A 288,358-nucleotide genomic window follows, 5' to 3' on the forward strand; every position below is an offset into this window, starting at 1 on the left:
TAATAGTTCGTAAAATAATAACCATCTATACATGTACGTGTATATAAGCTTAGCAGGGCCACTGTTGTTTTATCCCGTCTACACACCGTGTCAACTATGTTATTCAGACATCGGTATAAACACAAGAGGCTCTGTTTGGCTATGTATTTTTTCGTAAAAACATACAAATACAATGTTATACAGAGTGGAAGTAATATTCAGTTAGTAATTTGTAAAGTAAAGGTAATTATATATTAGGTTATATCAATTATGTTACAGAAATAGTAAATTCATACATATATCATAACGATACTGAAAGTCAATATGGAGACAATTACGTGTCAAGGGTAAGTATCAATCAATATTTAGTGTAATAGATGTAAGTTTGTATGGGCAAAACAAATTACAATAAACTATTTAAGTATAAGTCACGTTTAAATGCATGTATTATACATAAAACAAACGTATTCCTTTAGTAACTGGCGCTCCCTTGGTAAACAATCGTTTAGTTTGTCGCACATCAACTAGCACCTATAATAACATTGCAACATTTCCAACAATATCATCTTCAGTCAGTTTCCAAAAAATGGAGAAAAAATGTTTGATATTCGCAAAACCAATATTTCGTGGTAGCGTTTAACCTCTCACTTAGAATGCCAACATACAAAGACATTAACTCATACAAAAGATTGTTAACGGATCAAAAAACCGATCGATACAACCATTGGCTAAATAAATCGTATGAATCACAAGAACTTACGCAATAAACTAAAAGTATATGCCGGTCCCAATAATTGTAGGAATATGCAGAAAGATGTCGGGTTTTTGGTTTTGTACCCGACAACTTGTCTTTAAGTACCGAACACATGTGCCAATTTATTTTAAAATCCCCGTTTATGATACAGTTACAGCCTTGACACTGTGTTTCCCATGAGCAACCGAACCGTTACAACAAGGAGGAAGGATGCAATCACTCTGGTTAAATTCGCCTTAACAAAAAAGCTCCTTTTTAAAAAAAAAAATATGTCTTTGTACAGTCAATTAATAAGATATGCATCATTGTTCAAACGAGAAGGATACTATAACAAAAATAAATAAAGCAACAAAAATATATGTGTTGTCAAATACCCTTCCAGATTTCAAAATGAAACTAATGGAAAACTTTACTTTTCAGTCTCTAACATAAGAGGCGACTGAAAACGGGTTCAATGATAAGGATAACACGTCTATGAAGTGTTGTATGAACATAATTTCACTGTTTTAAACAGTCATACACCCATCATTTTTTTCAATTAACCAACGAAAAGCATGAAATAAGACCAGCTATTAACCAGTTTACCTTTCATATGCCATGATAAGTCAGATAGGACACATATTCTGAAACAAACACAACATGACGGTATTCTAACGATTTTCATAATTGGAATGCTTCTTTCAATGCTTGCTGGCAGGCATCCGTTATCAGTCCATGATTGAGTATTTAATTTTCAAGAGCCCTATCGACAGTTTCAATTGTTTTCTTAAATGTTCCTTTAGGTATAGGACTGTTCAAGTCTAAATTCTAATAATTAAACACGCTGAAAGAGAAAACACACACTTTTACCTCAGTTATCTAATTTATTGAATTTTAAACAAGGCAAACCGGCATAAACAACTCGAGATGGGGCATGCAATTATCACAAAATATTTTTAAATCATTTAGTGGAAAAATATTTGTTTAATTTTGAACATAAGTTGTATATTTGTAAATTTTCTATGTGGAAATGCATGGTACTTGACGCCAAACTAGGAGTTCCTGCCAATCGATAAGATATAGCTTCGTGATATAATTTGCTAACGTAGGCGGAAAGCCCGGTAAATTTGTAAAATTACACAGCGCTCACTTATAGAAAAACCTTTTCAGATTTTAGTTTGGTAAAAGTTATCCAAAATGGTTATTAATTGATCAATATGGATCAATATTTATTGTTCAAGATTAAAAGAATTGGCTGCTGGTTACCAATACCATATCAACCATAATTTGGTATATGTCTAACAAAAAGGCAGTAGTTATATAATCTTTCTAAGAACCTTTCATAAGATATAAATAGGGCGTTTATTCGCTCTTAAAATTTACTGAAAGTCACATTGACGAAAATGGACTAGAAAATTTGCAGTAGATTTACTTAAAGTGGATCGACTATTTCAGAACATCTGAAACGAGCACAGAATTGATGCTCTTCCGGTTTGTTTCGACGGAAAATGTCACTTCATTTTTTTAGAAAGGAAGGTTCCCTTTATAGCTTAATAACTGCGAAAATGATACTAAAACACAAAAAGTATGGGGAATTTATTAAGAATATTATGCTACATTTGCGAATTGTGAAAAGCATGTTATAATTAAGTATTTTATAAGAATTGGTCAGGCAACATACAGTGGTTTCCATTACATACTGTACGTAGTGACCCTAACAACGCAAATAAAATGTTTACCATAGAACGATATCTAAATCGACACGATGTTTTAAGTTTGTAAGCAAAGATTATTCTATAAACTTATGTAAGAGCATATATGAAATAGTTATTTTTTTGAATGACGTTAAGAAAATTGGTGAAGTATCAAAGGCGCACAATATAGGTTCATACTAGAAATGCTTTTGTAATTTGAATACTTTTGTTAAACTCATTGACTTTAATGATCAAAAACTTATGATCTGAGTACCGATAGAAATATCATTCTTTATCAATCTTTATTAATAGCTACGTGGCCGCCAATTCCCCAGTTAAACAAGCGCCCAATTATCGCTATTTTTTATATATGACTAGGACTAGTGAAGAAATGAATGTACTAGATTGTACTAGATTTTAAATAATTTTAAATAAATCAAGAACAATCAATCCTCACCTATTAGTCAGATTTGGCCGAAATTACCGAACTTGGCCGAGATCTTGTAGCTATTCACATTGTGTCAAAGATTGAATCACATTGGCTCTCGTGGGCCAAATCTGATGTATATATCAATATTGACTCCCCTGGATTTATCCGAAAACGCCATGTATGACGTGTTTATACTGTAGCACCTTCATTTCTTCACCAACCTTAATCATATATAACGGGATATGTGTGTTCATAAAATCTCGGCGAGCTGTGGGACCACTCTAGATGTCATTCATTGCAGATTTCGCGGCATTTAGGAAACAAAAGTACTCCTTTGGCGAATACACCATCAACCGGTTGGGGTTAATCTCCCCATTTGGCTAATTAGCCATATTCCAGCCATTATAGGGCAGAGTTTTATAAACACAACAACAACAACAACAACAACAACATAAACTCTTGGTTAAGTTTCATTATCGGCAAACTTTGGGGTTTTGAGTGAGGTGTCTTTCCCTTAATAAGGTATTTAATTTTGTTTACACTCCAGCACCTTCATTCCTTCACGAATCCTTATCATATTTAAAAATATATTATGACCATTATATCCAAGCAAAGTTTGGATAATGGGTTACATTGGACCAGTATATCTTGAATTATCTGCCCTTAATTTATCACAAAATATAGTTATTGCCCTTGATATTTCAAAAGATGCCATTTTTACGATGTTTACACTAAAGCACCCTTATTTCTATGCCAATCCTCACATGCTATTTATACAAAATGACTATCATTCAGCATTTAATCCATGTTTCCAATTTTACCAAGTTATTGGTACAAAAGCATTTTCCATTCATTATTGGGAATTACGCTTTAGCGTAAAGCTTTTGAATTAAAAATGAACGGTGTTTGGTGTGCGCACGTCTGCAGTTCCGACGGTGTTGCCGTTAGATTTGTGAGTGCACAACGAGCAGTTGTGTTTCTGTTAAAAGTTCTAGATTGTTAACGTATGCTGCGTATCTACACACATGTATGATAGAGAGGTTACTGTGTTTTTGCCTAATGGCAAAACATTATTGAATACAAAGTGGCAAACTGTGACTCTGAGTATTTAGCGCAACAGATGGTACCAATATTGTACCACCACGATGGCGCGTGCTCAACTTACGTGACTTTAAAGTTTAGCCAAAACGTGGACTAAATGCTCTTGCATTAGTCTGTTGCTAAGCAACACAATTTACAATGTGGATATTTTGTCAGTGTTTTTATCATTAAGTATAAGGAGAAGTTACTGAAATTCTGCACTATGTAAAACTAAGGTTCAAATATTGTCTTTAAAGCTTTCAATTTTGAAAAACGATAATTTGCAATTGGTTTTTAAACAACTACAAGAAGGCCAATATATTTGCACATGCGCAGCTGATATTACTTTTTCGACTACCAATGCAAGCACCTGACAATATGCATGTGCTGACACTTAATTTGAACCGTCCCTGTCAGTGCTGATTAGGTTTGCTTAAAAGGTAGTACATTTTGGTCACGATCAACAGTATTTAGAATGGAAATGGCTATTCAGTCCGTCTCAATGATAATTATGTGGGTTTTTTTTGGTCAGTATAGAGAAAATACCAAATTTAATTATAAAATATATTTATGTATTATTTGTTAATATTTTCAACACACACACGCATATCCATCATTTTAAAACTTAACATGTGATGTCGACGAAAATTATATTTTAAACATAAGTATGTCCACTTCAATAAAATACAACATCAATAGAATTTGAAAAGTTACGAAATCGACAAATTCCGTAAACATAATTTTGTTTAAATGTTACATAACAATCTCGTTAAGTGTCTGATGTACCATTGGGCAAACTATATGGTGTCCGACCGCAGATCCAGAGTGCCCGTGTTCGATTGAACTTTTACATTTTTTCCAATTTTCTTTCTTTTTCATCATTAAAATAATAAAATAAAATTAACTTAACTTAAAATATTAAGTATCCAGTGCAGTCAATTATGGCAGCTTTCAATCGCATCTTCAGCACTTTCAGTGCTTTGATTTTCTGTACATTCTTTATGCCCCCACAAAAGAGGGAAAATCCATATATATTTGCCCATGTCTGTCCGTAAATGCGTCAGTGAATCCGTTCGTGATTCCATCTGTAGTCAGTATGCGAACTTGTGTTGATCAAATCTCTAAATATATATTACATAGAATCTTGAAACCTTAAAGGAATGTTAGTGGGTGATGAAGTTTTGCACCTGGTGTTTCTTTTCCCGTTGCTGTCAATAAAACTAGAGTTATGGCCCTTGAATTAGCAAAATTTGGCATTTCTGGACTTATGCGGCTCGAAACTTCAAGACTGTATGACCAAAAGTCACGAAAGCTTAGGGGAATGTTGTTTGGGTGATACAAGAGTGCACATTGGTTTTCTTTCGCGCTGCACTGAATAAAACATAAGTAATGTCCATTGAAGCAAAATTTGGTATGTCTAATCTTGTGTAGATCAAAACTCCAAAACTTTTTCACCTTATTCCATGAAACTTGGAGGAATATTTTTCAGGTGATCAGCTTGTGCACTTGCTGATTGTTTGCCGCTGCATATAGTATATCCAGAGTTATTGCCCGTGAATAAGCACAATGGACATTTTTTTAACATGTTGAATTTGTTTTGTTCATTAATGTTCATACACTGATGGGAAATTTCAGGAAGGTTTTTGATGCTGAATTGTGAATTATTATGATGGACATTTATGGAGAATGGACAAAATAATGCGCCTTGCTTTTGTGATAAACGCGCCATATGGGGGGTACTTGTTCTATTGATAAATATGTTTTTCAAGTAGACTTAAACTGGGGGCCACTGGGCGTAGTATTAATAATGACTATCGCAGGCTGGACATGGTTTATATCAGGTAGGGTAAAACTGTTGAACACTGGGTGTAGTGTTAGTAATGATGATCACAGGCTGGACAGGGAGTTAAAAATACATAAAGTAGGGTTAAATTGTTATTCACTGTGTGTGTTCTTTTAGTTTTTATAATCTAAGTATGAATACGTCCAAATCATCCTAAACTGAGAAACTGTTAGGTTTTTTATCTGAGTGGAGAGGATTGTGGTTAGAATGCTACCAAAAGGTTGACATATATAGTAATGGGACTGTCCCTCTCAACAGTTTCCGATCAATAAATGAAGAGTGCTTCTCACTTTTACTGCATGTCTTGTCCCCCTAACAAAAATGGGGGGAATATACATTTGCCTTTTTTCCGTCCGTGCATCTGTGTGTCCGTGCGTCATTCCGTCCATAAGTATGATGCGGACTTGTGTCGCTAAATCTCCGAAACTATTTCACTTACAGTCAAAACCTTGTTGGAATGCTTTTGAAGTGACGTAGTTTTGAAATTCGGGCTTCGTTCCTCGCTGCACATAATAAAACCAAAGTAATGACCATTGAATTAGCAAAAAATGACATGTCTAGACTTGAGTCGATCAAGACTCCGTATTGACGCTCGGACTCACGGACGGACAAGGGCAAAACTATATACCCCATCCCCATTTTGTTCATGGGGGAGCATGCAGCATGGGAGTATGTCAAGAAACCTTGGTAGGTTGTTATTAAGGTAATCTAGTTGTGCACCTTAGATTTTATTTCCCACTGCATTTTGTGGAACTCATAATGATGCACATGTACTTGCTTTTGTGACAAATGCGGCATACGGGGGCATCCATGTCCTTGCTTTTGTGACAAACGCGGCATAACGGTGCATCCATGTCCTGGCCTTTGTGACAAACGCGGCATATGGATGCATCCATGTCCTTGCTTTTGTGACAAACGCGGCATATGGATGCATCCATGTCCTTGCTTTTGTGACAAATGCGGCATAGCGGTGCATCCATGTCCTTGCTTTTGTGACAAACGCGGCATATGGACGCATCCATGTCCTTGCTTTTGTGACAAACGCGGCATAGCGGTGCATCCATGTCCTTGCTTTTGTGACAAACGCGGCATAGCGGTGCATCCCTGTCCTGGCCTTTGTGACAAACGCGGCATATGGATGCATCCATGTCCTTGCTTTTGTGACAAACGCGGCATATGGATGCATCCATGTCCTTGCTTTTGTGACAAACGCGGAATATGGGAGCATCCATGTCCTTGCTTTTGTGACAAACGCGGCATATGGGAGCATCCATGTCCTTGCTTTTGTGACAAACGCGGCATATAGAGACATCCATGTCCTTGCTTTTGTGACAAACGCGGCATATGGATGCATCCATGTCCTTGCTTTTGTGACAAACGCGGCATATGGATGCATCCATGTCCTTGCTTTTGTGACAAACGCGGCATATGGGAGCATCCATGTCCTTGCTTTTGTGACAAACGCGGCATATGGATGCATCCATGTCCTTGCTTTTGTGACAAACGCGGCATATGGGAGCATCCATGTCCTTGCTTTTGTGACAAACGCGGCATATGGATGCATCCATGTCCTTGCTTTTGTGACAAACGCGGCATATGGATGCATCCATGTCCTTGCTTTTGTGACAAACGCGGCATATGGGAGCATCCATGTCCTTGCTTTTGTGACAAACGCGGCATATGGGTGCATCCATGTCCTTGCTTTTGTGACAAACGCGGCATATGGATGCATCCATGTCCTTGCTTTTGTGACAAACGCGGCATATGGGTGCATCCATGTCCTTGCTTTTGTGACAAACGCGGCATATAGAGACATCCATGTCCTTGCTTTTGTGACAAACGCGGCATATGGGAGCATCCATGTCCTTGCTTTTGTGACAAACGCGGCATAGCGGTGCATCCATGTCCTTGCTTTTGTGACAAACGCGGCATAGCGGTGCATCCATGTCCTTGCTTTTGTGACAAACGCGGCATAGCGGTGCATCCATGTCCTTGCTTTTGTGACAAACGCGGCATATGGATGCATCCATGTCCTTGCTTTTGTGACAAACGCGGCATATAGAGACATCCATGTCCTTGCTTTTGTGACAAACGCGGCATATGGGAGCATCCATGTCCTTGCTTTTGTGACAAACGCGGCATAGCGGTGCATCCATGTCCTTGCTTTTGTGACAAACGCGGCATATAGAGACATCCATGTCCTTGCTTTTGTGACAAACGCGGCATATGGGAGCATCCATGTCCTTGCTTTTGTTACAAACGCGGCATATGGGAGCATCCATGTCCTTGCTTTTGTGACAAACGCGGCATATGGGAGCATCCATGTCCTATGGACACATTTCTAGTTACTGCAAATGTCACTTGAACGTATCGTTGATTGGAAACATCGAAATAAATTAATATCATATTCAAGAGGAAATGTTGCATTTGTGTTAAGCATTGTTTGTTCAGACCAGTGCACTTCTTTGTGCTATAATGCGTTTACATTAAAATGTTACGTATTGTAAATATGTTGCATCAGGGCATGCCCGCTTTATTTCATTATTAAAGGTAGATAAATCCAAGACATTTGACGGATAAAACATTGAACTCCTAGTTATTTACCTACGCCTCATTCTCTTTAATATCTCATTTATATATTGGTCAACCGCTGCCCAATGTTAGACTGAGTAAAGGTAAGACTATTCCAAAAGTAAGATTTTACAAAATAAGACAGAAAGGTAATATGGAAACAAATACATTCACAAATATGTTTGAAATGCCATGAGAACACATTTTCCCTATATTCCATCTGATGTTAAAGCTGTTGCCATCAGCCATAGACAGAAATTGAAAGGTAGCTTAAGTTATATTTAGATCAGTAATCCTATCGGAGAGACAAGTAAAAGCATCATTGTTTTCCCTGGATTAACCCGCACCTAAAGGTAATCTTATCTTCCCACAAAGTTTTATAGTGCCTGGTGTTATCTCGCATCAGATTCCGAAAGGTTTTAAGTTGCGTATAAGAGAGGATTTATGCAGATTAGCTTCTCCCATATATAGAAATATCAGGTTTTTACAAGACCAGTGTCAGGATAAATCTGACATTCTGCACCACGTCGAAGCCAAATTGTGTTATTTAGGCGTAGAAAATAATACGTTTGTTTCCGGTTTCAACGTAGTTGTGTCGGAAATTGTTTTTGTTAAGCAAATTGTTTCTTGTTTTTTGTTACCAAAAACTATAGATTATATGCTTAAGAACATTTATACAATCAATATTAGTATCACTGGTTTTGTTAAACGCCAAAACACTTCATTTTTAGCTTTTATTAGAAAAACATCAAACAAATGATAAAAAATAGTTCCCTAGGGCAATAAAAGGATTCGGTGAAAAAGGTAGGATGGGAAACCAGAAACAAACAATATTTTTACGCCTTACGGGGGACGTTTGTAATGCAATGTAAGATTGACAAAATACTTATTTGTCTTTTATGGTACTTTACCTTGCAATAAAATATACATATCTAAGTTTCAGTATTTTAAAGATCTTTTGCATAAAGTTTGTTTGATGCGTATTCATTACTGTAAGTAAGTCCTCTGGTGAGGATTATACACGAATATTAGGGGGTTTATTATAGTTTTTTTATACTTTTCATCAACAGGCACAATGCGCGTGGTTTCCTGGAAAAGAAGAAACAGTTGCGATGAAAGTCGGTTTCTGCGTTGTTTATTTTTTTGTTTCCTTCTCACGCTGTCCGGAAAAGGAGACGGTTTTGACAATTTAAGGCTTTAACGGTATTAGTTCCGTGAAAGAGCTGCATCTCCAGAAAAGAAAAGGCTTCAGTTTTCGCTAAACTCATTAATAAAATGTATCCACAAAAACTGCACGTACGGTGGCGATATAATTCTTGTATATTTGTCTAAATAATATATCACTTAAAAAACCTTCCATTTTATAAATGAAATGAGTATACCTACAAGCTTGACACTTTTGCAGAAAGTTTCATAGAATGGAGCAAGCACAAGCAGTTCAACCTTAAAAAGGACTTTACTCTTAGAAATAGTAGTTATTTATGCAATAATTCATTTCACTGGTAATATATTTGACCTAAGAAATACAGATAACACGTTAATACACTATAATTAAATATTATTATTATCATTATTATTATTATTATTATTATTATTATTATTATTATTATTATTATTATTATTATTATTATTACGCACTACTTCTGATGTACCGGCTTACATCCGCGCCGGGGTGTTCGGACTGGTTCCATTTAGCAAATTATTTATTGAAAATATTTCATATTATATTGTATTAATTTAACCCAATGTAACATTTGAAATCGAAATGTAGCACGCTTTATTTTACGGTCGCAGCACGCCAGACTGTATTTAGCTATTAATAAAAATCGAGCGATGGTCCTTTCATTTGGTAAATAAATGAGTCCTTTTACGTTTGAAACAAAAATACTAAAGACATTTTTTAAATGTTCGTGCGTTGATTCTTCCATTTCTTGGTAAATATTAAAGTAATCTTCATAAACAAGAAGATGGAATTAACAAATTTGCTGAAATTAACAATAAACGTAAGCGTGGTCCAAAGTCAAATTAGAACATATTCGAATGAATTACGATGCTAAAACATATACTGAAGTATTTAAAGAATTTATCGGAAAAGGTATTTTTCCAATAAATATTCTTGGAAAAACGCAGTGAAAAATCTATATTTCGAGTTGTGTAGAAAATTAAGTAATGGTTAGAATGCATACAAAATGATTGTTCCCTGGTTGGGTTTACACTTATCCAGACCAAATATAAGCCTTGTTTTATGTTGCACTTGAGCAAATTATACAGCAATTACCAAATTCCATGCTCACATGCTTTACATGTATTACGCAAACTTTACTCACGGCCCTTTATACGGGTTTGTAAATATAAAAAAATATATGCAATAAAAAATTAATCATAACATACAATCAATGTTTTGTCCAAATTATGGAAGTATTAGAAATAAACTCTTGAGTAATTTATCAAAATTATTAATAATATTATATTCCAACTGGTTCGGTGAACAGGGGCCCATTTCTTAGTAATTACAATTATTGTCAGGATTCATAAGCCTCAACTAGCATTGACTATAATCCGTGCGTGTACAAGTTGTGCAGTCACTTACAGTGATCAACGGTGGCACTGAACAGTGGTTTTACTTTTACAAGAAGTACATAATGTCGCTTTCAACCCATTGCAGCATTATTGTAATTATATATAAACTTTTGCAAAAGTGTAGCCCTTAAGTCATTTATGTGTCTGTTATGCATACAGTACATGTCTGAAATGGCATGATCTATTATTAATTACATATAATAGGAATGTAATTGTATAAGTACAATATAAATTCTGTTTTCTAGTGTATATGGATTTTTTGCTCTTTTACTATGCATATACTTTCTCATAATGTCTGACTTCGTGTGTGGAGAATACAAATAGTAAAGTATCAGGTTTCAAATATAAATTCCACACGAACGGCACCATGTTCCCGAATTTCCGTGTAATTTGTTGTCTGCTACAAATGTGGTTTGACATTAACCGATTTGTCTCATCTGAGGCGCATGCGCAAGATTAATGTTGACATGTCAAAAACGTAAATATCAACGTGGAAATTTGTCAAGAATTATTTGCCAGTAAGTTTTCAATCTGTGAGTTTCAGTGCCTTTGAGTGTGTTATCTTGAAATATTGCATCAAATAAAATCCTGAACTAAACCTGTCCTTTCCCCATTAGTCTGATTTACACTTGCATAAATTATTGCGTCAATGACTTATTTGGAATTTTTAATCTTAAATGCATATGGTATTTATAATAATTTCAAGTCTATATCATTGTAAGTAGTGGTATAAAAATCCAGAATTCTTTTCACAGACACCATAACATGTTCAGGCGATTTTTTTAATTACATAACAAGAGGGCTCAAATTTGCCACTTGCACACTCGTAAAATGCTTTGTGAGTTTAAAATTTGCAGAAAATAAGCAATATTCGAAAGATATACAAACATAATTGTTGATCAATTCCTGCACAATAGATGTTCTGGATGGAATACGGCTGATTTGAAGCCGTCAACTGTCTTTGCTTGCGCAACACTATCACTCAATTTATTCCAGTCAATAATTGTTCGTGGGAAAAATGATTGGTTATAACTTAGGGTTTTACACTGAATAGTTTTGAAGCATGTAGAATGATTAATTGACTGATTTGTAATAATGTTATCAGTGGCACAATTCTCAAAAGTCTTAGCTTTCACTCTGCGTTTATTTGCTCGGACAGGCGTTAAATAGTCTTGGCATGACAGGGCTGGCACCAGCCCCCCGACCACCTTATAAAACATCGTCAGTCTGTTGGCTTTCCTTCGGTCCTGGAGTGAAGGTAGTTTCAGGCCTCGAAGCATTTGTGTGACGCACCCAGGGGACCTGGTGGTGTAGTCGCCCGTGATAAACCTAGCGGACTGTTTTTGGACCTTCTCAAGCTTGTCAATGTCTCTCTGGAGGTATGGATCCCAGACGATCGAACTGTATTCCAGGGTAGACCGTACCAAAGACAGGAATGCTGTTTTGCGACAGGATTCAGGGCAGTGATTCAGGTTCCTTCTTAGAAATCCTAGGGTTGAGTTTGCCTTCTTGGTAATCTTGCTGATATGGGCACTCCATTTCAGGTTGTCTGATATGGTGACTCCTAGGTATGGATTCTCTGGTACTTGTTGAAGGATGTGGTTGTCCAACTGGTAAAATCTGGACGATTTCTGGTTGATGCTCATTATGTAGCATTTCTTCACGTTAAAGCGCATTCCCCAGGTATTGGCCCATGTTTCAAGCTGACGGAGGTCCTTAAGGAGAATTTCATGATCTTTGCTATTTTTGATTGTTCGGTACAGCAGGCAGTCATCCGCAAATAAACGTACTGTTGACTTAAGCACCATCTTTCAGTTTTCAGTTGATACAGGTACACTTCCCTCAGACTGGAGGAACGCTAACATTTCGGCTGTATTTAAGAAAGGTGATGTACACCTAGCCGAAAACTATAGACCAGTATCCCTAACGTGTATATCCTGTAAACTCCTTGAACATATCATCTGTACACATATTCTGGACCATCTAGAGGCAAACAACATCCTGACCTCATTAAACCACGGTTTTCAATCTGGCTTTTCTTGTGAAACCCAAATACTCACAACAGCCCACGACCTCCTCTCCAATCATGATGTTGGATCACAGATTGACATGGCCATACTCGATTTCAGCAAGGCCTTAATGACACCGTGCCTCATAAGAAGCTTCTACACAAACTTCAGCTGTATGGAGTCACCGGCAACATAAACAACTGGCTAAACGACTTCCTGAGAAACAGGACCATGAAGGTAGTGGTTGAGGGTGAAGAATCCGAACCAGCCGCAGTTGACTCCGGCGTACCACAGGGCACAGTCCTCGGCCCACTCCTCTTCCTTTGTCATATTAATGATCTACCAGACTCAGTTAAGGCAGGTGCTATCTGGTTGGCGCAGGTCTTCAATACTAGGTTTGATATCTTGTCTGGTCCAAGGGCTTTGGAAGTGTTGATTCCTGTTAAGAGCTTCTCGACCCCTTTCGTAGAAATTGTAAGAGGGAGTATATGGCACTTACTTCTCTTGGATTTATCTGGGAGTTGTGGGTTGCTATCGTCCCTGGTGAAGACGGACTTGAATTGGTCAACAAGGATTTGGGCCTTCTCTTTGCCATTGTTGACTAGCCTTCCTGCCTTCTTGAGGGGTGCCACTCCAACGCTATCTTGTCTTCTGGATTTGACGTACCGCCAGAATGGTTTCGAGTTATTCTCTTCGAGTCCTTTCTGAATAGTGTTGTTGATGTGGTTGACCTCAGCTTTCTTGAAGACTTTCTTGCATTCACGTTGGTACTGCTTAAACAGGCCCCACTGTTGGGTTTGCTTAGCGTGTTTGTATAACCGGACTTCCGCCTTATCATTTTCTTCAAGTCTTTGTTGAGCCAGGGCAGTGATTGGCGTTTTTTACTGAGTTTGGATGTAATGTTAGTAGTGATAGACTTCTCAATGCCAGATTTGAAGATGTTCCATAGACTTTGAACAGAGGTTTGATTTCTACCTGCTTCATAAGTAGCTGCCTTAGAGAGGTCTTCCATGTCTTTTTGTATGTTATCCCAGTTCGCTTTAGAGTAGAGGAAGGTCTTACATGGTTTTTGCTTTATGTACTGGGGGATGATGTTAATGTCTGTCACAACCATAGCGTGATCACTTATACCTGGGACAGAAGAAGAAGTTTTTATCAATGAGGGGTTGTTGGTTAAGACCAGGTCAAGCATGTTGTTATCTCGAGTTGGCTGGTTGTGTACCTGAGTAAGGCGGTGTTCAATGGAGAGATCAATCAAAGCTTGTTGTACTTCCCTGTCGGCTGCACTCTTGTTGACAACCATATTGGACCAGTCTATGTCTGGGCAATTGAAGTCGCCGGCCAGAATGATGTGTTTTTCTCGTGCTGAAGTAGTAAGTTGACGTAAAGATTCATCAAGTTTTCGGATGTCGTTTATGTTTCTGTGAGTCATATAGAAGGAGCAAAGGTAAAGGTCCTTGCTTTTCCACGTCTTGATCTTCGACCATACTATCTCGCAATCGGTTGAGAGTTGTGGTTGAGCATCCATGGTGAGGTTACCTCTAGTGGTGGTAAAAACACCTCCTCCGACACCAGATGACCTGTCATTACGGTGGACTGTCAGTTCAGGTGGGAATATCTCACTTGACTTGATGCTGATCTTATCGGGGTCTTCCCCAGGCTTCACACCTTTCAACCATGATTCGGTTCCACATATCAGGTCAGGTTTGATGTACTCAAGCGCGGCGTTGAACTCGGATCTGTTGGTGCGAATGCTGCCAAATGGGTCCGACTATCGGACACATTCCCAAAGCAAAATATAAGATATTTTTCCCAATTTTCATAAAAAAATCCCAATCAAAATGTCTTTTTACATGTACTGGATCATTTTCAACATCATATCAATTATGTGATGTTAAGTTTTTTTGATAATTGAATTCGGAAATCATTGATTTTCATCACATTTAGATATCTGTATGAAATATTATCTGTCATGATTGATTTATTGCAATAGATATTTACACCCAAGGATTGATATTTCAGCAAATTTGGGAAATAAACCAATATAAAACCATTTCCTAATTCGCTGGAGACTAGACAGCTTTTTCTTTTAACTGTAAAATTTCCCAATTTCGGCATTTTCACGACGCAAAATTTCCCAAAATGTCTAGGGTCTTTTTCCCAAATTGGGCAGAAAAAGCCCTGGCTGCAGCAGTTGACTGTGAGTAGTCTGAGGTTTGACTGGTTGAACAATAGACTAGTTCATTATATCTTTTAATAATTGTTAAAACAATATTTCATTTCATTTAAGAAAACCTTTCAGTAATCCTTTTTTACACATTCTGTAAATGGAACGACCCGACTGTAACTGGAAACATTTAACGCGGGAAAAGATCAACCACTTGAAATCACTTTTAAATGTAAAATTGAAACACTTAAAACAACAATACATTAAGACATTTAACATATCATAAATTAACAATTTCTAAATTGTTGATTAACATTTTAAGGGACTTGCTGAGACATTACAAACAAAAACAAGATGAACAATTTTCATGTATATTGTTATGCAATGAATGCGATCCGAACATATCAGAATATGTTGCGTTCATCGGATGATAACCGCAATTGCTGAAAGGCAGTTCATTTAAGGAACAGAAGTTGAGGTGTTAACATAGGATTATAAATTATGCTCTACAAATTTTCACCGGACCAAGATTATAAGTAGAGTGCATGTTTAACCTACATTGTATCAATCAATGTACGTTTAGGGTCATAATCTCTCTGGTTAGATACCCATTTTTTTGTTTGTATTGATAATAGTAGCCAAGGTCAGCTGTCAGATAGCCATATTTGTTAAATTACTATTTTCCACAATAACTGTATACTTTTTATGCCCCCGAAGGTGGGCATATTAAAATCGCACCGTCCGTCCGTCCTTCCGTCCGTCCGTCCATGTGTCCGGCTCAATAACTCGTGTCCAGGCTGTAACTTTCCCTTGTATGGACAGGTTTTAAAATAACTTGCCACATGTGTTCAGCATAACAAGACGATGTGTCGCGTGCAAGACCCATGTCCCTATTTCTTAGGTCAAGGTCACACTTAGGTGTTTATTCACAATGGAATGCTGCATATAAGGACATAGAGTATAGGTTGTCGTGTCCGAGCTGTAACTTTCCCTTGTATGAACAGATTTTAAAATAACTTGCCACATGTGTTCGGCATACCAAGACGACGTGTCACGTGCAAGACCTGTGTCCCTACCTCTTATGTCAAGGTCACACTTAGTGTTTATTCACAATGGAATGCTGCATATAAGGACATAGAGTATAGGTTGTCATGTCCTGGCTGTAACTTTCCCTTGTATGGACAGATTTTAAAATAACTTGCCACATGTGTTCAGCATACCAAGACAACGTGTCACGTGCAAAACCTGTGTCCCTACCTCTTATGTCAAGGTCACACTTAGTGTTTATTCATAATGGAATGCTGCATATAAGGACATAGAGTATAGGTTGTCGTGTCTGGGCTGTTACTTTCCCTTGTATGGATAGATTTTAAAATAACTTGCCACATGTGTTCGACATACCAAGACGAGGTGTCGCGTTCAAGACCCGTGTCCCTACCTTTTAGATCAAGGTCACACTTAGGTGTTTATTCACAATGGAATGCTGCATATAATGTCAAAGAGTATAGATTATCGTGTCGGGGCTGTAACTTTCCCTTGTATGGACAGATTTTAAAATAACTTGCCTCATGTGTTTGGCATACCAAGACGATGTGTCGCGTGCAAGACCCGTGTCCCTATTTCTAAGGTCAAGGTCACACTTAGTGTTTATTCACAATGGATTGCTGCATATAACGACATAGAGTATAGGTTGTTGTGTCTGGGCTGTAACTTTCCCTTGTATAGACAGATAATAAAATAACTTGCCACATGTGTTTGACATACGAAGACGAGGTGTCACGTGCAAGACCCGTGTCCCTACCTCTTAGGTCAAGGTCACACTTAGTGTTTATTCACAATGGAATGCTGCATATAAGGACATAGAGTATAGGTTGTCTTGTCCGGGCTGTAACTTTCCCTTGTATGGACAGAATTTAAAATAACTTGCCACATGTGTCCCACATACCAAAACGATGTGTCGCGTGCAATAACCGTGTCCCTACCTCTAAGGTCAAGGTCACACTTAGGTGTTTATTCACAATGGAGTGCTGTATATAAGGATACAGAGTATTGGTTGTTATGTCTGGGCTGTAACTTGTTTTTGTATGGACAGATTTGAAAATAACTTGCCACATGTGTTCGACATACCAAGACGACGTGTCACGTGAAAGACCCATGTCCCTACCTCTAAGGTGAAAGATACACTTAGTGTTTATTCACATGGAATGCTGAATATAAGGACATAAGAATGTAGGTTGTCAAGTATGGGTGGTATTTTCTTATGTTCAGAGGCAATTTAAAATAACTTGCCATATGTATTTATTTGATCTTTAACTTTTCATGTACTGACCTTGTTCATAGGTCAATGTCACATTCGGGGGCAATCGTCACATTCTGTGACAGCTCTTGTTAATCGTGTGTTTTAAGTGTATAGGAACTAATGTCTTGCAATTTGTTATTCTCTTCCTTTGTAATTAATTAGTGGAGCATACATTGTTTCCAACAATAGCCTTGTTTATCTTTCCAGAACTTGTAGATTAGAAAAGGAACAATGTCAGATTCAGAAGAGGAGTTTGCCAGTGCAGATGAGGGAGATATGGAAGCCAAATCTGGCGCTGGTATGTCATATGACCCCTCTTGTGTAAAATATTTTTGTCCTCTTAAAATACTATACATACATGTAATAAAAGACCAGGACGAGTAAAAGTGGAGGCAAAGAATATTCTTATTGATTGTTTTCCTAATATCGGAGTATTTCTCAATTAATTTCAGCATTTATTTGATAGGAATGGATTTTCGTAAATAGAAATTTATAAAAATATATAATCACTCACAAGTATAAAACATGTTCAACAAAAGTTGAGTGCTCTATTGGTATAACATAACGTCCTTACAATTAATTCAATTGCAGCATCCAAACAAAGTCATGTCAAAGAAACTGTTAACCAGACTGAAAAAGCAGGAGTTGAGAAGGACACTGTAAAGACTAAATCTTCCAAGAAAGGGTCAGAAAAGACTCATACAAAGCACAACCAGGACACTGCCAGTAAAAGCCCTGAGGGTGAAGGGCCTTTACAGAAAACAAAATCTCAGAGCAAACCAACCAGTGGAGGAAAAGGAAAAAAGGGGAAACAGAAGAGTAAGGGAAAGGTACAGAAGCAAGAAAAGGAGACCAGTGATGAAACTGATCCAACTCAAGCAAGTGCTAATGTTGAAAAGGAAGATGAAGGTGCCAGTTCAATTTCAAAGGCCACAAATCTTTCTGATGTGAACTCAGAGAAAAAAGACTCGTCTGATGGTAAAATAGAGCTAAATAACTCTCAGGTGATAGACTCAGAGGGGGCAACTTCATGTGTGTTCGAATCTGACTCCAATACAGACTCAACAAGTGCAATAACTCATGAAAAACCAGCAGGAACTCAGCTGTCAGAAAAACTTGTAAGTGAAGAAACACTTGTAGGTGAAGGTGCTTCAAAGAAAGAATTAACAGCAGAAGAATTGGAAGAGAAGGCAAACATGATAAAGTCACCGTCCTCCCAGAGTATATCTCGGCCACCACCAGATCATACTGACAAAGAAGAGGCAGTGTTACAGAAATTGGCTGGGGCAGCTGCAGAGAAAAAGGTTTGTCTGACATTCTTAATATTAATATTGGGCACTATTGTAATGGAAAAATTGTTTCATGTCATAATTGTTATATTGAAATGTACTGTATGATAAATATCTGTTTCAAAACATTCTGAGAATACAAAGTAAGTCTGTATAGGTTATGTGTTGATAACATACTGGTATTGCTGCCATTAGTTTGGCATGTTTTGAATGGAATGGCTGATCTGGACCCCAAATTAGAGAGTTTTTGGTTGCAATTTGTGCTGGTTTCTCCAATGAATGATAAAAGGTAGCATCAGGTACTAAAATTCTAAATTTAATTCAACATTATAAAGTCTTGTACGGTTTTCAAAACACTTTTTAGAAAATCTAAGATTTCTTTTCATTCAGTCTTACTATTCCATTACTTGTCTTTTCAGGGAGGCTGGGGCTGGGGCTGGGGCTCTTCCCTCTTGGAGGTGGCATCTTCATCTGTTTCTACATTCACCAAGGAAGTTGGTAAGCATTTGTATGAATAAGGCTTTTTGATTTTGCTTCATGTTTTTGCCATGCTTTTGACTACCTACAAGATATATACATGAAACTTATTCATTACTGCTAAACATATGCATGTATTGGCCATGACTAGCTTTACAAATTTATACACGACTCTTGGTCATTATTAAATTATAAATTGTTCCTGTCTTTCAAAACATGTATGTAATATTGTTTTTAGCACGTTTTGTGTGTATAACAAGTTACTTATATTTTCAGGAGAGGGTCTTCACACAATGATGGAAACAGTGGAATCCACCCTGAATGTTCCTGACCCAGAGGAACTGGTTAGAGGGAAGAAAGAGGGCGGGGACGCTGACACAAGTGAAAAAGGAAAACAGGATACAGGTACATGTTCAGTTTCAGACTCCATTATATTCATATGGGCCTTTAGACTAAATATATTGTAAGTGAAAGTAATTTTATATGTAAGAAGAACAACTAACAGTCTGTCAGGACACAGCACTGATACATCTTGAAGTAGTTTCATTTATCAGATTCCTTTTCTAAAATAGATCTATCTGTTCTGATACAGGCAGCATACAATGGATTCAGTGGAACTCTTCTTTTGTGGATGCATTTTTGTAGTGGTAGATAGCAGTTGAAAAATAGTTGCTTTAAAACATAATTCTTATGGTCGGCACAAAAGATAGTTTGTGAGTATAACTTATTTCTTTTTTTTAGAAACATCAGAAAAAACAATATCCAAAGAAAATGAGAAGCCAAAAGAAGTGACACAGTCTGATAACCAGTCAGAGAAAGCTGAGAACCAGTCTCCTGAAGCAGAAGCAGATAACCAGTCTGCTGAATCCAGCAACCAGTCAACAAAAACTAGGAACCAGAATAAATCAGAAGAAGCTGAAGGCTGGTTCTCGTCTTGGGGCGTGTCTAATATCTCCAAAATGGTGGAGAATACGGTAAGGTCATCATTGAGAGAAAAAACCCGATCAGAAACATGGTGATTCTGACGTGCTATTTCCTCCACTGTTAATCAGCATACTAACAGATAGGAATGCAGACACAGTTCTATTACATAGAATTGAGAAGAAAAAAGCAGATAGAAATGTAGTTAAAGCTCCATGACATAAAATTTGTTAGTTAGAATTGATTGATTTATACTCCCATATACATTTTGTTCAAAATTTCAGAGCAAGAACCTGGTAACAGGCAGTCTGGACGTGTTGGAAAATATCGGAAAGAAAACATTTGATGCCATCAATGAGCGAGACCCAGGCCTTAAGAAGACACGTCACTTCCTGTTGGACAGGGGAGATAAACCAAACCTGTCAGCGTCATTGCGTGAAGCAAAAGAACAGGAGGAAGTGCGAGCACAGCACGAGAAGGAGTCTGAGGAGGCAAGGAAGGCACACTTTGGGTCGTTGTTTGATGAGTTCCAGGGTATGGAGAGTTTTATTGTCAACTGAAAATGATTTGTCATTATAATCAAATTTTAGGGGGTTAGCCACAAAACAGTCATATTATGTTCCACTTTATTTTGATAGTAAGTGTGAGTTTGAACTGTATGGACCTTTCACCCTATAGTCTGTTACCTGGATAGAAAGAAGTGATAAAAAAGGCCATTTGAGGTTGTTGTTATCATCTTATTTCATTATTTGCTGTCTGAGGTCAAAGGTCCTTTGAAGAAGCACTTGACTGATTGTTTTCATGATTGTATCATTATAATATGTAATACCCGTCTGATATAACTTTATTAAATAAATGTCCTAATTTTTGAAATTGCACACACATTACATGTATGCTACTTTGTTGTTCTCTCACAAAAGTTAGATTTATTAATGATTTTTCAGGGTTAGCCCACCTTGAAGCTCTAGAAATGTTGTCCAATCAGTGTGAGAAGTCTGTGAATGCCCTACTTGGGTCTCTATCGCCTGACACCCTCGGGTCCATAAAGCCCACACTGGTCCAGGTGCGGGCAAATTGTGAGGTTGGGGAGGACGAGGAGGAAGACGTGGAAGAGCAAGACTTTGAGGTCCTTGTGAAGGGTTATGTTAGGGACCTTAAAATAGGGGCCACACCAGATAAACTCATAAAGGTAAGAGATTGCTCGGCTGCATAACTCTGTTAACAAATGATGTTGGAAAAGAAGATAAAGTATATAATGAGCTCATTTCTGTGTTGTTAGATTTGATTTTAAACAGTAAAGTCATTATTGGGCACACCAGGTAAAAGTTTATGTTAGTGATGCGTTTTATTTGATAATTACAACTATGTACAACAGTGACTGTAGTAAACTTTTTAAAAATATATTTTTTTGACAAAATGATATATTTTTTGCCGAAATCTTATGACAAGTTTATTCTCTGGAGGTGGATGTTGTCACCTATAAACGTGATGTTGTGAAGAACTTAAAAACTTCGAAAACAAAATAATATTTTTGACAAGTCATTCTTATGTCCAATGAGTGCAATAACTTTTGACAGTTTATTAGATCAGGTTTCTAAATAACATTTCTGTGATGCAAGTTCAAGCCCCTGTTTTAGTAGTTTCTTCTCTGGAGGTGGATGTTGTGAAAAACTTTTGATTTGATACAATCATTATTAAAACAAAGAGCCTTATATGCGTTATGTTCTGAGAAATATGTTTGCTTGTTTGTACTCAAGGTGGTGATGGTTGAATCAATTGAAAACCACTAGTATGAATCTTTATGAAACGGCTGCAAGGTTTTTATGTTATTCGAGAAGTCCATATAACACAGTTTGAGTAATAATTAAGTATCATTGCCTTGTGAGTGGATACTTGTTTAACATGGTAAACAGGCCATTTTAATATATTATATAAAAATCAAAAGCGCCACAAGCTGGAGCAAACTTGTTTGAGATATTAGTTCATTGTTGCATGCATGCTGCTTTATTGAGTAAATTGTGTGATATTGCGGGAAAACAACATTGCTAATGGTATTTCGCCCATTAATGTAATGTAATATACTCTGACAAAATTTAAGCTGGCCAGTTAATTTTCTTCAACTCTCAAAATATTTTGCTAATTCTTAAAATATTTTTATGCAATATTGATATGAAATATGAAAACATCTTGATATGAAAAGCAAAAACTGATATAATTTTTTTTCTAACTTTCATTTCTTTATCTCCATAAACAAAATGAAAACATTTCATTGGTTTTTTTCATTCAGGCACACATAAGAATTCTTGAAGAATGGGAAAACCTCAACTCACTGGCTAAACCTGATGCTAAGGTGAGAAGACTTGATTTTATGTATATTGCAATTATAATAATGAGATCTTTTTATACCCCCGAAGGTGGGCATATTAAAATCGCACCGTCCGTACGTCCGTTCGTCCGTCCGTCCGTCCATGTGTCCGGCTCAATAACTCCTGTCGGGGCTGTAACTTTCCCTTGTATGGACAGATTTTAAAATAACTTGCCACATGTGTTCCACATACCAAAAAGATGTGTCGCGGGCAAGACCCATGTCCCTACCTCTACGGTCAAGGTTACACTTAGTGTTTATTCACAATGGACTGCTGCATATAAGGATAATGGTATTGGAGTATAGGTTGTCGTGTCCGGGCTGTAACTTTCCCTTGTATGGACAGATTTTAAAATAACTTGCCACATGTTTTTGACATACCAAGACGACGTGTCACGTGCAAGACCCGTGTTCCTACCTCTAAGGTCAAGGTCACACTTAGTGTTTATTCACAAAGGAGTGCTGCATATAAGGATCATAGGTTGTCGTGTCCGGGCTGTAACTTTCCCTTGTGTGGACAGATTTTAAAATAACTTGCCACATGTTTTCCACATACCAAGATGACGTGTTGCGTGCAAGACCCGTGTTCCTACCTCTAAGGTCAAGGTCACACTTAGTGTTTATTATGCCCCCCTTCGAAGAAGAGGGGTATATTGCTTTGCACAGGCATGTCGGTATGTCGGTCGGTCGGTCGGTCCGTCGGTAGACAAAAGCTTGTCCGAGTGATAACTCAACAATTCCTAGACGTATGGTCACCAATCTTCACATGAAGGTTGGGCCTGACCAGTAGATGACCCCTATTGATTTTGGGGGTCATCGGGTCAAAGGTCAAGGTCACAGTGACCTTTAATGGTAAAATAATTTTAAAGCTTGTCCGAGTGATAACTCAACAATGCCTGCACCCATGGCCCTCAAACTTGAGATGGAGGTTGGGCCTGACCAGTAGATGACCCCTATTGTTTTTGGGGGTCATCAGACCAAAGGTCAAGGTCACAGTGACCTTGAATGGTAAAAGGTTGTCCGAGTGATAACGTGACAATGCCTGCACCCATGGCCCTCAAACTTGACTTGGAGTTTGGGCCTGACCAGTAGATGACCCCTATTGTTTTTGGGGGTCATTGGGCCAAAGGTCAAGGTCACAGTGACCTTAAATGGTAAAAGGTTGTCCGATTGATAACTCAACAATGCCTGCACCCATGGCCCTCAAACTTGACTTGGAGAATTGGCCTGACCAGGAGATGACCCCTATGGTTTTTGGGGGTCATCTGGCCAAAGGTTAAGGTCACAGTGACCTGGAATGGTAAAAGGTTGTCCGAGTGATAACTTGATAATGCCTGCACCCATGGCCCTCAAATTTGACTTGGAGGTTGGGCCTGGCCAGAAGATGGTCCCTATTGATTTAAGGGGTCATTGGGCCAAAGGTCAAGGTCACAGTGACCTGGAATGGTAAAAGGTTATCCGAGTGATAACTTGACAATGGCTGCACCCATGGCCCTCAAACTTGATTTGTAGGTTGAACCCGGCCAGAAGATTGTCCCTATTAATTTTAGGGGTCAATGGGCCAAAGGTCAAGGTCACAGTGACCTTGAATGATAAAAGGTTGTCCAAGTGATAACTCAACAATGCCTGCACCCATGGCCCTCAAACTTGACATAGAGGTTGGGCCTGACCAGTAGATGACCCCTATTGATTTTAGGGGTCAAAGGTCAAGGCCACAGTGACCTTGAAAGCAAACTCGACAATTCTTGGACCTATGGTCATCAAACTTGACATGAAGGTTGGGCCTGCCCAGTAGATGACCCCTATCGACTTTGGGGGTCATCAGGCCAAGGTCAATGTCACAGTAACCTTTAACGCAAAAAAGTTAACAAATCTTCCCCCACTGATATCTCAACAATGCCTGAACCTATGATCATTAAACTTGACATGGATGTTAAGCCTGACCAGTTGATTCATAGAGCCAAAGGTCAAGGTCACAGTGATCTTGAATGGTAAAAGGTTGTCCGAGTGATAACTCAACAATGCCTGAACCCATGGCCTTCAAACTTGACTTGGAGTTGCATCTGACTTGTAGGTGACCCCTTATGATTTAAGGGGTCATCAGGTCAAATTTCAAGGTCACCGTGACCTTGAACGAAAAAAACTTGTCTTGTGATAACTTGACAATGCCTGCACCCATGGCCCTCAAACTTGACATTTAGGTTTCTGGTGACCAGCTGCTGACTCTGGATTTTGAGTTCATAGAGTCAAAGGTCATGACGGTCATAACACACTTTATCCTCACACATTTTAATGGTCATAATCTTAAAACAGCAACAAATCAGCTGTCATTTCAGTCCATGCATATTTCATTCAATTGTCCATATAATCCTGACAACATGGCGCTCAGGGGGGCATAATGTTTGACAAACATCTCTTGTTCACAATGGACTGCTGCATATAAGGACACAGAGCATAGGTTGTCGTGTCCGGGCTGTAACTTTCCCTTGTATGGACAGATTTTAAAATAACTTGCCACATGTGTTCCACATACCAAGAAGATGTGTCGCGGGCAAGACCCATGTCCCTATCTCTACAGTCAAGGTCACACTTAGTGTTTATTCACAATGGACTGCTGCATATATAAGGATAATGGAGTATAGGTTGTTGTGTCCGGGCTGTAACTTTCTCTTGTATGGACAGATTTTAAAATAACTTGCCACATGTTTTTGACATACCAAGACGACGTGTCGCGTGCTAGACCTGTATCCCTCCCTCTAAGATCAAGCTCACACTTCAGTGTTTATTCACAATGAAATGCTGAGTATATGGACATAGAGTAGAGGTTGTTGTGTCCGGTCTGTAACTTTCTCTTGTATGGACAGATTTTAAAATAACTTTTTAACATACCAAGATGACGTGTCGCATGCAAGACCTGTGTAGGTTGTCAAATATGGGTGGTATTTTTTTATGTTCAGAGGCAATTTAAAATAACTTGCCATATGTATTTGACATGTAAAGGCAAGATCAATTTTTCATGTACTGACCTTGTACTGACCTGACATAGGTCAATGTCACATTCGGGGGCATTTATCACATACTGTGACAGCTCTTGTTATGTGCATATATTGGATAAATAAAAAAGGGATAATGCCTTCTGACTTTGCCTTCTGATTTTGTTTTAAGGTTCAGTACTTGTACGTGCGGATTCCTGTATGATTCTCAATTAGGCCATACCAAATTGTTTATATGTTTAGCGTCAACCCTGCGTACAAAAAACTAGCTATCCAGAAAACAAAAACAAATGAAAGCCAAAATTTTACCAAATGAGTGACATCCGATATAAAATAGACGCCAGAGCCTTCTTAGTCAGTTCTGACCCATGCTCAATTTGTTAACATTTCCACTGCAAAATGAGATCAAATAAAACTTGCATTTAAGTGTGTTGATCATAGGAATCACAGAAAGTGTATCATTTTCGGATATCAAATGCCAAGAATACTAGTACAAAATATAAAGCATGTTGTTTGCACTTGCGTTCTGCAGTCAGAATTTTTGTGAAAGGATATTAAAAATATTCATATCCATCTGCATGCAGGGTGAGGCACTAAACATAGAAAAAATTTGGTATGGCTTTATTGTTGATTTAAACTTTGCCTAAAAAACAGGTTTGTAATTGTGTTTGATTTCAGATAAATGGATCTTAAATATGAATTACCTTCTATTTATGATTGAATAAAATTGACATAACTTACTGACATTATTTTAAATTGAGTAAAGTAAAAAGAAAAACTGCATACCACAGGAGCTCCACAGAGCTGCTATCAGTGGACTGGCAGAGTTTACCTCGAAGAGCATAGAGCAGTTTCACAAGGCAGGGGAGCTTATACTGCTGGACCGCAGAGAGTTGTCTGACTTTGTTGTGGCCAGTGAGACATTGCAGCGGCTTACCAAGGTCCTGTGTGCTGAAGTGGGCATTCTCTCTTCTAGATTTACAGAGACATTGAATAAACAGGTATGAGAGTTGGGGTGGTGATGGGGTGCCTGCCTCTAACCTAGAAGGTTGTTGGTTCCACCATGTGTTGGGGTGGTGTATTGATGACCGCTTCACACCCGGGAGGTTATTAGTTCCACAATGAGGAGTGGTGAAGTGGTGTCCACCTCTCGCCCAGAAGATTGTGGGTTCCATTATGGATAGGGGTGGTGAAGTGGTGCCTGTCTCTCACCCAAGAGATTGTGGGTCCCACCATGGGTAGGGGTGGTGTAGTGGTGCCCACCTCTCACCCAGGAGATTGTGGGTTCCACCATGAGTAGGGGTGGTGTAGTGGTGCCCGCCTCTCACTCAGGAGGTTGTGGGTTCCATCATGGGTAGGGGTGGTGTAGTGGTGCCCGCCTCTCACCCAGGAGATTGTGGGTTCCACCATGAGTAGGGGTGGTGTAGTGGTGCCCGCCTCTCACTCAGGAGGTTGTGGGTTCCATCATGGGTAGGGGTGGTGTAGTGGATCCACCTCTCGCCCAGGAGGTTGTGGGTTCCATCATGGGTAGGGGTGGTGTAGTGATGACCGTCTCTCACCCAGGAAATTGTGGGTTCTATCATTGGTAGGGGTGGTGTAGTGGATCCACCTCTCGCCAGGGAAGTTGTGGGTTCCATCATGGGTAGGGGTGGTGTAGTGGTGCCCGTCTCACATCCAGGAGGTTGTGGGTTCCACCATGGGTAGGGGTTTTGTAATGGATCCGCCTCTCGCCCAGGAGGTTGTGGGTTCCATCATGGGTAGGGGGGTGTAGTGATGACCGTCTCACGCAGAGGAGATTGTGGGTTCTATCATGGGTAGGAGTGGTGTAGTGGATCCGCCTCTCACCCAGGAGGTTGTGGGTTCCATCATGGGTAGGGGTGGTGTAGTGATGACCATCTCTCACCCAGGAGATTGTGGGTTCTATCATGGCTAGGGGTGGTGTAGTGGATCCGCCTCGCACCCAGGAGATTGTGGGTTCCACATGGGGAGGGGGTTGTGTAGTGGTGCCTGCCTCACACCCAGGAGGTTGTGGGTTCCATCATGGGGAGGGAGTTGTGTAGTGGTGCCTGTCTGACACCCAGGAGGTTGTGGGTTCCACCATGAGTAGTATCTTAATGTTATCATTTCGTTATGTGACTAGGTATTTGAATTAACTTGAAATGACTTTAGCAAGTATTTAGTTTGATAACACTGCCATCAGGGAAATTCTTACCTTAGATTTAATTTTTGAAACTAAGATCCTTAAATTGAAAAGGGCTCATGGGTATTAAACCATACCATAATTGCTTTCTTTGCAGGAGAAGACAGATGAAATAAAGATCAGTCACCTTGTTACAAATATCTACTTAGAGGTCAGTACTTATGTTTATCATGTAAATGTCATGTCAGTGCTCACACAAAGTGAAGTGCTAATTGTTGATGCGCCTTTAAATGTCACTTATGCTATCAACACTCATGCCTGATGGATTGTTCCATCACAGCATGTGCTTTACAATTATTTACTCATGTAGCTATCCAATTTTAACCAGCCATTTTTGACTGGGCCTTATGTTTTCCTACATGCCCTACATCTGTTCAATACAGGCCTATGACTCCTCCAACATGTAGCGCATAGGAGAACAAGTTTCAGAAAACGTAGTAACATTATTCTCCTAAAAATGTACTTTATAATTATTATGTGTGTTGACACTTATCGAAAAAAAAATTGTTTGCCCATACAAAGTCTAATAATTTAGTACACTTGATCTTTTGTACAACATATGAGCATTAACCCCTTTAAACATATAGCCAGAAGTGTAAACTTTCATAGTGCAAAGTACATCTACTAGGGCACCCGACTCTTGCAAAACTTCGCAAAATATGTACACATTATGGTAATCATGTGTGTCTAGTTTCAAAACAATCTGTCAAAAATTGCAGAAGGATTTGCTCAACAATAGTTTTTTGCAACAGACTGCCCACCCATCTGACCTTTCAACTAACAAACGAACCATATGGGAACTCCATTATACCATCTTTAAACTTTGTTTGCAGGGTACAAATATTGTATAATTAATGGCATTAGATCTGGATGATTACAGAAATGTATCCATTTTACAAAATTACTATTAATGATTTCTAATTTTGGTCTTTACTATTTCAGGCTAGTAACAGCAGCTCGTACATCCAGGATGGTTTCCAGCTGTTGTTACCAGTGTTACAACAGGCCACCATAGAGTCAAGCCAGGAACAAGACAGTTGATACTCGCATAGTTACTTCCCTTTGTTTGGGTTGTGCCATTTGTGAATGTTATAGTAATTGAAGTAATTAAATATGAAGTGTTTTGTCAAGGGACATTTTCAATACCTTATCCCTGCCATACATTTATGTGACCACAAAATTCTTGTTCAATTAAAATTACAAGTGGAATATGGTATGGTAGGCATCTAAAAAGAATGGAATGAAAATTGGAAATTTGGCTAAAATTCACCCAAAATCATATGGTATATCACTACTTACCGGTAGTGTAATTACAGGGGAGATCGCTGTGTTTAAGCTTGATGTTGTAACAATTATTTGATTTATGTAATGAGTATTACACTTAGAGTGCTTATGTAAAGCTTGTCATTTATCAATTTACTTCAGTTTTTGTTTACTTTTAAACATTTATTTTGATTAACTTATTGCTTTTAATCTTACCTTAAGTTGTGAAACAGGGATAATGTGAACAATTCACTTTCTTTTAGTTTACTAGTTCATTTCAAACTATTATAAAACTAAAAGAACAAGTGCGTAATCAATTATTTAAAAATATGAATGTAATTTTGGTTCATTTTCAGTTTTGTGTCTGAAATGAATTTCTATTTTTTGTTGACATGACACTGCATGGTCGAAGGTTCGAGTCTGTAATTTTAATATATATGGCTGGTATGGATTTTTAAGTCTTTCGTTACTATTATAGTGTATAAAAATAATATTAATGCAAAAATAAAAATGAATTTGATATTTTCTTTGTTTTTTATTTAGTCACCATGTACTTGACTAAAACACGTAATGTAACAAGAAAAGGTGAGTAAGAAAAAAATTATAAAAAAATGGTCAGTGCTAGGTTAAAAGTACAGAAAGAAAACAGGTCAGGATTCTGTGAACTCTTGTAACAACCAGTAAATAACGTAATCGTACGTATTTAAGCACACTCAAAAAGTATTGCACTATCTTTGACCTGCCCAATGTGTTGCTTTTTCATGGGAAGACCTATTATCCCCCGCCTATGAAATAGGGAGGGGGATATTGAAATGGCGTTGTCTGTCCGTCCGTCTTTCCTTCCGTCCCGCCTTCCTTCCGTCCATCTGTCCGTCACCTGCGTTTTCTCAGTAACTAGCCGGTATAATTTCATGAAACTTAAAATAAATATGAACCACTATACTGGAATGATGCCCGTCCAAAAAAAAATTTGATTGGTCAATTGTCCTTGGAATTATTGCCCTTGATTTTTTGAAAAATGCACATTCACAGCCATTTCTCAGTCACTAGCTTACAGAATTTCATGAAACTTAAAATAAATATGAATTACTATACTGGGATGATGCCTGTTCATTTTTTTTTTTGGATTGGTCAATTGTACTTGGAGTGATTGCCCTTGATTTTTTGAAAAAACTCATTTACAGCCATTTCTCAGTAACTAGTTGGTAGAAATTCTTGAAACTTGAAATAAATATGAACCAACATACTGCAATGATGCCTGTTTATTTATATTTTGGATTGTGTAATTTCTATATGAGTTATTTGCCCTTGATTTATTAAACGATCCATGTTTGCAGCCTTTTCTATGCAACTAGCCGGTAGAATTTCATGAAACTTGGAATAAATAAGAACCAACATACTGTGATGATGCCTGTATATTTTTCTTTTGGATTGGTCAATTTTCCTTAGAGTTATTGCCCTTGATTTATTAAAAAATCATTGTTTGCAGCCATTTCTCAGTAAAACCAATCTGCTTATCTTATTCTTTCTGAGATTTTTTTTAACCTTCAAGCACAAACAAGCCATCAAGCACAAACAAGCCATCGTTGGCGGGGGATATCTTTTCACTGAAAATGCTTGTTTCTGTCTTACTTTGGCCAGGTTGTCTTTCATCTGAAAAGCCAGCTTGGTTCTGTCACATGGAGCTTTACCCCCTTTTACCCCCATCCATAGGGGTCCCCAAAACCCATTTCCAAAATGGTTTCTGGCCTTCAACTGCCTGATCAATCACGTCACTGTTTGGCCAGGAAAATCACATGAAAGTTGAGCCTCGTCAGTCAGATTAATGAAATGAGATGTTTCAATTGTCAGAGGCACCTCTTTATCTTATATAGAAACAGACTTATGAAATAAATGTTCAAATTTCCTATTTTGAAATGATTACAAAAACCATCTGCTTTATATGTTCTAACCATGGCATGTCAAGGTCAAACTTAGGGGTTAAAGGTCAGATTCTTTTTTTATGTCTTATCAATATTGTACATCTCCAACAGTTTAAAGGGTTATTGAAATAGCTCAAATATTCACTGCACATCAACTTGCAGTGTATGATGTTCCAGCTGCGTCACTTCATGGTCAAGGTCAAGAGGTCAACTTTTTCATAGTTGGTTCATTTTTAAAAAGTAATCAGACAACCATCCATTATTGATCAATCCTGTAAATGATAAACTTTTGTTCCGCTTACTATTCCCATCATCAAACCAGAGCTCCTAATGTGTCTTATTTATACTTGTTAAAAGAAAACCTTCTTCCTTTGTTTCAATGATTAAATTCTTTGATGGTCCTATTTTAGAAAAACAGTGAACATTTAAGTCAACAAAGATAATTTCCTCACTGCATTGTTTATTTTCAATTATCAATTTGACAGTGATCGATTCAAATTTTATTTGAACCCTTTTCAATTGTATTGGATGATATGAGCAACACTGAGCACATGAAATGAGTCATCACGAGGATTCTTTTTCTTTTTGTATTCTTCCCTTACTTTTTATATCAATTATCAACTCTTTGTACTTGTTCTACAGCTGTGAAAGTTTAGAAGTTTTTTCTCAAATACTACTGTCTTGAAGTTGAAATGGTGACTGATGAGACATTGTAGTTTTTTAATGCCTTATTCAAGGCATTTGAATACCAGGAAATCCCTTTTAAGCTTGACTATTCCAAGAATATGGAGGCCTGGGCTATTTGAAATGACATCTATATACTTTGCTGTTGCAGCTAGCTTTTGCAAATACCTTGTTTAATACTTGTGTGTCAAGTAAAAACTTGATCAGTGACCTCGTTGTTTAAGATACAATAATACAATTTAAACTTCAGGGACAAGCCCAGTAGTATAAAATTCCACGATGATCAAATCCAATACTCGTTCTCAGTACAGCTGTGAAGTTTTTTCCGACATCAAACGTAGGTATGGGGCCTTAATGAATAGTTTCCTTCCAACTGGCAGAAATACCTTTGACCCAAAAGTTGTTGTCTCTCTGCCATTTTTTGAAGGGTTAGGATGTAAAAAACGATAAAGCAACTCTGCCAATCCACCCACACCTAAAAATGGGTGTAGGGAAACAACTTAACGAAATATAGAGTTTAGCCTGGGGCTGTATTTATAAAACTTCTGAGTAATTTTTTTTCAACTTTGTTTTTGTTGTTGTTTCTTTAGCAAGGAATATTTCAAATACCCTTTACTTTTCATTAAATTTATTCGTATGCTTTTTTCTATTGAGACATTTTTTGCGCCTATATATACAAATTCTTGATGGCTAAAAATGATACAAGTTGAACAGTTTTCTTAAAACTTCACTCTCACAGATTGAATGTTTTAAAAACTTTTTTTTTTGTCTTGGAACAAGCCAATTTTTGCGAAAAACCAGTGATATAAGACTGCTGGCAAAAATTAGATCGCAGATTTTTGTGTCGCCTGAAAAGACGACATATAGGGGTTAGCGGCGGCGGCGGCGTCCGCGTCCCATTTTCGCTTGTCTGGGGTATATCTCCTAAGCTATTAGTGGTATCAACTTGAAATTTCATATGTAGATAGATCTACTTGAGGGCAAGTGCAGTGCACAAGAACTGTTACTCTTGCTTCCATATTTTTAGAGTTATTGCCCTTTGTTATTTTTCATGCTTAAAGTTTTGTCCGGGGCATATCTTGTAGAATATAAGAGTTATCAACTTGAAACTTCATATGTAGATAGATCTCATGGAGGGCAAGTGCAGTGCACAATAACAGTAACTCTTGCTTTCTTAGTTTTAAAGTTATTGCCCTTTGTTAATTTTCATACTTAAAGTTTTGTCCGGGGCATATCTTGAAGAATATAAGAGGTATCAACTTGAAACTTCATAGCTAGATAGATCTCATTGAGGGCAAGTGCAGTGCACAAGAACCGTTACTCTTGCTGCCATATTTTTAGAGTTATTGTCCTTTGTTAATTTTCTTGCTTAGGTTTTGTCCGTGGCATATCTGGTAAACTGTAGGAGGTATCAACCTGAAACTTATTCCGTAGGTATATCTGATTGAGGGAAAGTGCAGTGCACAAAAAACGTAAATCTTGCATCTATATGTTTAGAGTTATTGCCCTTTGTTAATTTTCATGCTTAAAGTTTTGTCCAGGGCATATCTTGAAGAATATAAGAGGTATCAACTTGAAACTTCATAGCTAGATAGATCTCATTGAGGGCAAGTGCAGTGCACAAGGACCGTAACTCTTGCTGCCATATTTTTAGAGTTATTGCCCTTTGTAAATTTTCATGCTTAGGTTTTGTCTGTGGCATATCTCGTAAACTATAGGAGGTATTAACCTGAAACTTATTCCGTAGGTATATCTGATTGAGTGAAAGTGCAGTGCACAAAAACCGTAACTCTTGCATCTATATGTTTAGAGTTATTGCCCTTTGTTAATTTTCATGCTTAAATATTGTCCGGGGCATTTCTCGAAAACTATAAGAGTTATCAACTTGAAACTTTATAGATAGATCTTATTGAAGGGGATCGCAGTGCACACAAACTGTATCTCTTGCTTCCATATTAGAGTTATTGCCCTTTGTTAATTTTCATGTTTAACTTTACCTTGCACACTTTTTTAGCTCACCAGAGCACAAAGTGCTCAAGGTGAGCTATTGTGATTCGTCTTTGTCCGTCAACAATTGCTTAAAGAACATCTCCTCTGAAACTACCTGGCCGAATTCAATGAAACTTGACAGGAAGGTTTCTTGGGTGTCCCTCTACAAAAATACAACAAGGGGTTACGATTGATTAACAACAACAACAACAAAATGGCCGACTTCCTGTTTTGCTTTAAAAACTTGAAAGTTAAATGGCAACATCATTGTCTATAAATGAATAAAATGCCAATCTAACAGCTATAATGTCGAGAGTAAATAATTCATCAGGCGACACATCCGACTCGCGGAGTTCTAGTTATATTTAAGTTTAAAAAATAATGTTTTATGCATTTTTCTTAAACCGTTAGTAACGGTTTAAGCCATAAAACATTAATTTTCGAACGGAAATATGCAAATCTGCAATCTGATCTTCAGACAGCAATCTTTTATCAATGGTTTACAGATATTTACACAAAAAAAATCTCTTTCCATGACAAAAAATAAAAAAATTATAAAAATGGTAAATCTGTGAGAGTGCAGCTTTAAGATGCTATATATGACTATGGCCCCCGGCATTTTTGTTTATAAATAACGTTATGCAGACATTTTAGAGCTCATGGAATGTGATATCATTTATGTGGCTTAATTTCTAAGTGAATAGTTTTGAGGGCCATAAAGCATCTTTGTGAAACTCCCCCTTTAGTGGAAATAATTTTGTTTAAGATTCATTGGACTTGACCAGCCTTCTTTACATCGTGTTAGGGTTGGAAAATCGTACTTTCTTTTACATGTTGAATGTGCATCTATTCTGTTCTATTATTTAACCATGTCTAAATAAGGAACCATGGACATCTGAAATAGCTATCTGTTTGCAAAAATTAGCAACTTCTTTGCTAAAATATGAACTTGTATTATTTGAATATGAAGGGTAGATGGCATTTTCTGTAGTATTTAATATTGGTTCAAATTTACGCTCATCGCTTTCCAAGGTTCCACATGTATTTCATAATTCATTCTTAGTCAGTCGTGAAGACGGGGAAAAAATTAGCAAGCTGAGAGTTTGCTGGGCTGTCTTCCATTACAGTTTAAAAATGTATATTTACATATATATAATTTAGTTGTATTTGGGCTTGTCGAGACCTTTACCTTGGTCGAGCACCTCGGTGCTAGTTACCACTTGGTAGGGAAATCCACAAGTGGGCTATAAATATCAAATTGGGATTTATACACAAAAATCAATTAATTTTATATACCGTAATATAGATATAAATAACACTGATAATCCCATTGCTGGAATTACAAAGTCTGAACGAGTCTGCTGCATGTATATTTCTTAAGGCCAGGAACGTCCTAGTACTTGGCGTCCCGGTGGTTGCACAGTTGCGTTGCATTGCCAGGAGATTGCTGATGTTGCATTGGCTATTGGCAATTGGTGGTTGCATGATTGCGTTGCATTGCATTGCCAGGAGATTTATGATGTTGCATTAGCTATTGGTGGTAATCACTTGATACAATCGGTCAGCCCAGCCTCTCTCGGCTTGCGTGGTTTGTTCCCACTCGGACTTCCAGCCGTGTGTAACTATGACCAATTATGGAGTTCGTTCGTTTTCACGGCGTTATCTTGCCAATCCTTTTACTATTTGTTTTAAGCTGTTGTTCCAATAGCAGTTATTGTATAGCAAAGTTATTATGCTCTATCAGGTTGGTTATGTAGAATTAAACTCGGGAACTTTCAATGTCGTTTTGTTCTGGTTTCTGTTCAAACAGTCGTAAAATAATTTGTTAATCTAAGCACATGAATAAATAGGAAAAATTCCACTGAGTTAGACATTTTCTCAAAAATCGTTATGAGTACAGCCACAGACCTTTCATATGGACCAAGAACAATGAAAACACCAAATAACACTTGCTTATGAAATTTATTTATTTAAGTAGAAAGAGAAAAAAAGCCAAAGACTCGTATCATTTACCATGCATTTATTCTCAATCATTTTATATGACAATATCTCACATCACAGATTACAACTTGTGTTTCTAAACATCATCCTTGTCACACAAAATCAACACGTAATGCAGCCTGTTAATCTTAGAATTCCTGACCTTCATATTCCATTTTCATTTACTCATGCAAATATTTACACATCATAGTATACAGACAGCATCACAAAAGCATGAAAGAAAATAATGGTTACTTGACTGAATTCTTCTTTTAAACCAAAATGTAATAATTGGTTGGACTGGAAAAAAAATAATAATATTTAGAACTCTTGAACAAAATGAATTCATTTTTTCCCAAAAATGCTTGATAAAAGTGGACGCCAAAAACGGAATGAAACATGAATAACATGTTTATTCCTTTAATCTATTATATAACATTAAGATAAATAAAACAATTTAAGTAAAAAAAATTTTTTGCGATGCACACAACTGTCGACAACATTATCAATCAATCAATTTTGACATCTAGTCCTTACCTCTACAAATAACAGTTCCTAAATTAATTTGATGGAAAGAATTAATCAAGTTGTAAATGTCCCTTCCCATTGATGACAAAATATAATATCAATTTCCACATCTAGTTCTCAAACATAGAAAGGAGTCCATAAGCCTAGAAAGAAGTCCTCAGTCCAAGATGTAGTCCTAAAGCCTAGAAAGAAGTCCTCGGTCCAAGAAGTAGACTAGTCCTAAAGCCCAGAAAGAAGTCCTCGGTCCAAGAAGTAGTCCTAAAGCCCAGAAAGAAGTCCTCAGTCCAAGAAGTAGTCCTAAAGCCTAGAAAGCAGTCCTCAATCCTGGAAAGTTGTCCTTAAGCCTAGAACGAGCAGCTCCTATCTCTTGCCCCTTTTGGCCCCAGCTGGAGGCCGGTTAAGCTGAAAGGAAGTATCCCCACCGAGGCTAGGGGCTGGCAGGGTGGAGGGGAGTGGGCTTGTAAACAGGGAACCAGCTTGAGTGGAGCCAAGGGTGGATGTTGTCCCGCTCCCGAATAGCCCACCTCCAGTACCAAACCCTGGAAAGTAGGTATAAATGGTTAACTTCTGTTACTTTTTTTATTAAAAGCTGAAGAACTCCAACCAAAAATAATTTCCCTGTACCTTATGATTATGAGGTTGGGGGTAAGGTCATGTTTTGAAATATCCCGTACTTTGCAACAATATTGATTACAATCTAAAAAGAAAACAACAACTCCAAAACAATTCTTAAAACTTCATTTCACAATGGATCAATTTGGGAAAATATACATTTCAGGTAATATGACCGTATTTTACAAGTTGATTCACTAGTTATTATTACTATTATTTCGATAAAAAATTATTACACTTACCTTTAAATCCGGATTGCTGTGTTGTACTTGTGCCAAGGCCAAAACCTGAAAGGAGAATGACAATATACTAGAAACAATTTTATTACTTCACATAAAACTCTGAAAAACTTGCAGCATCTATTCAAAATGCTTCTGACAGATATTTTTTAGAGAATACATGAGCTGCATCCCACAAAAATCAGTTTTGTTGACAAGCAAAATTGTCAATAGTACATCATTATTTCAATATATAAAATAATTCATAAAATTTTGCTCATTTGTGTAAAAATGTTTAACAGTCAAATTTTGTCAGAAAGATTCTAAATCTCTTCTAAATACTTAAAACTATTTCAAATAAATAAAGGAATCACAATTGTAAAATTGCAACTAAAATTGCAATCATCATACTTGGTGGATTACCTGTCCCAAACCCTGAGGTGGTCCCAAAGTTACTGAAGCCTGTGACAGGTGGAGCCCCAGCCTGGGGCTGTGGTTGCTGGGTCCGGGTCAAGGCTGTGGCCATGGCAACAGCTGCAGCATTGTTGACACCGGGAAATGGGGACTGGCCATAAATATCCATGTGGGCTGGGGCTGACACTCGGACGGGGGCTTTTTTCTGACGCTCGAAAATATTCTTCGCATCACCATGGAATACCTTTCGATAGTTCAGGTAGTGCTCTTTTTGGGTCTGTAGAAGAAACATATTATCAAAGGTCACAAGTTTGAAATACTTAAACATAATGATAAACAACAAGTACAATTAATTGAAAAAGTCCTATTTTAGGGTTTCAGCTAGAGTTATTGAAGGATGCTGTTCTCTGTCCTTTTTAAGTAGCACCCTTCTGCCCTCATGAAGACCAGCATTGGCACCCTCCTGGCTTCAGAAAATGAGATGCTGAAGATAATACACGTTATTTTGTATACTATAATTATTAACACATACATACTTAATATATTTGGCAGATGAAACCTAATCCTACTTCAATAAAACACAAAATGCAAAATTCAAAATATCTATATTCGATACAATGTGCCCCTTTCTCCTTGGCTTAGCACCCTGCCCTTTTAAAATCCTGACTAAAACCCTACACGTTAACATCCATCCGGGTAAAGACCTTCATAGATGTACCGATGTACTCATTTTTGAACCATATTTCATTTTTAATAACTGTTTTCAAACTTTGGAAACGGACAAGATATTCAGTTAGTTAGGTTGTAGCATAGAATGTTACAAATAAACATGCATTGCTAAAAGTGGGTTACCTTGACAGCTTCATGGATCTGTTGTAGCTGTGCTGCCATGGCAACAAATGCTTCATGGAGTCTCCTTAGTAACAGAATCAGCTCTACAAAGAATATTTGCACTATTGGGTATACATTTTGGTAAAGTTTTCACGTTGTTTTCCACCAATGTATTACATGCAGCTGAATCATACAAAGTTACCTAAGAAATATAAAACAGTGAATATAATTATATAATACTAAAAGATTAGTCCATTTTTTCATGTTTTATAAATTCGGTCCAAACAGGGTAAGATGGTAAAAATATAAAGAAATTGTAATTCACCCTGTTTGTCATTCAGACATCCCCAAATAGACAGGAGATTTCCTATAGGGTAATAACTGTGCTTTGTGTTAACTGACTTCACTGTTTTATAACAACAATAAGTCACTTCGGTGTCTTTTTCTCATAAATGTAAACAATTGTCACACTTCTGCTACAAAGAGTCATAGTCATTAAAGAATGTTATTGTTACTCAGCAATGCTGTGTAATTACAAATGAATTAATCCAGTCCTAACCTATTTATAGGATATCAGCAGGGACACGCTCGATTTAATGTAGAGACTAAATTTTCGACATCATGGAGACTGCAGATTGCGCCACTAACGTCATTTTAAATATAATGAAAGTTTCTTGTCGCCTTTTGTTACAAATGGCGACAATGGTGATTGCCAGCAGGAAGAGTCATGTACAGTACACTTATAGAGTAAAACCCACTTTTCTTCCACAAGAAAATGATTTTATTGTCTGTCTGCTTCACGCTATCAAGCCATTCCTCCTAAAAAATGCTGCAGAAACTTGATAAGAATCTCTTATAAAATTCATATAATATAAATAACAATGTAAATCGGCTATGATATAACTAAAGTAATAAGATTACATAACATGACTCAAGGGTCAGTGGGCCAACACAACTTGTTGACATGAAAAGTCACAACTATGACTAGTTGACAAAAAAAAGATGTACTACATGACTCATGGATAAATGGTCCAAAGTACTTTAAATTATATAAAGATTCCATATTGTTACACATTTTTGTATTAAAAGTTCAGTACTTCACTGTTTAATAACCCCCCTCCCCCCACCCCTGCCCATATGGAAATTTGCTGAAGTTTTTATATATTTCATGTATAGAAGTTCTACAATACATTAGATTCTTATAGTGTTTTTGAGAACCTTTTGATGATTTGGTAGTATGTTCTGGAACATTCTTATTTGTTATATAAGGCCAAACTTCTCTGATCATTGGATTAAAGGTAAAATTAAAGTCTCTTTTCAACGATCAGTCATTACCAGTTTCACCAGTGCCAGAACATTTAAATAGTGCTCATATGGTGTGTTCAATATTTCATCTGGATTAAATTCTATGGACACTTAAAAATACATGGATCAGTGAGGCTATTTTGTGAACTTTTGGGCATTTTTTCTTATTTAGGTTTTTTAAAATTCACGTTACTTATTTAAACTTTCTTATGGAAAAACGGTTAGTAAATAAAATTTGTTTGTGAACGGTTTCTCTTTCTCTGAAAAATGCCTTTGGTTGTCATAACAATATGGTTTTGTAATAATATCACTTGACAAGAGCATGACTTATGCAAAAGCACATAAAAATACGGCTGGCATCACCAATCTGATCTACTTTTTGCAAGGTTAAACATGAGAAGCTTTTAAGGAAATTATAAGCATGTTCATTAGATTTATTTCAACATTTTCTCCAAAAACAAGCTAAATATGAAGACCCATCTGTGGAATTAATATCACAGAAGCCCTTGAAAATCTAACATTTCTGTCACTGAAATATTGAATGCATAACAAAACACCAATTGACAATATCAAAGTCTAAAATTAAACTATTGCCTCAGTAAACAGATACCATACAAGCATTATAAGTTCCTTCATTTTGTTCCCAAAGGCAGATTACGTTACCAAGAAGTTGTTAAAGTACCGGTTCCTAAATAAACATGCAGAACTTCCTTTGTGAGTGGAACCGGCAAGATCACTAAATAACAAATGATTTCTACTTATAACAGTAGGGTGTTCTTTTCACTGAAAGGAACTGATTATCACAGCTTGATACAAAGAAAGTACTTTTTGCAGTCAAGTCTGAATGCCCATGCCAACCTGCTATACCTTCAGCAATGCCACAGTTTTAGTATTCATTTAGGCAAATGGATGTCTTATTCACAATACTCTCACATAATAGGGATTTAAAATCAACCAAATACCATAATTGCTTATCACCAATAATCAGAGAGGTCATTTTGACCAATCCTTGATTTCATAATGAAAACTGGACCATGAATTACGTATGAAATGGTGCAACTAATGTTAAGATAATCTGTTCTCTAATGACAAACATAATCTTGGAATTTAATATGGGCAAGTTTAACTCTTCACTGGTCAAGGTCATGAGAAAGACATTTATCGTCATTTTATGGGTTTAAAACAAAGGTCATGAAAATAAATATTAATCGCTATGTTATGGGTTTAAATGTTGGTATGTTATGTCCCAATGAAAAATTTTGAACCATTCTCGATCGTTTTATCCCTACTACACAAAGAAATGGACATGGATTTAAAACTTTGTTTCAAATCCAACTGAGCCGTACCATCATGTGTAAGTCTGCTGGGTTGGTGTAAGGAGGCCAAGTGGTTCTCCAGCATCTCAATCTGCTGTCTGTACTGTAACATCTGACTCTCAAAGCTCTCTATCACACACTGAAAGTATCTGCAACACAAATAATCAGTTTTGGGTACATACATTTATTTAAAACACCGTGGGCAACAGCCAAATTCAAAGTATCGGTCTAATGATGTCTGTTGGGCATAATGCAGACAGGATATATCCCTATAAACAGCAGCCCCTGGTTCTTTAACGTGCTCAACACTCTTTATCAGGAACCTGTTACAAAAACAGCAAGTACCTGCCAAGTATGTGGAAAGGTAAAATAAATTGTATGCATACCTTGGGTTAAGCAAACACACACATTCCTAATACTCAAAGCATGCTTCTACATTAACAAACAAACAATTATTTACAAATTCAAAATAAAAGGTTTCTTTCAATGTTGATGCACATCATTTCCTTAACCAAAGTCCTTTCTAAAAATGCTGACTGTAAGACCACTTGTAGTGAAACCAGACGTTAACCTTTCAAATGATGTGTTAAATTTTTAAATCGCAGAATATGTATTATCTGGCCCATAATTTGAAATTGAAACACACAATTTAATACACTTCAGGCATGATACTATTTCATTTTAAATGTAACTTTTAGCAGCTTTACAAATAACTGGGTAATGACATGCAATTGTCTTCATCGAAAGTCATTATATTTGGTCCACGTGGGGTTAAGTTAACTATTCATTAATTGACATTAAACTTTTGTTTCAAAAACTAAGGCATCATCAGATAGCATGATGTTACCTGGAATATAATTACTAGTTTTAATGTTATGTTTCTAGTTCAAGTTTTATGTCTAGAACTCAATTGTAAAGGTAGAATTCCCATCTATAATAGACTTTAAACACTAGAGCAGTAGGTATAAACTAGAGATTGCTTTCTTTTAAAAGCGATTGTCTCCCCTATTGTGTTGTCGTAGCTGAGAAAAAATTGAAGACAGACATTAACTTTTGGACAGGAGACAAACCAACAGTGACCTTCAGACTGATGACCAACATCAGTTTTTCACCTGAAGGTCACTGTGACCTTGACCTGTTTCAAGGGCAATGATGACTACAGATTCAATGATAATGATGACTACTGTTTCAAGGACAATGATGACTACTGTTTCAAGGACAATGATGACTTCAGATTCAAGAGCAATGATGTCTTCTGTTTCCAGGGCAATGATGACTACAGTCTTCAGGACAATATGACTACAGATTCAAGGGAAATGATGACTACAGTTTCAAGGGCAATGATGACTACAGTTTCATGGGCAAAGGCTAAAGTTTCCAGAACAATGCTGACTACAGTTTCAATGACAATGATGACTACAATTTCAAGGACAATGATGACTACAGTCTTCAGGACAATATGACTACAGATTCAAGGGAAATGATGACAACAGATTCAAGGGCAATGATGACTACAGTTTCATGGGCAAGGGCTAAAGTTTCCAGAACAATGCTGACTACAGTTTCAATGACAATGATGACTACAATTTCAAGGACAATGATGACTACAGTCTTCAGGACAATATGACTACAGATGCAAGGGAAATGATGACTACAGTTTCATGGGCAAGGGCTAAAGTTTCCAGAACAATGCTGCCTACAGTTTCAATGACAATGATGACTACAATTTCAAGGACAATGATGACTACAGATTCATGGACAATGATGACTACAGTTTCAAGGACAATGATGACTTCAGATTCAAGAGCAATGCCTACAGATTCATGAACAATGATGACTACAGTTTCCAGAGCAATGCTGACTACAGTTTCAAGGGCAATGATAACTACAGTTTCCAGGGCAATGTTGTCTTCTGTTTCAACGGCAATGATGGCTACAGATTCAAGAGTAATGATGTCTTCTGTTTCAAGGGCAATGATGACTACTGTTTCAAGGACAATGATGACTACATATTCAAGAGCAATGATGAATGCGGATTCAAGAGCAATGATAACTACAGATTCAAGGACAATGATGACTACAAATTCAAGAGCAATGATGACTACAGATTCAAGAGCAATGATGACGGGTTTCCAGGGCAATGCTGACTACAGTTTCCAGGGCAATGGTGACTACAGATTCCAAGGCAATGATGACTTCAGTTTCCAGGGCAATGATGACTTCAGTTTCCAGGGCAATGATGACTTCAGTTTCGAGGGGAATGTGACTTCAGTTTCCAGAGGAATGATGACTACTGTTTCCAGGGCAATGATGACTTCTGTTTCCAGGGTAATGATGACTTCTGTTTCAAGGGCAATGATGACTTCAGCTTCAAGGGCAATGATGGCTTCAGTTTCGAGGGCAATGATGACTTCAGCTTCAAGGGCAATGATGGCTTCAGTTTCCAGGGCAATGATGACTTCAGTTTCGAGGGGAATGTGACTACAGTTTCCAGGTTAATGGCGAGTACAGTTTCCAGAGCAATGATGACTACAGATTCAATGGCAATGGTGACTACAGTTTCAACGGCAATGGTGTCTACAGTTTCCAGAGCAATGAGACCTTCAGTTTCAACATAGATACCTTTATCTAGTAGGATAAAATAACTTAATAATACTTAAATAAATATTTTTTTTATTTTTATTGAATAAAGAAAAAATCCAAGAATGCTAATCTTGACCAATACCTACAACTGTGTTTAACCTCAACCTCTAGAGAATGCACTGGTGATAACAGTCATGAAAACTGATTTGAAAACTTACTTTATAACATAATTGGAGTCTAACTTTCAGTACCAGTTGCAATATTAATAATTTAAATGTATGTTAGTATCATGAATCCTAATCAACACAATGAAACAATTTAAACCAATGAAACAATCAATGTCCCTTATAAAAATACAGTGTTTTAAGAACAACAATATAAAATCTTTATTGCACTTCAATGTCTTAATACTTTGCACTAAGCCCTCAATTTGTACTTAATATGAAACTCCAAAAAATCCAAATGTGTTAACTTCTTTAAATAAACTTATTATTAAAACAATAAGGAACTCACAACATAGGAGCTGTATTCTCGTACTGCAGGCCCGGAGGCGTCTCCTTTGTCCTCACTGCCATCTCTGCATGCTTCAACTCCTTCATGAAAGATGAAAAAATGATACAGAACCACAAAATCTTAAAATAGGAAGATTTATGAAGAAGGTGACCACAATCTCCAAGCTCAGATTCTTTTTGTCATCACAATGCTGCATCATTAGTTAAAGTTCCCAGAAACAACATGATTAGACTTGAGATATCTTTAATATGGCGGTTTAAGGGCCCTGATCAATAGAAAGTATTGTAACTTGTCATCTAGTGCAATGTACAAAGAAAATTTGCTTAAACGTGTTACGTTGTGTTAAGGAGTAAACCAGTTTGCAATCAAATGGAAGAGGCTTTTGACAATAAAATCATTTATGTCTTGTGGCATCCTGATATCAATTCAAACTCGATGACAAATTGCGCCATGCAGACCCCTTTGAAAGAGCCTATGACCTTGTCCTTTGAGGTACAGACCTGGGTCTTGGTCCCCACATGCCACTTTTTCATGGTGAACCTTTTGGCATTTTCTTTTGAAAATCCTAAAATGCATGAATGAGATGCAGCCTTGACAAGGTTCATTCCAGACGCACGCATGCCACACATACACAGTTCCACATTGTGACAACTATGTCTCACTCACCGCAATCACCACAAAGCCACAAAACATTTTTTCAATGTATCGCTTGTTTGGAGGGCCATTCATCGTCAAACCAATGGTCATACCAAATTTAGTGTAAAAGGAGCAAAATGTTGTAAAATCTTTATCAGGAATTTGGGCATTCATGGAAGCTACATGTACCTTAATGGACTTAGGGATATGGTTAGAAAATACATCAGCCAAAAATTACACTAGCTTAAAAAAATTGTAAAGTCAATGTAAAATGCCTAAGATTATGGTTTGTGCATGACTAAAACTCCCTCATTTCTTACTTTTTAAACATCAAGCCTATGACATAACTCCCTCATTTTTAATATTTAAACATCAATCTGAATCCTATGACATAACTCCCTCAATTCTTATTTCTAACCATCAATCCTATGACATAACTCCCTCAATTCCAATTTTTTAACATCAAGCATATGACATAACTCCCTCAATTCTAATTTTTAAACATCAAGCCTATGACATACCTTCTAAATAAGCCTATGACATAACTCCCTCAATTTTATTTTTTCAACATCAAGCATATGACATAACTCCCTCAATTCTAATTTTTGAATATCAAGCCTATGACATAACTCCCTCAATTCTAATATTCTATCAAGTATATGACATAACTCCCTCAATTCTTATTTTTAAACATCAAGCATATGACATATCTTCCTCAATTCTTATTTTTAAACATCAAGCCTATGAGATGCTCAAGATTGCTTCAATCAAACACTTTAAGCCCTCTGTTGTGTTTCTCAATCTTTGAAGGTTCATAATTCAACAAATGTTGCTGGTGGAGTACTAGGACTTGCTACATGTGATGCCCAGGGCCATTGTGAACTTGTGTACCAAATTTAGTGATATTAAGTCAAGAACTGATTTTAAGCACAGTGACGAAGACAACATGCTACAAAAGAAAACAAGCAAGTTCGTTAAGTTGATATCCCTCATTAGGCAAAGTTCATGGATTGGAAATGAAAAGTAGGTGGAATATTCCTATATTAACATGTAATTTGGCTGCAGAGAAATGGACCATTATGAATGTTGGATATAAGTTTGAGTTTGTTTGGAATTTTTTTAATTAAAAGTTTTGTATACAGAGTAACATTTGTAATAGTTTCTATGAATTTGAATGATTTTTCTAAGATTTGACTTAGTGACCTAATTTTTGATCATATGTGACCCAGTTTTATTTACGTCCAAGAGTTCATCAAGGAAAACATTTTGATTAAGTTTCATGAATATTTGACCACGTATAATGCCTGTAGTTTGTTCCAAATTTTTTTCTAAGATTTGACCTAGTGACCTAGTTCTTGACCCCATGTGATCCACTTTTACAAGTGGTTCAGATATGATCAAGGGGAACATTCTGACCAAGTTTGAACATTTTTTGATCAATGCCTACCGAGATATGGTTCCAGATGGACGGACGGAAAGACGGAACGACGGACAACGCCAAAAAAATATCCTTCTCCCGAAACCTTCAATTCGGCGGGGGATAATAATGACAGTAGCAAATGCTACATTATTTTCACTTTACTTGAAAAAACAGGCTATAGTTAAAACTGATTCTAAATGAAGCATTTTGTTATCACCAATTAACATACCCCGGTCATTTCTCTCTTGAGTTTTTCCACATTGCAGACATTCCTCTGAAGACCACTGGAGACAAGAGACAGCAGTTGTCTAAGTGCTGCACAGTCTTCCTGGACTTTCCCCATCGGTGTAGAGGACAGCCGCTTCATCTGCTCCATCTCTCCCTTCTCCTCCTTCACAAACTTCCTATAACAACAAGTGGAAGTAGCTGTCAAGTCAGGGGGAGGCAACTATCACACAAAGAGTAAAAAGTATGCCAGTCTTTCTACACTTTACCAGTGGCAAAGTCTTTTTTTTTAACGTTTCCCCCATATGAAAAGAGTACAGGCGTATCATCCCCTCTATTTTACTATTCTCCTGTACCTGTCAAGTATGGGGGGGGGTTACTATAGTCAAGGGGAAGACTCTTGAAGTCAAGTGGGAGCTACTGGAAGTCAAGGAGGTGCAACAAATTGAGGTTCAACCTCAAACTTAACTTTATGTTTAAGATACAAAATGATATGAGCTGCTTTGTCTTAAACACCTCGTACTTGTAAGCCTGGAAAATTATAGATATAATCTTAGAGACTCTACAGCCATTCCACTATAATTATACAAATCCTCCCTATACTACAATTTTCTAATTCCTTCCACCATCCAGACTTGGAACACTCTTTAAGCAATTCAACAGTCTGCCAATTCAGTACAGCAGTTCAAAAGGCTTCTCTATAACATTCCAAAAATCCAATTATATTTTTAAGCGGACCTACGTTTCTTAAGTATGATCACACAAATGTTTTTGTGGAGAAGCAGTGAGCTTTCATTTCCTTTTCTCTTCTTCTCATTTTGACATTTGAAGAACTCAAGATTCTTACAGGATAACAGTCTATTTCCTGGAGCAGCTATTACTTTAGGCTTATTATTGAATGATGATATACTATGAGTGTGTATACTCGTATATGGATTCCACCAGAAGGTTTTGCTGAATTTTGTTTGCACTGTCTAATTGTACACATGTTACGCTTCTATTCGGAGTACATTTCAGTAACTAATATTTTGCTTATTTTCTTTTACTAATGTCAAGTATATGAAGGGAGGCAACTATAAGAGGGGAGGGAGGCAACTATAAGAGAGGGGAGGCAACTGTATGTCAAGGGAGAGCAACAGAAAGTCAAGAGGAGGCAACTATTAGTCAACGGGGTACAACTTAAAGTCAAGGGCTGAGGCAACTAAGGCAAAGGAGAACAACTGAAAGTCAAGGGGGGTGCAACTATCAGTCAACAGGGGGCAACAAAAAGTCAAGGATTGAGGCAAATATAAGTCAAGTGAGAGCAACAGAAAGTTAAGGGGAGACAACTATCAGTTAATGGGGTGCAACAAAGTGTCAAGGGCTTAGGCAACTAAAAGTCAAGGGAGAACAACTGAATTACAAGTGGAGGCTTCTATAAGTCAAGAGAGAGTAACATAAAGTCAAGGGGAGGCAACTATAGGTCAAGGAGGGGCATCTACTAGGCAAGTCGGTGCAAATTACAGCTTAAGGCAGGCAACTTTAAGACAAGTGGGGGCAACAACAAATCGGAGAAGTCAACTAGAAGTCATGGGGAGGCAACTTTAAGAGGAAGGGGAGCTACAGTCAGTGGCACAGTTTTCCTGAACTTTGCCTAAGGCAAGGGTGTTTCATCTGCTCCCTACTCCTACACAGTTCCTTTTACAGGAAGGGTCACGGTTATATGAACATAAAGTTGTAATGAAAAGGTATTTGTAAAACGTAATGCTCCAAAACAATGTCTTGTAAAACCTACTTATGTTCAGCATGTAACCCAATCAACAAGCTATTCGAAATGATGTATGCTCCCCCACAGAGTGAAAAATTAGAAAGGAAAGCGCAAATTAGTAAATATTACTTTTCAATTTTATTTCTTTAAACTACCATTAATACATATTGCAATGCTGAAGACCCAACAAAAAATATTAATATTATCAAAGGGAAATCACTGTTAAAATAATTTAACAAGAGTTGTGGTTATTGTGCACTGCACTCCTCAGTAAGCGCTATCTGTGTATGAGGATTGAACTCCTCACCTAAAAGACTTCTGGAATTAATGCTTTCGACAAACATTAAGAGAACAAATCAAAATAAGTCTAAAAAAAAAAGATGGTCTGCCACCTGGACTTACAGCTTCCTTCTAAAATACTGTTAAAGGGGGAATATTTCAGCAATGACTGAATGTGGGATTATGTTTCTTGCATACTGGACTTGTACATTTTAAGTTTTATTGATATTCCAACAATGATTTTAAGTTATTCTCCAGACAAGTGTGTGATGTGCAGACGACAGACAAAGCAGTGACTGTATGCTCTCCCTTTGGAGCATACTTTCGGGAAGCATACAAAGGAAACATACAAAGGTTTTAAAGTTACTTTGACCTTACACTTTTTACCCTTATGTCAACCTGCGTGCAATTATCAATATTACAGTTTCGATGAACAAGCCCAAATACTGACACTTAAGCATTAATTTGTTATGACAAAATGAAGCCCTGCTATATAAAATCTGGAATTTGAGAAAGCACAGACAGCATTTAACCACTTGCAAGGCTTGTGCTGTGACCACTGTGCATGTTTAACAGTTGTTGCTGTCTCCTAACAGTTGTTGTAGTCTCCTCAACAGTCTGACAATGTTTTAGTATTTGTCAGAGATGTGACCTATCATCCCTTCTAGGAAAAAAATGCGCTTCTTACTAAGACCTAGCCAGTCCTATCTTTTCCATACTTGAGTCCATATAATAACATCCAAACAAATTAACAGCATCTTCATCTAGGAATGGCATTGCCCCAGTACAAGGATTTTTTGTACAAACACAATGGTTCCAACCTCGATAATGCCATTCCTCGAAGAAAATGTTGTTTATATGATATGAGGTTGAAAGTTCAAATGAGAAAACACAGGTGGTGTTTATAAACACCACCTGTGTCTTCTCATTTGAACTTTCAACCTCAAATCAATCCTAAATCACTTAAAATACTTGTTCTTAAGAAATATATCTTGGAATTTGTTTTGGGTAAAGATTAGTTTCATAAAGATACACATATTATAATATTTCACAAAATCACTACACAAACTTGACAGAGTGAAAGAAGGCTTTGCTAAAAGATCATACAAGTACCCCGGTACAACTTACAGAAGTGCATCATTTATGACACAGTCATTTTAATCAGATAAATTCATAATTACTCAGACATTCAAAGTAAAGATGCTCATAATGTAGTCTTAAAACAGGCTTTTTTACAATCATCAATGTTAAACTTTAAAATGCAGTGATCCATGATGAACAGAAAGGTTCTATGGAGTTTACTCTAACACTGGTATTACAAATTTTGTTTTGCAGTGTGTATGACAGATGAAATATGTTTATATTAGTTATGCAACCAACTGACCACCTTCCACATTCTGACCTATTAGTTTTCTATCCATTTTGTGTTAATAGACATGCAAATTTAGCACAAGCTGTTAAAATGTTCATCATGAAATATTTTTATTGTATGACTCACATTTGAAAGAATATTTATTATACAAGTACTGCGATCATAGATAGAGTCTAACCAATATAATACATTTCCTTTGCCTCCCACTAAACTCGACGATACAGTGATGCAAATAATTTTACAATTCTTGAAAAGATCATGATCTTACTAATTTGCTTCTATGATTTTCTGTAAAATGTCATTTCATTGTCACTCCTGTTATTTTTACTTCAGTGAAAATATCAAGTTTTATATTTTCACTGATCTTTAAGATTCTGATTTCCCTGTTGGTCAATAAGGTACTGTATAAATAAATGATAAACTCAGCCTATTGTTCTACCTTAGTTCATCAACATCAAGCATGATGTTGTTTTCAACCATCGTCTCCTTGGCCGACTTGCCATCCCTGAAACAAAGATGTTAATTAAATAGCTTGACTTCATAAATAATATCATGTATTCATGTATGGAGAAGTTTGATGCACAAAATAATGTCAAACACTCCTACTCAACATGGCTGGTAATGTATCCAACAGACCAACTAAGCGACTGACTGTATGGCTTCAATATACCCCACTTCAAGCTTTGTTTACAGGGATAAAATTAGTTATAATCCCAAGTACAATTATCACAACATTTGGTTAGGATTGGATAAGAATGCTTAAGTATAAGGGGGCAGTCAAAATGAATTAGGTTGAATTTTGACAATTTATGGGCAATAACTCAAGAGAAAAATATTTTTTTTATATAATATCCCCTTTAACACTGTGACCCATTGTAGTAAAGATTGAATTACAAATGCTTGCTAAAGTAAGAGAGTATTAAAAGTGAATTTGGCAAAAAAAATCTTAGTACTAAGTCAAGATATTATACAATAATATTGTGATTCAGTTTGGTTAAGATTGGATAACAAATGCAAAAATTAAAGAGTGGAAATGAAAGTGTGATGCTGCAGTTTGCATACCATAATTATAATAACTATTATGAAAGAGATAGACTATTTGATATATCATTCTCATTTAAAACTTAAATTATTGTTAACTTCGAGGTCATCAGACAACAGAACCTTTCACAAAACAATAATAAGGTGCAAACTCATATCTTACCCTGGTTTGCTTGGATCATTTGCAGTAGCTGATGTTGTGGTTTTGGGATCAACCCCTCCTAGTCCTGTAGAGGTCGTCTTGGCAACGGATGTCCCAAAAATACTGCCCCCTGCCGTACTTGATGCAGCCCCCAATCCTGAAATTCCTCCAAAAAGTGAGGATGAGGTTGTGGCTGCTGTTGAAGCACCTGAATGTGAAAGGGAAATAACTGTGACTATTTTCCAACATAAACAATAGTATGGGTTGTCCCTTTATCAAGGACTAAACTGTTTAGATATAATTTATACTAATATCTTATATTTTTATTTAGTTTAAGGACTTTTTGAGTTCAATGCTGCAGAATAAATAATAACAAGGCTTTTGTCCAAAACCAAGTATGCAGTAGTGTTGGGAATCGGTTGCAATTTTACTATCGATGATCGGTTCCACTCAAGTAACCGATTATCGATAGTACAATCGGTTTTTAAAATACTAGATAGTACCTGAGTTGTAGTTTTATTCATGTACAGTATTAAACTCTTAATCATTATATGCATATACTATCGATTTTTGCCGATTTCAGGCCCAACCAATCGATTTTCAGAGGATTTTAGAATCATTCATATTGTCTGTGGAATAAAAGAGTGTCGTGGAATGAGTGCCAATTGGAGAATATCACTTTATAGACACAAGAACAAGGAATTGGTCAAGGGCATAAAGTCAGCATTACTTTTTGATGAGATGAGCAGTATAGCTGGTTAAAGAACCAAAATATTATTCCCATAAACAATCTGACCAAATTTGGTGATTACAAAGGTTTACAAAGGTTTCTAAGGCTGGTGATCGGACAGGACCAAATTTAGGTAATTTCTATAATTTAAGGGCCATAACTCTCAAGAGAATGGAGGGATAGGGTTGCTGATCAGGCTGGCCCGAGATATTATGCAAATACACATTCTGACCAAATTTGGTTATCATTGGACGAAGGCTTTTTAAGTTATAAAACAGACAACATACTTGACACCGCCCCTTACGTCACAGGTAAAACTATATGTCCTATTTTTTTTAAAAAGGGAAAACATAAAAATGAACAGAGTTCAATTTTTAGTATAAATACCAAAAACAGAGTTATGGTTCATGTGCAATGCACTCCTGCTCAATAAAATCTATCTGTGTATGAGGTTAGAGGTCCGTACCTCAAATACTTTCGAAGTTAAGCTCCAGACAAAAATTAAGCATTAAAATTTACAAAGCCTTAATGCAGCAACTTATTAAGTGCTTCAATCTATATATGTAGATACTCATTTGAACACAATTTTGTAAACCCAAGCCTTGATTGATTTCATTTTTAATAATAAAACATTCAGTGAAATAGAGCTAAAATTATTTGTCCAATTTTTTCAATAATTATTCAAATTACAGCTCTTTTTGAACTTTTGATGATATTCTATCATTGAAACAAGCATCTGTTCACATTCCATGTAAAAAGTGAACAAGATCTTTCAAAATAGTTGTTTTCCTATTTCTTAATTTTTCTACCTAAAATTTTACAAACACGTGTTTCCTGATGTTTCAAATCAGCACATTAAATAACATGTTCAGAATGCAGGTCACAATTAACAACATCCCTTCTCAAAAAAAAAATACACTTTTTACCAAACACGCTTAAAACACACTAAAAAGCGTATTTTTCCTGCGTTTTTCTGAAAAAGTGTATTTTTTTTTTGCGTATTTTTATGAATAACTGCGTAATATGTGTATCTTTTTTAAATAAGTGTATTTTTTCTGCATCTTTTGTTAACTGAAGTGCATTTTTTGTGTGAATAAGTGCGTCTTTTCTAACAGAAGTGCGTTTAAGTGTATTTTTTCTGTCAATAAGTGCGCTTTTTATACAGAAGTGCGTTAAAAGTGAATCTTTTAGGTTTTCTTTTTCAGCAGAGTGCGTTTTAAGTGGATCTTTTAATGGAAAAGTGCATCTTTTATTTTGTTCCTTTTTTTACCATCAATAAGTGCGTTTTAAGTGCGTCTTTTATTTTGATATTTTTCTGACCACCAGTAAGTGCGTTTTAAGTGCGTCTTTTTGTTAGGAAGTGAATCTTTTACTTTTTTTAATATAAATGTGAATCATGCCCTTCTCAAAAAAACATTAATGAAATACACACATAAATACAAGATTATATGAATGAATGAATCAATGAATCAACCAGTAAATACCGTATTATATCATGTATAGGACGCTAGCATAGATAGGACGCAGGCAAAAAAATAGTTGAGAAAACGGGGTAAAAACCCTTGATATATAAGATAGGACGCAGCGGAAAATGTCAAAATCGGAGCCGAAAAATTGAGGTTGGTCAAGTATTTATAACATATATATTGAAGTAAAAAACAAACAAAAAATTGTATATAAGGCATATTTTGGTAACTGTCTTGTGTATTTCGATAATTATTGTCTTATTTTGGTAATTTAGTGTACACAACAATGATATATGTCTTGACATTTTGAGAACATTTACGCATATTATAAGACTTATACAAATGCCGTAATAGTCCAGACTGACAGTCAACCGTTGCAACCGTTGCAATAGTTTCGACATGCTTTCTGAATGACAGTCAACCGTTGCAATCGCAACAAAACTGTGTATTGTCAAAACTGATGATTGTTTTGATAAGGCTTGTCGCTGTGCGGATTAAAGCATGTCGGCATAATTAAGTGTCAGTAATTAGCCTTGCCAGCGGAAGGCACATCGGGTAAAGTGCGAACAAACAACCATAAGGTTTTACCATCACAATAGTTTGTTCTATTGATGTTTTTCTAATGACAGACAGCGGGTGTTTTTCACACCTCCGCACATTTGAAAAGATTTGATAGTGATAATAATGCTACTTTGCGTTATGCACATTCATTTATCAATTTTGAAAAACAGTAACATACAACAAAATGTTTTGTAAAATATCGAAACATTAAAATCATAAACAACGATTAATTGATATTTACCTCCTTTCCCGATTTCCGTTGCCGTTATAACTCAATCCAGTTAAAGTGCTGACTCACATAGAGTTTTTGTGAGTAGCGTCCCTTTTATAAAAAAGTAAACACTCGTGTTTTTTTCAATTTATTTCTCAATAAATCATTTTAAAGTAAACATTCAATATATTTCTGCGTGTGTTAACTTGCGTGATTTTACCTATGTCAGTTGTTCTCTTCGGTGACGCAGTACAGATACTTACTATTAACGCGTTCTTCCCCGGTCCGATATTTTCAACCTGAAATGGACTTGGAAAAAACCAGATGAAATTCTAATAGCATAGAAAGGACGCAGGCAATTTTTAAGACGAGAATTGGGGGTAAAAAAGTGCGTCCTATGCATGATATAATACGGTAAGCATTTTATTATTGATCAATTTACCTTCAAAATAAAAAAAATAAATAATGAAATAAAAGGAAAGATTATTTTAAAAATCAAAAATATATTGTAATTTCTTATTTATTGTGTGAATCAAAAGAACACATTTTACTTGTGGGCAAGAATCAATTGCATGTAATTACAACATTTATAGAATTATTATTCCTTAAGTTTCTTGTAATGACTACCAAATTCTTTGTCATTTCCATTCCAATTTTACAACATGCATGATAAGCCTGATCTTATCTGATTGTACCAAGGACCAATTAAATCTCAGCATTTAGGGAGCCAATTTAAAATCAAAGCTTCTGGTAGCCATTTTGTTGGGATTTCATTAAAAGAATATTGATGATGTTTTAATTAATAAATGGATTTACACCAATTAAAACAAATTAATATTAAAGGGATTAGTGAAGTAAAATAATGATCATTAGATCAGGTGAATATGAACTATGATTAGAAACATGATTTGACAAAAATATAACAAAAGATCCTTGAGACTGTCATTTTCCAATTTGTAGCTAACAGTTTCATGATTTTCTATCAATTGTTTTTGCCACTGAGTAAAAGGTTATTTTATTATTGCTAAATTTGACAAATATATACTTGTTTGTCTGACTGTAAATACATTATGTCTGGGTTATAAGGTGTCATGTTAAATTAATTATGAGATAAAAAAAAATTATATATGGAACACAAACTCATCTTTAGGAAATTTAAATGAAACTAAATGTGTATTTATTTATTCAAATGCATTCTTTTTTTGATGGTTCAATATATTTATATTATATATATATATATATAAAAAATATTTTTGCAAAAATGGACACTTTATATAATGCAGGTAAAATGCACCCGAGTGAATTTGTGCTTTTTTTTAACACAGAAAAATGCTCTTTTAATGCAGAAAAAAATGCACTTTTATCACATTTTTTTCATAAAATTTGGGTGCAAAAGATTTCCTTTTAATCAGTAAAAACGGAAGTGCGTTTTAAGCTTGTTTTTTAGGGATCAAAACGCACTTCTTTACTGAAGTGCATTTAACTGCGTTTTTTACCCCAAAATGCGCACTTAAAACGCAGTTGAGTGCGTCTTTTCTAGAAGTACGTTTTTACCTCCGAAAAGCGCAATAAAAACGCACTTTCAAGAAGTGCGTATTCTTTCCCAAACGTTTTAAGTGCGCATTTAGGGGTTGAAAACGCAGTTAAACGCACTTTCTTGTGAAGTGCGGTTTTTATCTTACACAGAAGTGCGTTTTGAGTGTGTTTTTTACCCCCAAAAACGCGGTTTAAACACACTTAGTGCGGTTTTTTTTGTGTGTAAGTTTGTTTTAAGTGTATTTTTTTGTTAAAAAAATGCACTTAAAATACACTCGAGTGCGTTTTTTGTAAAAAGCGCAGAAAAAATACCCTTAAGTGCGCTTTTCTGTTCAATTTTATTCACTTTTTACGCACTCGGTAAGAAAAATACGCTTAAAATGCAGTGCCAATAACGCTGCGTTTAACGCACGTTTTCTGTGCGTTTTCTGCACTTTTTTGTGTCAAACAGGGTGGATGTGATATTCTCACATATCAATCTCGCTAATCTGGAATAATTTTTAAAGTCTATACCTACTCAGTGTTTTTACAGGCAATTCAGGGGTGTCTTTTTTATCAGATAAGTTGTATCATAGATCAGGGAGTTTTCAGTAAGAATGAGGAAGACGCCCAGTTTAGCAGGGGCCTGGGGGCTATATGTCCCTAATTGCGTTAAGGGCCTAGGCAACTATGGGGGTCCCAAGGGGGCAAGGGCCTCCCCCAGATTGATTTTTGAAATTTAGGATGCCATTGTACCCATTGCAAACTGCTTCAGACATAGGAGGAGCATAAAGCCCAACTCCCCCAGCCCAGTTGTCTAGTTTAAGATGCGCACATTTGTATAAAATGATGTCGGGTTTCAATATTAAGTTGACATTCAGCACAGATAAATGCGGTGTTGCACTTATTATGCTAGTGCACTGTTTGTTTAATTATGCACATATGACAGTTAAAATAAATCGAATAATAGAAAGTAAGTTTAATTCTTGTGATATTCTTTATGAAAGAGTTTGAAGGGAACCGAAAGCATGAACTTATTTCAGAGACTGATAACAGAATGCTGTTAAAATCACAACCATTTCCAGTGATCAAATCAAGTTGGACAAGCTAAAACTACAGGAGGAATTCTCAATACGGTAACTACACTACTTTGAGCTGAGGGTGAATTTTTCTTCATGCAGTGTAAACAATCCTAGGATAAAAATTAACTTGATAGAAACTTCTCCCTTATATATGACTCTTGTGGTTACATCAGTGTTTTCTTTCCCCAATTATAGCCTGATGCCTCAGCTTTCCACTTGAAACCATCCAAACTTTTAACAAGTCAACAATCTTTACAATGACGTTCAAGGCAAAAATCCATCCCAATTAAAATCATCAGAAAATCTTCGCCGCAAATATTGACTATTATACTCACCAAGTTTGAGGCCCCCAGTAAGAGAGAACCCTCCACTAGATGTGGCAGCTGGTTGAGCTGAAGGTAAATGATTCATATAAGTCTTTAAGTTATTACAATCAACATTGATAATAATTTATTTAAGAACTCATCTTCTCAGGACTTTAATTTAAATATAACAGTTCTTGTTTCCATGCATTTTATCCCCTCTTCTTTCCATTTCTACTGCAATCAAAATCTTAACTTCCGGAAGGCAAAAACTAGTTAAACATTTTTCATGATAGAAAACAAATAATCATCATTTGACTTCTTAATTACAATGTTGTGTACTGTATTTCCTTGACTAAAAGGCAATCCGCTTATAAGACGACCCCCTTACTTTGCCCATGAATTCTGGTACTTTTTGTTTCGACTCATTTATAAGACAGGGTCAATTTTTAAGCAATCCAAACTCCTTTAATTCCTCCAAATGTGTGAAAATGTTCCAGGTCAACAGACAAGTATTGACTTTCGCAGTAATTTTTTGTTTTGCTTGAAAATGGCTAACAACTGTGAGCTCTCTATTTGGAGGTAGGTTAAAAATTAGTACAAGTTCACGCATTTAAGGTTGCAAGATTATAAGTATCTTCAATGGCCGAGAGTGTAAGATAGGTTCATTCCGACCCGAGCGTAGGGTGTTTTGCCGAAACGAGGTTTCCGCAAAACACCCTGCGCGAGGGTTGGGATGAACCTATATTACACGAGCGGCTATGTTAGATGCTTTTTCTCCCACCTCAGTTAAACAAAATTAAGTAAAAATGTATTTTTTGCTGGAACTCTTGTGCTTAGTGAAAATAATTGCATATGGATATGCGATAGCACGTGGTTGTCATGGATATGCGCGCAGTGATCCAGTTAATGTTAATAGTCAAATCGGTCTTTTTAAATAGTTCTAAGGAGAATGAAGCATTATTTCTTGAATGGTGTGTGAAAACTGTTTTATGGTGACAGTCGAAGCGAGAAATAATTAACTAGCGTTCTAAATATAACCATAAGACAAGATTTCCTTAATGCTACTGACGACAGTCTTCAAAAAGGGAGGTAATTACAATGCGGTGACCATTAAAAAGGAGTTCCATACGGGCATTTTATCTTCGCCCGTGGGCAAGATAAGAATATCTAGCATGGTTAAATTTTTGGATCTACTTATCTGAGGTGGGAGAAAGGACGTTACTTATCAGAATTGAAATCATTTTAGTTAACCCAATTAAAATCAAAAGATTGACTGTTATGTTGTGATCAATAAACCGTAATTTACACCATAAAAGTAAATGGTTTCAATAACAAAACTGCGAAAAGCGGAGGCAATGCATGAATAGGTGTTTGTTTAGCAATTATGCTTAATAGCCAATATTGTCCCTTGAATGGCGACAAGTCGATCATAAAGGATTTATATTTGCATTGTCATTTGTCTGCATAATCAAATTGGCAGTTAGGTACCTACATCATATTAAGTTTACAATTTACTGTTTTGATATATCTGTCAAACTAATTAAACAGACACGCGTCATGAGAAAAAATGAAGATCAAATGTTACACTATATGTGACGTCAGAGAACGCGTGTTGAAGGGATTTCGTGTTGTTGTTTACTTATTCGCCCCATACTTGCATCAGCAGACGATATACTGGTTAGCCGAATACCCTTTGTAAAATATTATTGACTTTGACTTAAATCTTTTTTTAATATTTTATCGACTATTTTAAAGACAGGTCCCCTACTTTCAGGTTAAAAATCGGGACCCAATTTCCCCGTCTTATAGTCGAGGAGATATGGTACTTAAATGAATGTTATAAATAAATGTTAAGAACAGGATGTGGTCTAGGATGCCATCTCTATATTTAAGATTTGAATGCTACTTCATTTTGATATTTTGTTTAAGTCTGAGTGATTAGGGCTGTGTATTGCCAGACAAAAGGCAATCCGATTCGAATCGCGATCTTTGACTTGCGATCCACGAATCGATTCAAGATTCACTTGGTTAAAAGCAATATATATTTTGAAAGTAAATTAATAATAAAACAATAACAAAAGCTTCAGTGTTTTTAGGGTTAACAACATTTAAACTTTCTTCGTTTACACAATACACACTCAATCTCAGCTACTCAATCTGCTAAATTACAAATAATGCAATATGACCTGCATAAGTCTTTTTTCACCTAAGTTTATGATTTTATAGCGCTGGATTTGATGTTTTTGTTGACGGGGATGCCATGTTGACATTGAATTGCAGACGAAAATAAATGTTACAGTACATAAGTTTTGCATTTTATTCTATAATTGTAGATCTTCTCTTTATAATTTCTGTAATGCTCTTTGACTTTTTATTTCTTATTTCTTTATTTGTATTCTTTTTAAATCTATATATTCCCTGAAAACCTTGAAAAGAAGCATTCTCCATTGGTACACCGCACACTGAATTGAATGCTAGCTCTGTATGAATTAACTTCCGGTTGCCCCAGTGTAACGTATTTCCATATTTTGGATGTGTTTTATTTATTAACAACCGCAATATTTGCTGAAATTGAATAAAATCATTTTGTTTTATACTTTTATTAAATTTTGCACTTGAATCGCGATTCAGCGATCTCAGCATTGGTGAGTATTTGTGACAAATATTTTGCTTGACTGGCACTTACTCGGGTACTCGTTACAGCCCTATGAGTGATGCACATAATTTATAGTTGTCATACATTAAGTTCAGTGTAATACCTACACTCAAGAGAGAAAAAATCATAAATATCTGAGATATTAAATATGTTTTGCTGGACCAGAACTTGGCTGTCTTTCAGACTGATGCAACATGGATTCCTTGATAAATTAATAGCGCTGAGCTTCAAAGTGAGTGAAATTTTTGTAAGAGAAAGACAACCTACCTTTTTAATGTTAAAATTGATTGGGTTTTAATTGAATTTTAAGGAAATGTATGGTTGTCATATTCCTGAAAAACTAGAAAAAAAATATAATCTGAAGTGTTGCTTGTTTGAAATGAAATGTACAGTACAGTCAACAAGACAGGGCTCATCCTACCAGGCGACTTAGGCGATTAAGTCGCCCTGCCCGCAGCAACTTCGCTATTTTCTAAGATCAAAGCGAAGTCAACTTCGCCGACTTTTTCAAAGATCAAAAAGTCGATATCGCTAAGAACTAACGCTTGTCAAAACAGAGCGACTCCGCCTCCCGCCTGGTCAGCTCGATTGACAAACAGCCAATCGTGTTAAACCTAGTAAATATGCTCCATTGACTTCAGCCAATGAGAACGCTTGTTTTATTCAATCGAGGCACGTGTTTGCACCATTGACTTTGTGTACATGTGCTACGTCATCGATGTAATAAAATTGTAAGGGATTAATATTTACACTTGCCGATGTTTGTAAATGTCAGTTAGTGCCAATTAGGATTTATACTTTATGACAATAGCGGTTTAAATGATGTGCACTGATGACAAATGAACTTAATTGGGTGTGATTATCGCGAAGTTAGCGAGAAGGGCAAGTGCGAATCACAGTTCCAGGTTTGTTGTTTTTTTAATTTCAGAAATGCTTCCATTATTATTTTTTCTTCGAACGGTTCACATCAATATTCTATATATACGAGATATTTTGGATTCTGTTCAATAGTAATCATGCTTTCTACGTGGCTTCTGCGGGATTCCCCTGGCCTGAAACGTAAAGCTGACGATGTTGAAAGTGATGACATGATCGACAGTTCAAATAAGAAATCATTCAAAAAGTCAAATTATCAAAATAATTTCAGTTGGTACAACGAAGATGAAGATAAAAATTGGCACTGCGAAGTTTGTAGAGGTGCTAAGTTGGACAACGCCTACGCCCGTGGACATGACCAACCAGCAAAAACAACCAATCATCAGAGACATGGCTTGTGTAAGTATTTATTAAAACAATAGAAGCATTGCTTAGTCCGCAGATAAATCAATTCAAAGTGGTATTAATTTTAAGGTGTCTGGCTTAATATATTTTAAAACATGTTGTAATATATGCCCAAATTATTTTAAATGACAGCTGAAAATGATGAGATACTGTGAAATATTTTGTGTATTTTCAGCATATCAGCACAAGGCCGCCTTGGAAAAGACAGTTCTGAGTTCCCAGGAACCCATGAAGAAAATTGTACTGGCTAAACTGTCAAAGGATGACGAGCTTGGGGTCAAGCTCCTTAAGACTGCCTACCACCTGGCCAAGCGGGAGCTCCCCAAGGTGGAATTTCAGTACCACCTCCAGCTTGCCGGGGCCATAGGTGCTGATCTCGGCTGACCTTGAGACCTACATTGTGTAGACTGATCAAGTGTATAGTGCTTCTTGTTTTGAGAACTAGGATGTGATGATATATTGACTACTTTTTTGTTTTTTTACAATTGATGTCATGTTGTTTGATTTCAGCTAGTTTTGTTTGTATTTATTAGCTTATTTTATTTATTTATCATGTATTTAAATTCAGATATATATTTATGTGTGCATGATAGGTTTGCATGTAATAAAATGTTTGAAACTTGACTTTTTTTTTTAAAGATATATACAACAAATTAATTCCAACTAAAAACCAGTATGACTATTTTAAAACAATTTAAACACCTATTTAATTGCATAGAAAAGTTGTCCAGGGCACACCAGAACCCACCATTTGACATTTAAAATCTCAAAATTTTCCGACCTCCAAGAGGGGGGAACCCCCTCCCGCACCCTCCCCCGTTCTCACTTCTCCCTAAAATTTCTGTCTAGGATGAGCCCTGCAAGATGGACCCACTTTCCATTTCCCTTTGTGAATTTTGAGATTTTTGCAAATTCCCGATTGTAAGTGACTGGCGTCAAACATGCGTCAAAGTTCACAGCACATGATTGAAGACCGTCTTGCCTCATTTTCAGTGGAAAATCCCCGAAAACATCGCTTGCTATTTTTAACAACCAATAATATATATCATATAATTATAAGATACATTATAAAAAAACAAATAACACCTGAACAACATTCCTTGCTTATCTCATCAGATGCAGATATCCGGCGCTGAATTATAAAATCGAACAATTTCCGTTGCCATCGTATAAGGATAACTCTGAGGAACTGGGAGTGGCTTTCAGAGAGTGAAACAGTTTTACCCTCGGAGGAAACCCGCAAACATTGGCGTTATCCCATGGAGTGAGCGAGGAAAGTGGGTCTAACTCATTGAGTGTATTGTATAGGGAAATTAATTAGTAGTGTTTAACCTTGAACAGTTTAAACATTGCTCAAACAAACTTTACCAGGCGCCAATGAAAATGAAGATATGCCACTAGTAGCTGCAGGTTTCGCAAAAATGCTAGTTCCGGTGGAAGCGGGAGCAGCTGGTCCTAAAGTGAATCCACTAGGAGCACTGGTCTTCATGGTGGATGTTGTCGGCAGGGCAAAACTGACGCCGGTTGCTGTGGAGCCAGGATTGACTGGAAGAGCAAAACCTGTGCTAGCCGATGTAGTTGTTGAGGTCATGGTGCCACCCAAACCGAACCCTGCTGTAAATAAACATCATTATGATCATTGCTGTTGCCTTCACAATGTCTGCAGTTATAAGCGCAGTTTAGTACTCTTTTGAAATCAATTGAAATAATGTTTTAATAAGTTAATTGGCAACGATAGACATAAGATGAATAAATGGATACCATATTTTATTATATTCATAGACTAACTATACAAGCAGTTCAAAATCAACCTGGACTTTAGATATCAAAAGGCAACATGTTACCTGGTAAATGTTTTAAAATTTAAGTTAATTTAGTATACATGTAGAAAATGTAGAATATAAATTAATTTATACAAGTTTTATCTCAAATAATTCAGTTTGCATATTAATTCAATGCAAATTTTAGACCTTTTCCACAATATATGAATAAAATATACGATGAAAGCTTGAGATGCATGTTTTGTTTTCTTACATATGTATAATTTGGCTTCTGTTTTTTCATGTTTACAAATAAACTAGTACTTTTCTGAATTAGTGAGTCGCCTGTTTGGAGCACCAATCATAGTCACACCAATTGTTATACCAATTGTAATATTAAAGGAGCAAGATTTTGTAGCAAAATCAGAACTTTGTCTAATTAACATGCAGTTCTCTTAAACAATAAGTATAAAGCCAACTTATTATAATTATAGATTATTAAGGTGATTTACCTACCAAAAACCTGACCGAGACAGTATGCCCATAAGCACTATCACCAAGTTTCATGATTGGATAATCATTGGATAATAAATACCTAAGTAATTGTCTGCACAAGATTCTGCTGATGCTGCCCCAGCCACAACAATTAATACCTATATGTACCTTTACAGGCGACACAACAAAACATGATTGATGAAAACCTAGAAACCCACCAGGTGCTGGTGTGGAGGCAGCTAGAGGTTTGGCAAAACCAAGTCCAGTGGCTGCAGTGGTGGCCGCAGCTGGAGTGGAAAATGAGAACCCTCCTGCTGGAGCTGTGGATGATGTAGCTGGTGTTGAAAACGTAAACCCACCAGGGGCTGCAATAATAACAACAAAAGATTAAACATGATACTCATGATTTCTGCATAAAATAAAGTTGTTCTTGTGTAATTAACTTCTGTAGGCTTCTTTTTATGTACTTCATTTTTGTTACAAACTCAAACCCTGGACCCACTGCTTGCAAGTCAGACGTTTTAACAATGGAGTTAACCCGGTAAACTCACATGCTCTCTGACTTGTCTAAATCAGTTCAAGCAGAATGCCCTAGCATTTACGGTAATATGATTCCATACGCCAGTGCTAGATTTGTTAATCACTGCAGTTAACAAATAATGCGATGGTTAAGAAACTATTGTGAAAGCGGAAAAATTATTTCTGTTGGAAGATTAACAATTTTAACAAAGAAAAAATGCTGACTACATGTACATGCAATTAAAGTTTATATTCTATATATATAAAACAACTGAAAAGTATACAAAATACACTTGAAAGATGTGTGATCACCTGCGGTCGTGCCAGATGTGGCAGTTGTCTTGGCACCAAAACTGAATCTGAAACAAGAGATGTTTGTAAAACATTATGCCTCAAAAACAATGCATTTTTAAAATGACTCTGACTTTTGACCAAGGATATGCATTTTTTCAATGGCCATGACTTTTGACCTTCAAATTATAAATTAGCTTCTCTTCGCCTTTCTTTGGTTTTCAAAAAATGTGCATAAAATTGATGTCATTGACTTCTTCACAAGCATAGTACATAAAAGTAGACAATTACAAAATACCTGGATCCCTTTACACTATACACATACCATACACGAAATGCTTAATGGGATTAAACTGCCATAAAATGCACAGATTTGTTGTTTTTTTGTACAATTATTGTTTTCTGTACAATTATTGTTCATGAATTTATATATATATATATATATATATATATATATATATATATATATTATGTAACGAAAACATACATTTCATTGCAGTACAATTATATTGAAAGTCTTTTTTCATAGTCAAGTTATGGTTGCCCAGGTTTTAGTAATAGCCATTATTGCGCATCTGGTAAACCGGCATTTTGTGTCTAATTGTAGGTGGCAATATTTGACTATCAAATGAGGCAGTCTTATCCTCATACAAAGCAAAAACAAAGGGGTGAATAAAAATTGCAAGTGAACTTCAGATTTTGTGAGTTAAAAATTTCGCGCTCTCTGAAGCCATTTTCTCAGGTCAACTGCTTCTCAAAATGGAGTTTCATGATCCTCAGTCAAGCTGTTCATATCCTAGTTTTGTTACAGTGTTTAACCTGATCGTAACCATCAAAACATTTCGCAGTCTTAACTGGTCTGAAAAGGGTACCCACTGAAGTTTTGTGGTTCTAGATATAAACTTTCACAAGGTATTGTGCAGAAAGTTTTCATGAGATTGAAAATTGTGACATTGACCAACAGATTCGCCCAAAATCAGTGTCATCTATTTGTCAAGGGAGTGTAACCTAGTACAGTAAAACTGCGGTCGTTCGAACAAGCGGTCATTCGAGAACCGGCGTTCCCTCGAGGTAGGAGCTTGGTCCCGAACATTTTTCCTTCTATTTTCATATAAAATATACCTAAACCTAATTATGTCGAGGAGTTGAGCAATATACTCGGTCTCAGGTACACAAATCATGTACAAAACCTCTTATGGCTCCCTCAAGGTCATAATTTCCCGAACGCGTGTTCCAAAATAAACAAACAATTGCTAGGTGTTAAAATTTTCGCAAGTTGTAAAAATTGCAATGACAATTAAAAGGCAATTTGATAAGGTGTGAAAAACCGTTTATCACTGTTAACACATGACAGTCAGACTCATAATTATAAGTTGGATATTTATTTTTTGAGTACGGAACTAATATAAAATAACATTATCTGGTAATATTTCTTGTTTTTATGATATTTTATAGACGCTATATGCTTTAACCCGGAATCCTGATCGGAACAACTACCCACTTTTGATACTAAACAATTTGTACGTGAAGGATTTGCCATATCAAAAATATAAAAAAAATCCGTCAACGTACAATTATTTGGACTAGGTGTTCCTAAGTTAAACCGTTAAGGTGTCATCAAATAACTGCGGAGACAAAGTGATCATGACACTGCCCAATGACACTGACCCAACACACAATATGGGTCATCTTCAGGTCAAGGGCAACCTACTACTGGATTTTCAATAAGAAATACGGAACCATGGCGAGTGTTGGTGTGCATTATCCGAAGACAAAAATCCGGATATGCATCTATTTTTACTTTCAAGTGTAATAAAGAAACGCAGAAGCACGTGTTTTACACTGTAATAAATTAAAGATCAGAACAATTTTATTTCATTGCGAGTGATTGTGTTCGTGACAGTAAACAGGTTAGACGCAAAAACGACAAAGCGAAATTACCCTCCGAAAGACATTTTTCAAGTCTTTTAAACCAAAAGAAATTATGGGTGGTACTAAAACCCGGTATCGATATTATGCAAAGCCGGTATCCGGATTATGTCTATATACTGAGATTATACATGTACTGTAATATATAATGCCGGTGTATATAAAGGCCCGATATCAGTGATACTTTACTTTGTTCTGGTATTATAAGCTAGTTACGAAAAAATATGTATTCTACTTTGAAATAGTGATTTAGATTCAGATATTAAATTGATTTTTTCCCGTTTTAATATGCATGTGCGGGATAGTTATCATCCATACTGGACTATCTAGACATAAACATGTAGCCCCTGGTCCAGTGTATGCTCTTTTTTCACGTATATATAATTTATTTTCTCAATTTGAATATCTTTCATTGAATGAATTAAGCGTGGGTCAAAACCCGTTTTTCCTTCAATGTTCCTGGACCAGAAGCGTTATTAAAACAACACCATCACCTTGCATAGAATATAACATGTATCATCCTGGACTTCTACAGGTACTATGGTTGTGTACAAGCTTTAATTTAGAAGAATTGGTCATTCGTTGAGCCTTTATAATTTTTATATTTTTTCCCGATACTGGTTTCTTTCTTGACTATTCTGGGCGCAAAATAATATATATTTGGTTTCGTTTGGCGTTATTTTTTGTGGTGACCTGCATTTAATAGTTTCTGGTTAGACTGAAGTGTAACATCATACTCTGTAATACCTCATCCTTTCATGTCGATGGTTGAAAGCGAAAAGGTTCTATCTCCTTCTTTATTTAATGTCACTTAAAACCTTTTCGCGTTCACCCCTCGATGTGAAAACGAAAGAAGAACAGAAAGGAAATGTTTTGTCACCGCAACGTAGATTATACATCATTAAATCAATTTATAACTTCTAAAAGTAATGGAAACCAACGCTTCAATGTGCCTATACGCGTTCATCTCATAACAGCGGAGATGAAGTGTTTGTTTACCAGGCTAAGTTATGTTGGAAAGTCGATTATTATATCGTACTTGATACCATGCATAAGTCCATGAAGTCCTTTTCGTATAATTCCGAATAATTTAAAACAGTAAAATATGTTAAACAATAAATATTCTGTATACATATCATATATCATATATATACATACATACATACATATATATATCATATAGCAGTCCCGGATGAAGGGTCCAGATTATAGTGGTTCTCGGCGTATACAATGATCGTGCTCGTTATTTTAAGTTTACGTTAAATTCATTTCATGAGTATTTTTTTTTATTGACCGAACTTGCGCCCGGCCTGGGTACGAATCGCTTACGCAGGCTACATCAGGTAATGGTATTGTAATGTTTCTTTTCGTTTATTTTGTTTAGTATACACAATTGCGTTTATAGTAATGGGCTGAGCATTTTTAGGTGATCATGTTTTCTATCTCATCAGGATGATAAAGCAACCTAGTGGAAAGAAAAAGTTAAAAGCTTTAAGAAATAGCATTTTGATACGAAGTACACTTTGAGCCAATGGCAGATAGGCAATCACGAAGTACTATGCTTAATTATTAAGAATTTTATTTTTCTCGGGTGATTAAAGGCCCGCCTGCTGCCCCTCTTGCAATACACACTCCTTGTCAGACGTTGTATTCTAAGTCAGTTAAATGACATGAGGTAAAATCTTAATGATATCATTTAAAGGTTTTACTTCATGTCATATAACCGGTATAACAAGTAAGAGGAAAGTGCAATTTTTGCGGAAAGTATAAAACCTACGGGAACAACATGCATAATACGTTTTTTTTTTTTATTGAATTGCATATAAAAAAAAAAAAATTATGTTCGAATACATAAAATTCTAACTTCTTACTTCGGAGTGACATAACATATAAAAGTAGCAAGTTAACTAAAAAGTGAAAAAGAGATAGTTCCCATTCTGCGTCTGTTTTTAGCGTCAGACCAATCCAGCAAGCGGCAATCTAATAATATCGGAAAGTGATTTTGGGTACCAGGTGACACCGGCTACCGAATACCGCGTTTTAGCACCACCCAAATTATCTTTTGGTTATTCGTATGCGTTGAGTTCCATTACTAATCACTTCCGGGGAGGAGTGTCATGGCGAAGACTAACGAATAAATTATGTTATTGACAGAAAACAACAAAAAATAACGTAATGGATCTCATAAAGACCCCAAAGGTGAGGAAAAGTCAAAATCAATGGAACATGCAACCAACATTTACATGACATTAATTCGTGCCATTGCATGTCCAACTCAATATTTGATTTTAAAATAGTTTTGTTTTCATTTTGAACCTGGCTGTCAACTTTGTGACTCACAATGACTGGGCTAATTCGTTTTGACTGGCAGTTTTCCGACTTAACGCCAGCCTCATTTAGATGTGTTTCCTTTTTCAATTTAAAAATAAAAACTAATTTGATCATTAACCAAGGGATTTGCTGTCTATTGTTAATGAAATAAAATATCTTTGTTGGCTTTTTTATGATGCAATGATAAAAAAAATTATGATGTAAATTATTATCTGATAGTAAAATGTGCAGTTACTTCTGTTGATCAAAGTGAGTATATTGTTATGAATACCTGAATCATAATACATGCAGTTTTGTATCAAACAGCTGTTAAAACATGAGTTTGAACTTCACTAGAGTGCAGTCCTACATGTTTAGACCTTGATTTCTGCAGTTGTTGACAACATTGGAACACCAGATTATAGATTTATGGCATAATATATTCATTGACATACACTTTTGACATGTCACTTTATCAATTAAAGAGTTAGCTTAAAACAAAATTTGGTTTGGTTAGGGTTACACAATTATTAAAAACAGGTAGGGAAGGTTGGCATTTTAATTTTTTTTCTTGTTATAAGGCATAATGTAAGAACGTTTTTGTCATCATTGGTGAATGGTGTTAGAGCAAAAAATATGTGTATAAAGCATTGAAGGTTTAACTAACAATAAAACAATATGGTCAGCTCCTATTTCGTAGGTACATGTAGGGTCTGGCAACCAGAACCAAATGTGTTTTTTAGGCCTAAGATAGCGGCCAATGTTTGACAAATTGTGCCGTATTCGATGAAACGTTCATATCGCAAATCAGAATCAATATCTAATTCACATTCAGAGTCTTCATCATTTGCAACTGAAGTGTCCCTTTTGCTTGCTGGTTTACAAATCACTAACATATTTTAACACATGGTCATTAGAGGTGCAACGAATTGTTCCAATGCATCAAAAAACTAATTTTAAACTCGCCGATTTGATACAGAAACCCCTAAATTAGATTTGATCAGCATATTAAACCTGCATGCCACAAAATGACCCATTGTATCTGCATTCTAGACATGTTGACTTATGTTACACAGTGTGCGATTGGTTATTTGGTTAATCTGGCATCCAATCTATGACAGAGTTTCGTTCTTACTACCCTAGTCACATGGCGTCTCCCTCACTGAAAGATGCTCCTAAAAAACTAAAATCAAGAGTGTGAGCACATTTTGGGCTCTACAACGAATTGATACATAAAGCAACATGTAAAACTTGGATCAATGACATTAGTTATTCCAAGTAGGGCAGTTCGACTAATCTCTTGCAGCATTTGAAAAGGAAACATTCCATCAATGTGTTAAAAATTTAACTCTATCAAATCATTGAATTCGACATGTACAGAAAAACACCACATATTTATAACAGAAACTATCTGTTGATAAAATTTAAATGAATAACAAAACCATTTCATGTTTTGTTATTCATTTTAATATTATCAACAGATAGTTTCTGTGTATTTTTTTTATTTAACTTTGTAAACAGAAAGTTTTGGTTAATTAAAACTTGTTCTTGATGAAACACTGTCCTAGCTTTTCATAATTACAATAATTAAACAACCTTTAAATATACAACTTCATATTAAATAGCAACAATAAGTCAATCATGAATCAAATTGAAATTAATCAAATTGACATGAGCTTTAAGTGAATCATTGCAGCTCTAATGTTCATTATCTTGTTCTGATATATATATATATATATATATATATATATATATATATATATATATATATATATATATATATATATATATATATATAAGTTTCATAGGTTTAAATGAATTTGGCTATTCTTGTTTACAATGCAAATAATTGTACATTTTTGAAGAACATGCATCAAAGAGCTTTCATGTCAGTTTGGATGTTGCATTTAAGTTTGATCTGTGTGCGCATGCGCAATTGGAATATAAAAAATCCCGTTAAAATGACAGTTGTCAAAAGACTTCATACGTGGTTGGATAGTTCAAATTTGAATATATATTAGTTGTACCCTTAAAAAACCACATGGCTCTTGTGCACACAGAGACATTAACCTCTTAAATCCTCAACCATATTTTAGAACACTCTGGAGGAAAGTTATTCAATCTTCCAAAAAGCATTTTTTTAAGGTCTATTAAACCCCTTGTTTCCAATATAGGTAATTTTACACTTATGAAGAACATGCATGAAAGTGCTTTCATCTGATTAGGCTTGTATATCAAGAAGGCAAATCACTTGCAACACAAGCATGCACAACATGTTCTTGTAAAGTGCTTTCCAGGCCTGCTCTAATTCTGAATTATATGGACAAGATTGCTCAATTCTGGGCTTTCGGGAATAATTATTACAAATGATGTAATCATTAATTAAAAATGCCCCAAAAAAGAAACTTTTCAATGTGTTTTCCTTTCAAACTTGTTATTTTAAAATGATTGTCATTTTCTTGACCATTTATGAGAATTACGTTACTCATGTTTCCATAGCAACCACAGCTTCCATCCCAACTTGTTTTGACTGCATTCATGGTTTCAAATGGCTTGATCATTTAGAATAATGAAATGAATCATCATACTCCTCTTTATTTATTTTTCATAGCAGTGATACCATGTAAGAAAAAAAAAGAAACTTGTATTATTAGCTTGTTGGAATATTGCTGTGATACTAAGTATATGCGTGTCATTTCAATAATTTCCTTTGTTCATAATGATTTCATGTGTTTGACATCAAATTTGGAATTCAAAGCCTTTATTTGTAACACTTCTATCAATTTTAGAGATATCCTCTTGATATTTTCTGTAATTCTTTCTGATAGGTCATTTTATTGAAGTACAGATGTACCTAATAAAAATGAAAGCAAATGTACTCTGATTGCCCAAAATTGTGTGATTCAGCTCATATATTATAAGCTAGGCATGTTAAAAATGAAATGCCAAGCTCTGGTTTAAGGATTCGGGCTTGTTCAACCAAACGTCTAATTATGATGACTGTGATTGACCACTAAGTTTACTGTCAATAGCTGGTTATCCACGATCCATTTAATGGCCATTATAGGAATAGACATTAAAAGCCACTTTCTAGAGACTTGACCACAGAAATTTCCTTTAAGTGAAAGAATCAGAAGCCTCAAGAATGACCACACAATTTTGTCATTGCACAAAGTTGTTGGGTATATAACATTTTTAGCTCAACTATTCGAAAAATTAGGAGAGCTATACCATTCACTCAAGCGTCCGTGGCAGCATCGGCGTCACACCTTGGTTAAGGTTTTGCATGTAAGCACCTTTAAGTCATTATGTCAGTAAATACATCATGTATTGCATTGAAAGTTTAGATATGTATTCCCAACTATCTAACCTACTCAATTAATGAAGTTAGATAACACTTATTTGAATTTAATGCAAGTAATGGGCTTTTATTATTTGACTTAGAAATTCTGGTAATGGTTTTGCATGTAAGCACACATAGGTTAATATCTCAGCAACTACTTGATTTATTGCATTAAGACTTTATACAATGGTACTCAACCATCCAACCTTCCTAATTAACCAAGTTAGATAACTCTAGTTTGCATTTAATGCAAATAATGACCCCATTTATTCTACTTAGAAAATCTGGTTAAGGTTTTGCATGTAAGCACACATAGGTTAATATCTCAGCAACTACTTGATGTATTGCATTGAGACTTTACACACTGGTACTTAACCATCCAACTTACTTAATTAACCAAGTTAGATAACTCTAGTTTGCATTTAATGCAAAATAATTTCCCTTTATTATTCCACTTTAAAATTCTGGTTAAGGTTTTGCATGTAACCACAATTTTAACTCAATATCTCAGCAAATACATCATGTATTGCATTGAAACTTTAGATATATATTCCCAACTATCTAACCTACGAAATTAATGAAGTTAGATAACACTTATTTGAATTTAATGCAAATAATGGGCCTTTATAATTTAACTTAGAAATTCTGGTTAAGGTTTTGCATTTATGCACACATAGGTCAATATCTCAGCAACGACTTGATGTATTGCATTGAGACTTTATACAATGGTACCCAACCATCCAATCTACTTGGATAACCAAGTAAGATAATTCTGGTTAAAATTTTGCAAGTAACATCATTTATGTCAATATCTCAGCAAATACATCATGTATTGCATCGAAATCTAATCTAATTTTACAGTGATCCATGTTTTGCCAAAACTTTTCATTCCTTACACTGAAAAGCGGCTAATAGTCAAGCGCTCTGTCTCTGCGACAGCTCTTGTTTCCTGTACAGTTGTTTCCTGTACAGTTGGAATGTTTATTTTTACACATTGCTCAGCATTACCCGACCCTACCTACGGAATAGGCGCCGACCCTACCGTTTTTATAGTCAGTTTGAAAAAATAATGAAAAACTAAAAAAAAAAAAAAAAAAATACGTTTTTTTTTAATTGCTTTTTAATATTAAGTTTAAACCTTAAATGCTTGTACAGAAGATAGCTTTAACACCATTCTCCAATGATGAAAATTATATTCTGATATAAAACCTAATAAAAAAAAAAAAAAAAAAAAAAAAAAAGCCTACCTACCCTACCTATTTTTTTTAAGGATGTAACCCTAACCAAACAATTTTTTTTTTTAGGCCTAAGCAGAAACAGTGTACTTGAAATATTGCAACCAACTGATATTGTATTTATTTGTCTTTGGGCGTCCAGTGTAACCTTAAGTACTTATTCGTCTGATGATGATGAATCTTGATGACAGTGCTTGTTGGCATAATGTCCCAAGTTCAATTGTCAGATCATTGCCCAAGTAGCACCTGAGTTATTATTGTTTAAACATCTAAATACACATGGCTTATTTCTAAAATTGCAACACAGTTGTTTCTTTTTCATTAAAATTATTGTGTGTCAATGATAGTTGCTTCTGACAGGAACCCCTCCAATTCTACAGAATTTTAGTTTTCTTATGTTTTTAATCATAATGGATCATTTTCCGAGTGGTTTTGTACTCTCATTTATTCGTTTGAACAATGATCATGAACTGTACCGATGGCTTGTGCAGTATTCCTGAAAGAGTCATGGAAACTTTATCATTCCGTATTACAACTATTGAAAGCACATTCAAATTTGCTTCATCTTCATCATTATTATAATGTTGTGCAATAACAGATGTGCTGACACACCTCATACTTTATTGCACTATGGGCATGTATTGTCCAAGCATGTAAACTGTATTATTTTGTAAGGTTAATCTGAAAATAATTCTGGACATGGTTTGCCTTTTAAGCAACTTTTGTTGTCATTCAAACAGTCTATGTTGTATGACAGTTAATTGATTATCTAACATGTGAAGATGTGGTTGTCGCTGGAGGACATCAAATAACTATACAAAAGCAACTACAACCTTCTAGCTTTGTTATTTTGTAATATATGTCAAGGGGCAAACCATTTTGCATAATGGGCAGATTTAAATTATGATAATTTCCTTTTAAAATGAAACAAAAACCACATAGTTTAGGATTTTAGTCATAAAAGACAACACACAATTTGTTTCTGTCACTTACCATTGTCTAAAGTGTCTTAACTGTTAGTAAGGAATCTTGATAGATTACAGAGTATTCCCCCTTTCGTTGCCATTTGATAGAAAAAAAGACATCAGATTTTGTAAACCGATTGTCTTGCTATCTCTATACAACCTCAAAGTTTGAATAAAAAATCAAAATAAATGAAGTATAGCTTCTGCTGTTGTAATTATATTCCATTATTTTTGCTGTAAATCTAATTTTTGTATCAATTATGGCCAAATAAAACTCCTAGGCTTACAATACTGAGATTTCGTTTCAATTTTCTCTTGCAAACCTAGTTTAACCCTGCTGTGGTAAATAACCCATCTTTATATATGTTAACTAAAATGACAAAACTCAATTTCCTTCCCTGGATCCTTAATCAATACCGGAATAGCTCAATATATGGCTAAAAATGGCTTGGGCCTAAAAAAAATAATTGTTTGGTTAGGGTTACATCCTTAAAAAAAATAGGTAGGGTAGGTAGGCTTTTTATTTTTTTTTATTTATTTTTTTTATTAGGTTTAATATAAGAATATAATTTTCATCATTGGAGAATGGTGTTAAAGCTATCTTCTGTACAAGCATTTAAGGTTTAAACTTAATATTAAAAAGCAATTAAAAAAAAACGAATTATTTTTTTTTTTTTTTTTTTTTTAGTTTTTCATTTTTTTTTTTCAAACTGACTATAAAAACGGTAGGGTCGGCGCCTATTCCGTAGGTAGGGTCGGGTAACCCGAACCAAATGTATTTTTTTTTTAGGCCTTGTTACAGCATTTGGCATAGATTTGCAGTCTGTCTTGGAACACCCCTCTGGCTCTAAAAGCTAATATGTATATAAACATGCATGGATTTAAATTTGATCTCTTATAAACTGCAGTTTCTTACCTAAAGCTGCACAAGTTGAAGAAAACAATCAGTCCATTTGTACTACTGTTGGAATTCTTTATTAATCTGACAGAAAATGATATTTCTGTGACTAATGATGGCCACTCATGCCGAGTGATTATGGTTTCTCTTGTGGTTTCTCGGTTTTGATGATCAATATGAGAGATTTAGAGTCTCAATAAAAACACACAATTAAGGGGTGCTGAAACCTGCAATTATAATTATAACTAGTATATACAGCTTTATATGTTTCTCAAGTAATCATGATTGTAGATATGTTATACATGTACAGTCCAAACTCGCTATGTCAACGTCAGTTATCTCGACTTTCCTGTTGTGTCGACTTTTTTCCCCAGTCCTGAATTTATTCCTTCTTATTCTATATAAAACAGATCTGCTTGTGTCGATTTTTCTATCTCTATTTTTTCGCTATGTCGACCTCCCATTTCAGTCCCTGTGGTCGAGTTTCACACATTTTCTTTATTCCTTATGTCGAACTGTAGATTGAGTTGTAGGTGCGAAAATATTCATGACGGTTTGAGGCATGTCGCTAAATTGCCGTGCGTGTCAAAATAAAAACTGTCATAATTTGAGGATTATTGGTAAGTGTGAATAATAAAAAAAAAATAAAAAAATGTCAGATCTTAATTCCACTGCTCTCAGGTCGACCAATTCAGAGAAGAACCCGGTATAAAATCCAGGGGGATATCTGGATCGGCCATAGGGAGTAAGCGTTCTAAACAAAATTTGTCATCAAAATCTTACAACGAGAAGTAATAAGCATTCATCGAAGTCGTGCAGGGAATCAAGACAAAGAAGCAGATAGCAGCAGAATATGGTGTCCCCTCTATAAAGAGCAGAATACTGTGGTATATTGTTTTCTTACAGTGTACAAGTGTATATGTGATTGTGGTTTTATATCTGTTCTGTGTAATACATAAACGTAAATTAAATGAATTTGACACAAGTAATTCATCTTATTTTTCAATAATACGTTTGCTGTTTTCACAACAGTAATATGTAACAAGACCGTTCAATTGCGGATGTAAACGTCGGACATAAATCAAACTCAGATGTGTTGGGATTGGTGATATTTTTTGAAATTTGGATGTGACGAATATTTGTTATCTCAACTTTTTTCCTAGGTCCCGACAAAGTCGTCATAACGAGTTTCAACTGTATTTATTATTTATCATATCATTCCCTCTGGGCTTTCTATTCTGAGGATAACTATGATTGCATTTGTTTAGTTCTGAATATACTTTTATTTATTTTATTTGAATGTATTTATAACTCCCTTAGGCTTAAATTTGTGTACTTTATTACCCCAACAAGAAGCAAATCATTATACCAAAAAATGATTAACTTCCATCACCATAGTAACGGTTTTCATTGAAATTTTATATTCACAGGAATGTGGGATAGTTGCATGCTGTAATTTATTGATGAGGCTTCTCAATAATGCGATATTGATTTGTCCCTGGATTGGTGGTATATAAATCCTGCAATCCCTGTCTTTAATAGCCACACTGGGTGAATCCCAGATATATTAAATTATTGCACTGTCAGTATGATGCCTAACTGATGTGATAAAATGACAGCTTGCAGCAGGAATTTATGTAATTGTTCTAGGATATAGTCTTCATTTTCGTGCAGTTTTTAAGGAGTTCTGGTATCGCAGGCGGAATGCATCTATTGGTGAAAACATAGACCTCTTTAAAGCACATTGAGAATGGTTAGCGTGATGGGGTACATTGTATCTCAGGGATAACTGAGTTTAGTGCTAGCTTCATCAAATATGTAATATCTCTCCTAGATTGCTATACAAATGAATCTGTTTGCAAACTTTGCTTGAAATCTTTTAATCGAGTTGACATTGTTACAAGCATCAGTTACATTCTTTTTTTATCAAAATAGCATTTGTTTCAGAGACTGACAAATACTAACGAATTCCAATAATGAAACTTCCTATGATGGATCTTGATTAAGGAAGCAAAGCATTAAGTTGGGGGAGGAAAACAGGTTGGACAAGTATTGGATATGTATTGGTAGAATGTCTTCTAGCCCAGGGTTACAGAAATTATTTCTCAAATTATTCCGTTATGTATGATTGGTCAATATGTATAAACTGACGAGGGAATATTAAATCTGCTGTGTTTTATGTTTGAGTAACCAGAAATTGGACTGGGATTTCAGAGAGAAAATTGATTTTTGGACGCCCAAAGAGAAAGTTTCTCTTTTTCGATACTTGCAAAGTTTCTACTTGCATTCTTCTGTACGAAGCAATTGATTTTGGCACACTTTCACTTGTTTGTAGTCCAAGTCTTGGCAATGAATGGAAATGAAATAATATTAAACACAATGTTAATGTCATTTATATTGCAGTGAATTTGTATTTGTATAAATCTAATTTCAAAGGGTCAGCGGAAAAGTTTACTGTAACATTACTGGAAAAACTGTTTACTTTAATCTAGTAATTTAGAAACAATATATAGCAAGTGAATGCATTGCATATGAACAGACCAGCAGACAGACAAATCTGAAGTGGAAACCAGAAGGATTATTCAGTTGTCTTTTTTGTTGAGCAAAATGAAGAAGGAGAGGAAGCAAAAATGAAAACAGTCACAAACGAACAAGAGCAACTTGAAAGAAAGGACTCAAAAACAAAACAGATCAAAGTGATAGAAGATATTGCATTATTGAAAGATTGAAGAAGCCAGCAGTTTCTTGAATGAGTGAAGACGGGTTACAGGACCAGGTTTCGCACAGTGCCTCTGTCGACAGCCTCATGAATATCCTAGAATGGACCCAGCAGAAGATCGATTCAGGCTTCCAGATGGTCCGGGAGGTGGGGAACCGGTTGGATATCAATTTCCTTAAGGAGCAAAATCGACTAAATAAACAGGTACCACAGCGGAAGAAATTTTTGTTGGTAAATTTATAACAGTTGACGGGATGGGAAATGGATTTTTAGCTGGTTTGTTTTTCGAAAAAAAAAGTTGAGGTATAGTGTTGTTTTCTGTGTTGTGCAAAATAATTAGCCTTGCTCCTATGATTTCTCAAATCCTTCAAGATATTCAAATTGGCACATAATAAAAAAATAATTGTTGACAGAGACAAAATGCACATGCATAGCAAAACCCATAATTCTTGCTTTAAATAATTGTCAAGTTTTGCTCTTGTTTGACTGGAAAAAAACAGACTTAAGTTTGAAGAGCATCATGTCATTTCCAGGTATACATTTTATGACCTACCAGATCATTGAATACAAAATTATATTGATGTTTTTTTGTTTTTTTTTTAAATAGAACTATACTACTGAAGCTGGCACATTGATAGTATTCGCATTAACCATTTTGTTTCAGTTATATACATTTATTTTGTGCTACGTGATCATTGAATACAACATTTTGTTGTAATAACTTTTTTCTGAAATAGAATACCAACAAAGCTGGCACATTAATTGTATATAATTTGCATTTTAAAATACCATTTTGTACTAGTCATATTTTTTTCGTCCTACCAGATTATTGAATACAACATTATTATTACATGCTTGGAACATGGATGTTATCCTGAACCCTTGTAAAAGTGTCCTGTTGAAAATCTCTCCTTATTTATAAGGTGCCTAACTGCTCCAAGGATTATACATGAATTGGCCACGTACCATATCTGATACTCATGTTGCTCCTCTGGGAACCCAATTCAAATTGCATTCTAATATTTCTGACCATTTTTGTGATATTTTCTACAGTTGCTTTGAAGGTTCAAACTATTCTTAACCGAAAGCACTTTATAATATTATAATACCATGGTTTGATTGTTGTAGAAGGAAATTTGATGTGTATGGCTCTCGTGTAATGCATTTTTGACATGACAGAGGGTACTAGAAATATATGTTTTGACGGTAAATATTATCTTAATAATCATAATGGCGCTTCACTAGAAATAGACCAAAAAGAAGAATATAATCATGTTAGTTATATAATGACTCTTCTGATATAAAGGGCAGACAGTCATTGGATAAATGTTTGATGACTACTGTTCATTTAATTGACCTGAGTTCCGTCGGTGGTTAAAATTAGCACAAGCCTGCAAGCTCTGCTCTTGTTACTGTATAAAATAAAGAAAAAAGCTTTCCCGACATGCTCCAAATTTCCGGAATTTTTATGCAGGTCTTTAATAATGAAAATTTTGACCTTATTATTTGTATTTTCTAATCTATGATGTTGAATTTTCTAATCTGTGATGGTCCTTTTTGGGGCTGAAAAGTATATATTTTTTCTTTACCCAGGTAAAAAAATCTGTATTTTTTTTAGGAGCATTGACCTTTTATCATTTAGCTAATGTAGCAATTTAAGTGCCATTTATGAATATGTTGACAGGTTGTTAAATGCAAAGTTTGACAACAAGTTGAACATTATATGAATCATGTTACAGTTAGTATAATTTACCCTTTTTGCAAGAACAAGCTATTTTCCCCCTATCAAGGGTCACCACTCCCTTAAAAATGGAGAAAAAAACACTGTGTTGTTGTCATATGATATTTATATTTACTATCTGTAATGATAATGTAATCGTGACTTCGATGACAGAAATGAGAGTCCCACTGAGGTCATCAGTTTTGTTTTTTCATTGGAAATTTCTTTGATTTTTATGGTGCTTTGTTCACAGTTATTTTAGTCACATGAAAGTTTAAGTAAACAATGACATGTTACCTGTGATAATAAGCAAATTTTTGTAAGGCCCATAAGTCGGTCTTTAAAGTAATTATCAAGTTATCCCCCTCGACCAATTGGGAATTTATTGATGAGTGCAGTGCTTTTATTTATAGTTTTAATTATACTTTTTCATGTCTACCAAGTTTAATGAATATCAAATCGGATATTTGCTGGAAATGAAGCCCCCTTGGGAAATGGTCGTTAATCTGAAATCATGAATAATGTATTACTTGAACTGGAAGTATGGAAATAAACGCAGCATGTAAATCTTGAAATAAAATATATTTTTTATTGTCACCTTTACTAATAATAAAACAACAGAAACTCAGCAAATGACATTTTTAATGCTTGTGGAATTTAAATGAATGATCATGCAGTACCATACCCTATAAGATAAGGGTCTTTTCATTGGTCTTTTTTTCTGATTATGCAACTTAAAAATGGTTACTTATTTCTTAAAGCTGCACTCTAACAGATTGAACGTTTTGACAACTTTTTAGCTCACCTGAGCACGAAGTGCTCAAGGAGAGCTATTGTGATCGCCCTGTGTCCGTCGTCGTCGTCCGTCGTCAACAATTTGACTGTTAACACTCTAGAGGTCACAATTTGGGCACTATCTTAATGAAACTTGGTCAGAATGTTACCCTCAATAAAATCTTGGATGAGTTCGATATTGGGTCATCTGGGGTTAAAAACTAGGTCACCAGGTCAAATTGAAGGAAAATCTTGTTAACACTCTAGAGGTCTCATTTATGACTGTATCTTCATGAAAGTTGGTCAGAATGTTTATATTCATAATCTTTAAGTCAAGTTTAAATCTGGGTCATGTGCGGTCAAAAACTAGGTCACCAGGTCAAATCATAGGAAAAAGCTTGTTAGCACGCTAGAGGTGACATTTATGACAGTATGTTCATGAAACTTAGTCAGAATGTTTAAATTAATTAGCTCTAGGCCAAGTTCGAATCCGGGTCATGTGCGGTCAAAAATTAGGTCACCAGGTCAAATTAAAGGAAAAGCTTGTTAACACTCTAGAGGTCACATTTATATAGGTTTCTTCATGAAAGTTGGTCAGAATGTTTACATTAATTATCTCTAAGTCAAGTTTAAAACTGGGTCATGTGTGGTCAAAAACTAGGTCATTAAGGTCAAATCATAGGAAAAGCTTGTTAGCACTCTAGAGGTCACATTTATGACTGTATCATGGGGAATCTTGGTCAGAATGTTTATATTGATTAGCTCTAGGCCAAGTTCGAATCTGGGTCATGTGCAGTCAAAAACTAGGTCACCAGGTCAAATTTAAGAAAAAGCTTGTTAACACTAGAGGTCGCATTTATAACTGTATCTTAATGACAGTTGGTCAGAATGTTTATATTAGTAAATTCTAAGTCAAGTTTAAATCTAGGTCAATTGTGGTCAAAAACTAGGTCATTAGGTCAATTCAAAGGAAAAGCTTGTTAGCACTCTAGAGGTGACATTTTTGACTGTACGTTCATGAAGCTTAGTCAGAATGTTTATATTGATTAGCTCTAGGCCAAGTTTGAATCTGGATCATATGCGGTCAAAAACTAGGTCACCAGGTCAAATTTAAGGAAAAGCTTGTTAACACTCTAGAGGTCACATTTATAAATGTTTCTTTTAGGAAAGTTGGTCAGAATGTTTGTATTATTGTTGGAGATTCCACTACTTTCTATTTTTAGTTACAAGGGAATAGATTTTAAATTTTATTAAGTCTTAAACATAGTCACTTCTAAGGTAATTATTGTTCTTTTTTTAGGTTCAGAGATTCAAATAATTATCATACACTTTATTCTTCAGAAGAAATTTCATTTTTACTTAATGATAAATTTAATAATCAGACTTTTCCAATGAACTTCATGTAGATTATTGTAAACTTCATGTACATTATTCTAAGCTACAATCTTATCTTCTGTGTGGATAGTGAATAAGCCTTAATTTATATAAAGACAAATTTGCATTTGAACATGTGAAGGAAGGTGATGTTGACCTAGATGAAAGAATATTAGTGGAATGTGCTGAATGTGTTCTGATATTTGGTTTTTAGGGCTTAAGGCAGTTTATTGATTGTATTGGATGGTGCACTGTTTGTTGTTTGTGTATCTATACTAAAAGTTCTTTCAGTGTGCAAGCAATTTAACATAGTTTTGTCAGTGTGCATGCAGGCAATTGAACAAAGTCCTGTCAGTGTGCAGGCAACTGAAAAAAGTCCTGTCAGTGTGCAAGTATCTGTACCAAGTGCTGTCTGTGCGAAGTCAATTATCAAGTCCTGTCAGTGTGCAGGCAAATGAACAAAGTCCTGTCAGTGTGCAGGTATGAGAATCAAATTCTGTCAGTGTGCAGGCAACTGAACAAAATCCTGTCAGTGTGCAGTCAATCACCAAGTCCTGTCAGTGTGCAGGCAACTGTGACAAGTCCTGTCAGTGTGCAGGCAACTGTAACAAATTCTGTCAGTGATTATCCAGGCAACATGTTTGACCAGTATGTTTTTCAATATTCTTTGAGAACAAATATCAAGCTAAATTGATTACAAAGGTTAAACTCTTTTACTCAGGTGAGCGATTTGGGGCCATTATGGCCCTCATGTTTTTCTTGGAACGAGCCGATTTTTGGGAAAATCCATAGAAACCAGTTATAAAAGACTGCTGACAAAAAATCAGACCAGCAATTTTGTCAGTTTTTAGAAGCCCTGAACATAAATTTACTTAATTTGAAAGGGAAAGTTGAAATCTGTTCTTATGTTTCTTTAACTGTCAGGTTGCATTGTGTAAATTTGGAATAGTGTTACATTTAAGACATTTTTTCACGTACATATTTCATGTTTTCTTAATTAGATAAGATGAATTGTATTAACAGTCTATTTCCTGAAAAGATCTTTGATTTGTTTAAATTGTTAAATGCTTGAAAGACTCTGCGTCAATGTTTTGCAGTTTTATAATTAATCAAGACCCATGTTTTACAATTTTCTGGAGGTTTTTGGAAGTCTTAAAGACTGCTGTGAATGACAACAGGCTAATCGGGGTCCCATATTAAATATATATACCTATTACTACTTCATATTTTAAGTCTATAAAGATTTAAAGCAGGAGTGATGGATGGGTTGAAAATAAAGGCTTAATTATCAACATATATAATAATGAATAATTCATGAATCATAGAAAAGTCTAACTTCAAATGATTTTTTTTTTACAATCTTGGAAAGCAGTATAAAATGGCAGTCATTTTTAGTACCTATTTCTTAATTGTTTAGACTTATATAAACTTAGGACTGTTAGCCAATTTCTTATAAGTATACACTCGAGTACTATATACTCATTATGTATAATTCTCTTATTATCCATATTTCTAGTATGGAAATGGTTAAAATAAATACGACAAAGTAGAAAGGGGAACAGATAAACTAGCAATGAATATTCATAAGTATAACAATTTTTCAGACATCAGCCTTTTGTTGCCATATTTCCAAAGATGAATCTTGATTCAATATTACTGAAAGAATTGACATCACCTCTAACGTCCATGGAGAATTTTTCAGAACTCTTTTCTCTGTTGGAGGGCTTTAATAGTGGGAACAATTTTCTTGTACATTGATTACATCCCATAAGCTCATGCTTTGATGACAAGTTTTGTTATTACTCAATTTGAATGTCATTTGGTCTCAGAGGAACTACATTTTTGGAATAAATAAGGCTTATTACTACATTAATGATGCGTCCTGTGAAATGGTCCCGACAAAAAAAGGACTGTAAAAAAATATCAGCTGTTTTGCAGTTACCCGGACCTTATTTTGTTAGAACACGAGTAAAGTTTCCTCGCGAAGAATGTATAGAATGGAAATGTAATAGCTTCAATAAAAATGAGAAGACGACTTTACAGGTTTTTATTTTAGGTTAAAGAAATTCAGAAAGCAAAAAAATCTGCATAGCCAAATAATATGTGCTTTTCATTTTTTGGTTTTTAGATGCGGCAAATCTGATGAACAAATAATCAATTTGTAGTGGCCTTACCTAAATCATATCAATTATGTGCAAAACATCTGGACACCGATTCAAGTTTTATACTATGGCTATACATAGACTAGTTACACATTACAGTTTAAGTTCAAAGAATATAAATTCTTTATAATGTATTTTATAAAAAGCTCTTGAATCATGTTTTCCAATTTACATAATTTTGTCCAAAACTGATGGTTCAGTTGTTTGGCAAACTGGAAAATCGCATCACATCTGTCAGATGTCTCGCTTCCAGAAACTCTCATCTGACATCAGTCGTGTCCAACAGGGCATTTGGAAATGTTTGTACATCACTGTCAAAGAAAGCAGAAGGGGTCTTTCCTCATTTATAATCACAAGGGAATATAGAACTTTGGAACATATCAATCCTTATTGGTCATCTTGGTTAAGGAATGAGCCAATGCAATAGAAAAAATCGAAATTGCTTGAGGCAGTAAATGACCAACCTTGATGTTCCTACTTGATTAAGTTAGGAGGCCAACACAGCCATGAGACATCAGTCACTGACCAGCAGATAAGGATCTTATTTGATTAATTTAGGAGGCCAGCACAACTCTATTTAAGACATCTGAGTCACTGACCAACCAATTATGTTCGTTCTTGATCAAGTTAGAAAGCCGACACAGCAATCAGACATCAGTCACATCATTTGTTGTCTGTCAGGCTTAATGACCTTGACACACTATACATGGTCTTCATTAAATGTTGGGCTACTGGGCTTGCCTCTCTATACTTTTTAGTTCCATTATATTACTAGATTAATTTACTTAATTTCTGATAGCCAGGCTAAGGCAAAAATACCTGAGTTATGACCCTTGAATTGCCAATTTGTTAGCATTGCCCACTTTATAGACAATTGTAGTAAAGAAGAATTGTTGTTTTGTGTATTTGCAGGTGGAGAATGTCAAGTTGTTGGAACGGTTTAGCGCCCGAAACACGGCTGTTGGCACACTGTACCTGACCACCACTCACCTGATCTTCGTCGATGGCTCTGGCAAGAAAGAAATATGGGTATTTGGTCTTGGCATATTGTCAGTTTTTCTTCAGAAATTACCAATTTCCACCCTTGAACAGTCAGCAAAACTAGGGAGTAAACCAGTTTTAAATTATCCTCTAACTTGTCTCAACATTTATAAAAAAAAAGAAAAGACCAAATTGTAACTAAGTATCACTTGGATAAGGCATGATTATCCAACCGTAATTGCAGCAATTCCTTTATCAAATGCTACAAATGGTGCGGTAACGTCTTTGGTATCTAAGGTCTAAGAAATTCACTGGGAAATAGTGCTCAACCTCACTTTTATCCCTAAATCTATTACAAAAGCAAAGTTAAAGTAAAAATAAATACAATGTTAAAGAAACTAGATCCTCCAGAAGCTCAGAATACATCCAATGTTTGAAAAGTGCAGTCTGGCATGGTTTGATTGAAACTACATTATACCAGTTTAATGATAGCTGAAACACTGTCAACAGCACCAACTAATATGGTATTCATTAAGCCTTATTGGAGAAATGTCCTGATTTTATTGTCACTGTTTTCGAAATATTCTGTCCATGGAACCCTTACACTGTAAATTTGCCCATAACCTGATGAATATCTCCAAGATAAGTCTACAAATTCCCTGCTTGCAATCTAATTTACCGCCTAGAAAAGACGTAATTTGTTGTTGTTCTTGAAGAAGATAGCCTTGTGCCTCCAAATCATTGTTTAACTCGCCAGCATTAAATAAGCTTGACGTAAAATATGGTAGACAAGGAGTGCTATTATTGCCATCAATTCAATTATTTGAAAGTTTTTTGGTCACAACATGGCACCAGAGAGACAAATTTGGTCTACAAAGAAGTTAGTTGTTATCTTCAAGAAACTGTGTGTGAAATTGTATCAGATGTTCAAGAAAAAAATGTGGTTAATAATTAGAAACATTTTCAGACAGAAATAACAAAAATTAAGGGTAGGCCAGTTATCTGTGAAGAAGAACACAATGATTATTATGCCTCCCTTTGAAGAAGAGGGATATATCACTTTGCACATGTCGGGCGGTTGGTATGTCAGTAGACCAAAGTTTGTCCGAGTAATAACTCGACAATACTTGGACCTATGGTCATCAAACTTGACATAAAGGTTGGGCCTGACCAGTAGATGGCCCCTATTGATTTAAGGGCTTATGGGGTCAAAGGTCAAGGTCACTGTGACCTTTAATGGGAAAAGGTTGTCAAAGCTTGTCCTAGTGATAACTCACCAATGCTTTAACCTATGGTCATCAAACTTGACATGGAGGCTTGTTTTGATCAGTAGATGACCCCTAATCATTTTAGAGGTCATCGGATCAAAGGTAAAGGTCACAGTGACCTTGAATGCTAAAAGGCTGTCCGAGTGATAAATATGCAATGCCTGCACCCATGGCCCTTTAACTTGACTTGGAGGTTGGGCCTGACCAATAGATGACCTCTATTGATTTTGGGGGTCATCAGGTCAAAGGTGAAGGTCACAGTGATCTTGAATGAAAAATTGACAATTCCTGGACCTATGGTCATCAAACTTGACATGAAGTTTGGGCCTGACCAGTAGATGACCCCTGTTGATTTTAGGAGTCTTTTTTTATAGGTGAAGGTCACAGTGATCTTGAATGAAAAATTGATAATTCCTGGACCTATGGTCATCAAACTTGACATGAAGTTTGGGCCTGACCAGTAGATGACCCTTATTGATTTTAGGAGTCTTTTTTATAGGTCTAGGTCACAGTGATCTTGAATGCAAAGGGGTTTTCCTAGTGATAACTTGTCAATGCTTGCATCTTTGACCCTCAAACTTGATTTGGAGGTTTGGCCTGACCATTAGATGACCCCTATTGAATTTAGGGTTCATGGCGTCAAAGGTCAAGGTCACAGTGACCTTTAATGGAAAAAGGTTGTCTGTGTGATAACTTGAAAATGCCTTCACCCATGGTCCTAAAACTTGACATTTAGGTTGGGGGTGACCTTTAGATGACCCCGTTGGATTTTGAGATCATAGAGTCAAAGGTCAAGGTCACAACTCTGCTAAGAGGTTACATGTTTATCTGCAAATATCAGTCATCAAAACTTTAGCAGCAATGTATGACTCCAGGAGAAATGTATGACTCCAGGAGAAATGTACAACTCCAGTAGAAATGTACAACTTTAGTAGCAATATTTGACTCCAGGAGAAATGAACGACTCCAGGAGAAATGTACAACTCCATTAGAAATGTACAACTTGAGTAGCAATGTTTGACTCCAGGAGAAATGTACAACTCCAGTAGAAATGTACAACTTAAGTAGCAATATATGACTCCATGAGAAATGTATGGCTCCAGGAGAAATGTATTACTCCAAAAGTATTGTAAGACTCCAAGAGTAATGTACGACCTGTAAAACTACAGGAGAAATGTGCAACTTCTGTAGCAATGTATGACTCCAGGAGAAATTAATGACTCCAGGGGAACTGTATAACTACAGGAGAAATGTATATTTCAGAAGTAATGTATGACTCCAGGAGAAATGTATGACTCTAGTGGAAATGTGCGACTCCAGTGGAAATGTACAACACTAAGAAGTGGCCAGTCTGTCAGTTTTGTCACAGCTAAAGGCAGGGAATCTAGGTGCCATAGACTGACCTGATAAGTAAGAGTTTTGGAAAGAAATCATATTGATTTGTCTGGTAAGGCACCAACAAATTCTGAATAACATTGATCAAGAAAAGTGGTTTTATGTTAGTTTGGTATTAGTGTGATGTTTTAAGCATTCACTGGTTTATTTTGCATCAATCTGAAACGCATGATGTTCAATCACCACGAAATTAGAGATCTTCCTTTCGACAGCATCAGTCTATACTGTCAGATTGAGAAATAAGTCTGCTGGTAAATGAGTACAGCATAGAACATTCTTGGAATTCTGATGAATTCTTAGATGTACGCCAACTAATCTGACAATCTCATCAAGTACAAAATTAAAGTTGAGAGATGTTGAGTATCGCTAAAGTGAATAGCTCTTGGTCAAGATTAAAGAATTGAAAACAGAAACTAAAGATTGGACCAGATAAATGGTTAAAACACTGGGGCATATGTGAAGCAAGTTGAAACTTGATAAAAAAGGTAAATTTAACATAATTTGCATTAAAATCCGCTGCAATGAAGAAGGTACCAGAGGCCTGCACTGGAGTATATGCCAGAGCAAGTCTATGGTACCTGGACGGATTAGAGGTCTCTTGACAAAGTAGGATTCTCAGGACAGATTAGAGGCCACTGGGCAGGGTTTTTAGAGACTACTAGACAGAGTAGAGGCCAGTGGAAAGATTAGAGGCCACTGGACAGTGTTAAGAGACTACTAGACAGAGTTGAGGCCACTGGGTAGATTAGAGGCCACTGGACAGGGTTTAGAGACTACTAGACAGAGTTGAGGCCACTGGATAGATTAGAGGCCACTGGACAGGGTTTAGAGACTACTAGACAGAGTTGAGGCCACTGGATAGATTAGAGGCCACTGGACAGGGTTTAGAGACTACCAGACAGAGTTAAGGCCACTGGGTAGATAAGAGGCCACTGGACAGGGTTTAGAGACTACTAGACAGAGTTGAGGCAACTGGATAGATTAGAGGCCACTGGACAGGGTTTAGATACTACTAGACAGAGTTGAGACCACTGGACAGGGTTTAGAGACTACTAGACAGAGTGGAGGCCACTAGGTAGATTAGAGGCCACTGGACAGGGTTAAGAGACTACTAGACAGAGTTGAGGCCACTGGATAGATTAGAGGCCACTGGACAGGGTTTAGATACTACTAGACAAGAGTTGAGGCCACTGGGTAGATTAGAGGCCACTGGGTAGATAAGAGGCCTTTAGACAAAGCAGAATTCTCAGGACAGATTAAGGGCCACTGGAAAGGGTTTAGTGACTATTGGATAGAGTAGATGCCACTGGACAGGGTTTAGAGACTACTGGACAGAGTTGAGGCCAGAGTGTCGAGACTACTGGACAGTGTAGAGACAACACAACATTTAAGATGCCACTAGACATTGGACAAATTACAGCCCACTGGACAGATAAGAGACTACTGGGCAGTGTAGAGGCAACACAACATATAAAGGGCCACTGGGTAGATTAGAGGCCACTGAGACCACTGGGTAGATAAGAGGCCTTTAGACAAAGCAGAATTCTCAGGACAGATTAAGGTTTAGTGACTATGCGATAGAGTAGATGCCACTGGACAGGGTTTAGAGACTACTGGACAGAGTTGAGGCCAGAGTGACGAGACTACTGGACAGTGTAGAGACAACACAACATTTAAGATGCCACTGGACATTGGACAAATTACAGCCCACTGGACAGATAAGAGACTACTGGGCAGTGTAGAGGCAACACAACATATAAAGGGCCACTGGACATTGGACACATTAGAGGCCATTGGACATATTAGAGACTACTGGACAGTGTAGAGGCAACACAATATATAAAGGGCCACTGGACATTGGACACATTAGAGGCCATTGGACATATTAGAGACTACTGGACAGTGTAGAGGCAACACAACATATAAAGGGCCACTGGACATTGGACACATTAGAGGCCATTGGACATATTAGAGACTACTGGACAGTGTAGAGGCAACACAACATATAGAGGGCCACTGGACATTGGACACATTAGAGGCCAGTGAACATATTAGAGACTACTGGACAGTGTAGAGGCAACACAACATATAGAAGGCCACTGGACATTGGACACATTAGAGGCCATTGGACAGATTAGATACTACTGGATAGTGTAGAGGCAACACAACATATAGAGGGCCACTGGACATGGGACACATTAGAGGCCATTGGACATATTAGAGACTACTGTACAGTGTAGAGGCAACACAACATATAGAAGGCCACTGGACATTGGACACATTAGAGGCCATTGGACATATTAGAGACTACTGGACAGTGTAGAGGCAACACAACATATAGAGGGCCACTGGACATTGGACACATTAGAGGCCAGTGAACATATTAGAGACTACTGGACAGTGTAGAGGCAACACAACATATAGAAGGCCACTGGACATTGGACACATTAGAGGCCATTGGACAGATTAGATACTACTGGATAGTGTAGAGGCAACACAACATATAGAGGGCCACTGGACATGGGACACATTAGAGGCCATTGGACATATTAGAGACTACTGGACAGTGTAGAGGCAACACAACATATAGAGGGCCACTGGACATTGGACAAATTACAGGCAACTGGACATTAGACAAATTAGAGGCCATTGGACAGATTAGGGCCTACTAGATAGTGTAGAGGCAACACACGATTTAAGATGCCACTGGACATTGGACAAATTACAGGCAACTGGACATTAGACAAATTAGAGGCCATTGGACATATTAGAGACTACTGGACAGTGTAGAGGCAACAAAACATATAGAGGGCCACTGGACATTGGACACATTAGAGGCCATTGGACAGATTAGATACTACTGGATTAAGTAGAGACCACTGAACAGATTAAAGATCACTGGACAGAATAGAACCACTTACAGACTACTATACAACATAGAGGCCAGTGAACATATTAAAGACCACTGGACAGAGTAAGTGGCCAGAGTGTTGAGACTACTAGACAGAGTCGAGGCCACTTGACAGATTAGAGGCCACTGGACATTGGACAGATAAGAGAATACAGGACAGATTAGAGACAACTGAATAGAGTAGAGGCCACTCAACAGATTAAAGATCACGGGACAGAGTAGAGGTTAATGAACAGATTAGAGACAGATTGACAGTGAAGAAGCAACTGAACAAGTTAGAGACCACTGGAAAAAGTAGAGGCCACTACACAAGAGACTGAGTAGAGACAAGTGGACATAGTAGAGGTCACAGGACAGAAAGGAGGCCACAAAACAAGAGTTGAAACTACTGGACAGAGGCCACTGAACATATTAGAGACCACTGGACAGAGTAGAGGCCACTAAATGAAGTAGAGGCAACTTGACGGAGTAGAGGTCACTGGGCAAAGTGGAGACCACTTGACAGATTAGAGGCTACTGAATAAAGTGCCATTGGACAGAGTAGAGTCCACTATACAAAGTAGAGGCCACTGGATAGATTAGAGGCCACTGGACAAATTAGAGGCTATCGGACAGATTAAAGGCTATTGGACTGGACAGAGTTTAGAGACTACTTGACAGAGTATAGGCCTCTTGACAGAGTAGAGGTCAGAGGACAAGGTTGAGGTCTCAGGACAAAAGAGGGGCTGGTTGACAGAGTTAAGACCACTGGACATGTTGTTCGCAAGAAGGTGATGGTAATGTGGAGACTAAGGCTGAAAAAAGAGTGTGTTTTTTTTCCGCTTACTGCCCTAAAGAAATAGGGTAGCTGGGTCAGAAAATATTTTGGATTTTTTCTGTTTTAGCCATTTTTTGTTATAATTTTTCTGTAACTGAAAACTACAGGTTTGAAGAACTGGGATACACTCAGTATAAGCATCACTGTTATTGTTAAAAGCTGAAAACACTTCAATTTGTTACTTTTTATTGATTCAAATCAAACAAATGAAAAAATGTATTTCTAAAAAAAAAAATACGAAAAAGATCTATGTATCAACGTATCTGCTATATTGGCATGACAGTTGTTTCATTGCTGTAGAGACAGTGGTGTTATTGAAGAGTTGATGCTCAAACCAGGATAAACAATAAGATTGCCAATTAAACTCTAAGTATGCAAATAAATGGCCCTAAATCACAAAAGGGTATTTTTTTCGAATGCATATGGAATCAATTGATGCGCATATCATTAAAGGGTCAATCTGGTAATGATTTGGTAATAAATAATGGCCCATAGTGACTGTATCGCACCATATAGGGTTAATGTGTGGTTGTTTGTTTTGCAAGTTTAATGATTGTGTTTATTCCTTTTGAAGTATTTAAATGGTAAATAATTCGTATGTGGTTTAAGGTGATCTCCTGAGTTTAGAAAGTTAATGGTTTGGAGCAGGATATGGATGAGAAATATTATGATATTGCATGTTAAATGGCAGTTAATATCAGACATGTCTGAGATACAAAACAGTAGCAACTTCCTGTAATCTGTTTCTGCAGTAACACAACAGGGCACTTGGAATCAGTGCACATCATATAGCTTTACCAATTAAAAATGCAATAAAACATGATTACTGAATGATAGAAAGTTATGCACCAGTCAACTGTAATCACGGCTCCCCCAGGTCCGGAGAATAGCGGGGAATTTGGTCCAGCCAAGCCCGGGTAAAATCCCCGCCCTGCGAGAACAAACTGCTGGTTAAATCCCCACCAAATGCCCCCGCACCCCAGGGAACATAGGTAAGGACCATTCCCCACTATTTTTGGCGCAAAGACAAAAACCATCGCATTCATCTGGCACTGTGGAATCACTTGGAAATTAAAAACACGGCCCATTTCCCAGGCTATCCCAGGTAAACCCCCGGACCTGGGGGTTGCCGTGATCACAATTGACTGGTGCATTAATTGGTCATTACTTATGCGATGGTAATGTGTACGTAGTATGTGCATCCGTGCGTTCGTGCGTCTGTAAACAATTGCTTGTGAACACAATACAGTCTTCAGTTTGGATTGGATCTCGATGAAACTTGTACAGTATCTGGATATCCATTAGATCTCGGTTCCTTTAGAAAACCAGCCAGATCTGCCCATACATGCCTAGATTATGGCCCTTGATAGTATAAAAAAATGCTATTGTGTAAACACTAGCTTGTGAACACAATACAGTCTTCAGTTTTGATTGTATCTTGATGAAACTTGTACAGTATTTAGATATCCATTAGAGCTCGGTTCCTTTCGAAAACCAGCCAGATCTGCCCATCCATGCCTGGATTATGGGTCTTGAAAGTATAAAAAATGCTATTTTAAGCTAAGTCTATTTTTAGCCAAGTCTACATGAGCGAAGTCTATTTTTAGCCAAGTTTACATGTAAAGTCACAAGCAAAGGTTTGTTCAAATTATGCCCCTGGGGTCATTACTGCCCCCCCACGGAGATTGTCCCGCAAGGGACCAGTGCGGCAAATGCAAACGACCTCGGCGACGTTGGAGGAAGCCCAGGGAAGAGTTCTCTTTTCTTTGTAAGAGACTGACCCCCCCCCCCCCCCCCCTAAATTGGGAAATATTAAAAACCTTTTTGTCTGAAACCGCTATGCAATTCCATGATATTTTGAACAAGGCTTTATTTAGTGGTCCACTACCATGGTTGTTCAAATTATGCCCCTTGGGTCAAAACTGGCACTGCCCTGGGTGTCACAATTTTCCTAGAGACTTATTTAAGAAATAATTTCAAAATCTTCTTGTTTTAAACCACAAGGCCCATACCTTTGATATTTGTTGTGGAGCATCATATGATGCAATTGAAGACATTTGAAATAATGCCACTTGGGCAAAAGCTGGCCCCACCCCTTTTGACTTACTTATTAATTTTTAAAGCTACAGTAATGAAATTTTGACCATGCGAACAGTTTTGCAAACAAGCATTAATGTTGTCCTCGGATGACTTTGACCTTTGACCGACTTTTTTATTTTTAAAGCTACAGAAATGAAATTTTGACGATGAGTACAGTTTTGAAAGCAAATATTTTTTACCCTCAGATTACCTTAACTTGGCACATGTTAAAATAGTTCATGCAACTAATCTGCTTACAACACTTCCTATCCTCAGATGTTGAATGTGCATCGTTTTCAGCTAACCCAAACACTAAAAGTGAGCTATATATTTGTTGCCTATTACTCAAACGTACATGCTCTGGATTGAAAATGACCACAAGAGCCATGCCAGTAGAGCATAGGCCTTTTTGGGCCTCTTGTTATGTCTTTTCATTCTCCTGTCATAGAACTGTATGACAACTGCAGGTATGCCCTTTGTTGTCTGTTCTTCTTGTGTTAGCTCTCACACTTATGGATGGATTATTTTGAAGCTTTGGTTGTGCAGAATACTTTACCACACCTGTTCATGGTCAAGGTCAAAACATTTGGTTCAGAGTTTGTGCTTTTCATTTTTTGTCACTTCCATATCTGATACCCAATGAGAATATCTTGTAGCTTCTTAGGCTGTTCTGTCTGAGTGAGGACTGTGACCTTTCATTGTATAAATTTAATAAAAATAATGTATCCTTAGTTGTTGATTCTGTAGTCAAAACTTTTGTAAATATATCATCCCATATAAGCGATACAGATCTCACTCTTTAACATCTTGCATTTTTGCTGCAAACACTGTTTTCTTCACCGGGAATTAGGATTTGTGGTTTTACACGCTCCCGTAGGATCTAGATTTTGTTACAAGTCTTGAAAAAATTGTCTTTTATACTCCCACCTATCTGGAATAATTTTTTGTCTAAATTTAGTCTTCTTTGTGCTCGCCTCCCCCACCCACAGGCAAAACAGAAGTGCAGCTCGCTATTTTACAGTTCCACAGACATGCTTATTGGTAATTTATGTACTGATGCAGTCTGACAGATTTAACAGAATTTCTCTATAACTTAAAGCTCGAGGCATGTCGAAAAGAGATTGTCTCCGTCTATTCTTGCACTATGTTCGAAATGTTGTTTTTGAAATGTTGTCTGAAATGTTTTAATGAATTTTCTGGTTCTATTTTGGTTAAATTATTCTATCTTCATGCATATATACTTAAGTCTGCTATGCTGTTATGGTCCCTCTTAATGTTTGCTGAGACTTTAAAACCAGTAATTAAGGCCATTCTAGTGATGCTGTAGGCTTATTATAGCTAGTCAATACATTGGTTTTATTGCCAATTTTTATCACGCCATGTGATAACTTCTTCTAGGAAGTCCGGCTAAAATTACCATTTATAGAATGAACTAGGATGAAATATAAGATCTACAAACTGACATGTTTCTCTTGATTGCCTCCTATTGAACTGAGTTGGAGATAAATAAGCCAAGAATTAAGGTCATCATGCGGCTTCTAAATGAATACTTATTTCAAGTGAACTTGAAACTGTTTTTGCACTTTTTATAATATATGTATATATTAGGGATGCAAATGAAGGGCCAAATTGATATTCAAATATTCGGTAATTCTTTTGATCAAATATTCGTTTACTGAAATGATAGTTCAGGAATTGTAGTAAACTGTTATTATTATTCGCTTCAGTTATAGCCAGGACCTTATAACTCTTTTTGTCGTAGCCTGTACATGCGCCGGACCCTGATTTTTTCGTAAATTAGCCTCTGCAATTCCCATATTCAGAAAAAATTCTAATAAAAACCAATATATTTTGAACAAATATAACAAAAAATCAAATAATTTCAATTCCACTGCATTCATATTTTTAATCAGTGTGAAATAAGATCTGCGAGAATCATAAATTTCCGGTTTAATGACGTTATGGGCCAACGGAGGGTCATTCTGTAGGACAAGCAGCCTCGTTCTGGGATTGCTCTTTAAAATATATAAATTTGGAAAAACAAAACCAACTTGGGAACTTGTACAACAATAAAACAAAAACAAACGTGGATTATGACTCATTTATTGTACATCAACAGGACATATATCCTAAGACACTTTTCTGCCCAGTTACATTTCAAAGCACAAACGTTATAATACCAAGCACATGTCATTCATATCATCACGACAGTTTGAGCAATAAAACTTAATTGGCAGCCAAGACAATTAACACTTTGGTGTTAAGGTCGATTCGTTAAATCCTTACTTGGCATGGTCATATTACATGAAAATAATTGAAACGTGTTGGATGTCACTTGTCTAATAGACTGTTGTTTACAGGGGCTGTTTATAATTTACCCGACGAAATGTCTCAATCGACATATGACACGTGTGTAGCGTATTTCAACCACATTCACGTCTCTGGCATTAGGGGCCAATTGTCATCAAGACAAGACAAACAAACTTTAAACACAACAACACATTTGTAGGCAAAAGGTTAATTATTTTCATTATTCAACAAAAAATATCAAATATTCAAATATCGATTTTGACAATTGAATACCAAACGTTTGCTCAAATATTTAAAAAATCGCATTTGCATCCCTAATATATATAAATATAACACTCCTCTGAACTTAAAGTTTTTAATTTTTAAGATATACATGTCTGGAAAATCAAAAACTTTAAAGTTCAGATGAGTGTTTTCTTGAACATTTTTTAACTTGACTCTTGTTTACTTCCTAATTATAGGTTCATTGAAAATGCATGCCTTTTGTGCATTTCATGCCATTTTGGGAAACATGCCATGCTGCGTGTTCATTTAAGCAACTGATAATGAAGCTCTATTTCCCTATAGTGGGTCTATGTTACTGATAGTATTTGAGCTGTGCAGACAAATCATTTATTTTTGACAGTTTGTTTTGGAAGAATTGATTTCCTAGTTATGGCCTAACTATGTTTTCTGTCATTTGGTATTCTGTGAAGTAGATCGGCTGTGCAAATATTACCAATTTGGCTCGTTTGGTCGTTACTCATGTTTCTATCGCCCGGAAGGCCTTGTGAATGCTTACTGTTTTGGCAGTAATCGGACGCCACATTGACGATACATTGCGATGATGCTTACTGTCAGAAATGATAGGAACAATCTATTGATTCGGGTCTGGTAAAGAAATTTGTCTAAGAAAGAAAGCTAAAATCAATGACCTTTTCCCATTAAGGTCATGTTTGATTTCCTCTTAAAAGATCAATATAAATGGTCCCAGATGCAATTGTTTCATTTCAAAAGCAAACTTCCTTGGGAAATGGCACATTTCCTTAGGAGATGCACTGTCGAGATTAAATGTTGAATCCTGCCATTTGAGTTAAAATAAGTAGGCTCAAAACTTCATTGAAGACATAACTCATGTTTGTGATCTGATGAAACAGTTTTGGTCTTTTTCCAGATTTCTGTATTAGCTGGATTAATGAAACTTTGCAGAATGATAAGTTGTTTAAGTGACACATGATCATGGATGGCCTGGCCACGGAATGGATTTACCAATTCTGCAAGAAATGTAATGTCCAATCTCGGTAGCAGTAGGTTAAAAACTAAAAAAACTCTATGGTTTTGAATGTTCCAGATACCAAATATTTAGGGTATATTGAAAGTTATTTCTGGCCAATTCCATGTGTTTGGGGTGGCAGTCTCAGACATTTGATGATTGCCAAAAATCCAGGTAACAGGAATAAACTGCTGTCTAAAGTATCCTGTGTGCCCGCAGCCCCAATTGATAAGTGTTAAATTGATATAAACAGATAAATAATTAACATTGTAGTAAATTAATTTTCTTTTCCAGATCCTGCACACCCACTTGATGTCCGTAGACAAGTTGCCGTTGACAACGGGCGGGTCTCCTTTACAATTGCACTGTCGTAACTTCATGTGTATCACGTTCGTGTTGCCCAAGGAGCGTGACTGCCATGACATCTACACTTCCCTAGTGGAGCTATCCAGACCGGGTATGGAAAGGCTCGGCAGGGGGGTGGGGACTAGTGGGTAATAAATTTAGGAAAATGATGGTCACCCTCATTTAAAAATGCAGGTTTGTGCTTGAATGAAAAGATACAGAATGATACTGCCTTCATATATACACATTATATCTGCATACATACTTCAATATAAGCATAATAGCGTGTGTTACTGTCAAGTATTTGCTCCCGCCCTCACATCAACCATGCCATTCCAGAACATACTTTTACATCTGTGAGAATTTAATGCATGTTCTGGGATTGTTATTTCAAATCGATGTTGTAAGTTGTGGGTGGGAAAATTATTGCAAAAATAACGTTTCTGTTTTTAAAATACATTTGTCAATTATTTTGCCATTTGTGGGGGAATGAAAATTTATAATGGGATGAGTGCAATGGTGCTTAAAAACAGAAGTGTTCTATTAAACACTGTAGAACAAAGCTTTTTTATATTGGAGTAGAATCATTGGGTGAGTTGTATTTTCAAATCAATCTGATCTTTAGCCACAAGAGTGATAACAGTTTATGCAATGATGCAATCTAAAAAAGCACTATGTTAAAGATATATTCAGTCAACCAATGAAAAAAAAACAGGTGGGTAGGTTGAACTATGCCTCCATCTGGTAAGCAACACTGTGTTACAAAAATGAGCTTTCTAGAAGGCAGCTTAAATCTGGCCATGCATAGATGCAGAGCGCTTAGCTATGAAAAACTTTTGCAGAGTTGTTTGATTCATAGCACCACAGGGCAAACCACTGAGGCAACTAGCCCCTGATGTAGTTATTCAGAAAATATCAGACAGAAAATAACCCATGGGAATAATTGATGAATAGACTCAATTACTGCATGGGATTGTCACGACATTGGGACACATCTGCTAACTTGTGTTTTGTGTTATGTTAAGGAGCATTTTGATATACTGCAGCAGCTTTGCAATGGTGTCAGAGTTATCAAGGACCATTGCAATGGTGTCACAGTTATCCAGCAGTTGTGCAGTTTACCAGCAGCCTTGCGATGGTGTCATAGTTTACCAGCAGCTTTGCAATGATGTCACAGTTTACCAGCAGCTTTGCAATGGTGTCACAGTTTACCAGCAGCCTTGCGAGGGTGTCACAGTTTACCAGCAGCTTTGCAATGGTGTCACAGTTTACCAGCAGCCTTGCAATGGTGTCACAGTTTACCAGCAGCCTTGTTATTGTGTCACAGTTTACCAGCAGCTTTGCAATGGTGTCATAGTTTACCAGCAGCTTTGCAATGGCATCACAGTTTACCGGCAGCTTTGCAATGGTGTCACAGTTTACCAGCAGCTTTGCAATGGTGTCACAGTTTACTAGCAGCTTTGCAATGGTGTCACAGTTTACCAGCAGCTTTGCAATGGTGTCATAGTTTACCAGCAGCTTTGCAATGGCGTCACAGTTTACCGGCAGCTTTGCAATGGTGTCACAGTTTACCAGCACCTTTGCAATGGTGTCACAGTTTACTAGCAGCTTTGCAATGGTGTCACAGTTTACCAGCAGCTTTGTAATGGTGTCACAGTTTACCAGCAGCTTTACAATGGTGTCACAGTTTACCAGCAGCTTTGCAATGGCGTCACAGTTTACCAGCAGCTTTGCAATGGTGTCATAGTTTACCAGCAGCTTTGCAATGGTGTCACAATTTACCAGTAGCCTTGTTATTGTGTCACAGTAACTAGCAGTTGTGCAATGTTGTCACAGTTTACCAGCAGCTTTGCAATGGCGTCACAGTTTACCAGCAGCTTTGCAATGGTGTCACAGTTTACCAGCAGCCTTGGGATTGTGTCACAGTTATCCAGCAGTTATGCAATGGTGTCTCAGTTTACCAGCAGCCTTGGGATTGTGTCACAGTTATCCAGCAGTTGTGCAATGGTGTCACAGTTTACCAGCAGCCTTGCCATGATTATCCAGCAGCGTTTAAATGGTGTCACAGTTTACCAGCAGCCCTGCAATGTTGTCACAGTTAACCAGCAGCCTTGCAATGGTGTCACAGTTTACCAGTAGCCTTGCAATGGTGTCACAGTTTACCAGCAGCCTTGCAATGGTGTCACAGTTTATCAGCAGCCTTGCAATGGTGTCACAGTTTACCAGTAGCCTTGCAATGGTGTCACAGTTTACCAGCAGCCTTGCAATGATGTCACAGTTTACCAGTAGCCTTGCAATGGTGTCACAGTTTACCAGCAGCCTCGCAATGGTGTTGCATTTTACCAGCAGTTGTGCAATGGTGTCACAGTTAACCAGTAGCCTTGCGAGGGTGTCACAGTTTACCAGCAGCCTTGCAATGGTGTCGCAGTTTACCAGTAGCCTTGCAATGGTGTCACAGTTTACCAGCAGCCTTGCAATGGTGTCACAGTTTACCAGTAGCCTTGCAATGATGTAACTGTTATCCTATCCAGCAGTTGTGCAATGGTGTCACAGTTTACCAGCAGCCTTGCCATGATTATCCAGAAGCCTTGCAATGGTGTCACAGTTTTCCAGCAGCCTTGCAATGGTGTCACAGTTTACCAGTAGCCGTGCAATGATGTCACTGTTATCCAGCAGTTGTGCAATGGTGTCACAGTTTACCAGCAGCCTTGCCATGATTATCCAGTAGCCTTACAATGGTGTCACAGTTTTCCAGCAGCCTTGCAATGGTGTCACAGTTTACCAGCAGCCTTGCGATTGTGTCACAGTTTACCAGCAGCCTTGCGATTGTGTCACAGTTTACCAGCAGCCTTGCTATGGTGTCTTTTTTTTCTGATCCTTTCGATGGTGTCACAGTTAACCAGTAGCCTTGTAATGGTGTCACAGTTTACCAGCAGCCTTGGGATTGTGTCACAGTTTACCAGCAGCCTTGTAATGGCGTCACAGTTTACCAGCAGCCTTGTAATGGCGTCACAGTTTACCAGCAGCCTTGTAATGGCGTCACAGTTTACCAGCAGCCTTGTAATGGCGTCACAGTTTACCAGCAGCCTTGTAATGGCGTCACAGTTTACCAGCAGCCTTGTAATGGCGTCACAGTTTACCAGCAGCCTTGTAATGGCGTCACAGTTTACCAGCAGCCTTGTAATGGTGTCACAGTTTACCAGCAGCCTTGTAATGGTGTCACAGTTTACCAGCAGCCTTGTAATGGCGTCACAGTTTACCAGTAGCCTTGTAATGGCGTCACAGTTTACCAGCAGCCTTGTAATGGCGTCACAGTTTACCAGCAGCCTTGTAATGGCGTCACAGTTTACCAGCAGCCTTGTAATGGTGTCACAGTTTACCAGCAGCCTTGTAATGGCGTCACAGTTTACCAGTAGCCTTGCAATGGTGTCACAGTTTACCAGCAGCCTTGTAATGGCGTCACAGTTTACCAGCAGCCTTGTAATGGTGTCACAGTTTACCAGCAGCCTTGTAATGGCGTCACAGTTTACCAGCAGCTTTGTAATGGCGTCACAGTTTACCAGCAGCCTTGTAATGGCGTCACAGTTTACCAGCAGCCTTGTAATGGCGTCACAGTTTACCAGCAGCCTTGTAATGGCGTCACAGTTTACCAGTAGCCTTGCAATGGTGTCACAGTTTACCAGCAGCCTTGCGATGGTGTCACAGTTTACCAGCAGCCTTGGGATTGTGTCACAGTTTACCAGCAGCCTTGCGATGGTGTCATAGTTTACCAGCAGCCTTGCGATTGTGTCACAGTTTACCAGCAGCCTTGCTATTGTGTCTTTTTTTTCTGATCCTTTCGATGGTGTCACAGTTTACCAGTAGCCTTGTAATGGTGTCACAGTTTACCAGCAGCCTTGCGATTGTGTCACAGTTTACCAGCAGCCTTGCTATTGTGTCTTTTTTTTCTGATCCTTTCGATGGTGTCACAGTTTACCAGTAGCCTTGTAATGGTGTCACAGTTTACCAGCAGCCTTGCTATTGTGTCTTTTTTTTCTGATCCTTTCGATGGTGTCACAGTTTACCAGTAGCCTTGTAATGGTGTCATAGTTTACCAGCAGCCTTGCGATTGTGTCACAGTTTACCAGCAGCCTTGCTATTGTGTCTTTTTTTTCTGATCCTTTCGATGGTGTCACAGTTTACCAGTAGCCTTGCAATGGTGTCGCAGTTTACCAGCAGCCTTGCGATTGTGTCACAGTTTACCAGCAGCCTTGTAATGGCGTCACAGTTTACCAGCAGCCTTGTAATGGCGTCACAGTTTACCAGCAGCCTTGTAATGGCGTCACAGTTTACCAGTAGCCTTGCAATGGTGTCACAGTTTACCAGCAGCCTTGTAATGGCGTCACAGTTTACCAGCAGCCTTGTAATGGCGTCACAGTTTACCAGCAGCCTTGTAATGGTGTCACAGTTTACCAGCAGCCTTGTAATGGCGTCACAGTTTACCAGTAGCCTTGCAATGGTGTCACAGTTTACCAGTAGCCTTGCAATGGTGTCATAGTTTACCAGCAGCCTTGCGATTGTGTCACAGTTTACCAGCAGCCTTGCTATTGTGTCTTTTTTTTCTGATCCTTTCGATGGTGTCACAGTTTACCAGTAGCCTTGCAATGGTGTCACAGTTTACCAGCAGCCTTGCAATGGCATCACAGTTTACCAGCAGCCTTGTAATGGCGTCACAGTTTACCAGCAGCTTTGTAATGGCGTCACAGTTTACCAGCAGCCTTGCGATTGTGTCACAGTTTACCAGTAGCCTTGTAATGGCGTCACAGTTTACCAGCAGCCTTGTAATGGCGTCACAGTTTACCAGCAGCCTTGTAATGGCGTCACAGTTTACCAGCAGCCTTGTAATGGCGTCACAGTTTACCAGCAGCCTTGCAATGGCATCACAGTTTACCAGCAGCCTTGTAATGGCGTCACAGTTTACCAGCAGCCTTGTAATGGCGTCACAGTTTACCAGCAGCCTTGTAATGGCGTCACAGTTTACCAGCAGCCTTGTAATGGTGTCACAGTTTACCATCAGCCTTGTAATGGCGTCACAGTTTACCAGTAGCCTTGCAATGGTGTCACAGTTTACCAGCAGCCTTGTAATGGTGTCACAGTTTACCAGTAGCCTTGCAATGGTGTCACAGTTTACCAGTAGCCTTGTAATGGTGTCACAGTTTACCAGCAGCCTTGTAATGGTGTCACAGTTTACCAGCAGCCTTGTAATGGCGTCACAGTTTACCAGCAGCCTTGTAATGGTGTCACAGTTTACCAGCAGCCTTGTAATGGCGTCACAGTTTACCAGCAGCCTTGTAATGGCGTCACAGTTTACCAGTAGCCTTGCAATGGTGTCACAGTTTACCAGCAGCCTTGGGATTGTGTCACAGTTTACCAGTAGCCTTGTAATGGCGTCACAGTTTACCAGTAGCCTTGTAATGGCGTCACAGTTTACCAGTAGCCTTGCAATGGTGTCACAGTTTACCAGCAGCCTTGTAATGGCGTCACAGTTTACCAGCAGCCTTGTAATGGTGTCACAGTTTACCAGCAGCCTTGGGATTGTGTCACAGTTTACCAGCAGCCTTGCGATGGTGTCATAGTTTACCAGCAGCCTTGCGATTGTGTCACAGTTTATCAGCAGCCTTGCTATGGTGTCTTTTTTTCTGATCCTTTCGATGGCGTCACAGTTTACCAGTAGCCTTGTAATGGTGTCACAGTTTACCAGCAGCCTTGTAATGGCGTCACAGTTTACCAGCAGCCTTGTAATGGCGTCACAGTTTACCAGCAGCTTTGTAATGGCGTCACAGTTTACCAGCAGCCTTGCGATTGTGTCACAGTTTACCAGTAGCCTTGCAATGGTGTCACAGTTTACCAGCAGCCTTGTAATGGCGTCACAGTTTACCAGTAGCCTTGCAATGGTGTCACAGTTTACCAGCAGCCTTGGGATTGTGTCACAGTTTACCAGCAGCTTTGTAATGGCGTCACAGTTTACCAGCAGCCTTGTAATGGCGTCACAGTTTACCAGCAGCCTTGGGATTGTGTCACAGTTTACCAGCAGCTTTGTAATGGTGTCACAGTTTACCAGCAGCCTTGCAATGGTGTCACAGTTTACCAGCAGCCTTGGGATTGTGTCACAGTTTACCAGCAGCTTTGTAATGGCGTCACAGTTTACCAGCAGCCTTGCAATGGTGTCACAGTTTACCAGCAGCCTTGGGATTGTGTCACAGTTTACCAGCAGCTTTGTAATGGTGTCACAGTTTACCAGCAGCCTTGTAATGGTGTCACAGTTTACCAGCAGCCTTGGGATTGTGTCACAGTTTACCAGCAGCCTTGCGATTGTGTCACAGTTTACCAGCAGCCTTGTAATGGCGTCACAGTTTACCAGCAGCCTTGTAATGGCGTCACAGTTTACCAGCAGCCTTGTAATGGCGTCACAGTTTACCAGCAGCCTTGTAATGGCGTCACAGTTTACCAGCAGCCTTGTAATGGCGTCACAGTTTACCAGCAGCCTTGTAATGGCGTCACAGTTTACCAGCAGCCTTGTAATGGCGTCACAGTTTACCAGCAGCCTTTGGTTAGTGTCCCTTTTTCAGATCCATGCGATGGTGTCACAGTTTTCCAACATCTTAAAACAGACAAGAAATGCTTATTAGATAGGAGGACCTTGTGTTTCACATAAAAACAGAACAAAAGTCAAGGCCAAAATTCATCATGCAACTTTTACTTGTTGCGGACAAGTCAATGCTACAAGATATCTGAAATTGCAAATTCTTGATGTTATTGTCTGGTTCAAGTTATCTGAAATTGCAAATTAATTCAGACATGAGCTGTAACATTGTGTAGAATGATATGAGGCTATTGTCCTGTAGAGACAGTTCAGAGAATTAAGGACAATGTTTGGTTAATCTAATTTCTGCATCTATTAGACTAGGTACATGTGCATTAAGAGCAAGAGATGGATATATCATTATCATCAATAATAAGACAGTGCTGTATAGAAATTTGAACAAGTTCTGTTGTACTTGAGAGAGCTGTTAATACAAGTGTAGCTTCTATTTTCTTCTACATAAAAACAAATTATTCAGATTGTTGTTAATTTTGTAATATTTTTCCAGAACAAGAATTCTTATACATGGTCTAACCAAGAATTATTTGGGAAAATTTGTGAAATTGTTAGCAAGATAATAAATTTGATTATACGAGGTTCAATATTTTTATCAAAGGCATAAACATCACATTCAAAGTTGGAATACATGAGATCAAACCCAAGTTTTTCCGAAGAATTATGTTGGGCAAAGGGTTCATTTTGATGAGATAATTATTTCAACTTTACCATGTAACTTCTGCCATTTTTCAGAGGACATTGAGAGCCTGTATGCATTCTCGTACACGGATCAAACCAATGACTTCCCAAAGAGTTATGGCTGGGACATGTTCGAAACACAGTCAGAGTTTCTAAGGCAGGGAGTACCCAACGACCAGTGGGTACTCTGTGAATTGAACAATGAGTACCAGGTACGCGTTAAATTCCCATGAATGTCATGCCTTTCAATATTATTGAAGGCATTGTCTATAATGAATTTAGAAAAATGTATGATAAACATTGTGTCAGTTAATGAAAAAAATTTGCAACCAGTCAGCCAGTCAAGAGCTGGACCCTGAGACATTCCCCTTGTAAGATTTCTACTCCATGCTGACAAAGCTTACACTGCCCCACTGAATACACACTGTTCTACTTTATTGTGTGCCATTCAACGATAGATGTTATTACATTGAGTATTAAATTAAAAGTATTATGCCTCTATAATGTTGAAAAATGTACGATATTCAACCCATAATGACTGTGATTGTTACGGGTGAAGTTTAGTAAACTCTTTAAAGTTAAGATATTGACAAAGCTTTTGTGTCATCAGTGGCAGTGTCAGCATCACTGAAACCTTGCCCATTACTCAAAAACGATATTTACCCAAAAATGTGTACTAATGTAACCAGTGACAACGTGTAAATGCCATCGTACAGCACATGTAGGAGGAAATTCATTATACAATTGTCATAAACATCAATGGATCTAACAATATTCTGAGAAAGCCAATTAGTCTGTTAAAATATTGTGTTTTTATTGTTTGGATATAATTATGTTGGACTCACAAACTTCTGCTCACTTGTTATTAGTTCCGGAAAAAAATGTTATTTTGCTATTAAAAGCTGTCATTTTCCGAACAAATCTTCTGACAGAATTAATTTAGCAAAACAGCTCTTTTGTTGTTTTCATTACAAGAATTGCACCGGTTGAGATGGTGTTAATTATTTTTAAGAGGAGACGAACACATGTTTGCTTTAAAAATGCAAGAATTGCGTGTTAGTTTTACATATGAGAGGATGCTGCTTTGTATGTTGACTGGCTCAATATCATTAATGTAATGAGAGTAAGAGGGGCTTTGTAGTATAGGAGTCCACATTTCACCCAACAGGTTTTTGGTTCAAGCAGAACCAGGGGTTCAGTCTGGGTTGTGGCCACCCAAAATGGACCCCAGGACTGGTTTTTACCCAGGAAACAAACTCGAGCATGATTCATATTCAAACAAGCTTCAATCAATTAGTATTACATATAAACTAAATAAAAAGACTATATACCATTATGTATATTCTATTTTTAGATCTGTGATACCTACCCACGGTACTTGTACGTTCCTGCATGCGCCACCACACCCGTCATCATTGGAAGCACAAAGTTTCGGTCTCGTGGCAGACTGCCTGCACTCTCCTACTACCACATCAGAAATGGGGTAAGTATCCTAGAAATAATTGTGCTATTGTCTTAAACAATCTTGAATTATGCCCCCCTTCGAAGAAGAGGGGGTGAATTGCTTTGCACATGTCCGTCAGTCCATCGGTAGACCAAAGCTTGTCCCAGTTATAACTCAACAATACCTGGACCTATGATTATCAAACTTGACATGAAGGTTGGGCCTGCCCAGTAGATGACCCCTATTGAATTTAGGGGTCATCGGGTCAGTGGTCAAGGTCACAGTGACCTTTAACGGGAAAAGGTTGTCAAATCTTGTTCGAGTGATAACTCGACAATACCTGCACCAATGGCCCTCAAACCTGACATTTAGGTTGGGGGTGACCAGTAAATGACCCCTATGGATATTGTCATCGAGTCAAATGTCAAGTATCAATACTTATTCCCAGCTGTTGTAAGAGGATACATATTTATCTGCAAATATCTGTCATCATCTGAACATGATTAAAAGCTGTACCTACTATCCTCACACTTTGAATGGTCATAATCTTAAAACTGCCTCAAAGGCATCCAATGTCAATGACAAATCAGCTGTCATTTCGATCCATGCATACTTCATTCAATTGTCCAAATATTCTTGACAGCATTACGCTAAGGTGGGGCATAATGTTTGACAAACATCTCTTGTTATAATCAAATATAGCGTCAAATTTCTCAGAAATAATTGTGCTATTATCTTATACAATCAATTATTATTTCTGAGAAATTTGAGTCTTTTTTGGATGTAATGGTATGATATATATAAATATGCAAGAAATTACTGTCAGATTGTCTGAAAGGTTTAGACTTTTTATGATACATATATTCTAGTTACCCATAATGAATGTCATAAAACAGTAAATTATTGTTTAAAGAAAAAATGATAAATGATCATATTTCAAAGCTCTTATGAATTGTATGTAAATTTTAGTTCAGATGCCAATTTTGTTTTGTAATGGAGGTGGGAGGGGGCTGTTATTTATTTCAATGAAGAATGACATACAACCAGTAATGGTAAGCATTCAGCATAAATATAACTTATATTTCATTGTATTCCCCTTCCAGGCGACAATCTGCCGCTGTAGTCAGCCCCTGGCGGGATTCAGTGCCCGCTGTGTAGAAGATGAGCAGATGTTACACGCCATTCTGAAGGCTAACCCCAAAAGCACGTACCTGTTTGTAGTGGACACGAGACCCAAGGTATGTACTCTCAGGTTGTGTGATCTGGTATTGTCATAGCCTTTGTGTCATTGTTGTTATCATTATCAAAACTATGCCTTTCAAACAGAGAAGAAATGATGTTGTTGGAAACCCCTTTTGGTTCTCTTATTCGGCTACTGATTCAATCCTATTAATATATGCCAAATTGATAAAATAAACATAATGCTAGCTTAAGTGCATCAAACATGCCATATCCCCTGTGGGGTGGGGTGGGTGGGGGTTGAAATCCCCCCAAATTTCAACCAATCAAAATCTCAAGGATGACAGTGGAAAGCATCCACAATATCAAGAGTATATGATTCAATGAACACACTATATGTAGCTTTCTGTAGCCCCTGGTCATATATCAATATCCCCTGGAATTTAGACTAAAATCTCCTGGGAAGTCTCTCAGATACCGTATTATATCATGTATAGGACGCTAGCATAGATAGGACGCAGGCAAAAAAATAGTTGGAAAAACGGGTAAAAACCCTTGATATATAAGATGGACGCAGCGGAAAAATGTCAAAATCGGAGCCGAAAAATTTAGGTTGGTAAAGTATTTATAACATAAATTGAAGTAAAAAAACAAACAAAAAATTGTATATAAGGCATATTTCGATAACTGTCTTGTGTATTTCGATAATTATCGTTGTATTTCGGTAATTTAGCGTACACTACAATGATATAAGTCTTGACATTTTGAGAACATTCACTCATATAATAAGACTTATACAAATGCCGTAATAGTCCCGACACGCCTTCTGACTGACAGTCAACCGTTGCAATCCCAGCGAAAGAGTGTTTTGTCAAAACTGATGATTGTTTTGATAAGGCTTGTCGCTGCGCGGATTAAAGCATGTCGGCATAATTAATGCGTGTTGGTAATTAGCCTTGCCAGCAGAAGGCACGTCGGGTAAAGTGTGAACAAACAACCATGCGGTATTACCATCGCAATAGTTTGTTCTATTGATGTTTTTTCTGTTGACAGACAGTGGCTGTTTTTTCACACCTTCGCACATTTGAAAGATTTGATAGTGACAATATGGCTACTTTGCGTTAAGCACATTCCTTTATTAGTTTTTAAAACAGTAACATACAACAAAATGTTTTGTAAAATATTGAAACATTAAAATCATGAACAACGATTAATTGATATTTACCTCCTTTACGGATTTTCCGTTACCACTATAACTCAATCCAGTTAAAGTGCTGACTCACATCGAGTTTTTGTGAGTAGCGTCCCTTTTGTAAAAAAGTAAACACTCATGTTTGTTTTCAATTTATTTCTCAATAAATCATTTTAAAGTAAACATTCAATATATTTCTGCGTGTGTTAACTTGCGTGATTTTACCTATGTCAGTTGTTCTCTTCGGTGACGCAGTACAGATACTTACTATTTCCGCGTTCTTCCCCGGTCTGATATTTTCGACCTGAAATGGACTTGGAAAAAAACAACATATAAAATTCTAATAGCATAGAAGGACGCAGACAATTTTTAAAACGAGAATTGGGGGTAAAAAAGTGCGTCCTATGCATGATATAATATGGTATATGGCTTGTATGGTGCATGGGAAGGAGTAATAGAATTTTACAAACTTTCTGATTCTTCAGGACTTCAAAGGTAATAAGATGTTTGCAATCAAGTTTGCTTGTTATATATTTCTTTCCTGATTCCCATTTAGATCAATGCAATGGCGAACCGAGCGCAGGGAAAGGGGTACGAGAACGAGGCGAACTACAGTGACATTAAGTTCCACTTCATAGGCATCGAAAACATACATGTGATGAGAAGCAGTCTACAGAAACTTGTGGATGGTGAGAATGTAATATGGAATTTGTGTGTGCTATGGAAGCATTCATTATTGTAATTACGGTTTAAATGTTTTATCAGATTAAGATTATTAAACTTCTTCAGTATTTTGGTGCTTGTTTATCTGAGGGAATCCATGTTTTCTTGAAGTGAGCTATGATGAATCCATAATCGCTCTGCAAATATATAACAGCTAGGCCTGTAGTGAACTGCATTTTTCATTATAATAAGTGTAGAGCTTCCAATTTATTGTATTGTTATAGCATTCTGATGCATATAGTATATACATTGCCTGATGTTTTTCAGTGTGTGAATTGAAAAATCCGTCTATGAGTGCATTCCTATCTGGTCTGGATGCCAGCGGCTGGATGCGTCATATACAGGCTGTCCTAGAAACATCCGTCTTCATTGCTAAGGTAGAAAATGGTTACAAAAATAATATTATTTGGAGGATAAAATATTACAAATGATTGGCGTTTGTCCAGTCTGAGCACCAGTGGCTGCATACAGGCGGTCCTAGACTATCTGTACTTTATAAAGATGGAACACTTGGCTGTGTTCAGGATGATCTAGATGATAATGATAGTGCATTACTGTCTTGCCTGCAAATCTCACTGGATGAAGTATTTTAGGTCATCTGTTGTATAATTGCAAAGGTAACATCGTTCTCATGGCCTGCCAAAAAGGGCGTCAGCCATGAATGTTCCCGATATGTCTATAAATGAGCTAAAGTTCATGTTCACTAGCTTTCCTTGTGCTGGACCATTCCTTAGTAATACGTTATTAATACAATAATTCTCTCCCTTAGGCTGTGTTGGATGGAGTCAGTGTGCTGGTCCATTGTTCTGATGGCTGGGACAGGACGGCTCAGACCTGTTCCCTAGCCTCGCTCATGCTCGACCCTTACTACAGGACCATACAGGGATTCATGGTGAGTTGACGGTTTACAGGTGTCAAACTTCAGTATGTTGTCAGTTTTATAGTCCAAAAAATGCATTTAGTCTGATATTAAGTATTTCAAGAAAAACCTTTTGGCATCTTGAAGGTTAAATGCAAACAATCTTTAGCTTCCAAGAGCTTTGGTTATTAAGCTCAAGGGATTATAACTGTAATAGATACAATTACCATACCAAAACGGTGTTATTACTTGTTCTCAATATGACCTTCCGACAAGATAACTTTTGTAAGTTAAATTTCAGTTCCTTGAAGTTTATCTGGGCAAAAAACATTTTATCTTCTATTTCTTTTCTAGATGGCCGGTTTTTTCTTTATTTTGGCCTGTTTTAGCAATTCCTATTGAGAATACTGGCAGTTACTTGTAGTACAGGTGTACTTGCAACTCTTTCAGGCGCTTATTGAGAAAGAGTGGCTGTCATTTGGTCACAAGTTCACGGATCGCTGTGGTTTCCTGAGCTCCATTGACACCAAGGAGACGTCGCCTGTCTTCACCCAGTTCCTCGAGGCCGTATGGCAAATGACACATCAGTTCCCATGCGCGTTCCAGTTCAATGAGCGATTCCTTCTCACTCTCCATGACCACCTTTTCTCTTGCCAGTTTGGCACGTTCATTGGCAACTGTGAGAAAGACAGGATTGATCTCAAGTATGTCAGGATAGCGGAGTTATTAGTATTCTTCAAGCATTGAATTTAGTTGACAGAATATAGCTTAACACCCCTGTCTTTGGAAGGACTTACATGTTATTTACAGTAAGAATTTCAAGCTATGTTCAAGCTAGAATGTTTTGTACTGGTACAGTCAGCAGTTTAGCATTTACCAAAGAAAAAGAAGCTATTATGTCAACTTTCAAGCTATTTAAGTGGTCAAAAATTAAGCTCAGATAGATAGATTTGCTAAGAACCAATCGTTAATTCCCTTTAAACTATATTTCCCTAATTTTATCTATATTTTTTTATGACATAAATTATATAAGAAATACTTCTCTCTGCAGACTTTCCTCGAGGACGTACTCACTGTGGGGTTTCCTTTGCAAGCGTCAGAGTGAGTTCCTGAACCCGCTCTTCAAGAAGGAGTATGAGGTCATGCAGCCTGTCCTCATTCCGAAGACATACCCACAGTGCATCAAGTAAGCCTAGCTTTAATGTCCGAGTTATTGTCTAGTTATTGACATTATTAGCTTGTCCGTTATAAAATGAAAACTATTTGAGACATAATCCTAGCCTTTCTGTGCTCAGCTTGTGAAAATATTTCTGTTTGTCACTCTTGTAGAAAACATTCCTTGAGTTATTCCCCTTTATCTATTGGGAAAAGCAGGAGAACATTTATTTAAAATGGTTGTGCTTTAATTGTAGAACAGAATGCTGGAGTATATTGCATAGAACGTTAATGAATAAAAAAGCAATAAATTTCTTGAAATATAAACAAAATCTTGAAAAGACTTACTCATTCATAGCATAATGTATGCATACAAAAGTTAAAACAGGTATATTTGCCATTATATTAGCTGTTTAGTATTTTTTCCCAAAGTCAACGTTTTTTCCCCAATTTGCAAGGCACAGGCGGTAAAAAAAAAATCCAAAAAAAATCACTGTTGTAATTTTCATATTAAATGAGTAAAACTTAGTAATTTCACTTATAATTGAAAAATATATCACTGTTATCCTTGATTGAAATGAAATATCCTGCCAAAATTGGGTATTCTGTATGATTTTAAAGAGTATTGCTATAGCAAATGGGTCAGAATATGTGACCTTTGATAGGTCTTGAAAATGGCCCGAGGATAATTTTAATTAAGCGCATATTCTAGAAAAGATAAGCTGCATCAGCGTTTTGATCACTTATACTTGATTAATGCTTTTATTCAGACAAAAATTAATTAATTCTTGCTGTAAAACCACACTGAGGCACAGCCTTATGAAGTTTTATTGGATTAATGTCATTTATACTATAAAAGCAGGCAATCTAGTCTAATTCCTCTGAGTGAAAGCTTTGATAGCTAATTAATTTGTCTAATGAAATGTTCTGATTCCGTTTATAGGCATTTTATGATGTGATGAGCGGATTTGATGGGATTGCATCGGAATATAATACTTTATTCATGACTTGCATTGTTGAGTGTCTTAAAGTAACTAAGTTGAGGCCTTTAATAACTAAGTTGATGCTTTGATAGGGCATAGTTGAGGCCTTTAATAACTCAGTTGATGCTTTGATAGGGCATAGTTGAGGCCTTTAATAACTCAGTTGATGCTTTGATAGGGCATAGTTGAGGCCTTTAATAACTAAGTTGATGCTTTGATAGGGCATAGTTGAGGCCATTAATAACTCAGTTGATGCTTTGATAGGGCATAGTTGAGGCCTTTAATAACTAAGTTGATGCTTTGATAGGGCAATTTAGGGCAGAAAAAAGAGTGAACTGGGCACAGTTTTACAACCAGAAGTGTTATAGATCAAAATACCCCAAGAATGGTCTGAAGTTGATCACATTGCCGGCATGAATTTCCCTAAAATTCCGAATAACCAATCATGGCCACTTTTATTTAAGTATTGTCACTTCCTTTATAAAAAAGGGAACTATTAACTAGGTTAAGGGACTCTTACAATTAAAAGTAAGCAGACCTTAAAAGTAAGCAGAACTGTCATTCTTATTCCTTTGGTCACACATTCTGTAATGCATATAAGAATACAATTTTATACAATTATGAAACTTGAGGCTTGGTCATTTCACCTGAGTTACTGGTTTATCTGTTGGTAATACAAAAGACCACAACTGGCCCAAATATTATAGTAATGCTTAACTTTCTTGCCACAAGCATTGGCAAAGCTTGTCATTATTAAGTGGACGTAAAAATGATTAAAAATGTAACTTTTCTGTGTTTTGCAGGCTTGACCATTTTCAATGAAATGTAATTACTATAGACATTGATTGCTTGTTTTTATGTAATTTTTGGCTGGGCCTTAACAAACCAAAATGATCACGTGCTTCATATATTACTCTATGATTGTATTGATATAGGTTTTGGCGGGGCATGTACAACCGGTTTGAAACAGGAATCCACCCACGGGACGAAGTCAAGGACATCGTTGGGGCTGCACGGGATCACAGCACTTCACTTGAGGACCACGTGCGACTGTTGGAAAAGGTTGGTTGGGCAGGGTGTGATTGAAGAATGAGCTTTTCAGAGATTTAATGGTACTGATAGATAATAAGTTTTTAAAACTCTCCGTGAACTTAATGATTATTTTATCCAGCGGATTTTGTATCGTTATATTATAATGTTTATATCAGGTCTTCTAAAAGTTTGGAACATAAATCAGTCCAGACCCAGGGACAACACCCCCCCCCCCCAAAAAAAAAACGGTTACCAAATCCATTTATTATTATTTTTGGGGATGTGGTAACTCTTAAGAGGGCTTAAAAACCATCATAGCCGATTTAGTAGTTGATACAAACTAAATTTTAATTGAGATTTTCATCGAATTCTGCAATTCTTCTGTGATTGTAATTAATTGTGGCCTGCGGGAAGCGGTCAGACGACAGAAAGTGAAGCAGTATTGTGATTTATTTACTTAAATTTAAAATGCTACTTCAGTGGATCAACATTCAGCTGATAATCTGAAATATATACACAAATATATCTATATTCATAATCAAGGCTTCTAGGTTTAAGTCTGATATAGACAACGATTTTCATTATATTTTATTTAAATGACGTAAGTGGCAGACTCAGCTTTGTGACTCTAGTTAATCAAGCGCATCGCTGTTGATGTCCGATTGCAAGCGTCTGCTAATTAACAGATATATCGAATGTACAGCATAGCGGAAAAAGCAGCTGGTCACTTTGGTCTGATGGTAACCAGGACTCTTTTAGTGGGGGTAATTTTGAATGTGTGAATGACCCAAGAAGGATTGTGTATTATAATTTCTACAAATTTAACTGACTTAGTCGTTTTGGGCCGAAATTATAAAAAAAAAAGAAACATTTTCGGACCAATTTTTTTGACACTTTTTGAAACTGAAATCAGTCTGGCTTGGTCAAATCGGTCCAGACCGGCAATTTGTAGGTTTTTAGAAGCCCTGGTTTATATTGCTCTGCATTAAAGTGCTGCCTAGAATAGGAATGAAGCATTAAAACATCATGTGTATATTATGAGTATTTTTCATGACATTTCAGAGAATAACCCAGATATGCCAAGTTCTAGGAAAATCAGACGACACCATCCAAAAGACATTACAAGGGAGTGTTTCTATGGAATCATTGGATGGAATAAACTCTGAGGATGGACCTCATTTCAAACACAATAACCACATAGTAGAAAACCAGTCGAAAAGTGAAAACCACAACCTAATTCAAAACCAGTCTTTGTCATGTGATAAAAAGGACCAATCAGATAAGGGCATTCTGATAGATGTAGGAATAAGCCAAACCAAAAGTGACTCAGAATCCGGATTTGACGAATCATGTTCGAATATGTCAAGATCAGGTATTGATGAATGTTACTCCACGCTTGAAAATGGTAGTATATCCCAGTCGATGAGTTTAGATCGTCTGAATCTGGACCAGTTACACCTAGAGCTAGACTCCGTTGCTGTTGACTGGAGATCTTTCCGCAATATCTTCACCTGTAGTTGTGCTTTTCCATTTGACCACTTTACCAAAAAGGCAAGAGCGGGTTTTGTATGTTTCTGCTTTATTGTGCATCAAGCTTAATGAGAGTACACTTTATGCTTTAAATACCTCAACTTTGCATTTTGAAGCATGAGAGAAAAACGCATTAGGTTATACACCTGTTCATAGGACGTATAATACTTTCACCTTTGGCATACGGGCAGACTTGCATCAGCTATTATGTTGTCCAATTAATAACTTGAGGAATCCTTTGTCCTATCTTCATCAAATTAGGTCAGAATGTGTAGGGCATAATTTCTCGGACAAGTTCAGTTACCAGCCATATAGCTCAAGACACTTGCCCTTTAAGTTTAGAAATAACCTAAACTCAGTCTTGTCTGATTTATCACTTTTAAAGCCTTTGTCCAATCATCACCAAATTTGGTCAGAATGTGTATGGGCGTGATATCATGAACTGGTATGTAAACCCAATTATCACCAAACTTGGTGTCCTAAATTGAGGATGTGCATATTTTGCAACAGTTGGCGCTCTTATTTATGGAAAGATAGGCAAAACAACCTTCAGTATTTTGGTAAAATTGCATCGGATTAGCATGGATGGGCATGTGGTCTTTTAAGTCTTCAAGTCTGCTTTTGCACATATTTTTGTCTAACTCTGTAAAAAAAAGCTTACTTTTAATAGGCTGCCTATTCGGACCCTCATCTCATCATGTAACTGCATGGATATTGTGCATATATGTAGTGACACAAAATCATGAAAAAATATTGTATATATCTTCAATATCATTTATCATATAAATGCTGATGTATTTAATACAGCTTTAGTATGTCTTAAGCATGAAATAGAAGAAAATGTGATTGTTTTTGTAAGATATTGATTTTACTTCATCTTGTTAACATCAAAAACGGATAATTTCACACAGGGCTGTGCAACTCGTGAAAATATGACTTTCAGTGATCACTCAATTAAATCAATATTTCACTGAAACACTATTTATCCTTTCTATGTCCTGTTTGAAAGACATATCAGATATTAAAAAGTTCTTGTGTTAATTTTCAAACAAAACATTTATGTGTATTTCACCAGAAATGTATTTTTTTACCCAGTTTGATTAAAAGTCGTCTTCTAAAAGTCATGAATGAAGTAGATTTAATTGACTGATTAAAAAAATAAATTAGTGTTATATTAAAAGCAAGTATCTTTTTATGGAACATTAAAACCAGGGAGGTATGACTATATTAATTCTAAGTTTTATGTTTTCAAACAAGTTCTAATTCATATAACAGTAATAAGGTAAAAAGTCATTAGATAACTTCAGAGAATGTAAAACTGCTGTTGATAAATATGGTTTTGGGAGGTAGTGTTTTTGGCATCTAGTCAGTTTCATGAGGCAGTCTTCAAGAAAGAATATTGTTGAATATATTGTGTACGAAAAGCTGTGAATTCCTTCAGTTTAGGTTCTTTAAGTGATTTTCGATGGCCATAATGTAACGTTTAATTATACTATTTTAGTTCCACTGCTGGCGTTGCGGTGAGGTGTTCTGTACGCGATGTATCGTCCGACATGTGCCGCTACCGGGGCATGATTCCCACCGACCAGTTCCCGTTTGCAAGCCGTGTTATCGACTGGTGCGCCACTCCCCCTCCATGGAGTTTCAACCAATCACAGCCCTTCCTTCAGACACGCCCACCTAATAATGGCTATTAATATATGTACAGAAATTGTTTATAATATGAAACTAAAAATGATACATATATATAATATGCTGATTTTTTTTTACAGAAATAATTTTGATAGGTGAGATTTCATTGAGGTTTTATTTGTAAACATGAAGAAATAATAAAGTATACATATGTACATATGTCAAAACCTTTCATGCTTTGATTAATTTAAATTGTTAGTTCTCCACTTATCAAATGAAAGACAAGTAAAATACATTACTGTTACTATAGCAATGTAACATTAGATGTTTACTTGAACTGAGCATGTAGATTATTGTTTGTACTAGGAAAGACTGTTTTGATTTGATGAGAGAATCAATTAATAAACTAGAAGTAGAAGCTATATACAAGAACATGCAAGTTCAAACTGACATGAACATCATTGACTATAATATGTAAATTGTGTGATATAATATGTATTATATGTAGTACAATTGACAATTTCCAGACAAAAAATGCTACATTCATTGGTTAATTTTGCTTGTAGTGTTTTCCTAATTTTGAATTTTTATATATCATAGTTGAAATGTTTGGCACATATGGTGGTAATGTTTGAGGCTGATTGTTCACAACTGTGTCAATGTTAACGATGTTGTTAACCTCATCATTGTTAACTTTGAAAGGTATTGTTGATTTATTTACGGAATTAAGATAATCATAGCTGAAACAGTTTCTCAGTATTTGTAAGAAGTATGGCATATCACAAGTGTGTCCATTCTCTAGAGTAGGAACAGTTTGAAAGTTAACAATGGAGCATTAAACAAGGTCGTTAACTTTAACAAAGTTCTGAACAATCAGCCCTTACATTGATAAATGTAATGCATCAGGCATAACTGGCATATTGGATCATTTAACTATGAGAATTGCCATTATTACAAAACTAGGCCATAAGCTTTTGTGGTTGCTTTATTTTCAAGGAAAAAAGTCAACATATTCTCATAGCCTTGGTGTTGTCAGTGTTGTCATCATCACCATCAACATCATAATCATCATCCTAATTGTCGTCATCATCATTGTCGTCGTCATCATCAAGCAAAACGTGAAATGTTGGACATAGTTTCAAAACTATTTGAAGATATTAACATGGAACTTGATACACATATTCCACATGACATTACACACATTATCCAGACTATAGTGGTTGGGTAATGCCACAGGAGAATAATGGACAATCGTTGGCATCTGCTTACAGTGCTCGTATTTCTATTGTGGTTGTGATATTTTACTGGTACAAATATTTACAAAGCTCTGTTTTTTTGTGTTATTTCATATTTATTGCTTTTTTAAAGACATTACAAGTATAGACCAGTCGAAACTGGCACATATTTAGTCATAAAAAGAAATATTATATATAATACTAAAAATGAGACATGACATTAAACGCATAAACTGTTATATCAGTTAATTGAGTGTGAGAAATATGCTTTTGAATTATTATACTTTATTTAGTACTAAGATGCAAGAGTAATGTTATAATTGTTTTTAAAATGCACATGCATGCCAGATTAAATTATTTACTTTTGCTATGTTGAAAAACGTTGAATAAGGATTTCAGTCAAGATTGTACATTGACTTGCTTAATTGCAAAGATATGGGCTCGTGCAATATGGATCACTATATCTCTGTTGTTGTCCTGTGTGCTGTTTTAAGGGATTTTGTAGTAGCAGTAAAGGAGATTTAAGATGCAGTCTAACTCTTTTATACCTGCTGTATAAATTTAATGTTGACATTTAAGATTGCGTAATTAACAAAATTCTGTTTCAAACTACGTTTTGTGGCCATGTTAACATCAAATATGTCTGATTTCTTAATTCTAGTTAACATTTTAAAATGGGCATGTTCGTGAGCAAATGTGGTAACTATTTGTGGTATTTTGTCTTCCTATTGTACATTAATTACTGGATTCATTGTCATAATTGTATTTCATCTGTGTGATTTGAATTCCTATTCACTTGAATATTACCTTAGTAACTGCTTGATCACTGACTAATACCACTGTTTCTAAAGAATCCTATACCAGCTCTGTGCTCAGTCAAGGTATCTGTGGCTAAAGTTTGTGATTTGTTTCCTGACTTGCAGTGTATGCACTGCGTTGCAACAATAGTTAATGAGAGCAACTGCAGCATAAGCAGTTGTGTGCGACTGCAACATGAGTCATTGCGAGCGACTGCTTGATTATAGTATGTGAGTGACTGCGTGATTAGCTTATGTGAGTGACTGTACCGCTTGCTTATGTGAGCAACTGCAATATAAGCTTATGTGAGCAACTGCACTGTTCGTTAATGTGAGCAACTGCAACATAAGCTTATGTAAGCAACTGCACTGTTCGTTTATGTGAGCAACTGCAACATAAACTTATGTGAGCAACTGCACTGTTCGTTTATGTGAGCAACTGGAATATAAGCTTATGTGAGCAACTACACTGTTCGTTAATGTGAGCAACTGCAACATAAACTTATGTGAGCAACTGCACTGTTCGTTTATGTGAGCAACTGCAATATAAGCTTATGTGAGCAACTGCACTGTTCGTTTATGTGAGCAACTGCAACATAAACTTATGTGAGCAACTGCACTGTTCGTTTATGTGAGCAACTGCAACACAAGCTTATGTGAGCAACTGCACTGTTCGTTAATGTGAGCAACTGCAATATAAGCTTATGTAAGCAACTGCACTGTTTGTTAATGTGAGCAACTGCAACATAAGCTTATGTAAGCAACTGCACTGTTCGTTTATGTGAGCAACTGCAACATAAACTTATGTGAGCAACTGCACTGTTCGTTTATGTGAGCAATTGCAACATAAGCTGATGTGAGCGAGCAACTTCAACATTCGCTTATGTGAGTGATTGAAACTTTAACTTATGTGAGCGACTCTAAGCCTTGACTGAATTCAGAGCTGTTTTATGTTTCAATGAGCTTTTGAAAATTGATGTGATAAATTTGCTGTTGTTTATCCACAATAAATGAAATCATGACCATAATATTGTTATCAAAATTTGTATGTTGATGTAGAATGTGTAATGCGTTATTGTTATATACATGTGCATCAATATTGTTTATTTATTTTTGGCTCATTTGCCGTTATATATTAATGCAAACCACATTACTGACTTGTTACAATAAAATGTGACAATTTCATCTGAGTTTCTTTATACAATATAAGCCAGAGGGTAAAAAGGCATTGAAAATTATAAAAACACATTTAAATTTAAACTGTATTGAAATGCATTAAACTGAGTATTAATCCATTCAAATTGGTAGTGAAGCATAGTCATATACTAAGCAGCCTTAAAATTCACTGTAGATATTTTCAAAACCGGTTTAGCTTCTTTACACCAATGAAAGAGAACCTAAACAGACAGACAATCCTGGACTGAAATGGTCATTTTAAACCTAAAACAGCAACCCTAGGATAAATGCTTATACTTGGTTGATGTATAAATACTCTTTAAAATTCCATGATTATTCAGGTAGCAACAACAAACTCTTGTGTTTTACACATGTGTATCTCCATTTGACTAGCATTTCCTGCAACATTACATTCTACCACTATTTTCACAATTATATCGGACTTAATTCAAAGTGGACATGACAGTAGACTGTTTTAACATGACACAAACAAGTTACCATAATCATGAATAAAATTATTTATAACATGCACTGTGAATTCCCTCTAAATGCCATGTGAACTGAAAATTTATGCCAAGTTATTTTAAAATCCATGAAGCTATTTGAGGTATGCAACAGACATGAACAATTTGATCTTTTGTCTTATTAAGATCCCTAAAATGACCTTAAACCGAGATAACTGAATCAAATGTGTTATTTTTAAAATGGAGAGATATGGAGGAGTCACTACAGCCTGGTTGGTACTTGATGACATCATTTGAGCATTTTCATTTCAATATCCTTCAACCTGGTATGGTAATGAGTATCTGACCTTTGACCCCAAAAATGTGACCTTGAACCTTATCCAATGCATTTATGTGGGGAAACAATTATCTGCACTTTGTCCTAGATTTCAGTCATGCAAAGTTAATATGTAATTATACCAGAGGCATCTTGCCCAACAATCGCGGCTGGAAGTGGAACTGTTAACATTGTCATAAGTCACATCTTGTATACCCAGGGATGGAGGTGGCATGACATTTTGACATGAAAACAGCATTCATGATTATGTTCTTGTCATAATTGGCACTTGTCATTTGGTCTAGAGCTTAAATAATATAGGGGACCAGGATGCCTAAAATATCTGTATATTCATGAATGCTTACTTGTTTAAACAAGAACAAATTAAACAATGTGTATTTTGTCACAACTGGGATAAGATTGAGTTTTATTTGTCGATTTAACAGAAATAATAAGATAAATGTTCATTGTCAGCAAATTTTATTTCACAATTAGTGAATATGCAAAAATAGAAAAGTATAAAATATATAAATAATTTAATGGCACATATTTATAATGCATGATAATGACACATTACCATTAATGGAATTCTTACAAGGAAAAACATAAAATGAATAAAAACTTTAAAAAGGCTTCTTTCAAAAGCTGATAAGAACTAAAAGACAAAAGCTGAAAAAAGACAAAAGATAATAACATGAACACACATACTGGTCAATTGTATTTTAAAAACCCAACAAATGTATGAAGACAAACAAATACCTTCGACTTAATAATTATAACTACAGCCAAACTGACTATTGAAAACTGGCTATGACCTCTTTGATGTAAGAGTTAGTTGTTTTTGCAATATTATTCTATTCTCTTGCTTAAATTTTTAGTGATGAATAAGTCATCATTAAGACTAAAAAAGATTATTGTGCATTTCATATATTGAAGAACCAAGGGTTTTTGGTGATAAAAGAGTTTTCCTTTTGAATGTTATCAAAATTGACTGGAATATTGTTTCCTTAATGGAATGACCAATTTCCTTGAAACTTTCTGGATATTGTACCGGTAGTAAGAACATAAACTTTTATTGAACAAGAGATGTTAGTGAAACATTTATGCCCCCTTGGGAGCCAAATTGTTAGTAGGATTTGGACACTTAAATAAAATATGGACAATCAGAAAACCTTTTTTCAGCTTACAGTCACACTGACCTTGACCTTTGACCCACTGACCTCAAAATCAATAGGGTTCATCTGCTGGTCATGACCAATAAGCCTACCTAGTATGAGGTCCCTGGGTCAAAGCGTTCTCAAGTTATTGATCGGAAACCGTTTTTCATGTTAAGGTCACACTGACCTTGACCTTTGACCCACTGACCTCAAAATCAATAGGGTTCATCTGCTGGTCATGACCAATACACCTACCAAGTATGAGGTTCCTGGGTCAAAGCGTTCTCAAGTTATTGATCGGAAACCGTTTTTCATGTAAAGGTCACACTGACCTTGACCTTTGACCCACTGACCTCAAAATCAATAGGGTTCATCTGCTGGTGATGACCAATACACATACCAAGTATGAGGTCCCTCGGTCAAAGCGTTCTCAAGTTATTGATCGGAAACCATTTGGTATTCCGACCGACCGACAGACAGACCGACCGACCGACCGACCGACATGTGCAAAACAATATACCCCACTTTTTTCAAAAGGGGGCATAAAAAAGAGTTTGCTTTTTCAAATATCATTAAAAAATTTAAAATAAAATATTTAAAAGAGAAATCATAAAAAAAACCTTGATTGAACAGTATGTGAAATACACAACAATCCCCAAACCTACCTAGTTACTATAACTAGTCTGGGTGCTGGCCACTGCAAATCCAAATTATTTAAGGAAGTTCTTACTTATAAATATACCACATTAATTATAGTGCAGTGAAACAATGATGATTTACAACTTGTAGATAGTTAAAATAAAAACACCCAACTAATACCTTTAAAATATAAGGGTTCGTATTATGATTTTCTTATTATTCGAAAACTAAAATGCAATTACCGTTTACTCAAAATTATTCTTTTTACCATAAAATAAATAATACAGTTTTGAAAAATTGTGACATTGAAAACATAAACAGTAAGAGAACATTGAGTCCTTTATCAAACAAAGTAACACTAACAGAGCTTAACTATTCAACAAACAACAATTGAAACTTCAAAAATGGAAAATAGTAAGAGATAAACAAAAGTTTGATATGAAAAACATAATTACCACATAGTTACAATTATGATATGAAGTATAGAATACCTGTATTTGAAACAAATACTCACAATTGATTGTATATATTTACATGCTTTCAAATCAAACGCAACCGTAACATGATATGTTAGGTATATAATAATGAAATAAATAATATTTATGACTATATTGCACATTACAGCAAACAATGCTATGCACATTATGTAATGATTGATTTCGAAATACTTAAAAACGTATTTGGTAGATTTTTAGCAATTATCATAAAAATGGGAAAATATACCAACATAAGATTTCTCATGAAATGTTGATTGACAACAGTTACTGCTAATAACATTCAATACAATGTAGCTGTTCATTCCTGTATTTTGCCACAATTTTTATTGATAAGCATCTATATAAATTTCCATATTAAAGTGATGACCTGAACTGTTTTAAAAACAATTCAGATAAATGGATGGCATTTTGATTACTTAACTTAGATTTTCCACAATCTAGTATATATTTAATGTCTTTCTTGTTATTAAAACAATTGTCATCCCATTTCTAAACTCTTTTCTAAAAAGGTGCTTCTACTGTTTATACCAATAAAAAAGGTATTCCTCAAATCGAAACAGTGAGGACTAAAGTACCATATGAAGGTATAAGACCCACAATATAAGCTGATTTTCTGATGGTTCCATTAACCATTATGTTCAGTTTTGATGCCTCGGCCCGCTTTAATAAGATATCGTAGCCGTTAACCTTACACTGCATAAGAGTGCTCTGGTACACCTGTTTATATACGGACAGAATCTATCTGATAAATGTCCGTACGATCTTGTTATTGAAATGCGGTTAACACCAAAAACAGGTTCACGCCTGGAAATTTTACGATAAAGCCTTATTGAAGCTGGGCCCAACTGACCCCATATAATTTTGATATCAATTGAAAAAGTATCGCTTGCTGATCACTGATATCTAACAGAAATGACCTAATCTTAACATAAAATACATTTTTTTTGTTCTTCTTTCAACTTAAATTGGATGCAAAATGCTTATTTTTTAAGTCGAAAACAGCTTGTTTGTTATATTATTTTCTGTCCAATTGTTACTTATTTATTCAGGAATCCCCTTCAAAGGTACAAAAAATAATAATCTTAAAGTACCTAAACCTATCATAGAAACTTCAGAGAAAGGGCTAAAAGACAATCAAGGACAGTGAACAATTATCATTACCAGCATAGCAGAAGTTTTCAGCAGTAATTAAGCCGGTCCCAAAGCCAGAAATAAAGCCTACAAGAGCATTAATATGTACATGAAATGTTTAAAGACTGGAATGCATCAAATTCATTTCCTGATTTGTTAACATATACCTGTTAGCATTCTAAAGTATTCACTTCCTGAAACTATTATTAAAATTTGTTTTGATTTAGGGAGAAATTTTGACATTATTCGACCTGCATATTAAATAATCTTTTTTTGGAAACCATACACATGTACTGTAAGTAAATTCACTTTTGGAACATTGATATGTAGATTACATAAGTCCTGATAATCTACAACTGTTGCTAATCTTATACTTATCTAATATAAGATTATTTGTAACTAAAAGTTGTTCATTTTTTGTTTTAAATCTTAAAATGAACAACATCTCTCTAATAAACCATCCGTCTGCAATAACACTGAAAATTGGCCCAACACAACCTTCATTCAATCCCAACCAGCCCCATGTCCTATGTCCCATTGTATAACAATGATCACCACCAGTAGATTATTCACCACTTTCATTGCTTGATCTGTTGGATTACACATAAGATTGCCAGCAATTTATCAGACTCTGTTTCCAACTACCAAGATGAGTGACTGTAAAGTTTACGTCATCAACCACTTCAGTCTGTCTATATGTCTGACTAATATACAAATGCTAGCGCTTCTAAATCAAACTGAAAAATACTAGCTCTCACTATTGCTTAATTTTTAATCAATAACTATAAACCAGTCCAGAATAAAAAGGCTTGAACTCTCAGGTATTCATGACACTATGTAACCAGTCTACTGATGTTGAGACTTTGGCGAATCTGTTGAAGAGGAATTTTGAACGCCCGTCACACCCGTCCGTGCCGTAGGACATGAGACCCTGAACTGACCAATGGCCTGAGTTGTCCTGGCACATGAGTGGACTTCCACTGTCTCCCTACAAGTAAACAAGGACTTGATAAAATATATGCATTATTAGTTTCTTTTTGGGCCCAACATTATTAATATGAGTTTGTTATATAGGTATCTTATTTAACAAAGAGCTTGCAATAAAAAAGTCTCTAAATCCAGGAAATGTGTGCAACTGCCTTAGGCCTATGCTCTGCTCTAAGGTCTCAGAAAATAATACTTTTCCTTGGGCATAACCCTGTTGACATAGCCCGTAAATGATCCTTAAAACTTGGTTTAGCAAGTACAGTTCTGGTAATAAAACTATCTTGACATTCAGATATCAGTTCACATCCTGATCAATGCCCATATCAAGCACACAAAGACTAACCTGACATCCCGATATCTGCCAATGCTCTACCAAGCACACAAAGACTAAGCTGACATCCTGATATCTGCCGATACCTATATCAGGCACGCAGAGACTAACCGGACATCCTGATATCTGCCAATGCTCATACCAAGCACACAAAGATTAAGCTGACATCCTGATATCTGCCGATACCTATGTCAGGCACACAGAGACTAACCTGACATCCTAATATCTACCCATGCACGTACCCGCACACAAAGACTAACCTGACATGCTGATATCTGGCCATGCCTGGCACACAAAGACTAACCTGACATCCTGATATCTACCAATGCCCATACCAAGCACACAAAGACTAACCTGACATGCTGATATCTGGCCATGCACGTACCCAGCACACAAAGACTAACCTGACATCCTGATATCTGGCCATACCCATACCAAGCACACAAAGACTAACCTGACATGCTGTTATCTGCCAATGCCCATACCAAGGACACAAAGACTAACCTGACATGCTGTTATCTGCCATGCATATACCAAGCACACAAAGACTAACCTGACATCCTGATATCTGCCCATGCCCATACCAAGCACACAAAGACTAACCTGACATCCTGATATCAGCCCATGCATGTACCCAGCTTCCAAACACTAACCCTAAGATCCTGATATCTGGCCATGCCTGTACCCTGCACACAAAGACTAACCTGACATGCTGATATCTGCCAATGCCCATACCCAGCACAAAAAGACTAACCTGACATCCTGATATCTGGCCATGCCTGGCACACAAAGACTAACATGACATCCTGATATCTAGACATGTCCATACCCTGCACACAAAGACTAACCTGACATCCTGATATCTGGCCATGCCTGGCACACAAAGACTAACCTGACATCTTGATATCTAGACATACCCATACCCTGCACACAAAGACTAACCTGACATCCTGATATCTGACCATGCCCATATCAAGCACACAAAGACTAACCCTAAGATCCTGATATCTAGCCATGCCCATACCCTGCACACAAAGACTAACCTGACATCCTGATATCTGCCCATGCTCATACCCTGCACACAAAGACTAACCTGACATGCTGTTATCTGCCCATGCCCATACCCTGCACACAAAGACTAACCTGACATCCTGATATCTGCCCATGCTCATACCCTGCACACAAAGACTAACCTGACATCCTGATATCTGCCCATGCCCATACCCTGCACACAAAGACTAACCTGACATCCTGATATCTGCCCATGCCCGTATCCAGCACACATGGTGGAGTTAGTGTTCACTCGAGACTCGATACTGACAGTGTTTTTGGAACACTCTTCATCTGTGTACAGCTGCATCTTGGCATCACGTAAGTCCACTACACTTACTACAAACAATATATAGATTTAATCAATTACATGATGTTTAAATTATTGACATGTAATATCATAAAGGTGCAAAATTGAACAACTTTACTTCTCTGAATGTAAAAGTGTACTTTTAAAAAGTATTCTTTATTCTGCTAACATACAACACTTTAGAATCACAACCTACATTGACAGTTTTTGTGCAAGCGAGTCAAACAATTGTATTCTTACAATAAGAACATCATATATCAAACATAATGCATTAATGGGTTGACTGAACAATTTTTTTGCTCAAACTTGTTTTAGCACATGGACTGTCCAACAATAAGCTAGAGTACTCTTTTAGCTGAATTTTGATCTACCTGAACTTACCACCCTGAACATTAATGTAGCCCCATCCCGCGAGGTAGCATTGTTGATGTGTTGGATTAGGTGCCATCTGTGCTGGCAGACAGATCGGCTGCACATAATCCCCAAACACAAGCGGCGTCCGCAGTTCCAGCAATGCCATGTCCCAGTCCATCTGACCGTTCTCCAGTTTCAGTGTTCGAGGGTTGATGAAGATCTTGTTCACTCGTACTCTCTGGAATGCTTGTTTTGAGTTTCGATCTCTTGATGTGGTCCCTGCTACAACCTCGAATATGTGGGGCATTAACGTGTAGTTACCTTGCTGTTGGCTGGAAAAGCAACACATTTCAAAGGGTTATTATATCATTCATATTTTTATATTTAATATAGTAGGTTATTAAAAGATATTTTTTATTACATGCTTTCCAATGGTTAAAAGAGATTCATCAGTGAAATAAACTTGATATTTCACTGTTTCAAATTGCTTACTCTGTGAAATATTTTGCAATCATACACTGAACAAACAATTAACCTCTATATGACTTACAAACAATAGAGAATATTAAAATAAGTTTTACATAACTTTATAGCTATGAATATTGTACATACATAAATTTTATAACAAGAGGACCACAATGGCCCTTTATCACTCTGACACTGCCTTTTTGGCTGAATAAGATAAGTTCTTTTAAATCTGAGATAATACTTTTTGGAAATTAACAAAGATTTCATCAACAGAATTATTCTCATCATTCTCAAAAAGCTTCGCCAAGATCAATTTAAACAAGATATTTTTAAGATTGAACCTAGTGGCCTTAAGTGTTTGGCACATGACTTGGACAAGATTTCATCAAGACAATCAATCTGAGCAAGTTTAGCAAAGATCACATCATAAAAGCAAAAATCTTATTTTACTTATTGAACTAGTATTTGACCCAAGAAGACCAATATTCAAACTTGTCGGAGATTTCACCATGACAACAATTCTGACCAGTTTTCAGAATTGGTCTTAAATTATGGACTCTAGGGTGTTAACAAACCAATTATTGAATATGGACGCTATACAACCCACCTACCACAATAGCTTATGAAGTGCTCAACTGAGCTAAAAATAAGTGAAAGGATATTCATCACAAACATTGCCCTTACATGATACAGTGAGCAGCAGTGATCACCCATCTGGTTCCCAGTATAGCTCCTCCACAGATGTTGGTTCCCTGTTTGACAAGGGAGACAACCCATGGCCATTCACCCCGAGATGCAAGGTTACCTCCAACTATAAATGGTGTCAGAGTCTCGATCTGTTTCTCCCCGCAACCTGGATAATAAATAATATCATTATTTTCATTGTTTTTAAAAAAAGTCTGCACATTGCAACAAAATATTAAACTTAGTCCTCAATGTTTTTCAGGGCATTGGGAATATCTAAGTGAAAACCGTATAAATGTTTCTTGTCTAGATCAGCAAAATATAATGTGAATGTTCTAGTATTGTGATAGTCTTAAAGACAAAGCACACATTTGCAAGTACAGACAAAGCGCACATGCGCAAGTACAAACAAAGCGCACATTTGCAAGTACAGACAAAGAGCACATTATCAAGTACAGACAAAGCGCACATTTGCAAGTACAGACAAAGCGCATATGTGCAAGTACAGACAAAGCGCACATGTGCAAGTACATGTAAACAAGAGGGCAAAGCTTGATGGCCTTAAACGCTCACCGGAGTAAACTTTGTAAACTTAAACTAGGCATTTCTATAGCTAAAAGGCAAAAACTCTCTGGTGACTGACAGCAATTGTTTAGTTATCAAACGTGTCCGAAATATTATGCCAATACATATTCTTAAGTTGGAGTTATATAATAATTATAAGATATATATATATACATATATATATATATATATATATCTCTAACATTTCTATGAAAATATTTTGACATATAGTGAAAACTAGCCCCGCCCCTGATGGCCATGTTCTTTTATGAATCACAATGGAGTGAAGGAATTTGGTAGAGGGTCACCTAAGGAATATACCTGTGAAATTATTTTGAAATCAAGCCAGCAGTTTCTGAGAAGAAATTTTTCCTTTTGGTTGCAATGGCAACCAGTGTTCTGCATAGAACTACTTTTATTGAAAGAATTTCAAGATAACCACCCAAGGAACATTCCTGAGCAGTTTGGTTGAAATTGTCCCAGTGGTGTAGGAGGAGAAGTAGTTTGAAGGAAAATGTTGACAGCAGACAATCACACTATCACAATAGCTCACGCTGAGCACTTTGTGCTCAGGCGAGCTAATAATACAGTAGCACAACACACTGGCAATTATTTATAAGACTACATTCCCATGTGCAATTGCAAAAATACACACTGTCCAGGTGATTTATTTATACTTAGAGACTTGTAACTAAACAGGTCACAGACTTAAATAAACTATTACAAACATCAATTTTGAGCCTTAAAGTTTGTGGTGATACCAGTTTGTCAAATCAGATATTCAGACTTAATTATTACCTTTCGGTTGGCAGTTTATCTTCAAGACAGTTCCTGTTTCACAAGAGCTCCTGCAAAAAAACAGAATATATTAAACCTATTGGCACATATTCAACAATGGTCAACTGTGTAACAGTCTTTTTTGTTTTTATATAATGGCAGTATAGTGTATCAAATGCTATTATGGATTACATTGAACTGTTGACATCACTTTTAATAATAACAAGATTTTATATGGGAGTTGTAAATGACGTGAATAAACAAAAACATGAAATAAATGAATAAATGAAATCTAGTAAAATCCTGTGATCTTAATGTACTTAATTACATCATTTTAACATTTTTTTAACTTGATATATGCAGACATAAAGTACAAAATCAAAGCGGAAAGTGCATTTCTGTCAGAATAGGATTGAGAAGTTTTCACTCAGTGTCAGAATTTCTCATGCAGGATGATTTTAATGCATTCTTGCCCTTAAATTAACTTATCATAATAAACAGATGGCTTATTGAAATGAACTTTGCATAATGGGACTTTACCAAGTACAAAGTAAAAAAATGTCTTGACAACTGCCAGCCATAAATATACAACAACAAGACATAAAGCGAGGACATACAACAAAAACGTTCTTTCTCAAATAAATGAGATAATAAAGATTGTATTACTGACAATTCAAATTATTGATGAATAGTCTGAACCTGAAGGCTTCTAAAATCTGACAAATTGCCAGTTTTGACCGATTTTGACTACGTCCGACTGATTTCATCGAAAAAATGGCTTAAAATTATTTCTTTTCAAAAAAAATAATATTGGTCGAAATTGGGTAAGTCAGAGGAAAATGTACTACACAAACCTTGTTTGTCATTCACACATTCCCCAAAATGTCTCAAAATAACCAACAGACAGACTAACCAGTGCTAATCCGTAATGGAATCACAGGGAACACAATGAAACAATTAATATAACAAACTGCTAATGCCATCTATTTTAACCTGAAATTATGCTGGATGTATACCAGTATATGGAACTGTTACAATAGTTTAAATATTGGTTTCAAAGATAACTTAAGAAGCACATTAAGAATGAAGACAATTGCAAAACTTTATTGCTCTTTGATGCAAATCTTTTGGATATAGTAATCCTTTCAATTAAATATCGAAATCGCTCAAAGTAATATTCTTGCAGTGTTTCAAACTTTGCATTAATCAACTTTTTGGGGGCAAAATGTATTTTTTTTGGGCTAATGGACCGATTAAGTTGAAATAATTAAACATCCATGTCCTGGACCATTATAACTTAAGACTGAATTTTTGTTGCACTTTTTTTTAGAAATATCAAGAATATGCAATTTATTGTAGAAAAGAATAAGGCAATTAAGGGTAAAAGTGTCATAAACTATGTTCTTAACGCAGAAAATATAATTATGTTTTTGTTCCATCATGCAAACTTGGACAGAGTTGTAAAAACAGGTTGTTATACACAGTTTCCAGACAGATGGTTGAAATACCTACTTGTTGTTTTCCTGTGAAGCATGAAATGAAAATAAATTCAGCTGAAAGTTTCCTTTTGTAATACTCAATTTGCACATGAACAATTTTCAGCAGTGATAAATCCTAACAAATTGAATAAAAAAATCACAAAGCTACACAGAAAATGTCGATTACAAAACAAGACAGTTTTTTATTTCATGGTAATATCTCACAATGATGATATAGGAAATATGATAATAGGTAATACTTACATCTGAGTGAAGCGTGAAAGAACAGTCTCGTTCCTAGCCAGAGGACGAGTATTTATAAGGGACATAACTCCTGATTTTGCAGTAAAGCCTGCACTGGCCAGAGAGAGGAAATTACTGCTGTAGGCTGAACTGAAATGATTCATAATTGTAGAAATTTCAATGTCTAAATTATCTCAAAGGTGTCATTACTTAGAGATGAAGTGTGTTGTAACCTTTACAGAACCTTGTAGGTGAATTTTTCAGTACAAAATCCAGGCATTAAACCTTATCACATGACAATTACAGTGTACATGTACTGAATTAATCATATAATTTTATACAAACAACAAAGAGCTTCAATAATTACCCTTGCCCTAGTTGCATGCAGACCTCAGTGGCAATGCTTGGATTCCATTGGCTGGAGCACACAGGAAGTTGAAGGTCACTAGAGGTCAAAGTCAATACTCCTGTCATACCAGCCGACAGGTGAACTGAAAGTGGAAATGCAAAGTTTACACTATTCTAGGTAAGTCTCAAACTATTTGATTTGCATATATATAACTGGTATGTATTGATTGGTAAAAGATGGACAGTGAATTTATTTCTGTTTGATGTATACTTCCGGATATAACACATCCATGACACTGCTTTTTAACTCCAATTTTAAATATATTAGGTACAGTGTTTAGACATTTACTATTCTTAGTATAGTTAAGGGAGGATAAGGGAGGGGTGGGGTGGTGATAGAGAGATATCATTTACAGGGGCACCAGAACATGCTGTAAATACTATCAGGTAAATAACCAAACCACAATTGGCAATTTGTGACCCCTCAGAGAAACAGATTACATGTACAAAGACACATGTACACTCCCTACATTGAACCCTCTAACACTATATGGTAAAAACCATACACAACTCACCACAATCCAGTTCATCTTCCCCTCCAGGACAATTTTTGATTCCATCGCAGACATGAGACTCTTGAACACAGCTGTAATCACCACATTGGAATTCCCCTGACACACAAGTACCTACATGTGTATAATAAGAATAAATTATATACAAAAAACACACTATTGGGGTAAAAAAAAAAGTAAATCAAGCACAATTTGTCTTTGCTATAGATTGGAAATGTTAGGTAACAGCGCTGTACAATTTTCCATATTACATTATGAGAGCAGAAAAATATTACTATTTTGTTTGTTAAATTTTATCAAAGAACTAAACAAATTGTTATTTTTGTTAATATAGCTAACAATGGTGTTAGACTCGGTGTTCCTCTATAAGCCATATAATTAATAGTTCTGTTTTTGTTTATTGCCCTTCGTGACTAAGTCTATTTTGGGGAGGGGGGGGGGGGCTGTGTCAAACAGTGATGTGTCTTCAATAAACTCTAAGTCAGTTATTGTTTTTGTTATTCCTGCAGCTGCTGACAGCTGACACTCCCTTGGGATAACTTTGTTTTATTTGTAATACATGTATATATCAGCCTCTACTACTAATTTACTTACCACAGTTGCTCTCATCTGATTGGTCAGCACAGTCTGTGTAGCCATCACAGTGCCAGTCATGTAGATAGCAAGCGCTCAGGTCGGCACAAGCTCGCTCATGGTTACTGCACATTACTGCAAATCAATAATTGCCTATGGTATTATGCATTAATCAACAATATCTGGAAGTATTTTTCAAGTCTCAAAATGGTCATAATTTTGGCATAACTACTCAATTTTGAATTATCTTTAAATATCTCTAGAACACAAACTTAGTGAACCCCGAGTACTTCAATGTATCTCTTAGAGACAAGTGGAAAGGTTGAAATATTTCACTATAATTGTACCAATTTGTAATAATTTTCATTTTCATACTTCAACAGAATTCTCTTTAGAAGACATGAAAGGCGTAGTTTGGAATGGACATCAATCAACTGTCCAAAATGCAGAAAAAACTTATACTGATGGAGTCTTACATGGGTCATAGTAGGGATCGCACTCTTCGTCAGTTTCATCGCTGTTGTCAAAGCAATCATCTTTGTGATCACAGAACTTATGATTGGGAATTGTCAATCCATTCTTGCAACGCATGTAGCCTGGGCGTAGCACTGGAATGAGGATGTTACTACGTCTTTAATAAATACAGGAGCAAATATTGGACAAATGGGGACAGAATGAACTAGTAAAGACTCCTTTAAAATTATCAAATTGACATGCCAAGGAAATATAAACAAAACTTTATTGCATGATTGTCAACTGTTTAATCCTAAATAATTACAAGATAAATCAACGTCTCAATATTCTTTATCAATTAATTACATTTTTTTATTCTAAACAAACTACCGATAAATTAAAAAGTTCTTCATGAGACCGTTTGTTATCTCTTCAACCACAAAATTAAACATTTGAATACATTTTCTTTTGAAGTAATACTAGTGATTTGTTATTTCCTAATTTTTGTTTTTGCTACAATGATGTACAGGACTGTGTACGCTGATTGATTGGAACCAGGATTTATCCAATTTAAGCAAATTGGTTACACTAATTAAATACTTAATGGTCATGAAAAAAGATAAATTAATAGGAACAACAGAAGCACTATATTACAATGCAGTTAAAATGCGCATAGTCATCTCAGAGTGCTTAATTTATAAGATGAATCTGTTTCTTAGCTAATATTCACTTAAATGTAAATATTAAAAACTTGAAACTTGAAACTTAAGCAACCTGCATAAAAAAAATACATATAAAGATATAAAAAGACCTAAGTTAAGACCAACAAATAATATGATACTCATTCAAACAGTGATTTATAATAATTGTGTCTATAATATTTTTTCCACATCTACATAAATTGATACTTAATCACATTTTTGTCATCGTAAAAGCATCATTCTTAAAAAAAGTCTTTGCAAAAGTTTAAATGAAACAAATATCTCAGAGTAAATTGCAGTTATTACCATATTTTAGGCACACATCCCATATAACTGCATATAAGCATCAATAACTTCATTAATTAAAAACAATTAAAAGCACAACAATTTGGTAACAGTAAGCTTGTCGTTTCTTCTCTTTTAAATTCTGATGGTCTTATTATATATAAGACACAACAACAATGAGGGCAAGAATGAATCGACTTCATCTTGTCATTGTGAACACCTGTGCAGAGTTTAATATAATGGTCAGCATCGTTTGCTTGCACATTTTAGCCAACAATGGCTTAAATGAAGGCTACGACAACACCTTGATAGGCGTTATTTCTTTGAAAAATTCAATACTATAGCAATAATCTGTTCATACATTTCAGGTGAAAAGAATATTGCTGTACTTACTGCAGTTGACTTCATCTGAGAGATCGAGACAGTTGATGTAGCCATTACACTGAACAGAGGTTGTCCACAGGCACAGGCCAGAATTACATTTGAACCCTTCACAGTCTGTAAAACATGGAGTAAAGATACAAATGTACGCCTAGCAGTTACACAGTATGAAGGTTGTCCACAGACACAGGCCAGAGTTACACTGGAACCCTTCTGTCTGTAAAACATGGAGTAAAGATACAAATGTACGCCTAGCAGTTACACAGTGTGAAGGTTGTCCACAGACACAGGCCAGAGTTACACTGGAACCCTTCTGTCTGTAAAACATGGAGTAAAGATACAAATGTACGCCTAGCAGTTACACAGTGTGAAGGTTGTCCACAGGCAAAGGCCATAGTTACACTGGAACCCTTCTGTCTGTAAAACATGGAGTAAAGATATACATGAACGCCTATCAGTTACACAGTGTGAAGGTTGTCCACAGGCACAGGCCATAGTTACATGGGAACCCTTCTGTCTGTAAAACATGGAGTAAAGATATACATGAACGCCTATCAGTTACACAGTGTGAAGGTTGTCCACAGGCAAAGGCCATAGTTACATGGGAACCCTTCTGTCTGTAAAACATGGAGTAAAGATATACATGAACGCCTATCAGTTACACAGTGTGAAGGTTGTCCACAGGCACAGGCCATAGTTACATGGGAACCCTTCAGTCTGTAAAACATGGAGTAAAGATATACATGAACGCCTATCAGTTACACAGTGTGAAGGTTGTCCACAGGCAAAGGCCATATTACACTGGAACCCTTCACAGTGGTGGACGTCCACAGGCACAGGCCAGAGTTACAGGGGAACCCTTCACAGTCTGTAAAACATGGAGTAGAAATACACATGTACGCCCAGCCGTTACACAGTACGGAGGATGTCCACTATTTTTGGTAACATTGGAGTCCTTCACAGTCTGAAAACATGGAGTTAAGATATACATGAACGCCTAGAAGTTACACAGTGTGAAGGTTGTCCACAGGCGAAGGCCAGAGTTACACTGGAACCCTTCTGTCTGTAAAACATGGAGTGAAGATATACATGATGATGTACGCTGAGCCATTACACAAAACAAAGGATGTCCACAGGCCATTGAAGATCACAACACTTTATATAATATAAGCTTACGGTTAAATTACGTTGTTTGGCTAAACCTCTGTTCATATAATAAAATTCAGTATGCATGTACTAAAATTGTAAAGCATTTTATTACTTTATAAATAAATTTGAACCAGAACACAGACAGAAGATGGTGAAATCATGGATACAGGCACATGAAATGTATCGAGTCAAAGCTTAAATTAGCAAAATTATGAGAATATTGAGCTTTATATACAGCTTTATATACATACACATATATATATATATACCGGTATACATATACCCAGTATATTTATATTACAATAGTGTTCACAGTTGTGGATGTCAAAACTAGAGCCACTTTGCTGCCTGAATTGTACATAACTTATACAATGATGTAACAGTGGTATGCAAATGAAACCTTTCAATGCCAAGATTTTAATCAGATCACAAAGGAGTTGACAGAAGATGTTGTATTTGCATAATAGACAAAAACTTCCTATTGGGTTTCAACTAGTTGATTCAGTTGATACAATTGTATATACAGGAGAAATGAACACTCCATCACCTTATTGCAAACAATCAACAACTGCTTGTATTTCTTTATGTGGTTATTGAGTTATTGCGCTAGGGTGACCACTCAAAGATGTACACTACAGATACACATTGTAAATTTTACGGCAAACATGTTTATTTATTTTGCAGAACAGTAAAACTGCCATCGTTTGAGCACGCGATCATTCGAGAACTGTCGACTGGTCAAGATCAAGGCTTAGACTTTGTCCCGACCATTTTTCCTTCTATTTTCATATAAAATATACTGATGTCAGAGCAAAACCTGAATAAGTTGAGGACTCAAGCACCATTGCTGGTCCCAAACCACATATCATTCGCAAAATCTTATGATTTCATCAATGTCATAATTTCACACATTTTCCCCATAAGCATATTCCAAAATAAACAAACAATTGCCAGGTGTTAAAATTTAATGTGTAAAAATTGCCATGACAGATGAAAGGAAATTTGATAGGGCGTGAAAAATGGATTATCACCGAATATGCATGTCTGCTATTACTTGATAAGGGCATTTGAGAAGATAGTTGTGAGAAGTTAATGATGACAATTTAATTGTGAGATATGTAAATGAGTAATAAACATATGAATAAAACCCCAACATAATGGCCCAACATTGGAATCTCTTAAAAGAATTCCTTCTTGTCACTTTGCTTTGCAATATGGCAAATGAGAAAGAACTTACAAATTGTCAAACAGCTTTGTCATAGTCCAATGATGCTTTTTTAAGAAAATGTGCTTTTTTGTAAACTTTGCTATTTATTTACTTTAAAATTTACACCTTTAGTATACAACAGCCTTTAAACTAATGAGTGATTTCACAACGCAATACATAAAGGTTCCAAACAAGTATGACAACTTCAAACTTTGAAAATGCATCGAAGACATTTCATAACAGACTTTAATGGAGAATTTTGTTGTTAACACATCCAGTCACCTGAGGTTTGAGCTCTGGTACCGACGTCTTGAACGATCGTAGTTTTACTGTACTTAAGTTAATACATGTTCTAATTTATTTCAGCTTTGTTCTGAAAACAGCTATATACATGTAAGTTGCATCAAGCTAAAATTCATCTGATGCTGGCGCCAGCCTAAACTTGGGTGGGAGGCGGACACGACAATACCGTCTCTACCATATAATAATTGTAGGTATAATGATGACTGTTAACATACTTGTACAGTTGATTTCATCAGAGAGATCGTCACATTGGGAGACTTTATCACAGCGGAATCGTGCCGGAATACACTGACCATTAGCACATGTAAACTGGTCCTGGGTACACGCTGAAATAATAAAATGTCATCGTTTAATCAAGTACCCTTTAATTTAGGGAAGGCAACCAAGTAAAAAACATATTACCCCTAAAATTAAACATCTACTGCAGATCGAATTTCAAACAGGTAAAAAAGAATATTCTTATAAACAATACTCAAATATTTCACATATTTATGCAAAAATCCATATTGGACCATATGATAGAGTATAATACTAATTGAAACTTTTTGACATAAATTCTCAATTGTGTGAAGACATTTGCATCATTTTAATTTCCCATTTAATATGGCAAAAACTGCTAGCTATCAAAATGAATACTAAATCAATCAAATTATAAATTACTATAAAAAATGTTAATTTGCTGAGTAGAGCAAAACTAGTTTTAATTCAAATCACGCTGTTATTCATTAAAAGTTTTAATAGGCCATGGTTTATTTTATCATGTTTGATTAATAAAGATGCATTTCCTAGTATTTCCTAGTATTTACTATTAAAAGCTATTTTAAAGTATCATTACATCATAATTATGAAGAATATATTATTTTTGACATCACATTCATAACAGCGCTTCAAATACAATTAGTAATTACTGTCACAGTTATAAGACTTAGATAGTGTATCCCTTTCTCATTTTTTTGATAGTTTCTGGTATTTCAATGATGATAGAGTATGGCAAAGCTTGGCAAGCTATTTGATGCTGTGTTGCCAAATACTTTCAAGCAAAATGTCAATTAAATTCTTTGCCTATCTAAGGTAAAGTTTGAGGTTATTGTATCACAAATGTTGTGTTTTCCAGTCACAACTTTAAGAATCTGCCAACAGCTGATTTTTCTTTGCATTTTTTGCCAAGTGACAATATTTCAAAGTTGTCAAGAGTCCTTGAAGCATTTTAAAGAAAATCAGACAGCATGAAATAGTATCTTGACAATATATGATGTATGATCGCCTTCTGATATGGTGTGTTGTATTATTGTAAACATTTATTGCTTATAAATTGTCAACAACCAGCATCTGATGTCACCTTACCGAAAAAATGCCTTCATCATAAAAAAAAATAACATGAAATATGGCACAATCAAGGAATAAATGTCATGAAATAAATGCATAAAGAAGGCATTAAAATCATTTTGAATGATGATTAAATGTCCTATGGGATATATGCCACAATGCCCTGACACAGCATCAATATTTTTCGCTTTAACTTCATATGCATTGTCCGAGGAAACACAATTAACACACCATTGGTTGTCAATCAACCATTCAATTGACCAATGAAGGGACTAGATTTCATCCAGTAGTGATGTTGAATAATCCTATGGATTGCTTTTTTTGACTGCCCTGACAGCTCAGAGCTATAGTGTTTGCTTCAGGTGCAGAAGGTTGTGGGTTCAAACCCTGTGTCAAACCGAAAGGCATTAAAGTATGGTACAGTAGCTCTCTTGCTTATCGCTCAATATAAAAAGGTATTACTGGGACAACAGTGTAATCTGTACTGGTTTAACCCAGGAAAGTTGTATCCCGTGTATCGGTGCTTTACACAGAGCACGTTAAATAACCAAGACATCTCTTCACCAGGAGCTAGGGTATTGCAAAGGGATATCTTTTATCTGTTTCCACAAGTCTTCTATTATCTGGATTTCACTAAGTAGTGCAGCCAGTTCTATCTCATGTCACTTATGGCATTTCAAAACAATTTAAGTCATGATTGCAGAGCTGGGTCAAGCCATAATGCAGCCAATAGGCATGTGCAGACCTTGATCAATTCAAATAAACAATAGATTGCTTTGATCACCTTTGCCAAACATGTCCTTCAACAAGTGACTGAGCAAAGCATTAGCTGCCATTTGCATCACGATAATTGCTATCATCACCTTCCGGGCACCTCAAGCTGGCGCAAGACTGATCCACTTTTCAAAGTAAACCAAGGGACATAACTAAAAAAATATCTAGCAAGAAAATAAGGACTTACTTCAAAACAATATCTTACATAGTTTTTAAATAATGGTGAGACCAAAATACTTTACATGATGTCAATGGACACAACAATGGCAATGATGAAATTAATGGACAATATGCTATGACAATTCCCCCCCCCCCCCCAATTTTTTTTTAAACAACAGACAAGCTGGAAAGCCAGCCATTGTATGTAGATGCTGCATTTATATAAAAACTGTCATTCGGTCATAGGAATCAACAATATGTTAAACAACAAGGATTAACCACGATTTTCAGGCTCATCCTGTGACTCAGGCAATGGATCTCAGTCATATTTGGAAACATTTGTGGCAGACTTACTGCAATTTTCTGGCTCATCCTCTGCTCTAGGACAGTGTGGCCGCCCATCGCACACATATGCTGCCTTTATACATGACCCATCACTCAAGCATTGGAACTGCCCATCCAAACAGGCTGAAAATAAAGACAATTTAATGATATAGCTTTTACTTCTAAGTTCGAAAAAAAACAGACAAGCCATTCAATGCTGTGTGCTGAGTACATTAATTTTGTTTATATTCACATATATAAAAAAAATAATAACAGGTTAAATTTAGTCTCCTGAACGCTTCTTATCGCCCGACTACCAGATAGTGAAAACTGCCTATACGAAAAGTGACGCCTGGAAAAGACAAAGAAACCTGCAGGCTCATATTCATCTATATCTGCTTGGTTTTTGCAAAAAACAGGCGTTTAAGCAGATATCAGCCTAAGGCAGGTATTGGAGATGCATAAACCGATCTTTGGGGAGGTGTAAATGAGGTGTTTAGTGAACATTATGTAAATGAGATGGCTTTTATATCCAAGCATCATTTTCCAAAATGGTAACTTTTTTCCTAAGGATGTTTTTCTGAAGTTCAAAGTTAAAATTCAAACTACAACATGGGCCACGTAAGCTTCAATTATGAATTCTATTTTAATATAAGCTTTATATAACTGGCAAGAGTCATTCTGAAGCTACTGTCTGACAGTTAATGAGCTCAGCCATGGACTGCAAACCTAGAGGATGCATTTTGGTCCAAGAAAAACTGGTGAAGGAAAAAAAATAATATAGTTGTTTTTATTTGTTATCTTTATATTAATAGAGATCTACTATCATATGTTATTTTTAACCATACATATTTATATATATTTTTTTTTCGTAAAACTTTGATTTCTTTAAAACTGTGACAATCATTTGCCTTTAAAGAACTTAATACACTCTATAGATCTGTTTCTCTAACTGATGTACCGTAAGTGCAGTTTATTGCCAAATGGCCTCCATGGGGCAAATATTTTGAATATTCAAAAGATTGATATGTTCATAGGACAATTATTACCAAATATATCAAATCTAGGTAATAACGACATATTTATTTCGCATTATAAAATATGTCAAAAATATAGACCGAGTTAATATCATTATAGACTAAACATATGATGTAGAGCAATTTTTACTTTCTTTTATTTATGTCTTCATATTAACCGTAAGAAACTGGTTAAGCACAAAAATATAATTTAATACATGATAGACTGTAATTAGTATTTCCTAGAATCCGGTGTGATGTGATCATTTAAAATTCAAAGCAGTTGCCTGAATCCATCATGCAAAAGGCCATTTATTTGGTTTATTTTTCACATTGAAACATCTGATTGGGATTCATGGTATTTATTGGATAAATGTTAGCCAATTAATGGATTTTTTTAAATTATCAGAATCTCATGAATCAAGAAATGTAAAATGTTTATATTTAAATACAAAGAATTACCACAAATATGCATCTCTTTTTTATCTAACATCTGTTAAAAGTAAATGATTTAAATTCCCACCTTGAAGCTGCATGTTGCTGATTGAAATGCACAATGAGCAATTTGTTTTATATTTGGGCATACATTCCAGAGCCTTAATTGCTATTTTCATGTAAACCTTCATACATTAAACAAATATTACCATAACCCAACAAAACATCAGAATTAAGACAACTGTGATTTACCTAATTTTAACTGTTACCTTAAAACGTTACAGCATTTAATAATTTGAAATTCTTTGAATTAGGGTAATTAATGATAATAAATGTACGGTTGTTGACACTCACAAATGCACTAGTTATGAAAACATCTCCATCATCACAAATGGAAATTAACATACATTATTTCTGAATTGTTAATTATTTCCAAAATACATAATTATGTTCTTACGTTTGAATGTTGTGGTCAAGGCAGTTGTGGAAGACGATGCTGAGATCACTGTTGTTGTAGTTGATGATGTAGTTGATGTTGATGATGATGATGTTGATGATGTTGTTGTGGACTCATTTGTTGGCACTGGTGGTGATGTTACATCTGAAAAGAAATGTTATAACGTTGTAAAATAAAACAATCTGCATCGATGTTACCAGAAGCTATGATTGTAGGTTCATCCTACGTGACCGAGGCATTAGCTGGCACACTCTTGAGGCTCAGGCCTGGGCCCGCACTTTTTGGTAGAGCCTGTTCAGGATCTAATTAGAGTTCTTGGGCGTGCAAATTTAACAGTACATTGGTCCCTAACCAAACATTTGGCATTATTTGCTACGCACTCTGACTTGCCAACAAACTGAACAGCATTTATTATTAGAGAGTGTGAGGGCTTGATGTTGTTACACCCTTCTCATAGACCATGTTTTGCTATAAATGATTTATATTTCCTCAAATAATACCTTTTTTGAAAAGCAAAACAGACAAGTTAAAACCACAAGTTGATGATCAGATGGCAAAAAGCTGATATCGTAAGTTTCACATTTGACACTATATATAAAGGTAGCTTACTTGTGGGTGGGGTTGGTGATGAGGGGGTGGGGGAAGTAACATGGGTGGGAGTGATAGGGGTCGTAGAATAGGTTTTCTCTGGCTTTCCTGAAATATAGAAAAACTGTAGTTTAAAAGTAAATTGACAAACTATTTTAAGCTCCATTATGATACAAAAGCTGATCAAGTTTACTGGTAGGTTCATATTTAAGTCCGTTTTAAGGCTTGAAAGCAGGGGAGCTCTACATTAGGAATTTTAGAAACAATCATGAACCTGAAGGATTTCAAACCATGCAGTAGTTCTACTGTTGAAAATCTCTCCAAGTTACAACTTGGTTCCTACAATTCTGGATGAAATAATGCCCCCTTTTTCCTTGGGCAATGACAAAGTGCCCTCTTATATAGGCACTGATAAAAAAAATAGGCTTGAATTCATATCATGTTCAGTGAAAGGGAAGACGACCACTTCACCCTGCACCCCTCCAAAAATGTATATTACTATGTAAATGGATGTAATTAGGTGATTAGTTCATGCTTAATAAGTGCATATTAATCAAGTATATAAGTTAACAAGTGTACAGTATTAAAACTGGTGTAAGAAAAAAATGGTTAACAATGGATATATTTATAAACCCATCGAACTACAAGTGGCAAATAAACACAACAAAAAACAACAGTTCATTTAGTTAAACTTTCACATTTATGACAGCTGAAATCTATATTGCATATATAAATAGCAACACATGCATGTGCATCTGAATATAAATAAAATGAAATATGGTTAATGGATATCACCTCTTCTAAACACCTGTATTAGCTCATGAAATAGTTATTAAATGCTCTTAGAAATAGACAACAATATCACTGCACTTCTAAGCAAAATAAAAAAGTATTATAAAATCTTTCACATTTTTACACAATTGATAACAATTTTGGTTGCAATCTCTTCAGATAGGAATTTTGAAGTAACTGCTGCATCTTTGATGTATGATAGTGGGCCATTCAGGATGTAGTGCATCTGAAGCATATGGTATTAGTACTGTAGACAAATGTCAAAAATACAAAATTTGTTCTGCAAGACATTCTTAAGTGTCTGGCAAATTGTGTCTGAAAATGAGTGGAATGTTTTAAATACATTATGACTATATGTCTGATATAACTATTTTGTTTGTTAGTTCAGCTAATCAAAATGGAGTGCTAAACTTTCAAATAGCATTCAATTAAAATTAATGCTATGGAACTCCATATATTTTCAGCGGAACTCCTATTTCAGCAGATGAACTTCATATTCTTTTAATTGTTATTTTGTTTTAAAAAAAAAATGGCAGTATGGTATTTAAGCCTGAGAATTTTTGTTTTTTTTCTCTCTCAATTTTTGAATTTGTTTAGGAATATTTCATGTCAGACCATTATATCAGACTCAATATTTTCACTTAAAACCATTATAGTTTTGGGTTTCAGAGATGAATTTATATGTTTGTTAAAGCAGTCTATAGCTAAGCTGTAGGGTAGAACATGTTTTGACATTCATTTGGAGTATGATAATTCTCAGGTGTGGAGTGATCATGCTGGTAAACAAACAACAACAGGTTGATGGCAAGACTTAAAAATGTGTATGTTTTGTTGTATGAACTTCTGACAATATAATAATTTGTTTACTTTGTTTGAATCAATGGGTTTTGAAAGTCTTCAAGAGAGGTTAGATTCTTACTAATGCACTAAAATAATAGCATGCTCTATAAATAATTTTAAAACACCTGACATTTCACAACTTATACGTACATGTTTAAAAAGTTTACATGTTGGTGATTTTTCAAAAATTAAAAATTAAACATAGATGTCTTAATTATAATTATATGTCAAAATTTCAGTAACAAAAGTGTCACAGTGGTATTAAGGTGGATATAAAGCACATCAAAATACTGGATTTTTATTAATTTTAAATTGATATACATAACTGAAATATGAATTTCTTACATGAAAATTATGATTCTTGGTCTTCTCAGAATAATGATCAATCACCAGTCTTGGTTACATTCTGAATGCCCCTCCCTAAGGCCTAATCATATACACATCATCATGCAGTCAGTTTTTCTGTGCAGACAGTCAAAATATTTCAAGATTGTGTAAAATGCCTGTCTGTCTTTGTTTTCAAGATCAAAGGCGATAAAATCTTTTTATTTTAAGGGAGAAGAACATTATGACATTACTTAACAAGCTTTAAGATTGATACTGGTTTAAAGCATCCTAATTTAATGCTTATTGCATTAGAAACTATCAATTTAGTGCATTATCAAAACAATCAATTAATAGATTGAGAGTGCATTAGATTGATAACAAAGCTTTGTTCTGAACTATTTAAACTAGCTATCATACTTAATTTTCAATTTGGCATGTGCTCATTCTGCATATTCAATTTTTCACTGCAAATTATCAAAAGCCATTAAATCACAAATCTGATATAATTTGTAACTATAATCCATGAGCTAAAATACATAAGTTCAGAGTTTTATTCACCTTAAAGGGACTTAGACACAAGATTATATACTATTGCAAGAGAAAAAGAAAATTGTCAAAAACTTACATAAAATTGATGTTATGTACATTCTTTAAAGCATTGAATCTTACTCACTGATGTTTTTCAGTCAGACTTATGACACCTGCATCTTTCGCAGTTTTTGCACATTTTTCCAATTTAAAATTTACTGGGGTTGTCTACCATGTAAAATCCTGATAAGTTTAAAAATAGCATCGGTATTTTTATCTGAACTCATTACATGACCTTCCCATGCTTAAATATACACATTTCATGGCTAATCCCGGAAGAAGTGATATTGCAAGGAAGTGGAATACTGCTGCAAACATCATGTACCTACCCACTGAGAGCCAAACAAACAGATCAACATCAGTGATGAAATTGATTGATGGAAACTTTTGGAAGAGGTGAACTCTGCTGAAAATGACAGTGACTTGCTAAAATGGTTTACCTATATGATATTGATAGTTTAATTAGTGTAAGAAATAATAACATGACTTGCAAAGTGCTCGGACAATTTAACCATTCCATGCTTTTTTAAACTTAAGGAAATCATTTGTCCCTATTTTTAAATGGGGAAACTCAGCTGAGACATTGAATGTTGTGTTTATTCTTTTCATCACATAAAATTATGTATTATCGGCCTCATACTGGCTTGGATTGACAATTCTGCTGATTTTGGGAACATCTGGTGTCTAGTCCCTTTAAGTAACCGGGGGGTGGGGGGGGGGTCCTTAAATGGAAACTTGTTGAACTTAATAGATGGATGGTCTAAGACCTTAAGAAAGTCTTCTACACACATCTTGTAAATCTTTCTTGTTTTAAGTACACATCAACCCTTTCAAAGGAAGTTCAAAAACAAAAAAAATCTAATTGGTTTTTAAAGTGCATGCAGCGAATAAAAAGATCATTATGGTTATGACAACCGCAATTCATAATGACTCAAAGTTAAAAGATATATGACAAAGACATACAATACCATTTAAAGGCATGGCAGGTGAGGTATGATTAGCAGTATATATTACCCTGTTTACTGGAGTTATTTTTTATATAAATTTGAATCATCTTCTGATTATTTGTGGGCGTATTAAATGCAATACAAATGGTCCAATCATTAAACTGATACCTGAGGTAGATATGAACTGATCTCTGCTTAAAGTCCCAGTATGCTTTAGTGATGTAAACTTTTTTTGTACATATATATCTTAATGACTTATCATAGCCTTTTTGACATTTTTTAACCCCAAAGATATTATCAAAATGCAACAAAACTAAAAGTAAAATCTACATTACTCACATACATCAATGTGTCAATTGTTATAATATCATATGTGTTTATTGATGCTCATAAATTCTCTGTTGCTTTATATACTAATGATTTTCATTTTTTTTTTAAATTAAAAAGTAATCATACTTATACTGCTACTTTCATAAAATATTTCAATGGGAAGCTAAATCATATTCAACTAAATAAAAGGGAGGTAATAAGACAATTAGTATTGACACATTGAATTGGCAATTTTTCACAAAACAACATTGATGACTTTCATTCTAAAGTACTCATTAAAGAGTCATATATATTTTAGAAACAGGAGCTTAATTTATACTTTATATGAATTTTTTTTTTTGAAATGTTCATTTTTTCTTTTCATATATAGCCAGTCTAAAACCTCAAAAAGTGTTCAGGTTTTGTTTGTGCAAAATTTAGCGCTGTGCTAATTGCTCACTGATTTACCTCATTAGCATATTATAGTGATTCAGTGGTGAGTTAAGGGTTCCCTTGGTATTTCCCTCCATTCTGTTTAGGCCAAAAAAAAAAATACCTGCGTTTCCGGTGACCCGACCGACCCTATTTTTTCCTCTCCGACCCTAATCTTTTTTTTAGACATAAAAGTAAAAAAAAAAAAATTCTATCGTAAATTTTTTTTATATTTTTTTTTAATATATCGTCATTATTTTCGTTCTTTGTCTTTCTATGTACCCGGAGAATAAACTTTCATTCCTTATTATGTATTACCAAGACGCTATGTCAACAGGAATACAAAATGGCGGAGGGTGGCGAACCCTGTCCGATATCTTCAAATTGGCAAACGCATGTTTACGGTCCAAACACGTGGTTAATCACAAGAGACATATTTTGCAGTCTTTAAAATGAAAATATTTAGGATTATAGCTCGCGGTGTTATTTATTCATGTCCAAGATAAAACTTTCTTTTTACGATTAGGCATTGCGTATATCATGCAGGCTTCTTACGATTAAGCTTTGCTCCATCTAATGCAGGCTACTTGCCAGGTTCCAATACACATTTCACTAATCTTTACATTAATTTATCCGCAATTATCAATGGTTATTTATTTCGCCTTCTTAAAAATCCAACTAAAAACCTTCGAAAGTTAACAACACATTTGTTGGAATGTGTCGGCTGCAGATCAAACGGTACTATTTGTGTCGTCAGTGCACGAGCGGTGATAATATCAAAGGCGCGTGGCTATGGTTTGTATTTAATTTGGTCAGTCGGATACCGTACAATCCCATTTGATTGCCAAGATTTCGCCTAGGCTGGTAAGAAAATACCATACGATCGAAAAAATAATAATCAATAATCGTCGTCTGGGAATCTTATAACAATGACCGAAATGTTTGAATTCACTATAAATAGGAATGAAACTTTGATTGTACGAAAATAAGATAAGTAAAATAAATCCATATCTGCGTTTACTTGTTCTATTTTTAACCTACCTCCACTTGAAGGCCTATAGTTTAAGGAGCTCACAGTTGACAAGAAAATCGGCGATTTTCCTCATGCAAATTAACAAATTAGTTGATAATTGACTGTTTGGGTAGAACATTATCACAGATCTCTAGAAATTAAAGTGCTGGATTTGTTTTCTAAAAACCGATCGCGACTTATAAATATTGTGTGAGCCTCTGAGGACTTTATCATACCTAGTTATATAAAATTATGCACTTTCATTTTTTATCTCTATTTATTTAAACCTACGGTAAGTGGCACTGGCACATTAAAGTATTCAACCATATAGAAAGAGATGAAAGAAGTTAATGATTCATGAAGTAGGAAATTGATATTTTTTAGTCATGATTTTTTCTTCAATTTTCCCTTGATAGCAGGAATTTGATGAGGTTGACAAATAATGATGTGTTAAAATCCCCTCATTGTTTTTGTAATAATTCATTTATGATTACGAAACTATGTAACTTTTGTCAACGCTTATTCAGATGTTAAATATCACAAAAGTACAAAACGCAATAATATAGTTTGTTACATGCGGAGCATTGAAGTGCAGTGTCTGGAGCTATATATGTAACATTCTTTAGGTGCATTTTATCGATTTATCACTTACAATTTAGCATAACATTCAAAATATGAGATTACAATTAATCCCCTTAAATGTCAATATGCAGCTTTTATTTGTCGACTTAACCAACTGCGTTCTTGATAAGAATAGCATTTTTTGACAAAATAATGATTAAATTGAAACGCACACCTGCATGCTTTGTATGGAATGCAAACAGAAAATGGAAATTCATCATGAAATATTTGACAAGATTTTTTTTTATGATTTGAAGGCTTAACATCAAGGGAAACTTAAATAGATCTTAATTCGGCAAGTGTGTGTAAATTGCATTTTAAAAAGCCTTAAAAGGTTATGTGATTGGAATTTCAACTCCCACAGTGAATTTCAAAATTATCTCCAAATAATTGCAATTTTACTTCATGAACCATGCAATTGTTTCATGCAGTCACTTATAAATTCTGAAAGTTTTCGATCATATTAAGATCAACTTTAAAGAATGAGCAGTTTTACAAATGAATTTTGTCATATAGCTATGATCATTTTATGTAATAGTGAAATGATCTTGCAAGATGATTAGAATTAGGTAAAGCCCTTAATTTCAGTGAAATTGTTGAAAAAAAGAGAACTATATAGAATGGTTAGCTGCTGCTCATTTTTGTTAGTCACAGTCCTCAGCTATTAAAAGATTTGGAGGTGATACATGTGCTAAAGATGTAATACAATATTATAAAATACATACATACATACTTTAATTAAAATTGCTTATGCCGAATTAATGGTTTAGGAAGGCAAAAACAGAACATAAGTATGATGTAATGTAGACTAATCTTACTTTGGTTTGTTGATGATTGGCAATTGTTTCCATTGGTAGAGTGTTTGTCTTTGGACATTACATGATCTTAGCGATAGATTACTTTTTAATAAACCACTTACATACATGTTATAGACACAAATCATATTCTTTGCAAGTTACATGTAAACGCATGAAATTAGAATCCAGCTCTGGCTGCTTTTGGTGTTTTAACGTATCAATTAAAATTGTATTCATTGACAACATGAATTTACCTCTAGCTGCCATTTCAAGTACTGATAAAACCCATTTATTATCATAATGGTATATCATGCTACTTATATTTCTAATACAATAATAGTAGATACAATTAATTGTACAAATACATTGAAAATTTCAACATTTTATTGTAAATTGTAAGTTTGCTCTTAGACAATGCTGTTACTTACACACACACACACACAGTGCTGAATGACCAGTGGCCGCGACATATTATTATTTCTGTCTAAAGACTTACTTGTATAATATTTATATTACTGGCGTCGCGGCCATTCTCGCCAAATTATTATTTATTTATTAAATGTTATATAATGTCTTGTCTTGTCTTTGTCTTTTGGAGTAACGATTAATTTATTGTAAATTGTAAGTTGGCTCTTAGACAATGCTGTTACTTACACACACACACACACACACACACACACACACACACACACACACACACACACAGTGCTGAATGACCACAATCCATCAATATCTATTGACTGACCACTGGTCAGCTGACTACTATAACAAGGTTTTAATGACCAATGAAATTATCATACAGAGGAAACTGCATTTAATTTATTCAAATGTCAAACAATACATGACTGATGCTTGCAAACTCATGCAGTTTTAACTAAATGTCATCAAGAGAAAAGGAAATATCAATAATTCAGAAAAATGGCAATTTCATGCGTTTACATTTTCATGCCCTCAAATAGATTTTTTGCACTGCTTTGATGTTCCCTCTACATTAACTCTTATTAATATGATTTAATGCTAACAGTGGAAAATTGCATGTGATGATATGCATCTTGTGTACTAATTGTTTGTCTGTCTGTAATGATCAACATTCTATCATTCTTTTATGTCTTAATGATAATTAAGCCCTCACTCCGCCTCTCTTAATAACAAAGATTTCACCCTCTTAATCAATTATGTTCTAATTTTTATGTAAGGGTCCTTTTCATAATATCAAATAGTTTGTGTGAGAGGTAAAAAAACAACTTCTGTGTCATTTTTCACTGAGGTACAATCCTTTCAAAGCAAATCACAGAAGTCATTGCCCCTTAAATGTTGACAAGAAGGCTGGAATATTATTGTGAAAAAGAAGTGAGAAGTCATAACCCAGGTAATAAGTAATAATATATCTGACACCAGGATATACATGATGTATTTCCCTGACACTTTTGCTTATTACAGTTATATATATGGCAGATTTCACGTTTTGGTGACCAAAAAGTTCCCGGCGAATATTGATTTTTAAAATTTATTGCAGATTTGTGATTTCAACATAATCTTTTACAGCAATATCTTATCTATCATATTTTAGAACATTTGCAATGATTTATTCATGCATTTTTATAAAAAAAAGAATTTTGTATCACCATACCATTTGTGCTAGTGTTACAATATTGCCGGTAAAAACTTGTTTTTTTTTTAATATTTTGATCCAAAGAAGTATTTTGTCTTGCACTAAATGGTTCATTTATCTATAAAACAGATTGTACAGACAAAAAATAAAGATTGTTTCGTTTTTCTCAAATAAATTTATTGAAACAAACCCTAATTGGACAACAAGACAGAAAATGCTTTCTGCAAACATAGGTTTTCTTTTTATATCAGATCAGATAAGCTATAAACATAAATGTTTTGTTGTGGTAATATAAATGTCTCTAGTATGGTGCAATTATCATTACCTTTGATATTAAACATATATATTATAAATTGCTAATTGCAGTATGTGCTAGTGTTACCACAAAACAGAATGAGTAACATTAGCAGTATGTCACATTAGCAGTTGGACAGAATGTTTCACAACAAATTAAAATACAGACCTACCACAGACTGTTTGAGCTTGATACAGTATAAAACAAACTATATAAATGATTGATAAACACGGTCAATTGATAATCACAAAAATTCTTAATTCTGTCCAATAAATAACGATATCAAACACAAAAGCGGTATGAATTCAATATAAACTACGTACCTAATGAATGGATACTTACAAACGATAGTTTACAGACGACATTGTTATGTTCGAATAATTGACTCTGGGAAAGTCATCAAATTTCAACGATTTTCTTGCTTTATTAAGCGCTTGTCTTAATGCTAGCGTGACATAATGTTAACGTTACATCGAAGGACAGAATGAGCCAAACTTGGATTAAGTTTTTATCAACGGTATTCACCACTATTTTTATCATTTCAATGTGAACTGTGAACCAGTCCAATATAAAAGTAATCGCTACCCGGATGTTAACCCTCAGTCGGTGTAAATTATTCACGAATAGAAAAGGTGCTATTGTCATGCTAAAATGGGACAGAATCGATTTTGAGTAACATTAACACATTTTAAGACCTAAAAAACTTTATGATCGGGAATGACCAATTTCTTGTTACATGCAATACTGTTTGTATCCGACACGTAGTCTTTGTTTTCAGTGATTTAATAAAGGTGTGTTTAGGCTTAAAACAGTTAGCAGTGGATCATGTCTGCTAATGTTACACAACAATTCGAGGACAGATTACCGTAACGTTATCACCATGCGCAATTACCGAAAATTTAAGTATATTACGAACGAAATGCAATCATTTTATATATATTATTGTTTTAATTAACATTTCTTGCAAACATTATTCAACAGACAAGAATAAAATACTTACCAGATGTTATTGAAAAGCATCCTCAAAAAAGTGGTATATTGGTACCGGGAAGATTTTCTGTCTTTTTTGTCCTAAATATCGGCATATTTTTACATTTTTTTACCTTATTTAACACAATATTTTCATTATTTTAATACAAATCACTTCTATTAGGTGTTCTTATTGGGTTGGGAAAGGCAATTGCTGTATATATGACGTTGACATGCAATAACAATAAATGAAAGCAAATGGGCCAAATAATTGCCTTTTTTGTGAAATCTGCCATATATAAGACACACAAGCCATTAATATTTGACAAAAACCTGAAAGTATAGGGTTTAAGTTCACAAGGCCGTTCTTTTAAAATTGTTGAAACACTTAAGATTATGTAAATATGTTTACAGCAAAACACATTTATGATAAATTGATTAACTTTGCCATGCATAAAAATATATTGACAAAGTAAGTTGCGCCATTTAGTTTTTAAGGTAGACAGAATGATAGAAATGTCATGCAACACAACACCTTTATCGTATGAAGAAATTACTTAGGCTTATAGTTTAATTTAAATTATTGAAAACATTTATTAAACTGGAGAATTGATGAACCCCACATGGCTACAGAAGAGTACAAACTTGATTAGATTACCTTGCGGCTCAACAGATATCATACATGTATTATACCTTTATACCATACTCAATATATTGTGTCCTTTTATGCTGTTATTATTATTTTATTACTAATACTATTATTTATTATTATTATTGTTATTATTATTATTATAGTTATTATTATTATTATTATTATTATTATTATTATTATTATTATTATTATTATTAACATTTTTTAATATTTTTTATTTTTTTTTATTTATTTTTTTTAATATTATTTTGCGATGAATAATTTCTAAAAGCTGTACTCATGTCTGATTTCCCGGGTGGGGGTCTCATTATATTAAAATGTCATTGACTTGTCATTAAGTTTAATGTACACTTCATTGATTGACACTCAAATGAATGAATGCTAAATGCTTGGAGGTAAGAGGAACATCGTCTTTCCTCAATAATCCATTAATCTCAAGACAGCTGAACAAGCCTTAATTTGAGAATGGCTGCTAAATATAATTGGAGATACACATATTCTAAACAATTTCATTTCAAACATGACATGGGCCATGATGTTTACTTGTAGAATGGGATTTAAAAGTTAATGACTATTTCATGAAAATATTGTTCGATTCAGTAACCTTGTACTAGGACTCTTCTACTAAAAATAATACATATTTATGAGAAATTAAAAAAGTGCCATGAAAACTACTGTTAAGAGAACAACAGTTTTAAGTAATTCCCAAATGATTAAGAGTTTCTTTGATTAAGATTTTCGTTGACTCTGTGGTTCTACTGTTAGAATGAGGTTTTTTGCTGTTTTTTAGAAACAAGCGTAAAACCATCAAAATTTGAGAACACCTTAATAGAAGTGCTTATAGTAAAAATGATCCATAAATAGAACTGTTATAGCTTTACACCGTACGTTGTTTCTAAATATAAATAATTGCAGCCGCTAAAATAAATGTTTTAAAGCAAGTGTTAAGTGTTAGAGGATGGCAATGAATATTTATGCTTCTGAACAAGCGTCTAGGAACTTATTTTTATATAAATACTAAGATTTATCGAGATTTTAATCATTTAAATATCAATAAAACAGACCACATGCATATTTCAAAATCATATGATAGCACTTACCTGCCAATGTTATCACTAAAACTATTGCTGTTATTAAAAAAACGATAGCACATCCTATAAAAATCCATCCCACAATAAATAACATTCTTCGCCTGCTTTTCTGAGGCACGGAAGAGTCTGAATGTTCACTTTTCTCTTCACTGTCAAAAGTCTCAAATCCTGGCTTATACGCTGTGGTTTCGAGCATGTTGTTGTTCTCGCCATCCTTCTCGATATCGTGGCTGATGTTGTTGTTGTGGGGATGGTTTCCATTCATCATTTTGTATGACAGGAGATTCACGCTAACCTCGTCCTCCATTTTGGGTCCCCTCCTCTCTGCTTTTGTTATACCTGAAAAGGAACAAGACAGACTTAAATTACATGTGTTTGAACATATCTGACTTAATCATAATTATGATTAACTTAATTATAACTTTGTAATGAATGAAAAACAAAAAAAACAAAATCCAGTTTCTTACAAAAAAATAAAGTAATTCCTTTTCAATACCTTCTGCAGAAGTCTAATCCTTATGTTTTCAGTTAAAATTTATTTTTGATATAACGATATTTCACTGTGAGCAATATCCAATACTTAATTGGCTTAAAACTTTCTGAACACAGTTCTCCAAACAGGTTAATTGTTAAATGAGCAGGAAGCTTCATCTGAAATCTCTTTTATAACCAATCATATAGCCTCTAATCATAAACCGTAAATATTTAGAATATTTGTTAAAATCATAAATTTAAAACCCAAAACATGTAATTAAATTAATTATTAAATTAGATGAATTCAAATAAAATTTAAAACACATGCAAAAAATGCATATCACAATAGTTACTCACAGTATCAGGAAATAATCTTTTTTGAGAAACAAAGCCAAAATTTAAGAGCAATACTGCGCAGAAAGTAAAGCATGTAGACAGATTGAATGCCAACATGGGTATGCTGATCAGGTTTAAATTGTCATGGCTTATAGAGGAAACAAAAGCCTGGGATGATGAGTCAAGCCTGGATATGACAAACCACACAATACCTCACTCAGGGGGTCAAGGTGTTGGCCCACCCTGCTTCTTTGAGCCAAGATATTTCTGATATTTCAACACCAACCACATGACACATGTTGCAGCTATTATTAATATCACCTAGTTAGTATAGGTAACTCAGACATGCTACAAGGAAAGACACCATCGCATCTTCAAAATCACTGTCTGACTTGATAAATTAAAGACTGTCTTCAACTGATATAAACCATTTGTTGCTGATTATGCATTGATAAGAATGTTAAATCAATAAAACAATCTTAACGTTGAAATGCAACTGCATCCTATGAATGTTCCTATACATGCTTGTAGACTAGACAGGTGTTTTTCTTAATGGCGTTTTTCTTTTCTTGCAGCCAATTTTTTTTATTGCATTCCACATAAACTCCAAGCCCACAATACTGCATCAGGTGTCAAAAATAATAAATACAAACATCTTACAGATTTAACCCTTTTCATCCCTCATGAAACATAATAAATTATTCTTGCATTAAAAGAACACTAAACGCAATATTGTTTTATCTGGAAGATCTTGAATTATCTTTGTATATGAAGCTATAATTTCCAAATATTCTAAAACATGACAGCCAAGACCTATGGAAGTAACACAGTGTACATGCTGTGAACCAGAGTAAAAAATTGTTTGTATGAATTATCTCATATAAAATCAAACAGCAGATAAAGTCATGCTGAAGTTTGATGGATACATTTTCATTCTTTGTTTCTAGCTTCAGTAAAGTTCAGTCATTGAACTTATGATTTCACATGGAAAGTGTACAAAAGGCCTCAACTTTTCATGTGTGTCACAAAATATTTAGATAATAAATACAATGTATGCAGTGTGATGACTTATTAAATAGGACATCACTCAGATCCAATTTATTATCTTTTACCATTATGTTTTAATATTTGACATATTTCTTGTTTACTGTAAATAATAAAGAGAAAACACTCACAATTTTGCTTTGTTTGCAAGTATCTTCACATCTGTGAAAACTATTTAGTATCTTCATTTAAGTTTTCTGGGTTGTGAAATTAACAAAAAATGGCCAAGAAAATTTAAACAAAAGGTGGCAAATCAATAACAATTAAGTCTGTATATGAAGGAACTTGATGACACCAAGTCTCAAGAGTGAAATGAGTATTGAGATTAAAAAATATATAAAAATTTACTTTTAAATGAAAATTTCAATTTGAAAGCAATTGTAGTGGTCTGGTTTCCATTCTGGTGCACAAGTGGTGCTTCAAATAGAGAGGTGCCTGCAGATGTATGACCTCAATACAGATGTATTCAATACATAAAATAATATTTGAGATTATCTGCAACAGTTAACAATATCACATATCTAACAATAAGGTTAAATATTCTATAGCATAAATAAATTTTCTATAACTATGATTTGAAAGTAAACATACTAAGCTTCTAACTAGAATTTATCATACAAATTGTGTTATTGTTTGAAGTCTATACTTCATGCTGTTACATTAATTTTCAGGAAATATACGGGGCATAAAATGAAAGGAAATACTGGTAAAAGAAAGTGATAAGTTTATAATTTTTAATTAATCATATGTTTTTAAGTGACTGGTCATTGATTTTTTTTTATTTGGACGAGCTGTTGACCTTAGTTACATTTTGCCCAAAACAAAAAAACAACAACAAGTAAATAAGAAATCAACCCCAGGTGACATATTTTACAAATAACCTGTATATCATGACTTTGAAACAACTGCAATAATGGGGCGATTAGATAACCAAACAGCCATCAATACATGTATCTAGACTTAAATACTTGTGTTTGAGAAATTTTCAACGATACTGTCGATAAACATCCTTAACTTTAGTATCATGAATTTCGTGTTACAACTCACTATTAAATTTATAGCTATTTAAGAGGTACATTGTATGTGTCTTACGTTTGATAGACTGTTTATTACCTAGACATCATGTTTCCATTGATGATACAAGTTAGGCTGATGATTATCTATGTGGTTTACATAACAAATTAAACAGGTGTTGATATTGTGGCATGTATGTTCATATCAGTGGCGCTTTTCTAAATAAGGGAGATAAGAGGTAAGTTTGTAAAGATAGACAATGACGCTTTAATAAACAAGGGAAACAAATATGCTCTACTCCAGAGGTAATAGTGCATGCAATCTTAAAAGTACCGTTTAAATAGACGTTTTTACATAAACGTTTTACATAAACGTCTTCATTAAAATATATAACCGAAGTGGTACGAATTTAGTGCAGCAGCATACTACGAACCGATATTCAGAAATTACGCGAGATGGATATGTCGCTTATATCTTTTAAGTGAAGATCAACATGGCCCTTGACTTACTGAACTCAAAAGCGTTCATCAAATGACCATGGTAAATTTGCATACCATGATTAAAGACCAAGTCATTCAAAATTTATTTATCGGAAATGAAGTATTCATGTGATCAGTATTGCTTCTAATAATGGTCACTATGACATTGACCTATTGACCACAAATCAAAATTGGGTCATTTAATGACCTACACCAATATGCATACCACGTTTGAATACTCTCCATCAATCGTTTAAACGCTATTTATCGGATGCAAAGAAGTGACTTCGCGGACGAAGACGCCGGCAAAAGAAATCTCTATGTGTCTGCCTTTCTTCGCAGGTGAAACGTACAGTTAAAGGTGCTTTATGTGTATTTGAGTTTCATATGAAGAAACTTTGAGCAGAAAAGCTGACGCAGCATACTTTAAAGGCCTTGATAGTTTACTTACATAAAAGCATTGGACACATAACGTTCCACAGACGGGTGTATACCTTAATGTGTTAAGAAATGTTTGCATGTGTCGGATCCATTCCGCGGACCCATTACCCAACATATCGATGTCATTCCCCGGACCCACACCCCAACATATCGATGTCATTCCCCGGACCTACACCCTAACATTGCGGTGTCATTCGCCGGACTCACACCTCAACATTGCGATGTCATTCCCCGGACCCACACCCCAACATATCGATGTCATTCCCCGGACCCACACCACATCATTGCGATGTCAATACCCGGACCCACACCCCAACATTGCGATGTCATTTCCCGGACCCACAACCTAACATTGCGATGCCATTCGCCGGACCCACACCCCCACATTGCGATGTCATTCCCCGGACCCGAACCCAACATATCGATGTCATTCCCCGGACTCACACCTCAACATTGCGATGTCATTCCCCGGACCCACACCCCAACATTGCGATGTCATTCCTTCCCCGGACCCGAACCCCAACATATCGATGTCATTCCCCGGACCCACACCACAACATTGCGATGTCAATACCCGGACCCACACCCCAACATTGCGATGTCATTTTCCGGACCCACAACCTAACATTGCGATGTCATTCGCCGGACCCACACCCCCACATTGCGATGTCAATCCCCGGACCCGAACCCAACATATCGATGTCATTCCCCGGACCCACACCCCAACATTGCTATATCATATTATGTTTTGCAGTAACACACCTAGTTGCGTGAGAATTAACGAGCTATTCAAATATGTATTCAGTATCAACTTCCAGTCATTGCTATGTCGGAAATAATTAGCTCTAATTTGGAAATTAAGAGGGTCGGTGATACGCTATTAAATTGTTATACTGATACTAAACAGACTATGTTTTGTACTACCGATGGAAATCCCACCCAGACGTTTGCACGTGTGATTTTTGTCATGTCCTGTGAGATATTTAAGCTAATGTTTCATTTAAGTAATCCTGATAAGCCATCGATGACCCCTTGTATGTGTGTTTCTTTGTTCAATCATTTTTTATTTTTTATTTTACAACATCTTTTTAAACAGGTTTAAGTATGTACATTCGATCAAAGATAACATCTATTATGTTTAAACATTTAGGAATAAGTCCGAAGCACTCATTATTGTTTTTAAGTGCGGTGATAATAGCTTTTTTTTAATTGTTGCAGGAAAAAGCCACTTGTGACGCGTTTTATGAAAGCTGTAAAATCGTATTCCCTGCGGGATTGTATTATTTATGTAATACAAGATATATATGTATATAATAAAAATGAAATAGAGTAGAACTATCCACTGTATAGGTTTAATATAACTTCTATTAAGAAACAGAATACAAAACTATGGATCTGATTGATAAAATTATGTATTACATCAAATATATAGCATAACGACCACAGTTTACAGTTTACCAAACGTTTTTGCTTAGCAGACAAAACTGTCATTCAATCTCTGGTAACCTCTTGTTGTTTAGTCAATACAAGATAATGGAGCTTTTTTATTTTATTATTATGTCATGTTTTCTGCTGAATACAGTGCTGGACACAGGCGCAGGTGAAGACTCCCTTGCCGAGCCAGGTATGAGAAACTACGACTACTTTGTTGGTTATGTTAGAAATTTACAAACTACCTAACTATACTTTTTTTATAATTTTTTGAGCTGTAAATAGTAATTATAATAATGATGATACTTTATTGGCTTATGAAGCAACTTATTGTCGTAAATCACATGCATGAAGTGTAGTTGAAAGAAGTAAATGCTGTTAGAAATGTTCAACACAGATGGTCTTTTCTTCTGAAACAAGATTAAATCATGCCTCCAACAAGGCATTAATTCATGTTTAATGACAATTTGGCCAACGTAGTTTGTACGATTTTAAGCAAATTATATCATTGAACATCATTAGACGTACTACATGAATAAAGCAATTTCAAAGCTGGTTACTTATGACAGATACCACTTGATACCAATGGATCAAGAAATATATAGTCATTGACATTAGTAATACTCTGGCAGACTAGTAATTTTGTCTAAATCAGATATAGGCGACCGATTATAAGGCGACCTCTAAATGGAAATTAAGTTATCATTTTAAATGAAAGAATATTTTAATATTTATGTGATTTTAATAGGGTTGGTTATGCTTTACATATACTCGTAGAAGAGTTATAGTTTTGATAAAACAACCTTGCGAATTATAATTTGGTATAGAAAAATGTAAAACAGAAATTATTTATACAACGATATGTTGATTTAAGTCGATTAATCTTGATACTCTATGCATGCAATTTTTCAAGTATATAATTTCATATTATTTTAAATTCACACAATGCTTATAAAATGGAAGTCTGACACCAGTAAATAAATAGTAACACAAGTTACTCGCTGACAGTAGGATGATACTTTTGAACTAGCAAATGAAAACATCAAGTACTTTATGCGAAGACCCTTGAACTTAAATGCAATTTGTTTTCTTAATAATAAAGGACACTTTAGAATGTATCGTACATTATATTTAAATGAAACGCAATACTTTTTTTTAACGTTGAAGCATTAATCTACAAAGTAGGAGTTTATATTTCACATGAGGGGCATGTCACACAATTAGCAACACTTGAGGAATGCCTTACATTGACTTGCATGACAATTATATGAAAACATATTATAGAAGAAATCAGCATATCACATGCCCCACCCCTTGCTGTAAAGTTATTGTGCTGAAATTGCGTTTGATGAAGGATTATTGTTCATCATACATTATCTATAGTTCATGTTTTAGTTGGTTTATGAGTATTTGTTGTGTATGAATAAAATATAAAAAAATGAAAAGTTGTTAGTTTTAAGATAACAATGTTTTTACATGTGAACGATTGTATTCTGTTTATAAATATAGTTATAACCAACTACTCCTGTGTAATATCCCATTTCAGATGTCCCGCCCTGCAAGCAGCCCCACCCACCCGCAAATGGGAGTGTCCAAGTCTGGGGACAAGGGTACCTGCTCGAGTACTCGTGCGATGTGGGTCTCGTCCCTGTAGGCCCAACGTTCGCCTCGTGCAACCAACAGACAAAGCGCTGGTCTGTTGGCAGGCCGGTATGCGTGGGTAGGTGGAATACATTTGCAAATAAATACTTGTTGAATGATAAAATATATAACTAATGAATAACTTTTATTTTGAGAGATTGGCCTGTACACGGTGTTGGGTCATCCACAATGAACTACTTTCACAGTAATATTACAGTCAACAGGCAAAACCAAACCAGAAATGTAATAATACATGGGGGGTCCCAGCTGATCAGCATCGTTGTAGGCTTTCAATATACACGAGAACTATCCACATATGTCCACATGTTTAAAAAGTATAACATACTGACAATTTCTAACAACAGTACGTGTCACTCGAATAACAATGATAAGATATATTTAAACGTAGTGAACTTGATAAGTTGCAGTTCGCTATTTTGCGGTTGTGTCAAAGCCTTTGTGTCGTCATTGCGATCATTCAAAAACATAGAAATGTGTCACTTCTCAGAAATCCGTGACGGACATTTTAATTATACACTGCAAAAGCTTTTGGACATGCGGTCAATACACTTATGCAATCTGAATAGAAAAAGATAATTTTAGTGTAATCCCCTTGTAAACAAGGATGAACGAGTGAGCAATTCATCCGTTTGTAAGAGGGAGACTTACGATAGCTTGTGTTTATTGTGAAATTATTGGTCATATAAATAATAAATAAAACAAATCCAACCAATGTTAGTACTATGAGCATAAAAACAACCTCAGGTATTACAGAATATGTAGTATGTAGTAGAAACTATTCTTATATTGAAGCACACTATGTGCCAAGAGCCGCGGCATAATTGAAATTGTTTATCGATCACAACATCAACTGCCCCGTAACATTTGCTATTCAGTATACTACTTAAAATTAGACTTTAATTTTTCACGACCCCGAATGACCAACAAAAGGATAGTTACTATTTGGACAACTGCGTCCATTTTATAAACTGAAAATGAGGTCTTTGGTATGTGTGTCCTGAATAGATGATATATGTGTTAAAAGAAACAATGTTAATATATTCCGATCGACGTGCTATCTAGCATGTCTAGGTAATAATTTTGAGGATATACAGCCGCAATAAAGCATTTTTACGACTAGAATGAATACGATGATTTGATAGACACAGAAATAATATATTGAAGTGTCAGTTTTCTTTGTAATCATTGTAAAGACTAAGGATAGAGTTTCAAGTGAAATAGCTAGTTAGCCATAGATGTGTTTACCCCACCATTTATCCATTGTATTTATCCCCCAAAATATCTGCAATGTCATTTCGTTGTCTCGCCATTATGCCGTTTCTTTGTATGACATGTCAAAGGTTATTACCGATGCACAGTAAATTCAGTAAAATGATAAAATTATTTTTATTTTATTTGATTTTTATTAGTCCTTGTTTATTTTTTGAAGTCTTAAGATGTAACACAGGAGAATGTTGATTTATCAAATCAATTGTTGTTGAATTGGACATCTGGATGTTGTTTAGAATCACATGGGTGAATGGTAATGCGCTACAAATGCATAATGTTTAGACGAAGAACGCAATCTGTATTCTTGATTTAACTTTCGAATGGCATGCACATGGTATAATTATGTTAACAACGTCACTGTGCAAATGCATACCATGCCTATCAATATTCTATTCATCCATAACTGCATGTTTAATGTTTTCCAAACTTTCATTATAATTCTTCAATAGTTTGCATTCTGACTTAATGTTTACCTAGCTGAAAAGAGGAATGCTGAATAATTATACAACGCGTATACGGTTTCTCTGTTTAATACATAGTTTAATGCAATGTCAGAAAAATATCCTTAAGTTAATTGAAAATATTGAATTACTGAAGAGAAGGTGACAGCACGTTATTATTAACACAGATGTGATACAAGATACAAAGTATAAATTAACCTACAACAAAGTATGCTATTTTTAAATTTATAAACTTGAGTTTGATACATTTTTTCTGGGTCATACTTTTTACAATCACCCAATTTACATACAACCGCAAATTCTAGGTAGAACCACCTAATTGAGGTAATCGAGGTACAACCACCCAATTCAGGTAGAACCACGCAATTGAGGTAATCGAGGTACAACCACCCAATTGAGGTACAACCATCCAGTCGAGGTACCACCAAATCGTGGTAGAACCTCCCAATTATGGTACAACCACGTAAACGAAGTAGAATTGAACCTAATTGAGGTTATCGAGGTACAACAACCCAATTGAGGTAATCGAGATACAACCACCCATTTGAGGAAATCGAGACACAACCACCAAATTGAGGTAATCGAGATACAACCACCCAATTGAGGTTATCGAGATACAACCACCAAATTGAGGTAATCGAGATACAACCACCCAATTGAGGTTATCGAGATACAACCACCAAATTGAGGTTATCGAGACACAACCACCCATTTGAGGTTATCGAGATACAACCACCAAATTGAGGTTATCGAGACACAACCACCCATTTGAGGTTATCGAGATACAACTACCAAATTGAGGTTATCGAGACACAATCACCCATTTGAGGTTATCGAGATACAACCACCCAATTGAGGTAATAGCGATACAACCACCCATTTGAGGAAATCGAGATACAACCACCCAATTGAGGTAATTGAGATACAGCCACCAAATTGAGGAAATCGAGATACAACCACCCAATTGAGGTTATCGAGATACAACCACCCATTTAAGGTAATAGCGATACAACCACCCATTTGAGGAAATCGAGATACAGCCACCCAATTGAGGTAATTGAGGTACAACCACTCACTTGAGTTTCAACCATCTTATCTTTGTACAACCACTTAATCGAGATACAACCACCCATTTGAGGTAATCATGATACAACCACCCAATTGAGGTAATCGAGATACAACCACCCAAATGAGGTTATCGAGATACAACCACCCAAATGAGGTAATCGTGATACAACCACCCAAATGAGGTAATCGAGATACAACAACCCAAATGAGGTTATCGAGATACAACCACCAACTTAAAGGTAATCGAGATACAACCACCCAATTGAGGTTATCGAGGTACAACCACCCACTTGAGGTTCAACCATCTTATCTTTGTACAACCACTTAATCGAGGTAGAACCAACCAATTGAGATCATTGGAGTACGACCACCCAATTGAGGTGCAACCACCCAATTGAGGTAGTAAGGTACATCCACCCAATTAAGGTTTAACCATCAAGTACAACAATCAGATTACGGTTCAACCATTAAATCTAGGTACAACAACCCGATTGAGGTAGAACAAACCAATTTAGGTAATCGAGGTTCAACCACAGCTTGTTTGGCCTAATGCTCAGCTCCACATAAAACTTGTTCAATACATATCTGTCCTGGGTCATCTTTACGCAGTTTTGAGTCCTGAGCATGCAGAAATATGAAGAATAAGTCGAACCTGGGACCATTCTAGGACATGTGTCTTCCAAGTTACATTGTGTGCGATGGTTAGAGAGGCAGAACTAACGAGCCCAGGTGAGAGAAATTATGATGGGACTGTCAAACAGATGGGAAATATGATACTTTCCTTTTGAAAATATACACTGGCTCAAGTTACTTCGTAAATGTTTGAATTTACCTTTAAAGAATATATGTATAATTATACACTTTCAACTGAAAATAGTTGTATCATCTGTAAGTCCCAGAAGTATTTGTCAACATTTTTGCTGTTCGTTTTGCGAAGGGTTAGGAAATATATTTCCCAAATGCGTCGAAAAATCAAAAAAAGCTTTTGAGAATGCAATACTAAACGAAATAATGATTTACAGATGCTGAGAATGACATTTCTGTTTTGCTGACCTTTCAACGGCGGTTACCCTAATATGTATTGATATGGAAGTAGACAACGTGTGTTTTGGTCTGTGTGTGGTTGACTTTTATGATAATTTTGAAAGTGCCTGGACATGTTTATGCATTGTATTGAAACTTCGATGTATAGAGCATCGAAGTATGGTCTAATGCCGCGTAATGTAGGACTCCGTTACTAACATGTAAACAAAAATAAACAATTATGATTATGCAGACCACGTTTGTGATTCAAGAGGTTGTATTATGAGAACTCGAATATAATTTGAGCCGCAAACACCGCGATATTTAAAGAAGAATGTATTCATTATAAACGCGTTTTGAAAGTAATATTCGAGAACTTATTTACTGCCTTAAATCCCACGACGGGTGGATTTATGTTACATTATTCTGGGTATGTAAATTTTAACACATAATTGCAAATTTTTGATTGCTTTGATAAATGTGTCTTGCTCTCGTAAAACTGAATTGTAAACATGCCATAGAATATCATCATTTAAATCATAACGCTCTTTAATTGGCCGTAAAATTATGAGCTATGGCATTATATAATGATGATTTATAGACTATTGAGCATTGGTAGGCCTTGGGTGTTTTTTTTTATATTAACAAATTTCATTTAACAATTACAAATAGTGCACTAGAGATACAAAATTATCCGATCAAGTCGGTCGGAATTTCATTATTATCAAAAACGTATTTTATGAGTGAAGCATTATAAATTTTGTCAAAATTCCGAAAAAATTCAATCGGAACATTGATGGTGGAGTGAAAACGAAAAGGATGTAAGTGATACCTTATTCGGTATCATTTACAACTTTTCATCTTGGATAAGCACATTGCCTTTGCTACTGAATAAAAATGACGAATGTTTTTCAATTTATCATCGCCTTTTGTCAATATTTGAAACTGTGTCCAAAGAACTAGACCAAGGTGGATTGTATATAACATGGGCGTGGCCACCACCGAGACTGGTTTACACAATAGAGGCCTGGTTTTAAATTCCCCCAGCTGTTTACTGCCCTTGTTCACCTGGGTCTTGTTAAGGATGACACATCATTAGATCAGGATACATGATCCAAACCTACCATTCAGACTGATAAAATATGAGAACCCGGGATTTTGATTTATGGCTTGGTTATGTGCGGCGGATATTTTATAGGCAATAGCGTTATTCCAGACATGAATGTTTTTTACCAAAAAAAATAAAATGTTTTGTCACTGAAAAGTAGGAAAACGCCCTACATTTATAAATCAAAACAATGGTTTCTTGAATTATAAAAATATAACTTTATTATGTCTGTCTATAGGTTAGAAACTCATATAGGAATAATCTACATTAGTCGATCTTTGTTATGTAAGTCCACAATTATTAAAATCTTGACCAATCTTAATTTAATAAAAGGAGTGAAAAGAAAAAAAACAGCCTCTATTTTTTAATTGACAGTTCACATGAAGAATATTTCCATATTGGAAATTGATTGGAACTCAGCCACCTGATTTGACAGTAATACAGGGGAACATTAAATTTAACATGGATAGTCAAACCACCCTGTATTTCGATGCAGCAACAGGACATCCATAGTAATTAGATATTATTATATATTTTAATGATAAGAAAAATCGAATCATTAAGAGAGTCTTATGCACCAGTCAATTGTAACCATGGCTCCCCCAGGTCCGGGGAATAGCGGGGACTTTGACTTTCGGTCCAGCCGACCAAACTGCTGGTAAAATCCCCGCAAAATGCCCCCGCACCACAGGGACCCTAGGTAAGGCCCATTTCCTGCTATTTTGGCGAGAAGACAAAACCACCGCATTCACCCGGCACTGCGAGGCCACCTGGAAGGTAAAAACACGGCCCATTTCCCCGGTTATCTCCGGTATATCCCCGGACCTGCGGCGGGGGGGGGGGGGCCTTGGCTACAATTGACTGGTCCATTACTACAAACTAAACCTATGGATTCCGCCTTAAGTTTATGTTGGTGTCATAACACATACTGACATTGCATTGTAGACAGTCTTCACTCTTATTGGTCAAATAGGAAATGATGTATATTCTTAAATATTGATTTGAATATTTTGTCAAGTAAAATGTGTCTTTTTGGCAAGGTTATATTTATCATTAGTCCCATTGAAAAAAATAACAAATCATATCCAACATTCTTTCCATTCAATTTCTCTCGTCATTAATAATACCTTGCAATTTTAACCTTGTATTCAATCTCTATAGAGAAAGCAAAGGCCTTATAAATAATAACATAACATTGCATGATCAAACGCCTTTTAAAAGATATGTATGATAGATCTAGATCCCCCTACAATGATTCAGCCATTTAAAATAACGACATAGAGCTATAAAAAAAACGCTTAAAAGTAAACTAAAAACAACACCCCACATTGGAGTTAGCTGAAAAGATTATTGACATTATCAAAAACTGGTATCTGGTTTCCTTTGAATATGACATATAAGATTATTAAATTAAGAGAAACGTATTTCTTCCTTTTAAATGAATTGATAAAGAATGATTTTGAATTAATAGTACAACTGTAACTACATGGACAAGCAATGAAGCCATGAAACAACAACAACAACAACAACAACAACAACACAAGACCTTATGTCAAGGCACAAAGCTAAGGCATTACAATAACAAAATACATGTAACATACACTCAACGTACAAAGAACACCGACAGACTGACATACATCACAATATCGTTATCAATAGTTTGGGTAGTCGCCGCAGGGAAACAGGAGTTCATTTGGACTTTCAACAGGTCTTTGTATATATAATCTCGCATTTGTAACATTCATCCCAACACTAGTAGCAGGCGCCATGCACGGGAGCTACTGTAACGTAATATCAGTAGTTTTATGAATATGTTTATGTTTGTTCGTTTGTTATATTATTTAACAAAGAATATTTGCTCAGTATACTGTTGGTGCAATAATAAGATGAACCATGATTGATATAAGTTATTGGTGAAGGTTCATGTGCTCATTCCTCTAAAACGGTGCCCCCTGCAATGTGTAAGGTGGTAAGGACCGATTGGACAACTAAGTGGCAACATGTGCTAAACAGGTGAAACTTCGAAACTATATTAAAAATATGCAAAGTCCTGCATGTAAAATAGGATACAAAAGAAGATCAAATAAACAACAAAATGGACAATAAGGTGAATAAGGAAAAACTTTAAATAAATTGAACTATATATAAATATTAACAACCAGTCTTAATCGTTCGAGGGAACGAAAGGACCAATCATGGCTAACTCACGCCCATGAGCGAAGTATTGCAGGACTATAGACTAAATCTGATTGGTCACTTACTTGATCCTTAGATAGAAGGACACGATGGTAGTTTATTATATTTAGACATAAAACCTTTGCCTAATCTAGGTCTTGGCTCAGTCTCTTGTCAATCTCTTTATGTATCAACTCTGAAGCTAATTTAAATATATTTTGCAGATGTTTACAGTTCATGTGCGATAAAAATTGTATAATTGCCGAGAAGGAATATCACACTAAGGATGACAGTTATTCATTGCCTGAAAGTCATGCACCAAGACAATTAATACTTACTCTCTCATATCTGTTTACAGCCCTGTTAACGGTCTGCCCTCTCATATTTTATCTTCAATTATGATACCACCACAAGGTGGTGTCTCTGTTTCGGTTCACTGTTGAATTCTTACATTGTTAAATCGGGATGTTATCTGAATTATTGGGATTCCATCGAGTACAGTATATGGTTCTACCCTCAGCATTTCTCTCGGCTTACCTAGATTCTTGAGGAGGACTTTCGCTTCAACTGTTTCATGTTCTTTGCACCATACTCTTTGATGCTTGGCTTACAGGAGGGGTAGCATGTAATTGAGGTTTACAAATATAACTTTTTACTGGCCTAAAAAAACAATGAATCATCTTCCAAACACGTCTACTAATTGGTAATCTTATGATAATATGTTAATTGATGTTTGGATAAACCAAAACCTCATGCTCAGACAGTTTTGCATTGAAGGTGCACCGAATGCTGTTAGTCATCTTGACGTAAAGATATAGAACAAAAGAACCATCTATATTTTCCCGTTAGAGAGTTTTTAATTAAAATTGACGTAGCTATCAAAATTAAACTTATTAAGCCGCTATTATTACGTTTTATGCGTTTTTTTATTATGCACTTTATCTTTTTAAAGGTACCTGCACTATAAATTTAGTAATGCTAATCTAAAAAGATCGTTATGCTGTATTATTAACTTTTATTTTTATTTCTCGCATGAAATCCTTGGGACTCAAAAAGAGATAAAATTGCAGTGAATGCATAAATGTGTGCAATTTACGTTACAACAGAACATACACTAGAATAATAATGCATTGAAACATTTTATGATATGCAAAATTCTTAAGTCTTGCCAATGATTAAAAAAACAATATTAATCCAGCCTAAATACTTCCAAACAGTTTATTTGTCTCAGTGTTAACGGAAACGTCTTGTGGCCTTTACCTGTAGCACTAACCACTATAGCTATTAGGGCGACATAAAATGTGGTTTTGGTGAAATGTTTGTTTTAATATCACATTACGTTCATTTTAAATGATCTTTCCAGTAAATCAAATGCGCATCCAAATGTTTTCCATTACTAATTCATTTGAAAAATGTTTTATGTGATTAGTTTTGATAAAAGCTGATGAGAGACACAAGCCCCGTTTATATAACGAGATTTGCCATCGGCGTGTGCACATTTACGTCCGGGCAAATACGTGCATATTAATGCAAATTCCCAATGGGGCTGGGGATACATTTACTCTCAAGAACTGAATGCAACTGTACAAATGGTGAGTATTGTACTAGTGGTTATACAATTTAGCTTAACAATTTATCTAAGAAGACAAGTTAAGGCATGAACAAAGCCTTTGTGTTTTCATCAGCTTACTTGGAAGCCATTTACTTTTGACTAGTCAATCTGAATGCAGTATAACTTTTCATATGGATTTTATACAGTGCCCATACATAACTTAAGAAAAAGGCACAGATATTATACTTTAAAGTTTATTGTACCAAGCAAAACATCAAAGTGTTTATTAAAACCATTAAGTGTCCAACAATCGTCACCGTACCATTACTATAGCCATAACATCAAGTGAATTTTCTGAAATTATAGTTTTCAAATAATGTAAATATGGAAATCAAAATAAGTAACCATATCTTTGCTTTATACTCTGATATATGATCATTGAGCTAAGCAACATTGTGCATGGTAACAAGAACAAAAAACGCATACGAAGAACATGTTTAAATGGTGGTCTAAAGCTCATTGTCGCTTGGGCCCTTGCCTTGGACCCTTAACAGGGTCTATTTTTGATTTTTTGACTACTGGGCTTGTCCCTGTATTTTTCATTGTATTATTGGAATCGCAATACATATGTTACCATATCTCCTAATCTTAATCCGGTATTTTAGTATGCATGAGAATAATACAGTCATTGAGTAATGGCGTGAGGTTACTGGTCGCAGACACTCCGCCCATTTATTTGATGAAATCATGCAAATAACCCTTTACCCAGCTTCATGATTGATAGCCTCTGTTCAAATCTACCGTTTCGACCGTATAAAACGATAACGACTGACTTATAATTTACCCAATTAAACGGATGGTAAATTTGAAAAATACAGCAATCCCATTGGACAAAATATAATTTCGAACACTAAAAGTAGAAACGCAGTCTTATCAGAACATTTATGAATTAGTCAATCGTTTATCTCCGAGATGGCTTGTTTTGATGTAATTTTCTCTCTTCTAAAAGTGCTCACTTAGATATGATATCAATTTCAAATTCATACTTATTATTGTGTATCCTATCAATGTAAGGGTTAGAACACATTGTTTATACGTTAGTAGAAGGTTTTGTTGTGAAACCTTGGTAGCTTCTTACATATTAAGATGTTGACGAAGATGATTGGTTTTACAAAAGCAGGGAAAATGGAAATATTTGCTTCTATTTTTGACTTGAATGTCCAAACATTTCTATTTGTGTGAGGAAACATAGCTACCTGGTTAAGCAAAAATCTAGGGCATCATCCGGCCCTCATGCAAGCTAGTTCAGTAACAGGTCCAATCACCTTAAAGATGCATTCTTACTCCCAAAAAAGATTAACCACAATTAATACAATTGTTTTGATATATTATAAAGGATGAGCAAATGTCGAAAACAATGGTTCTTATGAAGGATACCGAGTTTAATTGGAAAGAGTGCAGAAAACACGGTATTTCTACCTTATGAGACTATAGTAGATCACATTAATAATATTTAGCACTGACCAATCATTTAATATTTTTGCGCTTTCTGCTATTAAATACACGGTTACAATCTTGTTATCAGTAATTAATATTGTCCATAAATGCAATATTTAGTAAGTGGTTCAAGGTGTATCACTCAAAATGTATGTTTGTTATACATGTGTATGTACTGATTTTGAATATGAATGCCACTTTAATGTTAAATGTTTATGCCAGGTGACATTTTGAGACTGTTGGTATCAGTGAAAAAGGTTTTGCTTACTAAATACTTATTTGTTACATAAATACCGTATCTACATTATTCATAAAGTTTATACGGAACTATATATATATATATATATATATATATATATATATATATATATATATATATATATATATATATATGTATATATACCATATATATATAATTATGTATCATGGTTGTAAATACAACTCTGTTAAACTCTTCATGCATTGGAGGAAATACAGATTCATTTATTAATGTTATATAGATAAGAAAAGTTAATTAATACATACTTATAAAATGAAATCTGCCTTGATTTTCCGCTGGTATCATTTAATTAAAACAGACAGGGAACGCATTTTAAACTGTCTACACTTTCAATTTAAAATACGTAATGAATTTTAAATAAAAAATACTGTCAATGCTTAATGTGACATTTGCCTTCGGCAATACTTTGTTTCGAAATTATATCCAACCTTCTTTCCAATTAAATTTCGTCGTCATTATTACCGTGCAATTTTAACCTTGTGTTCTATCTCCATAAAGAACTGAAAAGGTCTGATAAATAATAACCATGATATGCATTGAACGCTTTTGAAAAAAATGTGTCTGGTATATCCCGCCTTCAATTAATCAACTATCGAAAATAACGACAGAAAGGTATAAGGCATGCTTTAAGGAACTTTAGAAGACAACACCTATTGGAGTTATATTATGAGTGTGTTTTATGACATTATTATATACTGATATCTGGTATTCTTCTGTACATACCATATAATGTTATTATGGGAAAGACATTGCTTCCATTTTACTGAAGTGTTTTTTACAATTCTTTAAGTTAAATCAAAACCAATTATATTTCAATTATATCTTCGTATTTCTTTAATTGATAGTTTCCTGTTTATAAACATTATTATAAGTTATGAAATAAAATCATTGCATATTGCAACCTAGAAGATGTTAACTAAATCAAAATTTAAAAAAAAAATACAACAATGCTTTGAATCGTTTTTACCTCCGACTTTTGTATACAAGTTCTTCACTAAATACTATGATGTTATGATATTTGCTTGTATAATACATTAATTAAATTATTTCTTTGGTCCGTTGTTCGTCGGGTTGGAAGGCCGAGGGGATGGGGGGATAACTCTTTAATCTTCAGCTAGGGGTAAATCATTGTCATCAGCTAGGTTTTGTCTTATGCTCACCAGTGTGTGTTTACCACGTGATAACTTGCGTCATAAATGCTACGTCTGAAGGCATTATTTTGCTTTTTATGAAGACTTTAATCAAAGATAATTTCACTATTTCTTCACTGATGCATCTCAAGAAATAAGAAGGCAAAGGACTTAATATTTCGAACCTGAATCGTATTGGCCAAAACATTAAACTTAGGCCTGGGGGATGAACAACGGTAGTTTATTAAAATAAGGCGTGAAACCTTTGCCGAAGGCTCGATCTTGGCTCAGTGTCTTGTCCATCTCTTATAAATGCAACAGCTCTTACCTGTGAGCGCTGAAGCAAAAATTAATTTAACTTGCAGATGTTTAAAGTTCACATGCGATAAGTATTGTATAATTGCCGAGAAGGTATATCACACAAGAAATGACAGTTATGCAGTGTCTGACGTTTATGCACCAGGACAATTAATACTTCCAGTCTCATATCTGTTTACAGCCTTGTTAACGGTCTGCCCTCTCATATTTTATCTTCAATTATGATACTACCACAAGGTGGTGTCTCTGTTTCGGTTCACTGTCGAATTCATACATTGTAAAAACGGGATGTTATCTGAATTATTGGGATTCCATCGAGTACAGTATGTGGTTCTACCCTCAGCATTTTTTTCAAGGTTTATCAGTAGGTCACAGAAGATATCAGACAGTCAATATGTTAGCTTTGTCGTAAAAGATGCTGAAAATCAATCAGGTTTTCGAGATGTATCATGTTGTTAGATAAAAGCTTCGTCTAATTGTTGTCGACATGCATCAGACAACGGATGTGTGACGATACGGGACGTGCCTCCTAACGTGTCGTTATAAATGAGCCATATTTTTCTGACTGTGTCTTGGTTCCGGAAGGAGGGGGAATCTTTTGCTTCAACCGAAGCGTTTTATGCACCATACACTTTGAAGCTTGGCTTATAGGAGGGATAACTTGTAATTGTTGTATACCATTATACTGCTACTTGTCTTAAAATAAAGCCATGCATTATTTTACAAACACGTCTAATACTTGATATTCCTCTATGAAAATACGTTAATTGATTTTGGGTAAACCAAAACCTCATGTTCGAACAATTTTGCTTTGAAAGTGTACCGAATATCTAAGACGCCTTGTTAGTCAGCTTAAAGTTGCACTCTCACAGGTTTACCGTTTTTACAACTTTTTTATTTTTTGTCTTGGAAAGGGCACAATTTTGCGTAAGTATCTGCAAACCAATGATATAAGATTGCTGACAAAAACTCAGATCGTAGATTTAATTCCGTTCGAAAATTAATGTTTTATGGACGAACGGTTTAAGAAAAATGCATAAAACATCATTTTTTATCTTAGATATAAAGGTCTGCGATATATTTTTTGTCAGCAGTCTTATATAACTGGTTTTCGTGCACTTTTGTAAAAATCGGCTCGTTCCAAGATAAAAAATAAACAAGTTGTCAAAACGTGCAATCTGTGAGAGTGCAGCTTTAACATAAAAAAATACAATATTCATTTAATTTATTCCAGTTATAAGGCAATGCTTTAAAATGGCGATGCTATTAAAATGCAACTTATTAAGCTACTTTATTTATGTGTTATGCATGTTTTTATTGTACCCTATATATTTTAAAGGTAACGTATTTAGTAATGTTAAATTAAAAAAGATTGTTATGATGCTATATAACATTTTCATTTTATTTTTCGCTTGTTATTTTTGGCACTCAAATTTTGGTAAAATTGTAAGACATGTGTTTTAATTTACGTTAACACAGATAATGCACCAGAATAATAATGCATCATAATAAATGATATGCAAAAGTCTTGTCGATGATTAAAACAACATAATATTAATCCAGCCTAAATACTTCCGAACAGTTTATTTGTCTCAGTGTTAATGGAAACGTCTTGTGGCCTTTACCTGTAGCACTAACCACTATAGCTATTAGGGCGACATATTATGTGGTTTATTATTTGGGTAAAATGTTTGTTTTAATATCACGCTACGTTCGTTTAAGATTTGAAATCATCATTTAAATAAAATAAATCAAAATATCTTCTTTAAGTAGGCCATTTGAAAAATGTTTCATCTGATTAGTTTTGATGTCTTAAATTGTAACCGTGTGCGTACTTTAAAGGTGCACTCTCACAGATTGAACGTTTTGACACCTTTTTTTATTTTCAATTAAAAGAGCCAATTTTTGCGAAAATCCATGGAAACCAGTTATTCTGACTGCTGACAAAATCTTAGATTGCAGAATTTTATATTAAGGTTCAAAAAATGATGTTTTATGCATTTTTCTTAACCCGTTAGTAACCGTTTACGCCATGAAACATTATTTTCGAACGGAAATATGAAAATCTACGATCCGATTTTTGTCAGCAATCTTATATCATTGGTTTGCAAATATTTACGTAAAAAATTGCTCTCTCCAAGACAAACATTTTTTTTTTGTAAAAATGGTATATCTGTGAGAGTGCAGCTTTAAGGCTTAATCATAGGGTATATGTGGTTCAATATGGTTCTTGTTTTAAGTTGCTTTTTGCTGATTTGCGATAGCGAAATGCATTTAGAAGGCAATATTGCTTAATCTTGTAGTATTTAATTGGAAATGAATCATTCTGATGTTTTGAAATACGATAACGTAGTCCATTCAAAGGACAACCCTTGACATCTTATTTGAAGTCTGCGGTTCTGTAATAAATTACGTTGACAATGCCGTGTGCCCTTACATATTGTTGTTAAGGATTTTATCTTGAATAATGGCTGGCATTAAACTTAACTTTACGGTGAGCATAACAGTTTTAAAGCGATTGGTCCCAAGTCCTTGTGATGAACTACGACACTTTATGAAAAGCTTCATACATTGATATAAAAATTGTTTGGATAATATTAATATATGAATGTTTTATTGGGAAAAGTATCAAACCCATAGTGACGTAAACCGGGTTTCTTCTTTCAAAATCATGACGGCCACAATTGCGGTTAATAAAGATACTAACAAAGTTGACATTACCTGAAGTAAACTCAATATTCATTTCGCCTGGCCTAATGCAGATAACGGTAATGTGTTTTTTGTTCTTACAGCTGTTGTTTCCATGAGGAAATATTTAATTATTTTGGAACTATATTTAACAGTCTATTCTAAGACAACAAATGTGTAAAGTTAATTAAGGATTCTATTACTTAACTATTTTCATAGACGATTTACTTTTGTTCCATGTTCTTCCTCCTCGTAGAAAACTTGCAACACGAATAGACATCAACATTATTTAGCACACACACGCACGCACGCACGCACGCACGCACGCACACACACACACAGACACACATATATATATATATATATGACTTGTTGACATTAAATAGGAGAAAGGTGTATGTTTACCAAACGCATACATTTTATATAGTGTTTTCAACGTTAGTTTTATATTTGCAAAACCTTGCCAGAGAATGTAACATAGTTCCGACATTTATTTGCGTGTGCTATGAAGACGATTTGGCTAGTTAAACAACTTCCTTAAAATTTCACTTTGATACCACATATTTCATGCGCAGAAACGACCCCAGTAGTTTGACAAAAATAAAAATCATTATCCTCATATTGTCATCGAGGTGGGTTAATTAGTTTTCTTATTATGAATGTAAATAGTGTACTTTTGCTTTGTATTTATGTTTCCATTGACGTTTCGTTTCGTCAGCAAAAAAAAACACACAACAATGATAGAATATCGTCATCAATGAGCTTCGATAGGAAGGATACAGACAAATAAATATTTGACCAAGTCAGTACTGACAAATAAATACTGTACAAAGTTAGTTAATGAAACAATAATGAAAGTCTTACCTTTATTTTGTAATCAGAAGTGGTATCTTTTCCTATGATAATTCTTTCATCCGTTTTAATAAACGTCTTAAACACCAACGTTAAGTGTCACACAGTAAATATGTATTTATATTTCCACAGAGAAAGTTTATGAAACCCGTCACCGGTAACGTATACTTTAATTTGTAATCGTCCTGTATATCCTGTCATATATATAATAGTTTGTATTGAGTTTCACAAAACGATTAACACTTTTCGCGTGAACTATAATTATTTTATACCTAATGTCTCTGCATGTCGACTTCCTTATTTAGTCACTATGAGTTCATCATTCTGAATCAACAAAACGAATATTAATAGAATTTCGGTTCAATCGCCAGCGTTCCTCACATTCCTCTAATTATCACGGTACACAATTTGACACAAAGAGTGTATCGCGCAAAACCCACCAAATTAGCATTTGAAATAAATTTGATATGTAAAATTGCTGAAATGCCTTAACCCGCAGCCGCGTTACGCTGTAAATGTTTACTCTACTCTTAAGGTAGGAGGGTGCATCTCCTTCTCTGTGAAAACCATACAAACACATGAACGAATATATTCGTATTAGAAAGGGGTGTTTTGTGACGATAGTTCGTCGCGGAAATTTATATGAGCATAGAACCCAAGCGAGCGTGAAACAATCCTCACATGACTTCACTTCATTGGCTCGGATTTACTATCGTACAATCAAGCACGTTACTTGTAATTCACTTGGCCAAACAAATCAAGACAAATCAAGGTTTAACCTTTCATCAGGGCGCTCAAGTTGGGTAATGCTATGTCGGTTAATTATAAATGATTTCAGCACGCCTTCTTTCATATTGGTGTCGGCTTACGGTTAAAATACTGACATAAAACTAAGAGGTACAGCTGAACAAATAGTGGGTGCTGAACAGATGACTGTATGGAACTCCTCCAATACGATTCGAGAAATAAAATACAGCTCATAATGTGGTAGACCCCTATGATGCCAACAGTGATTAACACAGAACAGTATTACTTTGAATGTTCAAGAATATTTCCAGGTAACTAACACGTGTTAAATCACTGTAGATTGTGTTGGACAGAACACAAGTAAAACGTAAAATGACAACAACAAAATATTTTTTTTAAATCGGCTGACAACGACTTTGCAGTCAACTTGTCCTTTTTTCTAAGCTTTGTACTGTACCCAATCTCTAATGGAGACCATCGTCATTTGTGAATGGTAAGGACATGACTAGTGCGCAAATATTATTTGTTATGGACGATGTCGTTTTCCCACTGCAGAAACCATGCTTCCTACTTAAGAAATGCAAGAAAGTGCCTGAATGTAAACCACATGATGGTACTTAGAAACAGCGTACGTTTAAGAACGTCGAGCGAATAAATGCGATTATAAATTTAGTCAGAAGTATAATTGAAAGCGGTTCGTCTAAAGTGTTGTTAAGAATGTTTCTGTCCATCAAGATCATTTAATTTTATTTAGTGAATTATTAAAAAAAGGATACCGTTTAAGCCGGCCATAAAGGACGTTGACAGCGATTCACGTAAAACTCGCGGCTGTGAATGGACAGTCTCAATCTAACGGAGACTGCTGTAAGCCGGTCCTAGAGGACGTTCACGTTGTATCGGATACCACTGCTGTGAATGGGCAGTCTCAATCTAACGGAGACTGCTGTAAGCCGGTCCTAGTGGACGTTGACGTTGTTGCGCGTACCACTGTGTGAATGGACAGTCTCAATCTAACGGAGACTGCTGTAAGCCGGTCTAGAGGACGTTGACGTTGTTGGACCCACCATTAGTGGCTACGGACAGTCTCAATCTAACGGAGACTGCTGTAAGCCCGCCATAGAGGAGGTTGACGTTGTTGCGCGTACCACTGCTGTGAATGGACAGTCTCAATCTAACCGAGACTGCTGTAAGCCGGTCTAGAGGACGCCTACGTTTGGTGCACTCACCATTAGTGGCTACGGACAGTCTCAATCTAACTGATTCTGGTGTAAGCCGGTGCTAGATGGACGTTCACGTTGTTGGGCGTACCACTGCTGTGAATGGACAGTCCAATCTAACCGAGACTGCTGTAAGCCGGTCCTAGAGGACGCCAACGTTGGTGCACGTACCACTTCTGTTAATAAACAGTCTCGATAAAACCGAGAATGCTGTTTCATGATACACTGAAAAATACAAGGACCAACCCAATTAAACCACAGTCATGTTGATAGACAATATGATAGGCCATAGCATCCTTAACTAGAGATACAGCACAAACAAACAACATACATACCGCACATGCACCATGGCAGCGATATTAATACATTATGAGGTTACATCCTTGGAACGGTCCCTAAGAAAGGAATTCTCTGTGTATAAACTAGCTTTTCCGCGCGAAACCCTTCAACTGTCCAAACATTAATCCCAAATATGCCGAGTGCCAGGCAAGGGGGGGGGGGGGGGGCTACTAGTGCTATGTTTTAAATGTCTTTCGGTATGACACGGTCGCGAAAATTGAACCCAGGACTTTCCGCACCCGAGGGTAACGCTCTTAGACTATCGCTTGTCTTTGCTTTTTGTGCTCGGATTGATCTCTCCTCTGGAATGAAAGTTCCCAATACACGTACTATTTATGGTTGATCTTGAGTTCTACTTCGTTTGAGATTAAAGGGTGTATACCACTTACTGACACAATACAAGTTAACTTTTTTCAATATTGAAATTCTTTCTTTCAATGACTTTCATTTTCTAATAAGGTGTTATTTATGTCAATATTGCACCATCTCTCTTCCCCACTATCCGGATCATTAATTTCATAGTATTCGGCTCTAAACTTTATTTTCCCTAATTGCCAGTTATTTTGATGTTATCTTATAACTTTGATGGACACAATAACTTCAGTTTATAGAATGTATTAGTATTTTGATCTACCAAAAATGTAATTTGTTCCAATGTTTGACATTCCAATTGGTTAATGTCAAAATGGAGAAAACTTCACACACCTTAACATGCTCATTTTAAATGTCCCTATCTTATCATGAAAACATAAAGTAAACTTGATCATGTGCCATTTATCACAATAAGAAGGACATCATATATTCGTTTTCAATACTTCACCAGTGATGTTTTAAACAGTAACCAGACGGAAGAGTGCAATGCGACCCTCAACCCCACCCAAACCCCATCCACACCCCGTAGTCAGTGATTTCTTCGTCGGCATCGTCAACGGTGTTTTAAAGCTCTAAAGCTGAAGGACAGGTCCTATGTAATACCCGTCTTATATGGGTTTGTTTGATAAGTAGATGGGCACACTACTGCACTGGTGTTTTGTATAACTGCAATGTCATGTCTATGTCTTGTTTGTTGATGTCCTTTAATATTTAGTGCTTCGTGGTCCAGTAACACTAGACACAGTCATATAGTGGTGTAAGGTAAGGTGAGCGAATCGGGGCCTTCATGGTTTACTCTTGGAAAAGACAAAAAAAACATATGTTATAAACCCTGACACAAACAGCAGAACAAGAAATGCATTGCCATTGGTAAAACATGCTATTTGATTGAGTTCCAAATCGCCTATAACTGTTACAATGTTTTGTTAATGTTTTTGCATTTCTAGTTCTGACTTATTTGCCAGCGTATAAAACACATAATTTCAGATTTTTTTCAAGAGTACCATTATTTCTGCTTTACTTAGATAGTAAAATTGAATATATATATTATGTTATGTTAAGTGGCATTGTTTCTACTGAAGTAAACGATTTGTTACTGTAAGTAAGAATCAGTTGAAGACTAAATAAGGGCAGGTTTTTTAACTATATCCTGTTATAAATAGGAGAAAACTTATTTTTAGAGCAATGACTATTCGAACTTATACTAAAATCAGAAATGACGCAGCAAGAAACGCTGAATCACATGACTGAACATCAAACTATACGTACATTTGACCGCTAACGAGATGTAAACTATTTCAAATATGCGAAAAATGTTATAATTGTGAAATTTCTTAAACCATCAGTTTATTCTGTTAGCCTGTAATTTATGACACCTATGTCATGCTGCGACTTTGATTGTGGCAGACGATGTAACACCAGCGTTCCTGGAGAGGCTTTCATTCAAAATGTCTGCAAAACCTGAGACTTAATTTATTGCTATGTCAATCATCTTGGTAGGAAACAGGTATTTTGACAAGGTTGGATTAAGACAGATGCAATCGCCTGTGGAATTCCCTCTATTATGATGAAATTAGGTCTATCATTCTGGCGATTCCCAGTGACCTTCGTCAGTTCACACGAGAGTGTGAAACAAAAAACCCGTTTTCTTTACAACTAGTAGAGCTTCATATACAAAGGAAAGCCTCATATCAAGTTGAAACCGGGCGATACCCATGGCAAAACTGAAGAAATATTCGGTAATCAAAGGCGTAGGTATACTGTAGTATCCTTCACTGTGCCTCGTACCGTTTTGCCGCTTAAATGTACAATATGGCTTTTTTCTTCAAATTTTAAGACATTCTGGTAATTATATAAACTAGTAAAAATAATCAGTAATTAAAAAAAATCTTCTTACGTTCACTGCGTTAGGACTTTGGTTTAACCAGTAATTACATCATTTAATTGTACGTCAACATGAGCGCAACAAACTTGATCAATGAATTCGATAAATAATGAAACATTACATTTGTTTAAATGGTATAAAGTGCATTGCATAAAACGCAGTAAACGCCCACTATCACTGCGTAGCACTTAGTAGTCCAGGGCTTGATTATAGCTGCACTCTCACAGATTTACCTTTTTTCCAATTTTTTATATTTTGCCTTGAAATGAGCATTTTTTCCTGTAAATATCTGCAAACCAGTGATAAAAGACTGCTGACAAAAGATTAGATCGCGGATTGTCATATTTCTGTTAGAAAATTAATGTTTTATGGCTAAAAGCGTTACTAACGGTTTAAGAAAAATGCATAAAACATCAATTTTTTAACTTAAATATAAAAATCTGCGATCTAATTTTTTGTCAACAGTCTTATATGACTGGTTAACATGCATTTTCGCATAAATTTGCTCGTTCCAAGACACACAATAAAAAAGTTGTAAAAACGTTCAATCTGTGAGAGTGCATCTTTATAGTCCCATCAATGACTCAAATATACATCCCATGATGAAATAATAATTATATGTAAAGTTATTCAAAGTATCAGTTATAGGTGATTATAGTTACACTGAACACAATACTACAACAACCAAATGATATACACACAACACGAAGTCAAGTACTGTGATAACAATATATATATTTACACGGTAAGAAACTTAAAACGAATACTTACCTTGAATAAAAGTAAATCAAAACAGGGTAAATAAATAGATATATTCACGATTCAGTGGGATCAGAACAGATATTTTGGTATTCGCTCTCCCAGAATTCAGTTACCTGCATTGCATGTTTTGTGACACCTACATTTATTGATGCAAGTGTTTTTCTGGGATGTTTGTCTGGGTTGTTTTTTCTGGGTTGTTTACTGAATTGTACGTTATGCGCCTCTCAACATCTATTGATGCAAGTGTTGTTTGTCTGGGTTGTTTGTCTGGGATGTTTGTCTGGGTTGTTTGTCTGGGTTGTTTGTCTGGGTTGTTTGTCTGGGTTGTTTGTCTGGGTTGTTTGTCTGTTGTTTGTCTGGGTTGTTTGTCTGGGTTGTTTGTCTGGGATGTTTGTCTGGGATGTTTGTCTGGGTTGTTTGTCTGGGTTGTTTGTCTGGGATGTTTGTCTGGGTTGTTTGTCTGGGTTGTTTGTCTGGGATGTTTGTCTGGGTTGTTTGTCTGGGTTGTTTGTCTGGGTTGTTTGTCTGGGTTGTTTGTCTGGGATGTTTGTCTGGGTTGTTTGTCTGGGTTGTTTGTCTGGGATGTTTGTCTGGGTTGTTTGTCTGGGTTGTCAAGTTTCCTTTAATTCACTAATTACAATACAAACGTGGATAAATGAGGTAATATCATATGATAAATATCAAAAAGGCAAACGAGTGATATGCATACATATGTAGATTTGATTTCTTACATTACAATTGTATGACAGTGTATTTCGTAAATATAAAATTGCCAGTGTTATGAAAATGGTTAAATTCTTGTCACATACATAAATGAATAAATGGGTAAATGGAGTTGTTTAAATTGTACGTTATGCGCCTGTCAATATGTGTCTGTATGCCTTTAAACTGGGACCCCGTTAAAGTCTCGGTTACTGGGCTTGTCCCTGTAGTTTCAATTGTATTATTGTTATTTAATCAATGACTCTTATTCGTGCAATCAAGATTGTATATCTTTAATTGGTGGTAATGCATTTCCGTTCTGTCTGCACATTGAGCATTGTGTTATCATGTGCAGCAGACGTCAGTAATTTCACGGTGCGTTGAGACGCATGAGGAATGCTGTATGTTATCATTTAAATGTATCACGCACTTGATGTTCATACCACTACCGACCACAACTTCTGTCCAAAAAAATACAGAAATTAATTATTTTTTTCATTTAAATGTTTACATATTTTCAATTACAAGAAAACATTCAGGTATTTGATGTATTTGCATTAAGCATAGTGTTATAGGTTTATTGTTAACGTCGGCATTGCTATAATAGTAAAGTAAAATCAAAACTCGTCAGTTTATATGCTAAATGAATGCTTTACTAATCGTATTATACCAGTTTGAAAAAAATATTCATGTATGATTTTTAATTATTTGATTTAATTGAGCTACTTTGCGAAACAACAACTATATTGTGGCTAAACTGTGCATTATCGTTTTATGTAAAAACACAGACGAAGAATTTCGTTAATTTTTATTACAGTAATCTTTAAGCTATTAACGCATTTGATAGATAAGTTATGGTGAATTTGAAATAGATTTACCTGTGCTCACCGCAGAATCAACGGGAGGGCAGGGCACAAAGGCGCGTGGGCTGACCCTTGTAGGGTTACCCAAACCACTCGGAACAAACATGCATTCTGAAAGACGCAACGAACTGAATAACCTTGCAGGTTTTCTCTCCATCCCAGCCACAAACACAGCCAAGAAAACATTTCATTACTTTTGGTGATGAATTTTGTACAGACAAAAAAAGAAAAATAGGATATTCTTTTTTTGTAGATGAGTTAATATTGCGTTGACATCATAATGACGCCCACATAGTTTTGCAAAACATAAGATTATGAACAGCAACTTTTTCACTCCCTATGTTAGATTCCATATAATGTCAAAGAAGGCAATGCCCTTGATTATGATCTCTGCCTAGTATAGTGGCTGTAGAGCGGCTCTCCGTACTTTTTCAGCAGTGTATAGTTCTTATGTACCAGTATTTCGGATTTCTGATGGCCTTAAAAGTACTGCTTCTAAGGATGTTGGCAGTGTTGCACCTACCGATTCTGCCAATAAACTGTCTCAATCAAACATAGGCTGCTGTAAGCTAGTGCTAGGGGTGTTGACAGTGTTGCACCTACCATTGCTGTCAATGTACAGACTCAATCAAACATAGGCTGCTGTTAGCCAGTGAGAGGGGTGTTGACAGTGTTGCACCTACCATTGCTGTCAATGAACAGTCTCAATCAAACATAGGCTGCTGTAAGCCGGTGCTAGGGGTGTTGACTGTGTTGCACCTACCATTGCGGTCAATGAACAGTCTCAGTCAAACATAGGCTGCTGTAAGCCAGTGAGAGGGGTGTTGACTGTTTTGCACCTACCACTGCGGTCAATGAACAGTCTCAATCAAACATAGGCTGCTGTAAGCTAGTGCTAGGGGTGCTGACTGTTTTGCACCTACCATTGCGGTCAATGAACTGTCTCAGTCAAACATAGGCTGCTGTAAGCCAGTGAGAGGGGTGTTGACTGTTTTGCATCTACCATTGCGGTCAATGAACAGTCTCAATCAAACATAGGCTGCTGTAAGCCAGTGAGAGGGGTGTTGACAGTGTTGCACCTACCATTGCTGTCAATGAACAGTCTCAATCAAACATAGGCTGCTGTAAGCCGGTGCTAGGGGTGTTGACAGTGTTGCACCTACCATTGCTGTCAATGAACAGTCTCAATCAAACATAGGCTGCTGTAAGCCAGTGCTAGGGGTGTTGACAGTGTTGCACCTACCATTGCGGTCAATGAACAGTCTCAATCAAACATAGGCTGCTGTAAGCCAGTGAAAGTGGTGTTGACAGTGTTGCACCTATCATTGCAGTCAATGGACAGTCTCAATCAAACATAGGCTGCTGTAAGCCAGTGAGAGGGGTGTTGACAGTGTTGCACCTACCATTGCGGTCAATGAACAGTCTCAATCAAACATAGGCTGCTGTAAGCCGGTGCTAGGGGTGTTGACTGTGTTGTAGCTACCATTGCGGTCAATATAAGTCTTAATCGAACATAGGCTGTTGTAAGCCAGTGCTAGGGGTGTTGACAGTGTTGCACCTATCATTATTGTCAATGCACACTCTCAATCAAACATAGGCTGCTGTAAGCCAGTGAGAGGGGTGTTGACTGTTTTGCACCTACCATTGCGGTCAATGAACAGTCTCAATCAAACATAGGCTGCTGTAAGCCAGTGCTAGGGGTGTTGACAGTGTTGCATCTACCATTGCGGTCAATATAAGTCTCAATCAAACATAGGCTGCTGTAAGCCGGTGCTAAGGGTGTTGACAGTGTTGCACCTACCATTGCGGTCAATGAACAGTCTCAATCAAACATAGGCTGCTGTAAGCTAGTGCTAGGGGTGTTGACAGTGTTGCACCTACCATTGCTGTCAATATACAGTCTCAATCAAACATAGGCTGCTGTAAGCCAGTGCTAGGGGTGTTGACAGTGTTGCACCTACCATTGCGGTCAATAAACAGTCTCAATCAAACATAGGCTGCTGTAAGCCAGTGCTAGGGGTGTTGACAGTGTTGCATCTACCATTGCATGCAATGAACAGTCTCAATCAAACATAGGCTGCTGTAAGCCGGTGCTAGGGGTGTTGACAGTGTTGCACCTACCATTGTTGTCAATGTACAGACTCAATCAAACATAGGCTGCTGCAAGCCAGTACTAAGGGTGTTGACAGTGTTGCGGTCAATGAACTGTCTCAATCAAACATAGGCTGCTGTAAGCCGGTGCTAGGGGTGTTGACAGTGTTGCATCTACCATTGCGGTCAATGAACAGTCTCAATCAAACATAGGCTGCTGTAAGCCAGTGAGAGGGGTGTTGACAGTGTTGCACCTACCATTGCGGTCAATAAACTGTCTCAATCAAACATAGGCTGCTGTAAGCCGGTGCTAGGGGTGTTGACAGTGTTGCATCTACCATTGCAGTCAATAAACTGTCTCAATCAATCATAGGCTGCTGTAAGCCGGTGCTAGGGGTGTTGACAGTGTTGCATCTACCATTTCGGTCAATGAACTTTCTCAATCAAACATAGGCTGCTGTAAGCCGGTGCTAGGGGTGTTGACAGTGTTGCATCTACCATTGCGGTCAATATAAGTCTCAATCAAACATAGGCTGCTGTAAGCCGGTGCTAGGGGTGTTGACAGTGTTGCACCTACCATTGCGGTCAATGAACAGTCTCAATCAAACATAGGCTGCTGTAAGCTAGTGCTAGGGGTGTTGACAGTGTTGCACCTACCATTGCTGTCAATATACAGTCTCAATCAAACATAGGCTGCTGTAAGCCAGTGCTAGGGGTGTTGACAGTGTTGCACCTACCATTGCGGTCAATAAACAGTCTCAATCAAACATAGGCTGCTGTAAGCCAGTGCTAGGGGTGTTGACAGTGTTGCATCTACCATTGCAGGCAATGAACAGTCTCAATCAAACATAGGCTGCTGTAAGCCGGTGCTAGGGGTGTTGACAGTGTTGCACCTACCATTGTTGTCAATGTACAGACTCAATCAAACATAGGCTGCTGTAAGCCAGTACTAAGGGTGTTGACAGTGTTGCATCTACCATTGCGGTCAATGAACTGTCTCAATCAAACATAGGCTGCTGTAAGCCGGTGCTAGGGGTGTTGACAGTGTTGCATCTACCATTGCGGTCAATGAACAGTCTCAATCAAACATAGGCTGCTGTAAGCCAGTGAGAGGGGTGTTGACAGTGTTGCACCTACCATTGCGGTCAATAAACTGTCTCAATCAAACATAGGCTGCTGTAAGCCGGTGCTAGGGGTGTTGACAGTGTTGCATCTACCATTGCAGTCAATAAACTGTCTCAATCAATCATAGGCTGCTGTAAGCCGATGCTAGGGGTGTTGACAGTGTTGCATCTACCATTTCGGTCAATGAACTGTCTCAATCAAACATAGGCTGCTGTAAGCCGGTGCTAGGGGTGTTGACAGTGTTGCACCTACCATTGCGGTCAATAAACTGTCTCAATCAAACATAGGCTGCTGTAAGCCGGTGCTAGGGGTGTTGACAGTGTTGCATCTACCATTGCGGTCAATAAACTGTCTCAATCAAACATAGGCTGCTGTAAGCCGGTGCTAGGGGTGTTGACAGTGTTGCACCTACCATTGCGGTCAATAAACTGTCTCAATCAAACATAGGCTGCTGTAAGCCGTAGCTAGGGGTGTTGACAGTGTTGCATCTACCATTGCGGTCAATGAACAGTCTCAATCAAACATAGGCTGCTGTAAGCCAGTGCTAGGGGTGTTGACAGTGTTGCACCTACCATTGCGGTCAATGAACAGTCTCAATCAAACATAGGCTGCTGTAAGCCAGAGCTACGTCTGTTGACAGTGTTGCACCTACCATTGCGATCAATGTACACTCTCAATCAAACATAGGTTGCTGTAAGCCAGTGCTAGGGGTGTTGACAGTGTTGCACCTACCATTGCGGTCAATGAACAGTCTCAATCGAACATAGGTTGCTGTAAGCCAGTGCTAGGGGTGTTGACAGTGTTGCACCTACCATTGCGGTCAATGTACACTCTCAATCAAACATAGGTTGCTGTAAGCCAGTGAGAGGGGTGTTGACAGTGTTGCACCTACCATTGCGGTCAATGTACACTCTCAATCAAACATAGGTTGCTGTAAGCCAGTGAGAGGGGTGTTGACAGTGTTGCACCTACCATTGCGGTCAATGAACAGTCTCAATCGAACATAGGTTGCTGTAAGCCAGTGCTAGGGGTGTTCACAGTGTTGCACCTACCATTGCGGTCAATGTACACTCTCAATCAAACATAGGTTGCTGTAAGCCAGTGAGAGGGGTGTTGACAGTGTTGCATCTACCATTGCGGTCAATGAACAGTCTCAATCAAACATAGGTTGCTGTAAGCCAGTGCTAGGGGTGTTGACAGTGTTGCACCTACCATTGCGGTCAATGAACAGTCTCAATCAAACATAGGTTGCTGTAAGCCAGTGCTAGGGGTGTTGACAGTGTTGCACCTACCATTGCGGTCAATGTACACTCTCAATCAAACATAGGCTGCTGTAAGCCAGTGAGAGGGGTGTTGACAGTGTTGCACCTACCATTGCGGTCAATGTACACTCTCAATCAAACATAGGCTGCTGTAAGCCGGTGCTAGGGGTGTTGACAGTGTTGCACCTACCATTGCGGTCAATGAACTGTCTCAATCAAACATAGGCTGCTGTAAGCCGGTGCTACGGGTGTTGACAGTGTTGCACCTACCATTGCTGTCAATGAACTGTCTCAATCAAACATAGGCTGCTGTAAGCCAGTGAGAGGGGTGTTGACAGTGTTGCACCTACCATTGCGGTCAATGTACACTCTCAATCAAACATAGGCTGCTGTAAGCCGGTGCTAGGGGTGTTGACAGTGTTGCATCTACCATATCGGTCAATGAACTGTCTCAATCAAACATATGCTGCTGTAAGCCGGTGAGAGGGATGTCAGGGGCGTAGCTTGATGAAAATATATGTGTACGCCACGTTTTAGGGGGCATGCAGGGATTTTGCTTAGCTAGGTGATTGTAGGTGCGTTTTGGCGTATATTTCGTTGTAAAAAACATTAAAGAGAGCAACAATATCATTATGTTTTACCTTAAATTAGTTTTGTACGTATATAAGCTAAAGAAGACAGGCCATAGAAGTAAAACATTGAACATTTTATTTATTAAATTTCACTCTATATTAATGCATTTTGTTACCAAAATCTAAGTTAACTATATGTGTATTTGCACAACAATGCCATATATATATATATATATATATATATATATATATATATATATATATATATATATATATATATATATATATAATATATATGTGTGTGTAAATATAATGTCGCTTTCTACAGCTCAGTTGACTTTCCGGGATCATTAAAAAAAACTCTAGCTTCCGGCATTTTCGCGACTCAAACACGTTGATGACGCGGCCAACATCTATGATACTCTTGTGGCTGTGAATTTGGGCCAAGGATGACAACCGGTCGCTTTTCATTGTCGTTCGCAGGAAGTTTTTTTTTTATTCGTTTCATTTCACTTAACGACCTTTCACAAAGAAGCTGATGCAGGTGGCATAGTAAGAAGAATCTCGAATACATGTATTGTAAATATGCTAGGTTACAGGTCCCTGTTGGTCTGCTTTGTGGTATCTTGTCGTCAAGAAAAACTTGCGGCTGCGATACTCCATCTCACATTCCATTCTGTTTTAAATGTGCCAAATGTTTCGTGACGATCAGGTGCCTTAGCAGCATACATTGATGGCAGCATGTAATCCTTTCCAGTTTTGAAGGCAATAAATGTTGTGCACTGAAAGGTTATTCTGAAGTAGTCAGATGGTGTTTGCACCTCAGGATTTGCTCTGTTTTGCTGTCGACCAACTCTTCTTGGCATTGATGGTTGAATGTCTAAACCTGAGCTTATATCCGTTGCTTTCATGTTCATTCCATTCTACACATCAGGTTTCAAGTGCGCGGACCACTACGGGGAACGCATTTTTGAACATTTCGTGTGCGCCCGCATGTCTGAACCATCGTGTCTCACATAACGAGCGAAGCTTAGTGCACCGGTTCATTTCCTCTTTCATTGCGACTTCTCTAGAAAGCTCGTCATGGAACACTGCTATACGATTTGCTGAAAACTTGAACAAGAATCCAATGTCCTGAACTGTGTCCATCATAGTTCGGACACCCGGATGGAAACTAGTACCGCAGGCATGTCAATCATTGCCAAGTTCCTTCTAACATTGTTGTTTGGTATCTTCATCTATTGAAGTCCAAGTCAAACTATCGAAAAGAGGATACGTAGGAGTATGTTCGGCAATATTGGCGCCTGACCATTTACAATTTCAAATAATAAAGCACCCGTAAAATTTAACCAAGCCGATTGGAAATGTTTAATGTACTGCGTAAACGCGCAGACTACTGCATATGCAACTTCCGATTAATTATATACGAAACATTAACGTCGCGTGAAAATGTACTTTAGATCGAAGGAAAACGATATATTTGAAACACCAGGTTTCCTATATATTAAAGCGCATTTGTCGGAATTTCATATTTAGCCCCTCACCCTCCTATGCCTTCAGTTTTTATTGCAGATTTGTCATTTTTATTTTTTCGGTTTTTCTGAAAAATGTGTAGGCCGAGGCCTACACGGCCTATAGGAAGCTACGCCCCTGGTTGTGACAGTGTTGCATTGACCTCTGCGGTCAATGAAAGTTCTTAATCACAACGAGATTGCTGTTCTCATACTGAGGTTGTAAGTTGTGCCTCCGGACCATCTCTCGTCAAAAAATGTTTTGTTATATGTTTAAAATATGTTCCGTCTGACCAGGATAGCTCTCGTCCAATCTCATTAAAATCAGATCCCCAATACACGCTTCACGACGTTACGCTATGTAATGAAATGAAGTGAACGTCACGATATGATTTTAATGAGATTGGCTCTCGTCGTATAATGTTTTTTTTTATGTACGAGTCGTATAGGTAGTCGCACTATAAGCACCCATTTAATTGTAGTTGTCTTAAAATGTTCAAAGTTATATTTGCGGCAATAAACACACGGTACTTATTAAAATCAAATATTGTGGTGTGGAATGCACATAAAACGGTGTAAACACGATTGTAACAATCATAAAGTATATCTTCAGTAGGCGGATCAAATCGGGGAATGGGAGGAAGATGAAATATTGTCCTATAATGAAATATACCATCTGTTTTTAATAACATATACATTAAAATTGTCTGTTGGATCATGTTGTCTGACGTATGTTTAAAAGCATGAACGCCTACCTGTTTGTGTATGCTCCCGTACAGCTAGCGAGGGGAGGTGTTTTACATGAAGTCCTTATACAATCATTTGATAAATGGAGTAGAAGACTTATCGGATAGGTAAATTAGCTCGTGTAGTATGTGTATTCATCCAGCGCACCTAGCCTGGGTAGTCTGTGTATACCCCACCCTCCCCTCTTCACTCCACGCACGTATCCTGGCTTGTCTTTTTAAACATTGCCCACTCCCTTCACGTACATAGCCTGGCTAGTCTGTGTTTACACCCCCTCCTCCAGTACACGCACATAGACTGGCTAATCTGTCTTTAAACCCCCGCCCGTTCCGTACACGCACATAGCCTGGCTAGTCTGTATTTGTACCCCCTCCTCCCGTACACGCACATAGCCTTGCTAGTCTGTGTATTAACCCCATCCCTTCGCGCACATATGCTTGCTAGTCTGTGCATTCATTGCCCTCTTTCACACATATATCCCGGCTAGTCTGTGTAATAACCTCCCTGCCCCCTTCACGCACATGGACGGGATAGTCTGTGTATTTATTCACCCTGGGTATTCATTGCCATCTTTCACACATATAGCCCGGCTAGTCTGTGTAATGATACCCCCCCCCCCCCCCCCCTTCACACACTTAGACGGGAGAGTCTGTGTATTCATTACCCCTTGGTATTCATTGCCCTCTTTCACACACATATATCGCTGGCTAGTTTGTAAATCCCCACCATCTTCACATACAAAGACTGGCAAGCCTGTGTATTCAGGGCCCCTCCCTAGTTGGGTAGTCTGTGGATTCATCCCCTCTTTACGCACATAGCCTGGCTAGTTTGTGTATTCAGCCCTCCTCTCTAGTCTGTGTTTTAATTCCCCCTGGAGTCACCCCCTGGCTAATTTGTGTATTCATCCCCTCTTCATGCACGTAACCTGGCTAGTCTATGTACTCGTCCCCACCCCTTCACGCACAACATGAACTGGCAAGTCTGTGTCTTCCACCCGCCCCCCCCCCACACTAGCCTGGCTAGTCTGTGTATTCACCTCCACCCCCTCATGCACAACAGAGTCTGGCAAGTCTGTGTCTTCACCCCCCCCCTTAGCCTGGCTAGTCTGTGTATTCACCTCCACCCCCTCACGCACAGCATAGTCTGGCAAGTATGTGTCTTCACCCCCCACTAGCCTGGCTAGTCAGTGTATTCACCTCCACCCCCTCACGCACAACATGAACTGGCAAGTCTGTGTCTCCCCCTCCCCCTACTATCCTGGCTAGTCTGTGTATTCACCTCCACCCCCTCACGCACAACATAGTCTGGCAAGTCTGTGTCTTCACCCCCACTAGCCTGGCTAGTCTGTATATTCACCCCACCCCTTTCATGCACATGACCTTGCTAGTCTGTGTATTCACCCCCTTCCGCCACTAGCCTGGCTAGTCTGTATATTCACCCCCTTCCGCCACTAGCCTGGCTAGTTTGTGTATTCACCCCCTTCCGCCACTAGCCTGGCTAGTCTGTGTATTCACTCCCTTCGCCCACTAGCCTGCCTAGTCTGTGTATTCACCCCCTTCGCCCACTAGCCTGCATGGGTAGTCTGTGTATTCACCCCCTTCCCCCACTTGCCTGGCTAGTCTGTGTATTCACCCCCTTGCCCCACTAGCCTGCCTAGTCTGTGTATTCACACCCTTCGCCCACTAGCCTGGGTAGTCTGTGTATTCACCCCCTTCCCCCACTTGCCTGGCTTGTCTGTGTATTCACCCCCTTGCCCCACTAGCCTGGCTAGTCTGTGCATCGATTCCCCCTTCATGCACATAGCATGGCAAGTCTGTCTACTCACCCCTCCCCTTTCATGCACATGGCTTGGCTAGTCTCTCCCCCCCCCCCCCCCCCCCCCCCCCCCCCCCCCCCCCCCAAACGCCCAAAATAGACTGGCTAGCCTGTGTTTTCACCCTGCCCCTTTCACGCATAAAGAATGGCAAGTATGACTATTCACCCTTCCCCACTTCATGCACATGGCCTGGCTAGTCTGTGAATTCACTCCCACCCCCTCAAGCACATAGCCTTGTACATACGCAAAATGTAAGCACCAAAAGACACTGAAAGTGATACACAAAACGTGTGAACACTACATACAAACCATATGATAAATAAATGTTTTGCAAACCTTATATTTTAGAGACATTCTGTGGAAAGAATCATTACAAACTTTGTCACTACCCTTCTTTTATTTTTGAGACCGTTACCTACTTTAGGCCCAGCCCCTTATTCAGTCGAGCATACCAGAGTTTACCCTTACTAAATACTCACAAATTCCTCTAGCATTTACTAGTTATAGACTCCAAAACAATAACAGGTAACGTGTCAATACCAGTAGAATCCGGTGACCACAACAGCTAGATTCCGTTGCAGTGTTAAAACAAAAGTAAGTCCTTAAAACACGATTAAACAATGAATTTGGTCAACTTGAAGCATGATTCTTATGATAAAACTGCCATGCGTTATGTAGTATGATAGAATAAGTGATATTTCAAAAATACAAATAAAAACAAACACGTTTCTGCTCGTCGCTTACGTTTTTCATGTTAATTTTTTTCATTTTGGTTAATTTGACACGATCGTAAAAACGTAATACCAATAAATTTACTGTCACTAATAATATGGTCATTCTTTAAAATAAAGAATTTTCTTAAACCAAAACAGATTACAGTAAACATGCGAAAATTGCTGAGATGTACTTAACTTTATTGCGAATTATACCGATAAAATCCGCATTGAAGCCGGATATATAGAACCAGTAGATGAAAAATATGGACGGAAAAAATCCGCTATGCATCACCTTGAACCCGGAACAGCAGTGCTAACTCTTCAAATGTATGATGCAGTCAGTGAAAAGCAGCCATCGTACGTTTTTCCTTTTAATATTGCCAAGCCTGACAATCCGATTTTTCATTCCAAATAATCACATAGACAAAAACGTATGAATATAATTATATATACATAGTTTACATGTCGAATTTCGAAATTACATTTGGATAATATCTTTGGTGGATTTCACGAAATCATTAAAAAAACGAGATGACACATTTTTGTTTGAACAATTAGATCGTAGTACAAATAATTTAAGATATAACCATAAATTGATCTTCGTTCGCTTACAAAATAGGTCATTTAGATATATTTGGCTAAGGGCAGAAAAGCAGCCATCAGACGTAGATCGCCTTATCATCAAACTCAAAGTTTAAATCTTAGTTTCCATGTGCCTCTGATCAGGATTAGATATATATTGTATTTTGTTTTGCGTTGTTTCCTTTAGGCCAACATCCACACCAGCCATCTTTGAGATGTTGTGTGCACTACCGAAACATGTAATGTAATATTATTATTTCATGGATGGAGGCGTTTCAATAAATTTTGGTTAATATTACTGTTGTTTGCATATCACATATGCTCATAAAGTTACTTCAAAATACTTTTTTTGAAAGAAAAGTGTTATCCTCTGAGCAGGGAAGAATATTATTCATTTTACGCCTTAGTTGAATTTAAAGAAGCTCAGATAAACGAGATGATCAAAAGATCACAAATGTTATCAAGATATGGTACAATAACACAAATGTAATATATATTTCGATAATGATACTTTAAAGACATTTTATTTGATAAATAAAGTAAGATAATATGTAGATAATTTCACGCTTATAAAACGTGTTGATCTTACAGTTATATAAATCATTCTATATTCGATATTGGTTGTCGATGGTGGTATGCCCGCGGCCTTCATTAGAACGCCACCATGATTGTGCAGGAACTTCTACATAAAATATATGATAACATTTTTATTATTATTGTTGTTGTTAACTGTTACGTTGTTATCTAAATGATTATTTAGTGAGTTCATACCGTAATATAGCTCACTACTATAGCAAACAGTTGTCCAATCCTTCAATCCTGGCCCTCGGTCGCCTATACTTTGTAAATGGCGATGCTGAAATGATCGCTACCTGCCAATTGTCTAAAGCTGGTTATGTCTTTGGCTGGTCAAAGCTGGCCAAAATAGTTATTGGTAGTATTAATCACATATTTACAGCGACCAATCCACTTTCTTTGATGTGCAAACTAGCCCAACAGTAACGCGTGGGTAACTTATCAAGGTATATATCATTGGCTTCAGGTGGTTACCCTGATTACATATTACTAGTATATTATTTCAACCAATCTCAAATGTAAACTTACACTATTTATTTCAACCGAAGCAAACCTATCCTCCTCCCCGACCCACGATCGCCTGAACTTTTTTTCACGTAGAGGCCTTACTTTGATCACAAATCATCTGTAGTGACTGCTAAATGACTGCTTTACTACCATCGCCACACTTTTTTTCATAGCTTAATGTGTGTGCACATGTATACTCCGTTTACCTTGCCGTTGCTGATGGACTGCTTGAAGCGATCGCCTAGCACTTGTCTGGCTGACGTTTTCTTATTATGAATTATTATTTTGTAATTATTCATAAAATACGGTTCTTTCCTGCCGCAGCAAAAGGTTGCCCCGATCCCGAACCACTATCCAACGGTCGCCTGTACTTTGACCATGGAGGAACTGTGGTAATAGCAACATGCTTGCCAGGGTACAGGATGACAGGATCGAGGGTAAACTATTGTGATGGGTTCCGGTGGCAAGGTTTTTCAATTCGCTGTAGAGGTATGTAATTTGAAATACTTATTTTCTATCTTTTTTATTTTATTATGAAAATATTTGTCATTTTTCAAATAATGTATTTTACATAGTCATCAATGCGTAATCGCTGTATATACACCAAAACATGTAACCTCATTGAAATTGATGTTCTATCTTATTTGCAAATGTACTGGCTGTTATTTGCAAAACCTTATATTTCTTTTAAATGCAGCTTTTAATGTTATGATCCCTGATTAATATAAATTACAATGGTATTATTACTGTTGCTGGTGTGTCAATGAGATAGCGATTCTGCTAGTTGCACCATTAAACATTGATGATCTACGAAATGTAATACCAGGTTTATAACGGTAGTTTTATATTTAAACTAGACAATATTTAGTAGATTTGTTGATAAATAACGAGTGAACATTATTGAATTGCCAAAGACACTCAATATCCAAGAATACAATGTACATAAGATGGACAACATTCTTGGAAGGCCCTGAAGCCAACACATTGGAAGGTCTTGTAGCCAGCACTCTTTGAAGGCCCTGTAACCAACACATTGGAAAGCCTTGTAGCAAACACTCTTGGACGACCCTGTAGCCAACACTCTTGGACGACCCTGTAGCCAACACTCTTGGAAGGCCCTATAGCCAACACTCTATGAAAGCCCTGTAGCCAACACTCTATGAAGGCCTTGTAGCCAACACTCTATAAAGGCCCTGTAGCCAACACTCTATGAAGGCCCTGTAGCCAACACTCTAGGTAGGCTCTGTAGCCAACACTCTTGGACGGCCATGTAGCCAACACTCTATGAAGGTCCTGTAGCCAACACTCTAGGTAGGCTCTGTAGCCAGCACTCTAGGACGGCCATGTAGCCAACACTCTATGAAGGCCTTGTAGCCAACACTCTATAAAGGCCCTGTAGCCAACACTCTATAAAGGCCCTGTAGCCAACACTCTATGAAGGTCATGTAGCCAACACTCTATGAAGGCCCTATAGCCAACACTCTATGAAGGCCCTGTAGCCAATACTCTATGAAGGCCCTGTAGCCAACACTCTTGGAAAGACCTGTAGCCAACACTCTATGAAGGCCCTGTGGCCAACACTCTATGAAGGCCCTGTAGCCAACACTCTATGAAGGCCCTGTAGCCAACACAACGGAAGGCCCTGTAGCCAACACTCTTATGAAGGCCCTGTAGCCAACACTCTTGGAAGGCCCTGTAACCAACACAACGGAAGGCCTTGTAGCTTACACTCTTGGAAGGCCCTGTAGCCAACACTCTTGGAAGGCCCTGTAGCCAACACATTATAAGGCCTTGTAGCCGACACTCTATGAAGGCCCTGAAGCCAACACTCTAGAAATGCCTCTGTACCAAACACTCTTGGAAGGCCCTGTAGCTTACACTGTATGAAGGCCATGTAGCCAACACTCTATGAAGGCCCTGTAGCCAACACTCTAGGTAGGCTCTGTAGCCAACACTCTAGGTAGGCTCTGTAGCCAACACTCTAGGACGGCCATGTAGCCAACACTCTATGAAGGCCCTGTAGCCAACACTCTATGAAGGCCCTGTAGCCAACACTCTAGGTAGGCTCTGTAGCCAACACTCTAGGTAGGCTCTGTAGCCAACACTCTAGGACGGCCATGTAGCCAACACTCTATGAAGGCCCTGTAGCCAACACTCTATGAAGGCCCTGGAGCCAACACTCTAGGTAGGCTCTGTAGCCAGCATTCTTGGAAGGCCATGTAGGCATCACTCTATGAAGGCCCTGTAGCCAACACTCTTGGAGGGCCCTGTAGCCAACACTCTAGGTAGGCTCTGTAGCCAACACTCTTGGACGGCCATGTAGCCAACACTCTATGAAGGCCCTGTAGCCAACACTCTAGGTAGGCTCTGTAGCCAACACTCTTGGACGGCCCTGTAGCCAACACTCTATGAAGGCCCTGTAGCCAACACTCTAGGTAGGCTCTGTAGCCAACACTCTAGGTAGGCTCTGTAACCAACACTCTATGAAGGCCCTGTAGCCAACACTCTAGGTAGGCTATGTAGCCAACACTCTATGAAGGCCCTGTAGCCAACACTCTATGAAGGCCCTGTAGCCAACACTCTAGGTAGGCTCTGTAGCCAACACTCTAGGTAGGCTCTGTAGCCAACACTCTTGGACGGCCATGTAGCCAACACTCTATGAAGGCCCTGTAGCCAACACTCTATGTAGGCTCTGTAGCCAACACTCTAGGTAGGCTCTGTAGCCAACACTCTTGGACGGCCATGTAGCCAACACTCTATGAAGGCCCTGTAGCCAACACTCTATGAAGGCCCTGTAGCCAACACTCTAGGTAGGCTCTGTAGCCAGCACTCTAGGACGGCCATGTAGCCAACACTCTAGGTAGGCTCTGTAGCCAACACTCTAGGTAGGCTCTGTAGCCAACACTCTAGGTAGGCCCTGTAGCCAACACTCTTGGTAGGCTCTGTAGCCAACACTCTATGAAGGCCCTGTAGCCAACACTCTTGGACGGCCATGTAGCCAACACTCTAGGTAGGCTCTGTAGCCAACACTCTAGGTAGGCTCTGTAGCCAACACTCTTGGACGGCCATGTAGCCAACACTCTATGAAGGCCCTGTAGCCAACACTCTATGAAGGCCCTGTAGCCAACACTCTATGTAGGCTCTGTAGCCAGCACTCTAGGACGGCCATGTAGCCAACACTCTATGAAGGCCCTGTAGCCAACACTCTATGAAGGCCCTGTAGCCAACACTCTAGATAGGCTCTGTAGCCAGCATTCTTGGAAGGCCCTGTAGGCATCACTCTATGAAGGCCCTGTAGCCAACACTCTTGGACGGCCCTGTAGCCAACACTCTATGAAGGTCCTGTAGCCAACACTCTATGAAAGCCCTGTAACCAACACTCTATGAAGGCACTGTAGCCAACACTCTTGGACGGCCCTGTAGCCAACACTCTTGGAGGGCCCTGTAGCCAACACTCTAGGTAGGCTCTGTAGCCAACACTCTAGGACGGCCATGTAGCCAACACTCTATGAAGGCCCTGTAGCCAACACTCTTGGAGGGCCCTGTAGCCAACACTCTTGGAGGGCCCTGTAGCCAGCACTCTAGGACGGCCATGTAGCCAACACTCTATGAAGGCCCTGTAGCCAACACTCTATGAAGGCCCTGTAGCCAACACTCTAGGTAGGCTCTGTATCCAACACTCTTGGACGGCCATGTAGCCAACACTCTATGAAGGTCCTGTAGCCAACACTCTTGGAGGGCCCTGTAGCCAACACTCTAGGTAGGCTCTGTAGCCAACACTCTAGGTAGGCTCTGTAGCCAACACTCTTGGACGGCCATGTAGCCAACACTCTATGAAGGCCCTGTAGCCAACACTCTTGGAGGGCCCTGTAGCCAACACTCTAGGTAGGCTCTGTAGCCAACACTCTAGGACGGCCCTGTAGCCAACACTCTAGGTAGGCTCTGTAGCCAACACTCTAGGTAGGCTCTGTAGCCAGCATTCTTGGAAGGCCATGTAGGCATCACTCTATGAAGGCCCTGTAGCCAACACTCTTGGAGGGCCCTGTAGCCAACACTCTAGGTAGGCTCTGTAGCCAACACTCTAGGTAGGCTCTGTAGCCAGCATTCTTGGAAGGCCATGTAGGCATCACTCTATGAAGGCCCTGTAGCCAACACTCTAGGACGGCCCTGTAGCCAACACTCTAGGTAGGCTCTGTAGCCAGCATTCTTGGAAGGCCATGTAGGCATCAATCTATGAAGGCCCTGTAGCCAACACTCTTGGAGGGCCCTGTAGCCAACACTCTAGGTAGGCTCTGTAGCCAACACTCTAGGTAGGCTCTGTAGCCAACACTCTAGGTAGGCTCTGTAGCCAACACTCTAGGTAGGCCCTGTAGCTAACACTCTATGAAGGCTCTGTAGCCAACACTCTTGGAGGGCCCTGTAGCCAACACTCTAGGTAGGCTCTGTAGCCAACACTCTAGGTAGGCCCTGTAGCCAACACTCTAGGTAGGCTCTGTAGCCAACACTCTAGGTAGGCTCTGTAGCCAACACTCTTGGAAGGCCCTGTAGCCAACACTCTAGGTAGGCTCTGTAGCCAGCATTCTTGGAAGGCCATGTAGGCATCACTCTATGAAGGCTCTGTAGCCAACACTCTTGGACGGCCCTGTAGCCAACACTCTTGGAAGGCCCTGTAGCCAACACTCTAGGTAGGCTCTGTAGCCAACACTCTTGGAAGGCCATGTAGGCATCACTCTATGAAGGCTCTGTAGCCAACACTCTTGGACGGCCCTGTAGCCAACACTCTTGGACGGCCCTGTAGCCAACACTCTTGGAAGGCCCTGTAGCCAACACTCTAGGTAGGCTCTGTAGCCAGCATTCTTGGAAGGCCATGTAGGCATCACTCTATGAAGGCCCTGTAGCCAACACTCTTGGAGGGCCCTGTAGCCAACACTCTTGGACGGCCCTGTAGTCAACACTCTAGGAAGGCCATGATATAAGGTACAATGCTTAGGCTTAATAGACTCTTAAACGAGAGACACAAATTATACAAAACAACTCAGACAGACCCCACATGCATCAACATTTATTAATTGTTTGGGTAACTGCCATGGAACGTCTAAGCAACGTTTAATGCTGTACGCTCGTGCTTCAGCTCGATTCCCCCCACGAGCAGGACGCCGTCAAGCTTACGAGACTGACAACAGCACAACTACCCCTTCTCCTGACTCAAACCTCGCGAAACACGTGCTGGATGCAGACAACACCTGCTACCTCAGATTCACGTTAGTTTCATGTCAATTACTATTACAGTCTTCCACATCTAAGAAAACAATTACTGTATGTTTCAACATCCACAATACAGCAAATGATAATTCGGTTAGTAGAATTATGATTATTTTTTGGAATAGTCTGTAAAAAAACACCAAAAAATGACATGAGTTTTTGATGAGTATTAACAATGCTACAGATAATGTTAGAAGACAACAAAAAAGATATTTGTAAAATTATAAAATCAAGTTAACAAAATATTTTTTCTATAAGGTATAAACAAAAGAATAGAATGGTTAAACAACGTTTTAAAATGCTTATAATATTATTACCATTATCATTATCATAATTATTATTTTTATTATTATTATTATTTTTATTATTATTATTATTATTATTATTATTATTATTATTATTATTATTATTATTATCATAATTATTATTATTATTATTATTATTATTATTATTATTATTATTATTATTATTATTATTATCATAATTATTATTATTATTATTATTATTATTATTATTATTATTATTATTATTATTATTATTTTTATTATTATTATTATTATCATTATCATTATTATTATTATTATTATTACCATTATTATTATTATTATTATTATTATTATTATTATTATTATTTATTATTATTATTATTATTATTATTATTATTATTATTATTATTATTATTATAACCATTATCATAATAATAATTATTATTATTATTATTATTATTATTATTATTATTATTATTATTATTATTATTATTATTATTATTATTTTTGATGTTTCAGTTGAAAAAATGTACCATTGATATTTAAATAATGTGTTCATTTTAATTGAGACATTCAGGGGGAACCTCCATTAGTTACAAACACTCAATTCAAAACGGAATACAGTAACATTTTTTTTTTTTATCAGGGAACCTCCAAAAGTAGCCAACGCTAATGTCAAGATAGAATACCGATTTAACCCTGTACGAAAGCAGTGGATTCTGTTGGCAAACTTCACATGTGACAAAGGGTACCGCCTAGTGGACCAACACACGAGTTACTATTACTGTAAGGATTATGCCTGGGTTGCTGAAGAGGCCCCGATGTGCGAACCAGGTACCGAATGGTCATAATTGATAGAAATGTCACACATTTATAAAGCTTGAACTTTATTATTTCCACTTTCAATACTACCAGTTTGATGGTAGCAATATCATATAACCGTTTCAAAATAAATCTAAACAAATGAGAGTACATCATACATGGGCGTAGCTAGCCCCATCCTCCCCCCTCCTTGGGAAATTTGAAAACCATGGTGAAATCTGGTTCATTCTGGGTGTTCAGAGAGGTGCTTTATTTAGAACTGGAAAATGGATAATTTTAGAATCATGTAGTCAAGTATAAATACTGAAACTTTATCTGATTGTTTGGATTTCTTTAGTCAGAATCATGTTGATTCATCCGCGTACTCGCGTATAGGCAGCTACGCGCCCGAGTCATAATAGCACAACAGATATGTTACCTACGAATAGAAATTATAGATACAGATTGTAGATAATAGATTTACAGCCGACCGAATAAGACAAGTGAAAAATAAATTGTTCAACTAACACAGTAATTTCGTCGTTCGTTATTATCATGTTAAAAGAACACATATCGTTTCCACAGACACCGAAGCCGTTGAGCCATGCAAGATCAATAACGGAGGGTGCTCGCACATATGTGTAGACCATTCAGGGGGCCGATATCACTGTGAATGTCCCCGAGGTTACGCTTTGGGAAGAATGCTGGCGAGATGTTTTGGTAAGCTAAAGTTACACACTGGTAGTACGATTTAATTTACTATTACAAGGGAAGTAAACGCTATAGCGGTTATGATGCAAGTGAAGACTGATCGCCTACCTTATTCTTTGGACGTGTAAACCGCTCTACGTGTATAGCGCTATTAATAGTGAAACGCGGAAAATTTGGTTTAAAATGATTCACAGTATCAGCTATTTAGGCGTTTTAAGATTTTCTGACATTGTTCAACAGCATACATTCATAGTTATTTCATGCTAGATCGTTGATATGAGTGACATATGCCACCAAACAGGAGTTCATTCTTATCAAATTACTGTGTTCAACATAAACTCAAACAAGTTTCTTCTTTTTAAAGACAGTCCCCTTATCACCTATCAATATTTTGTGAACATTAAGTATTGCTCTCTTCGCTTATTTGAGACAAAGTAAAAACACACAAATTATAAACAAACATTTAACAACGTATTCGTAGATTCAATGCCAGCTCAAACCAGCCGTTAACTTTTAAGCAAAATTTTTAACTTTTGACCAAAAACGCCTGTTTATATGTAGAACGGTTTGTTTTATTTACCTCATGCCAACACAAAAATGTGAGAGGCATATAAAATTGTCCGTGTCCGTGTCCGCATGTCTGTTCGTCTCGACCTACTTACGTCCAGAAATCTGGTGGTCAACTTTTCGGGAAGTTGCTTGAAACCTCCACAGACGACTAGGCACCATGTGCAGATGACCATAGCAAATCGAGTTTGTGTTTTACAACTAGAATTATGATCCTTTGTTATTAATATAGTCCCAACAACCAAGTTTGAAGGTGGTGTATAGGATTCGCCGTGTGAAGTTATTGCCCTTCGTTACTTTTTATTGTCCGGAGCATAGGTTAAAAACGTCTTGATATTTTTCTTGTGTATTTCATATAATGGAACAACACAATAAGAGGAAGCGCAGTGAACAAGAACCATTTCAGCTAATTACAGAGTAAAGACTCTGTTCCTTTTGGGCGTAACTTTAAAAACTACTGGATGGAGTTTAATATAACTTCATACAATGGTAAAGCACAATGAGAGAAAGTACAGTGTATAAGTTATTGCCCTTTGTAAGTTGTTCACGTCCAGAGCATAACTTTAAAATAACTACATGGACTTTTATAAACTTTCCTACAATCGTTAAGCACAATGAAAGGAAGTGCATTGTATGATAAACATAACAATGTCTTCACTAATTACAAAATTAATGCCCTTTGTTACCTTTTCTTGTCAGCAGCATACTTTCTAAATTCCCAAATTGATTAAATAAAACAGCATTCCTTGGTAAAACATGGTAAGTGGAAATACAAAGTACAAAAACCTTAACTATGTCTTACTCTATAATGATAGCGTTATTTCCCTTTGTTACATTTCATTATTTGGTGACAGCAGTTTAATTAAAACTTATGGATGTTGATGAATACAAGGATTTCAAACAAAGGTGGTTTGATTGTATTCCATGTGCATTTACACTGCTCTTTTGTTTATTTCTCTTCAATTAATATTGTGTTCCTTATCAAAACTCGAAGACTTAACATCTATAATAGATTGCCATGTAAGCGTGTGTTAAATAAGTTATACCCTCCGCAGCATTGCCATTTTTTTTTTAAATATTTGACTACCATTTCCTATCAGGGCGGCGTTCGGGGATATTAATCACATTCAGGTATAGCTCTGGAGTCTAGTTCTCCATCTTACTCCATTTTGAGTAATTGCTTCAACTTATACAGATAAATTTCCATCATGTGGAGATTACCTCAAAAGGATAATTTATATGACATTTGCTATAATTATGGCCCTTTGTTTTTTTCTCTACAAATAGTATTGTGTAGGTTGTATCGAATGCTGATTCAAAACTTCCATTTCGCTGACTATGACACATAATTACTTACAAAACGGCATTAATGTGATAGAGACACGAGTGTGACGGGTCCTAAGGGGACAATTCTACATGTGGTGGGAATCAACAGCTAAACATCGATATTCTTAGTATGCTTATAACATACATGTCAATATTTGTTTATAGTGTAAAATATGCGTTGATGCAGAATTGTGGCTACACTTCATCAATAAAACGCGATAATTATTTGAAATTAGCATTGAATGAAGAAAAAAAACCCTCTGATTCTCATTACTAGAATTATTTCAAAGTAACAGTAATCTTTAGTTGAAATATTTTTAGTTTTTAATACATGAATACATTCAAATGTGTCAAGTAAATCAATGCAAATCATGGTTCTACATGTTTAAATATGAATCGAGTCGCCACAACAGAAAGCCTTGACCGAAGCGAGGACGAACACTAGGCCACATAAATACGTATTCATAGCCCACTCTTCTGTACTCATCAAGTGCTGTTGTCGGGGACGACTGCTGTGGTGTGTTGTCGTGTCATGCCTTACAAAGATGTATTGGTATTCCTGTCTCAAGCCCAGTCTTTCTCTAATATTTATTTGGATTGTTGACGATAATGTTCTCTGTCTGGCCATTCCCGCCAAATCAATGTCATTGTCAACTCTTAGTGATATATTCTTAATCTAATTTAGTGACAATATTGGCGACGTGATCAAAATACGAGCGTAGATGTCGAGTTCGTCTATATATGGCATTCTCCAAGAGTGCGTCTCAGTGGTTCATCATATTGCTGCTAAATATGACGGAATCTCCTTTGTCAACAATTTAAAACAAGAACACACTCTCAATGACTAACAACATTTATATTGACGGCACACGTCAACCATGGTACTAGCTTTTGCCCAAGAATCTCTTGATGTAAAACGGTTTGTTATTACATCACTTGATTGCTATTCCATGTGGGTGTGGTTGGAGCTTTAGAAAGTTTTAAAGTCGGGGAAAAACAACTGCAAGTACTTATGTTTAATTGTAACTGCAAGCCGTATAGTGTCAAAAGTAACTAAGATCCTGTTACAATATAACCCCCATAATTGTGTTGAAAATTAACATTGAATGACAAGTAAAAAAGCACAATGGTTCTAATGAACTTCAATCGTATTTCAGTTTAAAATCGTTTAATATAAAATGCATAATATAATGCATATTTAATCAAATGTTTTATTACCGTTAAACATAGTTTACGTGACTTGAGTCATCTGAGGACCTTCCCCGTTTCCATCGAATGAAGCAGTGCTTCACAGAATACAAAGGCGAAATTAATACGAATTCATTACTGCCGCTTGTGCCCTCGTCAAGTGTTGTCGGAGACGAATGGTGTGTCGTGTTTTCGTGTCCTGCCTGATATTAACGGAGGAATTGTTAATGTTACGACCACCAAACGCATCAGAGAAAGAGACATCAGCAACAAACTTTAAACAACATAATAATGTATTTACTATCATTTTAACAAAAGTTATTGAAATGCGTTATCATTGTGTTTATACCATATGATAAATTGTGTCATAATTGCTTCGTCGGAGGGCAACATTTTGCTTTGAATGAAGACTTTAATCAAAGATATAGAGGATATTTGTTTATTTCAGTGTAAGATCGTATTTTATTTCACGAGTGTCATAGAAAAAACATATTTTCACGAGTGGCGAAGTCACGAGTGAAAATATAGTTTTTCTATGATCACGAGTGAAATTAAGTACGATCTTACACTGAAATTAACAAATTTTCTGTTTCTTTTATGCTTATTTTCGGAGTTTTATTTGTTTTTAGGTTATTTCTTAATTACCCCCTTTTTTGAAAAGGGTGTTATTCACGCCGCTACCCATGGGGCGCCCCTCACGCAAAATTATAGCTGTCAACTTTTCTATTTCCGGTTTGTTGAGAAAAAGTTATCTGCTATTCATTCTTATAGTTTATTATTCACTCGGTTCTTAGTGCAAAGCTTTTATGAACAGTAATCAATGTTTATAAGTGCACATATGTTCCAAAAATAACGAAAGCACTTTTATTTTAAGTGGAGTATGAATACATAACCAAATTACAACGCCGCCATTTAATGAATTAAAATTTGGAAGGTCAAATGTGTTAGCAAAACGAATGCGGATACTCACGATGATGTTATCTGTCCAGCCATTCCCACTGAATTTTGGTGATTGATTCTAAATATAATTAAATGACAATATTGGAGACGTGATCAAGGTACAAATGTCTCTCTACTTGGCCAATATCCCCCAGGGATATCTTACTACTGGACAATGTGCTAATACCTTTTCATAAGTAATTTAAAACACCCATTAACAGTCGATTCTTAGATTCAATAAAATAGTGGAAACTACAGGGACTCGATGTCAGCTGAAATAAGCCATCACCAACCATCGGTACCATTGGTATATTAACCAGGAGTATGCCGTTGGGTATCTCATTTTTAACAATGTTTCTTATTCTAAACAAAGTTATCGCTTACTCGCTTCTGGAATGCTTGAAGAACCAAGCACTCAAACCGCCGATATCAAAATTATGAACCGAAACATTATCTTCATCTAAGTATATATTTTACTATATTTTACTCCCACTTTTCATAATATTAGTGAATGGTGTAATGAATAAAATGATAAATATAATCGTACATACCAGGACGAATGGATGAAGTTGATCTTTTACAATATTTGTAACTACATTTGTATTGTATTTGTCTTCATGGGCCGTATGGATTATTGTATTTAACACCTTTTTCCTCTTCATGTACACTAGTTATCAAAGAAAGAATTTAATCAGTTTATACAATGGACACGACGGGGTCAACCAATAAAGTTCATGTCGAATCGCCGACTCGTGAGGTCGCTCGTTTCCAAACGGCGTTTTTGTCGTACCAATTCGCGTCCTAATCGATCCATTATAAAAACAGTTAAACACCTAACAACAAAAAATGGAATGTTTTCAATCACAACATTTGTTTTTTTGTACTTGTGCAGATATCAACGAGTGTAAGTTGGACAACGGTGGATGCAATCAGACTTGCTCTAATACTGAGGGCTCGTTTCTCTGTTCCTGTGAACCGGGTTATGTGGCCTCCGGTCAGGACTGTTTGGGTAGGATCTTTTTTATATAACAGTATAAAGTGTTTAGTCAAAATCGATACCAGTACTCGTTTCTTCCCATGAACTGTTCTCGAGTGCGTCTAAATATATATCAGATCAGTTTTATTATTATTATAATAATAATAATAATATAATTTTACCTTCAGAACAACTTTATATTTACATGATTCACAAATGAGTTTGATAGACAAGATCAAATAAACAACCAACTGTCCTTGACGTTATTTTTGTTTTAAAAGTCGAGATTTTGAAATTAATTCGAACTGTACATGTATTATGATGTTTGCTTTCGCGATTCGATTTTCAATTCCGCTTGCGCTTCAACTTCAGGTGGACCAAGTCTTGTTTCGGCTTTTTTTGCATATTGTGTCTGTTTTATATTTGAATAACAGCGTATTCCTTTCGAAGGTCAAACGATTAGAACCTCTTGTGAATGAATAAACACATTATTGATTGTAAACTTGTATTCGATGAATCCCTTTCTGGAAAAGTGCATGGCCGTGATCTTGTTTAGTGCATTTAACAATATTTGTCTCTGTAAAAGGATTGATCACGGTCATATATTATACAGTAATAGGATTTATCACAATCCTATTATGTTTTGACAATGTGCACTTCACGGATAAAATAGAATCCTCTTTTAGTATTGATTTAGTATTCTGCAAATCTTTTTTGTAATGACCCCGAAAACGCGCTTATCCAAATCCCACCGTCCGACCGTGCGTCTGTACATGCATTTCTTACGTATGTTTGTTTATTATGATAAAGACTGTTGTGAGACTTAAGTACCGCAAATCAAAATCAGATATCTTTAGATCAACTTTTTGACATGACAAAATAAAAGAATTAAAGCGCCGGCGGTTAAAAAATTGGCAGTTTAAAATATTACGAATTAAAATACCAGTTTAATTAAATACTTTCATATGTTTGCATGTTTAATGTGAATAAAAAAGCTAGAGGTAGAATAAATGAAGAGGAACCAAGGGGAACAGATTAGTATAGATATTTACGCAAGAAATGGACGTGTGTTGATTTAAAGTCCCTGCCTTACATTACATACCACAAAAATGTCAAATCTATAGTATAATCACGCTTGTCGCGCCTTTAAATATTTTCAGCGCTTTTATTCCCTATTTGAAAATTGCTCCTTAAACGTGTATTTTAATGTGATGTCTCAATCGAAAACGTAACAAAATAAACTCCTTAACCTCATTGACATACCCCCTTAATAGGTTAGCCCGTCGTTGAATCCGTTCGTTTTGTTTCTGTCCATGCTGTAACTTTGTCGTTTCCGGGTGTGAATTTGAAAGAACCTGACACAGATGTAAGATACATAATGGCGAAGTGTCGCGCACAAGCCCAACGTCTCTAACCTCAAATGTCAAGGTTATACTTAAAGGGTTAAGTATAATTGGATGCTGCTGATATGCCCATCGAGAATAGGTGGCCGTGTACGCGCTGTAAATTTATCATGTACATTGGTATCTTGAAATACTCTTTCCTAGATGGCTGGCTCATGAAGATCTTGTATCGCTGTATCGCTGGCTAGACCCAAGGGTCCTTGTAATTCAGACCTTACTGAGAGGTTTACCATTTTTACATGTTGCATTTATTCACATTTAAAAAAAGTGGGACAGGTGTGGACACATAAAGGCTACGTGTTGAGTGCACGGTCAACTTCCCTTACTCGAAGGTCACATTAAGAGGTCTTTCTTTACGGAATGTTGCATATATGCAGTGTATGGATATTTGTGTCCGGGTTGTAAGTTTTAAACGCAAGAGATGGTGAGTTGAAATGACATGACACTGATATTTTGTCACATAACGACAACATGTCCTAATCGGTGGAAGTGTCGCACGTGCAATTCCCAGTTTTCTATTTTATAGTTCATCACCCGCCCACATTTAAAGTCACTAATCACGGTGTTCTGCATATATGCTTATAGTTTATGCTAGCTCATTCTGAAATAGGCATATTCCATTGATCTGTCTGGCACTTCGGGGGCATTCGTCACTTACAGTGACAGCTTTTGTTTATTATCATTATATATAATGAATGACATGCTATGGATGCAAAAAATAGTAAGTCCTTCTATAAATTGAATGTTGCTACATTCTTGCTGGCACTCCTCAATTTGTATTCTCATGTACAATTATATTATTTATTTTCTTCTTTTTTTTCGTCGATGATAAACTTATTTATGTTGTTAGCCAGCTCTTCAGTATTAATAAATGCTGTGAACAAACTGTATTTAGCGTTTGTTTATGTTGTGAGTCAGCTGTTTTAACAATTGTTGTATGCCAGCCGATGTTTAAAGCCATCTGTTGCTATTGAAAGTATATGTTGTTAGCCATCTGTTTTGGCGCTTATATATGTTTTGAGCACTTTTTAGCAATGATATATGTCCTAAGCTATCTGTTTTAGCGCTTGTTTATGTTTGAAGCACTTTTTAGCTCTGAAGTATGTTGTAAGCCATCTGGTTTAGCGCCTGCATAAGTTTAAGCACTTGTTAGCTCTGAAGTTTCTTGTGAGCCTGCTGTTTTATCGCAGATATTTGTTGTGAGTTGGCTGTTTTATCGCAGATATATGTTGCGAGTCAGCTGTTTTATCGCAGATATATGTTGCGAGTCAGCTGTTTTATCGCAGATATTTGTTGTGAGTCAGCTGTTTTCCCCTGATATATGTTTTGTGCCTGTTGTTTTTCCCCTGGTATATGTTGTTCGCCAGCTGTTTTCCCTTGATATATGTTTTGTGCCTGTTGTTTTTCCCCTGGTATATGGTGTGTGCCAGCTGTTTTTCGCCTGTTATATATTATATGCCAGCAGATATATGTTGTGAGCCAGCTGTTTTATCGCAGATATATTGTTGTGAGTCAGCTGTTTTATCGCAGATATATGTTGTGAGCCAGCTGTTTTATCGCAGATATATGTTGTGAGCCAGCTGTTTTATCGCAGATATATTGTTGTGAGTCAGCTGTTTATCTCAGATATATGTTGCGAGTCAGCTGTTTTCCCCTGATATATGTTTTGTGCCTGTTGTTTTTCCCCTGGTATATGGTGTGTGCCAGCTGTTTTTCGCCTGTTATATATTATATGCCAGCAGATATATGTTGTGAGCCAGCTGTTTTATTGCAGATATATTGTTGTGGGTTGGCTGTTTATCGCAGATATATGTTGCGAGTCAGCTGTTTTCCCCTGATATATGTTGTGTGCCTGTTGTTTTTCCCCTGAAATATGTTGTTCGCCAGCTGTTTTCCCTTGATATATGTTGTGTCAGCTGTTGTTTCCTGATTAATGTTGTGAGCCAACTTTTCACCCTGATATATGTTGTGTGCGAGCTGTTTTCCCCTGATGTATGTTTTGAGCAAGCTGTTGTCACCTGATAAATGTTGTCAGCCAGCTGGTTTCCCCTGGTATATGTTGTGTGCCAGCTGTTTTTCCCTGCTATATGATGTTAGCCAGATGTTTTCCCCTCATATATGTTGTGTGCCTGCTGTTTTTCCTGATATATGCTATGTGCCAGCTTTTCCCCCCTGATATATGTTGTAAGCCAGCTGTTTTCAGGAGTACATTATTCTTGCTTGAAGATGTGGATGAATGTCGGAGCGATTTTCATGACCATTGCATTGGCACCTGTGTTAATGTTCGTGGCTCTTATCGTTGCGACTGCAGCAATGTTCCGGGGTATCAAGACTCAAGTGATCAAAAGTATTGTGTAGGTTAGTTATTTATTGTAATCTAACCGACTTGAATGAGTAACTTCAAATACTTAATCAAATGTCTTGACGTAGTGATGAGTAATGTATGAAATTAACATTCTGTTAAATTCTGTTGCAATAATTGTCAAAAAATAAATAAATTTTATGCCAAATGCCTCTGGAAGCATGCTTTATAACACCAGGTTTTATTCAATATCTGAATAAATAACCTGATATATATTTTGAAATATTGACTTATGACTTGCCTTCCGACAAGAGACATTTATGGAATTAGATATTTTTTATTTCAGATACAAATGAATGTCTGCAAGAAAATGGAGGTTGCACTAGTGTGTGTGTTAATACGGTAGGCTCGTTCAAATGCAAGTGTTCAAAGAAAGGGTACACATTAGACACGAATGGAAAGGATTGTGTCGGTAACGTGTCCTTGCTTTATTAACAATTAGTTTAAGCCCATGCGTCTGTACCGAATATAACAACTCTGTTATGGATATGAATTTCACATTGCCTTTAGAATGCAGTCTTACTCCCAAATAAGCAGTTCTACAATTAAAACAATTGTTAAAACTAACCGAAACGGATAAATAATTGTCGAAAACAATGGTGCTTATGAAGGATATGTGTTTAATTTAAAAGAAAGATGCTGAAAACACGATATTGGTACCTTATGAGACGATTGTTGATCTCCCATAATCTTTTAGGACCAACCAGTCATTTAATATTTGTTCGTTTTAGCTATTACATACACGGCTACATTTTTTTTCTCAGTAATTGATATTTTTCATCAATGCATTATTTAGTAAGTGGTTAAAGGGTTATCACTCAAATACGAGTATCACTGTGAAGCAATCAATATCTGGCCGTAGAAACATGATTACGTCCCTTAAACTGTTTTCCTTCTATATCCACGAGAACATTCGCCATGTGAATTTGATATATCATTTTATATCTATATTACCGTTAAATCCACTTATTCAGATGTCAACGAGTGCCTACGTTATTCGAAGACAAAGTGCAGACACGGTGTTTGTGAGAATTTAGATGATGGATATAGATGTATTTGTGACGCCGGCTTTCGGTCTACTGCGTCTGGGAGGAAATGCGTCGGTACGGTCATCACATGCATGGTCGGTACGGCTATCACATGCATGGTCGCACATTGTCTTGCCTCATGAGCTGGACAATATTGTCGCATGCGTCAGAAGGACAACAAACAGACTGGTCATTAATGTACTTGAAAAAATGTCATCATATACATTAAATGGACCATAATTGTTTATATATACCAAGGTTCATGTTGGATATTTGCCTGCAAAGACTAATCAATATTATATTTAGACATCAAAACTAATGGTCAAAGTTTATTCTTATGCATGCAATTGTTAATAGCATTAAACGTGTCCCTGCATGCCATTGCTAGATATATTTAAAAACATATATTTCATGATATTTGCCGTTATGAAAATACGACATGAACATGAATAATATTTAAACTAACGTTGACTGGAATATCTTTTTTCAAACATTTTGAAGTTTAAGTGATATTGTTTCCCAGAAGTGGATTTTTTGCCAACATGTCTTATTTTACTATATTATATTTCTAGATGTTGATGAATGTAAGGAGCACACTGGGGGTTGCAACCAAGTGTGTGTCAATGTTCCTGGAGATTTCTATTGTTCCTGTAATGCTGGATTCGATATTGGAAAAGATAACTTGACATGCGAAGGTAGAAATAAAACGTGATGTGCTGTAAGACTGTTCGACACAAGGACAAATTAAATACTACAAAAGATAGATCGCAATAATACTGATCTAGACATAGAATTTAGAAATGAAATACTAATTGACATATTAAATGTACACACACTGATATATGACTGCGTTTAATACGGAAATAACACTAATATACAGGCATTGTTTAAAAATTCATTTATTATAAGTATAACTGTTAAAATCTATTTTTCTAATGTAAAGCACATTTGTCTTTCACAGATATTAACGAATGTGGCATAGGGAACGGAGGTTGTGAAGATGTATGCATCAATACAGCTGGTTCCTACCTTTGCGAATGCTCCATGGGAATGAAAGTTATCTCAGAAGACCGACATTCGTGCGTCTGTATGTTGAACGTTTAGTTGGGTATCATTGAAGAGCGAAACTGTGTTATTTCCTTGATTTTCTCAATCATGTCGGTAACAAGATATAAATTATTTAGTACATAAATACTCACTGTGTATTTAGTATTGCTAGGGTATGCGGTGAGGCCTCTGGACATATTCCTATAGTTTCCCAAAACAGAGAAAAACATTCTTTATTTTGTTAGTATTTCGATTTTCCCCTTTAGTCTGCGACGAAAAGAAGTTTTACGACAGCGCAACATCTGCCTGTGTGCCTTGCCCGCCACATTCAGTCGTTGATGATAGTTCAAATGCTACATCTGTATCTCACTGTCACTGTATTGATGGCTTCGAAAAGCAGCAGGGATTTTGTGATGGTAATCCGTATCTTTAAATATTTAGCATATTAAAAGACTTTTTTATATATTTATTTGCCCTTTTCAATTTATAAGAAATATTAGCAAATCTCTGCTTCTAGAAACTTCTATAAAAATCGCTGTATTACGAAAGAAAGAGAAACAGATGCGTAAAAAACGGCAATATATTTGTTTGAAGACATCTAATAGATAATATGTTTAGTTTTCAAAATGTTTACTGGATTATAAACGGCAAGTCCTACTTTTTGAAACACGTGCTCAATTCTAGACAAATATAGTAAGAAATGTATACTCCTGAATTATACCGAAACATTCATTTTTTATGAGAAAATTGATAAAAAGAAGATAAATCATTGTTTTGTGGCAGCTCAATTATCTTGAATCTTTATGATTTTAGATGTAGATGAGTGTATACAAGACAAATTGCAGTGCAATCATCTTTGTCACAATACACATGGGTCTGCATATTGTTCCTGCCATAGCGGATACCTTCTGGAAAATCAGACTCGTTGTGTTGGTAAATAGCCATTAACAGTACGAATACATTTATCAAGTTATTAATAAATTGATAGTTGACAATTTAAGTGATGTATGTATCGTCCAGTTAAATGCGTTCATTCAGACATTCTTAACTTGTAATGTTTACGCTTCACTTGTGATGTGTATGCAAACATGCATTAATTTTACCGCCCTCTGCGCCATAGCCTTTTCGTTTATATAGATTGCAGTTTCCTTATTCTGTTCCCGGTGTCAAACGCGCATCGGCCCCAAGGAATAAGGAAGTAAATTGCTTTCAATTGCAGATATTGATGAATGTTTCGAGGAGCGGTCGTTTTGTGAGCAGAACTGCACCAACTCAGACGGAAGCTTTTCATGTGCATGCATGCAAGGATATTCGCTGTCTGCAGATGGTCGCGAGTGTATTGGTATGTTAACCTTGGAGATGAATGTTAATTTGAGTTCTTTGAAGCGAAAACATACAATTACTTGTCCAATATTGCAATATAAAGTGCACCTGTTACATGCTTTGAAGCAAACGAGCAACAATGCTAAGATCACTAAGTGGCAATAAGTTCATAAGATAAATGATAAACAAACAGGCAAGATTACGATTATTTACATTAATATCAACCTACAATTTACAAGGAAGTGTTTGTAGAACGGTATTAGGACCGTCCAATTGTCAGATTTAAATCAATACCTTTTTGACAAATTTAGACAAATCTTTTGTTATAAGAACAATATTTATGTTTGCAGATTGCCTTTATTCAGCAAGGAGTTTCGATATGGTGTTGTGCGGTTGCTTGTCATACATTTATAAACTGTCAACGGCAGAAATGTGAATAGGAAACCATTTTAATGTCACATTTATAATCGATTGAAACTTCGATATTTTTTCTGGTTTAGATATAGATGAGTGTTTCGAAGACGATATAGAATGCGAACAGTTATGCATCAATACCCCGGGAGGAGCCCACTGCGAGTGCACTAAAGGATATACATTATCCAATGACAACCAAACCTGTAACGGTATTAAAAAAAATTTCAATCGAAAATTCAAAACAATCGATAAAAGACAATAGATATCATAAAATAATAGATTAAAAACTCGTCGCTTCCAATATATATTATTTCTACAACAACGCATAAAGGCGTTTAGCCAATAACGTCCAGAAATTGAAAAATTAAATATATTTTTCAGTGATAAAGTTATAGATTTTACAAGTAAACAAAGTTGTATGCATTTGGTGCGATAACAGTGTTTATCGATATCATATCATAGCTTACTGACGGTTATAGAATACTACTATGCAATTTATTTTAGCCTCCATTGGAATTTATATATTTTATATACGGTAGATTGCTTATATTCCTTAATATTTGCGATTTCATCTGGTTGTGCTTTCCAAACTATTGCGTTTGTAGACAATGACGAGTGCGAGGCAGGTACCCATGTCTGTGCCGATGTATGTATTAACACGCCGGGCTCATACTCGTGTGAATGTCAAGACTATGGTTTAAAACTATCGTGGGATCTCGCTTCATGCTCAGGTATTAGTATTATGGAATACGCTCGATCTTTTTTATTTAACATAAACCAAAGCTACAATGAGAAATTTCATATAGTTGAGAGCGTTTAATAAAAACAAATACCTACTAACTAGCATTATGGGGTTAACATACCATTACTACTATTTGTCTTTTTTGCCACCACTTATTCATTATTTGATAATATTTATGATTATAAGCCAAGTAGCCTGTCGGAAAATAGCTAATTGAGCTAATGTCTCTTGTTATGATGTACCCAACTTTGAATAAAGATTCTAGTATCTTGTAAGTAGCCATCATTTACTTTAATAGCGTTCAATTGGCCGAACAAAATGCACACACAATATTATGCGGTGTTATCAAGAAAATAAATGTCTAAAATAAAAAATAAATAAAAGAAGAACAGTTCGAAAGATAATTTGTATACTGGACAGTATGTCAATTTTCAAATGAATAAAGACATCTCAGTGTTTGTTAAGAAAACTCGGCTCATTCAAAAGACGTAACTAAAAAGTGAACATATTAATTACAAACAGTCGTTCATGTGTCCAGGATTGTTCAGTAAGCTCCGACGTAATTTCGTCTTTAATGCAGGCGGAAGATTTCAATATAAAATTTCATTCAGTTAAATGGGATTGAAAACGTTTAAAAACTATGTGCATTTCGTAGCTTATGTCATAAAACTCGGAAACTATTATTGGGTGATTAAAAAGACAGACAATTTACTTAAATAAAATATTTGAATGCATGTGTATTCCTTTTTTGACTTGACGCGCTATGTTGTTTTTTTACTTGATGCGCTTTATTTTTGTCTGCTTGACTTGTCCCTAAAATTTCTAATTCTCGTGATAATTGTTGATTTATTTTGTTTACTATATACTTATAATTCTAAGTTAAAGTTGCGTACGTGCAAATACACTCATATCTTTGCAGACATTAACGAGTGCATGGAAGGCGAGAACAGCTGTTCTTCTCAGTGTATCAACACATACGGGTCTTACACGTGCGGATGTGATTCGCCGGGATATCGTCTTTCCAGTGATCAGAGTGCATGTGAAGGTATGGATCTACTTTTTGTTTAAGCATTAACAAGGGTGAGCTTGGGCTGGAGTGACCGCCTCACATCCTGGATCTTTTTGGTTCAAGCCCCACCAAAGGAACGCTCGTTTAGCCCCTCAAACGGGGCATCAGTTATTGTTTCTATCTAGGACTTGGACTCGATAGTGATACCCATCACCTTTCAGCTGTCTTCTTAACCGAGCATACTTTTATGTACTGGCATGTACAGGTGCTTACACAAGCGTTATATGCCCTGATCAACGGTTCAACTACTTGCGAATGAGGGGCTCTGTGTACGTTGTAGTAAAAAACAGTCTTTATAAAGTCAGCATGCGTTAGTGACCTTTTAATATGAACTCGTTTCAGATACGAATCACAAAAGTGTATTGTCAATTAAAGTTGTATTAACTACAGCTGAAAAGCAATCATGATAGTGTATTTGAATAAAAAATGTTTTTTTGGTGTTATTATCTTTCATTTTGTTAAAAAAGAAAATTATATGAAAAACAATGGTTGCTAAAATGAAATGTAGGGTGTTTTAATTGTCTTTCAATATGCAGGTTTGACCTTCAGAAATTTAATTGCAAATATTATTTCCTAAAACATGTGCGTGCGATGTCAATAGGCAATTTCTCCTTGTAAATAGAAATTTGTTCCTGCATTAAGATGTATAGACAAGCGAAATTGAATTTGTCTTTATTTGTTGTCACTTTTCTGGAAATGCATTCAATATTGGCAGAAAAGGGACGAGTGCAAAAAATAAATGAATTCGTTTGAAACGACAAATTGTCTACAATGTCTGATGTTATCGACCATTTTCAGTTTGACGTTTAGATACAAAGTGTTGCATAAAACATTGATTGACATAGCTTAAAAAGTGATGAATAAAGCTGATTCAAAAGATGACAACAGAACAAAACTTATATCCTTATGCCTATGTTTCCTGTATGTATGGAACACATCTTTGTACATTTAAAACACAATTATTGTACATTACATACCTTCTAATAACGATATTTTGTGTTATACCGTTCAGACATTAACGAATGCGAAGACCCCAGTACAAACAAATGTGATGACATTTGCGTTAACGTTCCTGGATCGTACCACTGCACGTGCAACCTCGGTCACGCTCTTGTTAGCTTCAATAGATGTGATGGTAAGGTTTTGGATGACATTGCTCGACCACAATGTATGTGATGGTTCCGATGTATACGGTATAATATTTATCATTTTTTTGTTTAACTACTGTAGTTTTTCTCTTTAACACAACGCATTGGAAACAAATTGCTGTGAACAGTGATTATATAACGAGCGTGAATTTCTAAATTGATAAGTCGTTTATAATCAAGTTTAGCAATTTTATATATTGCTTTATTATTGTGAAGTATTCACTTAGTTGGTTTCTCAAATAAAACATGTTATGTTGTAATATGTACACAAATATACAAAGCGAACCAATTCTTTTTATAATGGGTCAAAATATAAAAAATAGAACTATTTAAACCCTTTACAAATAGCAGTGGAACGCGTATGATCATTATCGGTTAACACCAAAGACTAGCAAATAGGCAGCTTGACAAGGCAGCTGTACACTGCGGATCGACAGACGTGAAACTGAAAATGAATGCGTTGCATATTTGGAACTATGTAATTGAAAATTCTTACCTTTTATCCAGAATGTTCAAGAAATTCCTACCGAGATGATACGGAGATTGAATGCAGGGCGTGTCCAACGGGATTCTATACTGAGCAACGTGGCAGCACTTCAATTGACGACTGTAAAAAAGTATAAAACTAGATTACATGGAAGATGTACACGGTGTTATGTGTATGGATTTATATAATCAATAAACCATGTCAGAGAAATGCTTCGTTTTTTGGTGCTTTTGTTCGAATAGGACATCAGTCGATGACGATTAACGCATGAAAGTCGCCTTCCACTCCATCAAATATTATGTTTAGTAGTAGTCTTTAGAAACGAAAAATATTCGAAGACATTTCTGTTTAAATGTCGTACAGTCAAATGAATTAAGTGCATTGACTTTATTTTCTTATTGCTTTAATTAAAAAAATAACACAAAAAGTTAGGCTGATTATTGCAAACAGTTAGTTATGTGGTTGTATTAGTTTGCTGTTTTCGTTTCTTCTAAAGGACAACCCTTCCACAAATCAGTTTTGTAGCTGCAACCTTTGGGCTATGAAATTAAAGGCATATTCGGCTTGTTCATCTGTTTCTAGATTGCATTAATTGATAGAATTGCAGATGAAAATTCAATTATAACGATTTGTAAGAGCTGGTAGGGCTAAGCCCTTAAGTCACAACGGCGGAACGTTTCGCAGCCGAAAATAACTTCAACAGTCGACCTAACAGGTTATTGTGTGATAAGTCTCTCATGTGTTTCCTAACAGGGTCCACAGTTATATAAAAAAACTTCAGAAACAAAGCCAATCGTCGATAGTTTGAACATTAACCCCGTTAAACGGCACAGGGTCAACGCCAATGACTTAGAACACAAACACAAATAATCACATACCAGAAACATGGAACAACAACACACAATTCAACAAACAACAAACTACATACAAGTAAATAATAAATTAAACTAGAGGTGTTTATCAAGGATTGTTAGGAACCGGCTTGAAACGGTCAGTAAAATGTTAATTTTTACTGGGGGTTAAAGTAGAAAGTGTGCACAACCCCACTCTTAACCCAACAATCCCGAATAAAGTAAAAACGTAAATGGTTTCCATACAACCATGTGTGTGTAGGCAACTGCTTGGCGTGGTATCGGCGGTACAATTAAAGTGTCGCACAGAAGTGACCGATGTACTTTGTGGTATAGGAAGGATCATTCGTTCAAAATGTATATTATTCAGTCTTTATATCGGCTGCTTATATATGTTGAAGATTTTATTAAGGGCCATCCAAAATGCAAAAGTGGGTGGGGAAAGTCAATCTTTGAAATTTTAGAAAAATAAATGTTTAACAATGTTTTGAGGAGCAATTTTTTTCAGGAGTAGAGTATACATCCTTTTCGTCTTGTTTTGGGGTAATAAAGAGTGGAGCAAATTTTACAAAAGAAGATTTTATCAAATTTTAGATTAAAAGTCGTTTGCATTTTTCGGAAAAGTATGTCGACAATATCAATATATGTTTATGTCAAAATGCTCCACACTACCAAATCATTGATGTCTTATGGTTTCTTGATGATATAATTTTGCAAATAAGAGAGATATTCAAGGAACTAATGCAAACTTATAGATTGAATTCATTTCCTGGTTACAAAAATGCATATATCTGTCTTAAAATAGCTTCAATTACCGGAAAACTGCAAGTCATTGTTGATTTAGCAGTCTTGACTATTTTGACATAAAACAAAGTAATTTTGAAATTCCCGTTAAACTGTAAATGCCTTTTGATCTGATAAAATCTTGCTCAATTTATTGTTACAACTACACATAGAGACAACGAATGTATATGTTTTGCTTGCTAAATATTGAACCTCAAAATAAATAAAAATGGCTTTTAAAACATTTATGTTTTAGTCCTTCATACTGACATTTGCACTGTGGAATGCCCTTTCTGAGAACTTGTTTCCAAATCCGAACTGCTTTGGTCAGCGTTTACATCAAACCGACAAAAATGCTAAAAATCCGAATATGTATAGCCTGTTTCGGACAGCAGAAAACAATCGACATCCATCGACAAAGTTTAAAAACAAAATCTACCTTGCTTCAATCCTGCATGAGTCTAAAGAAACCATATAGTTAGCTGATGCGCGCAGATGCACTAATGTATTCCATTAAATACTTTACAACAATGTAGTGTTGAACCAAGTCCATAATAATTTAAGAACTTCATTTAACAAAATGGCAAATAAATGTCTGTTCCGATGTGGCTTAGGGGATAATAAATCAATCTTCCTATATCATTTCTATTGAATTGTAACTCATGTTCAGATCTAAAGTCAGTGACCTCTTGAGACGAATTATATACATAACGGCATATATTTTAAGCTCGATTTTGAAGAAAAATGACACGGTATTGTCATGTGTACACATGTTGCCAGTGCGAACATGTATAGCAAAGCCTATAAATCTTACTCACTTACATACCATGTTATGTTCTTCTGACAAAAACAGACCAAGAACAGACGAGCGTTGGCTTTCAGTCCGCTGCGCTCTTGTTCTCTTTGTCTAATTTCTATATATTTCCATATGTCAAATTATATGTTCCAGAGTAGTAAGCTAGTAAGGTATGAACAGTTATCACATTTCATAAACTGAGGCATTGCTAGACTAAATTAGTTGTGTATGCTTGTCCTTCTAGGTGATCGTTAGGAAAGCCCCCGTAGATTCGTTTTATTTTCGGATGCCCTTAAAAGCCTTTTCCGGTATATTAAAACATGTTTTCTAAACAATGCACATCGTTCGTACATGGAGGTACGCCAAAGGTTAGTATCATTTTTTGAAGTATTTGTTTTCCATTTTTCTAGCAATGCTTGCTTCATCTTCGTAACTGTCATTGAAAATGATAATACCTGAACACTGATGACTAACAGCTAATAAACAGTTCAATAAAATAGCCATAATCAGCCAGTGCATGCCCACTGTAACTCGTCTCTAAAATATGCGAGGACTTGTATATGAAAAATTATCACTATCTGCGACTGGATGTATATTCTCTGTGGTTATTATTACCATGCGTCTCTACCATCATATAAAAGGCTAAAACCGCAGTTTAGTAGATCTAACAATACAACCATGAACATTTTTCAAAAAACTGATATTTAGCTCCATAGTTCCTAAACATGGCATGCCTTTGAACGACCTTTGTATGTGCATTAACTATTGAAAAGAAAAATGGATTTGCATCCGGTTTCTCAATATATTTTATGGTACTTTTGCTTCGTATCAGATAGGAGCAAGTAAACACTAAACAAGTACGTAATAAAACTAATACAATTTAAAATCTAGGATATTGATTTTATGTAAAGATGTAACATTTTTAACTTGCCCGTGGCTGCCAAAGCGCTAATCCGATTTTGTTTTATCTGTTAAGCTATTTTGATAAATGTGCGGTCTGTCTGTGGTCTTGTATGTTCGTGTCTCTTGTTCAGTGTCGTTCGTGTCCTTCCACAGTGCCTCTTGACAGGATAAAATTTGAATATTTAACTTCTGGTCATCTCCCTGTAGATTTCATTATTCTAACCATTCTGTTTTTGGATATTCTTGCTTCTGTTCAAATTAACATGCAAATAGCAGACTTCACTCACGCAATAAACACACACAAAATAGTTCAAATGTCTTCATTATAACAAATGTTGTACAACACCATTTCCTTCAGTATTATACCTTATTATATAGCACTTGTATGTCCATGTGTTGTTAAATTTAGTCTTTAATCATACTCCGAGGTGGTGTTATTACTAATGCAGTTGGTCAATTCTTCCTTAGTATGGTACCAATTATATTTACCACCTGCAGGAAACGTAAATCCTCATAAATTTACATTTTCCGATAGAACATGCAAAAGTATATAATTTTTTATAGATATAAATGCATTTTCAGAAATAGTATCCTTTGTAGTAAAAATGTCTATATAAGTTAAAGATATGCATGAATGAGTGACTTTTTATCAATTAAATATGAAAACTTGTCCCATGCCAATAGCAAACACGTGTTCTTAATTTCAATATTGTATAAACTACATCTGAATGCAATTCTGAACATTGCAATTTGTTAAAAAGCATTTATTTTCATCATGTGTCATGTTTTATTTTGTTAAAAAATAAAATCACATTAAAATGCTTATTAAATGGTTGTTAAAATGGAATGTAGTGTGTGTTTTATTATCTTTCAGTATGCAATTTCGACCTTCAGAACTTAAATGTCAAATAATCTTTCCTAAAAGAAAAGTGCATGCAATGTCAATAGGCAATTTCTCCTTGTAAATAGAAACTTGTTCCCGCATTAAGATGTACAGACAAGCGAAATTGAATTTGTCTTTATTTGTTGGCACTTTCACCGAAATGCATTCAATATTGGCAGAAAAGGGACGAGTGCAAAAAATAAATGAATTCGTTTGAAACGACAATTTGTCTACAATGTCTGATGTGTTCGAACTTTCCCCATTTGTCATTTTATAAATAAACAGAGTGCTGCATATTCATTCATTGGAATATCTGTAAATAAAAAATGCAAAAGAGTATGACATCATTTCCAGAAAAACTATATCCCTATGCATATTCCTGTATATATTGCTTTATCATTGTTAAATATTCACTTTGTAATAGCTAACCCTAACTTTGTTTCTTCAATAAACCTCGTTATATTCACAAATAAATATTACGAAGCTAGCCCATTTTTATAATGGGTCAGTCATATAACTATTTGAACCCTTTACATTGGCCAAGGGGAACGCGTATGATTATTATCGGTAAACACCGAAGACTAGCAAATATAGCGGCTTGATCTGGCAGCTGTACCCTGCGGTTTGGACAGACGTGAAACTGAAAAAGAATGCGTTGCGCTAAAGCACTGATCATTAAGTCGATACATTATATCGTTCAAGGGCATGTTTCATTTCTAAGCACTTTAAAGACACTGATATCAACATGAATTACATGTTTTGTATTAACATGAATTTGAAACAATGCATTTGGAAAATTCTTACCTTTTATCCAGCATTTCCAACGATTTCCTACCGAGATGATACGGAGTTTGAAAGCAGATCGTGTCCGGTGGGATTCTTACTGAGGAGCGTGGTAGCACTGCAATGGACGACTGTAAAGAATAATGAAACACTATCTTACATTGGCGATGTTTTATGTACGATGTGTTTGATTTTTATAGAATAAGTAACCATTTAAAATAAAAGCGTAAAGAAAAACGTTGTGAAAAAAAATCAGTCTATAAAGCCTTTCCACACCCCTCATGTTTGGTAGTGGTCTTTAGACACGAGCAATATTCAAAGTTATTGCTGTTTGAATGTTGTCAACGGAACAAAATACGTTTCCTTTTAATTTTTTTAAAACCATAACAGCAGAAAGAAAACGTTTTTTTGCAAAAATAGGTAAATGGTTGTTTTTGTTTACTGTGTTCGTTTCTTCTAATCCATCAAACGTGATGTCATTCCATGACGAAGGTACATAGTTCGCGATTTTTCCGTTATGAATAGGTTTGAGAGCTTGTGCCCATTCTTCTAAAAACATTCTCCGAACGTCTTTGGTCTTCCAAAAGTATTCGACACAGCAGCGTGTACATCCAACCGACCTAAAATGCCGTTTTGAAAGCAGAAAACATCTAGAGTACCGTACATCGACAAAGTTTAAAATCAGCAATCTTCAAACTTGCTTTAATCCTGCTTGAGCCTAAAGAAAACATATAATTTGTCGATGCACAGAGATGCAGTAATGCATTCCATTAAATAATTTACAACAATTGAGTGATGCAACAAGTACTTCATAATTCAAGCACTTCATTTACAAAATAGCATATAAATGTCAGTTCCGTTGTTGCCTAAAAGGCTTACGGAATACTATATCAATCTTTCTAGACTGTTCATTCTATCACGTCTATTGAATTGATTCTCATGTTCAAACTTAAAAGAAGTGACTGTTTGAGACGAATTCTATTAAATTATGACAAATATATTGTAAACTCGTCTGTTTTAGAAGAGAAGTCACGTTATTGTCATGACATTGACGTTAGCGTCGTCATCGCTATAAAAACGTTAACTTTAGCCTTTATAAAACAACCGCCCATGACATTTTGTTCGTTGTTTTATGTAGCCAGTACGCACATGTATAACGAGGCCAATAGCTCTGACTCATATAATCGAGTAATGCCATTTTGTGAAAAACAACTCAAGAAATGGCGAGCGTAAGCGTTAAAACCATTGCACTATACTTTTCTGTGGCGTATTTATTTGTATTTTTTTCAAACGTCATATTAATATTAATGTTCCATGAATCGTAGGGAAGCAAATGACTTGTACGCCAAGTGTGTTTAAGACAATAAGATTTACGAAGGCACATGAAGAGTGCCACCTTTCGTCACAACATACCAGCTATTTTTTATGTTTCAGATTTTTAGGATAACTCAGGATACCTTTTATCCAAAAGTAGATTTGACACGTTATTTTGATGATGATACGGGAGCAAGAAAATGCCAATATATACACTTTTATACTACCATCAGCCATTATTGTATGTGTTACCTCCCTTTACCTTAAATAATGACATTCGTCACCGGTTTGATTTCGGAGTGGCGCCTTGTAGAAGGCTGTTATCCACCAGCATGCACTTATTTCTTGGAGGAGTACCCTCAAACGCCCCATATTACCCTCAAACACCCCATATAACTTATAATGTATACATCTCTATGTTTCGGGTTAGGAGGAGAGTGTGCCTTCTGTTTACATGTGCCGTCTTTCAATGTAAAATTGGTTTTTATTGACTCGATGAAACTGTAAGGTTTACTTAGTATTAACTTATATTATCGTATTTAATACACATTTTCGTCAAACGATATTCTTATTGTTACAAGTTCCATACGAATAAATGCAAGTATTCTCTTTTAGTTCGTTCAACTTCTGCGTGAAAGTGGTACAAACTTCTTCTGTGGAAATGCTCCGTTGTTTTAAACGTAAAAAACCCCGTTTATTTGCCGTCATTTCAATAATTAATTCTTTTTAAATCTCTCTTACTGCGATTCGTAAATCTCTCTTACTGCGATTTAGATGTTTAAACTTCATTAGTCGGCGCTGACTATATTTGATATTGACTAAATTATAGCTTTACTTAGGGACCTGAACATAAATAGCAGACAATTGATGATGTTAATGTTTTCCACGTAGCATGAATAAATGTGATAGACGCTTTGTTTTAAAAATGTATAATTTACTTGAAAACGAAATCTAAAATTAAAGCGGCCCTTAATATTGTCTTTTGAAAATATCTAAATAACAAATATTCCCTGAATAGCTGAAGGTCATACCATAACAATTTTTACATTTTATCATCATTCATAGTGTCACAAGTTACATACCAATACAGGACAGTATTGCAGTTTTCATTACGTTTCTGCCTATAAATGTTTTCACAATAACTCTAGTGTAGTTAGTAGTGAAACAAATTACGATATTACACGTTTGAAATGATTTTATTGAATATCAAAGTAACACCTCATGACGATAGTTTTTCTGGATTTGGTCATTGACACTACGAGTCTTTTTTTTAAATTAGAAACGCTTAAATATGTTTGTTCTGATTAATAAATTTAAAGAGTGTAAAACTAGAGAATAGCGATGATTGTGCAAGTTTCACCAGCATCGGATCAGTTACAAAATAGTTTTTACTATGTAGTTGATAAAACACTTAAATGCGTGCCTCCAGAGTAATTTTTGTGTCATTAAAAAAGATAGAATCAAATACATAAAACGTGTATTAAGTGTGTATTACTATGTGACAAAGATAAACCAACTAGTAACACTTCGTTCTGAAATTTCTGATGGAAACAGACGATTGAATGGTTTCGTGTTTACCATGAAATGGAAAATCAAATTTCTTTTGTCACTCGTTTCGGGGAAGCTGATGAATATATATTGCACAAAATGGCAGAATTACAGATACAAATTTAATAACCACATCTCGTAAGGTCTGGTCGGGTAAAATCCCAATCAAAGTAGAGAAACGATCGATCATGGACTGTTTGCACCAAAATAACTGTACATAAAAAGATCGACGACGCTCAACACCATTTGTAGAGTTCAACCACAAACTCTAACAAAAAACAAACCAACAACGGTTAAATGACCTTTGTATGCACACAAACTATTGTAGTGAAAGGGATCTGCGTACATACCTCATACTGGCACGTGACTTTCCGCTGTAGATTTCATTTTATTAGCAATACTATTTATTCTTTCGCATGTTCTTGCCGATATGACTTCAATTTATCATGCTAATTGTATACAAACATCCTAATTATGAACGCAAAAGAATTGGTTCAAATTTCTTAATTATATCAAATGTTGTACTGGTAGCTTTATATATCAACTTCTAAAGGATTGACCATACTATGCGTGACAGTGCTGTCAGAATAGATACAGCAGTGATAGTTTGAAATCAATCGTTTTATGGCAAAATACTTCTTGGACAATAATATTTACGAAAATACAGCAGCTAGAGCTTGAATTTGCATTTGCTATTCTTGAGAACAAACAATGTCACTGTTATTTACCAAGCCGGTTAATTTGCCTATCTTTAAACAATTCTATCATAAATATTTATGACAATATCCTAAAGGGGAAAACATCATGGAATAGTTAGGAAAACCATTAAGTGGATCATTATAGCTAACAAAGGTTGTTTTAGGATTCCATGTTTAAGGTACACGTTATGACATCTGAGTCCGGTTATTTACGTTCAAATATTGGTATTAAACTTATCTGGGGCCATATTGACATACAAGATGGTAAAGTACGAGTCTTTATCCTCAAAACAGTGGGCATATTCGTATACATTATTAATAAATCCAGCCAACATCATAATGGGTTCCACTGTGTTACTTCCTATTTTTCTACCACAAAGCCTGTAAATGTCTATATTCCTTTTAAAAAAGGTACTTACGATGTCATTTGATCCCAGACTGATAACATTTCCCTTTCACCGTGTTGTCACATTTCGTCTTTTCATCCTGCTGTCCTCGTTTGTATTTCACTATTGGATTAAAACCACACACAGTAATGAAACATGGAACATATAGTTAGTTTTAGAATGGTGCAGCCGTACCTACGTCAATCCATTAATTCATTTATGAAACATGTTATGTAATGTGTTTTACTATAGTGTTTTGGTGCACGCACAAGCTACCTCTTAGTCGGGTCAATCATTCAAGAGGTATTGCGCAACGCTTATATTGTCAGTACTATGTCATTCACAAACCGAAATAAAATAAAATGTGATGATTTCTGAGCAACTATTTCGCTGTCAGGTACGCGCAAGGCAAATTTATTTCAAATCAGATTTGTTAAATAAGTTAACATTGCCCTTTGATATGTGAAAAAAACACACTTAAAATTTCAACGCCATGTTTAAGTAACGATAACTGATTAATAGAAGGTCATACAAACGTATAGGAAGTGAGTATAGATATATGGCATGAAGTCGTACGTTTGATCTGGATTAGGTCAGTTACACTTCAGTTATCACCCTTTAATCAATTAGAAAAGCTGAACTGTGTATGTAAAGAGCCGCACATATGTAAGTTAGAGACACACATTCAAAATGTGATTATCTTATGAGTAGTGATGAGTGTTAATGCGTCACACCTAAATGTGTTCATCCAGAGCCATTCCTATGTAGAAGAATAAATATAAAAACACTTGAATGAAAGTAACTGTTTAACAAAGAGGCTTTGATTAACTCGCAAGTTTGACTGTTATGCATGGTCCCGTTCTGAAATTTATCAGGGAGCATACGATTGGGTGGTTGTGCGTTTTCTTTTTACCTCCGAAGGAAGAGATCTGAAATGCATATTACATATTGCACGCACTTGCAGTTTAACATTAGAAATACAAATATGAGAACCACCAAATGTTGAAGCTGCATTCTTACAGATTGAACGTTTTGACAATTTATTTTTATTTTTTGTCTTGGAACTAGCCAATTTTTGCGAAAATCCATGGAAACCAGCTATATAAAACGGCTGACAAAAAATTAGATCGCAGATTTTTATATTTAAGTTAAAAAATATGTTTTATGCAATTTTACTAAACCGTTAGTAACATTAATTTTCGAACGGAAATATGAAAATCTACGAACTGATTTTTTTGTCAGCAATTTTATATCATTGGTTTGCAGATATTCAGGCAAAAATTTGCACTTTCCAAGACAAAAAATAAAAAAAGTTGTAAAAATGGTATATCTGTGAGATTGCAGCTTTAAGGTAAAACCTCTTTCACGTGTACCTCATTCTTTAAACAACACATTCACTCATGTTGCAAATGATTGATTATCCGTTGTTTGAACGTATTTGACAAAAATAAAGTAATCTCTGTAGACGGTTCTTTCGATCCCTTCTGTTTAATTATCACCCATGTCCAGACTCCAAGTAATCGACTTCTTGAGAAGAATTATATTACATTCCGACAGACAAGTTTTATCTTTGTCTCATTTCTTTATAATTCCCGACGTGAGATTATTGGTTAATGTTGCTGGAATATTGTGCTAATAAAGTAAGCACAATTTTTATTGATTTATAAATATAATTCATAAGTATTCACGTTTAAAAAACAACGATAATCGCAAATAAAAATACCTGAACATAAGATGTTCAGCCCCGTCCATTTAAGACGTCCGTAGGAAATCTCCAAGGATTTATTTGATTTTTAAATGCCCTTTAAGGCGTTTTTCTGACTTTGTTTGGGTATTTTGTCTTAAAATGATATACATGCTATGGCCTCAGTGCATGCATGGAACTACGCCAGTGCTGAGGAAATCAATCTTTTAAGAAGCGTTATTGTTTTCTTTCTATTTTTTATGCTGTCATTAACAACAACATTACATGAGCACTAAGCTAGTCACAGTACGGAAATATAAGCAATCAGCAGCCAGTACACGGTCACTATAATTCGGAGGAAAATACATCTCCAATATTCGCGAGGCCCTCATGGAGATAATGTGTGGTATGAAAAATGATCACTTATTGCTAATGGACCTATGTTCTCTTTTGCGTTCCTATCATTATCTTCAATAAATATGCAAAAAGCTACAGAAACATGCTCAGTAGCAAAAAAGTTTAAACATAAACCCGGTTTAGTGGCAATGGGCAAACGCCAAAGACATAGAACACAAAATCAAAACAAGAAACATAGAACAGCACACAACTCTACAAACAGCACAGTGCATAAATACTATATATATATATATATATATATATATATATATATATATATATATATATAAATAATTGGTGTGTTTACCAAGAATTGTTAGGTACCGCCTTGGAACGGTCAGTAAAATGTAAATTTACTGGGGGTTTAAACCAGTTTACGTGCACAAACCATGATACGATTTCATTTTCAATACCCATCAGGATATCACTGGTTGTGATATAATTATGAACAAATTAGAAAACAAACCCATACAGAAGATAATCATTGTTAGCAATGTTTGTTTTTATATTTATATTGAAGATAATATCCTATTTGCTCGTCCAGGCTTTGCACGTGTTGCTTTTTCGACAAAAATAAACAATTTGTTTACGTTCAAATAATTGGTATCAACCTGAAACGGTCGTCTGAAACTACAATGGTATACATAACGCCGGAAGTGGACATGTTCTTGTGATTATTAATAACCTTAGCCAACAACAGAATGTATTTCACGTCGTTACTTCCTTATTATTCTCACACATAGCATGTCAATTGTCCTTCTAAATTATTTATATTTGCGATGTATTATATTGTCAACTGATCCCAGACTGATAACACTTTCCTCTTTATTGTTTTGTCCCTTTATTTGTGATTGAAGTGTTAAACTGGATTAACCAGACACTAACCGTCACAACACTGAACACCTGCTGTAGACGTTTTGTTTGTAAATTTCTCTATTATTGTTTAATAGTTCTTAATTTTGGACCTGATGAACCGTATTTTTAAAATCAGATGATCAAACCGATGATTCTGGACTTTCGCAAAATTCAAAAACTTTGAAGTGTAAAAAAGTCACGAATTAAAAAATACAGATATCCGGCTACGGAAAGTTTTTCAGCCATTTCTTTTTGTATAATTTCTAGTTCCCGTTTAATGAAATGTTTCATATAATTGCAATTGTCCTATAATGATGTACATGGGCTTTGCTCTCCATCACGTGGCAGCTGAACTCCTATTTGAGTGACCCGCTGCGGCCAGGTTCCGACTCATTCCGCAATACACCCTTTTTATATGTCACCCGAAAACTTAACCTAGCAGTAGAAAATTGATATGTAAAACGACTTACTACCAATTTCTTATTCAGAAATGAAAAGTAAATGAAGAAGTATAAATTAAAACGTTATTGTTTTATGAGATGTGTTTTGCACCCTCCTACCTAGTCGAATGATATACAACCAAATTTTTATATCACTTAACACTAATTTTCCCTCAGGAAAATGTACAACATATATAATCAATAGTACCATATCAAACATGACCGCACTACCGTATTTAACCTTATCAATTTGAGGATATTTAACCATTGTGAATTCCAGACGAAACATATTATTTGGTATGTTTGGCTACTAATGATATATTTCAATATAACAATAAATTCGTTTTGTCATGTCTCACTTATAAAACATTTGTCATAATGATTAAATGTCTCAATTACCGACTTTGCCACAATTATGGTTGATTCAAGCTCCCTTTTATCATTTGTGTATTTCCTTTTTGGTTAAGTTGATCGCTTCAGTATCGCCGTTTAGTCTTAATCAAGAACACATGTAGTGGTGTACTGTTTAATAACCAGTATTCAATATACTTTAAAGTTAGTCAATTTCACTGATGGTTAGTTTAAGATTTTTATTTCATTTTTTTCATAATAATCTTCAATAATACATCGTAATCGTTCATGAAGAGACCTTTTCATTTTTACTCTTTTGAAGTCCTCGTGTCAGATATCGATAGAGTTTATTGTATGACTTACTAGTAAAACTCAAAAGAAAATAACATAAGAGTGTCACTTAGATTGATGATTGTTGCCAAAATTGACATAAAACAGAAACTGCCAAATTTGACATAAAACAGAAACGGAAACACACCATGGAGCTGTATTTGGATGACAATTGAGCGCATTTGTTACACTTGAAATTAGTTTTGACATCTCCGCTGGACCAAACGTCTATTTGAACGATTTAAGACTGCAAATCGATATGTTTCAGAGTGGCACTTTCTTTAAGTTCAAAAAGGCCATTTTTGGCTTTCAAAGACTGAGTACAATTACAAAGGCATGCTTGTATTATTAGAAGTCACAATTATACATGAATCGGATTTTTCTTTTACATTATATACATCGATATTCGCAACAAAGTAATAATACTGTGAGTTGCTTTACTGGTCCAGCAAAACAAACTGTATTGCAAAATTTCCGATGGCTACTGTCATAAGCTGAGTCTAGATCACGTCAAAGTGCACAATGTCGTGTTCGACAAGTACAACAAACAATGCATAGGCCGACCCTCGTCGTTTTAATGTTAACGAGTATTATTCCGAACCACATCTGTAACGTTTCTACTTGGCATAACGATTTCGAAATTGCGTCTACGTGTTAATGTATACGGATAGACATCATCTGAAAATGAGCTAGTTTATTGATAAATGTTGGGACAAGTGTGTGGGTGAATTCCCATAATCGAGTCTTAACCGGTGATCTCATGTCTGTTGTCCGTTCCAAGCCTGTGCCTTGGTTGAGTCTATATATCTGTTTCACCGAAATGAATTCATTTGCAGGTGCCGTCTGTTTCTGTTTTTTCTTTAATCCTTTGCCCATGCTTTATACAAAGAGTCTTTCTTGATATTACAATTCCTCTTAAGAAAGTAAAACTTTCATAGACTCATTTGTTCATAATTTGATGTTGTAGGTCAGAGACAACTAAATAATTTCCTATATATTCTGTGGATAATTGTCCAATTTGTATGCTGGATAACACTGATTTCTAGTGCTTGACGATCCCCAACACCAAACATGGGGAGAAAGCTCCACTTGTGTACACAGCATTAAACAGCATAAGACAAAACTTTACGTTTCTCCAAAGAAAAATAATATTGGTTAAACGTAACCACTGTGTTGTCGGTACAATGACAATATCCGGTGTATGAGGACAATCACTGCAGTCAAAATGTAAATAATAAAAGTAGATCAAGTAGATCAATCATGCGATTTTTTTAAAGCACAGACCATTCAGCTTTATAACATAAAGGAAGCCAATTGTTTTGGATGGTATAACCATGCTTTGATTCACTGTAATGTGGCCATTAAAAGAAATAAGGCATGTAACAATGAGTTCGCACGTCCAAATTGGTGTACTATTCACTGAAAGAGTCTGATACTTCTTCCAGAATAGTTAATTTAATAGTCATCTTTATTATGACGCAATAGTTCTTTTTGTCTTAGTTGATGGTTCTCTAATAAGGCCATTAGGTTTAGTTGTACTTACATTGAAAAATTGGAGAATGAAGCGCTCAAAATTCTGAATAACCTCCCGTTTAAATCGGCGGTTATTCTGACCGTTCCTTTCTTGAAGTGTTATTTATAAACGGTATTACTATTTGTGTAAACTGTCGTAGTTGTCTCGAGTGGCTCTTGATATTTGTAAGTTTCTTTTGGTTTTGATTATCGTGCTTATAAATTGTTTTGCTTCCGGAATCGTCATTTTTTTGCATTGCATAATTCATAAGGGTAACTTTTTTTCTTTCGAATATGTATAGGGTGAGAGTGGTCTACTGGTAAAGGTGATTCGCTCAGTACAGTTCTGGTTTTTGCCAACGAATCGTACTCGAGAGTGATCTATCAGCTTTCGTCACAATCGAGCTAAAATATACTAGTATAAACCAAGGTCTCCGAGAAGTGATGTATGGACAACGGTTTGTAAACTGTTGCTGACAAAAAGCCGGCAACTGTCTGTTTTTTTAATTAAAACATTGGTGAAGTACATGGATATAATAACTGTTATAAGTACCAGCAACCACTCCTATTCCATTCTTGCATCGAAAATCTGAAAACAGACACATAAAACGCTTAAGAGGCCATTGAATCCTAAATTACATAACGGCCTGAAACAATCGACCAACCTTATACAGTATTTATATCATTTTTAAATGGAATCCCTCTCGCTTAAAACAACAGCATACATGCAGGCAGAAGACGGGGCAATCGATCCTACATGCAGTCTGACTGATCTCTTGAACAACAAAAAATTGCATTATTAAATTAAAAGCACAAATAACAAGCAAGTGTTAAAGGTAAAAACGCGTTAACGATTACTTCATTCTTTAAGCATTAAGTCATCAAACTAGCAAATAATTGACGTTCCGTTGTCAGAAGGTTTCTTTCTGTCACTTCTATTGAATTATCACTGATGTACAGTCTCAAATCTAGTGATTTCTTGAGACGAACTCCATTATATTCCGACAGACACGTTTTTATCTTTATCTGATTTCTACAAATCTCCATTGGTCCGATAATTGAATAATGTTGCCGGAACATTATGTAAAAAACGGTATGAACAATTATAACATTGAATTATCAATAAAATAAAAAAGTATTACGATTTATGACAGGACTGTTTTTATATTTTTAAACACATGTTTGGTTCAGTCTTACAACGATGATTAAAAAACAACAGTACCTGACCATTACAAAACATGTATCGCTGTGAGATGAAAAACGATCACTAACTAATGGATGTTATTATGTATTCTCTGTGAATATTTTATGTTCTCCTTCACCCAAAAACACATATATCTTACAATAACATTTTTCCCATATTCTTAGACATAGAATGCCCGTGAAACGAGCTTTGTGTGTACGCAAACTATAAGCTGGTACACAAGGTAAAACTTGGGTTACAACGCAACCCTGGGCCTGGTGCAGCTGTTTTCAAGTTATAGTTTTTAAGCAGGTATATTTAAACTATACGCCTTTCACGTAAACAAATAAGCTGAGGTCTTGTTCGTGTTATCTGAATGAAAAATATACATTATGACAATACTTATTCCTTAAAACAATGAAAGGTTAGCCTTGAAAAAAGCGTACACACATACATTAAATATAACATATTATACTATTTACTTTTCAAACATGTCTTGAAAACAAGCCGACACACAAAAAAAATCTATCAAAAATGAAAACATGATAATTTTTTTTAGAGTTTCACATCGTGGTTAATTTAGACAATTCAACGCATATTTATATATGCATGTTAAGGCTGATCTAGAGCACTGCTATATTACCCCGAAATCACTGAGAGCTAAACTTGAAAGCCATACATATGATCTGGTCTACGTCTAGTTTTTACTTTTTGTTCAGGACATGGGTCGAATAAAAAATTTCATATCCACACATCATTCGTAGCGTCCCACTCAGAAGTAGTATACAGAAGGTTTACCGTGTACATTATCTTTTACAAAAGGGAAAAATCTTCATTAAGAGGTTATGTCAGGATGAAAAATGATCACGGGCTTCTATCGGATATTCGTCGAGATTATTTCAACCATGCATTCCTACTCTTCTCTAAAAGGCAAAAAATGAATAAATTTAAAGCCATCACAATACAACCTAAGAGCATATTTGACAAGCGTTTCCTTATGCCCCTAGACAGAGCATGCCTTTGTATGTACATACACAAGGGACGTGAAAATGGATTTGCATCCGTCTTTGTAAATATGTTTGGTGGCAGTATTGCTTAGTCGGCAAATGAGACAAATGATATATATATATATTGTGTTTCGCATCATCGGTTGGAAATGAAACCTTACTTTCAATTCTTTAACAAAAAAACATGTTCGTAGCTCATGTGAACTTGAAAAGCACGAGAACAGATGAAACTTTGTTTGCTCCCAGTCAGTTTGGAAAACAAAGTGAAAGTAAACTATTGGACGTTTATACATCGATCAGTAAATGTATGAGTACACTTTATGCCATATGTATTTCTTTTACTTTGTAATACAAGAAATCTAGAGGAGTGTTTAAACGTTTATAAAAATGAAATATACGTAGTAAAAAATGTCGCAATATTTTTTATCAACAACATTATATGTAATGCTAGACATCATAGAAAACTATAATTTTAAATGCTAACAATACTACTCGGTACAGCATGCTACATTGGCTTCCAAACTGGATTTGAACGTTTAGCATTGACTACGATTTAAAATACAAACGATCACTTTAGGTCGTGGCAATAACGTTTTCCCTAAATGTTTTATATTTATCTTTCGCCATACGTATTAAGTTGTAAATTTTCTTTCCTTTTATTCAGTAATTGACACTGTGCAAAGGAACAGTCCTAATACTAAAGAGAATATAATTCGTTTAACGGACAAAAGCAGAGAGCACACAGGGGAACCCAACATGTTCAGTTAAATGTTGTATTTGTTCTGTGCGAAATCAAATCTGATTCGAACTATTAAACAGATAGAAATAAATTAAAGTTTGTTGGGAAAAAACCCACTAAACTTTAATCAACCCACGCCCCCCCCCCAAACATTAACCTTAAATCGAACTACATTATTTCGTTGAAGTAATGTTACATTTTTTACGGAGGACTTCCTGTAATTGTCATTTTTTCCAAATAAGGTATGCATGTTATTTCGTACATACACAAATCCCTTCGTTTGACTAGTCCAATATCATCTTTCGGGACGGTATCTTTGGTTTCGATTTAGTTTCGTGTGAGATTTATTAGAAGAAATCAGACCGTAGTAACATTAAAGTGTCTCTAAGATTGATATTTAGATGCCAAATGAGAGTTCCACTGCCATGAACTTGTGATTTTGAGGTTTTTGATGTGCCATGAACTCTTTAATGCGCAAGTTAACAAACGAGTTCTTGTTCTTCCAATAGGTGTACAGAATGTTATCTGTAACATTATGGTCCTACACAGCTTTGCAAAATCCCTATTTGAATGACTAATATATGCGATTGAAAACTGTTTGAGTGCTACTTTTCCTGTACGTAAAAACAGTAGACAGTGTTTGAATTTAGATTGTGTCTTTAACAGACCGACTAAAACCAAAAAGGTCAACGTCCATTGCCAAGAGTTGATGATATATTGAACTATGAATACCTTAGAGCCCATTCAACACTATATACAGTCATTGACAAAATAAATCATACGATTTTACTTTTTCCAATTACTTTCGTCGCGGTTATATTTATGAAATATGGTAGTTATTTTTATATGGGCTATCCTTATTCATTGGTACCAACGAAAATCGCTTTTTTCTCACATCCCTCCCATTATTTTTTCTCTGAATATGGGACATTTCAAAATATGTAGTCTAGAAGATAACCGGCAATTTGGACGTAAACACATTCACGGGAACTTTTTATTCATACGGGCTAAATTTCATTGATGGCAATTTATCATTTTTTTCAACTGCAATTTTAAGAAAGACTTAAGAATCCTTAACTTCATCAATAACATTCCAAAACAAATACCTGAAAATTTCAGACTATAATTAATTAAATAGTGATACCAAATAGCCATCAGTAGTGAGTGTTATAATTCAGAGGAGCACGTTTCCAAAATTTACTCTAAAGTTTCCATAAGTCTATGGTCTCCATAACTCTCAAGTCTCCAAAGGCGATTGATGACAACGTGTGCGGAATGAAAAATAATCACTGGCTTAAATGATTTCCGTTCTCTCACTTTACCACAATAACAATAACATATAAGAGCATATTTCACAAGCCTGACCTGTTGCCCCCTTATTTCTGGACAGATCATGTACACACACTATGGAAGTGAAATATGGATTTACATCTGTCTATGTCAATATATTTGGTTGTTTTATTGCTTGGTCTCATCAAGATAATTGAACTCGGAAGTGTGGCATGAGGAAAGCAACACAATGCAACATTGATTTCCCTCTCGGTTTTGCATATTTGCTTTTAAAGGTCCAAAGGCATTGAATAGCAAATGATTATAAACTTCATACAATACAAAACGTAAAGAGCTTCTTGTACTGTATGTTCAATAACATGAGCAGTGCTAAAAGCTAAAATCAAAAACAAAATAAAGTGACAAAGAAATAACACGTTTTGAAACGTTTTACTCTATACAGAATGCCCGGTTATATTGTAGAATAGAAGTACTACACTCACCGTATACACATTCAATAATATATCTATACGTTGAAGTTGCCTTTTATAGCTTATTTTTAATTTAATTACAACGATAGCATAAAAACACCCCACAAGTTGAAGGAAATATAATAACAAAAAGAATGGAATAAAACACATTGAAAAACTTACATCTAGATAGAATGTTGAGAAGTAATTACACTATTTTTATGTCTTCACCTCTCGCTGTTTATATTGCAATACTATTTGATGAATGTGACATCAGTATTAAGTAATTGCAAAACAGTTAAATGTAACCTACACTTCAAGTTGAAAAATTACATGTATACCATTGAAAAATCGTAATTGATGAATATATAACTGTCAGTCAAGAAAATAAGAATGTTTTTTTTATATCTGTTCCCATCTGCTCAACAGTTTAGCCGACGGTCGTGGAATTTTGCACATGCTTTTGTTGACATGCCTTGTTGAATGTGAAACGCTGCATACGTTTTGTTATGATGAAAATAAAATCACTTGAATGATTCATGTGTGATATATGTAAGTGAAAGCATTTTAAAAGTAATAATTTCATTATTATCTTTAATGCGAAAACAGTACAATGTTTTTTTTTATAAACAAAATAAATTGTCATGCTAGACTTCGTAGAAAACGACACATGTAGAATTATTTATAATTTAATCCTTACAATACCCCTCGGTACATTGGGATTTAATTCGTTAAACGTTTTTCATTTTATTCGTGGCAATAACAATTTTCCGTACCGTTTAATTTACATGTATATCTTCCTACATGGGCATTAACTTGTTAATTATGCCAATTTTCCTCTCATTCAATAATTACTACTGTGCCCAAGAAACACCAGAACACGTTTTGTTCTAATACTAAAGGGAATACAATACGTTTTGCGGATGAAAGTTGAGAGTACAAAGTACACAATAAATGATTGGTTAAACTTTGTACTTTATCCGCACAAAAAGAATTTCAAATTGTTGAACAAACGATGACAATTGGGGATAAACAATGATGACTTTCGATATTTTCTGAAAAACATTCACCCTATGATAGAACAGCAATATATCATTGAAGCATGTGAACTGTCTCGTATAAACAACTGCACTATAAGTATTGCATTAAAATCGGCTATGGTAAACGTATGACTTAATAAACAAATATACCCATCACCCAAATACGCTTTCACATTTCGTTAAGCCAATAGCAGACCAAAGTAACATTAAAGTGTCATTAAAATAACAGAAATAGGTGTTTTCACAGTATTTTGCGATTTTGGGGTGCATTTATAATCATTACCTTAGTAATGTCAGATTTGCAGGACGTAGCGTCTACTTGAACGACAAAGTAAGCAAATCGAAAATGAACACCATTGTCTACTTCTTCTGTACCAAGTTAAAATAGGTAACTAAGAATTTTGAATATACGTGTTCTCTTATATATACAATAGTTCACGTTCATTGCTTAGAGTTAAAACTGAATATGTATACGAACTGCATATTGTTACTAGTATATGTTAAGTTAAAATGACGGTTTCGGTTCTGAAAGTAAGAGATCACCTTAAAGTATGTATTCTAATGCACAGTTTGCAACAAGTACAACTATGATAATGCAATAGGAACTACAGTGTCAAACAAAAGCCTAAAAGTTAACATAGACCCTGTTTAATGGCACGAGGCTAACTCCTAATTGTTACTGAACGAAACACACGTATATTGTACAGCCATACTACACATGCATAAAAAAGCTTCATTAATAATTATTCGGGTCACCGCCTTGAAACGGACAGCTTACTCATACAGAGGTGTTCAAGCCTCGACGTTCTTATGCAAAGGATGATAAGTCCGGACGTTTAAGGGCGCTTCTACTTGACTGTAAGATTTTAATATATACCACGGATTCTTCAATTTATCTTTAAATGAACTTTTATTTATTAAATTTAGACGACATGAATATATTTTAGAATCATATCGCCGTTTTTTTCTATAAATGAAATCATTACATGATCTGATGAAAAACAACAATGGTGTGGTGGAATCATATTCCCAACTTCATGATTTAGTCTCACGAATTCATGTGTTTATGTCTTGTTTATACATGATGTTTTCGAATGTTCGTGCAATATGAAATCGAGATGAGAGGAATCCATGTTTTGTTCATAATAAATCATAATAATTCCTTGTTAAGTGAACTCGTGAGGTTTGCTCATGTAAAATAATATTTTACATTATCGATTGCGAAATAGAAACCATAAAATGATTTGTCTTATAAAATATTCGCCTGCTACAAAGTGTGTTTTCATAGCAAACGTTTAACCTTTTACTGGAATCTTTGGAATTGTAAACTGAAAGCATCTTTTTTAACGTAACAAGTAGAAGTTTATATGCCTCTGTATATGAATTATACAGAGGCAATAAGGACTGCGCAACTTGACAGGATAGAGTAGGGAGAAAAAGATGTGCTAAGATATTTTGTTTTTATTATAAAGTTATAAGCTATATGAAATTAGCAGCACCTAGGAATTTCGCTATTCAAATAAGCGGCATAAGCGGCATTCGATGTCTTTGATCTTAGCAACACTGACATAATCCAAAACATTCGCGACATTCACAATATTCGCGACATTCACAAAAGTTTTGATACGATTCACAAAATAAGCTCGTTCATAAAATTTCTGTCATTAACGAAAAGCACAAAATTCATGAAATTTACATTTGCGACATTTACGACATTCACTGTATTCGCGACATTCATGATATTTTTGACGTTCAAAAGACATTCGTACAATAGCCATCATTGGCGACATTCACGACTCTCAATTTTGAAAATTTAAAGACTCGATTAGACTGTAAAGTTAAATGTATAAGCTTATATTATTGTATTTAATTTTCATCAAATATTATTCTTATTGTTATAAGTTACATACGACTAAAATGCAGGTATTCGTTTTTTGTTCAGCTTCTGATACAATCTTCTTTTGTGGAATGGCGCCCTTGTTTCTTCTTTACATAAATATAATAAATATTGATGAGGATTTATATAGTGTTCATGAATAACTTATGTCAATGACAGAAGCAAAACTAAACTAACAACAATTAAAAATAAAAAACCGCTTCTTAATGGATTAACTTCATCATCACTGGCGTAGCTCCATGTATGCACACGAAACCTTACATGTCCATCCTATTTAGACAAAAATACTTAAGCTAAGCGGAAAAGAATCAAATAAATCCTAGGAAATTTCCTACAGACGTCGTAAAAGGACGGGCCTGAAGATCATACCTTCTGGTATTTTTTATTTGCAATTATCGTTATGAAGTTGCTTTTTAAATATGAATACTTATGTATTATATTTATAAGTCAATAATAATTGTTCGAACCATATTAACACAATATTCAAGCAACATGAACCAATAATGTCACGACAGGAATTATAAAGATATGACAAACATAAATCTTGTCTGCCGGAATGGAATATAATTATTCCAAAGAAGTCGATTACTTGCAGTCTGGAGTGATACTTAAACAAAAGTGATCGAAAGAACCGTCTACAGAGATTACTTTATTTTTGTCAAATACGTTCAAACAACGGATAATCAATCATTTGCTATTGCTATTTGAGGGAATGTGGTGTATAAAGTTTGAGGTACACGTGAACGAGATTTAACATTTTACATTTGGTGGTTCTCATATTTGTTTTTTTTTATAATGCAAGACTGCAAGTGCGTGCATTATGCAAAGTTTGGTTGATTAAGGGCTCCATCACACTTCAGGTTAGATCGATTGCCCGTTTTCCAACTGTTGTCCGTTAGTGCTTTTAAGAATTGTAGTTTTTTGTAAGTGTCGTGCAAGTGGTATGTATATCTGTTTTATCTACAGTTATTTTCGGGTGCAAACAGTCAGTGATCGGTCGTTCCTCTGCTATGAATGGGAGTCACCACAACTCCTTACAAAATGTCAATTTGTGCACTATATCTTCCTTCGGAGGTTTATCCTTCTTGGTAGCCAGAAACTAGTAGTTCAGGAGCGTTTCACTATTCATTACGATGTTATGATTATAACAATACGGACTACTGTAAATTACCTGTATTCAGGGCTTTGATAAAGTCGCGTCATATAACTCATGAGGATGTTTTAGCATTGTGAAATCCAAACGAAATGTATTATTTGGTATGTTCGGCTAGTTGTGATATATTTTAATATAACAATAAATGACATTTATTGCTTCGTTCTGTTTTGTCATGTTTCACATACAACACATTTATCATAACCACCGACTTTGCCACAATTATGGTTGATTCAAGCTCTCTTTTATCATTTGTATATTTCTTTTTTGGTTAGGCTGACCGTTTCCGTAACGCAATTTTGTCCTAATCAACAGCAGCTGTAGTGGTGTACATATAGTACTGTTTTATAACTAGTATTCAATAAACTATAAAGTTAGACAATATCGCTGATGGTTTGTTTAATTTTTATATTTTATTGTTCATAATAAGGTTAAATAATACATCGTATTCGTTTAAGTCCTTGTGTCAGGTTTCGATATAGAGTTTATTGTAAGACTTACTAGTAAAAAGCAAAAGCAAATAACATTAGAGTGTCACTAAGATTGATGTTTGATGCCAAATGTGACATAAAACAGAAACGGAAACAAATCATGGAGCTGTGTTTTAATGATAATTGAGTACATTTGTTACACTTAATATTAGTTTTGACATCTTTGCAGGACCAAACGTCTGCTTAAACGACTAAAGACGGGCAAATGATATGTTTAAGAGTGGTACTTCCTTATGTTCAAGAAGGCTATTTCTGGCTTTCATAGACCAAGTACAATTACAAAGAAAGTAATCATACTGCTTTACTGGTTCAGCAAAACTGTATTGTAAAATGTCCAAAGACGTCTGTCATGAACAGAGTCTAGATCACTTTAAAGTACTCAATGTCGTGCTCGACAAGTACAACAAACAATGCATTGGCTGATCTTCGTCTTTTAATACCAACGAGTATTATTTTAAAACGCTTCTAACGTTTCTACTTGCCATGACGATTTCAAATTTGCGTTTACGTGTTAATGTATATGGTTAGGCATTGTCTGAAAGTGAGCTAGCTTATTGATAAATGTTGGGAAAAGTTTGCGGTTGACATCTCATAACCTAGTCTTAACCTGCAGTTAACTCATGTCTATGTATCTGTTTCGCAGTAATGAATTCATTTGCACGTGTTGTCTGTTTCTGTTTTTCTTTAACCTTTTGCCCATCTTTTATACAGAGTGTCTTTCATGATATTACAATTCCTCTTAAAGCTGCACTCTCACAGATTGAACGTTTTGACAACTTTTTCCATTTTTGTCTTGGAACGAGCCATTTTTTTGCGAAAATCCATGAAAACCAGTTATATAAGACTGCTGATTTATGGATTTTTTCTTACACCGTTAGTAACGGTTTAATATTTATGCCAAAAGCTACAAAAACAAGCTCAGTAGCAAAAAGTTTAAACATAAACCCGGTTTAGTGGCACAGGGTAAACGTCAAAGACATAGCACATAAAATCACAAACAAGAAACATAGAAGAACAGCACGAAACTCCACAAACAGCACAGTGCATACATACTATATATACAAAAAATAGGTACGTTTATCAAGAATTGTTAGGTACCGCCTTGGAACGGTCAGTAAAATGTAAATTTACTGGGGGTTTAAACCAGTTTATGTGCACAAACCTCACTCTTATCCCAAATATTTTAAGCCATAAAACATTAATTTTCGAACAGAAATTTGAAAATCTACGATCTGATTTTTTTGTCGGCAATCTTATATCATTGGTTTGCAGATATTTACGCAAAAATTTGCTCTTTCCAAGACAAAAATAAAAAAAGTTGTAAAAATGGTATATCTGTGAGAGTGCAGCTTTAAGAAAGCAAAACTTTCTTTGATTCAAACTTGGACTTTTATGTTCATTTTTGGATGTTTGTAGATCAGAAACAACTAAATAATTTTCCTATATATTCGATGTAGAATTGTTAAATTTGTAAGCATGATACCACTGATTTCTAGTGCTTGACAACCCGAAACACGTTATATGGGGAGAAAGCTCCACTTGTGCATTCAACATTAAACAATATAAGAAAAAAACCCCGTTTTTCCTGAGAAAAAGAATTGGTTGAACGTAACAACTGTTTATTCGGTACAATGACAGTATCCGGTATACGAGGACAATCAATTCGGTGAACTGAAACATGAAAATGAATATCAAGTACATCAAGCATGTTCAGCTGATTTTTTTAAAGCACAAACCATTCTGCTTCATAACATGGAAGGTAGCCAAAGATCTGAGATGGTATAATCATGCTCTGATTCACTGTCATGTGTCCATTAAAAGAACTAAGGGGTGTAACTTTGAGTAGGCACTTCCTAATTGGTGTACTATGCCCTGACGTAGTGTAATCTTTCTCCCAGAAAAGTGAATTTGATAGTCATGTTTGTAGATTTGCTTTCCCCCCTTTGTCTTAGTTGATAGTACTCCATTAAGGCTATTAGATTTAGTTTCAATTACATTGAATTATTGGACGCTCAAAATTCCAATTATCCTCCCGTTTAAATCGGCGGTTATTCTGACAGTTCCTTCTTTGAAGAGTTATTTATAAACAGTGTATTGATGTTTTGGTTCATTCTAGTTGTCTCAAGTGGCTGTTGATATTTGTAAGTTTGTTTTGGTTTTAATTATCGTGCTTATAAATTATTTTGCTTCCGGAACCGTCACTTTTTTGCATTGCATAATTTTAGTTTTTTCTTTCGAATATGTATGGATTAAGAGTGGTCTACTGGTATAGGTGATTCGCTCCCCACCAGGGGTTCTCTCTAATGGCTTCTCAAAAAGGACACAGTACTGCCCACGAAACGGACTCGAGAGTGATCTTATAAGCTATTCTATTATAAACCAAGGTCTCCCAGAAGTGGTCAATTGTTGATGTATGGACAACGGTTTGTAAAAGCTGCTGACAAAAATTGTCTGTTTTTTAATCAAAATGGATAGAATACCTTTTTTAAGTACCATCAGCCACTCCAATTCCATTCCTGCAAACTGATAACAGGCACAAAAAATCATCAAGCGCTGAAGACGGCCATTGAAGCCTGAATTACATAACGGCCTGAAACAATCGACAAACCTTATACGATAATCATAACATTTTTATATTAAATCACTGTCCCTTAAATATTTATGCGAAAAGCTACAGAAATAAGCTCAGTAGCAAACAGTTTAATGGCACTGGGTAAACGCCAAAGACATAGAACATAATATCACAAACAAAAAACATGGAAGAACAGCACAAAACTCAACAAACAGCACAGTGCATACATATACTATATAGAAAAAGCTAGGTATGTTTATCAAGGATTAAAAACAACATCATACAACAGGCAGAAGACAGGGCAATCGATCCTACATGCAGTCCGACTGATCTCTTGAACAACACAAATGCATTATTGAATTAACGACACAAATAAAAAAAAACACAAAAAAGGAGTTTTAGGTAAAAACGCGTCAATGATTACTCATTCTTTAAGCATTATAGTCATCAAACTAGCAAAGAATTGACCTTTCGTTGTTAGACGTTTTCTTTCTCTCACTTCTATCGAATTATCACTGATGTGAAGCTAGTGATTTCTTGAGACGAACTCCATTACATTCCGATAGACACGCTTTTATCTTTATCTCATTTTTTGTTTTGTTATTTCTTGGTTACAAACCAATCCTGTACCTCGTGCAACTGTTCCCAAGTTACAGTTTTTATGCAGTCATATCTAAACTATACGCCTTTCACGTAAACAAAAAGCTGAGGTCTTGCTCGTGTTATCTCAACAAAAAATATACATTATGACAATACTTATTTCTTAAAACAAAGAAAGGTCAGCTTTGAAAAAGCGTTAACACATACATTAAATATAACATATCAAACTAATTACTCTTGAAAACTAGCCTACACAAAAATCTAAAATGTATATAAAACAATAATGATTTGAATAAAAATATGAAAAAAAAATCCGAGTTTCACATCTTGGTCAATTTAGACAATGCAAAGCGAATATATATCTGCATCAGTCAGGTAAAACTGGAAATCCATATACATTATATAGACTACGTCTATTTTTTTACTTTTTGTTAAGGGCAAAGGTTTAATTTATAATTTTGTCTTATTGACAGAGCATTCGTACTTTCAACTAGAAAGTTGTACACATGAGGCTTACCGTTCATTATTTTATATGGAAGGGAAAATGTCTCCTTTAAGACATTTTTGCAGAATGAGAAATGATCACGGGCTTCTGTTGAATATTATTCTTCGTGATTATTTCAACCATGCAGTTCTACTCTTCTCTAAAAGGCAAAAATGAATAAATTCAAAGCTATAACAATACAATTTAAGAGCATATTTGACAAGCATGTCCTAATGGCCCTAGACAGAGCATGCCTTTGTATGGACATAAACTAGGGAAGAAAAAAAGGATTTGCATCCGTCTTTTTTAATATGTTCGGTGGCAGTATTGCTCAGTCGGTAAATTAGACAAATGAATAATGAGTGTACTGGGCAGTTGCCTAATTCCGGATCAATTTTGAAGTTTTCTTAAAATACTGTCGGAATTACTGAAAATAAGTGCATGAAAGTTTGACCGAAAAATGATGGATCCTACGTTAACCGAAATGGAAAGAGAATCAAAGAAAAACACAAGTAGTTATAAGATAATATTCAGTACGAAATGAGGACATAAACGATGTCCTAAACCTTCATTCAGTGCCTAAATATTGGGATTTCATTAAAGAACAAAGTAAACATTTTCAAGCCGGTATACAATTATTTAAAAGCTATTTAATTTAAAAGCATGCATTCAATGTTAAACCCGTATATACAATTTATACATCTCCAATTAATCGTATGTGTATTTTCAGCCTATCCGAAGTACTCTTTTGTCCAAATTTCCAAAATTTTGAAAGTTCTTATCTGCTACATTTTTGCTTCGTTTTCGTATCAAATGCTACACAACACAAACACAATGGTATCGGCATTTTATCGATTATTTTTAAAGACTAAATATTACCTTGGGAATTCCTGTAACTCTCTTTAACATTTCAACAAAAGGCCATTGTTAAACGCAATAGTCGAAAGCTAGCGTTAAATATTATTTTTGTTTATTAATTTGTTAAATTTGAAACTTATTAATTTTGGAGTGTAATACATCAATAATTCTTTATAACCAACATTATATGTAATGCTAGACTTTTTAAAAAACTATAATTTTAAATCCTAACAATACTTCTGTGTATAAAATGCTACATTGGTCTTAACGTTTTTCCCTAAACGTTATATATCAATGCTTATCTTCCGCCACATGTATTACGTTGTCTTTTTTCCCCTTTATTCTTTATTTGACACTGGGCCCAAGAAACAGTCATAAAACAAAAGGGAATATCATTCGTCATACGAACAAAAGCAGAGGGCACACAGGGGGCCCCAACATGCTCGGTTAAATGTTGTATTTGTTGTGTGCGAAAACAAATCATGATTAAAAACGAACGATGAATCAAGTAAAAATAAACTTGGTAAAGGGAAATAAACCCACCAACATTTACCTTAAATCGAACAACATTATATCGTTGATGTGAGGTAAAATGCGACACTTAAACATATTATATGAAAAAAAATAATATTGGTAAGCGTTGGCCTGAGGTTGTTAAGCTCTCAGTTTTATCTTTATATATCAGCTTCATGACGAAAAAGGTAGATAAATTTACAGAGGACTTAAATTAATTCCTTTTTTTTCCAAATAAAGTATAATTCATGTAAAATCGTACATACACGAATTCTTTCATTTGACTATTCAAAAACCATCTTTTGGAAAGATATCGTGTATTTCGATATAGTTTCTTGTGAGATTTATTAGCAAACATCAAACCCTAGGAACATTAAAGTGTCACTAAGATTGATGTTTAGTTGCCAAATGAGAATTCCAGAAACAGAAACAAGTCTTTCCGCTGTATTTTGGCGATAATGGAGTGCATTCGTAACACTTTAAATTCGTTCTGGCAGCTTTGTAGGACCATGTTCTTCTCAAATCACATTCTTCACACCAATAAAGAATATGAACCCTTTTCGTCATCGATGTTGTAAAAAAAGGAATCTCATTGTTCACATGACTTTGTCACTTTTGTCCAATTTTTCAAGAAATTTGTGATTTTGAGGTTTTAAATGTGACATGAACTCGCATTCTTCAATGGGCAAGTTGTGAATCGAAACTTTTTTGAGTACTACATTTCATGTACGTAAAAACAGTGAACAGTGATTTTAGTTGAAATTGTGAATTTTTACAGACCGACTTACACCAAAACGGCCAACGTCAATTGCCAAGAGTTAACGATATATAATACATAAGAGCTCATTTAACCATATAAACACTGAGATATGTGAGTTATTTTTATATGGGCTTTCCATATTCGTTGTTACGAGCGAGAAATCGCTTAATTCTCGCACCCCACCACCTCTCGCTGAATATGGGACATTTCGAAATATGTAGTTTTGTAGATAACCGGCAATTTAGAATGCACATTCAAGGAAACTTTGTATTCATACAGGCTGAAACTCATTTTGTCTTCTGACAATACTGGGATATTTTTTGATACTTGATGACAATTAATCATTAAAAGTTATTCAACTGCACTAAAGTAGAACACATTTTAAACGGTATATTCGGTTTAATAAAAATGCTAAAAATAAGGAGAACAAGTTTTAGTAAACGAGCTCAACCAATTACAGATTTAGCACGATTTATCATTAGAATTTTGCTGTTAACATCGTTTCCTTTGACGGGTTTCCTCCGTCCGTTTTATACTCAAGGTAAAACAAATAAGAAAACAATTACCATAACATAACTGCTTGTTTGTGTTTAAAGAAATGCTTTACAAATCCTTTACCAAGATCATTACAAAAACAAATACCTGAAAAGGTATATATTTTTAACAGTGAGGCCAAATAGCCATCGGAAGTGAGTGTTATAATTCAAAGGAGCACGTTACCAAGATTTACTCTAAAGTCTCCAAAGGCGATTGATGACAACGTGTGCGGAATGAAAAATGATCACTGGCTAAAGGATTTCATGTTCTCTGCGATTCTTTTGAATATGCGTACCTTCAATAAACCAAAGGCTGTAGGAAAACCTCATAGACCTAACAATAACACATAAGAACATATTTCACAAGCCTGACCGGTTGCTCCCTAATTTCAGGACAGATCATGCCCGTGAAACGACCTTTGTTTTGTACACAAACTATGGACATGAAATATGGATTTGCATTCGTCTTTGTCAATATATTTGGTTGTCTCATTGCTTGGTCTTATATTGGGACAATCGAATACTGAAGTAGTGTATAAGGGACACAACACAATGTAACATGGATTTCCCACTCCGTTTTGTATCTTTACTTATGAAGGTTCAAAAGGACTGAATAGCAAACAGTTCTATAAACCTCATATAATACAAATACGTGAAAATTTGTACTTTATATTTACTAAAATAAGTAGTGCTAAAATCTAAAATCAAAAGACAAAGATGTTATACGTGATTTTATATTTGCTCTGTACAGAATGCCCAGTTATATTCGAAGAACAGAAGTACTACATTTACCGATAATCTTTCAGTAATATATCTACAACTAGTTCATTGATCAGAATTGAATTATCAAAACACCTTTGTTAATGCACTAGGCGATGCAACAGACAGGACGCTTTATGAAGTAATATCCTTTGTGGTGGCAAGCGACTTGCATTTCAATAGCGTTTAGTACTCATTACGGTGGTCAAATTCCAGCTATTATGCTGTTATATACACACACTGTAGGTAAGTTGTATTCTGGGCTTGAAAAGTCGCGTTCTGTTACTTAAGGATATTCAACCTACAATGGATTCTAGACGAAATGATATAATTCGGAATGTTTTGGCTACTATCGTTTTATGTTTATATTGTGATTAGGTTTATATTTGATTGTGATAAATGACATCTATTTCTTCCTTCTGTTTGTCCTGCTTCTTATACAAAACATTATTATAATGATTGAATGTTTCGTTTACCGACTTTGCCATAATTATATTTCCTTGACAATGTAGTTGTTCTTGTAGCTTATTGTTGATTTAATAATATCGATAATAACGATAATACAAAACACACGCAAGTGGAAGGAAAATGAATAGCATAAAGAATGAAATAAAACACAAAGAAAACTGGATACTTACATTTAAATTTACAGAAATTGAGAAGTAAGAACAATATCTCTGTCTATAAGTCTTCACTTCTAGCTGTTTATATTGCAATACTATTACTATAATAATACTATGATGAAAGTTACAACGGTATTAAGTGATTTGAATAATGAGTTAGATTTAACCAATCAAAACGTTGATAAATTACATGAGACTAGTTTCTGTATACCATCGAGAAATCGTTATGGTGAGTATATAGCTGTCAGTCAAATATAAGAATGGTGTTGTTTTTCATCTGTTTCCATCTGTTCAACAGTTAAACGGTCATGGACATTTGCATATGCTTTTGTTGACGTGCCTTGGTAAATGTGTAGCTGTGCATACGTATTATTATTACGAAAACAAATCACTTGCAGATGATGCATATGTGACATATATGTAAGTGAAATCATTTTAAAAGTATTCATTTCATAATTAAAATATTTTAATGCTAAAAAAGGTTAAATTCCCTTTATAAGAAAATAAGTTCCTAAGCTAGACTTCGTAGAAAACGACACATGAAGAGGTAATGCTAACAATACCCTATGGTATTAATTCCGACATTGAGATTGAATTCGTTTAACGTTTTGCATTTAATTCGTGGCAATAACAATTTTCCTTACCGTTTAATTTCCCTGTATATCTTCCGACATTGGCATTAGGTTGTCATTTATGCGAATGGTCCTCTCATTCAGTAATTGCTACTGTGTCCAAGAAACACAAGAACAAGTTTTGTTCTAATATTAAAGGGAGTACAATGCGTTTTGCGGATAAAGCTTAGAGTACACCATACATTTTTGGTTATACTTTGTATTTGTTCCTGACGAAAAGAATTCCAAATTCTGGTACAAACGTTGACAAATGAACATTAAAAATGAAGACATTCAATATTTTTTGAAAAACATTTACCTTGCGATAGAATGCAATAGATCATTAAGGTACATGTAAAGTGCCGTGTTTAAACAACTTCACAATACTGTATAACTTTAAAAACGGATTAAGTAAACGCATAGCTTAATATACCCATCAGTTGTTGTTTTAAAACCTTAATATCATGCAAGTACGCTTGACATGATAACAGAGGACTTATCCTTTTTATATTAAGGTGCAATACATATCATTAAGAGTAAAGACACCTTTTCCAGAATTATAATCGTTGTGGAAGATATCTGGTTTTCAATCAGGTTTGCTGTCAGATTTCTTTAGCCAATAGCAGACCACATGAAAGTGTCACTAAGATTGCCAAATGAGACAAATAATCCTTCTTTCTCTGCATCTTCCGATATTTGGGGCATTTATAATGCTTAACCTTAGTAATGTCAGATATGCAGGAGTGTCTACTTGTACGACAAAGTAAGCAAATCGATAAACAACATCATTTTCTAATTCTTCTTAAAGGGGCTGTACTCCGTATGATGAAATAGCGAAACAAATTTTTGTCGAAAACTGACATAGACTTGGTATCGATGTGTACAATGCAATGATACTTACTAACTGAAGTACCACATAGTTTACAATTAATTTATTTCTCGCATTTTTTTCGATTTTTTCCATTCATTTCTTTTACTAGGTTTAGAGTGAGCCTTCGTAGCAACACTGGACTCCAATTTTGGCGACACCGGTTCGAACCCGGTCTCCGACTCGATTCTTTTTTTACATTTTGGTATTTTTTTACACTTATGATATCAGAGAGTAAAACATTTTAATAAATAATTGTCCTAGATTTGTTACAGAAAAAAGCTTTTTTTGGTGCCAATCTGGTATACAGTCCCTTTAACAATGTTTAAATAGGCAATTTAAAAGTTTGAAGATATCGTCTATAACTTCAAGCGAAAAACGTTAGTTGCTTAGAGTTAAAATTGTAAACGTATACGAACTACATAGTGTTACTAGTATAATTTAAATCGATGTTTTTGGTTCTGAATGTTAGAGATCACCTAAACGTTTAGATACTAATGCACAGTACAACTATAATAATGCAATAGGAACTACAGTGTCAAACAAAAGCCTAAACGTTAACATAGACCCTGTTTAATGGCAGGAGGGTAACTCCTAACTGTTACTAAACGAAACACACGTGCATTGTACAGCCAAACTTCATATTAATAAAAAAGCTTCATTTATAACTATTCGGGTCACCGCCTTGAAACGGACAGCGTACTCATACAGAGAGGTGTTCAAGCCTAGACGTTCTTATGCAAATGATTATAAGTCCGGACGTTTTAGGGCGCTTCTACTTGACTGTAAGATTATAATGCATACCATGGATTCTTCAATTTAATGTTAAGCGAACTGTTATTTATACTAAATTTAGACGACATGAATATATTTTAGAATCATGTCGCCGATTTTTTTATAAATATAATCAATACATGATCGGATGAAAAATGACTGCTGTCCCAATTTCATGATCTCGTCTGATCTATTCATGTGTTTATGTATTGTTTATACATGATGTTTTCGAATGTTCGTGCAAAATGAAATCGAGATGTGGGGAGTCCATGTTTTGTTAACGGAAATCATAATAATTCCTTGTTAAGTGAACTCGTGAGGTTTGCTCATTTGAAATAATATTATACATTATCGATTGCGAAATAGAAACCATAAAATGACTTGTCTTTTTAAACATTCGCCTGCTACAAAGTGTGTTTTCAAAGCAAACGTTATACCTTTCAATGGAATCTTTGAACTTGTAAACCGAAAGCATCTTTTTTAACGCAACAAGTAGACGTTTATATACCTGGATATATGAATAATATAGAGACAATAATGACATGGAAAGCGACTGCGCAACTTGCCAGGATAGAGTAGGGAGAAAATGATGGGCCAAGATAATATGTTTTTATATCAAATATATAAAGTTATGAGCTATTCAAAATTCGCAGCACCTAGGAAATTTGGTATTCAAATATTCGATTTGTTTGCTTTTAGCAACATTGACATAATCCACAACATTCGCGAAATTCACTATAATCACAACATTTTCAAAAGTCCCGACATTTGCAGTGTTCACACAATTCACGACATAGGCACGTTTATAGGATTCCTGACATTAACGAAATGCACAAGATTCGTGAAATTTACATTTGCGACATAAACGACATTCACAGTATTCGTGATATTTTTGATGTTCAAAAAAGATTCGCAACAATAGCCATCATTGGCGACAATCAGACTGCAAGGAAAACTTAGTATTAGCTTATTTTATTGAATTTAATTTTATCAAATATTATTCTTATTGTTAAGTTATATACGACTAAATGCAAGTATTCACTTTCTGTTCAGTTTCTGCGTTAAATGGTACAAACTTCTTCTGTGGAAATGCGCCCTTGTTTCTTCTTTACATAAATATCATAAATATTGATGAGGATTTATCGAGGAAAACATAATAGACTGATTGGGTAAAACATTAAGTGGATCATTATAGCTAACAAAGGTCGTTTTAAGATTCCTTGTGTAAGATAAAATTTTGACACCGTTCAAACATTTGATATTAACCTGACACTTTTGTCTGGAGCCATACGGACATACAGGATGATAAAGTACGAGTCTTTATTCTTCAAAACAGTGGGCATATTCTTATAAATAATAAATAACCCCATTGTGTTACTTTCTAATTATGCTACCACATAGCCTGTAAAAGCTATTTTCCTTTTAAAATGTATTTGCGATGTATTCTGATGTCAACTGATCACAGACTGAAAATAATTTCTCATTCTCCGTTTTGTCATATTTCGTCTTGCTTTCCTATTTCGTCCTTCACAATTGGTATACAAACACACCGAGTAATGAAACAGACAACTTGCAGATAGTTTTATACTGGTGAAGCCTGACCTACGTCTACCCGTAATTCATGTATGAAACCAATATGGAATGTGTTTACTTAAGTGTTTTTGTTCGCGCTTACGTTGTCTATGGATCGGCTCAATTACTCAAGAGTTATCGCGCAACGCATATATTTGTCTGTCAATAGCCAGCACTTTGTCATTCACAGACCGATATAAAAGAAACTTACATGATGTTGGAACACTTTAACTGTCAGGTACGCGCAAGACAAGTTTAAACAAATCAGATTAGTAACATAAGTAAGTATTGCCCTTAGAGAAGTGAAAGGGATCACGCTAAAATTCGCATTTGGATGTTTAGGTAACTGTAAATAATTCAAAGAAGGTCAAGAAACGTAAATAAAGTGAGTATAATCTATTGCAGTGGCACATAGTCGTACGTTTGTCAAAAGCCGCACTTATGTAATTTAGAGACACATATTTAAAATGTGTTCATCTAGTAAGTGGTGATGAGTGTTAATGCGTCGAACCTGTTACACATGGCCAAAATGTGTCCATCAAGAGCCATTCCTATGTAAAAGAATAATGTGAATAACACTAATTGCAAAAAACTACAACTCTTTTAAGCAATAAAGGACAGCAGTTGGGAAATCGTGCAAATAATCTTACCTGAAGTGTGATGGAGCCCTTAAACAACCAAACATTGCATAATGCACCACTTGCAGTCAAATCATTTGGAAGGAGAGAATAGCATATACAAGTCATATACAAATTTTTAATAATGTTTTTCTTTATTTTTTACCAATTTTAGTTCAATGATGCTTTTTATTATGAAACTCTATGATCACACAGATTTAAACCTTTTATTTTATAAGGCAGGCTGTGTGTGATGTTTTTAGTTTCTAGCGATGACTGCATCGAATCTTGTATTAGGTGCTCTGAATTGTTTCCCTCCGTCTGCAGATAGAGTTGGGATCTCTAATCGTAGAAGTACTTGGGGTTTACCTTTTCGTTTATTATTATTTGTTTTATTGATAAGTTTCCTCAAGTTAATGCATACTTTGATAAGATTTACCTTTTGCGTTTTATCTTTATTAATGATTATTGGGATAAGAGTGAGGTTTGTGCACATAAACTGGTTTAAACCCCCAGTAAATTTACATTTTACTGACCGTTCCAAGGCTTGATAAACATACCAATGTTTTTTATATATATAGTATTTATGCACTGTGCTGTTTGTAGAGTTTTGTGCTGTTCTATGTTTCTTGTTTGTGTTTTTGTGTTCTATGTTTTTGGCGTTTGCCCATTGCCACTTAACCGGGTTTATGTTTGAACGTTTTGCTACTGAGCATGTTTCTGTAGCTTTTTGCATAAATATTGCCTTTGAAATACAGATAAGGACCAAATGTTAAAGGTTAATTCCCGTAAACGTATTTGATTTAAGTAAAGTAATCTCTGTAGACGATTCTTTTGATCACTTCTGTTTAATTATCACTCATGTCTAGACTCTAAGTAATCGACCTCTTGAGAAGAATTATATTACATTCCGACGGATAAATTTTATCTTTGTCTCATTTCTTAATAATATCCGTAGTGAGATTATTGACTAATCTTGCTGGGATATTATGCTAAGAGGCACGCATAATTTTTACATTGACAAATAAGAATAACAAATTAGTATATAAGTTTAAAAAAATAATTCATAATTGAAACAATAATTGCAAAACACAATTTATGAACATAAGATGTTCAGGAGGAAAGTTCAAATGATTTTTTCTTTAATGCCCACAAAGCATTTCCTGCTTAGTTTAAGTATGTTTACTTAAGAAATAGTTAGATGACATGAAATATCATTTGAACTATTAAGAATGGGTGTAGTAAGAATAGCGAACGAGCCTTTCTTTATCATCATAATATTACTTCAGGTCATATATCTTAAAATACTAACTCATTTGGCTGACAAATAGTCAACGCATAATTTGACGTGTATCGGATGAGTGGCATGAGTTGTTCCTTTAAACAACCGCGAATGTTGAAATTCTTAATGATAAAGCCTCGTAGTTCATGATGCCTATCTGCAGATTCCATTTGCTAAAAATGTTGCTTGTTTTTTAATATGATGTACATACCATGTCCATAGTGCATTCATGGAGGTTCGCCAGAAAAAAAGAAGTTAATCTTTCAAAATGCATTCTTTCTTCTTCTTTTTTTATCTTTGCTTGTTATTTTTTGCTACTGTCATTGAGACGATAAAAATACTAACAACTGGTTTAGAATAAAGAACAAAAAACAAATGGCAGCCAGTGCATGGCTACTATAATTCTTAGGAAAACGCACCAATTCTTAAATATTCGCGAGGCTCTTATGAAGATAATGTGTGGTATGAAAAACGATCACTGATTGCTAATGGATCTATGTTCTCTTTTATATCTTTAACCATACGCTCCTACCATTATCTTCAAGGCAAAAAAAATATAATTATATATCTTAAAATAAAACCTTTGAGCATATTTTACAAGCTTGACCGATTGCTCCCTAAGTTCTAGTCAGAGCATGCCCGTAAAACGACCTTTGTATGTAAACAATTATGGATGTGAAATATGGATTGGCATCCGTCTTTGTCAATATCGTTAGTGATCGTATTGCTTTGGCAGTTTTGGACAATTTTATACTGAAATAGTCCGTATTGAGAGCAACACAACTTAATATTCTTAATAAACATACCTAGTTTTTATATATATAGTATGTATGCACTCTGCTGTTTGTGGAGTTTTGTGCTGTTCTTCTATGTTTCTAGTTTGTGATTTTATGTTCTATGTCTTTGGCGTTTACCCAGTGCCATTAAACCGGGTTTATGTTAAAACATTTTGCTACTGAGCTTGTTTCTGCAGCTTTTTGCATAAATATTAACATGAATCTCCGTTTTTTTCTCGTAAAGACCTCAAATATATAGAGGATATTTGTTTATTTCAGTGTAAGATCGTATTTTCTTTCATGAGGGTCATAGAAAAACATATCTTTACGAGTGGTGAAAATATAGATTTTTATGATCACGAGTGGAATAATATACAATCTAACACTGAAATAAACTTTTTTGAAATTTTCTGTTTCTTTTATGCTTTTTTTCCGAGTTGGATATAATTTTAATTCATTTTCTTAATTACCCCCTTTTCGAAAAACGTACTATTTACGCCGCTACCCATGAGGCGCCCCTCATGCAAAATTATAGCTGTCAATTTTCTATTGCCGGTTTGTTGAAAAAGAGTTCTCTGATATTCTTTTTTATAATTTATTATTCGCTCGTTTTTTAGTGCAAAGATTTTATGAACAGTTATCAATGAAATTTTATCAGTGCATCCATGTTCCAAAAATAACAATAACACTTTTATTTTAAACGTGGTATGAACACAGAACCAAATCACTATGCTGCCATTTATTAAATGAAAATTTGAAAAGTCTAATGGAATGTCTTGGCAAAAAAATTGCATATAATCTTTGGATATAAAACAGTTTTCTTAGTTTAAGAGTGTGTTTCATGATACATGGAGTTTCAGTCAGCCTACTATCAGAGACCAGTCTGTTTTGCTTGAAGACAGGTCGATTTTTAGGTAATGATGAGGATCACGCTAGTTTGTTGACAAATTTTGAGGCGTGGGTGGGGTAAAAAAGTCAGTAAATAAATGTATAAACGGTATACTACTGTGGTAGTTGTCTCTTGATATTTGTAAGTATGTTTAGGTTTTAATTATCGTGCTTTTATTTTTTTTTCTCGGTCTACTGGTATAGGTATCCGTCTTTCACATAAGAGGTTGTGGATTTTCTCCCCACCAGGGGTACTTTCTAATGTGCTCTCAAAAAGGACACGTTGCCCAGGAAACGGACTCGAGAGTGATCTTATAGGCTATCAGGTTTCGTCACAATCGAGCTAAAGTAAACCAAGGTCTCTGAGAAGTTGCCAACGGTTGATGTATTGTCTATGGTCCATAAACAAGTGCTGGACACTCTCCGGTGGGCCAGTGGTTGACGATGGTCTTCAATGAATGATAAACAAAAAGTCGGCAACTGTCTTGGATTTTTTTATCAAAAGGTTGGTGAGGTACATGAATAGAATAGCTGGTAATAGTAACAGCAACTACTCCAATTCTATTCCTGCATCGAAAGACTGATTACAGACAATAAAAACTTCAAAAGCTTAAGACAGCCATTTAAGCAACTTTCTTATACAACGGGGCCTAAACCAATCGACAAACCTGATACGAAAATCGTATCATTTTTATTTAAAATCACACTCGCTTAAAAAACAAAACAGCATGCGGAAGACAGACAATTGACCGTACATGCAGTCTGACTGATCTCTTGAACAACAAAAATGCTCGATGCTATTGGTTACTTTCATGAATTAAACTTACAAATAGCACAACAAAAAAGTGTTAAAGGTAAAAACTCGTTTACGATTACTTCATTCATAAAGCATTACATTCATCAAACTAGCAAAGATACGTATTTACGAAAAAGTACACATACAAAATAGCCCATACCTTCGTTTTTCAAAATTAACACAACTATTTTTTTTAAATTAGTATAAAAAATGTCAAATGGTATTTCGCTTTATCGGCTTAAAGTAAAACCTTACTTTAAATCCGTTAACAAAACAAACATGCTCGTAGCTCACGTGATCTTCATAAGCACGAACACAGATGCGCTTTGTTTACTTCCAGTCAACTAAGAAAACAAAGTGAAAGTAAACTATTTACCGTTAATATCTCGATGAGTCAATATTTGTGTACACTATATTTAGCATCTGATTAGTATTATATTTCATTTGCTTTATATTCAAAGGAAGCTAGAGGAGTGTTTATACGTTTATAAAAATGAAATTTGCGTAGTAAACCATGTGGCATGTGTTTTCTTTGCTTTCTTGCGGCATAATTATATCGTCAAAGGCGAAATGTAAAGTGAGGCATATTAATACAACAATGTCCTTAGTTCATGTCATTGAACTGCCGCTGTTGCATAGTCGAGTATTGTTCAGATATTTTTATTGAAATATTATTTTGCGAATCCCTGTTACTCTCTTGAACATTTCATACCAATTACCATTGTTCACCGCAATAGTCGAAAGCTAGCATTGAATAGTGATTTTTGTGTATATGTAGTGAAAACTAATTAATTTTAATGCATAAATATTGCTTTATAAATAACATGATATGTGATGCTAGACTTCGTTGAAAACTTAAATATCAAATGGTAACAATACTACTCGGTACAACATGATACATTGGGCTCCACACTAACGTTTGGCATCAATTAGGATTTAAAATACAAATGACCTATTTAGGTCATGGCAATAACGTTTTCCCTAACCGTTTAATATCAATGTTTGTCTTCCGCCATATGTATTAAGTTGTCAATTTTCTTTCCCTTTATTTAGTAATTGATAATGTGCCCGAGAAACAGTCATATGACCAAAGGGAATATAATTAGTTTTACGGACAAAAGCAGGGCACAAAGGGGAACCCAACATGCTCGGTTAAATGTTGTATTTGTTCTGTGCGAAAACAAATCCTGATTAAAACGAACGATGAAACATGTTGAATTAATTATTTTTTTGGGAAACAAACCAACATCTATCTTTAATCGAGCAACAATATATATATGAAGTTATGTAAAATACGAATATAAAACTTACTGTATGAAAAACGATTTTTGTAAAGCGTATGCCTTATGTTTTTTAGCTCTCAGTGTTATCTTTATATATCAGCTTCATAACAAAAAAGGTTGATATATTTACGGCGGACTTAAATTAATTCCTGTAGTTGTCATTATTTCCAAATTAGGTATAATTAATGTAATTTCGTACAAACACGGATTTTTTCATCTAACTATTCCAAAATCATCTTTTGGGACGACATCGTGTATTTCGATATAGATTCATGTGAGATTTATTAGAAACATCATACCCAAGTAACATTAAAGTGTCACTAAGATTGATGTTAAGTTGCCAAATGAGAATTCCAGAAACAGAAACAAGTCTTTCCTCTGTATTTTGGCGGTAATGGAGTGCATTCGTAACACTTTAACTTCGTTCTGGCAGCTTTGTATGACCATGTTCTTCTCAAATCACATTCTTCACACCAGTAAAGAATAGGAACCCTTTTCGTCATGTTGTTGTAAAGAAAGGAATCTCATTGTTCACATGGCACTGTCATTTTTGTCCAATTTTCCAAGAAATTTGTTATTTAAAGGTTTTTAATGTGACATAAACTCGCATTCTTCAATGCGCAAGTTGACTATCAAGATCCTTTTCTTCAAACAGGTGTACTGGGTGTTATCAGCCAACATTATGGCACTACAAAACTTTGCAGCAAAAACACCTCGTATATGACGACTTATATATGTGAATCGAAACTTTTTTAGTACTACATTTCCTGTACGTAAAAACAGTGAACAGTGATTTTTAAATTGAAATTGTGTATTTTACAGACCGACAAACACCAAAACAGCCAACGTCCATTTCCAGGAGTTGATGATATATTGAACTATGAATACTTCAGAGCCCATTCAACGTCATATTCACTGAAATATGGGAGTTATTTTTATATGGGCTATCCATATTCATCGTTACCAGCAATAAATCGCTTTTCTCTCTCACCCCCCCTCCATAATTTCGTTGAATATGGGACATTTCGAAATATGTAGTCTCGTAGATAAGCGGCAATTTAGAAGTCAACACGTTCATGGGAACTTTTTATTCATACAGGCTGAAACTAATTTGTCTTCTTACAATACTAGGATATATTTTGCTCTTGATTGCAATTGATCATTAAAAGTTATCCAACTGCACTATAGTACATATAAATCCTTTTAAACGATAAATTCGGATTTATGAAAAAAAAATGTTGAAAATTAGGAGAACACATTTTAGTAAACGAGGTCAAATTAAGCTTTATTACAAATTTAGCACGATTTATCAGTGGAATTTTGCTATTAACATTTTTTTTTGACGGGTTTCCTCCGTACTTTTCGATACTCAAGGTAAAACAAATAAGAATACAAATACCATAACAGTACAGTTGTTTGTTTATGTTTTAGAAATACCTATAAATCCTAAACTTTACCAAGGTCATTCAAAAAACAAATACCTGAACATTTCAGCCCATATTTTTAACAGTGAGACCAAGTAGCCATCGGAAATGAGAGTTATAATTCAGAGGAGCACGTTACCAAGATTTACTCTAAAGTCTCCAAAGACGATTGATGACAACGTGTGCGGAATGAGAAATGATCACTGGCTAAAGGATTTCATGCTCTCTGCGATTCACGCATAAGAACATATTTCACAAGCCTGACCGGTTGCTCCCTAATGTCAGGACAGATCATGCCCGTGAAACGACCTTTGTTTTGTACACAACCTATGGACATGAAATATGGATTTGTATCCGTCTTTGTCAATACATTTGGTTGTCTTATAGCTTGGTCTTATATTGGGACAATCGAATATTGAATTAGAGTATGAGGAAAACAACACTATGTAAAATGGATTTCCCACTCCGTTTTGAATCTTAACTTATTAATGTTTAGAAGCACTGAATAGCAAATAATTCTATAAAGTACTCATTCGGTGTTAAATACTATATACACACTGGAGGTAACTTATATTCTGAGCTTGAAAAGTGGCGTTCTGTTACTTAAGAATATTCAACCCACAATGACAATGTAGTTGTTTTTATAGCTTATTTTTAATTAATAATAACGATATCACAACACACAAACAAGTGGAAGGAAATAGATTGGCATAAAACATGGAATGAAATACATAAAAATGCGATACTTACATTTAGATTTACAGAATATAAAGAAGTAAGAACAGTATGTTTAAGTCTTTACTTTTTGCTGTTTATATTGCTAGTATACTATTTGATGAATGTTACAGGTATTGGAAAAGGGTAATATTTAACCTACTCTAAACGTAAAAGACGGCCATGGAATTTCGTACAATAAGTCATACTTTGATGACCTGCTTGGGTGAATGTGCAACTTTGCATACGTTTTTTAAATACGGTAATAAAATCACTTTGATGATGCATGTGTGACATATGTAAGTGAAAGCATTTTAAAAGTTATCATTGCATAGTAATCGTTTAATGCGAAAACAGAACAATGCCTGTTGTTTAAACAAAGTAAATTGCGACTTCGTAGAAAACGACACATGAAGAAGAAATGCTTACAATACCCTACGGTACAAAGTCCGACATTGGGATTGAATTCTTTAAACGTTTTGCATTTAATCGTGGCCATATCAATTTTCCTTACCGTTTATTTCCATTTATATCTTGAGACATGAGCATTAAGTTGTCACTTATGCCACTGTTCTGCTCACTCAGTAATTGCGACTGAGCCGAAGAAACACCAGAACACGTTTTGTTCTAATACTAAAGGGAATACAATGCGTTTTGCGGACGAAAACTAAGAGTACACCATAAATGTTTGGTTAAACTCTGTATTTTTTCCACGAAAAGGACTCCGTATTGTGGAAAAAGGTTGCCAAATGATGATTGAAATGAAGACATTAAATACTTTCCGAAACACTTATACCTTACGACAGCACAGCAATAGATCATTAAAGTTTATGTAAAAACAACTTCAAAATACTGTATTACATTAAACACTGATTTGGTAACGTATGTCTTAATAAACATATATACCAACCAGTTGTTGTTTTAAGACCTTAATTTCATGTAAATATGCCTGAAAAGATAACAGAGGATTTATCCTGTAGTTCCTATATTATGGTGCAATACATATCATTAAGGGTATAGAAATCTATCCTGAATTATCGTTCCGGACGCTCTCTATGTTTTAATAACCATTGCTGTCAGGTTTCTTTAGCCAACAGCAGACCAAAGTAACATTGAAATGGCACTAAAATTGTCAAATGAGACACATAAACCAGAAAAAGCGTTTTTCTCTGCATTTCCGATATTGGGGTGCATTTATAATACTTAACCTTAGTTATATCAGATTTGCAGGACGGAGCGTCTACTTGTACGACGAAGTAATCAAATCGAAAACAACAACATTTTCTACATTTTCTTTACCAAGTTTAAACAGGTCATTAAGACGTTTGACTTGATGAGTTCGTCTATAACTTCAAGAGCAAACGTTCAATGCCAATAGTTAAAACTGTAAATTCATACGAGCTACATATTGCTACTAGTATTATTTCACATGACGTTTTTTGGTTCTAAAAGCCAGAGATCACCTTAAAGTATAGATACTAAAGGACATTTTGCGACAAGTATAACTATAATAATGCAATAGGAACGTCAGTGTCAAGCAAATGCCTTAAAGTTAACAAAGACACTGTTTTATGAAACCTGGCGAAATCCTTAAATATACTCACTGAACACACACACATGCTATACAGCTCTACCATAAATGCATCAACACAATGTTTTGTATTAATAACTGTTAGGGTCACCGCCTTGAAACGGATATCGTACCTATACGGAGATGTTAAGCCTCGACGTTTTTATGCAAATGAAGATAAGACCGGACGTTGTAGAGCGCTTTTTCTTGGCAGTAAGATTTCAATATAGCGTTTACAGGTAACATTTTCTTCAAGGCAACTTCTTACAACGGATTTGTCAATTAAACTATTAGAGGTTTTCTCAAAATAACTGTTATTTATTGGGCAACATGATTATATTTAAGCATCATGTAGCCGATCGCTTCTATAAATATAACCATTACATGATCTGGTCAAGAACGACCGCTGTTAGATTCATATTCCCAACTTTATTATGTTGTCTCACGAATTCATGTTTTTATGTATTATTTTTAAAATATTGTTTTAGACGTTCGTGATGTGGGTAATCCATGTTTTGTTAACGGAAATCATAATAATTCCTTGTTTGTGAACTCGTGGGGTTTGATCATGTGAAATAATATCATGTGAAATAATATTTTACATTATCGATTGCGAAATATTTATCATAAATTGCCTTATCTTATAAAACAGACTCCTGCTACAAAGTGTGTTTTCAAAGAAAACATTATACCGTTCACTGGACTCTTTCGAATTGTAGACTTTAAGCATCTTTTTAACGCAACAAGTAGGAGTCTAAATGCCTCTACATATGGATTACACAGAGGCAATAATGACAGGAAAAACGACTGCGCAACTTGCCAGGATAGAGTAGGGAGTAAAAGATGTGCCAAGATAATATGTTTTTATACAAAATATATAAATAAATGAGGTATATGAAATTTGCATCACCTAGGAAATTTGGTATTCAAATAAAAGATAAGCGGCATAAGCGAAATTCGATTTCAACTTTCTTTAAACATTGACATAATCATTAACATTCGCGACATTCACAATTCTCACGACATTCACAAAAGTCCCGACAATTGCAGTGTTCACACAATTTACAACATAAGCACACAAGATTCGTGAAGTTTATATTTGCGACCTTACCGACATTCACAGTATTCGCGACATTCGCGATAACTTTAACATTAATAAAACATTCACAACAACTGCCACCACTTGTGATATTCACGACAGCCTGTTTTATATTTTAAACATTCTACCCATTTTGTAACTGTAGTGTGTGTCACGAATGTTTTAAATGTTGAGCATAATATTAAATGTCGCAAATGAAGTTTAAGACAGTCTTTGAGTGTCTAATATTAATAGTTGTGAGTTCAGCAAACGTACGGTAAAAATGCTGAGAATGTTTAATATCATGTGTTATCTAGGGGTTTAAAAAATCCGGATTAGGTCAGAAATCCGGATTAAGAGGCTCGAGGGTCACGTTTCAATCCGATTGAGAATTCCAGTTGTTGTTAAGATTTTATTTTTGCACCGAACATTTGCATAACCAAACATTTAGAAGTACCTAAATAAATGAACTAAATACTTTTGAAATAATGTCTTAGCCTCTTTTCACTGCTTTAGAAACAAATTCTTTAGGATTGAGATTTTTCAGCTGTTTGTACCACTGGCTATCGTATGACATGGTAGGGATCGACATAGTGATACGTTACAGCATTTTAAAATGCGGCTAAATATTGAGGCAAGTGCAAGGATGAGTAATGATAAACTATATATTGCCGTCTTATGTTATTCACACAAGTGAACTTCTGCCAAAAAAAAAAAAAAATGTATTATACATTCTGCCACAACTATTCATGCTTGACTCTAATCTTTCAGCTGATGTGTGTTTCTGTGAGTTGTATACGTGTTCGTCCCGTTCGTCACAGTGTCGTATTTTATTTTCTGGTCCTTCTGAAAATATGACATAGTGATTTAAAAATAAACCCAGTTCAGTCGATGTTATGGGTATATTTCATTTAGTTTGCGGGGTAGCACTTACCGTTGTTACGAACATTAATTTTGCATCTGCTCGCGATGCTAGTCAAGATGAATTTAAAGGTTGAAGAATTATAATTTTGAAAATATACTACATTATGTTAACACAACAGCTGCAACATTTTATGCATTGTTATCAGGGGGGACGACTGTTTTTGTTTTAATTCACTTGAAACCCGTTAAAAAACAAGGTCATGATGCATTTTCCTGCATTATAAATATATACCACTGATACGCTAACAGCGAGAAACGAATATATTGTTATTTTATGACTCGATGCGTTCTTCACCCTGATTGATCACCATGGTTATTAGTGGTACATACTGACAATAACATCAGACTGTTTCTCCCGATATTGGCTGTTTGTCTGGTGAAGTAATGCATGTATTCTGAAATCTCTGTTTGATTAGTGTTTTTAATGGTAATATGATTTGTTGTACAAAAAATAGATATATCACACAATCGTCTGACATACACTTATATAACGATTAATAAAATAATCTTAAAGTTCGGTCATAATGCCATAAATTTATCCAACGTCACTATTAAAATTAGTAGCATATTCTGGTAAATACCAAGCTAGCCTTGCATCAAAGGCACACATATTTCATTGAACAACCTGAACGAAACGGAAACCTTCCTATCCTTTTCTTTCAAATCGATTTAAAATTATGCAACGAGTAACAGTTCACTCCCTGATTGATCACCATGGTTTAATCAGTGGCAGATAATAACAATAGCATCAAATAGTGTCTCTCAATGATGACTGTTTGTCTGTTGGGGAAATGAATTAAATTTGTTACCTCTGTTTTATTCCTAGGCTATAACTGTGTATTTTATTTATGTCAAAATTGTCTGATAGAGACAATGTTCTAGATTGAATCGTTATGATTGGATGTATTTAAAAATATCCCTTCAGAAAGAAGCCCGCACTTCTTCAGAATATATATTCCAGAAAGGAGAACATTATTCAAACTGCTACCATTTTGTTATGTCGAAAAAATATGGTTCCATTCTTAATTTAAAAAAAGCAAATTGAATGTCATTTTCAATCTTTCATAGCACTGAATGTACGTCATCTGCCGAGTAATGTATGCCCGTTAACAGCAGCTGGTTTTATATAAATAAAAGCTGGCTAAAGTTTTAAACAAGTGTCTGCCGTGCACTCACCAGCAACATTAACGAGCAAGGTGTACAGGTGAGAAGAATCTTATCATTAAAAGATTCCTAAAAGATTCCAATAACGTCAATAGTGTTGTTAACGAAGTCACTGCCTGTCTTTCTTCGTCAAAAAAGTCGGTTGTTCAAAGAATTGTGAGACTGCAATATACTCAAAACATCGGCATCCGAAAGGTTACATTCTTTTGTAGAACAATTGTGGATACAATAAATAACGAATACATTTGGAAAGCATTTCATAGAAAGCTTAGAGCCTTTTGTATCAAAACGACATTTCGAAATGTGCATTCAAAACCTTCCTCACTTATGCATTTGTTTCACATGTGATAGTTAAACAAACAGTATTAGTATTCATAACTGTAAACATGATATAATGTCTACTGGAACAAGATCACTTACGAATGACTTTAAGATCGCTTTTTGAGAATTTAATTATTGTGTCTCAGCGTTGTGTTAACATATGGGTTTTAATTTTTAATTTTTTGCTTGGACAAGGGCCGACATTTTATATTGAAGTTATTGAGATGCAGAACACTTATCTCAGTCCCTTGACAACTCTTCTCTGTCGCTGTCATGTTCAAAATGTTCACAGTCAATGACGTCAATATGCAGGACATACTTATAGCAAACACATCCTTAAAAGCAGGCTTCAATATCACGTAATTGTGGAACATAAAAATCAATTTTGACTGTATATTGAACATTTTCAGATATCGTTTATTAAAACGCTATATGTGATGCCACAGTAACAATGATTGACATTCATCACATAATATCAATTCAAAATCCAGCTTTTTAAATAAAGTCGAATGTTTAAACATATTAAAATCTTGATTGTCTGTTGGTTAAAGTCGGTATAAAAATACAATCTCGGTCTCAAACTGTACAGAACATTAATTTTCAGTTATTTTAAACATCTTTACTGGCACCAAAAATGTCTCAGACTGTTAAATAGCTGAAACATTTGCAGAATATGATATAACCGTATACACGAAACGGACGTTTATTTGGTACCAAAGGATACCTGAAACATAATCTATAAAATATAAATATTTGTTTATGCAAAAAACTCTTTTGAACCAGACCATTCTATGGCAAAGCGCCTTCGTTGGCAAGCTCCATTCCTGTAAATTCAATGTATCAATGTGTAGACATATTGCTTATAGGTTCTCGTAAGAGGAGCGGCTATTTGTTTATGAGAGGTTTACGTTAAACAGGACAATGGAACACAAAGGTGTGAAGGCAAATTGACGGTTTTAAAGGCCAGGGTGCATTACCCCAAACATCCTACCGGAGAGCCATTAAGCCTATTTGGCAGAGGAAGTGTGTTTAATCTGGTTTATGAGGTCTGCTTTGGTCAGCAGTTTTGATTGTTGACATATACATGGTGTATTGTGTTATATGCTACTGATAGAGCGGTACAGAATGATTTGATTTGTTCATTGGTTTCTCATTTGGGAATAGATAAATAAAATAAAATGTCATATACCATGGACAATACTTCCACAAATAATTGTGAAATAATATGCAACTTGAAAGTATATATCAGCCGAGACAACGGATGTTTCCCGGAATATATTAGTTAAAACCTGACAGTAAACCTGTAGTAAACAGAAATCGCTAGCGAAATTCAGTTGGCTGTTATAAATAACGTTATGAACTTTCAAGAACTGTCAATCAACCTCGCTTAAAAATTTTGATTGACAGTTATACTAAAAAGGTATTTGTAAGTAGTATTAATAACTGTGTGTTAAACTTGAAACTCACAATATGTGTTTATGATACATTAAATAAACATGTGACAATTTTTAGCAAAATATGTGTGTTAATTATTTGTGTATTTGAAACGAAATGTACTGGCAGTCTGTACTAGCAGACAATTCTGTGAGGTCAAGTGAAATTGCCTTTTTCTGACTGCGGCTGCCTGCCTTTTATACTATTATCCAGGCCTTTAAGCAGAAGAAAGAAATATAAAAAGTATCAAGGGTATTAAAAGCCACAACATGCCATGTCTCTGACGGTAATATGGCAAGTTGGAAATATGTTGATGCTTACATTTTCAAAGCAAGGGCGGTTAGGTCACGCCCCAAGCAGAACGTACTCATTGAGCAAAATCGTGTTATAAATCCTAGACATAGAGATGCATATTAAAATGTGTTTTGAACATTAGAAATTGGGATTTCCGTAAGAAAAGGTTGTTTCTTAAGCTAAAGCCCTTATTCAGATCTTTTAACGTTTTGGCATGGTCAGACAGAAATTTCAATTTAACCATTTTGTTCCGCCATAAAACATTACAAAGTAAGGCAATGGCTTATTTTTCATTGTTAAAAAATTCAATTCTAATTGGCATAATTTGCTGTTACCATTTCTTATATAGATTAAAACAAACATTTATCCATAAGTATATGAAGCCTGATGGGAGAGTTATGGTAACATTTTAATAGAGTGAAACACAAACACATTTGAAATGCAAAATTTTACTTCTTTCATGTAGCGCCTCCTTGAAGATCCTATGAACTCTATGGGTATATACATGTCTGTTATTGTTTAATTTCTTAAATTTTCTCATAAACGTAGCTGTATCAAAATGTTCACCAATTATTTAAAATTACTTACATACTTACTTTCTTAATAACCCTCGTAATATCTTATAAGGTTCTACATGGACAAATTATATCTACAAACATACCACCCAAAGCTTTGAACAATGAGTATCATCAGTTCGCCATCATGATTGATCACCACAGCTTAATGAATGGCAGCTCATGCGAAGGAAATAAAAAAAGTGTCTCTCGATGATGGCCTTACGTCTGAAGAGAGTAATTAATTAATTTGATACCTCTGCTTTATTTTAAGGTTTTAATTGTATGCATTATTTACGAGGAAACTGTTTGCTAGACACAGCTCTTTAGAGTCTTTATGAGGGAATGTTGTAAATGATCTTACATCATAAATAAGCACGTACTGGTTGGGATATTTGTTTCTATAAAGCTGATCCAGGTTTGGCGTAAGAGTGGAAGGAACTTTGGGGTGCATCTTTTGACATTCGCACTCTCCTCCAGACCGGAGCTTGATTATGAGGGGTTTCTGACAATTCTGCTTATTTAAGTATCCGCAGGTGCTTTGTTCTGCAACTATCACGTTTCGCTCCGTAGAAGAAAGAGCCAACACTGGCGACTTAAGTTCAAAAATGCAAATAAGACGTGAGGATTCAATCATAAACGATACTTTAAATGATTCACGACAAAGAGATCCGAATACGTGATCCCTGTATAACACTAAATAGGCTAGGCATTTGATATAAATGTGTTGTATCTGGTATGTGTATAAAACGTGAATGCTGACCTTAATTGCGCGATTTCCATTCGGCATTCGTGTTATTTGACAGTATTGCGGCATTATAGGGCAATGATTCATAAAGCAAGTTGAATCAACGGAGCGACATAAAAGTGATCTTCTATGTAAAGATGTTTTTTTACATTTAAGTGTCCGTCGTAAATGACAGTTCGTTTAAATGACTCTAAAGGTTCAACCGAGTGCCGATTGTCGACAAAACAGTAGTTGCAAACAAATATAAAAATGGTCTAAGATCCTTTACACTGCTTAAGGCATACATAACACTCTTGGGTATTGTTAAGCATTGTCAATTGTCAGCTGTCAGCTGTTAGAACCCCTGGCTATCGTATGACATGGTAGGCATTGGCATAGGGATACGTAAAAAACTCTATTAATGTCGACTGTTTATTGATGAATGTTGGGACAAGCGTAAGGCAGATCTGTACCTACTAGATGGTGTCGTTAGATGTAAAAAAGACCAGTGACCCTCTGTTTTGCTAGCGGTTGTAGGGCGTTTACCAAAACAGAACAAAGGTTTTATCGTGCTTTGTCTAACTCATCACAACAACACAACTATTCCAGCGTGATTCATTTCTTACAGGTTATATGTGTTTCTAGTAATTCTATACTATGTTTGCCCCGCTTTTTAAATCTGCAATGTCGTTATTTATTTACTGGTCCTCCTGGAAATTGAAATATAACGAAGTGATTCATTGATAATACCGCTTCAATCGGTGTTAGGGGTGTTGCACTTACCTTTGTTGTCAAGGGTTAGTTTGAATACAGACTGTCATTTGTATACTTTTGATAGAGAAAACCAAACAAACAATAGCATCTCATTTGTGATGCTCCTGTTGACCTTTGATCAATCTAAAGTAAAAGGTTAAAAAAGATTTATTTGAATTCAGTTGTAACTAAGTCGTAAGGGGAAAACGTGGTATCTCGTCTTCAGTTCATAAAATAAAACATTTTTAAAGACCTTCTGTACTTTAACAGGAATCTACATCATAGTCTTATAACTTATAATCACGTCATCGAACAGAGTATAACTTCACGATTTGAAAGAAAGCAAATATCGTTAAAAGTATAATGATTTTGTTGTAATTCTTACTTAGTATTATTTCTGCAATGCATGTAGCAAGGGAAAATGGCATTGCTTTGTGGTAGTAAGGTCATCCCTAGAGCAGGTGATACAGATATATAGTTTTTCTTTGCTAGTTTAAATGGAAAAGCATGGGATAACAATAATCTGACACTCTTCATTATATAATACACAATTGTATTCAGCGCATCCAAAAAATATTTAAATAAGCTTGCTAATGACTTTGCTTCATTCACATAGTTACTGGACTCCTTGAATATATAGGGGATATTATGATAGGATGCTTTTCTGGTGACCTGTATCACGTCGAGTTCGTTGTGTTAACACGTATCCGTCGACACCGCAGGTGAAGACGGATGGTGATACTTAAAACTGTATTTAATGGAATCAAGTATTTGCTTTAACTATTGTTATGTGTATATGCATTATACCTGTTATCGCCTGTCATTGGGAAAACTACAAAGTATTAGCAAAGCTTAAACCTTTAAAACAAATCTTCAAATTTTCAAAGGGAAATAAATACCGTAAAGGCAATTATATCGTTTCGTTAAAAGGTAACACCAGAAAGCCGAAATTGTTTATCTGCTACTTTTTTCGTATTAAAAATAAATTTAGCCATCATGTTTTTAAGATAAATTCACGACCACGGGACAAGCTGTGTGATATGTTAAAGCGTTTATTTTATTTTTTTACCATGTTTGTGTAGTGTTTAAAAAATGTCACCATTTAAGTTTTATAAAACAATTTACGATTTTTTAAACGAATTGAATACAAATTGTATTAATTACCAAGCCTCCTTCGTATAAGCATAAAAAAACTCGTTTTATAAAGTACGCCCGCTTTAGCGAACACCTATAACGAAACTTTCCAATAATTGCTGTCCTACACAACGAGTAACAGTTCACTCCCTGATTGATCACCATGGTTTAATCAGTGGCAGATAATAACAATAGCATCAAATAGTGTCTCTCAATGATGACTGTTTGTCTGTTGGGGAAATGAATTAAATTTGTTACCTCTGTTTTATTCCTAGGCTATAACTGTTTATTTTCTTTATGTCAAAATTGTCTAGATTAATCCATTATGATAGGATGTTTTAAAAAATATAACGTCAGAAAGAAGCACGCACTAGTCAGAATATTTGTTCTTTAAAGAAGAAATATATTCAAACTGCTATCGGTCATAGAAATGAAGTTTCATTATTTCCACTGAAAAAAGAACGCCACTCAAAAAATGCATATCCCAATGTCATCTCATAACACCGAGTTTACGATTTACGCTAACAAGTTTGATGCCGTTTCATTCAAAGTCTGCATTATAATTGGTACAAACTTCTGTTTAACATAACGCGAGCCTGACCCAACAGGCATTCCTATAGTATTGCAAAAACGATATCGGAAATTCACTGGCTTTTAAAAACGGAGAAATCCGATTAAACAACGACATTTACTTTATGATGCGGTGAACTATTTGTATTATTGGTCTATGAAAAGCTATAATATAAGCCTTAGATGATGTAACGGTTGTTCCTGGACCCAGCAGATGTGCAGGAACAAGCTAGAAAGAGAACACTTTCACTGTTGGTAAAGTAAGATGACATGACGCAGATGGTTAGGTATGCTAGAGGGTATTTGACCACACTGTCAAACAAAGTGTGAAGGCCGATGTTCCTTGCCAGATAAGACACATACATTTAAAACTTAAAGTCGGCGACATCACTTCTGTAATTCTCTGTGATTGGAATAAAATCTTTTACATCTTTTTCTTATAAAAATATAAAATAAGTGAAATGATGCCCGGATACTTTGTTCGACAGTGTGGTCAAATACCCTCTAGCATACCTAAGCATCTGCGTTTGTCACGAGTAGAGAAGATATTAGGTAGACGAATAAAATCATTTTGAAGGCTTGTCCATTTTAACGAAGAAAGTCTCAGCGCTGAAGGCATTGAGTTATTAGCTCCATTTCATCGCATGTGATCCTGTAGTGGATTGTTTATGGTGGTTTGTTTGTGGTGTTTGTATTTGTGTATGTGGTGTTAACATGTTTGTGTTTCTAGTTCATTATGGTTTGGGTCCTTGCCTTATGCTTCTAAACGTGATTTAGTTTTGAATGTTTGACTACTGGTTTTGGCCATACAGTTTCCATTGTATATTTGAAAGTAAATAGTCAGCCCATTCCAAGTACAGTGAAAGGAAATACTGTCGTCCCCGCAGTATTCGATCCCTTTGTCGTAGCTAATTTAAGTCAGTGTTGAAACGTCACGTAAGGACGACACGTCAGCTCGTCGATTCCGCTTTTCTTTCAAATTGGTGCTAAAATACTACGTTTACCATCGCAATGAATATAGACACTAAATGCTTTCCGATGGTATATATCAGTGAAATAAAACTCGTATATATAATAAACGTTTTAAAACGTGAAATTCAAGTTTGATATTCTAACTTTTCTAAATGTTTAGCCCGTTCTCTCGTTCAAATCAAACGTAAGCGCACACAGTGCTGTCACACATTTCCAACAAGTTCATTTCCTAATGATGTTATATAGGAATATCCAAACATCAAGTACTAATTTATTCATGTTTATGTAAGAAACGCTGTTGAACCAGACCATTGTAAAGCATAGCGCAATTGTTACAAATGATTTATCATTGGCACCCTCCATTTTCTAGTATCCGGTCCAGGAAATAAATAAGTGTTGTTATTTCAATAGTTTCATGTGTAGACATATTGCTCACGGATTGACGTACTATAAGCCCTTATTTGTTAATGCAAATTTTACGTAAACGTGATAAACAGGATAATGTAACACAAAGATGTGTGGACGAATTGACAGTTTTAAGTGAAAGCAAGAAATGTCCAGGGCCTTGAAAACATACCATGTCTATGACGGTAATATGGCAAGTTGGAGATACAATGATGCTTCCATTGCTTTTAAACATTGACCGTTAGACCACTCCCCAAGCAGTACGTATACATTGAACAAAAACATGTTATAAATCGTAAACATTACGATGAGAATATATTAAAATTTTATATGAACATCTGAACGGATATTTCTGTAAAAATGATTTTCTTTAAACTTGGTTATTTTAGTCTGAAATGGTGCATTAAGGTGTATTCTACGAATAACCTTTACCGACATTGACAGAAGAAACAATTTAAAGATGACGGGGCGACAATTGCGCCACCCGCTAAATACGCATGTGCTTTAGTTTACACGCTTTCGTTTCTTTGTTTGGAATAAAGAGTCTAATTCGCGACTTAAGCTCAAAATTTGCAAATGAGACGTTAAGATTTAATCAAACACTTACTGATTCGCGACATAGAGATCCGATTGCGATATTTCTGTATCACGCTTGACAGGTCAGAAGTTTGATTAAAAATGTATTTGTTTTGCGTGTAGAAATCAGGTGTGTGATGATGATTGTACATTTAAATGACTACATGGGTACAACTGAGTGCCGTTGTTTTCGACAACCAGTGATGAAATCGATGCTAAACTGAACGGTTAAAATCTTATCTTTAAATGATCTTTCTCATAGATTTGCAACTAGGGGCATTTACGGCCCACAAGGCGGTATTAAATTGATCGAATCACAATTCATGATATAATCGTAGTTCGGAAACATTGGAACGAACATTTTCAACATCTAAATGATTATATTTAACATGTTACGTAAAGAATGATGCTTCCCATTGCTTAAAAATATTGACCGTTAGACCACTCCCCGAGCAGTTCGTTGACATTGAACAATCATATGCACTTATTCTCGTATAATTGCTTAGTAAAGTGAGTCTTTTTATGATCTTTAGGATTTTGAAGGGACTAGATACCTGATGGTACAATTACAATTGTGTATATACTTATCACGTGAATTTCATATGCTAAATTTACACACTATAAACTGGGAAACCGTTGCGCGCTATTTTAAACGGGTAAACTCAGCTGAGACAGCGACAAATTATTACTATTTATCCTATAAAGTGAAGTACTTTCGGCCTCATACTAGTTCGTATTTGCAGCTCAATGCTTGTTTCGAGAAAATAGTATGACTGCCGAGTTTGGGATCATCCTGTGTCTAGTCCCATTAAGTCGTATGATGATGTTTTCGACAACCAGTGGTTGGCAAGACACAACTAAAATTAAGCACACTTTAAACAATGGTTCATATAGACGCCATCGTTTTGATTTATTTGACTGGAACATATATAAGAAAAAAAAACAGTTAACAAAGTTTCATATGTCTCCACGATACATAGTCTTTGCCAAATGACACTGAGAAAAAGAACAGAAGCAAATAATGCCTCTGAGACCATCATGACATGCATTTGTAACACTTGAAACTAGTTCTGCAAACATTGCTGGGCAGGTGTTTTACTTGCACGACTCAAATAAGGATTGCTATCCTTTCGTCATGGTTATGTGATTGTGTAAATTCAGCTATCATCTGTAACTACGCAGACATGAGGACATAACGATGAAATCGATGCTAAACTGAACGGTTAAAATCTTATCTTTAAATGATCTTTCTCATAGATTTGCAACTAGGGGCATTTACGGCCCACAAGGCGGTATTAAATTGATCGAATCACAATTCATGATATAGTCGTAGTTCGGAAACATTGGAACGAACATTTTCAACATCTAAATGATTATATTTAACATGTTACGTAAAGAATGATGCTTCCCATTGCTTAAAAATATTGACCGTTAGACCACTCCCCGAGCAGTTCGTTGACATTGAACAATCATATGCACTTATTCTCGTATAATTGCTTAGTAAAGTGAGTCTTTTTATGATCTTTAGGATTTTGAAGGGACTAGATACCTGATGGTACAATTACAATTGTGTATATACTTATCACGTGAATTTCATATGCTAAATTTACACACTATAAACTGGGAAACCGTTGCGCGCTATTTTAAACGGGTAAACTCAGCTGAGACAGCGACAAATTATTACTATTTATCCTATAAAGTGAAGTACTTTCGGCCTCATACTAGTTCGTATTTGCAGCTCAATGCTTGTTTCGAGAAAATAGTATGACTGCCGAGTTTGGGATCATCCTGTGTCTAGTCCCATTAAGTCGTATGCTGATGCAAAGTTGTACCATTTTAACACGGACCGCAATATGCTTTGCCATGCACTACTAACCTATACTTTAACTACCGTTGATTTACTATCATTATTAAACCATAGTATAAAAACTGTAAAGCTAAAAAGACCATTATTCCCCGCAATATACTACCATATGTACCAGTGAGAATGTTTAGTTTCAGTTTATAATATTTCTTTAACCCCGATTATACGGACTGATTTACGCTGACATGAGTCTGTCTCAAGTCTGCTTCTTTGGTTGTATTCGATTTGAGAGGCCTCCAGTATATTCCCTTTGTGCAACTAAACGAACTACCTTTTAGGCGTGCCCAACAGACTACAACCGGCCTTTAATATAAAAGTTGAGGTTGAATAAAAGTCGTTACATCTTTTATTCGTAATGCCTTGTACGCCTAAATTGCCTGAATGAGACAATTTTTGCGATAGAAAATGTATGATCTGACGTTTTAACTAGATCAACTGTCAGTGCTCTGAATATATGAAGAATAATAAAGTGATATCCGGACCGCTGTCCTACATGTTTTTGTAATGTTTCGCGATCGTCCTTTCTGTTGAAACACGATTCAAATAATATGCAAATGGGACGTCGTCATAAATCTCCCGTTTGATTCAATCATACATGATTATCATGGCGGATTTACAGTTCAGATCTAGGATGGCCGATAACGAGATTACTTTATCCGAAATGTGCTACCGCTAACACGGCGAGGGATAGCTGATGCTGCTGCAGAAAATGCCATCTTTTTATTAAGGTAATATCAGTATGAAATAAATGAACGATTTATTGATGGCATACCTATAAATACAACAGGATAAAAATAAACAGAGTGAAATCTGAAAACTAAATTTTTTTATCGACATCAATTTTTCAATGTTAAATAGATATGATCAGATATCGGGATTAAATTTAATACTGTAGTGGTTGAGTTAAATTTTGGTATAATTCAAGATAGAGAACACTCCACAAGACATTAGTGGTAATTTGGCTATTCTTCTTTATTTATCTCTGTTTTATTTCTTATGTTGAATGCGTCTTATGAAGAATCACAGAAACAATTTCTATCGAATCTTTCTTATCTAATGTTTTAGATATAACTTCCGAAAACAGCACTTGTAGGTCGAACTATATGTCTCTTAAAATATCAAACTATACGTTATTAAAGAAATGTTTCATTATCAATTATCAAATTTCGCGTTAACAAGAAAGGCCATTCCATTCAAAATATGCAAATCATACGCCGTTTCCCTCAGTTCGATTTGATCAAACGCCGAAACATAACGCCGAATTTACCATTTACGCGAACGAGTACCCAATATGAGATTACTTTATGCCAAATTTGCCATCGCTAACAAGGCCAGGAATTTGATCGAATGAAGCTGCCGCTTGTCTAAAAAGCATCATTCTTTATCAAAGTATTGGCAATATAAAATAAGGAATCGTAGCACTAATCAGGCAACTATGGAAGGTTTGTCCGCCAGTTGTTTCATAGAGGCAATCCCAAATTTCATACGGCATTTACAGTTGAAAGTCTTAGCTACACGTAGGTAATCTTATCTGTATATCACACTAGTAAATATATGACGGAGAAAACTTTCAACATTAGCCAAATCTGTTGGACTTATTTCAATCATGTGTTCTGTAAAGCATATTAGAACAAATCAGACCGAGGCACAGTAAAGTTTGAAACGAGAAAACACAGAACAGGAGTTATGATAAATGGAGAATATATAGTTCGTGGAACGTCTGGGACAATAATGGAATGCATCTGTAACATTGAACATAAGTTATATTAGCTTTGTCAGGTTTGCAAATAAACCTTAATTGTCGGTGCTTGGAGGACTTAAGTATGCAAATTTAAGAGTTTGGGTAATGCTTCGTCATTCATAATAGTAAAATAATAACGGAACAAATGTAAATGCCTTTAAATTTTGATTGTTTAGATAACTCAGAGCCAAAGCAGAATTTGTTTCATTTTAATATGAATGCACTATTTGGCATGCGAGCTCATAGACTAAACCAGCCAGGAAACCACACATGTGATTGATGTACTATATTGTATAATGTTGCACTCGCACCACTATACGACAAGCGCGGTAACTTGTTGCTTATATTATATCATTATTTTATCATAAGTTTCGAGATGCAGTAGCACTTTTGGCTTTTAATCTATAATCATAAACACAACTAGTAAATGTAAATATTCCGAGTGAGACTCGATACCGAAACCCATGCGACGAACGCGCCTAGCAGCGAAATTACTTTTACAATACGACGTAGCTAGCAGCACCAACAAATATTATGAAACATCATTTTAATACGTAATGTTTCAACTTTATATGGCATATAAAAGCAGTCGTTGTCGAATTTGAAAGCCATGTTTTCAACTACATTCAAATTAATGATGTATGGCTTCATTGACTCGCGTTATGCTTGTTTGTAATTGACGACCGTATTGCTCTATGTGTACAACTCTTTGTTGCCTTCAAATTATAGCTTAGTGCATATGTCTTAATGATACGTGCATTATGCTAACTGTTTGCTTTTAATCGACTCTTATGTTTATCAATTAAAATACACATCTACAAATACTTTTTTTACTACTAATACTATTTATAACAATGTAGTAAGACCATTGAAAGCTAACTTTATTATACATCAAAAGCCGTATGCATTTGTCAAAAAAGCATGTAGACGAATGTATCAAGACGAACGCAACTTAAACAAGTAAACGAATAAAATTTAAAGGGAAGCAGTAAATACTGGTATGCTCCGACTGCAACACTTTATTGGAACAGCAAAGAAATGCTGGTACTCTTCTTATCGTGAAAACACTTTTGCGACATTTGCTATAGTAGCAGTCAACAGATTTTTTACGACAAAGTGGATATTACGTCCGCTAGAATCTCTCACCTAATATTCCGTAGGTTTACATGGGCGGACTAGGAATAAAGAATTAATGTTAGCAGAGGAGTCACTTAGGAGGCACACATATTTTAACATTTAAAACGAAATTAAAACGGTTTAAAATGTTGACATCACGAAAATGTTGGATATATTTTATCTATTGGTGCTTTGTGGCGTAGTTTAGTATCTGCGTCTCCGTCATATAGACAAATAAAAAACTTCAGACGATTTTACTTTACTTAGCAACAAACTGGGAGGGTGTGGGAGCGACACGGGCCCTACCTGCCCCCTTCCGCTTATCCCGCCACTGCGTTTTTGCATCAAACTAATCGCATGCTATATGCTAGTTAAAACCACACACCTTAATAAACATATTTCCAAAGCCGTTATATCTATCTCGGATTGTCTGCCATATCTATCCAGTTTGTATTGACCAGGGCCGAATGGTATTAGGCACAAAATCATTCGGGGCTTGAAAATATACTATTATGAAGTGGCAATTCTATAATATTAAACTCTTTGACATGCATATTGATAAAGAGTTGTACCAAATCAATCGGCATGGTCGGAATTTGCAATGCTATTTCTTATTATCGGTGAATAACTAGCGATCGAGTGATATGGAGTAACCTTACCATCTTCCAAAAATATGCCCTCAAACTTTTACCTCGTCCTGTACCATTAAGTTACAGTATACCTGCCTATATGGTATCATACATATAATTACAACGTTTGCATTGCGATGATAATTTGTTTATGTGAATTTCATTTAGTTCAAGTACCGCCTTTATGAATTTGTAATGAGGTGAATAATTTTACACATATTGTAACATTTTGCAGTACATAACAGTGATCATCTATGACTGTGTTTCGAACATCACTATGAAGGTTACATTCATGAACGAAATAATTCTTCGCGCACATTATATAAATAACTTTTTATTTCTGTATAAGAAACGGCAACTGACCTCTGATACCTGCCTGCCTCAACTTGAAATAGGGAATCCATTATTATGTTCTGAAAGACATGTCTGTGCCTTAAATCTAGACTCCAACACATAGGTGTCGTTAATTCTGAGTTTGTTTCGTATACTTATATCCCAGAATTTCTGCCTGAATACATGCACAAATACACTAACCAAACATTATTTAACCAAAGTATTTGCCAACATCTTTCAACCACATGTACCAATGATCCTATTATGTTTCAATCTTATCCTATACAAAATTCATTACACATTATTCTAACATATTTTACAGTTCGCATATTCAATACATAACTAATAACATTTACAGATCGTTAACAAAACAACAAGGTTCTACCTAACTTAAACAACATTAATCTGAGTATGAATTTGTAATCCTGTTACTCTTTCAAACAACTTAATTTTTGGTTATGCCTAAAGATTACATAGTTCATATTTCCATAGTTCATAGGTTCATCGTAAAGTATATCTAAGACTAGACTGTGCTTGGCGTACAACTTTCAATGACAATTGCCAGTTGTATATTATAGGTTAATAAACACGAAAGTTCCAACTGACTGCCGACTTCCTTCAACAAAAATGCGACATCAAACATCAAAATTTGTACAACATTATTGCTGTTTTTAGGTAAAATATACTCGCCCTTGTGTGTGGTTGGGTTTAAACTCTTTCTGGGATTCGGTCAACTCGGACAGTGACAGAGTAGATTGTAGTTTAGTAGGTTTATGTATATGAAGTTATTACACTTTTCATGTGAGTAAATATTCTCAGGGTGTATGTTATTAGAGCCCTTAAAACAATTATAACAGCTTTAGTTATCACCTTGGCCGTCCGTTCGTCCACATGATTTATGTCTTTTGTTATTAACTTCAAAAATGTCGAAGATATCAACTTCAATCTTACATTTAGAGTGGTAAATACAAACACAAACATAATATTTCAGAGAAAAATCAAAGATACTGATGCTAAACTATTTTATACAAGGACACTACTTGCAGAGTCACTCCACTTGACTTGAAAGAGACCTACAAATTTCTCACTCCGTAAAAGTTGTTATGATTTTGGGCCCTTATGAAATCCTGTGATAAGTCTAGTTATTTTTTTGCACTCAATTTAAAACTGGAGAATAAAGCAATCTGAATATCTGATTTTAAATTTTAATGGAACGTTTTCCTTGCTGCTCTATTATTATTGCGAACTATTCCAAGAACAACACTCCTGAAAACAAATCGATTTCAAAGATAGCAGATAGCACGTCGTTTCCCCTTCGTTTGATTCATTGTCGAATTTACGTTTCTGAAAACCCTGGACATGTATGCCAACAACATTGGGTACAACCGATTGCCGCTGGTCGGTAGTCGCTGTCAGAAGCTACTTTGAATCTCCTCTATATAGCGTCAGTGAAAACCAATCGTTGGACTACTTCCGGTTACCAAACAAAAAAAGAAATAAAAACAGCGCAATTTTAAACTGAAATTACTAGACGACTAGTTGCCGATCTTATTTTTAGCATGTTTCCAAGTTTCGAGTATACGGTTACCATGACAGTGACAGTGGTGTCGATTATAACAGTTCATGCACGTTTCATAAGCATTAAATTAAACATGTTGTTAACTCCTGTTATCGCAAAACGTCATTATGGCCACGACCAAGTGAAGGAGAAGCCACCTGCTGTTTCAACGTATCTATCCGCTGAAAAGACACTTCTTCTCTCCGTGGGCACTTTTTTCTTCGACTTGACTTTGTAAAATGTCCCTCTCATTCAGCAGATCGTCAAAATCAAGTTAGTTCGATTTCGTTGTCGATTCTGCTCTGGGAATAAGTTCTTGCAAGTCTGGGGACAAGAGAGCACCCATTCTCTCTAGGTCGCGGATATAACCCTCAACATCCTCCACATTCTTCAATTTCGCACCACCGGACGCCATTTTTCAAATTTAATATCTTAACACTGACCTCTCGGCCCGAAGCGCGCTTAATAATGAAAGCGCTTAAAACAGCACCACCAATCGTATTGTATTGTGTCTAAATATTTAACTGCGAATAATATTATATGCAAATTTAAGCTGGTTTTATTTTAAGCAGATTATCGGAAGTACGAACACTAAACGCGTATAAACACACGTTATAATATGTGGTCTAGATTTGATTAAGCCTCTCCTTTTTCAGTAATGATAGGGGCAACCCTTACAACGACACAATCACTAGGTATAGCTGCATATCGCTTCATCATGTTCATATTATCATCGTCTAGATTGCCCATGCTCTCCAAAAAGACACTAACACCTTAAAAAGCGTATTCAAAGAGGTAATAAGTAACAATATAGCTAGGAAATTCACCGCTCAAGCGAGTATTGTATAGAAACCTCCCAAATGTCTCCATGAGAATGGCATATGTTTCAAAGAACAAACAATTAATACTTTCTCTAATTCTGAATGACAGTAAATGTCATTTGTTTCATTATTTTCCGTCAAACTTGACATATTAAAATGCGAACGTCAGCTTCCATCTTTGGACTTGTCAGAACATATTGTAGGAAATTTTCATTAAGCATTATTGATCTTAGTTGACTTACAAGGATAAATGGTTTCGTTAATCAATGCTTTCCCAGTTTTCATCCGTAACCAGATTGCCATTGGATTCGCCTTTGTAACTAATTTGGATAAAGCTTTATCATTTGTTAGCGTCCGACAGTTGAAGAGATGTTTCGGATGATTATAAGGCCATGGAGAACTTGTATTGATCAATCTTCACAAAAGAACATGTTCCGAACAAAACGCTGGGAATTTATTTTCTAAATGGCACATGTATTAAACACACTTGAAAAGAAAGCTCAGTATTAATAAAGCCATTTTGGTGCCATGAATATATCCACAAACTATCTAAGTGTAAGAAAAGTGAAAAGTATTGATTAATTAGATATAGTGTCTGATACATTTCAGAGCCCACTCGTTCAAAACGCCGAGGTCATATAATTTCAATATTGTGATATATGTATTATTTCCGTACACTCAATCTGGTGGCATTTATGCAAGGCTTCCCTGGCGTGAAAAACGAAAAAATTAGTCTGCTTCATGAATTTCAGAACAGAACCAGAGTTCCTGCAGCGGTTTTAAATGATTCCAAATCAGTTTTGCATTCAAACGTTGCCATAAGACTTGCTCACTTGTTTCTAAAACTAATAAAATTCCCCGCCGATGGTGAACAGATATCCAAGAAAGTAGCATGCAAGTGGTTTCTCAACTGCATGACAATGGGCAAGGATCGATTATTCGGCAATGTAAGCTACGGAGGCCTCAGTTTTGATATTGGTTTCTTAGGATTCTCACTACTGATAGAAATGTCAGACCTGCTTTGTCCGTTGTTGCCAAGTATTTTGATTTTCGGTAATAATACATACCAAGATATACGCGCCAGTGTATTGCCCTAAATGATGGTATTTGTGAAAGATAATTTGACTTATTACAAGGGGTGTCAACTTTTTAAGCCATAAATAGTTTGATGACGTATTGAGAAGGTCATTTCACTGGGCTTCTAGGAAATATAAGAACTTTCTTGGAGTAACACGGATATATTTGTGCAACATTAAGAACTAAAAGGAATTACAAACCGTTGATTAATTGCTCAAGTGCCTGGGTCATTATGTCAAAGGAACCAATCATAAAACGATCAGAGTTGCGTTACAGTGCGGAGTGAGTCGAAACCATGTCAACATAGACGTTCGTAACGATGGACATAGTTTGCGGACAGGACTACGATGTTTAATAATGGATTTAATGTTCAAACTTTTTGTTACAGTTCTTATATTATTTATAACACACATGTTGAACGGGTAAGTAGACAAGCCGCAAGGAGTTTATTCTAAGTAGTTATTATAAAAGTGAGAATACTATATTTTAATTCAAACTTTTGTTTTGATAATAGTTTATAAAAGTAAATTCTACATTTTTATTAGTTAAGTGATACCGATTGTGAGTATATTTAGCATGATTTGCTGTCCCTTTCTTGAGAAAAACAGGAGCCAGATATTTATCATACCCAGTCATTATTTACGATCACTAAGTACACACTTCTAGACCAAAATAGGTTCCCACATGTGAATGTCCTCATATATTCAATAATACATCATGTTTATGTGATTTGGTGTAAAGCAATGCGTATAAAACTAGGTTGTCTAGTATGATGTATCGTATTTGAAACAAGAACAACACAGGCTTTAAGATATCGCCCGTCTGTGTTACTCGGTTTTTCAAGGGGTATAAGATACAACAAGATCAGATCAGATCAGTTTATTTATATTAAGTCGTCAACGTAAAATACAAGAAATATAATTGCGCAAAAAGTTTTTTTTAAAACTGCCTTTATGGTTTGTTTTTATCTTTGAATATATCTATATCAAATGTACTACAGCTAGAAATAGATCTAACAATTATTAAGACTTATTTTATGAAAATATCTAGGACCATATGAACAATAGACAAAATAAGACAGATACATCACATTCAAATTTAACAAATATATTTAATACATGAAGGCATTCAATAAAAAAGCACAATCTGGTTTATAAAAATCACAGAACAATCAACATATACACATTTGTCATCGAGTTTTTACAATTAATCTAATATTTGATAAATTACATAACTGAGCTCATAAATAATAACTGGTGATGCATAATTTGCCATGAAATGTTGGAAACTGCCCTACCCTAGGCGGCGGGATCCCTTAAGTCAATCAGAACTACCTCCCATTGGAAAATTGTAACATTTTAAATACAACTTTATGTGCATGGGAAAGTCCCTAGCATTTCTTGCGATGTGATTGGTAGTATTTCTATGTTAATTTAGTAAGTTTAAAAACTAACATAAACTGATATAAAACATTATATTAAGATATTTTGGAGATTAGCTATCTGGCCATTCCGAACGTTCAAAGTCCAACCGAGTGCCTTTCATAGCATGTGTATTGATGTGTCATGTTGGTACCTTGATTGGTTAGTTCTGACAAAATTTAGCAAACTTTTTGAATTACGACAACACCAATATTATGGTAACATTTCGCTTTTTAGTCGAATATCAGAGGAGCTACAATGAACCTTCCGTTTTAACAAAAAAAACTTGTTTATATTTATACTACATGGTATGCTTCTGTCAACTGCCATGTAGCAATATATACACTATCAACCAGTAAAACATAATGTTGTCCATATAGCTTCCACTGAAAAGAAAATGGGGCGTTTTCTAAGTAAGTATGCGTCTTTGTGACTGTTTAATGTGAATCAATTAATTAGAGTCATCGAATAAGAAAAAATTGTATAGAAGCTTACCATCTCACCAATGAACGCAATGCAATGAATAAGTATAAAACTGCTCGCAAGAAACAAAGCTACACAAACAACCAATTGTTTGTATAATCTTCTTTGCACAGTCAATTAAATTTCGTATAAATGAAGAGGCTATATTGCGTAAAGCCTAGCAAATAATGGCATTCCTTACAATATTGTATAAGGTTTGCACTCAGTTATTACCATCCACTAGAACCCTTTGCGTTCGTGATATATTTATAAAAGTGTTCGCATCATTGTACAAACAAAGGTTGTCTGGGTTCTGTTTAAAAATACAGAAGAGTGATACAAAGTTGCAATCATATACACAAAAAGATACATCGAATAGCTTTGTGCCTAGGCACAACATTGATTTGTCAATTCAATTTATTGCTTGGCGCCTACGTCTAAATGAAACCTGATACAAGTCAAGTGTTTCTTTTCATTGAAAAACAGACCTACAACTCCACCTACTACTACTACTTATATGTATTTAATGTAATTAGACCATTAAAAGTTAACTTAATTAAACATCAACAGCAGTATACATTTGCCAGTAAGCATATGGACAAATAAATATAGATAAAACGCAACTTACCGAATGTTATTAAAAGGGAACCAGTAAATATTGGAATCCTACGTCTGAAACACCTGGGAACAGAAACAAAATGATGGTACCCTTCTTAACCGCAGGCAAACACTCTCGAGACATTTGCTATGGTATCAGTCATCAGATATATTACACTAAACTAATATTAACTATTCCATAATATTTGAGCGAATTTTATTATTGAATATACATAAACTACCATTCAAGCTACCGTGCAATAAGCGGCGTGCAGATAAATTAAAACGGTATGGGTATTTACGCACGCGAATGATTGCACGTTAAAGTTGACATTAAGGATGAAACAATACGTCATGAACCAATATGATATATATCGATACAAATACACGCCGATACGATATTTTCCGATACGATACCGATACCTAATATACCGCAGACTATTGTTTATAGCCATTTTGTTTCCAAAAATTGTTACTATTGAACTATTTTTGAACAGTATTGTGACGCTGTTGAAATTCGTTTGAAAAAGGAAAGTCTTACAGAAATATGCTTCAGTGTCTCTGAGATATTTGTTACTAAAATACATTTTGAATAAACAAGGATGTGTATCTGTTTTATTTCTTTGTTTGTCTGTTATATGGCTTTGTTACTCTCCCATCGCTGTTGATTACACTCAAGTCATCGTTGCGACTCCTTCAAACATTGCTGTTAAGATTATTGTCGCCTTTATTTTCGACCTGACTGCCGTTATTACTACTCAAATCACCTTTGTTTACACGGGACGGTAAAGTGGCATTTCGCGACGACGTCCGATGAACTCGTATCTTAATTGTTCGCAATTGTTCGTGTTGTCTTTGTTTTAATCGGATTAACAGTTCGAACTACTCAAAGCTTTGATACAGTTATACTAAGACAACTATCTGACAAAGGTGGCTTAGTAAAACTTTAAATTCGTTAGAAAACATGGTCGCCAGCAGATGGGACTAAAACTACTTGTATGGCAGAACTATAACATTAGCAAAGGTCTTTATAAAACATTGATTTTGACTTTTAAATTACTTTACCGGAATTTTTAATTATAAGTGATCCTCAAACTAATAGATTAACTTCGAAAAACTTAGGGTATCTTTCAAATTGTCTAAGTCAACTGGATGGAACAACTAACAGTCAAAAGACAAATGGCCGACACTAAAAAAGTCGTATGGGCTGATTTTTATTTGTTGACTGTATACCATAGTTGTAAAGAATCAATGACCAAGTCTGAGGTAAAGCAATATGGATGTTTCTTGAGTTACCGTCTTAAATGGTTAGAGCATTCGCGATTCGTAGTAAGTCCTAGTCGTAATAAGGACGAACTTGGTTTCACAATATGGCATTTTCTAGTCCGAGATCTTAGATAGTTTATATGAAACTTCTACTTTTAGTTGTCCATCACCGTTAAGCTATGCAAACGTAATGAACGATGTAGGGTCATCATAAATCGTTTGTTTAACAAGCTCTTGGATGTTTCCGAAACCTTATTCATTGACACAAGTTTAACGATAGTCAAAATATAGATCATTTGAAGTAAGGCTGTAGTCGTTTAGCTAATGTCCGCAAATCGTAATATTTATTGAACTTCGAAAATCCATAAGCTCTCAGCTTATTCATTATCATCAGAAACCATTCTGGAGGCTAACAATCTACAGTCCTTAATCAGATGGGAAAGATGAATTAGAATATCATCCTCCCATACATAACGTAAGTCCGTTGAACGTAGCTCTCCTTACATTTAACAATGGTATCTTGGCCACATCAGTATTTTGTGTAGAAGAAATTTGTATGTCGGAGCAAGACAGATCTGTGAAGAAACTGTATGATTAGCAACGATGAATAGGGATTGTGTAAACAACGTCGACGTCCGGTCAATTGCGCTTTTTCTACTTTTGGAAGAAAGCACTACACAAATATTGTACCAAAATGTTGTCTTGGTAAACATGTATTGTCATTCAATCTGAACGTTTATGGAAATGTTATTGGTTACAACAAATAAACAAACGACCGTTTTAAGAAAAATATTTTAATTTCTCCAATATCATATTGCAAACCAATCGAAATACACTGCAGAGATCAATGTTATTTCCGTAATTATGTTTTTATCCTCGGTATATGGAGAGTATTTCTTTAAATGTATATTTTTATATTCTTTGAAGTATCAAACGCTTTTCTACAAAACGGCGTTCTGATTTAGGTACAAACGAATTTGACCAGCAAGATACGAATTGCGAGAAGCAGAAATAGGTATTGTGGTTAATTAGGTATTAATCATGGGTACCTACGGTTACTTACATTTCTTTGCTTGTGTGCAACAAGTTTGATTTGATGCCATTTCAGACATATATCATAATACCCATATCTGATTGTCGCTGTCTATACATTAGAAAGGCGATGCCTTCTGTGCCAGTTTTGCAAATGTATTGGCCATAGTTCAAGTTATGTTTCGGCGGCCACGTCTGATAGAACTGGGACACTTCTGAGGTCCATTTAGAGTGCCGTGATGTTACTAGGTGAATCATTTTGTTGAAAACATGTTATTGTGAGTATTGATAAAACAGTATGAATAATGGATTTGTTTTGAAAATGTTTTAAATCATTGCTAAATTGTTTTTCGTTCTAGATTTAAACAGATGTTAAATTTATCAAACCTTTAAAGTGTCGACAACGATGCAGACTTAAAACACAGTATAAAAAGTGATGAGTCACTTAGCAGCGCCTTATAAACGTGCTTGTTTGGCATATACGTATACTACCAACAATTTGGAATAATCTATCACATGACCTTTTTAAAAAAACACATTTAAATTAGTGAACGCTTTTTCGTTCTGCATTATCTTTGTAATTTAAATAATCAAAATGTCCTTTATACCCATTGGTTGCTTTGTAATTGAAAATTGATCCTTTTCCGTTCTGTGCATTTTCTGTTCTTTGAATTCCTGTCAGATTACCTCTGCTCTCAGAAGAAGCATTTCAATTATAATGATTAGTGTTTGCTTGCTAAATATGACAAAGCGGCGTTCTAATACTAAATCTTAGCTAATAATGTCGTCTATTGCGTTCTCTTCATCTCGAAATATTGGCCTAATATCTGGTATTGCCTATACCCATACACGGTAGGATGAGTTTAAATCAAACTCTGACTGTGACGTAACAGCCACAGAACTCTCTAAGTGTTCATTTAAACTGTTGGAAGTCTTTAAGTTATTAAACAACAACCGTTCGAATGTCAGTTCATTATTGCTACACGTTCTTTCTAAGTATGATAATAAGTTCTAAATACAGCATGACATTTAAGGTAATCCCGCATCCTAACTGCCGTCCATTAAGGACCCAAGGCCGCTTTCCTTGCCTTGCCTAACCCCTCTGTCTTCACATCGAAAATCCCTCACTTAAGTACTACTTTTTTGTATAAATATGACAGCTTTACAACCCAAGGAATGCACGTTTTTGTAATTAACATGACCATTTTGTACATTTGTACCAGGTCGGCTGTCAACCACTTTCATATTCAAATGACAATCAAATATGCCCTTCATTACTAAACATACAGTATGTAGACACATATCCATTTAATCAAATCTTAATTATATCTTAAATGTAACGTATTACGTCACATGACTTATTTAAAGAAGAAAGTAGTATTAAGATTAGAACAAGAGCTGTTATATACTTAAATGTCCGGAAAAGAATTGTAATATTCGAAAGTGTAGGCATAAAATGACAATGTTTGATGCCGGCTCATAATCAAAGATGGCGTCCAAGAATGCCTGCATGAATGCACTTTGAGTAAGAGTCCTGTGTTTAAATATTACATATTGCTTTTAAGAGATGCAAGCAGTACTAACAATGTAATTACTCTTCTGATAATGAATTTCAAACTAAAATTCAACATTGACCACTGTCGCCGTGTTCCTAATAAACATAATGGAGCTACGACCAAGCCATATTTGTGCAGAATAAACTCAACCGGGACTCTTACTTAGGCCAAGTTTTTGCCTTATAAACCCATTGTGTATCAACGCAAGGTCATTTAGTAGCCAAATTATCTTACATGATCCCTACCTCAGTGTGACCAATGAAAATAACATCAAAGCTGTACTAAAGCCCATTTAGAGCAGAAACCATCCCCAATCTATCGACATCATCTGTCAATTATAAATGCAATGGTTACTTGTATAAGGCATTTCAGTACCAACATCCTTTTACAATCTTTTTTTACAATCTTCTTATTCGACCAGTTGTAACTATTGAACATATATATCAAATGGACACGACAATTTCGGTCATCAGGGTTCCCACATTTTCTTTAAGTAAAATTCCAGACTTTTTCCAGACGTTTTCAATGTTTTTTTTTGCAAATTCCAGACTTTCTCTCAACTGTTTTCACAGTTATTACAACGAAACATTTCAGTGAAATAACTTATTTGCCATTTTTGACATTTATTAAACAACTTGTTAGATAACATCAAATGTCATTTTCAAAGGGTTTTATTCTCAAAAACAAAACCTTTCACTTTCTGAACTTCTTAGACATTTATTGAACAACATGATTAACCTTTAGCATGCTGGCCTCTGTGAACAGTGTAGACACGGATCAGCTGGCATGATCAGGGTCTAGGCTATTTGTATTTGCTACTTGGAAACTTAAAGGCTTACCTACTATATGTGCATAGAACAGTGTGCCGGTTGATCTCCTAACAACACCAATTTTCGTAATTGGTGGATAGATGCATGCCTAAGGTAAATATAATCAAATATCACATTAAAAAAAGTTTTACTCTCTGAACAAAAACTTACCTTCTGAACATTTTTTAAAGCTGCACTCTCATAGATACTTTTTTAACAACTTATTTCATGTTTTGTCTGAGATAGATCAACTTTTGACGTAAATATTTGCAAACCAACGATAAAAGATTGCCAACAAAAGATCAGATCGCTAATTTTCATATTTATGTTTATTAACGGTTAAATAAATATGCATAAAACACCAATTTTTGATCTTAAATATAAATATCTGTGATCTATCTTTTTGCCAGCAGTCTCAAATAATGG

At 35.7% G+C, this 288,358-nt stretch overlaps 7 protein-coding genes across 16 annotated transcripts in view; 4 read left to right on the top strand and 3 right to left on the bottom strand.

The window, feature by feature from the left end:
* Positions 1 to 6,487: 6,487 nt before the first annotated feature.
* On the bottom strand, positions 6,488 to 8,083 carry LOC128228642 (uncharacterized). The gene has a single exon (XM_052940063.1). The coding sequence runs from the start codon at positions 8,081 to 8,083 to the stop codon at positions 6,488 to 6,490; it is 1,596 nt and encodes a 531-aa protein (XP_052796023.1).
* Positions 8,084 to 11,342: 3,259 nt separating this feature from the next.
* LOC128227429 (protein FAM114A2-like) lies at positions 11,343 to 29,421 on the top strand. 2 transcript variants are annotated; one of them, XM_052937962.1, is made up of 12 exons: positions 11,343 to 11,428; positions 17,593 to 17,683; positions 17,977 to 18,689; positions 19,094 to 19,172; positions 19,428 to 19,556; positions 19,893 to 20,125; positions 20,357 to 20,606; positions 21,017 to 21,261; positions 22,360 to 22,422; positions 26,222 to 26,431; positions 27,728 to 27,781; positions 28,573 to 29,421. In XM_052937962.1, the coding sequence occupies exons 2-12, from the start codon at positions 17,617 to 17,619 to the stop codon at positions 28,669 to 28,671; spliced, it is 2,142 nt and encodes a 713-aa protein (XP_052793922.1). In that variant the 5' UTR covers positions 11,343 to 11,428; positions 17,593 to 17,616; the 3' UTR covers positions 28,672 to 29,421. The 2 variants fall into 2 exon arrangements, with proteins under 2 accessions (XP_052793922.1, XP_052793923.1); XM_052937963.1 differs by having other exon boundaries at positions 11,379 to 11,443.
* A 6,070-nt stretch (positions 29,422 to 35,491) lies between these two features.
* LOC128227431 (nucleoporin p58/p45-like) lies at positions 35,492 to 65,527 on the bottom strand. 3 transcript variants are annotated; one of them, XM_052937965.1, is made up of 14 exons: positions 65,464 to 65,527; positions 63,544 to 63,590; positions 62,931 to 63,077; positions 61,826 to 62,068; positions 56,551 to 56,607; positions 50,672 to 50,858; positions 49,907 to 49,972; positions 46,074 to 46,248; positions 43,789 to 43,868; positions 40,723 to 40,841; positions 38,093 to 38,175; positions 37,238 to 37,517; positions 36,851 to 36,895; positions 35,492 to 36,535 (listed from the first exon to the last, which is right to left on the bottom strand). In XM_052937965.1, exons 1-14 carry the CDS (start codon positions 65,475 to 65,477, stop codon positions 36,357 to 36,359), a joined length of 1,722 nt encoding a protein of 573 aa, XP_052793925.1. In that variant the 5' UTR covers positions 65,478 to 65,527; the 3' UTR covers positions 35,492 to 36,356. The 3 variants fall into 3 exon arrangements, with proteins under 3 accessions (XP_052793925.1, XP_052793926.1, XP_052793924.1); XM_052937966.1 differs by having other exon boundaries at positions 37,250 to 37,517; positions 61,826 to 62,071; XM_052937964.1 differs by having other exon boundaries at positions 61,826 to 62,071.
* Positions 65,528 to 67,553: 2,026 nt separating this feature from the next.
* On the top strand, positions 67,554 to 118,573 carry LOC128227428 (myotubularin-related protein 6-like). Of its 2 annotated transcripts, none has more exons than XM_052937960.1 (14): positions 67,554 to 67,650; positions 83,864 to 83,980; positions 96,259 to 96,421; positions 103,682 to 103,839; positions 104,982 to 105,110; positions 106,175 to 106,309; positions 107,999 to 108,131; positions 108,433 to 108,542; positions 108,935 to 109,057; positions 109,475 to 109,728; positions 110,076 to 110,210; positions 112,098 to 112,224; positions 113,257 to 113,745; positions 115,226 to 118,573. In XM_052937960.1, exons 1-14 carry the CDS (start codon positions 67,627 to 67,629, stop codon positions 115,406 to 115,408), a joined length of 2,280 nt encoding a protein of 759 aa, XP_052793920.1. In that variant the 5' UTR covers positions 67,554 to 67,626; the 3' UTR covers positions 115,409 to 118,573. The 2 variants fall into 2 exon arrangements, with proteins under 2 accessions (XP_052793920.1, XP_052793921.1); XM_052937961.1 differs by having other exon boundaries at positions 113,257 to 113,566; positions 115,226 to 115,393.
* A 1,240-nt stretch (positions 118,574 to 119,813) lies between these two features.
* Positions 119,814 to 175,240, bottom strand: LOC128227427 (atrial natriuretic peptide-converting enzyme-like). 4 transcript variants are annotated; one of them, XM_052937956.1, is made up of 17 exons: positions 174,664 to 175,240; positions 152,359 to 152,688; positions 141,087 to 141,173; positions 140,478 to 140,621; positions 138,600 to 138,713; positions 136,202 to 136,312; positions 133,340 to 133,444; positions 131,984 to 132,115; positions 131,529 to 131,642; positions 130,938 to 131,048; positions 130,382 to 130,505; positions 130,036 to 130,164; positions 128,315 to 128,364; positions 126,953 to 127,121; positions 125,828 to 126,132; positions 125,330 to 125,475; positions 119,814 to 123,756 (listed from the first exon to the last, which is right to left on the bottom strand). In XM_052937956.1, exons 2-17 carry the CDS (start codon positions 152,654 to 152,656, stop codon positions 123,586 to 123,588), a joined length of 2,310 nt encoding a protein of 769 aa, XP_052793916.1. In that variant the 5' UTR covers positions 152,657 to 152,688; positions 174,664 to 175,240; the 3' UTR covers positions 119,814 to 123,585. The 4 variants fall into 4 exon arrangements, with proteins under 4 accessions (XP_052793916.1, XP_052793919.1, XP_052793918.1 ...); XM_052937959.1 differs by lacking the exon at positions 174,664 to 175,240 and adding an exon at positions 155,317 to 155,404; XM_052937958.1 differs by lacking the exon at positions 174,664 to 175,240 and adding an exon at positions 153,181 to 153,272.
* LOC128227426 (fibrillin-2-like) lies at positions 157,645 to 216,314 on the top strand. Of its 3 annotated transcripts, none has more exons than XM_052937952.1 (20): positions 157,645 to 157,761; positions 159,115 to 159,288; positions 193,368 to 193,532; positions 198,175 to 198,304; positions 199,218 to 199,405; positions 199,958 to 200,092; positions 204,996 to 205,112; positions 208,709 to 208,840; positions 209,131 to 209,256; positions 209,819 to 209,971; positions 210,445 to 210,567; positions 210,834 to 210,959; positions 211,186 to 211,335; positions 211,733 to 211,852; positions 212,139 to 212,261; positions 212,743 to 212,865; positions 213,262 to 213,387; positions 214,318 to 214,443; positions 215,480 to 215,602; positions 216,123 to 216,314. In XM_052937952.1, the coding sequence occupies exons 1-20, from the start codon at positions 157,671 to 157,673 to the stop codon at positions 216,236 to 216,238; spliced, it is 2,667 nt and encodes an 888-aa protein (XP_052793912.1). In that variant the 5' UTR covers positions 157,645 to 157,670; the 3' UTR covers positions 216,239 to 216,314. The 3 variants fall into 3 exon arrangements, with proteins under 3 accessions (XP_052793912.1, XP_052793913.1, XP_052793915.1); XM_052937953.1 differs by having other exon boundaries at positions 209,819 to 209,947; XM_052937955.1 differs by lacking the exons at positions 157,645 to 157,761; positions 159,115 to 159,288 and adding an exon at positions 163,344 to 163,481.
* A 64,769-nt stretch (positions 216,315 to 281,083) lies between these two features.
* LOC128228651 (gamma-aminobutyric acid receptor subunit beta-like) overlaps positions 281,084 to 288,358 on the top strand; it is a 12,879-nt gene continuing 5,604 nt past the window's right edge. The window contains exon 1 of the mRNA XM_052940085.1: positions 281,084 to 281,211. Coding sequence (XP_052796045.1) covers positions 281,147 to 281,211 — 65 coding nt within the window. The 5' untranslated portion in view covers positions 281,084 to 281,146. The remainder of the gene's footprint in view (positions 281,212 to 288,358) is intronic.

The sequence above is a fragment of the Mya arenaria genome, chromosome 3, assembly GCF_026914265.1.
Source record: "Mya arenaria isolate MELC-2E11 chromosome 3, ASM2691426v1".
NCBI classification, from domain to species: domain Eukaryota; kingdom Metazoa; phylum Mollusca; class Bivalvia; order Myida; family Myidae; genus Mya; species Mya arenaria.

What these genes read in the sequence shown, in the direction of transcription:
- LOC128227428 (XM_052937960.1), top strand. Translation starts at nt 67,627, where the DNA reads ATGGATCTCATAAAGACCCCAAAG. An exon ending in ATCTCATAAAGACCCCAAAG is followed by an intron (nt 67,651 to 83,863) that starts GTGAGGAAAAGT and finishes GTGTATTTGCAG; the next exon opens with GTGGAGAATGTCAAGTTGTT. An exon ending in AAAGACAGGATTGATCTCAA is followed by an intron (nt 109,729 to 110,075) that starts GTATGTCAGGAT and finishes TTCTCTCTGCAG; the next exon opens with ACTTTCCTCGAGGACGTACT.
- LOC128227427 (XM_052937956.1), bottom strand. Translation starts at nt 152,656, where the DNA reads ATGGAGGACGAGGTTAGCGTGAATCTCCTGTCATACAAAATGATGAAT. An exon ending in CTTTCACGCTTCACTCAGAT is followed by an intron (nt 128,365 to 130,035) that starts GTAAGTATTACC and finishes GTTTTTTTGCAG; the next exon opens with GAGCTCTTGTGAAACAGGAA. An exon ending in CTACATTAATGTTCAGGGTG is followed by an intron (nt 125,476 to 125,827) that starts GTAAGTTCAGGT and finishes TATTGTTTGTAG; the next exon opens with TAAGTGTAGTGGACTTACGT.
- LOC128228642 (XM_052940063.1), bottom strand. Translation starts at nt 8,083, where the DNA reads ATGGATGCTCCCATATGCCGCGTTTGTCACAAAAGCAAGGACATGGAT.
- LOC128227429 (XM_052937962.1), top strand. Translation starts at nt 17,617, where the DNA reads ATGTCAGATTCAGAAGAGGAGTTTGCCAGTGCAGATGAGGGAGATATG. An exon ending in GGAAGCCAAATCTGGCGCTG is followed by an intron (nt 17,684 to 17,976) that starts GTATGTCATATG and finishes ATTCAATTGCAG; the next exon opens with CATCCAAACAAAGTCATGTC. An exon ending in CCAAAATGGTGGAGAATACG is followed by an intron (nt 20,126 to 20,356) that starts GTAAGGTCATCA and finishes TCAAAATTTCAG; the next exon opens with AGCAAGAACCTGGTAACAGG.
- LOC128227431 (XM_052937964.1), bottom strand. An exon ending in TACTGGGGGCCTCAAACTTG is followed by an intron (nt 50,859 to 56,550) that starts GTGAGTATAATA and finishes TTTCACATTCAG; the next exon opens with GTGCTTCAACAGCAGCCACA. An exon ending in TCAAGAGAGAAATGACCGGG is followed by an intron (nt 43,869 to 46,073) that starts GTATGTTAATTG and finishes TCTTTCATGAAG; the next exon opens with GAGTTGAAGCATGCAGAGAT.
- LOC128227426 (XM_052937952.1), top strand. Translation starts at nt 157,671, where the DNA reads ATGGAGCTTTTTTATTTTATTATTATGTCATGTTTTCTGCTGAATACA. An exon ending in TTTTTCAATTCGCTGTAGAG is followed by an intron (nt 193,533 to 198,174) that starts GTATGTAATTTG and finishes CTCGTGCTTCAG; the next exon opens with CTCGATTCCCCCCACGAGCA. An exon ending in TAGCTTCAATAGATGTGATG is followed by an intron (nt 215,603 to 216,122) that starts GTAAGGTTTTGG and finishes CCTTTTATCCAG; the next exon opens with AATGTTCAAGAAATTCCTAC.